This window comes from Ambystoma mexicanum, chromosome 8 (assembly GCF_040938575.1).
Source record: "Ambystoma mexicanum isolate Mex_15411 chromosome 8, UKY_AmexF1_1, whole genome shotgun sequence".
NCBI lineage: Eukaryota > Metazoa > Chordata > Amphibia > Caudata > Ambystomatidae > Ambystoma > Ambystoma mexicanum.
Genome location: NC_090929.1, coordinates 1,677,522,258 through 1,677,810,615, shown reverse-complemented (window position 1 = coordinate 1,677,810,615; position 288,358 = coordinate 1,677,522,258). Strand labels below are relative to the sequence as shown.

At 48.5% G+C, this 288,358-nt stretch overlaps 1 protein-coding gene across 7 annotated transcripts; it reads left to right on the top strand.

Moving 5' to 3' along the window:
• Positions 1-91,437: 91,437 nt before the first annotated feature.
• FGFR2 (fibroblast growth factor receptor 2) lies at positions 91,438-250,768 on the top strand. Of its 7 annotated transcripts, none has more exons than XM_069611956.1 (18): positions 91,438-91,980; positions 147,846-148,093; positions 163,690-163,956; positions 165,838-165,912; positions 170,713-170,882; positions 173,680-173,803; positions 185,238-185,428; positions 192,370-192,514; positions 197,385-197,578; positions 204,707-204,858; positions 206,904-207,025; positions 210,325-210,435; positions 210,875-211,065; positions 211,758-211,880; positions 220,249-220,319; positions 221,676-221,813; positions 243,667-243,772; positions 245,096-250,768. In XM_069611956.1, exons 2-18 carry the CDS (start codon positions 147,928-147,930, stop codon positions 245,258-245,260), a joined length of 2,511 nt encoding a protein of 836 aa, XP_069468057.1. In that variant the 5' UTR covers positions 91,438-91,980; positions 147,846-147,927; the 3' UTR covers positions 245,261-250,768. The 7 variants fall into 7 exon arrangements, with proteins under 7 accessions (XP_069468057.1, XP_069468056.1, XP_069468058.1 ...); XM_069611955.1 differs by having other exon boundaries at positions 197,385-197,585; positions 204,708-204,858; XM_069611957.1 differs by lacking the exon at positions 192,370-192,514 and adding an exon at positions 190,215-190,281 and having other exon boundaries at positions 197,385-197,585; positions 204,708-204,858.
• Positions 250,769-288,358: the final 37,590 nt, after the last annotated feature.

Below are 288,358 nucleotides of genomic sequence, written 5' to 3'. Positions count from 1 at the left end.
CCATGATGGCATCCATGACCTTAAGAATGAAAACCAGCTAGTATCCTTCTTCACTCCTTTACTTTCTTCCATCATTTTGGAGTGCATCTGGGCCAGTTGTGATACTGCTTCAGTGAGTGTTCCGTTTTCTGCATCGTTAGCAGGAATAAATGTGCAGCATGATTGTCCTATTTTTGCACAAACTCCTCCTTCCATAGCTGTGAGAAGATCCAGTACATATCTGTTCTACAGTGCTACCATTCTTACCGCTCGCAGCTCCTCTTTTATGGCGTTGAATCCGTTTACTGTTGAATTAATTGTCATCATTAGTTCCCATCGGGTGATCTGAAGCCATTTTGCATTTACATATGCTTGTAGTCCTGGGTGTATTATTGACGAGAAGAACATTGCAGCCCTGCTGAATAATCTATGTTCTGGTGGGATGGAGGTGAGTGCTGTTTCCGACCTTCCCCACAGCTAGTTTCCTGTCAGGTGTTCTCCTTGTCTTTTCATTCTCGTTAGGATGTTATTGTTGTTGTTGTTGTTCTTTCCCTCTTGTGATTGTACAGACCTTTTCTTCCTTTTGTTTCCTTCATCCATTTTGGGGAAATTGGCCATGTTCACATGTTTTTTTGGCACCACTAGTGATGGTACATTGATGTGCACCATGGTGCATGTGCCATTCCACGACAGAGGCAGGGTGTAGTATGCTTTATCTCCGCAGGCCCAATAATGATCCATTATTACTGCCGTTCCAGCACCCCCTCTGGTAGTTCTAACACGCTTCCGCAGTTTGTGTTGTATCCCACCTTCACATCTCCTTTGTGGTAGCATAGCCTGGGTGCGGTCAGTGGGAGTATGCTTATTGGGTCTTCATCCTTCTCCATCCATGTCAGCATCGGTACATATTTGCCCCATGTCGTCAGGCATCTGTCGTTGTGTTCTTGTATGGTGGTAACATTTTCTCTTGTTATCATGTTGCTTCCAACCACTCCTATTTCCCATTTATTGTTCATGTATATCTTCCATGTTATTGTTATCAGTGGTCTTTCCCAACATCACTGCACACCCGAACTTCAGTGGCGTACCAATCACATGGCAGGTATTCTAGCATCACTTTCTTCGTTTCTCCTTTATCAGGGCCACTCGTCATATATCTGAATGCCTCAGCGTGTAAACTGCTCTTATGGTAGCTCAAATATGACTTGAGGAAGTTGTTTTCGTAAGGGTATGTGTCCCTTGTCTCCCACTGCATCCTCACCACCGTTGCTTGAAATCGTCCTCTCGTTTGGAATAGTGCCAGATATATTATACATCGTGCTGTCTTTTCCTGTATTTCTGTGGCAACGAATGTCCTTGAAGCGCTCATGGCGTATGGGATCAATGAACACACATAACAGCTGTCTTCTGTTGTCTGCTTACCTATTTGGGTCATGTGCTGATACCACATGTTGTTTGAGACGTGTGCTGAATCTGTTATGTAATTATCGATACCTTTTTTGTCAGTATATGTGCTGCGTTTAACTCTACTTCCCTTACCCTTAGGGTTGCTAGTACCACGTGACGTCATACCTATTGCAGCCGTAGGAGGGGGCATGTTAGTTTTGGGTGCAGCCATAATATTGATAGCATAACTTTTCTGCCATACAGAGGCAGCCAACAGACCAGTGATGACCAACACTCCTATCATTTTTAGTACAAGAGCTAGTCTCACCGGCATTTTGCTCTTACCTTGCTGCAGTCCAGCAGCTTAGTCTTGCAACGTTAAAAGTGCCTGCCTGAAAATCCTCAATATGCTGGTTATTATTGTTAGTTGTTGTTATTAAGCTCTCCCTATCAAGTAATCGTTCAGTGCCCAGGCGAAGAGCTGTTCCCATGCTAATCTTAGAGATCTATCTCTTAGAGCCGGTAAGTGCTCGTGAAGATGGGGAAATGATTGTTCTATGGCCAAGACAAATACTGTGTAATATACGCGTACCCTTCTTCTTTTTAGGTACTTTGGCCTTCTTATATGATATACAAATTGGTGTGATAGGGCTTCAGGAGTGTTATCATCCGTGGGCAGCATCTACTCCTGGGCAGAGCACACTGCTAGTGTTTTATGTGTGTGTGACATCCAAGTTTGTTATACAATGTCCTTCAATCGGTGGTGGCCTTGGAGGGGGGGCTGGGGCTCGATTGGGCAGAAGTTTGTTTACTTTGTGATCTCATGACCATGCGGTGGGCTGTGGGCAAGCGTCCAATGTCTATGGCAGTGGTTGTGTCTGGGGAATTTGGGGGGTGGTCAAGTGTAGTGATACTATTGTCCTCAGCGGTGGTTGATGTGTCCTTTTCTGTAGCCGATGCTGTTGATGTCGTTGTTCTTCCAATGGCCCTGTCATTAACACTAGGGCGGGTCTGGAGTTTGTAATCTTTACGTCATGTAGGTGATTCCAGGCGCGCTTGTCCTGCAGTTTCACCGCTCTGGGAGCCACCTCCTCTACCAAGTGTGGTCCGGTAAAGCGTGGGCCATTCCACTTTCTATTGAAGTTGCGGAGAAGCACATGGTCACCTTCAGCAATAGTGCATAGTCCTTCCTTTTCCAGTTCCTTGCTGGTGTCTTCTTGTTGAGAACTCTTCGACCCGCCCCGCGTGCGCTCGAGCTGTTGAGATACAAAGGCGACAGTAGTAATTAAAGAAGACACATATTGATACATTTTGTCACCAAGAACAGTTGCAGTGTTTTCATAGTCTGTGAATGCTCTTGATGGTGACGTTAAAGGAAGGCGCATTTGACGTCCTGTCACCACCTCGTGGGGAGTGAGGAGGTGATCAGACCCTGGCCTATTCCTCAGCTCAAACAGAGCCAGCGGAAGGCAGTACAACCAGCTCTTCTTAGTTGTCTGCTGAATTTTTGCGATCTCTTCTTTCAATAGGCCATTCAGGCGTTCACATATACCGTTAACCTGTGGGTGGTATGCACATGCAAATTTATGTTTAATACCCAACAGGGATGTGATGTGTTGAAACATTTAATTAGCAAAGTGCAGGCCGTTGTCCGACCGCAGCACTTCGCAAACACCCCACCTGGGGAATACTTCTTTCACTAAAAATGTAGCTGCTCTGAACGCATCCACATGTGAGCAGGGTCCGGCCTCGACCCAACTGGAGAATGGACATACCACTACAATCATATACCTATTTCCTTGACATACATTGATCATATCAACGTAGTCAATGTGAAGGTGTAGGAAGGGTCCCTCGGGCCAGGGTATAGTACCTTTTATCACTTGCAGCATGTGACCGGCCGTAAACTGTTGGCATGTGAGGCAGTTGCTAATAAAATTGGTGACATGGGAAATTAACTCGGGGCAGAACCAATCTTCCCTAATTCGTGCTGCAATCACTTCCTTTCCTGTATGTGCTGGATGATGGAGCTGGGCCAGGGCTGTGTTCAACAGTGCCAACGGCATGACCACTTTTCCGGTATTATTTTGATGCCACAGTGCGTCTGTTGGGGACATAGTACATCCTCTTTTCACCCATAGTTCCTTTTCTGTCATTGGTGCGGCTGCCTGTAATTCCATTATCTGTGTTGCAGGGAGATGAGTGTATCCTTCCTTCATCATCATCTGTCTTGCCATTCCCCTCCCTCTCCCTCTCTCTGATTCTGGGGGGTTCCATAGTTCACCAAAGTATGCTGCATGCTTGGCATGCGCGTCTGCTGTTTCATTTCCTTTCGAGATATAGTCATCTCCATTAGTGTGTGCCGGGCATTAAACCAAAGCTATCTCTTGGGGGTCATGAATTACTTCAATTAATTCTGCAAGTAAGAGGGCATGTTGTACTGGGGTGCCATCAGCTCTTCTAAACCCTCTTCTCTGTCATTTTATCAGCCCTGAGTGGACGGTTGATGTGACATATGCGCTATCAGAATATATGGTAACTCTTTTGTCAACACTTTCCTTCAACGCCAAAATCAGCGCAACCAATTCCGCTGCTTGAGCCGAATAATGCTGTGGTAATTGCATGCATTTCACCGGGACATACATCAAATCTTCTGTCATTTTTACAACTGCTGCCCCAGTTCTCCTTATCCCATCACTTTGGTCTATTGTTGACGAACCATCAATGTACAAAATCTCCCCCCCTTAAGTGCATCCTCCTCAACTTTTCTTGTGCATGAGTACATTTCAATAGTCTGTGTGCAATCGTGAGCATAATCACCTCCCTCAACAACTTCCGCTATAAACCTGGCTGAGTTTACGGTACTGCATCTGACAATTGATAACTCGGGTCTAGATAAGATAATCTCGTAACCTGACGCTCTCTGTGTGGTTAGTGTGGACTTGGGCTTATTCAAAATTGCAAATAGCGCATGCTCCACAAATAGTGTGGTGGGGTACCCCATTTTAATCGATGATGATTTCTCCACCGCAAATGCAGCTGCGGCGAGACCCTGTTCGCAAGGGAAATGTCCTAGCATAACAGGGTCTAAGTGACCGCTGTAGAACGCTATTGGCTTGTGTCCCATGCTAGTTTTCTGAGTCAATACTGCTTTCATAACTGCTGAGTCGCAATGTGAAAAGATGAAGAATTGCCATTCGTAATCTGGGGTGGCTAGTACGGGAGCTGTGGATATGGCGTGTTTCAACTCATCAAACGCCTCCTTCATTTCTCTCGTCCATCCTAATGTCTTGTCCCCTTTGTGTGCTTCTCTCAATGCCTCGAGCAGGGGTCCTATGTATGAGCTGTAGTCAAAAACCCATGCTCTACAGTAGTTGCATAAGCCCAGGAACTGCTGCAGTTCCCTCACCGTTTGTGGTTGTGGTGTGTTGATATGGCTTGTGCTCTTTGTGGTGCAATCTTTCTTCCGTGCTGGGATATCAGTTGACCAATGTATAGTACCTGTTCCTGGCAGTACTGTAACTTTTCCTTGTCTACCTTGTACCCCTTTTCAGCCAATACTGTTAGCATTTTCACTGAGTCCTCCCTGCACCTCTCCTCAGTTGTGCTGCAAATTATTATATCATGAACATATTGTAGCACCGTACTTTCCAATTCAATGTTCTCTAAATCCATCTGTATTACTCTGTTGAAAATTGAGGGTGATTCGCAGTACCCTTGTGGTAACCTTGTGTGTTTCCATTTTGTGTTCCTGTATGTGAAGCTTGTCAAGTCTTGTGAATCTGGGTGCAGAGGTATTGAGAAAAAGGCATTTTTGAGGTCAATCACGGTGAACCGTGATGCCTCTGCCAGAATTCCACATAGTATTGTGGCTGGGTTTGCCTCTATGGGGTATTCTGCCTCTACAATGTGATTCAAGGGCCTGAGGTCCTGGATGAAGCGCCAACACCCTCCTTTAGCCTTGCGCACTGGGTACATGGCCGTGTTACATGGCGATTCCGATGGTACCAATATGCCATTATTTATCAGGGCCATTATGGTTTCGTATATGCCCTTGTCTGCCTCTTTTGATAGCGGGTATTGCTTCACTCTAGGTAGTATTGCACCCTTTTTCAGCTTTATTTTTACTCCTCCGTTACTCTTTATGCAGCCCACGTCATAAGGACTGGTGGTCCTCAATGATGCTGGAACCTTAGCCATATCTTCCTTGTAAAATGGTACTGGGGTAGATGCTGGTGCCTCAAGTGCCATGGCCATTTTCTGTGCCACTTGCTTATATGTCACTCTTAGCCAGATGTCTATTCTCATCATAAATACCATCTCTCCTTCTCCCCTGTCTTCTGAAAAGAGCTCTTCATCAGACACCTGCGTGAGCCTGCATCCCTCAGCCAGGGCTATCACTGCTCTCTATGTTCTCCCTTCCCTGTCTTGAGCAAGTACTGCAATGTAATCGGCAGTTGCTATGATACTCTCGATGCTCACTGAAATCACCTTCCCCTCTGGTTCACTAGCTGGTGTCTCAGGCCTGAACAAATATGCTGCTGGTCTCCTCCAAATCTTTCCTTCTATCCCTGGCATCCATGCAAATGCCATGTATGTTCCATACTGGAACAGCTCGCCATCCACAGGCTCAGCTCGAGCTACTGTCTGGCCACAGTACGCTTGTAGTATTTGTCTTGCAGTCAGCATGTTTATACCTGGTGTGGAGCAAATTATGCCATTCTCCACGAAGGAGATTGTCATATTTAACCTGCTCATTATGTCCCTTCCAAGTATGTTCACTGGCGACTCCCTTGAATACAGGAGTGGGACAGACATGTCATAATCTCCTATAGATAAGGAGATGTCATCAGTAAAGGGAACCAACCCTCTAGCCCCAGAAAATCCTTGGGTGTTCATGGCCTCACCTGACAGTTTAAATCTACCCTCCCTTATGCAAGACCTGGTTGCTCCAGTGTCAACGAGGAAGGAGAATTATTTGTCACCTATCGCTACCTCAATGCATGGTTCCTCCGCACTATTAGGTGTTATCGACAGGATGGGACACACCAAGGGCGTCTGTGGGCTGTCCTATTGTGGGTACAGTGACTGACTGCTTCCTTTGTAAGGATTGTGTCCCAAGATAGTCACCTTCCCCAGCTGTGTTTGTTGTAGCGGTGTATCGATGGGGGTTAACTTATGGTCCTGTATTTGAGTGAGCTGTTGCACTGGCTGTAATTGGTGTTGTTGTGTTATTGCCACCTGTTGCTGTGGTGGTGAGTATGTCTGCAACTCTTGTTGTGTTGCTAATTGCTGCTGTGTGTTGCTCTTTTGTGTTCCCTGAGGTTGTTGGTAACCTTGTTGCTCCCTCATAGGCCCTTGTTGTCCTTGCTCCCCCCATGCTGGTGGGGAGGGTCTTATTCTACACATACGCGACATGTGTCCTAACATTCCACAAACCCAACATACAGGTGGTTCCCTCGTCTGCCATGGGAAACTCCCTGCATTGTCTTGGTACCCTGGTTGGCCATTGGCGTAGTAACTCCGAAATTCTCCCCCTTGCTGTTGTGCAGGTTGGCCATATCCCTCCCTCTCATCATTCCCCCCCTTCCCCTGGTGTTGTTATAATATCCATTTCCCGGTAGCATATACCCTCCTCCTATGTGAGCCGTGTATGGTGGGGGTGGTGGCATCTGTTGTGTTACAAGTCGTGGTGGTTGTTGTGGTAGTGGTGCCATTTGTGGTGCCATTTGTAGTTGTGAGGGATCCTGTGCAGCCACTACTTGTGTGGGGTTTGGTGTCATTGTTGTTGGTGTAGTTATTAGTGCTCCTTCCATTGTATACTTGTATACTTATATACTATATAGTTTTTTCTGCACCAATTTTGCCTCTTCTGCTTTCCTATCTTCTTCCTTTTGTTTCATCTTTTCTTGCCACATCCTACAATGGTGCACTATTGTTAATTGTACTTCCATCCCCACTATCTTCTTCAGTTGTTTTTGTACTGCCTCCGGTAGCCCTTGTATTAGTATGTGGTAAACGATTGCCGGTGTCTTGTCCCATTGCTCTCTAGTTTCTATGCGCCACTTCTCCTGAATCTCCTGGATATAATCAACAGGATCTTCGTTCTCACTCATCTTGCGTGACGTAATTGCTCCTATATCTGATGTGTCTGGATACTGTACCCTCAGGGCTTGCCATAATGCATGCCTACAGTTTGCAAATGGCGCCCCGTCATGTGATGTGTTTGTTATTGTAACTCCGGGGAATCCTGCCCTCTTCCAGATGTCGTCTGCCGCGTCTCCTAATATTGATATTAATAGGCCCTTCTCCTACCGCTAGCTTCTGTCCTGTGGTGTGTTTTTCCATTTCGTATATCCATTTTCCCGCCCCTCCACTTAGTGATGGGAGCCTGCACTTTATATTTTCCTTATCGGCATGCTTCCAAGGGACGTATTGTGGTCTAACCCCTCCTCTCTACAATAGTGGCATTAGATTGTGTCCCATCTGTCCCCCCAGTTGTCGCGGGGTGGAGTCCGTATACTCTTCCTCTTCCTCTGTGTCAACTAGATCATCTGTCATGTCCATATTACCGCTGCTTGTTGTACCTTCTCCTTCATTTCTCCCCCTTCTCCTTTGGGTTTCTTTATTTACGGCAGGTGTGTGTGTCCGTTCTTCCTGCGTCCCGGGAGGTCTCAAAGCCTCCCGGCGTATGGGGTGTGTTCAGGAGCGGGTGTGGTTGGGCGGAATGATGCGGGTGTAACTGCATATGTTTGCCCTCCCGCCACTTCTCGTTCTTGCTGCTCACTTCCCTTCACTTCTTCCTTCTTTCTGCATGCCCATGGTGATTCCCTGTTTGTGCGTGTGATATACAATTTGTCTAAGCTTTCCCTACCGCCGCATCTTCCTTCTCCCCCCACTCCCTCTTCTTCTTCGCTGCAAAATTCATCCAGGAGCGACAACCCCCAGTCTGTCCTTTTCCCCCGATCGTCACTGTTTTTAAGTCTATTAAATCCATTCCTTCTTGTTCTCCTTTACCAATTGCTCCCCTTTGCGCTGATGTTGTAGCTACTTCTGCATCCTGATGTACATATGTTCTTACCCCACTCCCTCCTTTCCTTTCTCTTCTTTCCTCTTCCCTCTTCTCTACTATTTCATCACCTATTTCCTCTCTTTTCTTTTTCAATTCCTCCATCACCTCATTACTTACCTTCTCTAATATCCTTTCTTCCTCTCTCCTCCTTTCCCATCTCTCCCTTTCTCTCTCCAATATACCTTCTATTACTTTACCTTCTTCGTATTTCCTAGTGCTCTCAGGGAGTATTTTCTTCTTCCATAGTTCCATTTCCTTTTCTTTCTCTTCTTCCTCTCTTTTTCTGTCACGCTGTGCTGCTCGGGATACCCTTTCTGCTATTGCCTTCATTCTCTCCGCCTCCCTCTTCCTTTCTTCAGTTCGCTCCTTCATTCTTTCTAACTCATCCCTACTTTCCTTCCTTTCCCTCCTTCTTCCTCGTGCCTCTTTCTCTAGCTGTTTAATCAGTGCATTCCGCTCATCCCGTAATTCAGCCAATCGTTCCTCCAACATCTCCTCCTCTTCTTGTGACAGCTCTCCTTCTCTTGTGTTACCTTCCTCTCCTCTTATTCCAGTGCTACCCTCATCGTCCTTGTTTATTCTCTTTACCAGCTCTTTTTCTTCTCCCGTTAATGTGCCCCGCAGCTTTAAGAGCACCTGCACTGCTACCCACTCGTCGTGTCCTATATTTGGGATGGGTTCTTCGCTGTCCTTCCCTTCCCTTGCGCGCGCCTTCGTGCAAGTTCGGCCTACCGTGCTTGTCACCTCCTTCCCCCCCCGGGTAGCTACCCATAGCTGTATATGGTGGTGGGCTGTACGTGGGGTTCGAATATCCCTCAGCTGCTGTTAGTTGTTGCCTTGCTGCTTCTCGTAGCTCCGTCACAGGATATAACCCACCTTCCTCCTTCTTCACTACTTTCGCTAGGGGCATGTCGTCGGTCCCTTCCTTCTTTACTTCTACTTCATGTACAGTATCAGGCCTTTCGTCCCCCTTTCTGTCTCTTCCGCGCTCTGTGCGCTACTGGTCTCCTTTTCCCCATTTCCCTCTTCCTCCTTAATCTTCTTCTCCTCCTTTGTTTCCTCGTCCCCCTTTTCTTCTGCCGACCCTTCCATAGTGAACATCCCGGTTGGCCCTGGTCGGGACCCATGGAACATCCTCCATAAGTTAAATACCTCCACGTGATGTGCTAACTTCTTCCCTTTGTACGTGTTATGTATGTGTGTCAGTAGTGAGTGTTGGATGTATGGGTCGAAACTACCGTTAGGCGGCCACGGTGTTGACATTTTGTCCCTTGTGTCCATTCTATGCTATATTTGATGAGTTTTTCCATATGGGGTGATAGTGTTTTAGAAATATGCTGGAGGGGGGTAGTCAGGGTATTCCCCCACCCTCCCGATCCTAACGCGTATGACATGGTTACACTGTGTTTTTAGCTCCCTTCAGTACAGCTATCGTTACCTGGCCCCGTAGTTTGGGGACTTTGACCGTCCGCTAAAAGAAAAACAGTCAAATATAGCAATTGCAAATATACAGTCCTTTTGCTGTGTTTGTTTTCTTCCTTAATATCGTTACGGCCCCCTGCAGCCAAGGCGCACGAAGCCCCCTGCGGCTGCGTGCCCTGTATGACATGCTTATACAGCCGTCCCACTTTGTCTCCTCCCCTCCTCCTTCCACCTCACTCAGTGTGTCGGCGTTCTCCGTGCGCGGCCACTTCCCCCTTTCCACCTGTCCCGTATTTTGGGGTGGCCGGTGGTCTCCGCGCGCACCCCTCCCCCCGTCCACTTCCCTCACCTCCATTTCACTGCCCTTGTCCTCAGTTTACTTCCCCACCACCCTTCAACAACGCGATGTGGTCAATGTGTCCTATGAAGGCCCTACGGGTGACGTCACCATCCTCTTTCAACAACTACCGGTAAGATCTTTTTACACTTCAAGAGAGCGCGCAATAAGTTTTAACTGCTTATCCCCGTTATCCCCACAGCTGTCCTCTTGTTACGCCCGGAACAAGGTAACCAACAATACGCTCTTATAATCGCACTGCGCACGCTGCGTCGCTTCGCGTGTGACACGCCCCTCGCCGGGAGGGCTTAACCAGCCAATTATCTTCCGTACTCGGCAACAATCTAGCTACCTCCTACAGGAAAACGTCATCTATCTATCTATCTATCTATCTATCTATCTATCTATCTATCTATCTATCTATCTATCTATCTATCTATCGAGTTTCACTGCTCGATCAATAGGGATCCTCATCTACTCATTGATCGAAAACGCCAATTCGTAGGAAAGCCACACACACACACCCCCCTTTACAGGTGGCCACGCCCTAGGCCAATCAGTGTCTACGAGCAACTGCACGTGGTGCCTTCTGGCTCCAACCACCCTTCTTCCATGACGTGGTAGCAGACTGCTCTTGTGCCTGTCCCGTCACCACTCACTTCTCCATCTACACTAATTGATCAATTCTTCGCCATGCACCTTAATAACACCTCCCGCCGCCCTTATTACAACTCCTCCCCCCTCCCTTACAATCTCACATTGCTTGTTGGGTGTGACATACTCACCAAGTTCCCTTGATGCGGGCCGCCCGACTGCGTGCGCCCCTCCAAGCGGCTCGCCACCTCCCCTCGTCTGGACCACGTCTGGACACTCGCCAACAGCGGGCGGGATACTTCTCAACCGGCTCCCGAGGGCCAATATCCGGATTGCGCTGTCGGGTCTTCTCGCAGTTCCGCAATGGTCCTGTAGCCCTCAAAAGGGGGCAGCGGTAGAGGGGGCCGCGCCGCCGGGCCTCCTCGCAACAAGAGGCCTTGGAAAAATAAAAACTGAAAATGTGGACCTTAAACAGATCCCAGCAGTGCCTCCAACTTGTCGGGGAGATTATCCCAGGGTCGGCTGAGCCGTCCGCGGCCTCTGGGCTGGGAGGCCCCACCTCCTCCTGTGCTTCCCAAAAATGAGTATGAGACACACACAAGGAGCAAGGTGGTTCTGCTGTTTAATATAACAACGGCAGGGATGAGTATAGGATCGTACGCGTCCGTCCAGACTCTCAAAATTCGTGGAGCTCGCAGGCCCTTTTTACAGCAGTATGACGCGCTACTTGCGTCACCTGGGAAAGTTAGCAAAAAACCTATTGCCACTTCAGATTGGTTCCTCGAGTGGTAGGGTTAGTATAGGATACATATAGAGAAGAATATTAGTGGTTACGGATGAGTCAGGTGGTATACTTGGGCTGTCCCTACTATTAGATACTTGAGAATTGTTACACAAAGACCCCTGATGATTGGGTAATGTTAGTGGCGTCAGTGATGAGTCCCCCCATGTTCTGATTGGTCCTTTCGCGAACCCCCAAGCCTGGGACCATCGTCGTTCCCAGCTCGCGGTGTACCTGTTACTAGCAACAATGTGTAACTATGTGTTTATGCAGACAATGTATGGGTTTGCTCATCGGCTTGAGAGCAGGCCATTCCCATCGCCGTAGGTGTCCATCTTGCCATTTCGCTGTTGCAACCTGTGTCCCAGACGTGGGACCCAAGCGACTTCTCTCTCGTGGGTCTGGCACCTTGTCAGATCGGCTTGGTCACGTGTGGAGAGACCGTAGCTGGAGCGGAATTCTGCACACTTAAAGTTGTATTTCGCTTCTGTGTGATTGGCTTTGCTTACAGGTGTGACCTTGGTGCCGGCTGGTAGCATATGAGTTGAAACATCGCGCCCTTGGCTACGAGCTCTCGCTGGGCTCGTTCTGCATGATCAGCACTTGTACTCTTGCTCATACAGTGTTCATGGCGGCTCTTGCTTGCGGCCTACTTGGGCCTAGTTCATGGGTGGGATGCATAATCCATGGTACCTATGTCGCGGTTTGACATGGCGTCATAAGCAACATTATGTCTACATTATATTCTCATCACGATGCAGGAGGTGGGAGAAGCGTCAGCAAGCGTATACGCGGGTCCATCAGGCGTCTTGCGTTTCTGCATTACTATAAAGGGGCTATGTAAAAAATAACAAAGATGCGCGTCAGTGGGTGTGACTGTCACCTACGTCATAGCACTGAATATGTTCTTCGTGTGGGCTGGTGCGTGAGTGACCGGTGTGCATGGTGGCATGTGTGTTCTTGTCAGTTGGCTAGGTCGTTGTGGCATCTCTAACGATGTGGGTGCTTGTTGCTTACGTCTTAGTCGAGTTCATCCATACCGCAGGTGTCGGCTTGAGTGGGACAGGCTGGTGGGCATATCCTTATGTTCTTGAACCAGGGTATTTGGTCATCTGGTAGATAGGCGAACTCGTCTCGTGGTGGGTGCCTGGGCCGCGATCCTCTAGGCCATGGTCGCGATGGGATTGGGTGGAGCTTGTTTTCCCATTCTCCCACTTCAGTTGCTATGACTTCCCAGGGTCGAGAAGGAGGATCCGGTTGGAGGAGTAGTCCTGCTGGTTTTCTGCTATCTGTTTTGTTTTAGTTACGTAAAGTGCATGTCCGGATATATGCTCGAACGTCCTTGGGCCACCAGAGGTTTCTTTGAATAGAAAGAAGGGTACAACTGACTCCACGATGTCCGGAGTGGAAAGTATCATGACACAGATGTATTATCTGTTCAAGACCATCGCCTGATAAGCCTAAAACTGCACAGTCATTACACCCTTCTCTGCATCTCAGGGGCCCTCTTCAGGGAATTCACTTCTGCTATTCATGACTATCATGTATCTGTCGTGCCATACCCTTACCACCCTCTGCCCTTCCCTTCTTTTTGGAATTTGACATCTGGTTAACAAGAAAACAAATTTTGCAACACTGCCTAGTCGCACGCAATCACCCTTTTCTACTCTGGGGCTCTGCAGGATTCATCTTGCTACAACATGTGCATGGCCTTACTAATCACAACTTACAACAGATTTAATTTTGATTTTACCAATGTAAAACATTCACAATACAATACAGGGTCCATAGAAATTTATTTATTTATTTATTTATTTATTCATTTATTTATTTATTAGTAATATGTTCATAACCGTATCAGGTTTTACATATGTTACCCAATCATCTTTCAATTTCTGACATCATTTCTAGTATAAAAAATACAGTATCATACATAAATCCCATCAGATAACTCTTTTAAAATTGTTAAAATCAACTCATAAAATTTTATCATGTGATAAATCAAGTTCATATCATTCCCTTCCATCAATCTTTGCCATGTTTTTTTCTATCCTTTCCTCTAGGCAAGAGTTTTTGTATCTTAACAGATATTTTTCTCGTAGCTCGTTGAGGCTTTCACAGTAGCATATCAAGTGTTTAGCGGTCTCTATATCTAAGCGCCCACACAATCTGCATTGTCTCAAGTTTTTCTTAATACTTATTTTAGCTCCTAGTATCTCCATTGTCTCACTTCTATTACATTTAAACATGAGGTATAATCTGACTGTTGCCTGGTGGGGAAACGCATATTGATATCTAGCTTTCTTTGTCTCTAGAGTCCACTGTTCCAAGAACAGGCCGCTGTTTGACTTTGTAGCCAAATAAATCATATCTCTTTCTTTGGCAACTCCATAGATATCAAGTTGTAATAGCTTTTTAACTCTCGCATGTGGATACGTCATCCAGCTGTCTATATTGCCTTTGGCCCACTTAACATATGATTGATACAATACATTCAATGTTTTCAAATTGCTAAAATTCATTCCTTCCTTAAAACAATTCATCAGATCCTCTACTAATGTATTAATATTCAGGTTACTCAATTTCACATATAACATAGCAGTCTTATATTCTAAAATATCTTTCGCACATCTAAAATCACATTCTTATAAAATATATTTACTTGTGACTGCGGTGGGTAGTCTAAAAAGCCATTTTAAAACGTTTCCTTCTAGTTTACTCATTTCATTTACAAACTTGGCCCCCCCATATCTCTGCTGCATATAGTAAGCTCGATGTTATTTTGCTGGAATAGAGTAATAGTATGGTGTTCACCGAAACCCACCTTGTCTTCCAATAAAGAGACTCAGCGCTCCTGCTGTTTTCAAACATTTAAGTTTGAGCTCCTTCCAGTTAGTTTCTAGTGTACTAAGACTCCTAGGTATCTATAGCATTCAACTACTTCAGTCTCAGCATTCTTTATCCTCCGCTTGAACTTGTTAGCGCGTGATTGAATTGTAGTGCCTAGAAAACTCATCATCTTAGTTTTAGAAATGTTTATTACCAACCCATTGTTATCCACAAATTGGATCAGACAATTTAGCCTATTTTGTAGACCTACTTGTGTATAATCTAACAGGACTAAGTCATCAGCATATCCTAACCAGGATACCTGAAGATTACCAATTTTTACCATATCAGCAGCCTCTCCTAATCCATTCAAACAATCAGCTAAATACAAATTAAAAAGCGTGGCAGCTAAATTGCAGCCTTATTTCACTCCACGTTTGTGGGGAGCGCCTCAGATAGTCGGCCTTCACCATCTAGTCGAATTTTCACAGTTGTCTCGGAATATAGCAGCTGGATCATATAGAGTAGCCCTGATGGAATCCCCCATTTAATTAATTTTAACCATAGTTTCTCTCTCACCATAGTATCAAACGCTGCTGTGAAATCAATAAATATGGCGTACACTTGCAGTTTATGCACCTTCCATGAATATTCCACTGCAGACACTAAATTTAAGATATAGGGGGTCATTACGACCCTGGCGGTAAGGGGTTAACGGCACCGGTAAGGATGCCGGTGCCTATAACACCTTACCGCCGCATTCCGAGGTCCCTTAGCGGGTCCGACTAAGGCTGGCTGGTTAAACCAGCCGTCCTTAGCGGGAGCCGCTAAGGGACCAGGAGTTAATAACGGGCCCGTGATTTACGGGCCCGTTATTAGCTCCTTCCCCATTCCCATTGAGCCCTATGGGGGCTCGAATGGGGAATGGTTTTCAGAATGAGAACTTACCAAGGTTGGAATGACTCGGTAAGTCCAATTCTGAGAACCCGGACCTGGACACAAGTTTGGAGGCAGCCATGGCGCTAATAGCGCCATGGCTGCCTCCAATCTCATAATGGCCCCCATTGTGTATCGTGGAGGATTTGGCACGAAAGCCTGCTTGGTTGATCGGAAGGATCTTTTGAGAGGCATTCCATCTTTCACTATTACTGCAATACTTCCGCTTACACGTAGAGACTTCTTTAATTTTATTCACTACATTTTCAAATTTACCAATAGTGGCTTTTACAACTTCTTCTGATTTAGTCTCTAATTGGTCAGCAAATGCTTTCAGTTTCATTACTGCAATAGCATTAGATTTTTCTAGTTTAGTGGGGTTCCAAATTATCCGATTAGCGGCATTATTGACTTCAATATTGCCGCTTCGGTGATACATAGTCTCTATCTTGGGATATTCCAGTAACACATATAGTGGTAGATGATAACTTTCTTCTCAATAGCCAATCGTCATATCCACCACAATGTGTTGCCTTTTTCATCCACTAAAATGTAGTCTATAGTCGATAGGCTGCCTCCCCCCACCCGGGTCGCACTTCGTTTAGTATCCTCTTTGGTTTTTCCATTTAGCATGACTAGGTGATAATTTAATATCAAAATCCCCCATGATCTACCATATCTATTCGAGGGTCGATATTCAATAGGCCCAGAATCTCTATCTTGTGATTCATTCTCTTCAGGCAGAGTGATCCTGGCATTAAAGTCCCAGGCTATTATAACCGGTAACTCAGGGTCACATTCCTTTAATATTTTTTCTATTCTGCTCTGATTGACTTTATTATGTGTTCCATTCGGCGGGTTATATATGTTAATCATCAATATGTGCGGGTATTGTGGGAGGGTAGTGCTAACCTTTTCCACTAACACCATGTCAGTTGACCAACTGGATTCATCTCCAGATCATGGATGTTTTGTGGCTGTTAATAAGCCACCTTTGGGGCGTCCTCTCTTTCCTTTCATTGCTAAACTTTGTATACAACAGCAACCATCTATATCACACGGCTCGTGGAGCCATGTTTCCTGTAATGCTAAAATGAAAAAGCTATGCAGATTTTCCAGCAACCCATCATCACTTCCATAATGCGAATTGCCACGGGTATTCCAAGAGATCATCATATTCAATTCGTCAGGGACGCTGGTCAAAATGAGTTTTAAATTCCATCGGTAGCCGCTGCCAATAACCTTCAATCTTACTTTCACTTATTGGTTCAATTGTCTGATCAGACTTAGAATTTCTTACCGGTCTTAGGTTTTCACTGGCACATAGTCTTTCCATTATCCTCAGGTTTCCATTAGACTGTGCAAGTTGTTCATTTCTACTAGACTCACTCTCAGTTTTAGCTGTACTACTATTATTTTGACGTTTCACCTCAATGGGCAGCCTCTGAGTTTTCACCCTGCACATTGAAGTTTCAGTGCATGTGTACCCGAGCTTAATAAATAGCTCATAGTGACTTAATATAAACTCCAATATCGCATTATCTGTACACCACACATTAGTCGTCACTAGTATGGGAGTCACCAATTGATCTACAATCTTAAAATCACTCGATCTTATCATCCGTAAAGGCACCAGGTTGGCACATAATTCAACAATACGCTGTTGATTAAGAATCTCAATAGAGTTCGATTTCTTGAACTGTAGTGCCCTGACAAAGTTCCTCGGGTCTTTCTCATGGGTGGGTTTGTTTTCCCCCATCGCTTCAGTTTCTAGAAAATGCACTGATTTCTTTGCATGTATCTCATCTATAGTGCTAAGTACTGGCACTTCTATACCACTCATACTGGCCTGTTCCTCTGTATCTCCTGCAGATTCTTCATGAAATAAGCTTTTTATCGCTTTAAGCACTTTTGTGGTGATCCCTTCTGTTTTATTTTTTTTTTTTGGTTTCTTCTCCTTATTGTTTATCCTTGGCATTACCCAATCATCTAATGTGGGGTTCAAGAACTTACAGGTCAATTCTCTAGTCGAGGCCAGTTTGTGCACTTTCACCAATTTCTTACCTAGTCTTTTAGATTTTACAGACTCATCAGAAGCATGAATGGCGACTATATGAGTGCCTAGGAAGTTCGATTCCTTTGTGAGGTGGATGGGTTTGGGTCTGCTATATTTCAATTTAGCGTCAATGGTGGGGGGGAACTGGTACTGCCACAATATTAGAGTCAGAAGCTTCTCTTGCTATACACCCATTCTTTCTCTTTCCCTCATGTATGTAAGGGTAAATTACCGCTTGTGTCAGTTTCTTATTCCGGAGTCTCCTGTTCTTTTTCCCATTTCTCTGTCTCTCCCAGTACCCCTCTGGTCTAGCCTCACCAGCTATTGTATACCCCGCAGATGTACCACACTCTAAAGTCATCTCGGCGATGGGCTCTTTTAAGAACGCCTACGGATAAACTGCCTCTGTCTTGTTACCTATTTCTCTGCAGGTTGTTCATCCTTTATTGATGCTCTTGTGTAGCAGAACTGAATGTACATCCAACTTCCGTTCTATGGTTTCACATCTCTCAACCAGCTCTGTGAGTACTCTTTTTAAAGCTTCCCATAGTTCCTCGTTTTTTAGAGGGGCAAACCTCTCATTACTACCTGATTGTGTGCTTTTGACAGTGATGATACTTGTGTTCATCTGCGGATTATGTCTGTTCTATAACTGATCAGTAAATATTCTTGGGGCCTCAGTATATTCTATTAGACCCGATACTGGATCTGTAACCACCCTCTCTAGTTTGACATTTCTGACAATATCACTCACCGGCAGCTCAGAGGAGGCAGACTCTGACATGGCCCTCCTCTCAATATCTTGAGTCTCTGCTCCTCATGGGCTGAGTTAATTCATTCTCACTCCAACTCGGCATGTACATCTCATATACATCTCATTCTCCACCAATGTTCCTCTCATGGCATTCTTATTTCCTTTACAAGGTAGGCAATTTATTTCAGTGTTAAGGTAATCTTTTTGACCCCATTGTACAATCTCTCGACACTCATTGCTAGTACCTATAGTACTAGCTGTCTTCACTTGATTCTCTAGAATGTATTTTTGGGCTCTTGCAGCATTCACGTTAGTAACTTAGTCCCTCTGCAAGGCAATCTCATAGTTAAATCTTCTACCAGCTCAGCTCTACAATAATGTATTTCTGTGTCAGTGGGTGCGGTGCAAGCCACCTGAGATAGGGTTTCTATCTTATTAAAAAACGTAGTCACTTTTGCCAACTTACTCTCAGGTAACAAACCTTTTTTGCCTATTACCTTTCGTTTACATGTTCTATTGGGCCTCATCAATTTCTTATTCTGCGCAACCTCTGGTTTTGCTTTCATGTTAATGGAACGTAATTCCATTTCCATACCATACAAAAACTGTTATGGGCCCAGCTATTAATTACGGGTCCTACTCCACATTATATCCTGTGCATTAACTGGACCGAATTGTGTCACCCTCTCTTATCTTTACCTTATACGTCGCTCTGGTACAGGGTGTTTACTCTTACTTCTCTTTAGGGGTACTAATTTGCAGCCTCGCGCCTCGTGCTGCGCACAGTGAACAGTCAACAGTACTTCCCGTACTTCCACAGTGCACGCGCAAGGTACGCTGGCTGCTGGGTATATGTAGTGTCACAGCGAGTCCTAGTGGGCGGAGTCTATTCCTTCTGGTAGACTAGCTGTACAAGGAACAGAGAGATAAAAAAGGGACTTAGCCACGTTACATCAGAAGCCTATACTTGCATTTGACATCATTCAAAGAGCGTCCCACCCCAACCTGTATCCACAGATCAGATTGAGTCCCCGCCTCCCACTATGCCCATAAACTTAAGAGGCTATCTACTTTAAAGGGCCAGTGATAGAATGGTGTTACAGCAAATTCGCTCCTCCTGGAGCTGCGCAGATGCCGTTCTTTGTTCAGTTTTCAGTCAGTTTCCGATCCAAGTGGGTCATTAAGCAAGCGTAATGTCCTTACAGTCAACAGTACTTCCCGTACTTCCACAGTGCACGTGCAAGGTGCGCTGGCTGCTGGGTAAATGTAGTGTCACAGCGAGTCCTAGTGGGCGGGGTCTATTCCTTCTGGTAGACTAGTTTAAAGGGCCAATGATAGAATGGTGTTACAGCAAATTCGCTCATCCTGGAGCCGCACCGACACAATTCTTTGTTCAGTTTTCTGTCAGTTTCCAATCCAAGTGGGTCATTAAGCGAGCGTAGCGTCCTTACAGTCAACAGTACTTCCCGTACTTCCACAGTGCGCGCAAAATGACTTAATTTGAGACAATACTTTTCTCCCAGCAACCCCCAACCTCCAGATCTCGATTAAATGAACTGTTTTAGCTCCTACTCTGTAGGGTGGATGGGGATGGAGAAATTACTCAAACATCAATAATTCAACCAACTCAGGAAGTTGGCAAAAGACTTTTGTCTGTTTTAATATCAAGTGATTTAAAATAGGGAGTAGAACAGACATCATCCAACATCCGGCAGTAAGGTCTTGTTCGTATTTCATAAAAAACATGATTATATAGTAAATATTCATCATCAGTCATCATATGTGGCAAACTAAGAAACCTATGGAGGGTTGTGGTTGGGTAATGGGAAACATCTAGGTATATTTTCTAGGAGGGTTGGTGTTGTGATTGGATCTCTACTGTCAGGTAGACAACTGTGCCCACCCCTAGTGCAAGTTATTGTGAGTGTCATAAAATACACAACCTCTTATTGGGTCTCTAAACTATAGGGCTCTTTGGTACGTAGCCCTTTATAATTGGTATGCACGCTTGTACCATTCTGGAATATTCCACTGGTTAGCAGCATGTATGCTGGTACCCCAGGTGCCAGTGGGTCGAGCTTGACCATCCCTCCCCACCCAATTAGCCCATCATCTGTCATCACTCAAGCTGTCTGCCACAAGAATATTCTTTGTACTGAGCCTTGTAAAATAGCACTGCTCCTGGGAATAAAAGGGAGTGTGGGTATGACTTTAGCTTCCGGTCGCGGTGTAGCTTGTCCAAGAGTATATTTTCATCTGACCATGTGACTGGAGACCACGTTTGAGCTTCCTTGCCGTGTTTAATGGTATTAAACGAATAGACCTTGCCACCCAATGTCCTTCCGCCGCACCTTAACAGGAGCTCAGCTTCTCGCCTTCTCGTACATTGTATCATTCCATTATAATTGACTAGTTTCTTGGCTGCTTCACCCCTTGACACTTGGCCAAGCAGGCCTCTTGATGCTCCTTCTATTCTCAGCTGAATTTATCTTGCTGTGCCAAACTTTTCCAGCCCTTCTATTCTCGGGGTCCAGTTTGCTCAAATACAATGTAGAACTTCCAGATTCCTATGCATATATATTTACCTTGGTGCATCGCTGCAATCTATTCACTACATATATCAAGCTTTATGATTACTTAGTCTACTTGCGTTATTGCATCTGCAAAATTATAAAATGATTGTCATTTCCTTCCGTGCTTCTTTACACGTGTGATCTTTATTTACCATGTGAACCTTTACTCGGTTCTTACTTTGTCATCAGATTCTATATGGTCTATACATCTTTTCTCTTGTCATCTCTTCTGAGGTTTGTCACTTTCTTCATGTGACGTCACCAATCTCTTTCATCTGTCTTCACATGCTCTTCAGGAATATTTCCCAAAAGGCTGTCAGCTCTTCGTGGGTACTTAAAGAATGGTCTTCTCAATGGCAATGGATACTTTGCTTCAAAGGCTGCTCGTGTTATAGGCATCATTACAGATGTCTTGCTTGTCACTATTTTTGGTTCCCAACATACGGGCAATTTAGGGGCGGGACTTCCAGTAGAGGCTTTTGGCTCCTCCTCTACACCCCCTCCCCTGGTTGATTCATCAACCACTCTCTCACCAGTCTCCACATCTAGACATCCTCTCTTAAAGAAGTGATTATTAGGAGTCCATATCTTCATCACACCTTTCAAAGATCCTGCTGATTTTACATGGCCATCAATGCTCCAGGTCATAAGCCTGCATTGTCCACTTGGGCTGCAGTAGATCCAATATCCCACATACTTCTTGTGGTCTCTCGGATACAGGAACTTTGTTCCTTCACCGCATGGATGCTGGCCTTTATATAGTCTCTGATTTCTTCATAAGTTAGCTCTTTGGGTTCAAATCCAGATTCAACATCGATTAATATCTTCATTCCTACTGCGATCTTTATTGTCTTCTTGCATTGTAAGATTATTATTTTGATCACACAAAATCCAAACATTATCATCAGTAGTAATGCTCCTAAGAACTTAAATATTCACCATACACTGTGGTACCCATGAGAAGATTGCTGCAAACCAGCTTTCATCTGCTGTATCTTCTACTTCATTTTCCATCTTGGTATGTAAGTGTGTCAACAACGTTGTGGCCTCTGCCAAGGTCCCATTCTCATCCTCGCGAGAAGGTATAAATGTTCAACATAATTCTCCGATTTTGGCACAAACACCTCGATCCATAGCTGTAATCATGTCCAGGACATATCGGTTCTGGAGAGTGATCGGTCTTATGGCTCTCAGCTATTCTTTAATCACATTGAATCCCTTTATGGTGGTGTTGATCGTCTGCAGGAGCTCCCACCTGGCTATCTGTGACCATTTAGCATTCACCATCGTCCGGATCCCTGGTATAAAGATAGCTGTGAATACTGATGCAGTCTTGCTGAGCAACCTGTGCTCATACAGAATAGCATTGAAAGCTTCTATTGATTTGTCTGAGAAATAGTTCTCCCTCTTTGTTCAATTGAGAAATCCAAGTGACCTCTTCTTCCTCAGCTTTTGGAAATTCTCCAATGTTCAAGTCACTTCTTGGGATCACTAATGCTGGAACATGAATAATCACCATGGAACACAGTCCTCCCCAATCCCTAGGTAGCTTCATACCAGCTCTGGATCCTCAGGCCCAGTAGGCGTCCATTATTACTACTGTCCCATCCTTCATTACTGGTACATCAAAGATTCAAACACAATTTTGACTTTCTCCAACTTTTCTTGTGCCATTGTTTCTGAAGCATAGTTCTGCACTGGCTAGAGGCACTATCTGCACTGGGCCTCCTTTATCTTCAACCCAGGTCAGTAGTATGGCAAGCTTTGCTTCGCCCAAAGAGGGTTACATCCTGTCTCCATACATTTTATAACTGGTTTGCGATGTCCAGTTACTGCCACTGCTATGCATACCACTATGCCTTCTTCCCATCCACCTGGTGAAAGAAGTGTTTCCCAGATCTACATTTGGCCTCTATCCTTGCATCTTTGTACCTCTTCTTCAGTTTTCCCTTGGCAATTGAGCTTTTTATTTATCTCTCATCTGATTCCTGCTCCCTTCATTCCAGGCTGTTCATACCTTATCACATGATCCTTTGTGTGTGGTCTTGCTCTTGTTTTCAAATCTTGAACGATTCATCTTCTTCTGGTGCTGTCCATTCAGTCGCCCTATACCAAGGATGCTGTTCAACCCTGGAATTGACCTCTCATATGGCAAAGTGCAGGGTGTGTTAGGCAATGTGCAGTCTGAACATCTATTTCTACAGCTACAAATATTTTAGAATTCCCCAATGCATAGGATATTGATTGATTGATATTTTATTTCTATCGCGCTCGTACACAAGTGTTTCAGAGCGCGACAAGGCAAGGGAGGGGAACAAGGGAGAACAAAACAGTGATCTTACTAGGCCCAGTGACATTGAGAACGTGCAAGTGCATGGGAGAGGGGGAGGGGAAAAGTGCATGGAAGGGGGAGAAGTGGAAAGTGCGAAGCAGAGGAGAAACAGATAAATAACAATAAATAAATAATAAAGGCAACAAACAGTGGTAATGCAGCCAGCAATTTGCAAGTGCTAGGTTTAAGGCAGCAGACAGGGTAGGTCTGATAAGTGCAGGAATAAAAGGGGGGCTGTATGGGTACAGATACAGACCCCAGTGTAAGGGGTGCCCTGGAGGCAGTGCGGGAGGGTGGCAGGGTGAGCAGGTACCTGGGCCCAAAGGACAGAGGGTGGCCAGGTGCATAGTGCCAAGAGAGAACAGATCAGCAGGGGAGAGGGGGAGCGAAGGAAGAAGAAAAGAAGAAGGTCTTGAGGTGCTTCCAGAACCGGAGATGGTTCTCCTCAAGTTTTAGAGTGACAGGGAGGCTGTTGCAGAGGGAGGCCCCAGCCCAAGACAGAGATCTACCCCCAGCTCGTTTCTTTGAAAAATGACTGACCCTGAGGGAGTTGGAGGTAGAAGAGTGAAGAGCTCGAGGGTGGAGGTATTTGCAGAGGGATAGCTGAAAGTATTTTGGACCCAGGCCCCAGAAAGCCTTGTGGACAATGCAGAGGGTTTTGAATTTAATCCTTGCATCCACTGGGAGCCAGTGGAGAGATTTCAGAGCTGGAGAGATACGATCCCAGGGCTTGAGGCCAAGGACAAGTCTCGCAATCCTGTTCTGGATTAGTTGCAAAGGGCGGAGAGTAGAGGCAAGTAGATTTAGAAAGAGGCTGTTACAATAGTCCAAGCTAGAGAGAACCAGAGCTTGGGATACCATGAGCTTCTGGGGGAAGGAGAGGAAAGGCAGAGTACCTCTGAGGAGGTGCAGTCAGAAATTTGACTTTTTAGAGACCTCAGAGATGTGGGCGGAGAAGGAAAGGGTGGAGTCAAATATGACCCGAGGTTCTTAGCCTCGCAGGTGGGGGTAGGAGGAGGGCCAAGGGAGGCCGGCCAGAGAGTGAACTAGTACACGGCTATGTTAAAATTATGTATGCACGCACGTAGCCATAGAATGCTGGTTGCCATAGAATGCTTTCAACACATGTCATTGTAAAGTTGCTAATAAAAGCTCACTTGGCAGATGCCACTATGTATAAAACAGTGGATTTCTGTTCTGTTCAGTAGGTTCAGGGGTTGTGTTCAACAGAGGTTCAGGAGAGAGATAGAGCAAGAGAGCTGTCTAAGAGGCTCAGAGCTAGAGAGCTGGCTGAGAGTAAAGTTGAGCTGACTCAGTGCTGGGGGAGTCTTGAGTACTGAGAGTGCTCAGTGCTGTGGTGTTCAGTAGAGCATTGCTATAGAGAAGCTGGGGGAATGGGGTTTGCTAAAGTACTCATAGCTAGAGAGTGCAAATTGCTTGTTAGTGATTAGTGAATAGTGAATATTGTCATGCATAAATAAAGATGCATAAATAAAGATGCTTTCTGTTTAAAATATCCAAATTCTGTGTCTGCCGTGATCTTCTTTTTGTTTTCCTCGGTATAGTATATTTTTAGTCTTCCAATAAGGCTTTGGAGGGGGATGAGCAACATCTCCTCCTCCTTTCCCATAACTCCTTCTCATCTTGTGGAGCATGGCCTTGAATTTCCATCAACTGTGTTTTTAGTAAATTATTAAAACTTTCCTGCGTTAGTACAGCCATCATTCCTCCCTTTCTTATGTAAGGAGTGTCAAACTTGAACTGTTAGAAGAAGTTGCAACCCTCTTGGCTTCTTCGTCAGCAGTTTCATTTCTGTGTGAAATAAAATTAGCTCGTTTAGTGTGTGTTGCGCATTTGACTATTGCAATGGCTGCTGGGAGCTGTAGTGCCTTAATAAGCCTGTCCAATAATGCTGAATGCTGCACAGGAGTGCCATCCACTCAAACGTAGCCCCTCCTTTTCCAACTTGCTAGCCCTGCGTGTACAGTTGACATCACATAGGCGGAGTCACTGTATACCATCACTTCCTCTCCTTCAGATTTCTCAAGCACGATAATAAGCACCACCAATTCTGCTGCTTGTGCTGAAAAGTAAAATAGCAGCCTTATGCTTGCCACAATTTCAAATTCCCCATTCTCTCTATGCCTCACCACAGCCGACCCAGTCAATCGTTCTCCATTTATTTAATCGATTTTTGATGACGCATCAATAAAGAGAATCTCCCCTTCTTTTACATGCGGTATGTCTTCATATGACTCCTCATAACTGGCGCAGTCATGTACATGTTCACCACCTACCATGGGTTCAGCTACAAATGTGGCAGGGTTCACTATTCTATACCTGATTATCTTAATCGCAGGATTGAATATGACTACTTCATATGCAGAGGTTCTCTGAGATGTCAACGTACCCTTAGGTTTTTCTAAAATGTCAAACAAAGCATGCTCAACAAACAATGTCATGGAGCACCCCATCACTATGGCCATAGACCCCCATCACCTCCCCCCTTCAATTCAATGGCGAACGTGGCTGCAGCCAGCGATTGTTCACAAGGAAAGTGTCCTCTCATAACTGGATCTAGAATCCCACTATAATATGCCAGAGGTTTATACCTCAGTGCAGTCCTCTGTGTAAGCACTGTGGTCATAAATGTCACATTTGTGTGCAAAAACAGGTAGAACTCCTCAGAATAATTAGGAATTCCTAAAACTGGAGCTGCACAAATTGCTTTCTTTAATTCTTCAAACCCTTCCTCCATTTCCTCAGTCCATTTTATTTTCTCGTTATTCACTTGTGCCTTTTTTAATGCCTGAAAAAATTGTTTTGTGTATGAACTATAATCAAATACCCATGCTCTAACATAGTTGCATAGTCCCAAAAACTGCTGCAGTTGCTTTACCATGTGCGGTTTTGCTGTTTTCGAAATTACCTCAGCCCTTTCAGGAGTGACCTTTTTTCGCCCATGAGAAATTAGCTGGCCTATATACAACACCCCTTCTTGGCAATACTGTAACTCCCCATTGTCCACTTTATATCCCTTGTCTGCTAAGATAATCATTAACTGAACCGAGTCTTGCCTGCATTGGTATTCTGTTGTGCTATAAACCAAAATGTCATCTATGTACTGCAACACAATGCTTTTCCTTTTCAACTCAATGTTGCCTAGGTCCACCTGGAGGACCCTATTAAAGATCGATGGAGACTCACAGTACCCTTGAGGTAAGCAAGTGCTTTTCAGTTTTGTCTGACGGAAATGGAATGACGTCAGATCTTGAGTCTTTATGCAACGGGATTGAGAAAAACGCATTTTTCAGGTCAAGCATGTGAAATATTGTGCCTAAACAGGGATACTACATAGTATTGTCGCAGAATTTGGAACTAGAGGAAATTCTGCCTCATGTCCTGGATTAAACGCCATGATCCCCCCCTTTGATTTTTTCACAGGATACACTGCAGTATTGCACAATGACTCTAACATCACTAGAATACCCTGCTTCATTAGTGCGTAAATAGTTTTAAAAATACTCTCATATGCCTCTCGAGACATGGGATACTATCTTGTTTGAGGTAAAATTGCTCCTGGCTTCAGCTTAATCTTAACTTCTCTTACCCCCTCCAATAGGCCTATGTCATAAGGGCCTGTAGTCCATAACGAAGCTGGTAATTTTGCTAAGTCCTCGTCAAAATATTCTGGACGTTGTCGCACTATCATCATTCTCGGTGGGACCTCTCTTTTCTCTATTTTAATCCAACAGGTAATATGCATTTCAAATACTACTTCATCGTTTGCTGGATATTTTTTTTAAAATCCTCATCTGTGACATCAGTCAATCTGTACCCTTCCCCAACAGGAATCACTGTTCTCCATGGCCTGCCCCTGTCCCACCCTTCGAGCATGGCCAGTTCCCCTTGTTCTATAGCTACAACTAGTTCTAGAGAATCCATTCCCCCTCTTCGTCCATTAGTATCTGTGGCCTGAATAGAAACTCATCAGGTATTCTCATAGTCTTTTCCACTAAACCAGGCAACCATGTTATCAAAATGCGTATCCCATAAAGAAGACTTCAGGTTCTATTGGCACTGCCCACAGAGCCATGTGCTCTGTAAATGCCATAATAAATTTGCCCATGTTTAAATAGTGTATTCCTGGAGTAGAACACGCTATGCCATCATCAGTGAAAGAAATTGTCATGTTAAGCTTGGTCATTAAAGGGGTAATTCATAGAATTAAGCGCACAAGTGGCGCACGCGGCTGGCGCACAGTGTGCGCGTGCGAATTCCTGCGCCAGCCGCGTGCGCCAAAACCCATTTCCGCGCACAGCGTATTCATGGATTCCAGCCACCAAAACCAGCCGTGGCGCACAGTGGCGCAGTGACCTTGCAGCAGCGCCAGTTACGCCCCCAAGAACGCCTTCCGCGCAGGGAAAAGCCATCAAAATCCCCAATCCAGTGCAAAGGGCTGCGCTAACCCTGTACCAGCAAGGCAAGCGGGCTACGTGTATTTCAGGGGTTCACGTGAAGTTTCTCACGCGATCGGGCCTGGGGGAGCGGGCTACGTGTATTTCAGGGGTTCGCGTGAACTTACTCACGCGATCGGGCCTGGGGGAGCGGGCTACGTGTATTTCAGGGGTTCACGTGAACTTTCTCACGCGATCGGGCCTGGGGGAGCGGGCTACGTGTATTTCAGGGGTTCGCGTGAACTTTCTCACGCGATCGGGCCTGGGGGAGCGGGCTACGTGTATTTCAGGGGTTCGCGTGAACTTACTCACGCGATCGGGCCTGGGGGAGCGTGCTACGTGTATTTCAGGGGTTCGCGTGAACTTTCTCACGCGATCGGGCCTGGGGGAGCGTGCTACGTGTATTTCAGGGGTTCGCGTGAACTTTCTCACGCGATCGGGCCTGGGGGAGCGTGCTACGTGTATTTCAGGGGTGCGTGAGAAGTTCCACACGCGATTGGCCTGGGCGCGTGTATTTCAGGGGTGCGCGGGAAGTTCCACACGTGATTGTCCTGGGCGCGTGTATTTCAGGGGTGCGCGGGAAGTTCCACACGCGATTGGCCTGGCTGCGTGTATTTCAGGGTTGCGCGGGAAGTTCCACACGCGATTGTCCTGGGCGCGTGTATTTCAGGGGTGCGCGGGAAGTTCCACACGCGATTGGCCTGGGCGCGTGTATTTCAGGGGTGCGCGGGAAGTTCCACACGCGATTGGCCTGGGCGCGTGTATTTCAGGGGTGCGCGGGAAGTTCCACACGCGATTGGCCTGGGCGCGTGTATTTCAGGGGTGCGCACAAAGTTTTACACGCGATTCCAGCAGGGTACGTGTATTTCAGGGGTGCCGGGGAGTCCTACATGTGATTTGCCAGTGTGGGTCCTCCCAGGTGTTCCCTGTACACCCTCCACGGCCCCTGCAGGAGAGCCCACACCACAGGGGACTACCCTGCATCCTGGTCATGTCCCGCGGGCAGCCCACCCAACATGGGCATGCCCCCCAGCAAAGGCACATGTCTCCTTGCACCAATGATCACCAACTCATGTCCCCTTGCACCCCCACCCCCAGCATTGCGGGGCACCTGCCAGCAGGCCCCCACCCATGTCTCCCAGCACCCCCACACCCCCCAGTCACCAGGGGCAGCCTCCACCAGGCCCCCACCCATGTCTCCCAGCACCCCCACCCCCCCAGTCACCAGGGGCAGCCTCCACCAGGCCCCCACCCATGTCCAACTCATGTCCCCTACCACCCCCACCCCCCAGCACTGTGGGGCACCTGCCAGCAGGCACCCACCCATGTCCAACTCATGTCCCCCACCACCCCCACCCCCCAGCACTGTGGGGCACCTGCCAGCAGGCCCCCACCCATGTCCAACTCATGTCCCCCACCACCCCCACCCCCCAGCACTGTGGGGCACCTGCCAGCAGGCCCCCACCCATGTCCAACTCATGTACCCCACCACCCCCACCCCCCAGCACTGTGGGGCACCTGCCAGCAGGCCCCCACCCATGTCCAACTCATGTCCCCCACCACCCCCACCCCCCAGCACTGTGGGGCACCTGCCAGCAGGCCCCCACCCATGTCCAACTCATGTCCCCCACCACCCCCACCCACCAGCACTGTGGGGCACCTGCCAGCAGGCCCCCACCCATGTCCAACTCATGTCTCCCACCACCCCCACCCCCCAGCACTGTGGGGCACCTGCCAGCAGGCCCCCACCCATGTCCAACTTATGTCCCCCACCACCCCCACCCCCCAGCACTGTGGGGCACCTGCCAGCAGGCCCCCACCCATGTCCAACTCATGTCCCCCACCACCCCCACCCCCCAGCACTGTGGGGCACCTGCCAGCAGGCCCCCACCCATGTCCAACTCATGTCCCCCACCACCCCCACCCCCCAGCACTGTGGGGCACCTGCCAGCAGGCCCCCACCCATGTCCAACTCATGTCCCCCACCACCCCCACCCCCCAGCACTGTGGGGCACCTGCCAGCAGGCCCCCACCCATGTCCCATCCATGCCCCCCTGCACCTGGGTCCCAACAATCCCCAATCATGTCCGTAATGGCCATCCTCCCCTGCCAAAAGGCCCAACCAACTATCACATCCACCAACATATCAAAGGCAATTACATGTTACACACCCAATGTAAATAATGCAAATGAACACATGTCTGTCACACACAATGGCTGCAAGTGAATGTTAAAACACCCAACATGACATGCATGAAAGTAATGAGATGATACGACACATTGAAGGATGAAAATAAAAATCAACAAGAATGGAAATGAAATAAGAAAAACCACAAAGCAAAACAACAAAAAGAATTTGAATGTCCATGAAAAAAATCCAATAAATCCAAAAATCCATAGAAGAACTATATACAAGACAATCCCGGGTCCATGAGCCCAACCAAATGAAACCTAACTATGTCAACTACCTAAAAACTGAACTATATACAAAAAAGTGGCGCATTGTCCAATCGCAACCAAATAAAAAAAATAAACAATTCAAAGGAAACCTACCACTAACTATATAACTATATACAATGGCAGCGGGCAAGTCCTGCGGCTCACTCTGTGATGTTGCCGGCCAGGGCATCATCGAACTCCATGTCGATGTCCTGGAGGCGGGACTCTGTCCTGGCCCCGAGGTCTCGCAGGGATAACCCCATGTCCAGCTCAAACTCCCTGCGAGCTTCCTCGAGGCACTCAGCCCGCCTCAACGCCCGACGCATGGAGAACTCCGCCCTGACCATGGTGAGCCGCTCCTCTTCCGCCCGCTGCCGCTCCGCACCTATCCGCTGGACCAACTGCTCCCACACGGAAGACACTACCATCCCAGGGTTCTCCTGCCCTCCGGCCGATGCCTGCCCCTCTGTTCTTGATGGCCCCGAGCCATGATGCCTCCCACGTCGAGCCTGCTGCTGCCTCCGACGCCACTGCCTCTGCCAGCACGACGGCATCCAGGATGATGGAAACCACCGACGCCGTCGTGCACGTGCCCTGCCCGATGATGCCGTCACATCCTCCATCTTCTGGGGTCCAGTTGCTGTGTTGACCCCTGCTGGACCTCTGACTCCCGACTGTGGCAGGGATGGGATCCCCACCGAGCTGGCTGCATTGGTCAGGGCAGGTCCACAGGGGGCCCTGGTGGCATCTGGGCCGGAAGACGGCAAGGAGAACGACTGGCGTATAGTCTCCACAGAGGAGGAGAGGGCCGCCAGATTGGCCGAAACATGCAGGAAACCCCCGAACAGGGCCGATCCCAATTGGGCCACGTCGGCACGGTGCTCTTCGTGATGACGTGCGTGCTCCTCCTGGAAAGCACGCACGGCATCACGAATCACAGCCGTGCGCATCGCGACCCCAATCAGGACCTTCTCCACACGGCCAGGGGTCCCCTCGTCCGCAGGTGGAGGGGAGTCAGATGACATGGACATCCCCTCTACCTGCGGACGGGCCTGGGACGGGGCATCCCTGCTGGTGCAAGGTGGTGCACCCACAGGTTCAGGGACAGCGACATGCACAGGCCCCTCCACGGTGACCTGTGCTGTCTCCTGACCCTGCCCCTGGACTGCACCACTTGCACTGTGGAAATCGATATAGTATTGTGACCCCAATCGCATTGTTTGAATATATGTTGGCCTACGCCAAGCCGCCAAAAAGAATACTATGTACATAGGTTCCGCGGCAAGGTCTTGACCTTAATGTATCGTGAAAGCCGCCATCTTGGATTTAGCCGCCATTTTAGGTACTCTTGCAGTGTGGAAGTCACCTCGAATCACAAAATGGAGGCCGAATGACATTTCGAGTAAGACTTCGGCTATGGTGACCTCCGCACACGTGAAGGAATAATATGTCCGCAGGCTACCTGTTAGGGTCATGAACTAAGACCCTGTCCTCTGTTTAACCTAGGTGTAAATATGTAACTGTATCAGCGGAACTGATCTAATACATGGAAATTGCATGTTCGACCTGGCTACGAACCCTAGCCGTTGTTCCAAGAATGGTTAACTTGCAAGAGGGCTGGCCAATGCAGCACAAAATGTATAAAAGCCCGAGCATCCCGATGATCGGTCTCTCCCACTTTCAGTGCGAACCTAACGTTGAAGGTTCGTGTGTAAGTCAGAGGGCCGAATAGCTATTCGCATGTCAATTGACTTTGGTAACTTTGTAACTTTGAAATAAAGCGCTTTATGTGTCCTTTGTAACCTGTGTTGGTGTGTTTCCTTTTGGGCTTCCCGGCCTCATATCGATTTCTCTGTTTCCACAGTTGGCGCCCGAATAGGGACCCTCAAGATTGATGCCGGATCATTGAAGGTTGACGCAGACTATCGAATCGGGATCGGACGGTGTGATTCTGCGGGCCCGACCGATCGAGACGCGATACCTCGGCAGCGCTGCACGATCCGATCCTTGGGCGATAGTCGTGCGGTCTGACACGGCATCTTGACGAGGGTCCAATTCCGAGGCGGGCAGATTTGCCGAAACCACCGAACGCAGGTAAAATTCGTTAGTTGAAGTCCTTTGTAAACCGTACGGTCCTCCTTAGGTTTGGTCAGGTGCAGTCGTGACCCGGCTCTTAATTTAACCCTGACAATTTGAATTTGGCGTATAGTATCTGCAGACACAATTATTGGACCAGGTAACACCAATTCTTTGAGAAATGCCTGGGAAATTGTCTAGCTGTTTTAGGGCTCTGTTCCGCAGCGATCGACAATCTTTGGAATTTAGCCGTCCGGCACCACAGGAGGGGTCGCCGGCGTGTACTATGTACTGTAAGTATGGCATTGGTAGTATTGTATTTAATGACATTTGGCACAGACAGACCAGAAATGCCTCCGAATTTCAGTGGCCAATCAATGGTAGTTTTGAGATCCCCCGTATCGAATACTTAGAGTCGATCTTGCTTAAGAAAAAGGCTAGGCCAGCAGCCTTTGATGTGTTACAAAATTGGAAAAAGGAAGCATTACAGCAGCTTAAAAGTAGGGATAAACATGCACGACGTCATAAAACGAATGCCGAAAAGGCATTGTTATATGACAAGGAAAAACGATTAGATGAAACCCAGAAAATGGACAGAGCTTTCTCGCTCGGAGTCCAGAAAATTTACCCCTCTAAAGATTTCCATGTTTCCGAGGAGTTTATCGAGAAAATATTAAACGAACGGAGGCCTGATTCTTCAGCGCCACCTCCGTATGCTCCCGTTGTGGGCGCTTTGCCCATTCCTGTTATTGCTCCTATCGCTATTCCTACTCCTCCTGCGCAGCCTACTGCCCCTAGTTCTTTAGTTGTCGCTCCTCCGTCTATTTCGTCTGTTACATTACCTCTTTCCCCTGCACCCATGTTAGGTTCACCTACACTTTCGATTCCGGGAAGTCCTGTGTTCACTAAATCAGATCCCGGTGCAGGGTCGAGAATAGTGACTCGTAGTACTGTTCCTGCAGGCAGGAAACAGGAACTATTTGCTTGGGCTAAACATTGCATGGAAAAAGGTGATCAAACTGATGTATTTTCAACATTATCTAATTTGCACGATTTTCCCGAGAAAAACGTTTTTATTGAAGGACTGGGGATTCACTTATGTGTAATGTGGGGTAGATTGCAGACTTCGGATCTCCCACAAGGGGTGAGAGATCTGAATGCCTTGGCACTCTCGAGGGATACAGAGCAGAAAGTATATGGGCATGTCGATAGGTTGTTTGAGTTTAGAAGGGATTTTGAAAGGTTACAAAACGAGGATGATGAGGACGATAGGATATATGTGCAGAAACGGTTCCTTTCGTGCCGAAGATCAGCACCTGAGGAAGTACGGATTTGTACCAGAGATGCGATTCGGTGGATCTCGGATTCATTGATACCGCCAGATGAGGTATATGACACATATAGTCAATACACGGTAGAGATGCAAAGGAAGGTAATCCAAGTGATGGTACAGCATTTACAGGAGGAATGTATAAGGAAGAAGGTTGGTTGCCCCACAGAGTTATTAGGTATTTGTAAAAGAGCTTTTTCGCCCGACACTTCTACAGCTGCTTTAGCGCTCGATTTGGCCTTATTACTTAGTAAGCGGTCGGAGGTCCCTATATCTCAGTTGCCTATGAGAGAGGTCCCTCCGACCCTTGTCCCAAAAGTAGAAATCCCCGCCAACGCGGCGGCTGGTACTGCCGCGGTGGATATCCCTGCACATTACGTATCACAGTTTGTTCACGTCCCGTTCTCTCGACAGGAAGTGAACATGATTAGACAATCAGTCCCTGATATCAGGAAGAACCCGACAGGGTTTTACAAAGAAATAGAATCCGTTTTGCAGTCTTCTGTGTTCACCTTAAGTGACATGGATTTATTGTTTCCAGTGCTTTTACCTGTTGATGTATGGAAACAGGTACGAACAATAGATGATGTGCCGGGGTTAGGGGATACATGGGTAAATTTGACTAGAATAGATGGGGAACGACCAGCTGGTGAGAAACCACCCCAGGTAATACTCACTTTACCCGATAGAATAGTTGCCAAATTAAAAACTATAATCCCAGAAAAAAGGATTATTTGGGACAAGCTTACGGCCTGCGTCCAAGGGAAAATTGAAGGTACTACCGAATTCTTTAATAGATTCGAACAGGTGTTCTCCGACTTCAGTGGACAGGATTTAGGTACAGAGTCGGGGAAGAGGTTGTTTGTGGACAAATTTGTGTGTGGATTGTTGCCCGACATCCAGTCACAAATTATGTCCTCAGAGGGCGCTTGGCAGGCAAAATCTCAGTCAGAGGTTTTGCATATGGCTCAGTATTATGAGAATCGGGTTAATAATGAAAAAGAGAAAATCGAAAAAAGAAGGGGTGACCTAAAGACTAAGGTATTGTTGCAGCAAATTGTCAGAAACCCCAGAGGAGGTACGACACAAACTAGAGGTCAGTACATTCCAAGAGGAAATACTCCTCCAAATTCTATAAATATTAATCAGTGTGCTTATTGCCGCCAGGAAGGTCACTGGCGAGCACAGTGCCCTGCCCTCCGTCAGAGGTCAGGAGGCACATTCGGAGGTATGGGTAGGCGACCACGGGGCCGCCCTGGAGCAGGGGGCCCTGATAGGGGTCAGCTTCTACAAGATCCACAGCAATCTTTTTCACGGGAAAATCAGACTCCGAGTATGGACTCGAGAAATATATTTGATTATCCTTCCGCCGCCTATCTTTCTGAGGAACTTCCCTTTGATGAAGTTCTGCCTTATTAGGATTGCCCGAAGCAGCGTTTGGAACCTTTACCTATTCCCGTTATTCAGAAGGGCCCCTACGTTGAATTATTGGTGGGGAATAGGAAACATCAGTTCTTGATCGACACTGGAGCACAGAAGTGCTCCATCGACCATTCTCGGGTTCCAAACATCCCCCTGTCAGGGCAAACAAATGTTTCTATAGGGTTCTCTGGTATACCAACTGTTTGTCCGGTTTCTGCGCCGGTATCCGTTTCTTTGGGCCCTTTTACAGACCAGTGCCCTTTTCTTCTTACTTCAAACTGTGGAGAAAATTTGCTGGGGTTGAATTTGTTGAAGAAATTGAACGCAGTGATTCATTGTTTCCCCTGATGGAATAAGATTAACAGTTTCACCACAGCAACCCTTTAACTCCCAATACTTGACCCGACCTCTACCTCCCGAATTTGACATTGTCCCAGAATGTTTGTGGGCAATAGACGACAATGATGTCGGGATATTGCACATCGACCCTGTTAAGATAGTATTGAAACATGGGGTTAAGCTACCGCGCATTCCGCAATATAAAATTTCAGTTGAAGGTGAGCGCGCTCTGAAATGCATTGTCTCCGATTTTGTACATCGTGGAGTGATCGAAGAGATTACAGGTAGCTTATGTAATAGTCCGATCTTGCCGGTATATAAGAAAGGCGACAATGCAATTCCGTACCGGTTTATAATAGATCTTCGTGCTATTAACCGGGTAGTGGCCCCACAATTTCCAATCGTGCCTGATGTAACAACAATCTTAACAATGATCCCTGCTACGGCTACACACTTTAGTGTCGTAGATTTGAAAAACGCCTTCTTTAGTATTCCGATACATGAGGAGAGCAGGTATTTGTTCGCGTTCACCTTGGGGGGACGCTCATTTACATTCACAAGGGCACCTCAAGGGTATACTGAAAGTCCTAGTATCTATAGTAGAGCCTTAAAAGAGCAGCTCGACACCCTTGAATTGCCACCTACTTGCACGCTGCTTCAATATGTAGACGATTTGCTCCTAGCTGCAGACTCTGAGAAAACTTGTAAAGAAGGCACTATATTGTTGCTTGTTCATTTAGCCGAACATGGTCACAAAGCTTCACTTAAGAAATTTCAATATTGTTGCCAGGAGGTTGCCTATTTAGGCTACCTCCTGTCAAAGGAGGGGAGAAGATTGACACCTGAACGAATAAAACACATTTCTGGCATGTCTGTCCCAAAAACACAGAAGGAAGTCAGAGCCCTGATAGGGATGGCGTCCTACTGTAGACTGTGGATCCCGAACTTTGCCCTAGTGGTAAAACCGATGTTGGCTTTGACGAAGAAGGGCATTTCTCTGCCACTGCCATGGGAATCGGAACATCAACGATCATTTGAGCTTCTCAAAGCCGCGCTGTGTTCAGCACCGGTTCTGGGTACACCAAATTACGATAAGGCCTTTGTGTTGTTTGTGCATGAATGTAATGGATGTGCTTTGTCTGTGTTAACGCAGGAACATGGAGGGAAGAATAGGCTATTATTCCTCCGCCCTCGATCCTGTTGCATGCGCTTTGCCGCGATGTCTGCGCGCTGTTGCTGCTGCCGCTGCGTCTGTAAAACAGAGTGAGGGGATGGTCCTAGGCCACGATTTGATTCTGATGGTACCTCACTCTGTTGATATTCTATTGAATAAAACTCAAACACAACACCTTACTTCTGCCCGGTTGACCAGGTATGAATTAGTTCTATTTGCTCCTCATATCCAAATTAAAAGGTGTTGTGTTCTCAATCCGGCTGAACTTTTGCCTCTCCCGCAAACTACTGCTTGCGGCGATGATGGATCACATGACTGCCTGTATGCCACCGAACAAGAAACAAAGGGCAGAATAGACCTCTCAGATACTCCTTTGGAGAATGCGGAAGGGGAGCTGTTTTGTGATGGCTCCTGTTTTAAACTTCCGAATGGCACATCTACAGCTGCTTATGCAGTTACTACTTTGAACAAGATTGTAGAAACTAAAAGGATTCCGCATAACTCCGCGCAGGCCGCAGAGATTATAGCGTTGACCCGTGCTTGTGAGCTCTCCCAAGGGCATAGAGTTAACATTTATACGGATAGTCAGTACGCCTTTGGGGTGGCTCACAACTTCGGAAAACTGTGGTCGGAAAGAGGGTTTCTGACCTCACACGATACCAAGATTCAGCATGGCCCCTTAATAGTACAACTACTCTCAGCACTCTCACTCCCTGAACAACTAGCGATCATGAAATGTGCAGCACATCGGAAGGTCATAGACGATGTGGGCAAAGGAAATGCTTTTTGCAGATTCGATAGCTAGACAAACAGCCACAGACCTTAGCACAGACATGTATACCTCGAGGGAAGTGAGAGATGGTTGTATAATAGATGAAGGCATTGGGTCTGTGCGAGATATTCAGACTGATGCCTCTGTTGAAGAATCTAGGAAATGGGCTGAAGGCATGGGGAAATTGGATGACGAAGGGTGTTGGGTGGACACATCTGACGGGAAATGGTTGCTTCCTGATTCTTATGTATTAGCAATGGTCACAATGGCACACGGTCCAACACATGTGTGTGCCCAGCAAATTGCGAAGATATTACAGCAGGTTTGGGTGAATGACAAAATTTTGGAAACTGCAAAAAGATATGTTCAGAATTGTATGATTTGCCTGCAACATAATGTGGGTAAAGGGACAGTGACTCCAAGGGGAAGTTTCGGGCCCCCCTCTGTCCCCTTTGAAACCATTCACCTTGATTTCATTGAAATGGAACGATGTAATAACTTGAAATATGTTCTTGTTATCATTTGTGCTTTTAGCAAATGGGTCGAGGCTTTCCCTGTCAAAGATGCTACCGCCATGACTACCGCAAAGATCTTGGTGAAAGAATATTTTCCTCGATTTGGGCTCCCGAGGATAATCTGGTCGGACAATGGCCCACACTTCATCGCAGCTGTAATGTTGCAAATATGTGTTGCCTTGGGGATTGAGAAACGTTTTCATTCAGCTAGGCACCCTCAAAGTGCGGGGTTGGTAGAAAGACACAACGGTATTTTGAAAAACAAACTTGCAAAAACATGTGCCGATACTAAATTAAAATGGCCAGATGCTTTACCTATTGTGTTGTTAGCTATGCGCACCACACCCCAGACTAGAACTGGGCTTTCTCCATTCGAGGTAGTAATGGGAAGGCCTGCTAATATTTGGGGTCTCCCTAAACCTAAAGCCCTGAGGGATGTGGAGAATGTATTGCTCATAGACTATTGTAATCAATTGACTAAAAACCTGTATTTCATTTACCACCAGGTGAATGCCGCCTTACCTGTACGGTTTACGGGCCCAGGACACGATATATTGCCCGGCAGCTGGATCCTGGTAAAGGCCTATGAAAGGTCTTCCTATCTCGCGCCTCGCTGGCGGGGACCCTACCAGGTTTTATTGGTCACCAGGACGGCAGTGCGGGTGGCAGGAAAGAAGAACTGGGTACATGCAACACATGTGAAGAAGATCCCTCACCCGACGCCACACGTTACAGAAGAAACAGAACCCCTTGCTGATGCTACGATCTCTGATCTCGGAGTAGCAGGCAGCGCTGTGAGTGCGTCGGAGAAGTTCTCTGAGCCCGAGGAGCTCGGGGAGCCGTCCATCTTGTCTCCGCACTCTCTTGATCGATCACTTCCGGAAACTCTTGTTTCAAGTTCTGCGACTTCCGTCGCCACCGACGCGACGCTCCCCTCAGGGAGCGACGATACTTTGCTTTTGGATTCAGCAAACTTGGGTACCATCAGGTACAACCTTCGACCACAAAAATAGAATCGCCGCACGAGTATCGTGCATCTGGAAGAAAAAGGAGTGATTGAAATACTATTGTCTTTCCCTTTTTTTGGAACAAAGAAAAAGGAGGGTTCTGTTGGCTAGGGTTGGGAAGGACTAAGAAGTCGCGCGGCCGAAGTGCCGCCAGCAACGAACATTGGGGCCGACGATCGGGATAACCATGATGCCTGCCGCCTTCACCGCTGCTCCTCGTATTGAACTATTAGATAAGGAGGTGACCAAATCGAACAATGGACAATGTGCCTGGGCCCTGAAAACGTACTGTTGTGTTCTTGTTTTGATTATTGTTAGTTTTGCAACTGCTGCCGTGGGACTTTGGTACTTTGAAGAAATCTATCCTTTGAAGCCTCTGTTACCGACCAAAATTGTACCAACTGTTTTGACTCCCTCTGTACACCTTCACACTCTGTCCCCTAGGGACTCTCGGCATAGACAGAAATATCATAATAACACTTTGATGATAGTGATGAATGCTACGCATGCTATTTTTAATAGGAGTAATTGTTGGATTTGCACTCACTTACCACAACATGGGAACAAGGGACTGGGATGGTATATACATCCCCTACCTCTAACGACTTCCTGCTATGCCTCTCTCAGAGCACTCTTCTTTGGCCGATGGAATGATAGCATCTCAGGGAACTTCGATGGCACTAATTTGAATGAATTTGAAAAACGTGAATTGACTCCCCTGGGATGCTCGCTTTTCGCAAATAGGAGTAGACCTAATATCGCTTCTATTAGGCCGTCTGATAAAATTTCTTTTCCTTTTCAAAATCTAGTTTCTTTTAAGATGGCTCCGATAGGCAATAAGGATGCCATGTCTCCTTCTTATTCTGTAAATCACAGTCCTGATTCTGTCCCTTTCTGTGTACAAAGAAATGGCACTAGGCCAATGGGAGATTTCGAGCCTTGTGTAAATATTGTAAATTTGACTGGGGAAAATAGGCCTTTGTATGTAGGGGGACCCGTTTATTTTGTTTGTGGTGGTTTAGCCTTTCCTTGGTTGCCCAAGGATTGGCAGGGGACTTGTTATTTAGGGATATTGTTACCAGGTGTGTTTATAGCCAGTACCTTAGAGGTATCTAAGGCTCGCCCGCGATGGGATAATGATGGAGATACCCCTGGACAAGTATTCGGGGATATAGCCAAATCAGTAGTCCCCTTCTGGGGACAAATAGCAAATTCAGAAAACATTAGGGGATTAGCGAGGGTATTGGAGAAAACGATCAACCGGACCACGGACATACTTTACAATATGACCTTAGAGCAAAAGGCGATAAGATTGGTAGCACTTCAAAATCGAATGGCATTAGATGTCATTTTAGCTGAACGAGGTGGAGTATGTAAATTAGTGGGGTCCGCTTGCTGTGTTTTCGTACCAGATTCTTCACCAACAATATTTAAAGCAATTCAGAAATTACACACTCTTAGTTCTGAAGTCCATATCCCTGTAGGAGACTGGAGCCTTAGTACTTGGTTTTGGGATTCTCTACGATCTTGGGGGTGGAAGGTGGTTTCTGTTATTTTAGGTATTTTAGGGACTCTGTTATTTCTTTGCTGTTGTTTTCAATGCCTCCCGAGTATATGTGGAATGATGGGGGGATGTTGTGCCCAGGTAATGAGCGCAATAGGGCGTAAAATATACACCCCGAAGACAGCATCTAAAGAGTTCATGTTGCAAGAAGTTATTATGAATAACTTTATGGCTATTGACATTTCAGACAATGATGCGGAACCTATGGATGATAATGCCTTCAAGTATTTTCAAAAGTATTAGGAAATTATATTTTAGCACTTGGCATAGGCCAAAAGGAGGGTCTGTGGAAATCGATATAGTATTGTGACCCCAATCGCATTGTTTGAATATATGTTGGCCTACGCCAAGCCGCCAAAAAGAATACTATGTACATAGGTTCCGCGGCAAGGTCTTGACCTTAATGTATCGTGAAAGCCGCCATCTTGGATTTAGCCGCCATTTTAGGTACTCTTGCAGTGTGGAAGTCACCTCGAATCACAAAATGGAGGCCGAATGACATTTCGAGTAAGACTTCGGCTATGGTGACCTCTGCACACGTGAATGAATAATATGTCCGCAGGCTACCTGTTAGGGTCATGAACTAAGACCCTGTCCTCTGTTTAACCTAGGTGTAAATATGTAACTGTATCAGCGGAACTGATCTAATACATGGAAATTGCGTGTTCGACCTGGCTACGAACCCTAGCCGTTGTTCCAAGAATGGTTAACCTGCAAGAGGGCTGGCCAATGCAGCACAAAATGTATAAAAGCCCGAGCATCCCGATGATCGGTCTCTCCCACTTTCAGTGCGAACCTAACGTTGAAGGTTTGTGTGTAAGTCAGAGGGCCGAATAGCTATTCGCATGTCAATTGACTTTGGTAACTTTGTAACTTTGAAATAAAGCGCTTTATGTGTCCTTTGTAACCTGTGTTGGTGTGTTTCCTTTTGGGCTTCCCGGCCTCATATCGATTTCTCTGTTTCCACAGCACCAGCAGGGATGCCCCCACCAGGCCCCATGTGCGCCTCAGTGGCGGCCTCCTCCTCCTCTGTGGAAACCACCAACCTGGATGGCTCCTCGCCGTCTACCGCCATAGCAGGCCCCTGTGGGGGCTCACCCACCCCTTCCGCTGCAGCCGTGGGGGCATCCCCGCCGCCTTGCTCCACAGCGCCGTCTCCGCCCTCTCCTTCACTAGCCGCTGCGTAGAGGGAGACAAAGAACACAAGCATCAGGGTACTGTACAATGGTCCCCTAGACAGGAAGCAATAGCAGATGAGTGCCACTGTCAAAGTACACTTCCATCATGTCACACCACAACACATGTGTCAGTCCAGGCAAAACACACACAGTGACAGTCATGGTGCGTGCCATGGACATTTCAATGCATGTCCAATGGACTCTCGAATCATACAATGTAATGGGACTCACATGCATCATGGGTCATGCCTATCACATGCACACACTTCACCTCAGTCACATCCATCTGGCCCCGTACACCCCAATCACAGTGCATACAAGGATGACTAGGCTGCATCAGTGAATCTGTACATTGTCACAGACATGTGTCATGCATCCATGGCACTCACAAGTCACAGACACGCAGGTCAGGCACACAGACATGGATACCACATATGTATCTGGCATCAGCACCCATCCCTCGCCCCCACCCATGTCCAGGAACAGAGACTGCCATGCTCTCATGTGTGCAATCTGCACAGGGCTCCCCATGTCGCATTCAAACACATGCAACAACCGTGCGGTTCACACATTACAGGTCGCACATGCATTCCCATGATGTCCCTGCACACATACATGCGTACATGGCCTATGTCACACATGCAGGCAAGTATCAGACAACCAGCACACTGCAACATGCCCTGTCTCACACAGCAATGCTTGGCCACTTACCGCTCAACTCCAGACGGGTCTCCCTCTCAAGGACCTGGGCGTGGAGCTGGGTGTGCGCGTTCCAGGACCCTCAACTGGATGGAACTCATGCGGCCCCGGCCCCCCTCCACGAGGCGCCGGGCCTTCATGAGGGTCCTGGACCTCAAGTCCTCCCAGCGCTTCTTGACCTTCTGGATGGTGCGGGTTGCCACCCCCTCCGCGTTGATGGCAACCACACAGTCGGCCCAGATCCTATCCAGTCCTTCCCTGTTGGCGCGGGACGATCCGAAGAGGGCATCATACTGCCCCAGGACTTGCTCCACCAGGACACCAACTTCGGTGGCAGTGAAGCTGGTGCCCCTCTGCTCCTCTGGCCGGGGGTTGCCACTGGGGTCAGATGTGGATGTGCCCGACATGGCAACCCCAGGGGCAGGAGTGGGTGGGCAACTGGGTCCTGGGGCTGGGCTGTGGAGCGATGTTATTCGAGTCGGGAGTCTTCTGTACCAGCAGGGGTGGACACAGCAACTGGACCCCTGCAGGTGGCTGATGTGCAGGCACCAAATGGCAGGGCACGGTGGCAGCAGGCAGGCAGGCAGGCAGCAGCAGATGGCACGTGGGAGGCTGCTCGGGGCACTGGGGGGCAGTGATTCGGCCTTCTGGGCAGGAGCGTGGTCTTCCGTGTGTTTTCGCGTGGCCAGCTTGATACGGAGTGATTTGGCACGTGAAAAATCTGCACGTCAGCGTGTAATTCGAGGAAAGGCCCTTAGCGCGTAAGCGCGTCAGCATGCGTACGCGATTTCATTGGACCAAAGGCCCTTACAGCCTAAGCGCGTCTGTGACGTTTCGCGCACGGGCGTTGCCCTGGCAGGGCTTGGAGATCCCGCGTGCCTTTATGTTCTGTACGTGCTTTTCGTGCGGTGCGTGTGTTTTCCATCCGTTGGGGTTCACACGCTATTACTTCACAGCGGGTGTTGGCTACGCGTTCTACTACACGCAAGGCAGACGGTGAGTGGTACCCAGCTCCCCCAGGCCCGATCGCGTGAGAAACTTCCTGCGCACCCCTGAAATACACGCGCCCAGGCTATTCGCGTGTAAAACTTCACGCGTACCCCTGAAATACACGCGCCCAGGCTATTCGCGTGTAAAACTTCCCACGCACCCCTGAAATACACGCGCCCAGGCTATTCGCGTGTAAAACTTCCCGCGCACCCCTGAAATACACGCGCCCAGGCTATTCGCGTGTAAAACTTCCCGCGTACCCCTGAAATACACGCGCCCAGGCTATTCGCGTGTAAAACTTCCCGCGCACCCCTGAAATACACGCGCCCAGGCTATTCGCGTGTAAAACTTCACGCGAACCCCTGAAATACATGCGCCCAGGCTATTCGCGTGTGAAACTTCCCGCGCACCCCTGAAATACACGCGCCCAGGCTATTCGCGTGTAAAACTTCACGCGTACCCCTGAAATACACGCGCCCAGGCTATTCGCGTGCAAAACTTCACGCGAACCCCTGAAATACACGTAGCCCGCTCCCCCAGGCCCGATCGCATGAGAAACTTCACGCGAACCCCTGAAATACACGTAGCCCGCTCCCCCAGGCCCGATCGCGTGAGAAACTTCACGCGAACCCCTGAAATACACGTAGCCCGCTGCCCCAGGCCCGATCGCGTGAGAAACTTCACGCGAACCCCTGAAAAACACGTAGCCCGCTCCCCCTGGCCCGATCACGTGAGAACGCGAACCCCTGAAATACACGTACCCCGCTCAATCGCGTGTGTAACTTCCCGCGCAACCCCGAAATACACGTGCCCCGCTCGCACAGGCACTATTGCTGTATGTTGCCACTTTTGTAATGCGCAGGGACGCTACCGCCTGCCTTCGTGTGGTGGACGTGTATCGGCTTGTGCGTGTCTTTCGCTGTGCGTGGCTTTGCCCTATTCGGTTCCATGAATACGTGTGGTTTGGGTGCGTGTGGGCGTTCCCTCTGCTTCCCTGCAGTATATCCCCAGTTACGCCCTTGTTTTCGCAAGTTGTTCCCCATTCCGCGCGTTACGCCCCGTGTTCCGCCCACTTTCTAGTGTATGCGCAGAGGTTGTGCGCTTTCACTGTGCCCGTCGCGCACGTCTTTCGGGATGTTGCAGTGACGTGTGCGCCATGCACGGGTTTGGCGCACATCCCGAGGAAGACACGCGCAGGGACTTCCATGAATCGCACGCGTGCGCGTGCGCCTCTTTTTTTCCGCTTGCGCCTGCTTGCGCCTGCTTGCGCGTAGATTTTCGGCGCACGTTTGTTCCATGAATCGGCCCCTAAATCTCATCCTAGAATATTAACTGGCGTCTGCCATGAATATAATAATGGAAAGACATATCACATCTTCCTATTGAGACTGATACTTCAACAGTAAAAGTAACTCTGCTAGTAGCTCCACAGAAGCCTTGAGCATTCATGGCATTTCCCGATGACGGAAATGTTCCCTCCCGTATACATGAGCGAGTCGCACCTGTATCTACTAAAAAAGACAAAGATTTGCTGAGTACAAATAATATTCACATGGCAGACAGCTTGAGTGATGATGGATGATGATGGGCTAATTGGGTGGGGAGATATGGTCAAGCCCGACCCACTGGCACCTGTGGTACCAGCATCCATGCTGCTAATGATTGGAATATTCTAGAATGCATGTCAACCCATTATAAAGGGCCATGTACTGAAGAGCAATATAGTTTAGAGACCCAATAAGACGTCATGTATTTTATGACGCTCACAGTGACTTGCACTAGGGGTGGGCAGAGTTGTCCACCTGACAGTAGAGATGCAATCACAATGTCAGTCCTCATAGAAAATAGACCTAGATGTTTCCCGGTACCTAACCCCAACCCTTCCTAAGTTTCTTAGTTTGCCACGTAGGATGACTTCACTGATGATGAATATTTACTATATAATCATGTTTTTTATTAAATACAAATGAGAACTTACTGCCGGACGTTAGATGATGTCCGTTGTACTCCGGGTTTTAGATAATTGATATTACAACAGACAAACATCTTTTGCCAACTTCCTGAGTCGGTTGAATTATTGATGTTTGAGTAATTTCTCCATCCCCATCCACCCTTTAGAGTGTTACCTCCTCTTAAAGGACCTAAAATGGTTCACTTGGTAGCAGAAAGGGGATGGTCAAATAAGACCCATTGATAGGTAAGTCTCTGGGGTAGTCCGAACATCAGACACCCTCTGCACAAATGTAATATAACTATATTGTAACCTGTATATATACTGCTAATAACTATGTAACTATATTTCCACCTGTATATATATTGCTAATGACCATGTAACTAAGTAACTAAGCTTTGTACTGTAACAAGTGCCACTGTTACACATCGCCGCAAGTGGTCCCTATGGGCTCGGACCCGCTTGTGCGGTGCCTTGACTACACATCCCGCTGTGCGGGAAGTTTCCTGCTCTCCTCATCCGGCTAGTAGCTGTCTAGTTGTTGCACGCTCCCTTGCCGTGCGAACAGGCGATCACGTGCTGCATGGAGATCATGTGACCCTTTATACGGAAACCAAGCGACCGGCACTTTGTGTCGCTTCTGCCTTTGGCGCTCCGTGAGTTCGCTTCTGGATTTCTCTCTCTCTCCTAAAACTCATTTTTCTCTCAAACTAACAGTTCTGACTTACCTGTATTTACGATCCTCTGCAGAGCCGTCTCTCCGGTTTCGCTATTTCCGCTAATCCCGCTCGCAGCCGGTTCCACGGATCTCTCTCCATTGATTCCCGTCTCTGCCTTCCCTCCAGCTGAGTAAGTTTCCCAATCTTTAGGGGTTCTCGTGCCTCTACCCTAGTTTCTTATTCCCGTCTATCCCTATCTAGATTCTCCCGAAGCTCTTCTACTCCACGAAGCTCCGGATAATCACTCCCGATCCATCTTCGGATGGTGAGAAGCTTACCATTACCTCCTAATTTCTCTTCTTACCTGGCTCTCTCCTCTAAACCTTCTCCCCTGTTTTTTCCCCTTGTTCAACTCTGCAGACCAGATTCCCGGGGTTATTCTTGAGGGTTCCTGCCGGAGCCATCCAATCCACTGCCTTCTACCGGACCATCTCGAGTGGAAGTCGTCCAGGGTTTTCTTCCCATTTGAGGGTTTCCCTGGGAGTCCTGTCTCCTCACCCGGGTTACTTTACCTCGGGCGGAGGTGTCAGGATTTGTTCCGGGAAATCTTCCTATCTGCTTTGGGCCTTCCAATTGGAGTCTTCGATCGCCAAGGTGAGCGGGTATGGTTTAGTACCTATGTGTGCCCAATCTACAACTTACACTCATTGTGAATTGACCGCCACGATGGCCTTGGGCTGTTGTGCGCTATATAAATACGAATAAAACAAATAAAACAAACACATGTACATGGAACGGAGGGTTGGTGGATTTAAGATGAGGAGCGCCAAGGGGAAAAGGTGTGTGGGGTGAGCAGTGTTCCATAAGAAAAGCCCAGAGTCCTGAATTCCAGGAATTCTAGAAGGATTTGTCTTAAAACCCAATGGGGTAAAACTAGGGTACACACAGATGGATCTGTGAGAGATGACAATTCAAACTCCTATCAGAGTATTTTAGGGGCTAAGAGAAAAGGAGTATATACCATGGTGTGCATGTAAGGAGTCGACTAGTTTGTTTGCTTGTCTTTATATTTTTTGTATTTAAAGAGTGTCTAAGAGTGACATAGATAGGCTGTGCTATGTAGAGAAAAAGGTCATTAACTATCTTAGGTCATTGTTGGTGCCGAAAATAGAGATTGGGATAATTGAGAAGTAGAGGCTTTGAGCGGAGACTGTTGGTGCACGCTCATATTTATTATTTTTCTGAAACGTATTTTGTGTAAAATCACTCGTATGTATAGACAGTCAACTGAGACTTGTCATAATGGGAGAGGTTACACCACTGATGCACATGTGGAAGACACTACCGAAACATATGCCCAAGATCAAACAGTGCAGTGCAGAATGAGTAAAGAGAACAGCAGACAAATTGTTCATGCTGTGGCCACAAGGGGTATCACTGGTAAAGGCAGTATTGCAACACATGAGCACATAATTGCATGCAGCATACACGGGAAAGAAATTAGAAAAGAGGTTAGCTATTTTAATGCTTTGGAAGATGTACCAGGAGGAGCGATAGGATCCGCCCCATGAGGAATGGATGCTTAACTAGAGCAAGGAGGAAGGTGTTGAGCCTTCTGCTCCCCTTACTCCGCTGGAAGTAAATGGTGATTGTACAGAAGATGCAGGACTGTATCCGTTAAAGGAGCTAAAAGCGGCAACAAGGTATACTAACCTGATATATGAACCACCTGCATATGGTAGTGATGACAGTCAAGAAGAGACTAGAAGAAAGGAAGCGATCTTTAAGGTATTGCAGGGCAAGGAAGAGAAAAACGGTCGACCGAACGTATCTTTAGATATAGAACGAGAGATTAAAAGATGCAAAGGAAAATAGTATAAAGCTGATGAGATTACGCTCATACAGAACTTATGGATGGGTGGACAGATACTGTTAAAGCTTGATGGGAAAAGCCTTGAGGAGGTTAGGCAAAGGAAAGACCAAGACAAGCAAGATAAAAAAGACCGGGAATGAGAAAGAAGATTGAAGGAAGATGAGAACAAGAGAAAGAATAGATAAAGACGAGAGCAGATGTATCAAGAGAAACAGCTAAGAAAGAAAGAAAGGGCGGAGGGACAAAGAAAGCATGACAACAGGCAGAGAGCACTTAAAGAACAAGACAGGTTAGAAAACAAGATAGAAGAGGAAGAAGAAAAGAAATTACGAGATAAAAGAATTCAAAGACGAAGGCATGAGGAAGTGCACAGAGCAAACGAAAGAAGGGAAGACAAAAGAAAAGAGGAGGAAAGGGTTAGATGGGAAGCGAAGAAAATAAGAAAATTAGATGAAGAAATGGACCGAAAAAGGAGACAGAGAGCATGCGACATTGATCGCATTCAGAAAGAGCTAATGGAACCACGTCCAGTAATATCATGGAGTCATATAGAGAAGTTCCTCCCGTCACAGGGAGCAACGACAGAACCACTTGGAATAAATCTAGAGGAGTTACTCCCACCACAAGAGGCAATGCCAGGACCATCTAGGGTAAACCTAGATGAGAATTTTGAGATAGGAAGTATCGAAGATGAGATCGATAAAGCCTAACAAGAGATGAGGGCAAAAGGTGAATCTGGAGATAGAGGAAAAGATGATCGATCTATATTGCCCGATCGCTCGACAAAGAAGGAACCAAGTTTAGTCTCAAGCATAGAGCCTTCTCATTAGACAGGCCGATGTTAAATAAAGATGATAGGGATGAGAGCCACACTAGTTGGGGACTGGATATGTCAGACAAAGACAGGGAAACCTTCCATGGAGAGGAGGGAGAGAACGCATGTAGCCCTGAAGGATGCATGCTGTCAGACAGGGAAGTAAGATGGTCAGATCTGGAACAACCTAAGGATAGGACACCAGATCCCATAGCATATAGCGAGCACCCTAAAGGACGATCACATAGAGAAAAAGGAGAATCGCCACTATATGGGAGCAGGTTAAGGTCATAACCAGTGAACTGAATAACCTCAGCCCTTTAAAATGAGTAGCAATTACCCTGGAGATGGATGGAGATGCAGAAGTTACTCAACATCAATAATCAAATTGACTCAGTTAATTGGTAATACAGATAACTGTTTTATTTTCAATTGTCTGAAACAGGGGGCATAACAAACATCAATGAATTCACTCGATCCTATTACTCAACGAAATTCATAAAAAACTGTACTTTATTTTCAAAACTTGTCATCATTCATGTTGACCTTCATCACTACCAATGTCACCTACGTGGCAAACTACAGAACCTATTACTAACTATGATAGGCTCTGAGTGAACATCTACATATACGCTCTATACTAGTATGGGATGGTAAGTGAAAGTGATAGGTTTCTTAACATCAGGTAGGACAACTAAGCCCTTCCCTCAAAAATGGCCACTATGACCGTCACTAAATATATGACGTCCCATTGGCTACACAAACCATAGGACCCTTAATTACGCAATTGGTTGCCACTCTAACCTTCGTCAGTACTTTTACACCTACGTCTAGTAGCACACAGATTGGACTTCCAGGTGCTGGGGAGCTCATTTTACCCCAGCTTCCCACCAATTAGCATATCAATCTATCATCACCTCAGTGGTCAGTGTAGTCAATTAGGCTTTGAAGCTCGGCCTTGAGTTTGTTCTGTACTGTGGAGAATAAGGGGAGTGATGGAAAGCTCTGCCCTCATGCGTAGGTGTGAACATCTTGCTCGTCCAACTTCATCCTTCCACGTGACTGCAGACCATGATTATTTTATTATCTTTAAAATACAATTTTTTAATAGACCTCGTCTTTCTGAGATTAATTTTTAATTCATGTGTTTTCTTACTGTGTCACACTGAGATTAGGCCCTTCTTTTTTAGTCCAATTCTGCTATAACATGTAGTGGAAACATCCATTGTTTATCCTTAATGCATATATCTATATAATGATGGCACATGCCGCAATCTATTCACTATAAAACCAGCCTCAAGAATGCTTTGTCTGCTTGCGTTTCCTTGCATCAGTACACGTGTAAACTAACTGGATTTCTTCATCTGTTTTATGGCATAAGCGTCTTCACCTTGATCCCAAGATGTCACTTTTCCTTGATACTTTCTTGATGCCTTATAGAATATCTGCATTCTCTAGTCTCTGCATCTGTTCTAGCTACGTCAACTCTACTCTGTGTGACGTTACCATTCATCCATGCCATTCATTTGCTCTGCTTCTTCCGGGATTTCATTCAAACGGCCATCATATTTTCTTGTATGCAGGTACGGTTTTTTCAATGAGAACCTTGCTTCCAGCATTCTCTTAGATATCTGCATTTTCACTGGTACCGCACGTGTCTCACATCCTGACTCCCAACATATAGGCAATACAGGTGAGGTGGTTGAGGTGGGGGTACTTGGCTCCTCCTCTACACCAGGTAGAAGGCGATGTGGAACCATTGTCTCTACTATGGATAGGCTGACAATGGGAGCCGAGGGTGGAATTGGGTTTTTGCAGTTCCCCCTATTGGAGAAAGGAGGGGCCAGACCGCGGTATATCCCTTGGCCCCAAATGGGACAAGGATAATTTTAGATGTTAACTCCCCAGCTTAACGGCGGGTGTGGGAAAATGGATTTATGAACTAGATAAAATGACAGGGGGAAATACTGTAGCCATAGGGGACATTAAGGGTCTCCTAGCAGCCATTCTTGCGGAGAGGGCTGATGACATTTGGACACAAGCAGGTTATTCAAGTGTCACAGCGCAGAATACAACTCATGATGGGGTTACGCTCACCTGGTCTCTGTGGGGGCATTGGGTTAAGGTAAGAGGCAATGAAAATGCTGCAGCTGAATTGCGATCCTCCTCGAACCCCTTGTTCCAGAGTGAGATGAGCATGCGTTTTCCCATATGATCTCACCTGTTGTTTTATAAGGATGAGCTCTCCATCTTGCTTTCTCTCAGCAGGGGCGCCGTTGCTGGACCAAGTTGCATCACTGGTCCGCGTGCGTGGTGGCCCAGTCCGGCTGTGACCAATCCACCTTGAAGGTAAGTTTTTTGTAGCAGTGATTATTGTTTGTGTCCTTTTGTATTGACTTTTCCCCAATGATTATTGTTTGTAATGTTGCAATGTCTTTTCTCTTCCCCTATAGATGTGAAAATGGCCACGCGCAGTCGCAGTGAGGGTAGCGAGTTCAAACAGTGCCAGAGGGGATTTTGGAAGACCCCACTTGAAGGTAAGTTGAGTTTCCGGATGGTGCGCAAGGTTTGCGTATTGCGCGGCCAAGCCTTAAAAGTTTATGCAGTTGCTAACCTTGTGCATTCTGTCTCCCTTGCAGGTTCAGCCTGACGGCGCTTGATGGTGAGCGGTTATCCGAGGACCTGTTGGCTGCCAGATGGATGGATCTGTGAGGATGCTGAGCTGGCAGGTGTTTCCCGAGCTGTTGGGCATTCGGGACAGGTAAAGATGCGAGGTGCGGCAGGCATTGGATTTGCAGGGACAGGTAAGATGCATGTGGAAGCTGCAGAGTAGGAATCAGGTAAGCAGCGCTTCGAGCGATGCGTGGGTGAACTCAGGTAAGATGCGTGCTGTAGCTGCAGAGTGGAGATCAGGTTAGCTGCGCTTCGAGCGATGACATGGCTAGACCCAGGTAAGATGTGTGCTGTAGCTGCAGAGTAGAGATCAGGTTAGCTGCGCATTCGAGCAATGGCGTGGCTGGACTCCGGTAAGATGTGCCCTGTAGCTGCAGAGTAGAGATCAGGTTAGCTGTGCTTCAAGCGATGGAGTAGGTGAGTCAGGTAAGTGCGCGCTGAAGATGGAGTTCCAGAGACTGAAGAGAAGCGTGCAGAGCTGAAAGCAGGTAAGAAGCTGTAGACGGCGGTAAGCGTTACGCTGCACTCAGCGGACAAACGCGAATCGCCAACATGCGGGTGGGGCTGGCTTATATAGCCTGGCCCCAGCCACTCCTCTTAAGCCCTGCCTTGTGACCCCACCTTGCCACTCCCTCAGACTTCTGCACATGCTTCCAATGCTTTTGTATGGCCACGCCTGGCCTGAAAGCACGTGTCTTGGGCACACTGTGTGCAGAGCATACTTTCAAATGAGCCTGGTGCCACTTGGACCCTGTAAGGCATAAAGGTAATGGCCCTTTACCAGTGGCCATGACAGCACTCCCCCTCAAGGCCTCTCTCACGGGTGTTCTTCCTCCTGGTCCTGGTTTGGTGGGATTATCTCTGTGAAATTGTTTGATTAGTCACGGAGCATGGACAAATTCAACAGGTTCTCAAGTGCGGTCTTGGGGCCCGTAGCCCTCCCAATCGATCAAGTGGTATAGTTTTGATTGCACTTTCTTGGAGTCCAGAATACTCCTGACCTCATATTCTGGTTCAACTGGGATGATCTCTGGTTCAGGTGGTGTTAATATCAGAGTGTTAGGTTTCATCGGTTTTAGAAGTCAAACGTGAAAAACCGGATGGATTTGCATGTTGGCTGGTAAATCTAATTTCATGGCAGCAGAGTTAATAATGGCTTTGATGGGATAAGGTCCGAGGTATCTTGGACAGAAGGCCCGGGGTCCTTTTAATGCAATGTTTTTGGAGGCCAACCATACTTTATCCCTGATGTGATACTGTGTGGCCTCTCTCCTATGTTTGTCTGCAAATTTCTTTTGTTGTTCCTTGGCTTGGTTCAAGTTTTCAGTAGCTTCTTTGAGGGACTGCGTAATAGTTTTATCTAATGAAGTGATTGCTGGCATTTCCAATTTGTCAAGCGGATCAAAAGAGGATGTCCTAGGGTGTCGACCATTCATTGTGTAGAATGGGGTCTGTCCGGTGCTATTATGGATAAAGTTTTTGTAGGCAAATTCAGTTCACCAGAGAATGCGTTTCCAGGACCCTTCCGTCTGGTGTAACATACACCTCAGGTATTGTTCCAGACTCTTATTGGTCCTTTCCATTTGACCATCGGTTTGGGGATGGTGACTCGTAGATAGACGAAGTTCGATTTAGGCTAGCTTACAACACCTCCTCCAGAAAGCTGAGACAAATTGAGTCCCACGGCCAGAAACCAACACAGATGGGAAACCGTGTAACTTAACAATATGTTCCAGTAATACTGTAGCCAGAGTAGCAGCAGTGGGAAGCCCCTTTAGTGGAATGAAATGTGCCATTTTGGAGAATAGGTCTACCATGACCAGGATTGTATTAAACCCATTGCAGGGTGGCAGGTCCGTAATGAAGTCCATAGACAGTTTATGCCATGGTCTGGTGGTACTTTCAATGGACGCAACAACCCTGCAGGACTTAACTTCTGGGATTTGTTTTGCGCGCAGACTCCGCAAGTTGTAATGAACTGGACAACATCTCTTCTCCAGGTAGGCCACTAATAAGTTTTATGAATCTTGGCTCGAGTCTTCGCAATTCCAGGGTGTCCTTCCACCAATGACTCATGATAGTTTGCTACTATTCTGGTCTGTACTTCTTTGTCTTGGATATATAGTCTTCCTTGAAAGTAGGGTAGATTATCCTTGAAGGAGTACTGGTCACCTTTACTCAACCATTCTTTATGGGCTGTCTGATCCATCTGAGATTGGGGATCAGTCTTCAAGTCTTCCCAGCAGGCGGTTGCAGCAATCTGATTTTTCATCCATTCTTCAGGAATAATGGCTACTGGCTTAGATTGAGTAAAGGCGTCTTTGTCTTCTCCCATGTGTGATGCAGTGTTTGCTTTTCCGTTACGCACGCCTGGTCTGTAAGTTATAACAAAATCGTATTCGGCAAAGAAAAGAGCCCAGCGAAGTTGACATGAGGATTGAGCCTTAGCAGTTTTCAAATATTGTAGATTACGGTGGTCTGTGATAACAGTGACTGTGTGTCTTGCCCCTAAAAGGTAGTGTCTCCAGGCTTTGAAGGCTCCCTTGATTGCTAGGAGCTCCTTGTTGGTGATTGCATAATTCGTTTCTGGTGCAGAAAACGTATTGGGATCAAAATGCTATGGGATGTAGCTGCCCTGTCTCTGGGTCCTTCTGCGAGAGTACTGCCCCCATGGCAACACTGTTGGTGTCTGTTTCGACCACGTAAGGCAGGTCAGGTCGGGGATGTCGAAGTATGGGTGCTGAGGTGAAAGCCTATTTTAATTCCTGAAAGGCGTTCTCTGCTTCGGAAGACCAAAATAAAGTTTTATTCTTTCTTAGAAGAGATGTGATTGGGTGAACAATATGTGAAAATCTTGGAATGAACCGTCTGTAAAAATGAGCAAACCCAAGCACACTCTGCACCCCTTTTGTAGTTTTCATGGATGGCCACTGAAGGATAGCCTCCACTTTGCGTATGTCCATATGAACTCCTTTTGGCGTAAGCATGAAGCCCAAAAACTCGACCAGCGTGACATGAAAGGAGCATTTTTCTAGTTAAACAAATAGCCAATGCTGGCAAAGCTTTTCCAGAACTGCTCTTACATGGCCAACATGATCTTCCTTGGACTGTGAATAAATCAGAATATCGTTGATGTTAACGAGGTCGCAGACATCCAACAATTCGTGGAGTACATTGTTCATGAAGAACTGGAATGCCGCTGGCGCATTTCATAACCCAAAGGGCATTACCGATACTCGAAAAGTCTGTATTTGGTTCGGAATGCTGTTTTCCACTCGTCGCCCCTTTTAACTATCACAAGGTAATAGGCTCCTCGTAGGTCTAATTATGTGAAGATTCAAACATTCTTCACCTGATTGAGTAGTTTGGGGATGAGTGGCAGAGGATATCTATTCTTAACAGTGATTTGATTCAATGCCCTATAATTTATGTACATTCTGTGGTCGCCCTCCTTCTTGGGTACGAATAAGGGAGCTGAGGAAGCAGGAGACTGAGATGGGCGGATTAATCCGTTAGCTTGGTACTGATCTAGGTAGGTTCTTAGATGTTGATTTTCTTGCTCCGTTAAAGCGTATATTCGATTGCATGGGATTTGTGCTCCAGGGACCAGGTCAATCTGGCAGTTGTAAGGTCTATGTGGGGGCAAGGTGTTTGCTTGTTCTTTTCGGAACACGTCTTGGTAGTCCAGATACTCCGGGGGTAAGGCACCAAAGAGCCCCAGGATCGTTTTTGCCTTGATTTTTGGGTTCTTCAGGTCCTTGTGGTAACAACTTTTGGCACATTCTTGAGGAAAGGTAAGCACTCGTGTTCGCCAGTCTATCCTGGGATTATGAGTTTCTAGCCACGGCATTCTTAAAATCATCTGGAACTGGGGGGCCCCAATAAGATCAAAAGAAATGTCTTCCTGATGACCGTCCTGGCATATCAGCACAACTTTGTCGGTATTCTGCGTCACTGATCCGAATGTCAACTGAGAGCCATCCACTGCGGTGACGTTTTTTGATTGTAGCTTCTGCTGGAGAGGAAGGCCAATCCGTGCGGCTAGATTCTGATCAATATAATTCCCCACTGCCCCACTGTCAATATACGCTTACAAGGTGTGGACCTTTGACGGTTGCCTGTGATGGACCAGAAGTACGGGATGACCAGGTGCGAGTTCTGTGCTACTTTCTTCATTTCGCTCGACAAGTGGACCCCTACGCTTGTCGGGCATAGGAGTTTTCCAGGGTTTGTTCTTTTTCTTCATTACAATTGTCTGTTGCCCCTACGATTTTCTTGGGAGGCTTTATTGGGCAATCTCGAATGAAATGTCCTGCCTTGCCACAGTATAAACAGAGTTGTTGTTGCCTCCTTTTCTCTCTCTCTGCCTTGGAGATAGGGGCTCGTAACCCTCCAATCTTCATGGGTTTTGTGGATTCATGAGTCCTGACTTAAGTGTCCCGGGGTCGTATATAAACTGACCTCCCTTCAGCTCTTGTGCGGTCCATCTTTCGGTCTTGTATTCTATGGTCCAGTTGTACTGTCAGATTAATGTACTCTGCACAACGCTCAGGACGATTGACCACTTGGGCTAGTACATCCTTTAGTTCCCCACGCAATCCACGATAGAACAGTGTGGTCCTCTTCTCTTCGGGCCAGTTGATTTGTGCTATAAGACAATTAAAGGTGGCATTATACGTCAGCAGATCATGGTTTCCCTGTCTGAGGGTCAATAGTTTGTTATCTAGGGCTTGTCCTTGGGTGTGCCTAGCAAATAACTTTTCCAATTCCCGTTGGAAGTTTCCAAAGTTGCGAAGTAGTGGATCATCCTGATTTACTAATGGTATGGACCAATCCGCTGCGCTGCCTCCTAAGTATGAAAGCACAAAGGCAACCCTTGCACTATCATTAGGGAAGACCCCAGGTCGACACAAAAAGTGAAGACGACACTGGTTCATGAATATGGCGTGTTTGTTGGGATCACCAGTGAAATGTTCGGGTGGGGCCAAAGGCACATCCCCCGGGAGTACCACTTGAACCGGTGGTGATGTCTGTGGCAAATGGGTTGGTGTGATTCCGGGCAATGGAACTTGCCCTGCTTGAATTTGAAGCATCTGTCTCGCCAGTTCATCAGTTCGTTCTCAAGTGTCAATCAGATCTTTTCTTAAGGCATTAGTCTCTTGTCTGGAGGCATGCACTTTGGCCTGTAGTTCCCCTAGCAATTGGGTCAACTGGTCAGTTTCTGAGGTGTCCATAATGCCTAGACAGAGGTTTAGAGAGGCTTTGTGCTCTGTTACGCTCACCTTGTCTCTGCGGGGCTTTGGGGCACGGTTGGAGCCCTCCCTGGACTGGACTCCTCTGGTTCAGGCTTCATCCCCCAGATGCGATAGTGTGGACTGCTCTGGTTTCTGGCAATACCCTTGGTAGAAGGTAAGAGGCAATGAAAAGCTGCGGTTGAATTGCGATCCCCCTCGAGCCCCTAGTTCCAGAGTGAGATGAGCATGCGTTTTCCCATATGATCTCACCTGTTGTTTTGTAAGGATGAGCTCTCCGTCCTGCTTTCTCTCACCAGGGGCGCCGTTGCTGGACCAAGTTGCTTCACTGGTCCGCGTGCGTGGTGGCCCAGTTTGGCTGTAACCAATCCACCTTGAAGGTAAGTTTTTTGTAGCAGTGATTATTGTTTGTGTCCTTTTGTATTGCCTTTTCCCCAATGATTATTGATCGTGATGTTGCAATGTCTTTTCTCTCCCCTATATATGTGAAAATGGGGACCCAGAGTCGCGGTGATGGTAGCGAGTTCAAACAGTGCCAGAGGGGATTTTGGAAGACCACACTTGAAGGTAAGTTGAGTTTCCAAATGGTGCGCAAGGTTTGCATATTGCGCGGCACAGTTTTAAAAGTTTATGCAGTTGCTAACCTTGTGCATTCTGTCTCCCTTGCAGGTTCGGCCTGATGGCTCTTGATGGCGAGCGGTTATCCGAGGACCTGTCGGCTGCCAGGTGGATGGATCCGTGAGGATGCTGAGCCGGAAGGTTTTTCCCGAGCTGTTGGGCGTTCGGGACAGGTAAGAATGCGAGGCGCTGCAGGCGTTGGATTTGCAGAGACAGGTAATATGCGCGTGGAAGCTGCAGAGTAGGAAACAGGTAAGCGGCGCTTTGAGTGATGGCATGGCTGACTGAGGTAAGATGCGCGCTGTAGCTGCAGAGTAGACATCAGGTTATCTGCGCTTTGAGCGATGACGTGGCTAGACCCAGGTAAAATGTGCACTGTAGCTGCAGAGTAGAGATCAGGTTAGCTGTGCTTTAACTCCCTCAGACTTCTGCACGTGCTTCCAATGCTTTTGTATGCCCACACCGGGCCTGGAAGCACGTGCCTTAGGCACACTGTGTGCAGAGCACACTTTCAAAGGAGCCTGGCGCCAAAGGTGCCAGGACTGGATCCATTTGGACCCTATGGGCATAAAAGTAATGGCCCTTGACCAGTGGCCATGACAGCTGGACCGCCATTCAATAATTGTAGGGCAGACGTGTAGGGGAACTCTTAGGGTACAGTATCCTGACACGTCAGATATGGGTACAATTACGGTACGTAAGATGCAAGAAGGCGAAGGTCTGCTTGCTTACATTCAAAATATTCAGGAATTTTGGACTTTGGAAACTCGCAAGCCTTAAGGGAAATAAGTGGCAGTATTTTACCACATTTTATGTCAGTGACTACCAGAGCAAATACAGAGACAACTCAATAAATTAGTGGAAATGGAGGCAAGGACTTGGACGGAGATACAGTTGACCATAGTGCACCACTGTCGACTATTGCAAGAGAAAAACAAGAAGAATAAAGAGGCTAGGAAACTCGAGGAAGCTGTTAGTTCATAAGAAACTGTCAAAATACACCATAGTAGGTGCAGTATTGACAAGCGGAAAAGGGCTGGGAATGCAACAACAAATGGCAGGTGCATCACAGGCAAATGATCAAGGCCAGATGGACCAAGGAGGAAGTGGGTTCAGGCCGAGAGGCCAAGGTATGGGCTTCAGAGGGAGAGGTAACTTCCAAAATAATCATAGTGGCTTTCAGAATATGCAGAATGATAACCAGATTATGCTAGGAGGGCAAGTTAGAAGACCACCTCCTGTATGTTGGATGTGTGGCATGGCAGGGTACGTAGCACGCATGTGTGGAAACCAAGGGTCTGTACAAAATGGCCAATTCTCAAGAGTGGGGACAGCTTATCCTCCTGCCTGCAGCCCACAGGCGAGGAATAGGTTTGCCCAAGATCAGATGGTGAATCAAGCACAAATGCTGCACATGCAACAAGCGCCACAGATACACCAAGCACAACAGCCACAACAAGCATCATTGAATCCACCACAAGGACAGTCACAGCACACACCCATGCAGATACAACACAATGCAAACACCGGACAGTTATTAACTCCTAGAATAGGGGGTGTTTCTGATGTTGGAGGTTGTTCTTTCATGGGTACAGGGATGAGCATATATCCACAATAGGACAGCTCACAGGGCGACTTGATGTGTTCAGTACTATCAAAAACACCAGACTCTCAAGAGGAACCAAGGGATAACGTACATAAAAGTATAGAAACTCTCTGCAAGCAACCTTTGGTGTGAGAAATCAAGCATCTACTTTGATAGTTGTTTTCCATCCAGCTTTCTATCATTGATAATAAAGAAGTATTTTACCATCTTCCTTTGGTCTGTCCGATTATTTGGTCTGTGATCATTATTGGTAATCCCATCTAGCACAAAGACGATGCTTCATGGTGCTAGAGAACAACTCCATCGTCTGGGGATTGCTAGAAGCCGAAATTCACCCTTCTTCATCTCTGCCGACAGCCACTCCATCGCTCGAGTGGGCATTGCTAGAAGCCGGAATCCACCCTTCTTCATCTATGCCGACAGCCACTTCATCGCTCGACTGGGGATTGCTAGAGCTCGGAACCCACCCTTCTTCATCTCTGCCGTCAGCCACTCCATCGCTCGACTGGGGATTGCGAGAGCCCAGAACCCACTCTTCATCTCTGCTGACAGCCACTCCATTCCTCGACTGGGGATCGCTAGAGTCTGGAACCCACCCTTCTTCATCACTGTCGACAGCCACTCCATTCCTCGACTGGGGTTTTCTAGAGTCTGGAACCCACCCTTCTTCATCTCTGCCGATAGCCACTGCATTACTCAGCTGGGGATTTCTAGAGCCCGGAACCCACCTTTCTTCATCTTTGCCAATGGCCATTCCATCATTCTGCTGGGGATTGCTAGAGCCCAGAACCCACCATTTTCATCTCTGGCAATGACCACTCCATCACTCAGCAGGGAATTGCTAGAGTCCGGAACCCACCCTTTCTCATCTCTGCCAATGGCCACTCATCACTCAGCTGGCAATTGTTAGAGCCCGGAACCCACCTTTCTTCATCTCTGCCAATAGCCACTCCATTGCTCAGCTGGGGATTGCTAGAGCCCAGAACCCACCCTTGTTCATCTCTGCCGACAGCCATGCCATTGCTCGACTGGGGATTGCTAGAGTCCGGAACCCACCCTTCTTCATCCCTGCCGATGGCCACCCAATCTCTCGAATGGGGATTACTAAAGCCTGGTGTCAAACGGGAAATTATATTGTACCTCCTATTGCAAGGAATATATGTATATTGGTCTACGCCAAGCTGCTTGTAAGCCACTTGCGAAGAAATCTGTGTTGCAAGGTCCTGACCTTAGAATCAATGTAAGCCGCCATATTAGGTCAATCCACCATTTTAGGTTCTCTCTGTAAAGTCACCCTGTGAGTTAAAATGGTGGACGATGTCATTCCGAAATACAACATGGCCGTCTTGACCTCTGTGTGTAATTAATATGTAACTTGCCTGCAGGCCACTTGTTTGGGTTGTGAACTGAGACCTTGTCCTTCGCTGACCTGTGTGTAAAGGATTACTCGTGCAATGAAACTAATCCGCAAGCATATGTTAAGAACAATGTATCCACATACTGAACTAAGAACACTTGTTTAACTACATTGTATTAATGTTTGAGAAGACCTTTATGAGAAATCCTAAAATACACTGTTACCGTGTAGGCTTGTTGGCCAATGTATTAAAGGCAAACCCTATGCATATAGTGGTGCAAACTCGGCATGAACCCTAGATCAGTAATGTATTAGAGGAATATTAACCTGAAGTAGGGTTGGACATCATGTTCGCAGATGGTATAAAAGAGCAACGAATTCTAATGTACAGCGTCTCTCACTAAGCACACTGAACCACGCTGGAGTTCGTTGTGTTGTACTGAGGGCCGATAGCTATCTATTACTTTTCTTATAAAACTGTTCAGTGTAAAATAAAGATCTTTGTATGTTCCTTTGTAACCCGTGTTCGGTGTATTTCCTTTTGGGGTACTCAGCCTCGATATTTTGATTTTGTTTTCACAGTTGGTGCCCGAATAGAGACCCCCAAGATTTGTCTCGTCACGACATTAAGAAACATTGCCACAGTGAGCCTGTTATTATGTGAGATGATTGGTGTAGTAGAACCATAAGATGTGTAATTACGGATTATTGTGAAAGGGCACCCGCTCCACACCAATCAAGAACATTAATCTGACGTTCATATAATATATCACCATTTACTTTAGAGTTCCTCCTCCAATATGGAACCCATTACAGTAATCCATAACATTTAGTCCGCTGTTATTATCCATGACCCCTTGAGCCACTTACTTTTCCAATCCAACATGGCCGCCATCACCTTGGGATAGACTGAGCAGAATCACTGTGGCAACTGCCACGCTAGCTACAGTTCAAGCTGCATCAGGCACAGCGTGCGCCGCTTTGAGACAGGTAGATGTCCCACTTACATGTAATTTTTAGAAACTTTCGTTTCGTGATCGGCACAGCATCTGAAATCCCTCGTTCTCTCGTTTCCCTGTTCTTCCTTATAGAAAGCTGCAAAGGATTACGGCAAGAAAGTGATTTAGCTGCACGCGAGAATGCGATCTACATTTTAACTACTTTAAGACGCCTTCTGTAATCGTACATGCAGCAACCAGCACGTTCTGTGCCACTACCATCGCTGAGTCTGAATTAACTTATATCAGGTACCGTTATGAACATATAGGCATTATTCTCTCCATATTTCCATTTGCCTGATTGTGAGGCTAAGACATATATTTGTTCTGCCTTTCTATTAGAATACGACGACTGGTGCGGATTTATATGAACATATAGGAACCCTGGTTCACGTCGCCCAAAACCATTCTCAGCTACGTACTCTTTCCACAATCGAGTATCCGTGGGGTGATGTACACAAGTGAGTTTCATTTCTTAATTTTAGTTGAACCGGCATCTCGTATAAAAAATATTTTGTACACTCATCAGTTACTGGATAAAATAAGTTTCCCTTTACCTATATTTCCACAGATGTAGCTAGGTTTTCCTAACACAGTTGAATATACTGAAACTACAATCCTTCGGTTCTGAAGGATTTTTTTACTTGACAACCAGAGAAGGACACTGTTGTTGTACTCCAGTGACTTGTGAATGATGGAACCTATATTTTATGAATTATCACCGGCCTGTCATCACCATTAACTAGATATCCAGACCCTCTTATTCACCATGGCTTCTAGCTTTTTTGATTGATCGATCACTTAAGATAATGCATTAATCTAGTTATATCTTTATTAACCCTTTGATTAATGTTCTTTCTAATTGGTGCTCCCCGGGTCCCGTTATAACATTACAACTTCCAGCAATAGCATGAAGCTGGGCATCACTATGAATCTTGTATTGAATACACAGTATGTTGAATAACAAGTACTCAAACACTATGCATTGTTACTATTTAACAACCACTGGTGGTTAACACTTACTGAGCATACGTTTTATAATGTTTGCCATACCTGACTATGCAAAATGTAAATTTCATCAGTTATTCCCTCTCTCTCCCCCCCCTTTTTTTCTTTTCTCCCTTGTCTCTTACTCTTTCTCAACTATTTTGTGTCCTAGTACTATTAGGCTCTAGAAGAAGAAGAGGAAAGTACCTCGAAACGCGTCAGCCAAGCATATGTTAACCTATGGATATTATTCTTTTGTTGTTGCTTTCTTTTGTGTATGTTCATTAATAACTGTCCTATAATTTAGTGCAACTATTGTAATAGTTGCCCTGCCTCTTTGAATTAAATAAATTCTACTTTGTCTTAATCAAACCTATTATGAACTTCAATTGAATGTGCTCGACATGTGATATCACATGCAAATCTATTGAATGTCTTCATTGACAACATTATATAGTGTGCAGGGGACGAGAGGGCTCCTAACTTTGGATCCTCTCACTTCTTCTACTTTTTGCTATATTGGTCTTGTGCCAAGACCACTTTTCTCCCCCGCACCTTACATTCACATAACTCATTTTATAAATTATCAATTTATAAACGACCTCAAACTACTAGTGTGCACCGACAACCACAAATATTCTCACCCTCAAGATTGATGCCGGATTGTCGATGGTTGACACACGCTATCAGACCGGGATCGGACGGTGTGACAAAATAAGGGGCCCCTTCTGAACGAGACGTGACACCTCAGCAGCGCTGCACGACTTGATCCCTGGACGATTAGCTTGTGGTCCGAGATGGCATCTTGACAAGGGTCCACTTATCGAGGCAGGCAGATTTGCCGAAATCCCCAAACACGAGGTAAGATTAGTTAGGTAAGATTCTTTGTAATCCGATCGGACCTCCTTAGGACTGATCAGGTGAGTCGTGACCCGATTCTTAAATATCCTGATAATTTGATTTTGGTGTATTGTATCTGCAGACACAATTATTGACCAGGTAACACCAATAATTTGATATGCCTGGGTAATTGTCTACCTGCTTCAGGGCGTTGTTCCGCAGTGATAGACAATCTTCGGAATTTAGCCGTCCAGCACCACAGGAGGGGTCGCCGGCGTGTACTATGTACTGTAAGCATGGCATTGGAAGTATAGTGTTTAATGATATTTGGCGCAGACAAACCAGACATGCCTCCGAACTTCAGTGGCCAACCAATGGAAGTTTTGAAATCCCTCGTATTGAGTATTTAGAGTCAATTCTATTAAAGAAAAAGGCTAGACCTGCAGCATTCGATGTTTTGCAGAATTGGAAAAAAGAAGCGTTGCAGCAACTTAAGATTAGAGAAAAACATGCGCGCCGTCATAAAACGAACGCCGAAAAATCATTATTGTATGACCAAGATAAACATTCGGAGTCGACTAGGACTATGGATATGGATTTCTCACTTGGAATTCAGAAAATGTATCCTTATAAAGACCTTCATGTTTCTGACAAATTCATCGACAAATTGTTAAATGAACGAAGGCCTGGTGCCTCTGCGCCACCTCCGTATGTTCCTCTTCCCGCTGCTTTGCCTCTTCCTGTTGTTCCTGCTCCTCCTAATGTTCCTCTTCCTCCAGTTACTGTTCCCCCACTTATTCCTCCACCCCTTCCTAGTGCACCAGTAACAATACCTCCATTGAATTTGCCTGTTCCCCCTTTTCCAAGTGGTCTTGTGCTGCTTGTAGCCGATCAGGGTGCGGGGTCAAGGGTTGTCACCCGCAATACTGTACCGCCAGAGAAGAAACAGGATTTGATTGTATGGGCTAAGCATTGTATGGAGAGAGATGATCAAGCTAATGTTTTTGCCACACTTTTTAATATGGATAATTTTCCTGAGAATTTTTTTTTATTGAAGGTTTAGGGATTCATTTATGTGTAATGTAGGGCAAATTAAATAATACAGATCTCCCGCAAGGGTTAAGGGATCTAAACACTTTAGCGTTTTCAAGAGACACTGTGGAGAAAGTTAATGAGCATGTCGAGAGGTTATTTGAGTATAGAAAGGAGTTGGAAAGGTTACAGAATGAGGATGACGAGGGAGAAAGTATGTATGTGCAGAAACGGTTCCTTCCTTGTCGAAAATCGATATCTGAGGAAGCACGAATTTGTACGAAAGACGCGCTTAGATGGATTTCAGTTATGTCGATAACTTCAGTTGAGGTATATGACACATACAGTCAGTATACGCCAGAAATGCAGAGGAAAGTGATACAGGTAATGATAGAATACCGAAAGGATGATTGTGTAAAGAGAAGAATTGGTTGTCCCAAAGAGTTATTGAGTATTTATAAGAGAGCTTTTTCACTTGACACTTCTTCGACTGCTTTAGCGCTCGACTTAGCTCTGTTGCTTAGTAAGCGTTCGGAGTTGCCTACTTCTCAGTTGCCTATGAGAGAGGTTCCTCCGACATTTGTCCCGAAGGTTGAGATTGCGGCCGATGCTGCGGCGGGTATAGTCGCTGTGGACATTCCTGCCCATTATGTATCACAGTTTGTTCATGTCCCGTTCTCAAGACAGGAAGTGAATACTATTAGACAATCTATTCCTGATATTAGGAAAAATCCGACAGGGTTCTATAAAGAAATAGAGTCCATCTTGCATTCCTCGGTATTCACCCTAGGTGATATTGATTTGTTATTTCCTGTACTCCTGCCCGTAGATTTATGGAAACAAGTTAGGACTATAGACGACGTACCAGGGTTGGGAGATACATGGGCGAACATGACTAGATTCGATGGAGAAAGGCCAGCTGGTGAAAGACTGCCCCAGGTGATACTAACTTTGTCCGATAGAATTATTGCAAAATTGAAAACCATAATTCCTGAGAAAAGAATTATTTGGGACAAAATTACGGCCTGTGTCCAAGGGAAGTCTGAGGGTGCTAACGAGTTCTTTAATCGGTTTGAACAGGTATTCTCAGATTTCAGCGGACAAGACTTAGGCACAGAGTCTGAGAAAAGATTATTTGTGGACAAATTTGTGCGTGGATTGATGCCCGACATCCAGTCGCAAATTATGTCTTCTGAGAGCGCTTGGCAGGCAAAGTCCCAATCAGAAGTACTGCACATGGCTCAGTAGTACGAGAATCGTGTCAACAATGAAAAAGATAGAGTTGAAAAACGAAAAGGTGATTTAAAGACTAAAGTATTATTACAGCAAATTGTTAGAGGCCCCAGAGGGGGCAGTTCGCAGATTAGAGGTCAGTATGTTCCGCAAGGGAATGTGCCCTTGGGTCCTGTGAACATTAACCAGTGTGACTATTGTCGACAAGAGGGTCATTGGCGTGCACAATGCCCTGTCCTTCGACAGAGGTCAAATAACACATTTGGGAATATGGGTAGACGATCCAGAGGTCGCCCGGGTGTAGGGGGCCCTGGTAGAGGTCAGTTTGCACAGGATCCTCAGCAACCTTTTTCACAGGATAATCAGACTCCGAGTGTGGATACTAGGAACATATTTGATCATCCTTCTGCTGCATATCTATCTGAAGAGCTTCCCTTTGATGATACTCTGTTTTGTTAGGGTTGCCCGAAGCAGGGTTTGGATCTTACACCTATTCCCGTCAATCAGAAAGGTCGCTATGTTGAAATGGTAGTGGGAAATAGGAAACATCTGTTTTTAATAGATACTGGAGCACAGAAGTGTTCCATTGATCATTCTCGGGTTCCAAACATTCCACTGTCAGGGCAAACCAATGTTTCTGTAGGGTTTTCTGGCACACCAGTTGTTTGTACAGTTTCTTCGCCGGTACCTTTTTCTTTAGGTCCCTTTACGGACCACAGTCCATTTCTGTTGACTTCGAATTGTGGAGAGAATTTGCTGGGGTAGAATCTATTGAAAGAATTGAATGCGGTAATTCATTGTTCTTCTGACAGAGTGCATTTAACGATTTCACCACAGCAACTTTCTGTCTCGCAATTTTTGACTAGACCTTTGCCGCCAGAATTCATTGATGTACCAGAGAGTTTATGGGCAATTGACGATAATGATGTCGGGGTTTTACAGATTGAGCCTGTTAAAATAGTCTTGAAACATGGAATTGAGCTACCACGCATTCCACAGTATAAGATTTCAGTTGAGGGCGAGCGAGCTTTGAAATGCATTGATTCCGATTTTGTGCATCGCGGGGTGATTGAGGAAATTTCAGGAAGTTTGTGCAATAGTCCGATTTTACCTGTGTACGAGAAAGGGGATAATGCAATTCCATTCCGTTTCATAATTGATTTACGTGCCATTAATAAAGTCGTCGCTCCGCAATTTCCAATTGTGCCTGATGTGACCACAATATTGACCATGATTCCAGCTACAGCTACTTACTTTAGAGTTGTGGACCTGAAGAATGCTTTCTTTAGTATTCCTATACACAAGGATAGTAGATACTTGTTTGCATTCACCTTAGGGGGACGCTCGTTCACATTTATTCGTGCACCTCAAGGTTACACAGAGATTCCTAGCATCTACAGTAGGGCTTTGAAAGAACAGCTTGATACTCTTGAATTGCCCTCTACTTGTACATTGCTTCAGTATGTTGATGACTTGCTTTTAGCTGCAGACTCTGAAAGTGCCTGCAAGGAGGGCACTGTGTTGTTGCTTGTTCATCTGGCTAAACATGGTCACAAAGCTTCACATAAAAGGTTTCAATATTGTTGCCAGGAGGTCGATTATTTAGGCTATCTCCTGTCAAAGGAGGGAAGAAGATTGACACGTGAAAGAATAAAACACATTTCTGGCATGTCTGCCCCAAATACACAGAAGGAAGTTAGGGCCTTGATAGGTATGGCTTCTTACTGTAGGTTGTGGATCCCGAATTTCTCACTAGTGATCAAACCGATGTTGGCTTTGACAAAGAAAGGCATTTCTTTGCCATTGCCATGGAACGCAGAACACCAGCAATCGATTGACTTGCTCAAGACTGCATTATGCTCAGCACCAGTTTTGGGCACACTAAACTATGAAAAGGCCTTTGTGTTGTTTGTGCATGAATGTGATGGATGTGCGTTGGCTGTATTAATGCAGGAACATGGAGGGAAGAATAGGCCGTGCGGTTACTTTTCTTCCGCCCTTGATCCTGTAGCATGCGCTTTGCCAAGATGTTTGCGAGCTGTTGCTCCTGCTGCTGCTGCTGCGTCTGTAAAACAGAGTGAGGGAATGGTCCTAGGCCATGATCTAACCCTGATGGTGCCTCACTCTGTAGATGTTCTACTGAACCGAACCCAAACGCAACACCTCACTTCCGCACGGTTGATGAGATATGAATTGATCTTGTTTGCTCCTCACATCCAAATTAAGAGGTGTTGTGTTCTTAATCCGGCTGAACTCCTACCTCTCCCGCAAGGTATTGCTTGTGGCAATGAAGAGTCACATGACTGTCTGTATACTACCAAAGGGTAGAATTGATTTGAAAGACACTCCTTTGAATAATCTGCAAGGAGAGCTGTTTTGTGATGGCTCCTGCTTCAAACTTCCGGATGGTACGTCCACAGCTGCATATGCAATCACCACATTAAGCACGGTCGTGGAAACCAAGAGAATCACGCATAACCCTGCTCAGGCGGCTGAGATTATAGCATTGACCCGAGCTTGTGAACTTTCCGAAGGGCTTACAGTAAACATATATACTGATAGTCAGTATGCCTTTGGGGTGGTTCACAACTTTGGGAGACTTTGGTCAGAGAGAGGGTTCTTAACTTCACATGGCACAAAAATCCAGCATGGCTCCCTAATACTGCAACTACTCTCTGCACTTGCTCTCCCTATTCAGTTAGCTGTCATAAAATGTGCAGCACATCAAAAGATTACAGATGACATAGGAAAAGGGAATGCTTTCGCTGATCAGATAGGTGGACAAACTGCTACCGATCTTTTTACGGAGATGTATGTTTCAAGGGAGACTGTAACTGCCTATGCAATGGACGAGGGTGTTGGGTGGACATAGTTGAAGGGAAATGGCTACTCCTTGACGCTTATGTGATGATGATGGTCATCATGGCCCATGGTGCTACGCATATATGTGCCCAGAAAGTCACAAAAATGTTAGAGAAAGTTTGGGCAAATGACAAAATTTCAAAAATTGTCCAGCGCTATGTTCGGGACTGCATGATTTGCCTACAACATAATGTGGGAAAGGGGACAGCAACTCCAAGGGGATGTTTTGGGCCACCCTCTGTCCCCTTCGAAGTCATCCCTTTCGACTTTATTGAAATGGAACGGTGCAACAATATGAAATATGTATTAGTGGTCATCTGTGCTTTTAGTAAATGGGTTGAGGCTTTCCCTGATGCTACAGCCATGACTACTGTGAAAACCATGTTTCCCATGGTTCGGGCTACCAAGAGTCATCTGGTCGGACAATGGTCCACATTTTGTCACTGCTGTAATTCTGCAGATATGTGCGGGATTACAGATCGACAAACGGTTCCACTCGGCAAGACATGCTCAGAGCGCCGGACTAGTAGAAAGACACAATGGTATCATCAAGAACAAGTTCTCTAAGACGTGTGCAGGGCACTAAATTAAAATGGCCGGACACCTTACCGATCGTGTTATTAGCCATGCGTACAACCCCTCAAACTAAGACTGGGCTCTTTCCATTTGAGGTGGTAATGGGGAGACCTGCCAATATCTGGAACCTTCCTAATGTAGATCTTTGAGAAATGTTGAAAATGTATTACTTTTAGATTATTGCAGCCAGTTGACTAAAAACCTGTACTTGATTTATCACCAGGTGCGAGAGGCTATACCTGTGCAATACGAGGGCCTGGCCCACAGCATATGGCCTGGGAACTGGGTGCTCATCAAGGCATTTGAGCACTCTTCCTGCCTTGCACCTCGCTGGCCGGGCCCATTCCAGGTCCTGTTGGTCATACAGACGGCGGTGCGGGTTTCTGGCAGAAAGAACTGGATCCACGCGTTGCACGTCAAGAAACTTCCTCATCCAGTGCCACACAATACAGAAGAAACAGAACCCCTCGCTAATGCCGCAACCAACGATCCCAAAGCAGTAAATAGCGCTGAGAGTGTATCAGAGAATCTTTCTGAGCCCGCGAGGCTTGGGAAACCTGCCATTTTGTCTCTACACTCTCCAAAAGTTTTGCTGTCATTTCAAATTCGGCATCTTCACTTGCTCTTGATACATTGCTTCCAACGGGAAGTGACGACACATTGTTTCCGGATCAATCAGTACCGGAAAAAGCAAGATACAATCTGCATCCAAGAAAATAGACTTACGTCACGGTTTTGCTGTGCATCTGATAGACTTACGGCACAGTTCGGCTGTGCATTCAGAGAAGAAAGGATCATCGAGGGCTTGTTTTTGCCCAAATTTGAGAAAGGGGATTCTGTTGGCTAGGGTTGTGGAAGGACTAAGAAGTCGCGCGGCCGGGAGCTTGCCAGCAACGAACATTGGGGGTTTCCGTTTGAAGATTACAATGCCTGCCACCGCTACCGCTCGTATGGGACTTGTAAATGATTGTGTGACCAACCGGGATAATGAACAAAGTACTTGGGCCCTGAAAATGTATTGCTGTGTTTTTATAATAATATTTGGTTTTATAATAGTCACTGTCTTAGGCTTATGGTACCTTGAGGAAACTCATCCGTTAGAGTCCTTGTTACCGACTGAAAATGTACCTACAGTTCCTACTCCTTTTGTACATTTGCATACTCTGTCCCCTAGGGACTCCCAGCATAGACAAAGGTACCACAATAATACTCTGCTACTTATCATGAATGCCACAAATGCCATTTTTAATAAGTCCAACTGTTGGGTCTGCTCACATTTACCGCAACACAGGGATAAGGGGCTAGGTTGGTATATTCATCCTTTACCTTTGACAACTGCTTGTTATGCTTCTCTTAGAGCACTGTTCTTTGGCCGTTGGAACGATAGCATCTCGGGGGAACTTTGATGGCACTAATTTGAATAGCTTTGAGAAACGTGTTCTGACTCCCCTGGGATGCTCGCTTTACGCAAATAGGAGTAAGCTTAACGTTGCTTCTATTAGGCCTTCTGATAGACTGTCTCGTTCAATCTTTGATTTCCTTCAATATGGCTCCGATAGGCAATAAGGATGCCATGCCTCCTTCTCACACTGTTAACCATAGCCCCGATTCAGTTTCTTTCTGCATACAGAGGAATGGTACTCAGTCAATGGGAGATTTTAGAGGTTGTGCCAATGTTGCAAATTTGACTGGGGAAGACAGACCTTTGTATGTAGGCAAACCTGTCTACTTTGTTTGCGGTAATGTAGCACTTCCATGGTTGCCCAGGGATTGGCAGTGAACCTGTTATTTAGGGATCCTGTTACCTGGGGTATTTATAGCTAGTACAGTAGAGGTTTCATAGGCTCATCCACGGCGGGACGAGAAGGGTGACACTCCAGCACAGGTCTTGGGAGATGTAGTAAAATCATTTGTGCCATTTTGGGGATAGATAGCGAATGGCATTAGATGTCATTCTGGCTGAACGTGGTGGTGAATGTGAATTAGTGGGGTCCGCTTGCTGTGTTTTCGTGCCAGATTCCTCTCCAACTATCTTCAAGGCAATACAGAATCTGCACGTCCTCAGTTCAGAAGTGCATGTCCCTGAGGGAAACTGGGATCTTAACGCTTGGTTCTGGGACTTCTTGCAATCTTGGGGTTGGAAGGTACTTTCGGTCTTACTTATCATTTTGGGAATTCTGTTGTTCCTTTGTTGTTGTATCCAGTGTCTACCTAGTATATGTTCGATGCTAGGGGGATGTTGCGCACACGATAGGTACGTTAGGACATAAAGTGTATGCCCCGGATAAAACTTCCAAGGAATACGTGTTAAAGGAAATTTTAGCGAATGATCTGATGGCAATAGATATTTCTGACAGCGATTCAGGGTGCATGGACAATGATGCATGGAGTTATTTGCAAGGCGATCCGAAGTAGTTTAGCACTTGGCATAGGCCAAAAGGAGGGTTTGTCAAATGGGAAATTATATCGTACCTCCTATTGCAACAAATATATATATATTGGCCTACGCCAAGCTGCTTGTAAGCCACTTACGAAGAAATCCGTGTTGCAAGGTCTTGACCTTAGAATCAATGTAAGCCGCCATTTTAGGTCAATCCGCCATTTTAGGTTCTCTCTGTAAAGTCACCCTGTGAGATAAAATGGTGGACGATGTCATTCCGAAATACAACATGGCCGTCTTGACCTCTGTGTGTAATTAATATGTAACTTGCCTGCAGGCCACTTGTTGGGGTTGTGAACTGAGACCTTGTCCTTCGCTGACCTGTGTGTAAAGGATTACTCGTGGAATGAAACTAATCCACGAGCATATGTTAAGAACAATGTATCCAAATACTGAACTAAGAACACTTGTTTAACTACATTGTATTAATGTTTGAGAAGACCTTTATGAGAAATCCTAAAATACACTGTTACTGTGTAGGCTTGTTGGCGAATTTATTAAAGGTAATCCCTATGCATATAGTGGTGCGAACTCAGCATGAACCCTAGATCAGTTATGTATTAGAGGAATATTAACCCGAAGTAGGGTTGGACATCATGTTCGCAGATGGTATAAAAGAGCAACAAATTCTAATGTACAGCGTCTCTCACTAAGCACACTGAACCACGCTGGAGTTTGTTGTGTTGTACTGAGGGCCGATAGCTATCTATTACTTTTCTTGGAAAACTGTTCAGTATAAAATAAAGATCTTTGTATGTTCCTTTGTAACCCGTGTTCGGTGTATTTCCTTTTGGGGTACTCAGCCTTGATATTTTGATTTTGTTTTCACACTGGAACTGACCCTTCTTGATCTCTGCTGACGGCCACTCCATCGCTTCCCTTGGGATTGCTAGACCCCAGAACCCACCATTCTCCATCTCTGCTGACGGCCACTCCACCGCTCAACTGGGGATTGCTAGAGAACAGAACAGACACTTCTTCATCACTGCCGACAGCCAATCCATCTCTCGGATTGGGATTGCTAGAGCCCAAATCCACCCTTCTTCATCTCTGCCGACGGCCACTCCAACGCTTGGCTGGGGATTTCTAGAGCCCAGAATACACCCTTTTTCATCTATGCCGACGGCCACTCCATCGCTCGACTGGGGATTGCTAATGCCAGGAACCCAGCCTTCTTCATCTCTGCCAGCAGCCACACCATCGCTCATCTGGAGATTGATAGAGCCCGGAACCCACCATTCTTCATCTCTGCCGACGGCCAATCCATCGCTTGGCTGGGGATTGCTAGAGCCCGGAAACCACCCTTCTTCATCTGTGCTGATGGTCACTCCATCGCTTGGCTGGGGTTTGCAGGAGCCTGGAACCCACCCTTCTTCATTTCTGCCGACGCCCTTTCCATCACTCGGCTGGGGATTGCTAGAGCCCAGAACCCACCTATCTTCATCTGTGCCGATGGCCATTCCATTGCTCGGCTGGGGATTGCTAGAGCCCGAACCCACAGTTCTTCATCTCTGCCAACGACCACTCTTTCGCTCAGCTGGGAATTGCTAGAGCCCGGAATCCACCCTTCTTCATCTCTGCCGATGGCCACTCAATTGCTCGGCTGGGGATTGCTAGAGCCCGGAACCCACCCTTCTCCATCCCTGCCGATGGCCAACCAATCTCTCGAAACGGGATTGCTAAAGCCTGGAACTGACCCTTCTTGATCTCTGCTGACTGCCACTCCATCGCTTCACTTGGGATTGCTAGACTCCAGAACCCACCATTCTCCATCTCTGCTGACGGCCACTCCATTGCTCAACTGGGGATTTCTAGAGCCCAGAACCCACTGTTCTTCATCTCTGCTATTGGCCACTCCATTGCTCGTCTGGGGATTGCTAGAGTCCAGAACCCACCCTTCTTCATCCCTGCTCATGGCCACCCAATCTCTCAAATGGGGATTTCTAAAGCCTGGAACCGAACCTTCTTGATTTCTGCTGATGGCCACTCCATCGCTTCACTGGGCATTGCTAGACCCCGGAACCCAACATTCTCCATCTCTGCTGATGGCCATTCCATTGCTCAACAGGGGATTGCTAGACCCTGGAACCCACACTTCTTCATCTCTGCCGATGGCCACTCCATCGCTCGGCTGAGGATTGCTAGAGCCCGGAACCCAAACTTCTTCTTCTCTGCTGATGGCCACTCCATCGCTCGACTGGGGATTACTAGAGCCGGAACCCACCCTTCTTCATCCCTGCCGACGGCCACTTCATCGCTCAACTGGGGATTGCTATAGTATGGAACCCACCTTCTTCATCCCTGCAGATGGCCACTCAATCGCTTGACTGGGGATTGCTAGACCCCGGAACCCATCATTCTCCAGCTCTACTGGTGGCCACTCCATCCCTCAGCTGTGGATTGCTAGAGTCTGGACCCACCCTTTTCATCCCTACCAGTGGCCACCCAATCTTTTGAATGGGGATTGCTAAAGCCTGGAACCGAACCTTCTTGATCTCTGCTAATGGCCACTCCATCGCTTCACTTGGGATTGCTAGAGCCCAGATCCCACCCTTCTTCATGTCTGCCGACAGCCACTCCATCCCTCGGTTGGGGATTGCTAGAGCCCGGAACCCACCTTTCTTCATCTCTGCCGACGGCCACTCCATTGCTCGGCTGGGGATTGCTAGAGTCAGGAACCCACCCTTCTCCAACTCTGCTGACAGTCACTCCATTGCTCCACTGGGGATTGCTATAGTGCAGAACCCACCTTCTTCATCCCTGCCGATGGCCTCTCCATAACTTGGCTGGGGATTGCTAGAATCCAGAACTCACCCTTCACCATCTCTACCGACGGCCACTCCATCACTCAACTGGGGATTACTATAGTCTGGAATCCACCCTTCTTCATCACTGCTAATGGCCACGCAATCTCTCGAATGGGGATTTCTAAAGCCTGGAACCGAACCCTCTTGATTTCTGCTGACGGCCACTCCATCTCTTCACTGGGGGATTGCTAGACCCCAGAACCCACCATTCTCCATCTCTGCTGATGGCCATTCCATCATCCAGCTGGGAATTGCTAGAGCCCGGAACCCACCCTTGGTCATCCCTGCTTATGGCCACCCAATCTCTCGAATGGGGATTGCTAAAGCCTGGAACTGACCCTTCATGATCTCTGCTGACGGCCACTCCATCGCCTCACTTGGGATTGCTAGACCCCAGAACCCACCATTCTCCATCTCTGCTGACGGCCACTCCATCACTCAACTGGGGATTGCTAGAGCCCAGAACACACACTTCTTCATCACTGCCGATGGCCACACCATCGCTTGGATTGGGATTGCTAGAGCCTGGAACCCAACCTTCTTCATCTCTGCGGACGGCCACTCCAACGCTTGGCTGGGGATTGCTATAGCCCAGAACCCACCCTTTTTCATATATGCCGACGGCCACTCCATCGCTCGACTGGGGATTGCTAATGCCTGGAACCCACCCTTCTTCATATCTGCCGGTGGACACCATCACTCATCTGGGGATTGATAGAGCCCGGAACATAAAACGGCCACTCCATCGCATGCTGGGGATTGCCAGAGCCCAGAACCCACCATCCTTCATCTCTACCGACGGCCACTCCATCGTTTGGCTGGGGATTGCTAGAGCTCGGAAACCACCCTTCTTCATCTGTGCTGATGGCCACTCCATCGCTCGGCTGAGGATTGCTAGAGCCTGGAACCCACCCTTCTGCATCTGTGCCGACAGCCACTCCATTGCTCGACTGGGAATTGCTAGAGTCCAGAACCCACCGTTCTTCATCCCTGCTAATGGCCACCCAATCTCTCAAATGGGGATTTCTAAAGCCTGGAATCAAACCTTCTTGATTTCTGCTGACGGCCACTCCATCGCTTCACTGGGGGATTGCTAGACCCAGGAACCCACCATTCTCCATCTCTGCTGACGGCCATTCCATCGCTCATCAGGGGATTGCTAGACCGTGGAACCCACACTTCTTCATCTCTGCCGACGGCCACTCCATCGCTCGGCTGAGGATTGCTAGAGCCCGGAACCCAACCTTCTTCTTCTCTGCCGATGGCCGCTCCATCGCTCGACTGGGGATTGCTAGAGCCCAGAACCCACCCTTCTTCATCCCTGCCGACGGCCACTTCATCGCTCAACTGGGGATTGCTATAGTATGGAACCCACCCTTTTTCATCCCTGCCAATGGCCACCCAATCTTTTGAATGGGGTTTGCTAAAGCCTGGAACCGAACCTTCTTGATCTCTGCTAATGGCCACTCCATCGCTTCAATTGGGATTGCTAGATCCCAGATCCCACCCTTCTTCATCTCTGCTGACGGCCACTCCATCCCTCGGTTGGGGATTGCTAGAGCCCGGAACCCACCTTTCTTCATCTCTGCCGACGGCCACTCCATTGCTCAGCTGGGAATTGCTAGAATCCAGAACCCACCCTTCTCCATCTCTACCGACGGCCACTCCATTGCTCAACTGGGGATTGCTAGAGTCCAGAACCCACCCTTCTTCATCCCTGCTAATGGCCACCCAATCTCTCAAATGGGGATTTCTAAAGCCTGGAATCAAACCTTCTTGATTTCTGCTGACGGCCACTCCATCGCTTCACTAGGGGATTGCTAGACCCAGGAACCCACCATTCTTCATCTCTGCTGACGGCCATTCCATCGCTCATCAGGGGATTGCTAGACCCTGGATCCCACCCTTTTTCGTCACTGCAGATGGACACTCCATCGCTTGACTGGGGATTGCTAGACCCCAGAACCCATCATTCTCCAGCTCTGCTGGCGGCCACTCCATCGCTCAGCTGTGGATTGCTAGAGTCTGAACCCACCCTTTTTCATCCCTGCCAATGGCCACCCAATCTTTTGAATGGGGTTTGCTAAAGCCTGGAACCGAACCTTCTTGATCTCTGCTAATGGCCACTCCATCGCTTCAATTGGGATTGCTAGATCCCAGATCCCACCCTTCTTCATCTCTGCTGACGGCCACTCCATCCCTCGGTTGGGGATTGCTAGAGCCCGGAACCCACCTTTCTTCATCTCTGCCGACGGCCACTCCATTGCTCGGCTGGGGATTTCTAGAGCCCGGAACCCACCTTTCTTCATCTCTGCCGATGACTACTCCATTGCTCGGCTGGGGATTGGCAGAGTCAGGATCCCACCCTTCTCCAACTCTGCTGACAGTCACTCATTTGCTCCACTGGGGATTGCTAGAGTCCGGAACCCACCCTTCTTCATCCCTGCCGACTGCCACTCCATCGCTCGACTGGGGATTGCTATAGTGCAGAACCCACCTTCTTCATCCCTGCCGATGGCCTCTCCATCGCTTGGCTGGGGATGGTTAGAGCCCGGAACCCACACTTCTTCGTCTCTGCCGACGGCCACTCCATCGCTCAACTGGGGATTGCTAGAGTCTGGAATCCACCCAACTTCATCCCTGCTAATGGCCACCCAATCTCTCGAATGGGGATTTCTAAAGCCTGGAACCGAACCTTCTTGATTTCTTCTGACAGCCATTCCATCGCTTCACTGGGGATTGCTAGACCCCGGAACCCACCCTTCTCCAACTTTGCTGACAGTCACTCCATTGCTCCACTGGGGTATGCTAGAGTCTGGAACCCACCCTTCTTCATCTCTGCCGACTGCCACTCCATCGCTCGACTGGGGATTGCTATAGTACGGAACCCACCTTCTTCATCCCTGCAGATGGCCACTTCATCGCTCGGCTGGGCTTTGCTAGAGCCTGGATCCCACCCTTTTTCGTCTCTGCCGATGGCCACTCCATTGCTCGGCTGGGGATTGCTAGAGTCAGGAACCCACCCTTCTCCAACTTTGCTGACAGTCACTCCATTGCTCCACTGGGGATTGCTAGAGTCCGGAACCCACCCTTCTTCATCCCTGCCGACTGACACTCCATCGCTCGACTGGGGATTGCTATAGTGCAGAACCCACCTTCTTCAACCCTGCCGATGGCCTCTCCATCGCTTGGCTGGGGATTGCTAGAGCCAGGGAACCCACCCTTCTCCATCTCTACCGACGGCCACTCCATGGCTCAACTGGGGATTGCTAGAGTCCGGAATCCACCCTTCTTCATCCCTGCTAATGGCCACCCACTCTCTCGAATGGGGATTTCTAAAGCCTGGAACCGAACCTTCTTGATTTCTGCTGACGGCCACTCCATCGCTTCACTGGGGATTGCTAGACCCCGGAACCCACCCTTCTCCAACTTTGCTGACAGTCACTCCATTGCTCCACTGGGGTATGCTAGAGTCCGGAACCCACCCTTCTTCATCTCTGCCGACTGCCACTCCATCGCTCGACTTGGGATTGATATAGTGCAGAACCCACCTTCTTCAACCCTGCCGATGGCCTCTCCATCGCTAAGCTGGGGATTGCTAGAGCCCGGGAACCCACCCTTCTTCGTCTCTGCCGACGGCCACTCCATCACTCGACTGGGGATTGCAAGAGTCCAGAACCCACCCTTCTCCATCTCTACCGACGGCCACTCCATGGCTCAACTGGGGATTGCTAGAGTCCGGAATCCACCCTCCTTCATCCCTGCTAATGGCCACCCACTCTCTCGAATGGGGATTTCTAAAGCCTGGAACCGAACCTTCTTGATTTCTGCTGACGGCCACTCCATCGCTTCACTGGGGATTGCTAGACCCCGGAACCCCCCATTCTCCATCTCTGCTGATGGCCACTCCATCGCTCAACAGGGGATAGCTAGATCCTGGAAGCCACACTTCTTCAACTCTGCCGACGGCCACTCCATCGCTTGACTGGGGATTGCTATAGTACGGAACCCACCTTCTTCATCCCTGCAGATGGCCACTTCATCGCTTGGCTGGGGTTTGCTAGAGCCTGGAACCCACCGTTATTCGTCTCTGCCGATGGCCAATCCATTGCTTGGCTGGGGATTGCTAGAGTCCGGAACCCACCCTTTTCCATCTCTGCTGACAGCCACTCCATTGCTCCACTGGGGATTGCTAGAGTCCGGAACCCACCCATCTTCATCTCTGCCGACGGGCACTCCATCGCTCGACCTAGGGATTGCTAGATATCGGAACCCACACTTCTTCATCTCTGCTGCGAGCCACTCCATCGCTCGGCTGGGGATTACTAGACCCCGGAACCCACCATTCTTCATCTGTGTGGATGGCCTCTCCATCACTTGGCTGGGGATTGCTAGAGCCCGGAACCCACCCTTCTTCGTCCCTGCCGACTGCCCCTCCATTGCTCGACTGGGGATTGCTGGAGTCTGGAACCCACCCTTCTTCATCCATGCAGATGGCCACTCCATCGCTTGATTGGGGATTACTAGACCCCGGAACCCACCATTGTCCATCTCTGCTGGCGGCCACTCCATCGCTCGGCTCTGGATTGCTAGAGTCTGGAACCTACGTTTCTTCATCTCTGCTGATGGCCACTCCATTGCTCGGCTGGGGATTGCTAGAGCCTGGAACCCACCCTTCTTCATCTGTGCCGACAGCCACTCCATTGCTCGACTGGGAATTGCTAGAGTCCAGAACCCACCCTTCTCCATCTCTACCGACGGCCACTCCATTGCTCAACTGGGGATTGCTAGAGTCCAGAACCCACCCTTCTTCATCCCTGCTAATGGCCACCCAATCTCTCAAATGGGGATTTCTAAAGCCTGGAATCAAACCTTCTTGATTTCTGCTGACGCCCACTCCATCGCTTCACTGGGGGATTGCTAGACCCAGGAACCCACCATTCTCCATCTCTGCTGACGGCCATTCCATCGCTCATCAGGGGATTGCTAGACCCTGGAACCCACACTTCTTAATCTCTGCCGACTGCCACTCCATCGCTCGGCTGAGGATTGCTAGAGCCCGGAACCCAACCTTCTTCTTCTCTGCCGATGGCCACTCCATCGCTCGACTGGGGATTGCTAGAGCCCAGAACCCACCCTTCTTCATCCCTGCCGACGGCCACTTCATCGCTCAACTGGGGATTGCTATAGTATGGAACCCACCTTCTTCATCCCTGCAGATGGACACTCCATCGCTTGACTGGGGATTGCTAGACCCCAGAACCCATCATTCTCCAGCTCTGCTGGCGGCCACTCCATCGCTCAGCTGTGGATTGCTAGAGTCTGAACCCACCCTTTTTCATCCCTGCCAATGGCCACCCAATCTTTTGAATGGGGTTTGCTAAAGCCTGGAACCGAACCTTCTTGATCTCTGCTAATGGCCACTCCATCGCTTCAATTGGGATTGCTAGATCCCAGATCCCACCCTTCTTCATCTCTGCTGACGGCCACTCCATCCCTCGGATGGGGATTGCTAGAGCCCGGAACCCACCTTTCTTCATCTCTGCCAACGGCCACTCCATTGCTCGGCTGGGGATTGCTAGAGCCGGGAACCCACCTTTCTTCATCTCTGCCGATGGCTACTCCACTGCTCGGCTGGGGATTGGCAGAGTCAGGATCCCACCCTTCTCCAACTCTGCTGACAGTCACTCATTTGCTCCACTGGGGATTGCTAGAGTCCGGAACCCACCCTTCTTCATCCCTGCCGACTGCCACTCCATCGCTCGACTGGGGATTGCTATAGTGCAGAACCCACCTTCTTCATCCCTGCCGATGGCCTCTCCATCGCTTGGCTGGATGGCTGGGGATGGCTAGAGCCCGGAACCCACCCTTCTTCGTCTCTGCCGACGGCCACTCCATTGCTCCACTGGGGATTGCTAGAGTCCGGAACCCACCCTTCTTCATCCCTGCCGAATGCCACTCCATCGCTCGACTGGGGATTGCTATAGTGCAGAACCCACCTTCTTCAACCCTGCCGATGGCCTCTCCATCGCTTGGCTGGGGATTGCTAGAGCCCGGGAACCCACCCTTCTTCGTCTCTGCCGACGGCCACTCCATCACTCGACTGGGGATTGCAAGAGTCCAGAACCCACCCTTCTCCATCTCTACCGACGGCCACTCCATGGCTCAACTGGGGATTGCTAGAGTCCGGAATCCACCCTTCTTCATCCCTGCTAATGGCCACCCACTCTCTCGAATGGGGATTTCTAAAGCCTGGAACAGAACCTTCTTGATTTCTGCTGACGGCCACTCCATCGCTTCACTGGGGATTGCTAGACCCCGGAACCCCCCATTCTCCATCTCTGCTGATGGCCACTCCATCGCTCAACAGGGGATAGCTAGATCCTGGAAGCCACACTTCTTCAACTCTGCCGACGGCCACTCCATCGCTCGGCTGGGGTTTGCTATAGTACGGAACCCACCCTTTTCCATCTCTGCTGACTGCCACTCCATCGCTTGACTGGGGATTGCTATAGTACGGAACCCACCTTCTTCATCCCTGCAGATGGCCACTTCATCGCTCGGCTGGGGTTTGCTAGAGCCTGGTACCCACCGTTATTCGTCTCTGCCGATGGCCAATCCATTGCTTGGCTGGGGATTGCTAGAGTCCGGAACCCACCCTTTTCCATCTCTGCTGACAGCCACTCCATTGCTCCACTGGGGATTGCTAGAGTCCGGAACCCACCCATCTTCATCTCTGCCGACGGGCACTCCATCGCTCGACCTAGGGATTGCTAGATATCGGAACCCACACTTCTTCATCTCTGCTGAGAGCCACTCCATCGCTCGGCTGGGGATTACTAGACCCCTGAACCCACCATTCTTCATCTGTGTGGATGGCATCTCCATCACTTGGCTGGGGATTGCTAGAGCCCGGAACCCACCCTTCTTCGTCCCTGCCGACGGCCACTCCATTGCTCGACTGGGGATTGCTAGAGTCTGGAACCCACCCTTCTTCATCCCTGCTGACGGCCACTCCATCTCTCGACTGGGGATTGCTAGAGCCCGGAACCCACCCTTATTCATCCCTGCCGACGGCCACTCCATCGCTCAACTGGGGATTGCTATAGTACGGAACCCACCTTCTTCATCCCTGCAGATGGCCACTTCATCGCTTGATTGGGGATTACTAGACCCCAGAACCCACCATTGTCCATCTCTGCTGGCGGCCACTCCATCGCTCGGCTGTGGATTGCTAGAGTCTGGAACCTACGTTTCTTCATCCCCACCAATGGCCACCCAATCTCTGGATGGGGATTGCTAAAGCCTGGAACCAAACCTTCTTGATCTGCCAATGGCCACTCCATCGCTTCACTTGGGATTGCTAGACCTGCGACCCCACCATTCTCCATCTCTCCTGACGGCCACTCCATCGCTCGACCTAGGGATTTCTAGATCCCGGAACCCACCCTTCTTCATCTCTGCCGACGCCCACTCCATCGCTCGGCTGCGGATTGCTAGAGCCCGGAACCCACCATTCTTCATCTCTGCCGACGGCCACACCATCGCTTGGCTGAGGATGGCTAGAGCCTGGAACCCACCCTTCTTCGTCTCTGCCGATGGCCACTCCATTGCTCGGCTGGGGATTGCTAGTGTCTGGAAAACACCCTTTTCCATCTCTGCTGACAGCCACTCCATTGCTCCACTGGGGATTGCTAGAGTCCAGAACCCAGCCTTCTTTATCCCTGCCGACTGCCACTCCATCACTCGACTGGGGATTGCTATAGTACGGAATCCACCTTCTTCATCCCTGCAGATGGCCACTTCATCGCTCGGCTGGGGTTTGCTAGAGCCTGGAACCCACCCTTCTTCGTCTCTGCCGATGGCCACTCCATTGCTCGTCTGGGGATTGCTAGTGTCCGGAAAACACCCTTTTCCATCTCTGCTGACAGCCACTGCATTGCTCCACTGGGGATTGCTAGAGTCCGGAACCCACCCATCTTCATCTCTGCCGACGGGCACTCCATCGCTCGACATAGGGATTGCTAGATCCCGGAACTCACACTTCTTTATCTCTGCTGAGGGCCACTTCATCGCTCGGCTGGGGATTACTAGACCCCGGAACCCACCATTCTTCATCTCTGCCGACGGCCACCCCATCACTTGCCTGAGGATTCCTATAGCCTGGAACCCACCCTTCTTCGTCTCTGCCAATGGCCACTCCATTGCTCAGCTGGGGATTGCTAGAGTCCGGAACTCACCTTTCTCCATCTCTGCTGACAGCCACTCCATTGCTCCACTGGGGATTGCTAGAGTCCGGAACCCACCCTTCTTCATCCCTGCCGACTGCCACTCAATTGCTCGACTGGGGATTGCTATAGTACGGAATCCACCTTCTTCATCCCTGCAGATGGCCACTTCATCGCTCGGCTGGGGTTTGCTACAGCCTGGAACCCACCCTTCTTCGTCTCTGCCGATGGCCACTCCATTGCTCGGCTGCGGATTGCTAGTGTCTGGAAAACACCCTTTTCCATCTCTGCTGACAGCCACTCCATTGCTCCACTGGGGATTGCTAGAGTCCGGAACCCACCCATCTTCATCTCTGCCGACGGGCACTCCATCGCTCGACCTAGGGATTGCTAGAGCCTGGTACCCACCATTCTTCATCTGTGCCGATGGCCTCTGCACCGCTTGGCTGGGGATTGCTAGAGCCCGGAACCCACCCTTCTCCATCTCTGCTGACAGCCACTCCATCGCTCGACTGGGGATTGCTAGAGTCCGGAACCCACCCTTCTCCATCTCTGCTGACAGCCACTCCATTGCTCCACTGGGGATTGTTAGAGTCCGGAACCCACCCATCTTCATCTCTGCCGACGGGCACTCCATCGCTCGACCTAGGGATTGCTAGAGCCTGGTACCCACCATTCTTCATCTGTGCCGATGGCCTCTCCACCGCTTGGCTGGGGATTGCTAGAGCCCGGAACCCACCCTTCTCCATCTCTGCTGACAGCCACTCCATCGCTCGATTGGGGATTGCTAGAGTCCGGAACCCACCCTTCTTCATCCCTGCCGACTGCCACTCCATCGCTCGACTGGGGATTGCTATAGTACGGAACCCACCTTCTTCATCCCTGCAGATGGCCAATTCATCACTCGGCTGGGGATTGCTAGAGCCTGGAAACCACCCTTCTTCGTCTCTGCCGATGGCCACGCCATTGCTCGGCCTGGGATTGCTAGAGCCCAGAACCCACCCTTTTCCATCTCTGCTGACAGCCACTCCATCGCTCTGCCTGGGATTGCTAGAGCCCAGAACCCATCCTTCTCGTCTCTTCTCCCACACGCTGGAAACAGCACCGCAGACACCATGGGACAGACTCCCAGGAAATCCAGGTGTTTCTGCAAATTGCTCTGGTGTCTGGGCAGAACTTCAACACGAAAACTGTGTTCACAAGCAAATCAGGGTCGTGAGCCTGTCTATGTTAAACTGGAGTTGCAGAAAATGTCCCCCTTACCCAGATCCTGGGTGGTCTTCCATGCACTGTCTGTCTTGCTCCAGGCGAACTTTCTCCACGTCAGACAGGGAATGAGAAAAAGACCACAAACTCTCTCTGTCTACAACACCCCCCTTCTTCCTCCACACACCCTATGCATTTTCGTACTTTTGATCATTCACAGGTAACATTAAACACACAAACATGGAACGTTCATGGGCTGCTATATGTCTTCCCAGGTGACACTCTGGTGGCCGTGTACCTCTTGTCTACGCAGGCACCCCTCCCAGACACAGCCGCAACTCTCTCACAAGCCACTGGGAGTGCCACTTGCGCGGGTCTTGAAGTCAATTACGCAAGTGTAGATTACGCAATTCTGCATCGCGTGCGCTAAATCGGAGCACAATTGAAAAGGCGCATCTCGTTTTGTGAATGTGCAGTAACTTATTACTGACATTATATAGCGCTTTCGCCAAAGCGCTGCACATAGTAAAAGCGGTAATATTCATCCGCTATTTTGTTTCAATGAAAATATTAATGATATTTTTTTAAAAGTGGAAGCAGGACAGAAAAGATGCTGCTTGGGTGAGGCGCGAACGATAGTCAAAGGAGGGGGTGGAGGGAGCGTGAGTGTCTTCTTTTTTTTCAGCCTAAGTCACACGCCTGGAACATACTTTGCGAACTAGCCAGGGGTGTAAGGAAACCTGCATTTCGGAGGGGGCTAACCCTTGAAAAGGTGGGAGGGGCACTAACTCAAGAGACGGTGGGGGAGGGGCAAATTTATTTGTGTGGGGCCTCTAACGTGTTTGCGCATTCGAATGACACTATTCTTCAATGTTACAGGCAGTTAACTCATTTAAGCATGAAAAGACCCAACAGAAGGACTGCTGTGAGAATGAGCGGGCATCTCTCCCCTCTCTACCCTTCCAATCCCTCCCCTGCATGGAAGTACTAACTAACCCCACACCACGATTTCTGTTGCCTAAAAATCTATGAATGCAGGTGCTAATAGCGAAATGCTTTACGTTAGTAATTGCAGGGTCTTTGTTAACAGGGAAGCCCAGGCACGTTTAACATCTGTGCCCTGTTCTGTCCGGCCACGGCTCTGTGGGACAGTCAGGTCCAGTCAACATAGCCCAACATTTCAGGGGAGGTCTGAAGCCCGCTCAATGGTGTTGCGCCACTGGAACGAGGCCAAGACTCTTTGCGTCTTCCTTTTTACCCAGCAAGGCCACCGCTTCCGTCCGCCGCAGGTGTAACCCCTGGACCCGGGAGCCTTCATCGTGTGGGACATAGTTCGGTTTAGCCAGTGGGAGAAAGTTGTGGTCTCTTTGGTTTGAGCTGTTTCCTGCGGACCCAGTAAATGGACCGTGCTTTTGATCCCAGCTTCCCCCGCTCGAGCCATACGTGTGATCCTGGTTCTCTTCCTGTGCTTCTGTCCCCACCTCTCCCGAAATATGTAGCGCTTTAAAGCAGGGGCGCCGAGTACGGGGGCTCCGGGGCCCGAGACCCCCCCCTCTCCGCCAGGGAGAAGTGATGCAGCATCGATGGCCCTTTCCATCTCCTGCCGGGTATAATCGCGAAAATGTGCGATTAAGCCCCCCCCCCCCCGCTAGGACTCATTGGTGTGTAGTCCTGGAGGGGAGGGCTTAGGCGCAGCGGTATTCAAACTGTGGGGCGCGCCCCTGTGGTGGGCAGCAGCCTCATGCCCACGGGGGCGCTCATCCACAGTTAGAAAAAAAAAAAAAAAGAGGCTAAATGACCAAAGGGTCGGGCTGTTGCTTCGTTAACAAATAGCAGCCCCTATCCACGGCCCCTGCCACACATGCTTAGTGGGACAGGGGCCGGGCCTTTGTGAGGCTTCAGGCTCCATTACGAGCCTATTTATGAAGACAAAAAAAAGCCCACACCTTTTGCCTTGATGATGATCATCACGGCAAAAGAAGGTGTGTGCTTTTTGTTGTCTTCATGAATAGGCTCCTAATGGAGCCTGAGGCCCCACAAAGGCCCGGCCTCTGTCGCACTATGGGTGGTGGCAGCAGGGTCGGATTGGCCCTGAGCCGGCCGAAATCGTCCCTGGGGAGTAAGGGCCGGTTTCAGGCCATGCTTGCGCAAACAAAAAAAATTTGGAAAAATACTTTTTTTTGCTTTTTTTTCTCCATTTTTTATTATTCAAAAACCTTTCATCCTTCTTGGGTGGATAGGAGTACCAACACAGGTTGGGTGATATTGTATGGCTTAAGGGTAAGGGCTATATAATACCATATCATCATGTGGCCTTGGACGTCTGCTTGGAGTCACAGTATTTTGACAATATGGATCTATACACACAGATATTAATGATACGTATGGTGATCCATTCTTGTATGAAATGCATATCACATTAGTGAAATCAAAACCATATTTTTCTTAGTGTACTTAGGAACAATGCTATGTGATGCCACTTCCTATTTTGTCAAGGGGTGAAAGGTTGTGTTTCATCGCTTCCCGGGATGTCACTTTGGTGTGTTTTACAAATTAAGCACTTGGTATACACATGCAGTTGCAATTAAATGTTCATTAAAAAAGTATGTCCTCAAGAGTATGCTATCACAGAGAAACGGGGACCCCAAAGCCAGTTCAACTACCCACTCCCAGGTGTGCTACTGAACAGGTAGATGTAAGTCGAGAGCCAACCATCCTCTTTCTCCTATCTGTGCTACTGTACCATACAAATTAGGGGGAATCGCTCTCCTGCAGCCTCTCTCCCAGTCATCGATTCTTGATGATTTACTGGTGCAGTCACAAAAAAAAGATTTTTTGGGGGTTCATTTTGTTTACAAAAGTAGTGCATTGCTAAAACCCCCTGGTTGCCAGTTCATTGTCCTTGTAGCGTCCCAGGCTCCCTACCCCCTGAGAGCCAACAACCTTGGGTGCTGTTTTATAACAAATGAAAGACGCAGACAGAACAATAACTGTGTGAGTCAACTGAGAGATGAATGCACTCATGCTCCATTAAGAGAGAGGCTTTGAAAATGTAGCACTGACAAATCAGAGAATCAGGGGGGCAAAAAAGCACTGCACATCTCCGCTCCCTCTTCATGGGTTTACGGTTGCCACCTGAAAGGTTGCCAGCAGCTAACCTGCCATCCTGTCCCAGCTCCATGACTCGTGTGCTATTCCCTGGTCAACCAAACCCTGTGAACTCATAGGCCGCATAAGACCCACAGAAGTCTTTTTAATGCCCGTCCTGAACGTCTGTTTCTTGCACTAGTGCTATTAACGCGTGCAGCTCCAAGGTATAATATTAACAACCAGTGTTTGTGGGTAAAGGGCCGGCATAAAGTCTCTATTTCAGAGCCAGAGTCAAATGATAAGGTGCTTGTGGCAGTATGGAGTTCCAGGCCTCTGCTTGGATGCTGGGTTCTGCAACCTTTAGCTCTGCAGATGTGTTGGACTACAATGCTCATCAGCCCCAGCCAGCATAGTCAATGGTGATGGATCATAGGAGTTGTAGTCCAAAACATCTGGAGAGCCACATGTTTAAGACCCCTGGCTTTAAGGAACAGGAAGTAAAATAATCCATGAAAGTAACAGGAGTATGACGTTCCTGGATCTACATGGGTAGAATAAAAGTAGACTAGAAGAACAGCCTGGGGGCATCAAGTTTATGTAGGATGGAATGGTGGGGGTCTGAGTCACCTGAGGAGACAGGGGTATCTTACAGGTCTGAAACCTGGTAATGCACTTTACAATAAAAGACAACATGGAGAGAGGTGATGTCTCTGTGTGGCCTGTAAATCTGCAGAGATACCACCAAACTGTACTACCATTACTGCCACTTGGTCTGGCGGTATTACTGCTGGATTACAAGTGGTGGTAGGCAGTGTTAGTCCCCATTAATTGGAGTCCATAGGACTCCATGGTGTATTTCAGCGGTATTACCCCCATAATCCCAAAATTCTCTGTAATTTTATGCAAAGCTGCATTTTATTTTTATAATGTTATTTTACTCACTGAATGCTGATCAAGTGTTTTAAGTCTGGACTTTATTAACTGGGTGCTTCTAATTGCAGCACAAGCACTCTTTACAATCTAAACTAGAGGTGTGTTTACAATGTTGATTGTTCTAAAATACATCTCCTAGTGTGCTGGTCAGGTGGCCCCCTTTAAGCTGTACACAATGATACATTGTCTGGTTGACATACTATGTGATTTGTGTATTTTATAAAGGAAACTAAGACCAGAAGAACTCACCACCCCAGAAACTTCCAATCCCACCTTTGGGGGCATTCCTGTGGACATGGGAACACAGAGGAAAGAATGAATACAAAAGTATTTGCTTTCAAGAGGAAGCTAGACCTTTGCAAAAGAACAGTTGGAGCTGGGCAAGCCACCTAGCAACATTAAGGTCCAGCTTTGATGAATACTTCCCTGAAGTAAATGCTGGCATTAATGACTGGGTGATGCAGACTTTTCTGGCAGAGGAGGTGGTGCATCATCCATTTGATGCCCAGGAAGAGCTGATTGAGGTCCAGTCGGACATTACTCTGCAATCTGAATTTAGGAACATTGCAGTGGGTGAATTTTGACTGAAGGTAATCCTGGAGTATCCTACATTGACATGGTCTGCTATACAGTCGCTCTTACCCTTTGGGTCTTACTACTTGTGCAAAATAGGCTTTTCAGCATTGGCTTTTTTACTGACTCCTTCATTTTTTGAATAAGGGGTGTTTCAAATGAATGCTGAAAACCCGCAAAGTGGGAATTTTTAAAACATGGAGACAACCATGGCTACAACATTTAGACGCGAGTGCTTCCATCAGTCCCAAACATCACCTGGGTGCAGGGTGAGCCTGGGTAACTGCTTTTTAACATTGTACACTACTTTACCAGATTTTCTGGTAAACTACAATGTTAAAAGCAGTTAACACTCTTCCCCCCCAAGTCTGAAACCACACTTGATTGCATTATACTTCAGCCAGGATTGCATTATACTTCAGCCAGGATTGCATTATACATACTTCAGCAGCACATCTGATGTGTGCACTGAAAGGTTTACGATTAAGCTACATCCCTAACGCTATCTGGTTACCCAGAGGTAACATCTTAGCAAATGTCACTTGTGGCTGGCCAATCCACAGCAGCACTATTGTAAGTTTGAATTGTTGATGTTTTACTGAGCTATTGCATCACACACGTCTTGCTTGGTAGTTTTTAAATCAGGAAACGTTTTTACTTCTCGTTTCCCTTGAATTGGGAACTTTTTTTTTTTTTTTGGTGGTGGTGGTGGTACTCCACCTTGCAGCTATACCTTCTGTTTAGCAAGCATTTAATTCTCCCATCCTAGTTGTGTTGCTGGACGATTATAGAGCGGTGGAGTAGGGGCAGTGATGTCTCGAAGGCTTAAATCTCCTTCTTTCTTGACTTTAGTATATGCAGTGCATGCTAGCCCATGTTTCCACTGTTCTGCGCTGCGCGCGCCAACACCCGCCCCCCCCGCGCGCCGTTGCACCAAGTTGGCAACTACATGCAAATTTGCGGTCATATAACTGCCAGTGATGTCACTTCCTGTATTTGGGCCCCCCCGGAAAATTCATAAATCGGCTCCCCTGCTTCAAAGCCGGAGTACTAGGTGCCGTAGAAAAAGTGCACCATAAGTGAGGCACTTGTACCGGGACAGCAAGCGCTCTTTGCGCCCGCGTTTCCCTTTGCTGATGAACTGCCAATGAAAGGCCATGATTGGTTGTGAGCGCCCATGTGAGGATAATGTATATGTTCTGTGCAGATGTTCCCTAATGGCCATATTCATGGCATTGTTTGCACGGTGCAAAGCGACCGTGCACTGTTGAAAAGTGACTTTGCACTGCCGACACAAACCCTGATTCATGGAACTGTGCAAAGTGTATTTTTGCAGTGCAAAGTCAGTGCATAGTCATTTTTACAGTACAATATGACTTTGCAGGGTAAAAATACACTTTGCACGGTTCCATGAATCAGGATTTTTGTCGCAGTGCGAAGTCACTTTTCAGCCGTGCAAAGTCACTGAATCGGCCCCTAATTTGAGCCACTCTGTGACTACAAAGGTACGTTGACTTGGCAGGGCACACAGATCCCCTCGCAAATTGTGCAACCTTCACTTGCAAGCAAGGGAGCAGTGCAGCCAGGACAGGTTATAGGGTTTGGCACTCTCTGGGCTGTGAGGGCCACTCCTAAGCACTCTCCGGGCTATGAGGGCCACTCCTTGGCACTCTCCGGGCTATGAGGGCCACTCCTTGGCACTCTCCGGCTGTGAGGGCCACTCCTCGGCCCTCTCTGGACTGTGAGGTTCATGACCGAGGAAAAAGCATGCACGTTTTCCAACATACTGAGCATTTTCACACTTTTGCCTGGTAGAGCAGGGGTACACAGAGGAATGAATGTTGCTGACACCCCCATCCTCTCTGCAATAATAATAAAAATAAATAAATAAATAAATAATAACACTAATAACAGTGACCTTTTGATACTGACGACCAATGCTTGATATTCCTGTGCAACCTACGAGGGTCAGACGCTTCTCCAAGCAGAGATTTGGGGGCAAATCTATCACCTCGGCTGGGGCCTCGCTCTGGAACAGCCTCCCTGCCTCTCTCAAACATGAGCAGAACCGCCTCCGGTTCCAGAAGCAACTGAAGACCTCCCTTTTTGCTTCTGCTTTCTCTCTTCCTCCCCCCTGCTGATGTACCCGACTGCTCCAGGCACTGGTCACCTGGTCACCCTCTGGTCCAGGCTCCTGCATGCCCAGTTGCCCTCGCACCCGGGCTCCCCGGCACTTAAGGGTCTGTATCTGCCACCCTACCGTCCCTTCTCTCTGCACGTATGTGCCACCCGCGGCTGCACTTGTGAGTTAAGGGCACTTCCCCCTTCCCTCCTCCCCGCACTTGCGCGATCTGAATGACACAAGGCCTAGTAAGATCGTTATTTTGTCCTCCCTTTGTCTCCCCCTCGGCTTGTGGCGCCTAGAAACACTTGGGTACAGGCGCGTTATAAATGCCACACCATATCATAGCCTGCCTGCTTCTTGCACCTGTGAAAAGCAGGCAGATTCCACAGGCATGCAATGACCCCGGAAGATAAATACCAAGTGCTAAAGGGGACAGTAAAGGTGTTACACCCGTCTTCACACTTTGATTTCTGCTCTGGGCATTGTGTAGGTTTTTGAAGGCACAGAGCGGGAGTTACTTTTCCACCTCACCCATCCTCCAGGAACGACTTGGTTTGCCCCAACATTACATTTCTTTTGGGTGGTGTAAAGCCAGAACCGTTTCATACACCAGCAAACAGCAGGTGGGTCCCACAGGGATCCATTCTACACGCTGCCTGGCATGCAGACAATGCCAGTCGGTGTTTACATGTGCAATGTGGCACACGGAAGGGGGAGAGGGGGCAGACAGGCAATGGCGCCTGCAATTACACCTGTTTTGAACACAGTGCAAAGTCGCTTTGAACCGTGCAAATGGTTCCATAAATCGGGCCCATAGCGCGCAGTTGCATGAGGTCCCCTTCCTGCAATTTGCGCACATTTTATAAACTGTGGTTAAGGGCATTTGAGGTGAAAACATTGTTTCATTAGAGTGACCTTTTAGTTCTGGTGTCCCTTTGACAGATCCGTGTGCATTTGGTGTTGACTGTTGTCATACACTATGAGCCTAATGATTGGTGTAATTTGATATGCGATTTTATTTCACTTGCAAAGTGGTGTGTAAGGTTTTTTAGGAAACCATTCACACAATTAAAAAATATACGCATTTAGTTGAAATGATTCTTTTTGTTGAAGGACCCCACTTGCCCTGAAATGCGGCATTCCATTGGAAACGCGATTTTCTTTGTACAGGAAGTATTCAGTCATGTTTTGGGGCGACTTTTAGAATGTGTAGTGTGCATCGCCTCGGTATTCTCGGCGCCTCTGATATCCTTTGGGAAACATGGTGGTGAGGCGCAGAGACTGGTGGGTACTGCAGTAGGGGAGAAACTTCAAGCCAGCATGGTTCGTATAAGAAGTTTTCCCGCATTGACTGTTCCCGTGGGGTTCTTTGCGCCGTTTCCGCCTTGTACGGGGCGCAAGTTCGCTCATTGGAAACGAGAGCCTGCATCCATATCGCGCTCAAGGCTCCAAGAGAAACAAAGTTCGCGGACGGTTCGGGTGATTTGTTGCTCTCACTGCCGGTGCATTTCCTCCCAACGGCCTCTGGGGGGCGCCCCATGAGAGAGAGAAGCGCCTGGTCCCAGCCAGAGTGCGAGGAGGGCGCAGCGCCAGGCCCCGGGATGAGAGCCGGGTAGGCCGGGCTGTGATTGGGCGGCGGGGGAGGGGGGCCGGCCCGCTTCGGGTTTCAGGCTGGGGGACAGGGAGTGGAGGAGCTGCCTGCAGATCTGGCCCAAGCCTCGGAGAGAGCCGGTCCCTCAGTCCCCTGGAGCGCCTGCTTCATCTCTGGAAACTTTTGCCCAGCTCTGGAAACTTTGGCCGAACTCTGGAGAACTTTTTCCTCGAAGGCCCCCCAGTCGGAGCCTTTCTTTTTTTTTTGGAACCAGCCCTGGGATTTTGGCGCCCCCATGTTGGATGTGTGTTGGTAAAAGTGGCCGTGGACAGCTGTTGGCGGACCAACCTCTGGACGTGGGAGCCGGACACCTACCTCAGGAGTGGCCTGCCTTGGACCCCAGCACCCCTCAAATCTCTGTGCCCCAGACCAGGGGCATGGCTACCTGAGAACCGCCTCGGAGTCCACGGAGCAACCTCTGGAATTCTCCACTTTTTGTCGTCCTCATTTTGTGTGAGGGGGGGCTGCAGGACGCGCCCCAAGACCCTCTTTGGATAAAGGAGTTTTCTCCAGCTTGGCCACCCCCGAGGTGGGGTTCCGCGCCGGCCTGTGAGACTGCTGCCCCTGCCCCCCTCCCCGCCAGGTAAGCCTGACATGTCATGCGTGTAAGTACCCAGAGTTGGATCGCAGTGTGCTCGGCTCCGGGTGAAAACCGGTTCTGTGGCTGGGAGGAGGGGGCCCGGCAGGGACTGCCCGTGCGCCCTGCGCGCCCAGGCGTCCCTGGCTCTCGTACGCCTGGTGCTTGGGGCGCTAGGGCTCCTGGAGGGGGGGGATACGGGCCCCCCTGGGAGAGGAACTCACCATATAAGTGTCAAAGTGTGACCTAAATACACATCTGCAGTAATGACGAGGTATTTAAGTTCCACTTGGGCAATGCGCACAGAAGCTATGTATACAGTTTGTGGCGGTAAATCGTGTGGATGCGACCTACACAGATGCGATTAATTACAGTTTGAAATTCTTTATACGTGAGATTAATTTAAATTCGGGGTTGTGAGTTGCACGTCTGCATTTCATGCCCTTTCTACTTGTGAATTGTTGACAGTTGTGGTTTCTCTTATGACGATTCCGTCGTGGAAATAATCACTAGTTTTGTGAATTCGAATTATGAAGGTTACGCTTTCGATTTATGTAAATCTGGAGTGCTTGCTGTGCGTGTGTGCGCGCACTGTGCGTGTATTTGACCTGTGCGTGTATGGGCGCTGTGAGTGTATTTCAACTGGTCTTTTTAGCACCCAAATTGGAAGTAATTTAGGATAAAACCCACAAGATGAAATGCATTTGTGCACTGTTCCTAATGTATAGCGCCTTATATGTTGTGTGTAATTCTAGCTGCTTTGGAAGGGGCGGGAGTGGCACAGTATGCAAGAGTTGCGTCCTGAATGGGGCAGCGGGGTGGCTGCTGATGTGGGTGCTCGGAGACTGAGGGTGCGTTGGGGGGGGGGGGGTGATGGCGGGGTGGCCCTGGCGCTACTCGTGCCGCTATGAACACTCCCGCAGAATGCGCGAGCAGACATCCCTGGCACGGGCAGGTGGCAGCCCTGCCATGCGCATTTATCCGAAATTCCCATTTTATGTCACCAGGGATGCTGGCCTGGTTCTCAACATTTGCACACGTTTCAGACCTGTGGGGGTGAATTCCATGAATTCTGCTGCATGGGGGGCGAGGGGTGAGTGCAGCTGCTGGAGAGATCGCCAAGTCACGGGTTCGATTCCCGGCTCCAACTGTCATCCTTACGAGATGGGTGCAAGGCGTGCCAGTCTGCTGGGCATTGAGGCCGTGTACTGAAGCCTTGCTGTGTGCTATGTTGTCATTGTTCTTACTTCGGGAGACCCCCTCAAGTTCAGGGAGACTTTTAGGGCTATTCTCTCCCCAGCTGCTGGCTGCTTCATTCTAAAGGATCGCGCTCTTTTGGGGTGGGAGACCCTCAAGGGCGCGGTTCTGCCCCAGGCCCGGGGGTGCGGCTGAAAGGGTGACTTTTGCACTGCTTCTCACATCCACACGTGACTACGTGGACCTCGTGATTTCGGGCATCTCGTGCCCATGTTTGCTTTGGCGCCGCCGAAAGGTCCCGAAGTCTCTCTCGCGCGCAAGGAGAACTTGGCACTTCATGTCTCATTGTTGCTGAAAAGAGACTCTTGTATTCTGAGCATCTCTTCGGTTTGGCTTTAAGAAACATCCCCCTCCCTGGCCCCCTCTCGTTGCCGTCAGCCACAGGCACACGCGAGACGAGGCGCGGGGTGTCCCTGGCATTGGAGGCTGCACATGTCGGGCACAGGTGCTGCCCGTGACCACGACTGCACGTGGCACGGAATTTCCATAGTGTCTCTGGCGGAGGTCCCCATATGCTGGGGGTGACCCTCACAACGGGGGGATATTGAAGGGGGCGCCCATCGCGCCAGTGAAGCCCTTCAAAGTGGTTGCACGTGGCATAGAGTGTCATTGGCACAGGGTATTGCAGGGGCCTGGCAAATGGTTCCGTGCTCCACAGGTGGCCATTGGCAGAGGCCTGGATGTGGCAAGGGGAGCGGTATAGGCTCTTCTTTTTACAGGGCTGCATAGGGCAGGTAGCGTCCCCGGGGAAGTGTTGTCCCCGGCAGAGGGCAACACATGCCAGGGGGTGCTTCTAACCCGCCGTGACCTGTGCCAGGGGAAGCCGCAGACTCCTGCCCGCACGCGGCAGCTCTGCCTGGCACAGGACCCAGGGCTTTTCCCTAGCTCCAGGTTGCACGTGAAGGGGGTTTTCCCCCTGCCAAAGGCAGCCCTGGGCATGTGCTGGCGGTGCCATGGTGGCACAGGCTGCACCTGCCCATAGCTGTCTGTGGCAGAGAATGTGCTTGGCACGGGTTGGCATGTGGCCGGGTGCTCCACAGCACGGGGATGCCGCGAGGAGCGCTTCTGAAAGACGTGCGTGTGGCAGAGGGTGCCCTGGCATTGGGCGATGGTGTCCATGTGGACTTATGACCCTTAACCCTCGCACAGGTGTGTGTCTGTGTGTGTGGAAGCAGGGTCCCCGCCCTGGCACAGTGCTGCGCGTGGTGGCCTTGCCTCCCTGGCACATCGTTGAGTGTGGAGGTGCTGCTATTCTGGGGCGGGTGGCAGGGGGGTCCTGCACTGGGCAAACGGTTTTATTGACGCGGGGGTCCATGTGGCCAAGGGTATCCCTGGCACCGGTCTTTCACGTAGCAGATGGCGGGCCGCGGGCACTGGTGGCCGACGTTGTTCCTGGGATCAGGCTACACATGGCAGACACTTGCCAGCACCTGGGTGCACGGGGCAAGTGGGTGCCCCTGGCATAGTGCTGCACGTGGCAGCGCGGTGTCCCTGCCTCAGGGATTCCTATAGCACAGGCCTGGCATGCAATGCCGTGTCCGTTTTCCTCCATTTTCCGGTGCATTTTGCTTTTTCAGGTGCCCGGCTTGGGCCTGTGGCGACCCAGGCTTGTTATCACCGTGTCCCAGGCTCCTGGCACAACTCTGGGTGGGGGCTGTGCCCTCGGCGGTGTTTGCCCTGTATAAACACCCCTCCCAGACTGGCGTGATTTGGGCACATCTGCAGCTGATGTTTGCCCAATCGCCCATTGTTTCATGTCGCGAGCTGCCTGGCTCCGAGTGGCGCGGTGAGCTGGGGCTGGCTGGCCAGTCCATACGGAAATCTGCATCTCAAGGCCTGTGGGGCTGGGGTAGAGCCAGGCGCATGTCAACCGTGTGTCATCCTCTGGTTGCTACTAGATCCCTTGATGCCAATTGCCCACCCTCGCCCCTCCCGTGTCTCTGCTTCCCTCACCATGTTCTTCCCCCAATTATTACAAAGCGCTGTGTTGCTCCCCGAAGCCAGGTCCACACTCAAGAAGCACCCCACAATGCTAATACACATAACAGCCCAGCAGGTGGGATGGGGTGGGGGCAGTCACTGCGCCTAACATGTGCCCGTCAGCTCTCTGCCCGCGTTGTGCTCGCGTGGGACTCACAATACCCCAGCCCTAGCGGGTCTCGTCTGTGCCAGCCTTCCAGGAAGCCAGTGTTTCCAATGTGCCCGTGGGCATGCGGCCAGGGATGTGCCCCCCCCCCCCCCCAAGTGCCAGGCACACGGAATCGAGCCAGAAAACGCACCACAGCGCATGGGAAATGGAGCTGCTTCTGGGTGCCAGGTGGGCACGGTAGACATGACATAATAAAAAGAAGTGTCCTACTTCCAGGGACCACCCACCCTTTTTTGTGGGGGATTTGGAAACATGTTGTCTGTACCAAAGCAGAGATCTCGTGTGAGGCCTGAACCTCGAACCAAGACCTGCTTTAACTCCTTGCAATTTCGGGCTTGTGGTCTCGGTTTAAAAGTAGGGTTTGTCCACAACTTCAAGTCCCAGAATGCAAAGGGAAAACAGGCCTGGGGAAACGTGAGAGCTCGGGTTTAAATTGTCCTTCACCCCCAATTTCCACCCACAGACCCGCCCCCCCCCCCCCCCATCTCGACTTGGACCCATGTGTTCCCTCAAGCTCTGTGCTGCTAAATTCTCTTCAGGGTTGTGGGGGGCGGGGGGAGGGGGGCGCACTAGATGGGGCATGGCTGCCAGCATGAACCATTCCAGTCTGTAGGTGCTTGTCCAGTCCTGTTTTTTCCCCTTTGCATTCTGCAACTTAAAGTCTGGGTTTTATAATGTGAAAAGCAGAACTACAAGTCCCAGAATGCAAAGGCAAAACAGGACTGGATAAGCACCTACGGACGGGAATGGATCATGTTGCATACACTGGATGGAGGGGAGGGGAGATAGGGTAGCCCGGCCTTCATACACACACCCCAGTTTAACATGCACGGTACAGTGTTGTGAATAAGCTGTTTATCCAATACGTTTATAGAAACATTTCAAAAACGTTCTCAATGTTATTTTGGGTCGTGATGTTTATATCGATATGAACGTTTGGCGCTGTATTAATAAGGGGCGGGGGGTGAGAGGAGTGTATAAGTTTTAATTAGAACCACAAGACACCCTTTAATATAGTGCTATGGATGCTGGCGAGGCTTCTGGCTGCCTCAGTTGTGCTGTCATGATCCCTCTCTGTGGTTCGCCCTCCTGGGCTCTGGTGTTTGAAAAATAGATGCGCGTTAAAGCGGGCACGCCCCAGTCTGGGCCGAGCATCAGCTGAGCCCTACCACTCCCGCAGCTAGCGTCTGGACGCCTATGGGTTGTGCGCGCTGCTACAAATGTACAATAAATAAATAAATAAAGCTGTGCGTCGCCCTGAAGGCCGTACGATCTGTGGGCAGGAGCTGCCTCCTCTGCCTGGTCTCCGGCTTTGCGCGAGCCACGCAATGATATGCGCTCGGCTTGCGTGCGGAAGGCAAGCGTTGCTCCTGCGATGCGCGCTAGGCGGTAAAGCTGAAGACCAGGTACCGGGCGTGAACTGCATGGAGCAGGGGCACCCAGCGTTGTCTTTTTGTACATGCAGCCTGAAGTGCGCCTCGAGCAAAGACACTTCAGCTGAGGAGCGCTAGGGAGCACGTGATGGCTGATAAAAGAGCCAGCGCAGTGTTGCAGAAACTTTGCACCAGCGCAAGAGCGGTTAATGCGAGGTCAGACATTTCCCGGCTACAAAAGAAATCTGTTTCCAATGCATGTCTTCACCAGAGCGATGCTTGATCCAGCATTAGAGTGCAATGTGCCTCGGTGCAAACATGCATTGATCCAATGTTTTTTGCACAAGGATAATTTTTGCCCCAGTGCAAATTGCACTTGCGCTGCTGCAAAATGTCTGTACTATGGCCCCAGGGGATTTATCCCTGAAATGTCACAACTGCAAATGCACGTTTGCACGGTTTAGCACCAGGTGCAAAATGCATTAAAGAGGAGTACATGTTTTGCTCCCCGGCCAGTATCGCCCTAGTGCTGAAATCGTGCAAAAGTCGTGTAATGTGAGCGCCTGGAGACTGCCCCTGGGTGGTAGCGGTGCGCGGTATAAGTCAACATAACATAACATGTGTCCAGTGGCGATGAAGGGAGTGGGAGCCGGACATAGAAGTGCAACAGAGAGGAGTAAGGGTCCGTGTGGACGTAGAGGGCAGCCAAAAAAGGGTAGGTGACGGTCAGGCAAATCTAGCTGGGGCGTGTGTGTGCCTGTTGCCAGAATCTTGCCTGGTTCGAACAAAGTTTCTGGCCCACACGAAGCCTCGGCCTCACAACTCTGGGCGATACCTTAAACGCCCCCCTCTGAAAGTACCCTCTATCAAGGCCTGGTTCACAGCAAACTGGCACTCTGGAGACCCTTAAACACGTAACAAGACAGCAGGAACACAAGACGCACCAAAGACCTGAACACTCACAACATGCGCTCCCCTACACACGGGGCAGGGTCCCTTCCGGCCTCTCTCGCACAGCTAACCAAGTAGAAAGATTTCCATTCCTCCCACAAGACCTCAAAGCGCCAAGAGGCCATGCACATTTCGGAATATGCGCTATGATAAGGTGGTTCATGGCATTTTTTGCACGGCTCAAGGTGACTTTGCACTGCCGAAAAGTGACTTTGCGCTACCGACACAATCCCTGATTCGTGGAGCTCGGCAAAGTGTATTTTTTTGCAAAAACGACATTTCTCCGCAAAAATACACTTTGCACAGTTCCACGAATCAGTGTTTATATCGGCCGTGCAAAGTCACCTTGAACCGTGCAAAGACTTCCAGGAGTCAGGCCCGTGGTCATGTAAGTGTGGCCGCACCGATGGGCTGGGGCCAGCAAATCTTTCCATGTGCCCCAGTTTCCACCGGCAGGTGGCGCTGGAAGGAAGCCCCAGCCTCCCCGCAGCAGAGCCCACTGACTCCCCAGTGTAACTGTTTGCCGAGGGTCCCAGGAGCCTCCGCCTCCCACCAGTTCCGGGTTTTTGGAAGGTGAAGGTGTCTGTTGGCGGCCCTTGGGGCTGGACCAACACTTTCCAGTAGCACTTTGCCGCTCGTCTCCCAAAACACCCAGGTGTGAGGTCCTAGAAAGCGGGTTGAGCCGTATTCCTCCCACTTCTAAGCACTTTAATAATAGGTGTCATGGTTACTCAATGGGCTGCTGCTCTGGAGCATGACGACAGCGGTGCCAGGATTCAAACTCTCACAGTTCAGGCTGTCCTGTGTCCATGTCTCACCCTTAACCTGTTCATCGCTGGAACCCAGGAAGGACGTGTTCACTGCTGCTGCTGCACACAAAGCAATGCACCGTGGCCTTCTACCAGGAAGTGTAAAAGTGGCACACGGAATGCACAAGGAAATGCACCGCGAGATTAAATGAACGCAGCCGTCTTGGCAACCATGGCCTCTCTATTCCTTCATGTTCACCATTGCAACGAGTGCAGGGTGCAGTTTTCTACAAACTCTTCCCATCACATTTACCATGTTGTCTTTTTGTAAACGAGACAAAGTAATTTAATTCAGAACCGTGGGCTGGGGCGCTCCATCCCTAAGAAATGAAGTTCCCAAACGTTTCTCTTGTTTAATGCGGTTCATTGCGCCAGAAGCTTGCGCAATGGCGGCAATAAACCCATTACCTTCAAGGTGCCTGTTTTTGCAGACAGAAGTGAGTGTTTTAAATGGCCTGAATGTGATAAGAATCTAGAGAACGCAAAGAATGCGCTGCTGGAATAGGCCCTGGCATGCGTGTGTCCTTCCGCAGGTGCCAGAAAAAAGTGCCGCACATATTTCATGCGCCAATGAGAGCGCAGCACCGACTCTGCTCCAAAACTAAAGAATGTTCTGAAAGGATCGCTCTCTGCCTCTGTCTGGGGCCGAAACAACACCGACGTATGGCGTGCTGGTTGTCTGGGAGGGTAGCATGTGGTTAAAGTGCCTGCACTTTATGTGTTCGAATACCTTCAACCTTCCGAGGTTGATACACTCCTTGGCATTCATTTCCGTGATGAGACCATTTATTCAAGCTCTTAGACGCAGGATGAAGCGCTATATAAAGGCGATGTCATCACTCTAGCGCTATAACATGCCTGCTTACAAAGCGGTGATACTTCTGTTTCTGTGATGGAAAGGGTAGGGGCAGTTCAGGGACACAGGGGAAGGCCTCCTTGGAGAGGAAGAGCTGTTTTATTCAGCTAACACTCTACACACACACACACACTACTGTTAACATGTTAACATTCGGTGAAAATCAATGCATCACACTGCGCTATCTCGGTGTGATACACGCGTCGCTACACACAGGCGCGACTCCCTGGGTGTTCAAACCTCCCCTCAATAGTTAGGTTTCAGGCGGGCCATTTAAATATTACACCTTTTGTTTTGCCTCAGTTGTTTATTGTGCCCCAGACGTGTCTCCCCTCTCTCTCTCTCTCTCTCTCTCTCTCTCTCTCTCTTCTCTCTTCTCTCTCTCTCTCTCTCTTCTCTCTTCTCTCTCTCTCTCTCTCTCCCTGCTTTTTTTGGCTTGTCATCCCCTTTAAGCAAGTTCGCAAGGAGAAGGCATTTCACTCTGGTATCATCTTGAGCGAGCCCCTGTTATTCTCTCCCCCCACCCCCCCCCTTAAACTGGGGCCTGTCACTCCCCGAAGATCAGTTTCTGTAAAAACAGAGCTTCCAGCTTGGTGCCATGCAGGGGGTGCAGGGGGAGGGGTTGTTTTTCCTTGCTAGTCCTCTAAATGAAGGGTGGGGGGGCGGGGGGGGGTGGTAGTCAGGCTGCTGCCGAAGGCGCCTGGGAAGGGAAGCCAAGGGGCCCACTCTGTGAAGGCCGAGCTGCACAAAGAGGGACCCCCTTTCTCTGTGGTGTGCGGAATTAACCCCCACTATTGTCTGCAGTGTACCGAGCCCCCGCCCCCCAAATCTCCCCGGCCTCGGTGCCCTGGCCTCTGAAAGCAGGGGAGCCAGGCAGCCCCTGCGCTGCTCACTGGAATGCCAATTTAGATGCAGATTTCGCCCCCCACCCTGGCCCCAGCTCTGTGCCTGCAGGCTTAGGATGGCAAGGGGGGAAGGGGGGGCTAAGCCCTGGAGGGCCATTCACAGAAATGCCACATTGTGGCAGCGAACAAAAGAGGCTGCGAACTGCCCCCAGAGCGGCCGGAGAATTAACAGCGGGGGGGGGGGGGGCAGGTTAATTGCACAGTCACGGGGCCTGCGCGCGTACCCGTAGAAGTGGCCGCGCAGTCCTGCGCCAAGAGGCCACCGCGGCGGCACGCAGCGCTTCATAACGCTGGCCTGAACTCGAGCTATGCTCGTGGCAAAGGGTGCGTGTTTCAGCAACTTTGTTTCCACGGATGCGCGTGCCCTCCGGCCGCTGGTGCCATGCGCCCTGTAGACTGGCAGCAGTGGCAGTCCAGGGCAGATTACCAAAATGTGCCCTTGTGCCACCAAAAAATAGTAGCAAATTCACTTATCACAAATGTTGCACTTCTGGGGCCAGATTACAGAAACTTTGCACCGGTGCAAGTGCAAAATTGCACGGTATTAGCACTAGGGCAAAGTTTGCCCTATTTTTTAAAACACTTGGACATATTAGAAAACTATTGCACCATGGCAAGTGCAGTTTGGCATGGTGTAGGCATCAGGACAAAAATTGCTCTTGGGCAAAAAAGATAGATTTTCACTGGCATTATTGCACCAGGGCAAAGTTTGCACTAGTGAAAAAACGAATCCAAAATGTATCTTTTTTGCACTAGGGCAATTTTTTCCCAGGTGCTTATACAATGCCAAGGTGCAGTTGTCATGGTGCAATAGTTTTCTAATATGTCCTAGTGTTTTAAAAAATAGGGCAAACTTTGCCTTAGTGCTAATACCGTGCAATTTTGCCCTTGCACCAGTGCAAAGTTTCTGTAATCTGGCCCCTGGTTTTGTCCCACTCCTTTTATCTAAAAAAAATCGCCCGGGTAAACATGACACACAGTTTTGCATTTGACATAAGAAGGGACGTCACGAGCTACTTTCCTTTTTTGCTAGTAGTAGAAACTAGGTTCGAGGTTCCCCTGGTACACACGTGTTTACTCAATCACGTGTTATCTGAGCATATGCTTCCTTGTTAACACTTGCGCAAAGTCTGGATAATCCGACCTCATGTGCCGCATTATGGAAGCTTTGCCCTCCCCACATTCCTTTAGCACCAGCGTTGCTGCAACGCGCAGTGGAGCAAACGCATTTAGCCCCAATCCGAATTTCCTAAAAATGTTTTGACGAGCAAAAATGAAGCATTGTTTTTTATTTACCATGTTTGCAGCATAACATGAAAGTGTAGAAAGTGCATTTCTTTTGATTGCGTGCCTCGTGCATCGTATCGTTTGCTTCTGGTTTGCTTCCTCGGTGCAAACAACTTCACTTAATATGGTTTGCGACAAAACCTGTTTGCTCTGGTTTGCATTATCTGAGAATTTGCTTGTTTTTTCCAACGGTGCAAATGTTAGATAATCTGGGCACTGATTGTGGTCCTTCACAGTCAGGATTTGCGCTATGCTGCAGACTGTTGCACGGGGTATGGATTGGCGCTATGCTGCAGACTGTTGCACAGGGTGAGGATTGGCGCTTGCAGACTGTTGCACAGGTTGAGGATTGGCGCTATGCTGCAGACTGTTGCGCAGGATGAGGATTGGCGCTAGCAGACTGTTGCACAGGGTGAGGATTGGCGCTATGCTGCAGACTGTTGCACAGGGTGAGGATTGGCGCTACCAGACTGTTGCACAGGGTGAGGATTGGCGCTAGCAGACTGTTGCACAGCATGAGGATTGGTGCTATGCTGAAGACTGTTGCGCAGGATGAGGATTAGCGCTAGCAGACTGTGAGGATTGGCGCTATGCTGCAGACTGTTGCACAGGGTGAGGATTGGCGCTACCAGACTGTTGCACAGCCTGAGGATTGGTGCTATGCTGCACTGTTGCACAGGATGGGGATTGGTGCTATGCTGCATGCTGTTGCACAGGGTGAGGATTGGCGCTAGCAGACTGTTGCACAGCGTGAGGATTGGTGCTATGCTGCAGACTGTTGCACAGGATGGGGATTGGTGCTATGCTACATGCTGTTGCACAGGGTGAGGACTGGCGCTAGCAGACTGTTGCACAGCAGTGTTTGGTGCTATGCTGCAGAATGTTGCACAGGGTGAGGATTGGCACTATGCTGCAGACTGTTGCACAGGGTGAGGATTGGCACTATGCTGCAGACTGTTGCACAGGGTGAGGATTGGTGTTGCAGAATGTTGCACAGGGTGAGGATTGGCACTATGCTGCAGACTGTTGCACAGGGTGAGGATTGGCGCTAGCAGACTGTTGCACAGCATGCGGATTGGTGCTATGCTGCAGAATGTTGCACAGGGTGAGGATTGGCGCTAGCAGACTGTTGCACAACGTGAGGATTGGTGCTATGCTGCAGACTGTTGCACAGGGTGAGGTTTGGCGCTATGCTGCAGTCTGTTGCACAGGTTGAGGATTGGTGCTAGCAGACTGTTGCGCAACGTGGGGATTGGTGCTATGCTGCAGACTGTTGCACAGGGTGACTATTGGCGCTAGCAGACTGTTGCATAGGTTAAGGATTGGCGCTATGCTGCAGACTGTTGCACAGGGTGAGGATTGGCGCTAGCAGAATTTCACAGGGTGAGGATTGGCGCTAGCAGACTGTTGCACAGCGTGAGGATTGGTGCTATGCTGCAGACTGTTGCACAGGGTGAGGATTGGTGCTACACTGCAGACTATTGCACAGGGTGAGGATTGGCACTAGCAGACTGTTGCACAGCGTGAGGATTAGCGCTATGCTTCAGAATGTTGCACAGGGTGAGGATTGGCGCTATGCTGCAGACTGTTGCACAGGGTAAGGATTGGCACTAGCAGACTGTTGCACAGGGTAAGGATTGGCGTTATGCTGCCGCAGACTGTTGCACAGGGTGAGGATCGCCGCTATGCTGCAGACTGTTGCAATTGGCGCTATGCTGCAGAGTTTGTTCGTTTTTTGCACCAGTGCTAATGTTAGATAATCTTTGCCCAGATTGTGGTCCTTCACAGTGAGGATTGGCGCTATGCTGCAGACTGTTGCACGGGGTATGGATTGGTGCTATGTTGCTGCAGACTGTTGCACAGGGCGAGGATTGGTGCTAGCAGACTGTTGCACAGGGTGAGGATTGGTCCTATGCTGCAGACTGTTGCACAGGGTGAGGATTGATGCTATCAGACTGTTGCACAGGGTGAGGATTGGTGCTGTGCTGTAGACTGTTGCACAGTGTGAGGTTTGGCACTAAGCTGCAGATGGTTGCACGGTGTGGGGATTGGCGCTATGCTGCAAACTGTTGCACAGGGTGAGGATTGGCACTAGCAGACTGTTGCACAGTGTATGGATTGGCGCTATGCTGCTGCAGACTGTTGCACAGGGTGAGGATTGGTGCTAGCAGACTGTTGCACAGGGTGAGGATTGATGCTAGCAGACTGTTGCACAGGGTGAGGATTGGTGCTGTGCTGTAGACTGTTGTACAGGGTGAGGATTGGCACTAAGCTGCAGATGGTTGCATGGGGTGAGGATTGGGGCTATGCTGCAAACTGTTGCACAGGGTGAGGATTGGCGCTAGCAGACTGTTGCACAGGGTGAGGATTGGTGCTATGCTAGAGACTGTTGCACAGGGTGAGGATTTGCGCTAGCAGACTGTTGCACAGGGTGAGGATTGGTGCTATGCTGCAAACTGTTGCACAGGGTGAGGATTGGCGTTATGCCACAGACTGTTGCACGGGGTGAGGATTGGCGCTATGCTGCATACTGTTGCACAGGGTGAGGATTGGCGCTATGCTGCTGCAGATTGTTGCACAGCAGTGTTGCTAGGTCTGGAAAAGATCCCGGCACACGCTAATGTCGGGACTCAGGGCTAGCTGGCCTTTTGGCTGTAGCCCCTGAGCTTCTATACGGGGCTAGAACCAAAACACCCGGGGTTATAGCCCCCTTAGCACCCCCCTAGCAACACCTCTGCTGCTGTTCAACAGCATACTGCACATTTGCATCATGGTGCAGGTTGAAGCACGGCAGCGACTGGTGTTCGCGGTACTGCAACTTGGTATTCTAATGCCAACACCTGCGGCTTAGTCAGCAACGTCATTTAGGGGTCGCCAGGGGTCATCCCTGCGGCCCCTGAGGCTTCCCTTGATACCCCTAAAGGTTAGCGCCATGTGGCTCTTTGCTTCTGGAGTGGCTGGTTTTCTTGTTCAGGCCTCTTAAAAAATGTACAAAAAGAACAGTGGTTCCACAAGTCTAACACTTTCAGCAGTGACTCTAAATAAGGAAGAATAGGAATACCAAATAATGCGTCTTTCTGGAATTCTATCCAATAATTGCTAGACTCATTATAGGTTTATTTCAGGCGCACTTCAGGGGGTGAGTCACTGATTTAGTCTGTTCTTAAACACCTCAACTCACCCTTTCATCCTTCTGGGGTCGATACATGAGTACCAACACAGGTTGGGTGATATTGTATGTATATTTGTTCTATATAAAGCGCTTATGCGTAAGTGCTTTATAATAACACATCATTATCATGTGGCTTTGGACGTCTGCTTGCATTCACAGTAAGTTGGTAATATGGGCCTATACACACTGATAGTACGTACATATGGTGATCCATTCTTGCATGAAATGTATATCACATTATAGTGATATTGTAACCATATTTTTCGTAGTGTGCTAAGCAACAATGCTATGTGATGCCACTTCCTGTTTTGTCAAGGGGTGAAAGGTCGTGTTCCATCGCTTCCCCTGATATCACTTCGAGGTGGGGTCAAATGACAGAGGTCAAGGGTCGTATGATGTCACTTCCACTATTCATGGCATTTTGGTGAAATTACATCCCTGGGCTAGTGAGGACTGACATCTGGTTTTGTGAGAATGGACTGGTGCAAATTGTCTAGCATTGTGCAGACGTGCCTCATAGCGGACAGTGGCATCTTTCTCAGCGCACTGTGGCCTCCGAGTGCACCTGGCCATCAGGTGCAGTGCAGGTTGGTGTTGTGGTAGTGCACAATGTGGTGAAGGATGGCGAGGATTTGCATTGAGGTATTGCAGATTGGCCCTGCAGTATTTAGAATCTGCAGCACAGTAATTACAAACAGTGTTGCAGTAATGCAGCTAGGTGCTGCAGTAGTGCATATTGGAGTTGTGTGCACAGTATCGGAGCGGAGGAGAACGGATCCAGAATGTGGATCTTCATCAAATCCCAACCAATATAACACACAACCCCACCCAACGTGCCTCCCACCCACACACAACATGCCACACACCACCCAACATGCCACACATCTGATCCAACATGCCACACGCCACCCAACACGCCGCCCGCCCACACACAACATGCCACACACCACCCAACATGCCACACACCCGATTCAACATGCCACACGCCACCCAACATGCCACATGCCACCCACGCGCAACATGCCACACACCACCGAACATGCCACACACCGATCCAACATGCCACACGCCAACCCACATGCCACCCACCCACACACAACAGGCCACATGCCACCCTCGCACATGCAACATGCCACCGAAGATGCCACACACAGGATCCAACATGCCACACGTCCGCTGCACTGTCCTTCATTTCTCCAACGTTTCCAAACTTGAAAATTGCTAATGGAGATTTTGTGTTTTCGTGAGGTTTTGGGGGATGAGGTTTTGGGGGATGCTTAATCTTTTGCTGAGATTCGTTGGCAGGTTGGCACTTTGATTGTGGCAACGCTTTAGGAACTCTTACTACATGAATGCCCGGGTCCCTTTAAATCGAAGAGTTTCCCAGAGCTAAATCCTTGTGGATTGAGTTGATCCAGTGAGAGCCTCGGGGGGTTGGGCTCATAGGTTTCTGGGGGGGGGGTGTGCTGGTGGCAAGGAAAGGGACAATGGTGGGGTTACCCCACGTGAAGCACCCGCTGCCTGCTCACATTGGGGCCAGCACACCCTCACATGGCGAGAGTTTGGCCCCAGTAGATAAGGAAACACTGAGTGTGTGAGAAGGTAACACGTATCCTCTGTAGGATGACAGCATGAGCACACAAACACAATAGAGTGTGCAGAACTAGACAAAAAGTGTGACATGCCTCCCCCACGCCCCCAAAGGACATGAAGGGACACTTAAAACGGTAACCTCCTGGTCCACTTTCCATTCAATCCTTCTCCTGTCACTATTGAGGTCACAGCCCAAGAACATGGGCTGTGTTCACCACCTAATCCATGGAAACACATGTTGCATGTTGTAACATGTTACCTTGCTTTGATGATTGATTTGCATGCATGATGTGTGCATCATACATTCTGATGCATGCCTCATTCGCATGCTGCTGCAGCATGCATCATTCACATGCTGCTGCAGCATGCGGCCAACTTTGCACCAGACCTGCAGATGAACTTAACTGGTCTGCTGTTAAATCTCAGTTACCAGTTTCATGGTATCCACTACAGAGTAATTGCTCATTTTACTATAGCCGATAAGATAGCTCAGTGGGTTGAGTGCGCGCTGCTGCGATGTGTGAGATGTCTGCAGGTTGCAGGCTCGAATCCCAACAAGGCCATCTCAGCCTTTCATCCTTCTGAGGTTGATAAATGAGTACCAACACAGGTTTGGGTGATATTGTATGCATATTTGTTCTATAATAAAGAGCTTAAGCGTAAGTGCTATAGAATAACATATTATCATTTGGTCTTGGACGTCTGCCTGCCTTCACAGTCATTGGATAATGTGGATCTATACACACAGATGTTAATGCTACATAGGGTGATCCACTCTTGTACGAAATGACCCATCTTTTTCGTAGTGTACTGAGGAGCAATGCTATTTGATGCCACTTCATGTTTTGTCATGGGGTGAAAGGTCGTGTTTCATCGCTTCCCGGGATGTCACTTTGGGGTGGGGTCAAATGACATCACTCCCGGTGATGTCATGAGAGGTCAAGTGTCGTGAGGCGAAGGGTGGGCCACTTTTTCTTGGGTGTCGACACTGCTGGTCACCCACGTACCAGCTGCTAAAAACACGCGTTGCTCTACAGTCCGAGGTTTGGGAAAGAGCGAGCGTGCACTGCGCTGTGCAAGTAGTATCGGTTCCCAGTAATTACTCGGCGCTGTGCACGGAGAGGCCGAAACTCCAGAAACGCGATCTGAGATTAACAAGGCGGTGCTTAGAAGAGGCGAGGCGTTGCTCGTCCCATTGGAGGCGAGTGGTGATCTGAAGGAACACTTCAAGGTACAGCCACACTCGCACCTTGCAGAGGCGACCGCCCCATTGTACGGTCCTGAAAGAGGCCTTCTTTGGCACAGTGGGGGCCCTGTACAGAGCACCTGCCATTAACCCAATGGGAACCAAACCCAGCAGCACAGTGACCTCTAATTAAACAGGGGCGGGGGTGGGGTCACTTGAAGTAGGATTAAAGTGCCTGTTTGCGGCAATCTTCAAAAAAGTGGATTACTGCAATAGGGAGAGAAACGCCTAAAGGACTTAATGTTGCAGGCGACTTGACTATTTGCAGGCGGGGGTGGTGGGAGGCGGGGGAATGGAATGTAGAAAGGCTTATGGAGAGAGACAGGCTGGGCCAGTGGTCTTGTTGGGAATTAGTCTATGGAGGGGGCAAAATGGGGCTATAAAATTATTTTATGAAAATAACCAAGACCACGTAGGGGGGGCACATATGATGGTAGTCAATAAAATCAATCAAGTGGGGGCACAGTGGAGGAGGTGCCCCTATGACAGGATGTACATCCAGAGGGGCTGTGGAGAGCTGCTGCTATGAAGGGATATACAGCCACAGAGAGGGCACCCTGGGGCTGTGGAAAGCTGCTCCTATGAAGGGATATACAGCCACAGAGGGGGCACCCTGGGGCTGTGGAGAGCTGCTCCTATTACGAGATATAAAGCACAGAGGGGGCACCATGGAGCTGTGGAGAGCTGCTCCTATGATGGGATATACAGCCACAGAGGAGGCACCCTGGGGCTGTGCAGAGCTGCTCCTATGACGGGATATACAGCCACAGAGGGGCACCATGGGGCTGTGGAGAGCTGCTCCTATAACGGGATATACAGCCACAGAGGAGGCACCCTGGGGCTGTGGAGAGCTGCTCCTATGACGGGATATACAGCCACAGAGGGGCACCTTGGGGCTGTGGAGAGCTGCTCCTATGACGGGATATACAGCCACAGAGGAGGCACCCTGGGGCTGTGGAGAGCTGCTCCTATGACGGGATATACAGCCACAGAGGGGCACCATGGGGCTGTGGAGAGCTGCTCCTATGACGGGATATACAGCCACAGAGGAGGCACCCTGGGGCTGTGGAGAGCTGCTCCTATGACGGGATATACAGCCACAGAGGGGCACCCTGGGGCTGTGGAGAGCTGCTCCTATGATGGGATATACAGCCACAGAGGGGGCACCCTGGGGCTCTGGAGAGCTGCTCCTATGACGGGATATACAGCCACAGAGGAGGCACCCTGGGGCTGTGGAGAGCTGCTCCTGTGACGGGATATACAGCCACAGAGGGGCACCATGGGGCTGTGGAGAGCTGCTCCTGTGACGGGATATACAGCCACAGAGGGGCACCATGGGGCTGTGGAGAGCTGCTCCTATGACGGGATATACAGCCACAGAGGAGGCACCCTGGGGCTGTGGAGAGCTTCTCCTATGATGGGATATACAGCTACAGAGGGGGCACCATGAGGCTGTGGAGAGCTGCTCCTATGATGGGATATACAGCCACAGAGGAGGCACCCTGGGGCTGTGGAGAGCTGCTCCTATGACGGGATATACAGCCACAGAGGGGCACCATGGGGCTGTGGAGAGCTGCTCCTATGATGGGATATACAGCCAGAGAGGAGGCACCCTGGGGCTGTGGAGAGCTGCTCCTATGACGGGATATACAGCCACAGAGGGGCACCATGGGGCTGTGGAGAGCTGCTCCTGTGACGGGATATACAGCCACAGAGGGGCACCATGGGGCTGTGGAGAGCTGCTCCTATGATGGGATATACAGCCACAGAGGAGACACCCTGGGGCTGTGGAGAGCTTCTCCTATGATGGGATATACAGCTACAGAGGGGGCACCATGAGGCTGTGGAGAGCTGCTCCTATGACGGGATATACAGCACAGAGGGTGCATCCTGGGGCTGTGGAGAGCTGCTCCTATGATGGGATATACAGCTACAGAGAGGGCACCATGGGGCTGTGGAGAGCTGCCCCTATGACGGGATATGCAGCCACAGAGGGGCACCATGGGGCTGTGGAGAGCTGCTCCTGTGACGGGATATAAAGCCACGGAGGGGGCACCCTGGGGCTGTGGAGAGCTGCTCCTATGATGGGATATACAGCCACAGAGGAGGCACGCTGGGGCTGTGGAGAGCTGCTCCTGTGACGGGATATATAGCACAGAGGGGGCACCCTGGGGCTGTGGAGAGCTGCTCCTGTGATGGGATATAAAGCCACGGAGGGGGCACCCTGGGGCTGTGGAGAGCTGCTCCTATGACGGGATATACAGCCACAGAGGAGGCACCCTGGGGCTGTGGAGAGCTTCTCCTATGATGGGATATACAGCTACAGAGGGGGCACCATGAGGCTGTGGAGAGCTGCTCCTATGACAGGATATAGAGGCACAGAGGGGGCACTCTTGTGCTGTAAATAGTTGCTCCTATAACGGGATATACAACTACAGAGGGGGCACCATGGGGCTGGGGAGAGCTGATCCTATTACGGGATATACAGCCACAGAGGGGGCACCATGGGGCTGTGGAGAGCTGCTCCTATGACGGGATATACAGCCACAGAGGGGGCACCATGGGACTGTGGAGAGCTGCTCCTGTTACGGGATATAAAGCACAGAGGGGGGCCCCTGGGGCTGTGGAGTGCTACTCCTATAATGGGATATACAGCCACAGAGGAGGCACCCTGGGGCTGTGAAGAGCTGCTCCTATGATGGGATATACAGCTACAGAGGGGGCACCATGGGGCTGGGGAGAGCTGCTCCTATTACAGGATATAAAGCACAGGTGGGGCACCCTGGGGCTTTGGAGAGCTACTCCTATGATGGGATATACAGCCACAGAGGGGGCATCCCGGGGCTGTGGAGAGCTGCTCCTATGACGGGATATACAGCCACGGAGGGGGCACCCTTGGGCTGTGGAGAGCCGCTCCTATGACGGGATATAAAGCCACAGAGGGGGCACCCTGTGGCTTTGGAGAGCTGCTCCTATGACGAGATATACAGCCATGGAGGGGGCACCCTTGGGCTGTGGAGAGGTGTTCCTATGGTGGGAAATACAGCCACAGAGGGGGACCCTTGGGCTGTGGAGAGCTGCTCCTATGACGGGATATACAGCCACAGAGGGGGCAGGAGAGCTGCTCCTATAATGGGATATACAGCCACAGAGGGGGCACCATGGGGCTGGGGAGAGCTGCTCCTGTGACGGGATATACAGCCGCGGAGAGGGCACCATGGGGCTGTGGAGAGCTGCTCCTGTGACGGGATATACAGCACAGAGGGGGCACCCTGGGGCTGTGGAGAGCTGCTCCTGTGACGGGATATAAAGCACAGAGGGGGCATCCTGGGGCTGTGTAGAGCTGCTCCTATGACAGGATATACAGCACAGAGGGGGCACCCTGGGGCTGTGGAGAGCTGCTCCTATGACGTATATACAGCCACGCAGGGAGCTCCCTGGGGCTGTGGAGAGCTGCTCCTATGACGGGATAGACAACACAGAGGGGGCACCATGGGCTGTGGAGAGCTGCTCCTACGATGGGATATACAGCCACAGAGGGGCACTCTTGGGCTGTGGAGAGCTGCTCCTATGACGCGATATACAGCACAGAGGGGGCACCATGGGGCTGTGGAGAGCTGCTCCTATGACGGGATATACAGCAGAGGGGGCACCCTGGTGCTGTGGAGAGCTGCTCCTGTGACGGAATATACAGCCATGGAGGGGGCACCCTGGGGCTGTGGAGAGCTGCTGCTGTGACGGGATATACAGCACAAAGGGGGCACCCTGGGGCTGTTGAGAGCTGCTCCTATGATGGGATATAAAGGCACGGAGGGGGCACCCTGGGGCTGTGGAGAGCTGCTCCTATGATGGGATATACAGCCACAGAGGGGCACCATGGGGCTGTGGAGAGCTGCTCCTATGACGGGATATACAGCACAGAGGGTGCATCCTGGGGCTGTGGAGAGCTGCTCCTGTGACGGGATATACAGCACAGAGGGTGCATCCAGGGGCTGTGGAGAGCTGCTCCTATGACAGGATATACAGCACAGAGGGGGCACCCTGGGGCTGTGGAGAGCTGCTCCTATGACGTATATACAGCCACGGAGGGAGCTCCCTGGGGCTGTGGAGAGCTGCTCCTATGACGGGATATAAAGGCACGGAGGGGGCACCCTGGGGCTGTGGAGAGCTGCTCCTATGATGGGATATACAGCCACAGAGGGGCACCATGGGGCTGTGGAGAGCTGCTCCTATGATGGGATATACAGCACAGAGGGGGCACCATGGGGCTGTGGAGAGCTGCTCCTATGACGGGATATACAGCAGAGGGGGCACCCTGGTGCTGTGGAGAGCTGCTCCTGTGACGGAATATACAGCCATGGAGGGGGCACCCTGGGGCTGTGGAGAGCTGCTGCTGTGACGGGATATACAGCACAAAGGGGGCACCCTGGGGCTGTTGAGAGCTGCTCCTATGATGGGATATAAAGGCACGGAGGGGGCACCCTGGGGCTGTGGAGAGCTGCTCCTATGATGGGATATACAGCCACAGAGGGGCACCATGGGGCAGTGGAGAGCTGCTCCTATGACGGGATATACAGCACAGAGGGTGCATCCTGGGGCTGTGGAGAGCTGCTCCTGTGACGGGATATACAGCACAGAGGGTGCATCCAGGGGCTGTGGAGAGCTGCTCCTATGACAGGATATACAGCACAGAGGGGGCACCCTGGGGCTGTGGAGAGCTGCTCCTATGACGTATATACAGCCACGGAGGGAGCTCCCTGGGGCTGTGGAGAGCTGCTCCTATGACGGGATATAAAGCCACAGAGGGGGCACCCTGTGGCTTTGGAGAGCTGCTCCTATGACGAGATATACAGCCATGGAGGGGGCACCCTTGGGCTGTGGAGAGGTGTTCCTATGGTGGGAAATACAGCCACAGAGGGGGACCCTTGGGCTGTGGAGAGCTGCTCCTATGACGGGATATACAGCCACAGAGGGGGCAGGAGAGCTGCTCCTATAATGGGATATACAGCCACAGAGGGGGCACCATGGGGCTGGGGAGAGCTGCTCCTGTGACGGGATATACAGCCGCGGAGAGGGCACCATGGGGCTGTGGAGAGCTGCTCCTGTGACGGGATATACAGCACAGAGGGGGCACCCTGGGGCTGTGGAGAGCTGCTCCTGTGACGGGATATAAAGCACAGAGGGGGCATCCTGGGGCTGTGTAGAGCTGCTCCTATGACAGGATATACAGCACAGAGGGGGCACCCTGGGGCTGTAGAGAGCTGCTCCTATGACGTATATACAGCCACGCAGGGAGCTCCCTGGGGCTGTGGAGAGCTGCTCCTATGACGGGATAGACAACACAGAGGGGGCACCATGGGCTGTGGAGAGCTGCTCCTACGATGGGATATACAGCCACAGAGGGGCACTCTTGGGCTGTGGAGAGCTGCTCCTATGACGCGATATACAGCACAGAGGGGGCACCATGGGGCTGTGGAGAGCTGCTCCTATGACGGGATATACAGCAGAGGGGGCACCCTGGTGCTGTGGAGAGCTGCTCCTGTGACGGAATATACAGCCATGGAGGGGGCACCCTGGGGCTGTGGAGAGCTGCTGCTGTGACGGGATATACAGCACAAAGGGGGCACCCTGGGGCTGTTGAGAGCTGCTCCTATGATGGGATATAAAGGCACGGAGGGGGCACCCTGGGGCTGTGGAGAGCTGCTCCTATGATGGGATATACAGCCACAGAGGGGCACCATGGGGCTGTGGAGAGCTGCTCCTATGACAGGATATACAGCACAGAGGGTGCATCCTGGGGCTGTGGAGAGCTGCTCCTGTGACGGGATATACAGCACAGAGGGTGCATCCAGGGGCTGTGGAGAGCTGCTCCTATGACAGGATATACAGCACAGAGGGGGCACCCTGGGGCTGTGGAGAGCTGCTCCTATGACGTATATACAGCCACGGAGGGAGCTCCCTGGGGCTGTGGAGAGCTGCTCCTATGACGGGATATAAAGGCACGGAGGGGACACCCTGGGGCTGTGGAGAGCTGCTCCTATGATGGGATATACAGCCACAGAGGGGCACCATGGGGCTGTGGAGAGCTGCTCCTATGATGGGATATAAAGGCACGGAGGGGGCACCATGGGGCTGTGGAGAGCTGCTCCTATGATGGGATATACAGCCACAGAGGGGCACCATGGGGCTGTGGAGAGCTCCTCCTATGACGGGATATACAGCACAGAGGGTGCATCCTGGGGCCGTGGAGAGCTGCTCCTGTGACGGGATATACAGCACAGAGGGCGCATCCTGGGGCTGTGGAGAGCTGCTCCTATGACAGGATATACAGCACAGAGGGGGCACCCTGGGGCTGTGGAGAGCTGCTCCTATGACGTATATACAGCCACGGAGGGAGCTCCCTGGGGCTGTGGAGAGCTGCTCCTATGACGGGATATAAAGGCACGGAGGGGGCACCCTGGGGCTGTGGAGAGCTGCTCCTATGATGGGATATACAGCCACAGAGGGGCACCATGGGGCTGTGGAGAGCTGCTCCTATGATGGGATATAAAGGCACGGAGGGGGCACCATGGGGCTGTGGAGAGCTGCTCCTATGATGGGATATACAGCCACAGAGGGGCACCATGGGGCTGTGGAGAGCTGCTCCTATGACGGGATATACAGCACAGAGGGTGCATCCTGGGGCCGTGGAGAGCTGCTCCTGTGACGGGATATACAGCACAGAGGGCGCATCCTGGGGCTGTGGAGAGCTGCTCCTATGACAGGATATACAGCACAGAGGGGGCACCCTGGGGCTGTGGAGAGCTGCTCCTATGACGTATATACAGCCACGGAGGGAGCTCCCTGGGGCTGTGGAGAGCTGCTCCTATGACGGGATAGACAACACAGAGGGGGCACCATGGGGCTGTGGAGAGCTGCTCCTATGATGGGATATACAGCCACAGAGGGGCACCCTTGGGCTGTGGAGAGATGCTCCTATAACGGGATATACAGCACAGAGGGGGCACCATGGGGCTGTGGAGAGCTGCTCCTATGACGGGATACACAGCCACAGAGGTCAAAGTGTATTTTTGCCATGCAAAGTCCGTGCAAAGTCATTTTGTACTGCAAAAATGACGTTGTACTGACTTTGCACTTCAAAAATACACTGCACCACCGACACAAACCCTGATTCATGGAATTGTGCACAAAGTCACTTTTTAGCCGTGCAGTGTCACTTTGAACCGTGCAAAACATTCCATGAATCGGACCCACTGTGTGTTCACGGAATCTGATATGCACACCACAATGCCCCCCCCCCCCCCAGACCAAATGAGCGGGTCATGAAGCCCCACCCCATCATGAACACCCCCTCTCCCTTGGCCATGAGACTTAAATAAAGCTTTTTTTCTCAATTAAACTGTAAACACCTTGGAGAATCTATGAAGGCCCAATCCATAACCATGGTTTGCCTGGTGGCAGCACAGAGACATGAACATGGTCTCCGGGTTTCCCCCCAGACGTTCTAAGTACTTTCAATTCTGTTACTACATTCTTTGGTAGGATAGCTGAGTAGGTTGTGCTGCAGCTGCAGTGCCGTCTGTTTTAGTTGGCAGATGACAGGTTGGAATCCCGCGGGGCCAATTCAGCTCCAACACGTGCCATTTGGGTTGGGTAAAAAAGCACCTATAACCTACACGCCAGGGTACACATGAAGTTCTGGGGGCCCTTTAGAGCATCAGATCTCCCCGCATTCCTACACCCCTTTTTTTGAAGAGTTCATTGGAAACAGTGGCTCTTGATTGGTTTCAAAAGCAAGGCCGTGTTGCACGCCAGGTGACGTGGCGCATTCCCGCTCGCGGCCCTCACAAGGCGCTTGGGAAGCTAACCTTTTCTGCGCAGCAATGTTATTATTTGGAGGTTTGTCCGTGTTGGGTCCCTTCCCCGTGAGAAAGCGCATGCGCACCGCTTCAGGCCCGGCGGCACAAAACACATTTGGCAAACGTGTTAGTGCAGCGTTGGACTTGCAGCGGCACTATACAACCTTTGGCTCTCCAGGCGTTTTGGACTACAACTCCCAGCAATTCTAGTCAGCAAAGTCAAAGTTGAGGGCATCATGGGAGTCGTAGTCCAGAACAGATCCCCGGCTTTAAAGAGAGACATTACACAACTGTGGCAATTGTGTGGGGTTAGAAGGGGGGGCGTTTCAGCACTAGTAGATTCGGGGCACCTGTCGATTTCCTGCTTAAAGCAGTATCCTGCCCTCTGTTTAACCGATACGGGAGATTCCCTGAAGTTCAGGGAAACCTCAGTTGCCTACATCGTGTTGGGAGGTTTGTGAACTGTGGGGGCAGGCAGCGCGCTTCACTAAACACGCTAAAGGAATGCGCTTCCCTCTTTTTTCCAGTTCTCAAAACTTTAGTCCCTGGAGTTTTTACAGACACTATTGTTTTGCTTTGTTTTGCAGTCCTGTCGCTGGCCATGCAGAAATCAGCATTACCTATATATGAACCCATGGCCACGAGAGATGGCACAGTCTCCTCTCACATTGTCAAGGATGATTTCCCCCCGGCTTTTGTATGAAACAATGTTTTGTACTTTTTGTGCATATTGGTGGCATAGCGCAGGCTCTTGCGTGTCACCTGCCCCGCCCCCATTACACACATGTCAAGCAAGACACGTGTCAGTCGATGTGAATTTATAGGACATTGACAACTGTAAACAAAAGTGTTTGCTCTCTTACAGGGAGGTCAACACTATGTCCAATACATTGGTTAACTCAGGTCCGCCCGTGACGTTTGGGTGGAACCAGTTTGATCATGCTTGTGATGAAATATACAAATAATTGGGGGGAGTGGGTGCTGGGTGTTGGGACCGGTGATAAAAAGTGCAAGGAACGCAATGCATTTTCTCTCAGATATGTTACCATCGTGCTGCTTTGTGCTGCCACATCTCACAGTCTCACAGAAGGGGGCTTACTATGGGTGTGGGCACAGCCACCCCTCCAGAAGGTGTATGTCTGGAGCAATTTCTGCTTAAGTAAGTGTCTTTGGGGGTACGGGTCTGCTGCCCACTAACATTTTGTGCCCGATTCATGGACATTTTTAGCGTGGTGCAAAGTGACTTTCCACTGCCAGCAAACACCCTGATTCACAGAGTGGTGCAAAGTGAATCTTTGCAGTGCAAAGTGACTTTGCATTTCTTTCGTACCACTGCAAAGTAACTTTCAACCGTTTGGGCCCGATTCATGGAATTATTTGCGTATAAAACGGGGATTTGCGTGCAATTTGCCCGCAAATCCCCATTCGTCAAACAGGGATTTGCGTCGGGATGGCTCACGCAATAATTCTTTGAAAAAGTGTGGTTATAGCGCTTCGCAAGTGGGCTGGATAGCTCCACAAAGCAGCGCACATGTCTGCGAGGAGGCGCTGCCCTGGGACAAGGGTGTGACGCTCCTCCAGACCGACTCGCGCCTTCATCCTTCCCAGCTCGCAAATCTACTAGCACAGATGTGGGTAATAATGACCCGTTACCAAGCGCTTTGAAACTGGCATCTCTGGTATGCGGCGCTATATATAGCACCAAATATTGTTGACGTTAATATTATTAATCTTGCGCTCCCTCAGAAACCGGGGGTGCGGGGGGTGCATATGGTGATTCATAAAGGCTTCAGGCGAACAGTGAGAAAGTCGCGCTTGCTGCGAATTCTCTGTGAATCTTGATTTCAGTGCTGGGGAGCAACCCGCTGGCAGGGAAGTTGCACGTGCATTCAGGGGGAGTGTGGCACTAAGGTGGGCGGGGCTATACATCTGATGTGCGCCACAGGACAGATTATCCAACATCGGCAGCGGCGCAAAAAATTGCGCAAATGCTTAGCTATTCTGAAAAGGAGCCAACAGGTCTTCTTCGGGTCCGTATGAAAGAAAAAAAGATTTGCACCAGGGTAAAAACATAGCCAGTTTGTTTATACTGGGCCCGATTCATGGAATATTTGCCCGGTTCAAAGTGACTTTGTACTGCTGAAAAGGGACTTTGCACCGCCGACACAAACCCTGATTCATGGAACCGTGTAAAGTCCTGCAAAGTCATTTTGTGATGGAACAATAATGACTTTACAATGAGTTGGCGCTGCAAAAATACACTTTGCACAGTTCCATGAATCAGTGTGTCGGCAGTGCAATGTCACTTTGAACCGAATATTCCATCAGCAAAGCAGCTGCTACATGAATGTGCCTTTTTTTTGTTTTTACCTAATGGCAAAGCTTTTGGTAACCTGGACTGTGGTGTGAACCCGGGCTTATTGCGCCAGATGTGAAAAGGCCGGCGATTTGCACCTTTTTCCCTGAATCACTTCCTGTCTCTCATTTGCATCTCCTGTGCGCAGCGATTGCTCCAGCAAATTCCCATGTTTATATAATAACTGGCGGTAAATGCGGCGTCCTCAGTTTCCCAGCCATTTAGTTCCACGCGTGCATTTGCGGCTATTGCACACAACGGGGCTGGTGTTCCTGGAGGAGTAGCGGAAACTGAATGCGTAGCATTCACGCAGAGCCATGTTCTGTGTTGCTTTGAAGTTACTCCTCATCTGCATGCTTTTTTTGGCGGATAGGAGGCGAAGGTCACAATTTACAGTCCTGCCGCACCCTTCCTGCCACCATATAAATTCCAACAACATTTACTTTAGTAAGATCGTGTCATGCTGGCATCCTTCCAATGGATTCCTATGGAATCCGGTTGCTTTTCACACCAGCCAAAATAAGGAGGATTCCATAAGGAATCCATTGCAAAGGCTGCCTGCAGTGCATAAATGGCACGCAGCATTCACTCCATTTGCACAGTGACCTGCAAATGAGGAAAGTGACGGGCACAGCTGACAGGTCCCCTCTGGTAATAATGGCGTTTTCGAACATGAGCCCCACAATTTACAGGAGGGGCCCCTATCGCTGCTCGACACTCTGGAGCATGATATCTACCTCTCTGTGCGCAAACACCACCCTGCTGAGCTTGGGCCCATTGTGTGTGTGTGTGTGTCTGTGCGTGCATTTCTGTGTTACTTTGTTGGGACATCTCTGTGGTGTGGAAGGAGGGCTCTGTGCTCCTGGAACTTTTCCAAACCTTTTTTTCTCGTTCTTAGGGTCGGTTCAATAAAGGGGTTATTGCCCCCCTGGGGAGCAGTGAACGAGGTGTTGATTTCAGCCGAGCCCTGTGGCCATGCTGCTGTGCAGGACGTGCACAGGGCGCCCCTCCCAATCAGCAGAATGAGAAGGGCCGGGGCATGGGGAGTAAATACAGGAGAAAGTATTCCCATGAGGGAGGACCTTCTGGGGCTGTGGAGTTTTTTCACATCTGTGATTATTTTTATAGAGCGGGGATGGGAGGGGGGGAGGAGGCTTGTAACTGTAATTACTTCCATGGTGAGTGGAAAGCCGGGCCACCAGGGCAGTGGAGAGGCGCTACTATCAGAGAAAACGTCACAGAGGAGCTGGAAGGAGCCTCCAAGAGCTGAGGTTTCAAAGGTTTAGACCGGAAGCTGCTATTTCACCAGCTAATCAGACTTCCCGTTCTGAGAGGCCTTTAAAGTGAATGGTCTCATTTCATCTGGAAAGAGGGAGATACCTGCTGAGTGAGACCCCTGCGAGGTACGGGACTCACCTACTGAGTGAGACCGCTGCGAGGTACGGGACTCACCTACAGAGTGAGACCGCTGCGAGGTACGGGACTCACCTACTGAGTGAGACCGCTGCGAGGTACGGGACTCACCTACAGAGTGAGACCGCTGCGAGGTACGGGATTCACCTACAGAGTGAGACCGCTGCGAGATATGGAGCACACCTACTGAGTGAGACGGCTGCGAGGTACGGGACTCACCTACAGAGTGAGATCGCTGTGAGGTATGGGACACATACACTGAGTGAGACAGCTGTGAGGTACGGGACTCACCTACAGAGTGAGATCGCTGCGAGGTACGGGACTCACCTACTGAGTGAGACAGCAGCAAGGTACGGGACTCACCTACTGAGTGAGATGGCTGCGAGGTACGGGACACATACACTGAGTGAGACAGCTGCGAGGTACGGGACTCACCTACAGAGTGAGATCACTGCGAGGTACGGGATTCACCTACTGAGTGAGACAGCAGCGAGGTACGGGACTCACCTACTGAGTGAGACGGCTGCGAGGTATGAGACTCACGTACTGAGAGAGTCGTCTGCGAGGTACGGGACTCACCTACAGAGTGAGACCGCTGCGAGGTACGGGACACACCTACTGAGTGAGACGGCTGCGAGGTACGGGACTCACCTACTGAGTGAGACCGCTGCGAGGTACGGGACACACCTACTGAGTGAGACGGCTGCGAGGTACGGGACTCACCTACTGAGCGAGATGGCTGCGAGGTACGGGACTCACCTACTGAGTGAGATGGCTGTGAGGTACAGGACTCACCTACAGAGTGAGACCGCTGCGAGGTACGGGACTCACCTACTGAGTGAGACCGCTGCGAGGTACGGGACTCACCTACTGAATGAGATGGCTATGAGGTACGGGACTCACCTACTGAGTGAGACAGCTGCGAGGTACGGGACTCACCTACTGAGTGAGACTGCTGCAAGGTACAGGACTCACCTACTGAGTGAGACCGCTGCGAGGTACGGGACTCACCTACTGAGTGAGACAGCTGCGAGGTACGGGACTCACCTACCGAGTGAGATCGCTGCGAGGTACGGGACACATACACTGAGTGAGACGGCTGTGAGGTACGGGACTCACCTACAGAGTGAGATCGCTGCGAGGTACGGGACTCACCTACTGAGTGAGACAGCAGCGAGGTACAGGACTCACCTACTGAGTGAGATGGCTGCGAGGTACGGGACACATACACTGAGTGAGACAGCTGCGAGGTACGGGACTCACCTACAGAGTGAGATCACTGCGAGGTACGGGACTCACCTACTGAGTGAGACAGCAGCGATGTACGGGACTCACCTACTGAGTGAGGCTGCTGCGAGGTACGGGACACACCTACTGAGTGAGACGGCTGCGAGGTACGGGACTCACGTACTGAGAGAGTCGTCTGCGAGGTACGAGGTACGGGACTCACCTACAGAGTGAGACTGCTGCGAGGTATGGGACACACCTACTGAGTGAGACGGCTGCGAGGTATAGGACTCACCTACTGAGTGAGACAGCTGCGAGGTACGGGACTCACCTACTGAGCGAGATGGCTGAGAGGTACGGGACTCACCTACAGAGTGAGACCACTGCGAGGTACAGGACTCACCTACTGAGTGAGACGGCTGTGAAGTACGGGACTCACCTACTGAGTGAGACTGTGGTGGAGCAATGTAACAGACCCAAGGCTTTAAGTGGGGTTAGAAATCGAGGGGGGGCTCATTTGCAGGCGTGGCTTGCGGGATGGGCGTGTCCTAAAAGTACACAAACCATAGTAAGATACACATGTAAGTATTTATCTATTTTTATGCGTACCTTACTATGGTTTGTGTAGTATGCACGCCATCTTTTATAAACATAGAAAATATGTTACATATTTCTATGTTTATAAAAGATGGCTTATATAACATATATATATTTGTATGCATACCTTATGGTTTGTGTACTTTTCAAGCCATCTTTTTAAAACATTTCTTTGTTTATAAACCATGTCTTGAAAAGTACACAATTCAATCCATCTTTTATAAAGCTTTGCCAAGGGACAAAGAGGTCTCGGACTCGAGGAAGCTACAGTGATTGACAGAAGTGTCAGTGAGCTGCAGCTTTGGCTGACTGGGACTTCTGTCAGCTTTCCTGACTCGAAAATGGTGGGTGCATCTCCTGTCAGGGCTGCGGCCGCGGCAGGATAAGGTGTCCCACCAATGATATGCAGACTGTGGGGGCCCGGTCCCAGCTGGCCCCGGCCCACTTAAAGCACTGGACACACCTACTGAGACTGTTCTACGAGATATGAGACACATTGAATGAGTGGGACTCTGCTCTGAGGTATGAAACACACCATATGAGTGAGACAGTGCTGAAAGTTATGAGACCCTCACCTAAGGGGTGAAACCGACATACGGTGTGAAACTCGCTCCTCCTGAGTGAGACTTTGCTGCAAGGAGTTCATCGGTACAGGTACTTTGGTATAATTGTTGTTTGAAGTTGGGTGTTTTGGGCCTTCTTGCGCATTGTGACCTGGGCAAGGGAAATGCAAAACATAAAGTCTGTCCAAAAGTGAACCCTCTGCCTTTTGCCTTCAGCTCCATGCAGCAGGCAGCAGGAGTTTACTCGTAGCAGCGTCTAGAAAGATAAAGCACTCCCAGCGCCTGTACAGGTTTACATGCTTTCCTCTGCATTTTACGGGCCTGGGTCCCAACCCATGGAAAAGTGCGCAGAAATCCTGCAAAGCCCACGCCCCGAGAATGCCTCTACACCAGCCTGTGTGCAGAAGTTATTCTGCACGCTTTGCGCGTTCACGGAATTGTTTGCTCAACTGACCCTACACGCAAGTCATGGCTGGAACGCCCCGACACACCCACATGCAAAGCAAAAAGAGCCAGATACAGCTAGCTTTGCGTGCTCCTCGGGTGTGAACACATGCACCATTGAAACAGTGCGCGGGGTGCCCCGTAACCAGGCCTGCATCTCATGGACACTGCGCAGTGTCCCCGTAACTATTACTGGCACCATGAAAAATCTGTGTGCCAACCCCCTCAAACCGCTCCCTTACCCCACTACACTGCTTACGCACGGCCATGACATCTATCGGAACCCCCGACGGCGTGCACACACCCGTAAATCCACCATGCGATCAATCCTCTGCAATGTGATTCCTATGCGCAAGCGCAGGTGTCTGTATGCCTGCCTTCGGGTGGCGGTTACATGGAGAGCTTTGCTTGGTCATTTCCCCGACGTGAGGTAGCATGGTCAGATCCATAAATATGATTTTGCCTGCGCAGTTGTGGGTGTGTGATCGCCTCATGCGGGCCGTCCCTCGTAACGCCCACATTTTCCCTTGTTCTTTCCCATTTTGCGAGTTCCGTCACTTACTTCGGTCTATACGCAGGCCACCCTCTGCGAGGTGTCTCACGCAAGGCACTCGGCCACTCGCTGAGACGTGCCGAGCCTGTGCAATGTCCCTGCAGAGTACAAAAAAATGCCTGCACAGTCGATTCCATGAATCGATGAATGGGGTGTCGCACGCGATTTGGAACGCAAGGTCCCTATTTACAGCGCAATGTATTCCATGAATCAGGGCCCCTAGGATTTTGTAAAAGTACATTTTCCCCACCTTACTCAAGCGACAAATGTCTCTTGAGGATGCATCATGTAAATGGGGCGATAGTAACAGCATGTGGTACTTTAAGTGTTGCGATGAGCGCTCACTCCTGGAGATCCAGGCAGCCAGTAAACACTGAAGACAGTCTCCTCAATAGGCAGGGTCAAGCATCTAGTAAACACTGAAGACAGACTCCTCAATGGTCAAGGTTATGCAGCCAGTAAACACTGAAGTCAGACTCCTCAATGGCCAGGGTCATGCAGCCAGTAAACACTGAAGACAGACTCCTCAATGGAGTAGTCCAATCCTTAGTTCTGTAGTACATGGGTGCCTGATACAATCACGTGCACCACAGTCCTCTGAGCTTCCTCCTACCCTGCACTTAACTTTTACATGTTTACACCCCATGTTTACTTTCACACCCTATATCTGAGACTGCATGACTATAGTATTTCCAAAGAGCTATCCCCCCCCCCCCGCACATATATAATTCTCATGCTGTGGTGAGTGCTATTGGTAGTGATGACTTTAGTGTAATTTCTGCCATTTTCCATGCTTCTGGCCACTTGGGAGCCTGCAAAAAATAGGTTGGGAAGTTTGTAGAAGTAGATGGCAAAAGCAAGGGTGAAGATTGGAAGAGCCCAGGCTCTTTGTGTTGATAAGAGTCTGGGTGGTCTTGGAGAGGCAGATTCTGGTCAGACCGGGCCTGGGTGCGTAGCAAATGCTTGGTATCAAGGGCCTGATTCACACCCCATTCTCCTATGGGATGGCACTATTATAAAGCGCTTCTCTGAATCAGGCCCTAAGTTTGAGCTTTATGTGGTAAAGGGTGTTTGAGATGCAGTGTTTCAATGTTTTGGTGGTTTGAAGGGTTGAGGCTGAGAGGTTAGTTGGTAGCTTGTTTTGAGGGTTCGGGGTACTCTGTGGCCAGCTCACTTGATAATTATAAATGTTATTTTATAACACGCTTAATACCGGGGACCAGTTTCTAAGCGCGAGCCCGGGATTTGAACCTGTGTTGCGCCGCGTTATCTTGCTCCAAGACAACGCATTGACCCTGAGCTATCCTCCTGGCCTAACATATGCATTCCACTGGTTTACCTGGGCCTTCCTGCACCCCTTCCTCATGCACCTCTTGCCCACTCCCAAGGGCGAGGCAGCATCTAGGCGCTACCATTTGGCCATGATTAGAGGCCTACATCCGAGGTCTACTTTCACCGGTCATTTCACCGTCTGCCACCCTTGCACCAAGTGTGGCACTTGTGTATTGTTGGGCAGCGTGTGGGTGGGTGGAGCAGCACAGGTTGCGGGATTAAGTGCAGCTGTGTCTGCTAAACTCAGGCATCCTGTCCAAGGAGAGGTAAGCCCCCCACCCTCCGTCGGTGTCCCAAGGTGGGCCAACCATCTATACCAGGTCCAGCATTTAGGCTGCCTCTGCAGAGGCGCACCGTACCAGGGTATTCCTCTCAGTCCCACTGCTGCCCAGCTACATGGTCTCCAGTTTTACCCCTGCCTTCTTAGCACCAGTGTCTCGAAATAGTAGCTCCTTGGGCAAGGCCAGCCCTCCCAAGCATAGAGAATGTGTTGACTTCCATGAAAACCATAATGTAGGAATGTTCGCGGACTGGCCAAGTGATGGTGCGTGTTCCCAGGCTCAGCAGTAGCTTGGCACTGACCAGCATTTGGGCAGGTTCGGGAGGTGCGGTGAAGTGGTGTGTGGCAATATGGGGTGGGGTCCTTCCTTGTACACTTAGCTGGCTCTGGCAGTTGGCAGCGGCCCCACACGTCAGACAACTAATCTCGCCTGCGCGCTGGTGGGTGGTTTCGCTGCCTGCAGCTCTGCCAGCCAGGAGTAGCTGAGAGCAGGCCCAGCCCAGATCCTGGCATCCACCCAGGGAACGAGGAGGTCGAACAATGTAGCAAACGAGTGCAGTGCACTGTGCCCTGCCGTGGTGAGTATGTGGTGCTCTAAGCTCCCCAGTGGACAGTGGGTGATGCTCTGTTCTCCTCAGTGGACAGTGTGCGGTACTCTGGGCTCCCCAGTGGGTAGTGCTCTGTGCTCTCCAGTGGACAGTGGGTGGTACTCTGTTCTCCTCAGTGGACAGTGTACAGTGCTCTGTGCTCCCCGTGGACAGTGGGTAGTGCTCTGTGCTCCCCAGTGGACAGTGGGAGGTACTTTGTTCTCCTCAGTGGACAGTGTGCAGTTCTCTGTACTCCCCAGTGGACATTGTGTGGTGCTCTGTGCTTCCCAGTGGACACTGGGTGGTGCTCTGTGCTCCCCAGTGGACAGTGTGTGGTGCTCTGTGCTCCCCGGTGGACAGAGTGTGGAGCTCTGGGTTCCCCAGTGGACAGTGTGTGGTGCTCTGTGCTCCCCGGTGGACAGAGTGTGGAGCTCTGGGTTCCCCAGTGGACAGTGTGTGATGCTCTATACTCCACAGTAGGCAGTGTGCTGTGCTCTGTGCCAAGCAGAGGGCTGTGTTGTAGTGTCCTGTACCATTTGCTGGCAGGTGTATGGCCCAGTTTGCTTCACACTGGGAAGCATGCTCTGTGGTCGGTTCCCTAGGCTGGTCAGAGTGTCGTGCATGATGTGTTGCACTGGACAGTGGGCAGAGGTTGGTGCCCTGCAATGGACGGCGTTCCGTGCTGGGGATCTGTGCACAATTTCCTTCGACATGCTCGTTTTTGTGCACTCCCAAAAATGTCTCTGTGCACATTGGTTGCCGTAAATGGTCCGAGGAACCTAGGTGCTCGGTACTCTTTGAGAAAGGGGTGCTTTACTATATCCCTGAGTACTCTGTGCAGGCTAGGCACTTTGGGACAAAATCACTATTTATTAATTATGGAGGTTGTACAAACTGTGTGATCATAGGTCTCTACATGCAGCATGGACTGTGTGTGGTCATGCATCCCTGATGTACTGTAAAGATTCTGTTAACCTTCTGCACTGTGTTAGTTACTGTACCCCTGGTTACAGCGAGTTCGTGTTGGGCCCCTGTGAACTTGCTTTACAGTTTCTGCACTGTGTCAGTTACTGTATCCCAGGTTACAGCGAGTTCGTGTTGGGCCCCTATGAACTCGCTATACAGTTTCTGCACTGTGTTAGTTACTGTATATCTGGTTACAACAAGTTCGTGTTGGGCCCCTATGAACTCGCTATACAGTTTCTGCACTGTGTTAGTTACTGTATCCCTGGTTACAGCAAGTTCGTGTTGGGCCCCTATGAACTCGCTATACAGTTTCTGCACTGTGTTAGTTACTGTATCTCTGGTTACAACAAGTTCGTGTTGGGCCCCTATGAACTCGCTATACAGTTTCTGCACTGTGTTAGTTACTGTATCCCTGGTTACAGCAAGTTCGTGTTGGGCCCCTATGAACTTGCTACACAGTTTCTGCGCTGTGTTAGTTACTGTATTCCTGGTTAAAGCGAGTTTGTGTTGGGCCCCTATTAACTCACTACCCTATACAGGTTTTGCACTGTGTTCGTTACTGTATCCCTGGTTACAGCGAGTTTGTGTTGGGCCCCTATGAACTCGCTATACAGTTTCTGCACTCTGTTAGTTACTGTTTTCCTGGTTACTTTGAGTTCGTGTTGGGCCCCTATGAACTCACTATACAGTTTCTGCACTGTGTTAGTTACTGTATCCCTGGCTACAAGTTCGTGTTGGGCCCCTTTGAACTCGCTATATAGTTTCTGCACTGTGTTAGTTACTGTATCCCTGGTTAAAGTGAGTTCGTGTTGGGCCCCTATGAACTCGTTATACAGTTTCTGCACTGTGTTAGTTACTGTATCCCTGGTTACAGCAAGTTCGTGTTGGGCACCTATGAACTCGCTATACAGTTTCTGTACTGTGTTAATTACTGTATCCCTGGTTACAGCGAGTTCGTGTTGGGCCCCTATGAGCTCGCTATACAGTTTCTGCACTGTGTTAGTTACTGTATCTCTGGTTATGGCGAGTTCGTGTTGGGCCCTACGTTGTACTCTGCAGGGTGGCTACTCTAAGGACTCCATGCATCACGGGTACCTTGTGGGACACGCGTATTCGATTAAATGGATATTTTTTGCGACTTTATGTTAGCATCGTGGTAGCAGGCTGCTTGCCTCCAAGCACCTACATTCTAAAGTTTGACGATAGCATGCGGCTTTGTGTTACCCGTCACCTGTGATGCTACACTGTTCACGGGTGTTCAAACTGCTTGCTCGCCCAGACATGTCTTATATGGCATGCACAATCCTTCATGTTCACCATCCAGGGTCCTGGGTGCTGCATTCTTCCTACATCAGAAGAAGCCACAACGAACAGCACAGCAGTTACACTCACGACTTCCCCTTTTCAGTTTGTTCTCCACTCTGTATTTTGCCTCTAGTGCTCTGTCTGTTTTCTTCCACTATTATTGTGTTTGGAAGACAGGGTTAATGCTGAAGGGGCGGGGGGGCGGGGTCAGGGATCCTACACAACACTTGCTGAGCTATCCTCCAATACCCCGCTGTAGCCATTACACATAGGTTGGTGGATGGGCAGCTAGGGCGAGGGGTTCTGGGTAATATCTGATAGACGTGCACTGAGCTCTGGAGCGTTTTTTGGTTCTGCTGGGCCTGCACACAGTGCTCTGGTGCGCCGCCGCGCGCGCGCAGTGCAGCCTGGGTCTGACACTCCCATGGTGCTATTTGAATTCTGTGCCACGCCTCGGAATTGTGCCCTCCCTCTACCTGCGCGTCGCTGCCAGCAGTTTACTCCTGTCGTCCCGGTACAGGACCTCCTGCAGGATGCGCACGTGCGCCGGGCCTCCTGCAGGATGCGCACGTGCGCAGGGCTTCCCCCTGGAGTGCATCATGAGCAGCAGGCTTCCCGGGGGTGTGCGTTCTCGGGGGAGGCGTCGAATGGGTGCGGAAGGTGCCGGGCTTTTCACTACCCACTAAAGAGTTTGGGTATGAGGGAGGTTTACAGCCGACCTATCTCGCGCTGCGTGTACATGCAGACAGCACCCTGACTACCTGGAGCCTGTGAGCGAGGCAGGTGGGGGTGGGGACTGATTTTTGGTTGGCACGGAAGTACTTCCGTATTAGCACCCGCCGGCTGCGATGTGTCCCCAGCTGTGTTTGCAGTGCTCCACGTGGATGGGATGAACCTGTACTGCATGCGTGCTGAGGCTGGCTCAGCACGCAGCACCACTGCACGGCATCACTGTACAGGGGCATTGTTCACCAGTGAGGTGTGCTACATGCGTGTTCCCCAGTAAAGTGTACTGCGTGCGTGCTGAGGCTGGCTGCACCATCCACCACCATTGCACGGCCTCACTGTACATGGGCTTTGTTCTCCAGTGAGGTGTACTGCATGCGTGCTGTGGCTGGCCCTGATAGACATCACCATTGCACTGCCTCACTGTACAGGGACCCTGTTCACCAGTGAGGTGTACTGCATGCGTGCTGTGGCTGGCCCAGACAGTCATCACCATTGCACTGCCTCACTGTATAGGGTCTTTGTTCACCAGTGAGGTGTGCTGAGGCCTGCCCAGGTAGTCATCACCATTGCACTGCCTCATTGTACAGGGGTTTCGTTCACCAGTGAGGTGTGTGCACGTGTGCTGAGGCTGCCTACACCATCCATCACCATTGCACGGCCTCACTGTACAGGGGCCTTGTTCACCAGTGAAGTGTACTACATGCGTGCTGTGGCTAGCCCTGATAGCCATCACCATTGCGCGACCCCATTGCAGAGGGACAGGGTTCACCAGTGAAGTGTGCTGCAGGTGTGCTGAGGCTGGCTACACCATCCACACCATTGCACAGCCTCACTGTACAGGGGCTTTGTTCACCAGTGAGGTGTACTGCATGCGTGCTGTGGCTGGCCCTGATAGCCATCACCATTGCGCGCCCCCATTGCAGAGGGACAGGGTTCACCAGTGAGGTGTGCTGCAGGTGTGCTGAGGCTGGCTACACCATCCAACACCATTGCACGGCCTCACTGTACAGGGGCATTGTTCTCCAGTGAGGTGTAATGCATGCGTGCTGTGGCTGGCCATCACCATTCCACAGGCTCACTGTACAGGGGCCTTGTGACCAGTGAGGTGTACTGCATACGTGCTGTTGCTGGCCCTGACAGCCATCACTATTGCACGGCCTCACTGTACAGGGGCCTTGTTCACCAGTGAGGTGTACTACATGCGTGCTGTGGCTGGCCCTGATAGCCATCACCATTGCACGACCCCATTGCAGAGGGACAGGGTTCACCAGTGAGGTGTGCTGCAGGTGTGCTGAGGCTGGCTACACCATCCAACGCCATTGCACGGCCTCACTGTACACGGGCTTTGTTCACCAGTGAGGTGTACTACATGCGTGCTGTGGCTGGCCCTGATAGCCACCACCATCCAACACCATTGCACGGCCTCACTGTACAGGGGCATTGTTCTCCAGTGAGGTGTACTGCATGCGTGCTGTGGCTGGCCATCACCATTCCCCAGGCTCACTGTACAGGGGCCTTGTTGACCAGTGAGGTGTACTGCATGCGTGCTGTTGCTGGCCCTGACAGCCATCACCATTGCACGGCCTCACTGTACAGGGGCCTTGTTCACCAGCGAGGTGTACTACATGCGTGCTGTGGCTGGCCCTGATAGCCATCACCATTGCGCGACCCCATTGCAGAGGGACAGGGTTCACCAGTGAGGTGTGCTGCAGGTGTGCTGAGGCTGGCTACACCATCCAACGCCATTGCACGGCCTCACTGTACACGGGCTTTGTTCACCAGTGAGGTGTGCTGCACGTGTGCTGAGGCTGGCTACACCATCCACACCATTGCACGGCCTCACTGTAGACGTGTCCGGGGTTGCTGTTGGTTCTCTTGTTCAGAGAATTGCCTAGTATTTCGGTGCTGGACTGCCCTTGGGCAGAACAAAGACTGATATGCAGGGATATTTCTTCTCTGTGAAAGGGACAGTGAGCTAAAGACTTGCTTGAGACTCTCCCGGGGGCCATCCACCCAAGAACAGGTCAATGAACTGTGTTTTTGCCGGTAGAGGGACTCCCGAAGCCACATTGTTTTGCTCACTGTACAAGGGCCTTGTTCACCAGTGAGGTGTACTGCATGTGTGCTGAGGCTGGCCCTGACAGCCATCACCATTGTACATCCACACTGTCTATAGATGGATAGTGTTCCCCAGTGAGGAGTGGTGCATGTGTTCTGGGGCCGCTCGGACAGCCATAGTACGTCCACACTGCAGATGGAAAGTGTTCACTAGTGAGGTGTGCTGCATGTGTGCTGGGGCGGCTCTGGCAGCCATAGTACGTCCACACTGCAGATGGAAAGTGTTCACGAGTGAGGTGTGCTGCATGTGTGCTGGGGCGGCTCAGACGGAGCCCTAGCACGTCCACACTGCAGATGGAAAGTGTTCACTAGTGAGGTGTGCTGCATGTGTGCTGGGGCAGTTCAGACAGAGCCATAGTACGTCCACACTGCAGATGGAAAGTGTTCACTAGTGAGGTGTGCTGCATGTGTGCTGGGGCGGCTCGGGCAGCCATAGTACGTCCACACTGCAGATGGAAAGTGTTCACTAGTGAGGTGTGCTGCATGTGTGCTGGGGTGGCTCAGACAGAGCCATAACACGTCCACACTGCAGATGGAAAGTGTCCACTAGTGAGGTGTGCTGCATGTGTGCTGGGGCGGCTCAGACAGAGCCCTGGCACGTCCACACTGCAGATGGAAAGTGTTCACTAGTGAGGTGTGCTGCATGTGTGCTGGGGCGGCTCGGGCAGCCATAGTACGTCCCTACTACAGATGCGTGTCGGACAGCCATTGCTGCCTAAGGCCTTGGTGCGCTCTACAAATGCATAAATAAATAAATAAATACATAAATAGAACATCCAGGCTACAGAAGGACAATGGTCACCAGTTAGGTGTGCTGGGGCAGCTCGGACAGACATAGAACGTCCACACAACAGAGGGACATTGGTCACTAGTGAGGTGTGCTGCATGTGTGCTGGGGCAGTTCAGACAGAGCCATAGTACGTCCACACTGCAGATGGAAAGTGTTCACTAGTGAGGTGTGCTGCATGTGTGCTGGGGCGGCTCGGGCAGCCATAGTACGTCCACACTGCAGATGGAAAGTGTTCACTAGTGAGGTGTGCTGCATGTGTGCTGGGGTGGCTCAGACAGAGCCATAACACGTCCACACTGCAGATGGAAAGTGTTCACTAGTGAGGTGTGCTGCATGTGTGCTTGGGCGGCTCGGGCAGCCATAGTACGTCCCTACTACAGATGCGTGTCGGACAGCCATTGCTGCCTAAGGCCTTGGTGCGCTCTACAAATGCATAAATAAATAAATAAATAGAACATCCAGGCTACAGAAGGACAACGGTCACCAGTTAGGTGTGCTGGGGCAGCTCGGACAGACAGAGAACGTCCACACAACAGATGGACATTGGTCACTAGTGAGGTGTGCTGCATGTGTGCTGGGGCCTGTCGGATAGCCAAAGATGCCTTATGCCTTGGTGCGCTCTACAAATGCATAAATAAATAAATAAATAGAACGTCCAGGCTACAGAGGGGCGGACATCGGTCAGCAGGGAGGGAGAGTGTGCTATACCTGTGCGGACCAGCTGGGGAGTAACAGAGGACTGTGCATACGGCTGGCACCCTGGGGGTTAAAGGTAAGGGGCGGGAGTAGCAGAGGCTGGAATGGGTAGGTCGAGGTGGGGAGGTGGGGGTGGGGGCGAGTGGGGAGAGGGAGCGCCTGTTACTTGCCTGCCCTGGGGAAGATATTGCTAAACTGGCGTCACATTAAACCGAACGAGATAGCAGAGGCGGCTGAAAGTAGTGGGGCGCCGCCCCTCCGCCCCTAATGGCTCAGCCACAGCTGATAAGACCCACAGCCAGGAAGCCTGTCAGCACAGGGACTGGCCTACTTGATAAAGAAAGCCAATGGACGGGGTGGGGTCCCTTAGAAACGGACCCGCACTCTGATTTTAAACGCCTGCGTGTAAATCTATCTGCATGTTTTGTAACCTCAGGGCATCTGTCTTATTTCATGTATAGACATATTCTGGGCGCATTCCACCCACGGGGGAAAGGGGTGCGATTTGCAACAGCCGCCATCTTGCTTTCTGGAGGAGGGTTCGCCAAAAAAGTCCCAGGTTGTCAGAGGATGATCTTTTGACGTCACTTCACTTACTGACCCTCCTCCCCCACAATTCATCGATAGAATAGGCCCCCTTGAGCCTCGTGGAGGGCAGGTCTAGAGTCCCAGACCTTTAGGGTGACCAGATTTTCAAAACAAAAAACTGGGACGGCCAACAACATAAAAGAGGGACTACCCCATCCCAGCCGACCACTTACCGCCCCCTGTCCCCAACACGCCCCCACAACCACCCCCCACAACCACCCCCAACCATATTTCCAGCACTTCTCCTTTCTATAAACTGTATGTAATCTCATTTGTGCAGTTTTGTCTGTGAATCGTGGCATGTTAATTCAAAACGAGCGTGAGCTCTAATTGATATGACATGGCTTGTTGTACAATACTTTTCACGCCAGTCTCTGTGGCACAGTCAGTAAGTGTTCTGACTTGTACCTGAGAGGTTGGGGGTCCGAGCCAAACCTCCAACTCCAAAATTGTGAAAGTGTTGTGAAAATAATTATGGTTTTAATTACCGTAGTCCCGGGACCCTGGGACGGAGGGTGATTTACCAGACGTCTGGTCACCCTACAGTCATTGCTGCTTCAAGCCTGTGCACCTGGGCAGACGTGGCAGGTACCATGTTGGAAACCGGAGGGGCGCCATTAGCGGCCCCATCCCTGGCAAGCAACAGGAGGAGGATGGGGAACGCACGAGTAGGAGCCCTTTAAAGGCTCGGAGGAGACATCTTCTTCTTGTATCCTGACCTGCAACATTATGTGTTACTACTGACTTCTGCAATTGTATTCGCTCTCCACTCTTGCTTTTCCACTCTTTTTGACTGCTTACTCTCTGTTCTCGCCTCATTTCCCGTCTCCCTTTTCCTATCTCCTCCCCTTACTTTCTTCTATGCACTTACTCTATCAGAATTGTCCCTGGACCTAATATGATAGCAACCTCGTCTGTTTCCTCCACCCTCCCATTACTGTTTTTTTCCTCCCCACCATCCCTCCAGCACTATCTGAAATGTCGTCAGGCCTAGTATGATAGTTGCTTGTTTTGTTCCTCCCCTCCCTTTCTGCACCCCTCTCCCTCACCTTTTGTTTTTCTCCGGCTCTACCAGAAATGTCGTCAGGCCTAGTACGGTAGTCGCCTGTCTGTTTCCATTTCCTTCACACTCTCCCCCTCCCTTCCTTATCTATGTCTTAGCTCTTGCACTATCTGAAATGTCGTCAGGCCGAGTACGATAGTTAATTTCACATCCTTACTGTTCATGGCCCTTGCTCCCTCCCTTGCCTTGAAGCGCTTTGAAACACATTGTGTATAGGCGCTATATAAATAAACAATCATATCATATCATATCAATGGTGTGTGGGGGAGTCTAGCAAATAAATGCACTCAGGATATTAGTGCCCGGTGCATTCTGGGTAATACCGTTTATGATCCATGTTGCAAGGGGCGGCAGATCAACACAGAGGTTTGCAAACTTTCAGGGGAGTTGCGAGGTCTGGAAAAGACCCGGGGCTAAGCTGATGTCGGAACTGTCTGGACTGGGGGCTAGCTAGTCTTTTGGCTGTAGCTCCTGAGATTCTATCCGGGGCTACAACCAAAAGATCAGGGGCTAAAGCCCCCTTAGCCCCACCCCCCCCCTCCAGCAACGCCCCTGCAAGCATTCAATTGCTTGCAGCTTTGGGGCAACAAGACATCTGGGCGCCCCTTTCCTCTTTTCCCACCTCTTTCGCCTATTCCACCTCCCCCAGCCCGCGCTTGCCCCCCCCCCTTTCTTCTTAACTCCCTCTGGTTCAGCCTCTGAATCTCACTTCGTACCCTTTCCCTTTCCCCTCCCATCTGTAACTTCTTCCCCCTGCCTCTCACCCTCTCCTTTCACTCACTTCTCTCCCCCTCCCTCCCCCTCTCTTCCCTCCTTAGTTGCGTCCTCTTTCGACCTCTCCTCTGCTTACTCCCTCTTCAGTTACATTATTTTAGGGTACACTGCGGACATAGTCAAGGCCACGCAACTTTGATGGACACCGTACGACACATTTGATGAAAAGGCCGCCATTTTACGCTGCACTTTAATTTGGGAGGCGCCGTCCTTGGTGAGGAAGAGTGAGCTTGTGCCACGGGAAAGCCTTTGCCACTCACGAGGCGTCTGTGTAAAGAGGGTAGCGACTAGTAGCAAGGCTGGTAGCCGATGGCAAAGCGCTAGAATGAGGGGCTTCACTTGAAGTTAACCATGACTACAATGCCCAGAATGCATTAGTTCACGGCATTAAAGTCCAGGGTGGGTTATTCGGGTGACATGAAAGCATCTGGCTATCAATCGAGGTGGGTGAGGACAGGCGAGATGATGCCCTGCGCACCCCAGTAGGGCATGGCAGTCTAAAGGTTCGCAGGTGCCAGAGGGTAGACAGGGCAGGGCCCCGGGTGGGCACAGCGCCGCTGATTGGGCATGTAAAGATGTCAATGACACCGGGGTGGCAGCTTCCGGCCCCCCATGTCCACAGATGCTGCTCGTGAGTGCAAAGATTGGCCACTGGGCTGGCGACTTCGCATTTGTGGTGCCCCCCTGGTATCCCCCTTTGCACCATTATCCGGCGCCTGAAGCAGAGGGTGGGGGGAGGGCGGTAGCTCAGGAGAAGAGCACTGTCTGAGCCCACTTGCAGTGTGGTTTGCGTCTCCATTGGCCACGGCCTGAAGCCTAGACTTGAACAGGAGCAGGGCTCGGCTGCGTCCTGCGGGGCCCCGGCCCAGTTTGAGGGCTAGAGTTTGACATGGTCGCCATGGCCTTGGTTTATGCCAGTCGATTCAGAATGATCATGTCTTCTGGAGAGTGGGGGTACGAATCCCGACTTAGTGGGGTCTCTTGGGGATTGCAATGTTAGAACAGAGCATATCGTAGATTGTAAGGTCGTCCGTGAAATGGAGCATGAGAGATCCCGAAGCCCTGCCCCGGGGGACTCGGCCCCCACTGTATCCAAGGATGGGCTCTTATTAGTTCCCCTTCTCCTCCACTTACACTCCTTCTCAATCTTCCTTTCTCCTCACCTAGCCCCTCTCCCCACCGGTCCTGGCCTTAGATTCTGAATCTGAATCATGTTCTACTTTTATACCCCACCACCCCCTTCCTCCTCTGCCCCGTCTTCCCCCACGACCTCTTTTCCTTTCATCTCTTTCATGTCCCCATTCCTTCCCCTGTCCTTTCTCCCCCTTTTCCATCTTCCTTTCCCTCTCATCTCCTCCTTTCCCTTCCTTGTCCTCATTCCCTCCCCGCTTTTATTTCCCCTCTCCTCGTTCTTCCTCCTCCTCCCTTTTCTTTCTCCTACTCTCTCTTCTCCCTTCTCCTCCTTCCCCTGTCTCTTTCTGCTCCTTCTCCATTCTCCTCCTTCCCCTGTCTCTTTCTGCTCCTTCTCCCTTCTCCTCCTCCCCCTGTCTCTTTCTGATCCTTCTCCCTTCTCCTCCTTCCCCTGTCTCTTTCTGATCCTTCTCCCTTCTCCTCCTTCCCCTGTCTCTTTCTGATCATTCTCCCTTCTCCTCCTTCCCCTGTCTCTTTCTGCTCCTTCTCCCTTCTCCTCCTTCCCCTGTCTCTTTCTGATCCTTCTCCCTTCTCCTCCTTCCCCTGTCTCTTTCTGCTCCTTCTCCCTTCTCCTCCTTCCCCTGTCTCTTTCTGCTCCTTCTCCCTCCTCCTCCTTCCCCTGTCTCTTTCTGCTCCTTCTCCCTTCTCCTCCTTCCCCTGTCTCTTTCTGCTCCTTCTCCCTTCTCCTCCTTCCCCTGTCTCTTTCTGCTCCTTCTCCCTTCTCCTCCTTCCCCTGTCTCTTTCTGATCCTTCTCCCTTCTCCTCCTTCCCCTGTCTTTTTCTGCTCCTTCTCCCTTCTCCTCCTTCCCCTGTCTCTTTCTGATCCTTCTCCCTCCTCCTCCTTCCCCTGTCTCTTTCTGCTCCTTCTCCCTTCTCCTCCTCCCTCCTTCGCGCTGTTCCCTCCGCTCACACCTCCACTTCCGCTGTAAATGGCGGCGTTGGGTCCTTTCCTCTGCCCATTTTCGCTTCCATGACACGTGCATTATCCAGGGTTGCGGATTTTCCAGGCGGAGGTGCGAGGCGGGAATGAACAGGACCAGCTGCACAAACACGAGGCAGTGGAAGCTTTTCTGTTTTGCCCCTAAACAGCCCCCCACTCCTCCCAGGCTGGGACTTCCATGGGGTGCAGCGTGGTGGCAGCCATCGACTCGGTGATAGTGGGCACCAGCTGCGTGTCCTGGGTGGCACTAGATGGTAAATAGGTGCTTGGGGCAGGAATGGGCGCAGTGCCACATCCCAAGGTGAGAGCGGGGGTTCAGCATTGTACACCAGGCAGCGGGGGGAGCGGGGGGGGGGTGTAGGGACAGCATCATGCAGAAGCCAGACAGGAGGGGGCACTGGAATCTCAACCTGCCCTATGAAGGCCCCAGGCATTGTGCCCGTGGGTGAGAGTGGGCGCCAGCATCCTTCCTCCTGGGAAGCGGCCAGACCACCAATATGCCCTGGGCTTGGGGAAGGAGCGCCCATCTTACCCTGTGGGGTGAGGGCTCACGAACAAAGGAAGACCTCACCCTCAAGAGTTCTGTTTTGACTGGGTCCGGTAAGATGCACAATCCAATAATGGCCCCTAGGTATCTGTTAGCACTTGCGGAGGTGCAAGAAGCCCCCCCCCGTCCTCAGGGGCTTTTCCGAACAGTATACGCTTGCGTTCCCAGCTGGCTGTCGCTACTCACACTCTCTCCTCCTCACCTGACGACCTGTGCCCTCTCCCCTATTTTCATTGCCTTTTGCCAGCCGCCTCCTCTCCTCTGTTGCCCCTGTCCGCTTCCAGCAGCCGCTTCTTCAGGGCTGTCATTGAAATGGCAAAGGGGCTCCACCCCGACTGCCCTGTTGATGGTGGGTTTTCCCTAAAATACATGTCCCTTTGCCTCAGCTCATAGGATGTTACCCCCGAGTACTTACAGTGATAAAGCCCTCAGTCCGTAACCGCCGGCTAAAGGCACTCCCCACTCTGTAATGGCCCCTGCTTTGTCCGAGCTGGCAGCCATTACTGAATGGTAGGGCTTGCAAAGCCACGGGCCAATAAGTCTACACAAGAGCGATACTTGGCTCAAAGCTGCGAGACTAGCATACACTGAGTGTGAGCGAGATCACAAAAAAGACTGCCCGAAGGAGTGAGTTCCCCCCCAGTGAGTGAGACTTGAGGTGTCTATAAGAAGGCTGGCCCTGGTGCTGTGCTTTGAAATGGAGGCTGACTGGCAGAGGTTGGGCAGCTGGCGGTGACCCCCCTGTTCTTGATGTTAAAATGGTGAAAACCTTATTGTACTTTGGCCAGCAGGGGTGCCTTTCGATATCCGGTAAATTATGCTAAAGGGGTCTTATGTAGCCCTCTTCTGCCAATAATGTTGGCCTCACTAATGAGGGATTATGTCTGGTTTACAGGGAGTGTCTTACCTTGTGGCACGGCAGATTCCGAGATGGGGCATGGAGACTGCACTCAAAGATATTCTAAGCCACCCTAAGTAGACCAGTGATGGTGTCCAGCATAACTCTAGCTCAAGAGAACTTGAGGGCTTCCTCGGTTCCCATGGTGCACCATAATAGGTTGGTTTTTGGAGGGTCAGGCTTCGTATCAATGGACACATTGTTATTCTATCTATTTTCCCTCATAAACAGTGGGGCAGATTGATGCAATGGCATGTTGAGGACCAGAATAATATCAGTCCTTGTGCAACCTCTTGCAGCTGCCCCATCCTCATTGGACCTTTCTAATGCAGTTCGAGGGCCAAATCTATTTAGACCTGCCAGTAGTACGGCCATGTTATGGAATGCTGTCTACCCCTCAGTCCAGAAAACTAATCAGAGGTTGAGAAGGGGCGGATGGGTAGCGTCAGCCTTCCCTGCAGACAAATCCAGGAAATGTAACTCCGGCACTATGCTGTCCTATTGTGGTGAGGGCCACAATAGTACGTCATTTTCTTAGTGGATTACCTATGATTTGTAAGAACGTCCGTGAGGATTTCTGCCCCCTTTTTTCGTCTCCTTATTGAACACAATGTGATCTTTTATGAAACACCCACTGTAAACTGTTCTCTTGAACACAATATGAGAAATAAATCGACAACGTTTCGGCCAGTTGCCATTATAGTGATAAACCTTCTCCAGGGCAGTCTCTCATTACCAACAGCAGTGTGTTCACTAGAACATCCTGCAAGTATATCAGAGTTGAACAGTGGCATTTCTCTGAGGAAACCCAGTTTTAGATTTATGTTTGGCACAAGACCCATAGATGAATGGATTATAGTTAGTTATCAAAGAAAGCAAGCAGTTTCGGACACAAAGTCCTGTGGATGACACTGCCTGGTAATAAATGCTGTTTTTTTCTCTCGGCTGGATAAAAAAACATCTAACAGTGTGACAGTGAAGAAGCTTGCCAGAGACTCCATGTCACTTGGAGCACCATGCCCTGCCCTGGCTTTCTTTTGCGCAGCAATTGCATTCTGGAGGTTGTAGTCATGGGCCAATCAATATCTCTAAAATGTTGAAAACTACAAGTGAAATAAAAGCTAGAGTGGGATTGGTTGCCCCTGGTGACCTGGAGGCATCAGGTTACTGGTACAATTAAGTAATACGTCAATGCGAATTCATGCGCAATTATTGAAGCCTTGTAATGAAGCCTTATAGATGGAATGCACAGGGCTAGAAGTCGGGGAAAGGTCATTAACCGAAGCGATAACGACCGAACCCGAGATCTATAAGGTTATTAGAACAGCAAGTTGTGCCACCAAAAAGCAAAGTATTTTTATTGTGGAAACAAAAAACGAGCACACACCAGTAGCTCGTAAAGTTAATCTGTTGGACATGGAACTAATAACAATTAACGTTACACATTTTTATCAGAGATTATGGACTGCTTTGGAGCATCCTGATTGGTTGCGAGGAGGTGTGCAATGTAATCTGTATTGTGCTCGGCGGTAGAAAACTCCATTACACACCATGATTAGGAATGAGAACATGGAATGTCATGGCTCTCTTGTTTGCCCGAGAATGCATGGGTGAGCCACTGTGGACTCTCCTCACTTCGGGAAAAAGAATCCCGGTCATTCGAAAAGGGTACAGCACCCAGAACACATGTGCCTATGCACCCTATCCATTGAGGGCACCCTGCCTTTAGGGTAGAGTTTGTTAACTGATTTATCATGTGATCTTAAGCAGGTGATGCCTATATCCTGACACAGGAATGTTGGATGCTCCATGGAAAATAATGGAATAGCAGAGGGCTCTAACCTCTGGTTTAGGCCCCCTGCCCCAACAATTCCAACGTCCCCCTGCCTTTTTTAATTGATCTTAATGAGTGGAGTATCCTGGTGACTGAGTAGCCCTTCTGGCGAGGTCTATAAAGGCCATTTCATGCCCTCCCCTTTGATGTACACTTTCCCATAAACCTTGCAGTGGGCGTATAATGGACCATATTGCCCTGGCCGGCAGGCTGTAATATGATTATTTTGTGTTACTAACTTCCAAGAGCACACTCTGAGCGACCTTTCCTGGGTAGTAAACACGGTTCCTTGGAAAGGTAAACACGGTATATTTTGCTTTTAGGTAGTAACAGGCAGGTTGTGACATAGTGAGTCTTTTCTTTTCTGCATGGTTGTCTTCTTGCCCCGGCCCTCTTCATTTATATTACGGTTTCCATATAAGGGGGGTGGGGGGGGGGTCTGGGAAACTTTTGGATATTAGTTGATCCGTTTAGTTAATGTCTATCTCGGCTTGTGTTGTGCTGACACGGCTTCCTCTTTCACTGCCATTTTCCGGGAAGGAACTGCAAGTCAGAAAGGTTGGTACCACGGACAGGCTGTGCTCTGCCCCTCCTGCAAGTATTCAAGTGCAAACACTTGGCGCCTCTGTGTTCCCTGCAGTTCGGGAACTAGTTTGGATGGTCAATGCGGTTTATGTTCTAGTTTACAGTCCAAGGGGTTTCTGTACCGTTTCGGGCGGTCCACGTAGTGTGTGCTCTAGTTCGGGCAGTCCACGTGGTGTGTCTTCTAGTTCGGGCGGTCTACGTGGTCTGTGTTCTAGTTCGGGCGGTCCACGTGGGGTGTGTTCTAGTTCGGGTGGTCTACGTGGTGTGTGTTATAGTTCGGGTGGTCTACGTGGTGTGTGTTCTAGTTCGGGCGGTCTACGTGGTGTGTGTTCTAGTTCGGGCAGTCTACGTGGTGTGTGTTCTAGTTCGGGCAGTCCACGTGGGGTGTGTTTTAGGTCGGGCAGTCCACGTGGTTTGTGTTCTAGTTCGGGCAGTCCACGTGGTGTGTGTTCTAGTTTGGGCAGTCCACGTGGTTTGTGTTCTAGTTCGGGCAGTCCACGTGGTTTGTGTTCTAGTTCGGGCAGTCCACGTGGTGTGTGTTCGAGTTCGGGCAGTCCACGTGGTTTGTGTTCTAGTTCGGGCAGTCCACGTGGTGTGTGTTCTAGTTCGGGCAGTCCACGTGGTTTGTGTTCTAGTTCAGCAGTCCACGTGGTGTGTGTTCTAGTTTGGGCAGTCCACGTGGTTTGTGTTCTAGTTCGGGCAGTCCACGTTGTGTGTGTTCTAGTTTGTGCGGTCCACATGGTTGGTGTTCTAGTTTGTGCGGTCCACATGGTTTGTGTTCTAGTTTGTGCAGTCACATGGTTTGTGTTCTAGTTTGTACACTCCATGCAGTTTCAGTTCCAGTTTGGGTTGTCCATCGCTATGCGCTCTAGTTTGGCCAATCCATGGGGTTCCTGTTCTAATTAGGGAAGTCCACATGATTTGTCTTCTACTTTCAAATGGACTTGTGGTGGGTGCGGGTTCTAGTTTGGGTAGTCCATGTGGTATGCATTCTAGTTTGGGCAATTTGTGCAGTTTCACTTCTAATTTGGGCTGCACATGCGGTATCTGTTCTACTTTGGGCTGCACATGCGGTATGTGTTCTACTTTGGGCAGTCCATGCGGTATGTGTTCTACTTTGGGCAGTCCATGCGGTATGTGTTCTACTTTGCGCGACTCATGTGATTCGTGTTCTAGTTTGGGCCGGCTGTGCTCTTTACTTTTCAGTTGGGATGGGTGATGTTCTCTCTTGGATAGATGCTATAGTGTGTATGGTGCTCTGTCTGATCCATGTTCTGGTGTGGATCGTCTGTACGCTTCTTTTTCTATTTTGGATGGTTTGCACGATTTGTGTTTCCGTTTGGATGATTATGGTTCATGCTCTCTTTTCAATGGTCTGTATAGATGGCGAACTACTATGGATGGTCCTGAGAGTTTTGGTTCTAGTTTGGATGGTACTGAGAGTTTTGGTTCTACTATGGAAGGTCCTCAGAGTTTTGGTTCTACTATGGATGGTCCTGAGTGTTTCAGTTCTACGTTGGATGGTCCTAAGGGTTTTGGTTTTACTATGGATGATCCAGAGAGTTTTGGTTCTAATAGGGATGGTCCCAAGAGTTTTGGTTCTAGTGTGGATGGTCCTGAAATTTTGGTTCTAGTTTGAATGGTCCTGAGAGTTTTGGGACTAGTATGGATGGTCCTGAGAGTTTTGGTTCTACTATGGATGGTCCTGAGAGTTTTGGTTCTGCTATGGATGGTCCTGAGAGTTTTGGTTCTAGTTTGGATGGTACTGAGAGTTTTGGTTCTACTATGGAAGGTCCTCAGAGTTTTGGTTCTACTATGGATGGTCCAGAGAGTTTTGGTTCTTGTATGGATGGTTCTGAGAGTTTTGGTTGTACTATGGATGGTCATGAGAGTTTTAGTTTTATTCTGGATGGTCCCCAGAGTTTTGGTTCTAGTATGGATGGTCCTGAAAGTGTTGGTTCTATTATGGATGGTCCCCAGAGTTTTGGTTCTAGTATGGGTGGTCCTGAACGTTTTGGTTCTAGTTTGGATGGTCCTGAGAGTTTTGGTTCTAGTTTGGATGGTACTGAGAGTTTTGGTTCTACTATGGATGGTCCTGAGAGTTTTGGTTCTAGTTTGGATGGTCCTGAGAGTTTGGCCCCTAGTTTGGATGGTCCTGAGAGTTGTTTTTGTTTGGATGGTTGTACTGCTCATGTCCTAGTTTAGGTGGTTTGTAACTTAGATCTCCAGTGTTATGGAATTTATTTTTGTGTCATTTCCATCTGTATCTATCCATATTTAATCACATGTATTATTTGTTATCTAAAAATTGAGTTTGCAACCAGTATGTGTCTCTGCATGCATTGGGATGACAATATGCATTTATTAAAACACACATGCAGCCATAGGGGACACAAATGGGACAGAGTTATTCCACATTAACGCATAGTCCTTTATCACCATAAAAACACATCGCTGCTTCCGTGATTGCTGCTGAGCTAAGATTTATATTGTTAGCAATGTGAAGAACTTTAATATTATTTTTCATACAACTTTCATACCTGTACTCTGCTGCCAGTATGTAATGCAATTGGCCTGCAGTGCATGATGGACAGCATAGAGAACCAATCAAAAAGACCTGATTTTCCTTTTTTCCATTTCTATAAATAATTACAGACAGAAAACTGCTTCTGGCGCTGACCCCATTCCAACCCCCCTCATCCCTAAAATATACCCCCTCCTTATACACTATCACAACTCCTTCTCCAACATCTGCCTCTTAACTGCCACTTTTCCTACTCCCTTTAAGCACGCGACTATCATCCCTATTCTCAAAAAACCTTCTGCTAATCCCCATCTTGATTCCAATTATCGCCCCATCTCTCTCTTACCCTTCCTCTTCAAACTTCTCGAACGCATTGTCTATTCTCAACTCTCTTCCCTCATCTCTAATCACTCCCTCTTTCCCCGTACCCAATCCGCCTTCCACCCTCTACACTCCACTGAAACTGCTCTCATCTCTGTTCCTAACTCTCTCCTTTCTGCTCGCTACTCTAAGCACTCCTCCATCCTTATTCTCCTTGATCACTCCGCTGCTTTTGATACTGTTGACCATCCTCTTCTCCTCAACTCCCTCTCCTCATTTGGCCTCAAAGACAATGTCCTCAATTAGCTCTCCTCTTATCTCTCTAACCGCACCTTCTCTGTTTCCTGGGGGGGCTCCACCTCTCCCACATATCCTCTCAACCATGGAGTCCCCCAAGGTCTGTCCTTGGCCCTTTCTTTTCTCACTCTATACTTCCTTCTTAGCTCCTATCTTCTCCCCTTGGGAATCTCGCATCATTTCTACACTAATGATACCCTGCTTTTCCTCTCCTTCTCCTTCACTCCCGACATTCACGATAAACTCTCTTCTCGCCTTTCTGCTATTAAATCCTCTCACTTCTTTACTCTTAATGCTGATAAAACGGAACTCCTTTTCTTCCCTGCTAACACTCCTCGTCCTCCCTTTCCTCCCCCTTTCATTCTCTTTCCCCCCTCCCTGCTCTCCTTCTCTCCCCATGCCTGTAACATTGGTCTTCATATTGACCCTCACCTCTCTCTATCCCACCACATTTCTCTCACTGCCAAGTTTAGTCTCTTTCACCTTTATAACATTCGTAAAATTTGACCCCTCCTAACCTTTGACGCTACTAAACTCTTAATTACCTCCCTCATCTTCTCCAGACTTTTCTACTGTTCTTCCCTTCTCATTGGACTCCCCTCCTCTCATCTCTCCCCACCCAAATCTGTCTACCACTCTGCCATCCACTCCCTCTTCCTTCTCTCACCTTTTGACTCCATCTCCTCTTCTCTCACCTCTCTAGGTTGGCTCTCTTTTCACTCCCAGCTCAAATTCAAGTTCCTCTGTCTTGTTTTCAAATCCCTCTATGGTCTTGCCCCTCCTATGACTCCCCCCTTCTTACTTTCTATACCCCTTCTCGTTCTCTCCGCTCTGCTAATCTTTTCCTACTCTCTCCTCCTCCGCCACCCTGCGCCCCTCCTGCTTCTGCTCTTTCCAACTCCTCGCTCCCTTCCACTGGAACCGCCTCCCCCTCCACATCCGTTCTTCTCCCTCCTACCCTTCCTTTCGCTCTTCTCTAAAATCTTATTTCTTCCATTCCCCTCCCTAACACCTCTCGCTTCCTCTCCTACTTCTAACACCGCCTCATGCCTCACCTCTTACTCCTGTACTTCCTTACCCTCTCCATCCTCTCGTCTCCCTTCTACCCCACCTCTGGCTCTTATCTAGGCTTATTCTTTCCTCTCTTCTTCCTCACACCTTCTCACCTTCCCTCTTACTTCCGCTTCTACCTCCACTAATCCCTCCCATTCCCTCTCACACCTCTGTCCCTCTCCACTCCCTCATCGCCTCAGCAATATTGTAAATTGTTCTTTATACTGTTTTTGAGTTGTGTTTCAATTGCCATCTTAGGCTTGTTGTATTTTTTCTTGTTCTCATGTAAAGCACTTTGGATTAAAGGGCTATATAAATTCAATAAAATACAAAATACAAATAAAACAGATTTACATCTCTTTATGAAAAAAGAAATCAGTAAAAATGAAAAAGCAGGTTGCCTTATTTGTAAGGTATGCTTTCTTTTGTGGATGGTACGTAATTTCCGTGTTAGGCTTGATTTTGATTTTATTTTAAAATGTTATTATTAATCTGATACAGTAGGCAACTTTACACATATAAAATACATCCACTAAAAATAATTTAATCTAAAATATACTGGTACACTAATTTCATTATTTAGTTCAAATGCTTCATTGCCTCAAGCTGTATCCTATACAAAGACATGTGGGGTGAGGTTCTTCTAGCATTCAGACATCGATACCAAAAATGTAAAATGCTTCATTGCCAAAAGCCGTATCCTATACAAAGACATGTGGGGTGAGGTTCTTCTAGCATTCAGAAATCAATACCAAAAATGTAAAATGCTTCATTGCCTCAAGCCGTATCCTATACAAAGACATGTGGGGTGAGGTTCTTCTAGCATTCAGACATCGATACCAAAAATGTAAAATGCTTCATTGCCTCAAGCCGTATCCTACACAAAGACATGTGGGGTGAGGTTCTTCTAGCATTCAGACATCAATACCAAAAATGTAAAATGCTTCATTGCCTCAAGCCGTATCCTACACAAAGACATGTGGAGTGAGGTTCTTCTAGCATTCAGACATCGATACCAAAAATGTAAAATGCTTCATTGCCTCAAGCCGTATCCTATACAGAGACATGTGGGGTGAGGTTCTTCTAGCATTCAGACATCGATACCAAACATTTTAAATGCTTCATTGCCTCAAGCCGTATCCTATACAAAGACATGTGGAGTGAGGTTCTTCTAGCATTCAGACATCGATACCAAAAATGTAAAATGCTTCATTGCCTCAAGCCGTATCCTATACAAAGACATGTGGAGTGAGGTTCTTCTAGCATTCAGACATCGATACCAAAAATGTAAAATGCTTCATTGCCTCAAGCCGTATCCTATACAAAGACATGTGGAGTGAGGTTCTTCTAGCATTCAGACATCGATACCAAAAATGTAAAATGCTTCATTGCCTCAAGCCGTATCCTATACAAAGACATGTGGAGTGAGGTTCTTCTAGCATTCAGACATCGATACCAAAAATGTAAAATGCTTCATTGCCTCAAGCCGTATCCTATACAAAGACATGTGGAGTGAGGTTCTTCTAGCATTCTGACATCGCTACCAAAAATGTAAAATGCTTCATTGCCTCAAGCCGTATCCTACACAAAGACATGTGGAGTGAGGTTCTTCTAGCATTCAGACATCGATACCAAAAATGTAAAATGCTTCATTGCCTCAAGCCGTATCCTATACAGAGACATGTGGGGTGAGGTTCTTCTAGCATTCAGACATTGATACCAAACATTTTAAATGCTTCATTGCCTCAAGCCGTATCCTATACAAAGACATGTGGGGTGAGGTTCTTCTAGCAGTCAGAAAACGATACCAAAAATATAAAATGCTTCATTGCCTCAAGCCGTATCCTATACAAAGACATGTGGGGTGAGGTTCTTCTAGCATTCAGACATCGATACCAAAAATGTAAAATGCTTCGTTGCCTCAAGCCGTATCCTATACAAAGACATGTGGAGTGAGGTTCTTCTAGCATTCAGACATCGATACCAAAAATGTAAAATGCTTCACTGCCTCAAGCCGTATCCTATACAAAGACATGTGGAGTGAGGTTCTTCTAGCATTCAGACATCGATACCAAAAATGTAAAATGCTTCATTGCCTCAAGCCGTATCCTATACAAAGACATGTGGAGTGAGGTTCTTCTAGCATTCAGACATCGATACCAAAAATGTAAAATGCTTCGTTGCCGCAAGCCGTATCCTATACAAAGACATGTGGAGTGAGGTTCAGACATCGATACCAAAAATGTAAACTCTTAATTGTGGCTAGGTCATGTACTTGGTTACTTAGATACATCTGGCAATGTGGTGCACTCTGTGAGAACTTGTTTAGCTGTCTCTGATATAACTACAAATACGACAGCCCCGCTCAGTTGGCAGTCGTTTCAAGGCGGGACCTAGGGCGCTAATAACATCAACCGGTTCAGCTGGAGTAATGTAATAAATCTGCGTAGATTGATGGACGGGCAGAGTGACAAATACGGTTGTGTTTTCAATAATATAAGACATGTTATGAACAAAGTCATACATTTTCAATGATGACAATGCACATCATTCGCTGACCAATCCCCTAGCTAGATTTCTTTTGTAAGTACTTGTTTATTTTCATGATGCGATACTTGCCAATCTGGCAACCAATCAATCTCAGCAAAGAGTTTTCTTGCTTTCTTTTCAAACATCCTGACTTTCCCTGTGCAATGTTACTGCCCATACCTTGCAAGAACTGACTGTCAGGATCCGCCACCATTTTGGTATGGTACGGATTGTTTATTTATATAGCGCCTATACACAGGCAAATGTTTCAAAGTTTCAAATGGTCTTTGTTCAATATACATTTGGGCCTGACTCCTACGACTACTGATGTCAGTGACATTAGACCCAGTTCCAAATGGATGAGGGCCATTGGAAACATGCAGACAGTCCTAGAAAGTGACCTTCAATGGCCGGTAGCCAAGTCAAATTAGAAATGGTAAGGCTCTCTAGGTCGTATGTAACTGCAGGGGAGAAGCATGGCAAGTACAGACGCCTGGTAACTTTCAAAGGGAAACCACACATGTGTTTTGTAAAATGCCATATCAGTCCTGTCGTTTGGGCTGCTTTTATGATACGGTGCTGTGTACAGTCAGAATACCCTCTCACCCTTTCACATTCTGCTCCGGGGCACTTATATGTATCCTCATAGTCTATGCTGACTCCCTCAATGACCAGTCTTGCCCTGCTTATTTGTTTTTGCTGCTTATTTGATTTTGGTGTTGCGCTCAAGGTTCTGATGGTCCATATAATTTACATTCTGGTTCGGATATGCCTTATGATTCGTTGCCAGAATCTGATGGCATATATTTGATGTTCTGCCTATTTTTGTTGTTGTTGAGCCTTACAGTTCATGCTTGATTTTTGATAGACCCGGCAGCTCCCATTCTGGATCCAATGTTCTGTGTCGACGGTCCATATGGCTTGCGTTTTTGTTCTGATGACCTGTAGGCTGCGATATTAATGACCGGTACAGTTTGTTCTGAAGGGCTGTCTGCTTCTTGTTCTGGTGCTGATGATCCATATGGTTCAAATCCGGATTTTTATGCTGGTCTGCACTGTTAGTTCTTTCGGTCTGTACAGTTCATCGCTGGTCTGCAGGGCTCATGTTCTAGTTCTGACCGTCTGCATGTGAATGGCCCTGTTTCGATGGTCCGCAAAGCTAACATACTGGTTCTGATGGCCTGTATGTTTACTATTGGGGTCAGATGTCTTGTTTGGTTCATGTTGGGGTCCTCATGCTTCACACTGAAGATATGTGTATTTTATGGCTGGTTTTGCTTTGTTTTAACCCCTGACCTTTCCCTCCTCTTGCAGAGGCGGCACCCGCCCCGGTTGATCTTTGGCAAGTGGAGGCGGGGACCCTGATGTTGGCTCATGCTGGTGCAGAGGCCTTCAGATGGGAGTAACGTCCACATGGCGATGCAAGGAGGGACCGGGCCGGGGCGCTGAAAGGATGTGCAGCTGGACCTACCTTTTGAGCCTGGTCATGGTTGCCACGGCAACACTATCTCTAGCAAGACCAACCTACAACATTGTAGAGGACACCACACTGGAGCCAGAAGGTGAGTGAACTATGTTCTGCTATATAGTCTTTACATAGTGCTTACTGCCATGTGTTATGGCTTTGAAGTGCTACAGGTTTAATGGTCTTTGGGCAGATTGTGCTCTGAACAGACATGAACAGAGGAGCATCACATCGCATACAGGTAGTCAATATAATTTATATAATGTACGCAATAGTTCAATTACTAGCAGAGATGACTAGTGCAGCAGCATAGAAGAAACTGAGGTGGAGTGTCTTTAGACAAGGTACAAATTAAGATGTCAGTAGCTATGCGACAGCTGGATCAATTTGTTTGTGTTACTCAGCCGTGTTCTATGGGGCACAGTGCTAAGGTGGAAAGGGAGCAAGTATAAATCGCTGGAACCGCCCCTGAAGCAACTGTCTACAGTTGTGGGCTCTGCTATACCTTTCATGAAGAAAACATGCGCAATGAACGGAAATGTGATGGCGTGCAAATAATAATTTTCCATAATCATGCACAATTGTCTAGTAGGTTAAAGACACAGTAGAGCATTTCATTCGTCAGGTAATAATATGGAGTGTCCTTAGCTACACGTTTTTAAAGGCCAAATAGCTGGTGTTCACTGTGCGTGTGTGTGGAATAATCAATGTTATTTGGGGTGTTTGTTGTTCCTTAGCCATTGTGACCCTGGTCTCTGTGTGCTTCAGATGTGTTGTCATGAGAGACCATAATTCACATACGTTTGACAAATCGATCAGTTAGATGCAGGAGAATTGTGATTAATCGTATAGACTCCTCACTAATTCCCTGCCTAAAGCCTCCTCCCAGGTGGCCAGGGAAAGGCAGACGCTTCCTGATCCTGACCTTGGGGGTGGTGTACTGCAGGAGGCCCGGGAAAGGCAGACGCTTCCTGATCCTGACCTTGGGGGTGGTGTACTGCAGGAGGCCAGGGAAAGGCAGAAGCTTCCTGATCCTGACCTTGGGGGTGGTGTACTGCAGGAGGCCCGGGAAAGGCAGACGCTTCCTGATCCTGACCTTGGGGGTGGTGTTCTGCGGGAGGCCCGGGAAAGGCAGACGCTTCCTGATCCTGACCTTGGGGGTGGTGTACTGCGGGAGGCCCGGGAAAGGCAGACGCTTCCTGATCCTGACCTTGGGGGAGGTGTACTGCGGGAGGCCCGGGAAAGGCAGACGCTTCCTGATCCTGACCTTGAGGGTGGTGTACTGCGGGAGGCCCGGGAAAGGCAGACGCTTCGTGATCCTGAACTTGGGGGTGGTGTACTGCGGGTGGCCAGGGAAAGGCAGACGCTTCCTGATCCTGACCTTGGGGGTGGTGTACTGCGGGTGGCAAGGGAAAGGCAGACGCTTCCTGATCCTGACCTTGGGGGTGGTGTACTGCGGGTGGCCAGGGAAAGGCAGACGCTTCCTGATCCTGACCTTGGGGGTGGTGTACTGCGGGTGGCCAGGGAAAGGCAGACGCTTCCTGATCCTGACCTTGGGGGTGGTGTACTGCGGGTGGCCAGGGAAAGGCAGACGCTTCCTGATCCTGACCTTGGGGGTGGTGTTCTGCGGGAGGCCAGGGAAAGGCAGACGCTTCCTGATCCTGACCTTGGGGGTGGTGTACTGCAGGTGGCCAGGGAAAGGCAGACGCTTCCTGATCCTGACCTTGGGGGTGGTGTACTGCAGGAGGCCCGGGAAAGGCAGAAGCTTCCTGATCCTGACCTTGGGGGTGGTGTACTGCAGGAGGCCCGGGAAAGGCAGACGCTTCCTGATCCTGACCTTGGGGGTGGTGTTCTGCAGGAGGCCCGGGAAAGGCAGACACTTCCTGATCCTGCCCTTGGGGGTGGTGTACTGCAGGAGGCCCGGGAAAGGCAGACGCTTCCTGATCCTGACCTTGGGGGTGGTGTACTGCAGGATGCCCGGGAAAGGCAGACGCTTCCTGATCCTGACCTTGGGGGTGGTGTACTGCAGGATGCCCGGGAAAGGCAGACGCTTCCTGATCCTGACCTTGGGGGTGGTGTACTGCAGGAGGCCAGGGAAAGGCAGACGCTTCCTGATCCTGACCTTGGGGGTGGTGTTCTGCAGGAGGCCCGGGAAAGGCAGACGCTTCCTGATCCTGACCTTGGGGGTGGTGTACTGCAGGAGGCCAGGGAAAGGCAGACGCTTCCTGATCCTGACCTTGGGGGTGGTGTACTGCAGGTGGCCAGGGAAAGGCAGACGCTTCCTGATTCTGACCTTGGGGGTGGTGTACTGCAGGTGGCCCGGGAAAGGCAGACGCTTCCTGATCCTGACCTTGGGGGTGGTGTACTGCAGGAGGCCCGGGAAAGGCAGACGCTTGCTGATCCTGACCTTGGGGGTGGTGTACAGCGGGTGGCCAGGGAAAGGCAGGCGCTTCCTGATCCTGACCTTGGGGGTGGTGTTCTGCGGGAGGCCAGGGAAAGGCAGGCGCTTCCTGATCCTGACCTTGGGGGTGGTGTACTGCAGGTGGCCAGGGAAAGGCAGACGCTTCCTGATCCTGACCTTGGGGGTGGTGTACTGCAGGAGGCCCGGGAAAGGCAGACGCTTCCTGATCCTGACCTTGGGGGTGGTGTACTGCAGGAGGTCAGGGAAAGGCAGACGCTTCCTGATCCTGACCTTGGGGGTGGTGTACTGCAGGAGGCCCGGGAAAGGCAGACGCTTCCTGATCCTGACCTTGGGGGTGGTGTACTGCAGGTGGCCAGGGAAAGGCAGACGCTTCCTGATCCTGACCTTGGGGGTGGTGTACTGCAGGTGGGCAGGGAAAGGCAGCCGCTTCCTGATCCTGACCTTGGGGGTGGTGTACTGCAGGTGGCCAGGGAAAGGCAGACGCTTCCTGATCCTGACCTTGGGGGTGGTGTACTGCAGGAGGCCCGGGAAAGGCAGACGCTTCCTGATCCTGACCTTGGGGGTGGTGTACTGCAGGAGGCCCGGGAAAGGCAGACGCTTCCTGATCCTGACCTTGGGGGTGGTGTACTGCAGGAGGCCCGGGAAAGGCAGACGCTTCCTGATCCTGACCTTGGGGGTGGTGTACTGCAGGAGGCCCGGGAAAGGCAGACGCTTCCTGATCCTGACCTTGGGGGTGGTGTACTGCAGGTGGCCAGGGAAAGGCAGACGCTTCCTGATCCTGACCTTGGGGGTGGTGTACTGCAGGAGGCCCGGGAAAGGCAGACGCTTCCTGATCCTGACCTTGGGGGTGGTGTACTGCAGGTGGGCAGGGAAAGGCAGACGCTTCCTGATCCTGACCTTTGGGGTGGTGTACTGCAGGAGGCCAGGGAAAGGCAGACGCTTCCTGATCCTGACCTTGGCGGTGGTGTACTGCAGGTGGCCAGGGAAAGGCAGACGCTTCCTGATCCTGACCTTGGGGGTGGTGTTCTGCAGGAGGCCCGGGAAAGGCAGACGCTTCCTGATCCTGACCTTGGGGGTGGTGTACTGCAGGAGGCCCGGGAAAGGCAGACGCTTCCTGATCCTGACCTTGGGGGTGGTGTACTGCAGGAGGCCAGGGAAAGGCAGACGCTTCCTGATCCTGACCTTGGGGGTGGTGTACTGCAGGAGGCCCGGGAAAGGCAGACGCTTCCTGATCCTGACCTTGGGGGTGGTGTACTGCAGGAGGCCAGGGAAAGGCAGACGCTTCCTGATCCTGACCTTGGGGGTGGTGTACTGCAGGAGGCCAGGGAAAGGCAGACGCTTCCTGATCCTGACCTTGGGGGTGGTGTACTGCAGGAGGCCCGGGAAAGGCAGACGCTTCCTGATCCTGACCTTGGGGGTGGTGTACTGCAGGAGGCCAGGGAAAGGCAGACGCTTCCTGATCCTGACCTTGGGGGTGGTGTACTGCAGGAGGCCAGGGAAAGGCAGAAGCTTCCTGATCCTGACCTTGGGGGTGGTGTTCTGCGGGAGGATCACCTGAGAGGAGAAAAGGCCCCGGGGAATGAGAGGACTGCATGGGATGAGATGCAGTATTTGTTTTCCTCTAGGGAGGATGAATACGTAATGCCAAAGTATGTGATGGCTTGTTGTAAAAACCATCTTGCTGTGTCACAACCTATACATGCAAGTATCGGGAGGATAGCTCAGTGGCAATGGTCTCGTGTTAGAAGCAAGACGACACGGAGCAACACAGGTTCGATCCCCGGGTCCGCACTTAGAAATTAAGCACGTTAAAAATAACCTATCATATCATATCATAAAACAGGGGTACAACACTCCCTAGGCCTTATAAGAAATAAAAGCCCTTTCAAAGTCCCAGTGGCTTGTAAAAGTAAAGACCTCTGTTACACCCAAAGGTACAGTGAAAGGAAATCTATGGATAATAACAATCTAAAAGAAAGGTTTAGTGACTGATATTCTTTTACAGGATGTTATAAAGAACAAATGTGGGTCTAAGTGAAATTCAAACAAAAAAAATCTAACTTTGTTCAAAGGGACTTCATGTCCCATAATCCACTAGGGACTGGGATGAGGAAGATGGCTGAAGAGGTGCAGTGTTGCAGGACTGGTCGGATCACTAATGCAAATGACCCACACATGAGAGAGATTGAGAAGCTTAAAAGGCCACCTCAGGTGCAGGCCATAGGAGCGAAGGGTGGTAAGAAGAAGAAGCAGAAGAAGGGTGGGTCATGCAGGCAGCCCAGACAGAAGCACGAGGAGAGAGAACATGCTGGGATCATTGTGTGGCAGAGAGAGGGTGCCATTCCTGAGAGGTGCTGTGCCTCTCAAATCCTGAAGGGCAGAGGTCGCGCAGAAGGAAGCATTCAAGAAGGAAGCTTGACCTCTGGCGGCCTAATCTGCAAAGGGTGCGCAGCAGGAAGCAAAGTCAAAGGAAGCTTTCCCTTCCAGGAGGCGTCTCAGGTGGCTGGCGTGCACCCGAGGGCCGAGGCCCTCAAGGTTGTCTGTGGTGGCTGGCATTCATTGGAGGACCTCAGGAGCAACGTGAGCTCCATTTGCAGGTGGCATATGTGATGGCGGACTAAAAGAAGAGGTTTGCCGGGTCGGGAGGAGCCACAGGGAGAGAAGTCCTGCAAGCGGTGAAGGGAATGGAGGCGCATGACTTACTTGGTGAGTTCACAGCGTGTTAGTTACCTCAGAGCGCTCCTTCCCCGCTCACGTATGCAAGGCAGGCGTCCGGCGGGTGAGGAACACTTGCGTATGAATGAAAGTGGTGCGGAAAGCAGTTTTGAAGCTCGCACTACTGAAAAGCAGGAGAAGCAACACTCGAAAATGAGGGAAAGTGATGCCCAAGGTAAACTTGAATACCGAAGTAATGAAAGGCAGCAAAACCCCATTGTAAGGAAGCCAAAACACTATAACCTTATTAATGTGAGTCTACGGAAACGCCAAAAATCTAAAGGAGCAACATTGTTAAAAGTGAACACCTACAAGCATTGCCCAAGCCAAGAGAGAATAAAGCCAAAGCAGTTACAGTCCATTAAACATTGCCAACAACAAAAAGGGGCTGCTGGGAAGTTCATAAGCAGTGAAACGTGTTGGCAATATCTGGTACAACATATGGTAAAAGCTGGTATAAACATTGTTCAAGCTAAGGGAGGATGAGTAAAAGACCCTATCCCTGTCAGTCTTTGGTTACTTGTATAGTGGGGAAACAAGAGTGGCAAAAAGGCTGCCCGTCTAAGAAAAAAGGCCCAGAAGGAGAGGATCATTAGTTGTAGAAGAGTATCAAAGAGCACCAATGCAAATCTTGTTTTCTCTGAAAATCTGTTGGGAGTTTTGAAGCTGAAAATTATTGAATCTTATGAAGTGGTTGCAAAGTGTTTGTCAAGTGACATTAACCCCAAAAGCACTTGTGGTTGTAAAACGCTGTTCAGGAAGGGGAGTATACCTGGATGACAAACTGTTGGAGGAGTAGGCCTGGCTTCAGAATAAACCAGGTGGAAGTTGAAAAAGTGCTTAAAAGGGGCACCAGTGAAGACAATTTATGGTGTTTGTGGTGCTAAAGGTATTTGTGATAAATCATTCTGACCAGGACAATTATTGTTGCTTTTGATGAACTGAAAACCTGTTCAAAGAAGGGAAAGAGCCTTCTATTTTCTGAATTGGAACTTTCTGTTCACAAGTTGAAGTTATACCAAACTGAGTTGGAACTTTTTGTTGACAAGTTGAAGCTACACCAAACTGAGTTGGAACTTTCTGATGACAAGTTGAGACTACACCAAACTAAATTGGAACTTTCTATTGACACGTTGAAGTGGAATCGTATTGTGGTTGGACATTGTTGCCAGTTAGGATTTCCTTGTTTTCTTTTTTTGAACTGTGGAAAAGAATCATGTGTAAACCTGGGGAAGGGGAATTCACTCAGTTTACAAAAGAGACTGTAGTGACATTACAAATTCAATCATGTTTTTTTAGAATTGCCATGTATTTCCTTGTTTATTTGTGTATGCATAAGTGTGAGGGGCAGATGTGCTTTGTTAGAGTGTTTCCTATAGTTTATTTAAGGCAGGGAAATCCTTGTCAGAGTAGGGAGAGTGAGGTGTTCAGCCAACCTTATATTATAATAAAATGGCATTTGTTGGGAAACCTTCACAAAGTTTCCCACCCCACATTTCTGACCCCTCGCAGAGTATAGAATAACCGGTGTCAGATTTGTCCAGCGGGCGGGAGCTTCATTATGTTAATAGAATCCCAATTCTCACTCCTTCCCGATCACTGGTCTAGAACACTTCTATGGAGGCTCACACAATCCTGATGACTGGTCTAGAACACTCCCATGGATGCTCACTCCTTCCATATCACTGGTATAGAACGCTTCTATGGAGTCTCATTCTTTCTCGATCACTGGTCTAGAACACTTCCATGGAGTTTTATTATTTCCTGGTCACTGGTTTAGAACACTTTTATGGAGTCTCATTGTTTCCCGATCCCTGGTCTAGAACACTTCCCTCGAGTCTCACTCCTTCCCGATCCCTGGTCTAGAATACTTCCAAGGAGTCTCAACTCCTTACTGATCAGTGGTCTAGAACACTTCCATGAAGTCTCACTCTTTCCTGATCACTGGTCTAGAACACTTCCATGGAGTCTCATTCCTTCCTGATCTCTAGTCTAGAACCCTTAAATAGTGCTGCACTCCTTCCTGGTCACTGGTCTATAACACTACCATGGAGTCTCCCCCCTTCCTGGTCACTGGTCTAGAACACTCCCATGGAGCCTCCCTCCTTCCAGGTCACTGGTCTAGAGCACTCCCTGGTCACTGGTCTAGAACACTCCCATGGAGTCTCTCTGGTTCCTGGTCGCTGGTCTAGAACACTCCCATGGAGTCTCATTGTTTCCCGATCCCTGGTCTAGAATACCTCCATGGAGTCTCCTTCCTGGTCGCTGGTCTAGAACACTCCCAGGGAGTCTCCCCCTTCCTGGTCACTGGTCTAGAACACTCCCATGGAGTCTCCCCCCTTCCTGCTGACTGGTCTAGAACACTCCCATGGAGTCTCCCCACCTTCCTGGTCACTGGTCTAGAACACTCCCATGGAGTCTCCCCCGTTCCTGGTCACTGGTCTAGAACACTCCCATGGAGTCTCATTGTTTCCCGATTCCTGGTCTAGAATACCTCCATGGAGTCTCCTTCCTGGTCGCTGGTCTAGAACACTCCCATGGAGTCTCACTCCTCATCATCGGCCTGCCAAGTGGCCCTTTCCTATCTGTGACCCCATGGCCAGTGCTGGCAGTTTAGCAGCAACACTTCCAATGCATTAAAGGGGGGGTTATAGCTATAATGGCGCTGAAGACGCCCCAGTTGGAGGCTGCGATGGCTGTCTAAGTTCCACTGAACAAAGCTGTGCAAACAAGGTCTCTTACTGGGCCTGCTTGCAACTGGGCCCCTTCCAGCCAGGACTGCCTTCCCCTACAGCAACATCTGCGACATTCTGCTCTCCAGCAGCTGTGGACTACAACTGCCACTAGCACTTGCCAGCATAGTCAATGATGGGGGATGGTGGGAGTCGTAGTCCAAAACATAGCTACAGCTTATTAACCCATGCCCTACCCACCAGGATATTCACCGAGGCCCAGGCAGCCAGCCACCTTCGGGATCAGGAAGGGCCTTGTGTAGGCCGGGGGGGGGTCCCCTTAGAAGCGGTGGGTGTGCATGTGTGCTGGGGCGAGCCTCAAGACTCCAGGCACTCTGAGTGTGCTGAGGCCCCCTCCTTGCCGCCTTGCAGCCCATGTTCCCTCGAAGCTCCTTCGAGTCCAGCTTGTGTTATTACAACTCGCTGTCCTTCCCCAGACACGGGCAAAATTCCGGCCTTTTTGGGCCAGGTATTGTAAAAATGTGCCTTTTCCTGTTTTCTTTCGGCTGGAATCGGTTTTACCAGCTCTGTCAGTCCTGCTCACTCAGCACCTCGGGGAGGCTGGGGGCCCCTCTCTGAACTCGGGCCTGTTGGGTCCGAAACAGCTTCATGTAAAGCTGGCAGGACAATCTCTATTTCAAAAGGCATTTCACCCCCAGCGAAGCAATTGGGGGGAAATAGCCAGGCTTTGTTATTTCCATGACACTCGCTCGGGCACTTGAATGCAGTCTCACTCCTTCCCCGTCACTGGTACTGGTATCCCAGGCTCGCAAATTCCCACCTTGTGATCGACCCCCACCCCACCTCCTCTAGCCCTACCTAGCCTCCGACACTTAAACGGGGTCTCACTCGGCCCTCTTGCCATGGGGGGGCTTCTTTCTGTGGTGCCAGGGTCGGTGTTTTTATGTAACACACAAACCACGAAGGCGAGTGTAGATTTCTTCGCCAAGCGCAACACGCTCTTGTGCACAATGTGCGCAAACCCTGGGCCGTGCTGTTTGCACAGTAATGCCAGGCTGCCCTTGCCTTTGCTGCTCTTTGGGATCTGAGACATTGCTCGCGTTTGGGCATGTGCCCATCCCGCCCCAGTGCGGTGTTAGCAATGCCACCCTCAGTCAGTGCAGCCACCTCCCTAGACACCTCTGGTTGGTTGGGGGTGGAGAGGGGTCTTTCTGGCTCCTTACTCTTTTGGCTGAAGGATATTTTGGGGGGGGGGTGGTGTCATGTATGGGGTGGGCTCAACAAGGTACGGCGGCACGTTAAGTAGATCCCACGAAAATAAGCGCCTGGAAGACATGCCCGGGCATGCCACCTGCTGCCTCCATTTGATTGGTGTAAAGGCGCCGCCCCTGCCACTTATACTCCCAGTGCCATGCGGGGGGCAGTCCCAGCCCTGCTGGCGTCCTAAGAGGATTCCAGGCAGAGAGAGCCGTGGAGAAGGCATCCAGCGAAGATGCAGTGGCGGGCGCCCGGGCTGTAAAGGACATTAAGGGACTGTGCTGGACGAGTGGGCAACCGAAGCTTTGCCAAGATGCCACCCGGAGCAGGTGCAGTGGAGGGCGCCCCGGCGGTAAAGGACACCGGGCATGGGTGCTATCAAGGGGGCTGTGCTGGAGGACTGGGCACCTAAAGCTGTGCCAAGATGCCACCTGCAGGTGGTGCAGTGGAGGGCGCCCCGGCTGTAAAGGACACCAGGCATGGGTGCCATTAAGGGGGCCAGGATTACCCGCGGGCCAGGTGCAGTGGAGGGCGCCCAGCACAAGACACGGGGCACGCAGGGGCGCTACCAAGGGGGCTGTGCTGGCGCCTCCTGCCACTGTTATGGCCTCGAAGCACTATAGGTTGGCAGCGTGGGTGAGTCATTTCTGCAAAATGATTATGCCGCTTTTGGAAAGATCACATGATCCTGCCGTGTCCCCATTCGCACTGGACACACCCAGCATGAAACGTGGAGTTAATCGGCATGAAAGTGAAAGTCCCGCAAGGAGCCCCCATGACAGACCCTCGGGCTTCCGTGCAGGGCTTGCATTTGAAGAACATGTTGGTGTCTCTGAGAACAATTAATCGGAGACCCTAAGATTGGACCTAAGTCCTCCAACTCAAGGCGGAGCACCGGGAATGGTCAGGAATGCCCCTGGGGCAGTGAGGGAGGGAGGGTGGGGGGGGGTCACATGGGCCTTGCAAGTCATGGAGGTGGCGCATTGGCACTTCCAGCGAGTCGGTGCACCTTTGCTTGCGTGGCCAGAGACTGATCGGCCTCCCCCCTTACACCTCCCTACTGGATTTGCTTGAAGCCAGGCTAGCCTAGAGGACATTCCAATGGACCAGTTACAAATGGTTTCTACTGGATCCGGTTTGGGAGGGATCAAATGCAAGACCTGATGAGGAGGGAAAGTGGTTTGCGGGTACCAGGCATCACCCAGCTGGAAGGAGCCACCTCTGGAGAATGAGGAGTGCGTGCCATCATAACCAACAGATTGAATGTCAAACTATAACTGTTTGGTCCATTTGTATAGGACCCATTGTGTGTTATAAGTCTTCTAGATGTGTCCTAATGTTTCTTTAGGCACATCCACAAACACACAGAGATCATGTATGTTTGTACGGCAGCAGTTTGGCCTTGGACAGTGAGAAATAGCGTCTGGTAGGAGTCATGCTAACCAGAGCAATGCAGGCACTAAATAGCCATTTCCCTTCCTGAGTAAGCATGCGGGTTCTTTGACCTCTGCTGACGCCCTGGAGAGTAAATGCTAGTTGCCTCTCGCAAGTGATGTTTGGTGTCTAACAGGAGTGTATTGTTGATTTAGTTTAACCAGAAGACGTACCTTGGTTTTTCCCCCCTGGACCTCTATAGTAGATTTTCTCTGGATCCAGTGAAGCAGATTACGAACTGGCCAACTACATGTAGCTTCCATTCCCGCTTGGACAGGTCTCCTTGGATCGGAATGCGCCTAGAAGCCCGCTGCGGAGTACACGCCTGCGTGGGCAGGCTTCACTCATTAATCCCGCGCTGAAGGGCCCACAATGGCATCGCTGCCGTGCACGGCGGTGTGTTGACACAGGGAAGGGCCGGTTCCAGTCCTGCGCGCCCTTCTCCAAGGACGTCCGACTCAGCAAGTCCCAGCACACCGAAGGCAGCACCACAGGAACACTCGAGGGCCCCCTCAGCGGGCTGGAGGGGGACAGAGGGCAGCAAAGGAGGCCCCCCACCTGCCACAGAGCTGGCCGAGCCCAAGGCCCCTGTTAGCAGCAGCGTGAACAGTTCAATTCAAATGCCTTCCAAACATACCCTTTCTGGACCACAGCATTTAAACAAAACAAAAAAAAGTTGGGAAAAAAAATATGTTTACCTTACTCGATTAAGCCGGGTGTGTCGAAAAGAGCGTGTGCGGGGGTTAAACAGCTGCAATTTATAAAAGCAAAAATCATTCCTTGTATTAATCCCCATGACAAATGCCAGGGTTTTTAAAATGAGTGCACTTTGGGGGAATGACTCGGGGATTTCTGCACTACAGAGTAGCACCTGTCTATGGGGAGAGTGGAAGTAATGTTGAGGTGCCTGGGAAGAGCTTCCCCCCCAGGAAAGCCACTGTACCCTTCACTGGTCAGGCCTCACCTGCTAGCATTTTGTCCAGTCCTGGACACCGTCGCTGGAGTATTGTGTCCGGTTCAGGGGAGAGACAGGTTTATTCTGCCGCAGCGAACTCAGCATGGTTTCAAGCCACCATGTGAACCTCCTGCTCTCTCAGTCTCCCATTGACAAGAGACACATCTTTACACATTGTCAACCCATATAGTATAACAGCAGGCCATGGACTCCGAGCTAAAAGTGAACAGGGCTTCTTCACCTTACTTCACACAGCTGTTCCTAGGCTAGTATAACACACTGGGCCTGCTTCGGGAGCACCTATGTACTGATGAATTCTGAAAAAGACATTCTATGTTGTTCCAAGCTAAGGGCTTCTTTAGAACGAACATGTTCGGAGCTATCTGTTTAGAGATTCTATGTTAAACAACTTCCAAAGCCTATAGTTTTAATACATATTTCTAACACTGATAGTCCTGAAAAAGCAACAGGTGTGCGAAACACTTGTCGGCAGTTCAATTTCACCAAATAATGCATCGAATAAAGGACAACTTGGACTCAAACCTTTCCGGTATTGGGAAAGCTGACCTCTAAAACTGTCCTATTTCTCAGAATAGCATTTGGAATCGAGCACCAAGCCCCGGGGACACTAATTTTTATACAGTGGTTTGACTTGGCAGAGTGTCTGCAACGATCTTAAGGGGGCATTGGCTCTCCAGGTGTTTCAAAATGGTGGAAGTTCAGCTTTGCGTTATTTCAGTCCTGGACCTGGTGAGATTTCTAGACTGCATCCTGGCCCTAGTGCCCACCCACCTTTTACTGAAGAGGGGGTGCCTGGAATTCTTGAGACATTAGCTTGTGGTACTGAGAAGTCTTAGATGCCAAGTCAGCCTGTCCATAATGGCCGTTGAGCGGTGCCGCCTTCCCTAGCTTTGATGGACCCAAACAGTCGCCCTCTTGTCAATGGAGAATACATTGCTACTCTTTTGGGTGTGTCAAAGGGGTGGAGCTCTGGAGTCTTGCAGCAACACCCTGGTTTCCTGGGGGCATTTTCACTGAACAAATCCACATTTTATATTGGGGATAGAATAAAATTGTATGTTGCATGGACCCCAGTGTCTGTTCCAATACAAGTTGCCAGCATGATCCATTCCATTCTGTAGTTGCTTATCCAGTCCTGTTTTTTTCTTTTCTTTCTGCCATTTGTAGTTCCACTTTTCCCATTATAAAACAAAGACTACAAGTCCCAGAATTCAAAGAAAAAAAACAGAACTGAATAAGCACCTACAGATTGGAATGGATCATGTTGGCAACTATTGAACGATTACCAATATTCCACTGCTGGCATCCGTCTGTAGCCAGTTGAATGGCTGTGCCAGGTAGGGGCAGTGGAGCTGGTAGGCATTCCCCCGCCCCTGTGCTGTGAAGACACCGCATTGCACACGTTTTCAGGTTTCAAAATGGTTTCAATAGGTCTGTGATGTTACCTTAAGGCGGGGCAGCACTGGCCACAATCTGCACGTGTAAACAAGGCCACATCGCCCGAGGCCGGCGATGTGGTGACATTTTAGCAGTCCTGTGCCCTGGAGACAGTTGCAGCACAGGAGAAAGCAGCAACGTGTCCATTAACCAATTAAGTGCTGGAATGGGCGGAGCCTAAAATGATTTTTTATTGGAGTTCAGGACAAACATTTAAAGGGTGGCCTTCCTTCGGGTGGGGACAGCCTCTCCCGCCCCCATTGTTGTATCTTGCAACTGGCCGAATTCCCAGGGGCTAGGATTTGATTGGTTATTTATAACGTGCTTAATACCCAGAGGTTCCTAACAGGGGTGGACTGGCCCATAGGGAACTCTGGAGATTCCCCGGTGGGCCTCTGCACCCTGGGCCTCTTTTGTGTGGTATTTCCAAATTTTCTCATAGGAAAAGCATTGGGCTTGCTGAAAATGTGTCATATGGGGCCACTTTGAACATTATTTCCAGGGCCTCTTTTGGTCACCAGTCATTATTTCCAGGGCCTCTTTTAGTTCCCAGTTCACCCCTGGTTCCTAAGCGTGGACCCGTGGATCTGACCTGTGTTGCTCCATGTCCTTTTGCTTCCAAGGAGAGCACCTTGCCCCTGAGCTATCCCCCCGAGGATGGTTGGCATGGCACCGAAAGCAGGAGTCATGGCCTGAAAAACCCCAAGGGTGTCATCCCATGTCCAAAATGGGGTGCACTCAGTCAGAAAATAACGTGCAGTATTAGTGCTGGTGAATTGTATAAACAGTAGTGATTCAAAGGGCGAATGGTTGACACCATAATTTCTCTGAAAAAAGCGTGTGACCTTAAATGTAAACACATTACCTATACACCTGAGCACCCGAGAGAATGGAAGTGGGGGGCCGGGGGAGGACCTGCCAGAACTAGGGGTCCTGTTAGGGTCCTGGGGTGAGTTTGGGACTCTGATAGAACAGATCTTATAATCCCTCAAGCTCTGAGAAGGTGTAGTCAGTTATATGCACCTCCTGTGATTGCCCTGAGCACTACTCAGCAATGCCTTGGATAGTTTGGGGGGCGGGGTGGTTGAAGACCGGCTGTGGTAGTCACTGCAATGACCAGCAGGGGGGGGAGGGGCATATACATGCAAAATGGCGTGGGACAGACAGTCCCTTCTTATGTTCGTGGGAAGGCTTTGCGTGAGCTTTGGTGAGCCAGACCCATGCCCCAGGAGCGTGTTCCTCCTCACACAAAGTAGCAAGCTTCCTTTCTCCCTATGTTATATGCTATTTGTATAGCGCCTAATACCATTGGTATGGCCTCAAAGTGCTGTGGGATGAAATGTGTAGCCCACGGGGCACTCTTAGTGTGCATGGGGTCTTTCTGTCATTTCTTTTGGCAAGTCCATGCTTGGTATGTACTCCGTAATCAGCCGAGTGTTTAGTTTTGCCACCCTGGTCAGTGGTGCTCAGAACCCAAAAGGTTGTAGCAGGGAGGAAGGCAGGATAGCGCCTTGACCTGATGCCCAAGAGTTGCTGTAGAATCCTTGTACAGATTCCCTAGTGCCTAGAAGTTGGTTCCTCTTAGTGATTCGCTGGGGAGCCTAGCTCGAAGGTGGACGCAGGGTGGGTTGAGTCCTTTTGCCCCTGTATGCCCCACCCGTAGGGACTGCCCGCCCACTATCTCCGCTCCTCTGGGCGCTTTCTTCATGGTGGTGTCCCTCAATGACTGCATGCTCTCAGGCAAGGCGTGGGGATGTGTCGCTCGGTGTGCTGAACTTTCTGTGGTGTAAGGGCAGCTTCATTGACTCTCTCTCCTCTCTCTTTCTCCACTCTCTCTCCCTCTATCTCTCTCTCCCTCCACTCTCTCTCTCCCTCTATCTCTCTCTCCCTCCACTCTCTCTCTTTCTCTGTCTCCCTCTCTCTCTGTCTCTCTCTCCCTCTATCCCTCCCTTCCTCTCTCTAAGTCTCTCTTCTCCCCCTCTCTCAATCTCTCCCTTACTCTCTCTCCTATTCCATCCTCTCGTTCCACTTCCCCACGCTTCCCTCTACCTCTCATTTCGCATATCCTCGCTCTCGCCCTCTTTGTTCCTCTCGCTCCTCTCTTCATCTCTCCTCACCTTGCACTCTGTACTCCTGCCCATATTCCCCCATACTTCGCTCCACATACCTCGTCCTCCTCATCACCTCATCCTTCTCTTTCTCCATGCATGCACTCATCCCTTAACGCGTATCTCCCCCTTAACTCACATTTCTGTACAACTCTTTTACTACACACTCTCTCTCGCTCCTTCCCCTCTCATTATCTCTCTCTCTCTCTCTCTCTCTCTCTCTCTCTCTCTCTCATCATATCCATTTTCTTTCCTCTCAATCCTCCCACTTTTCTCTGTACCTCTGTCATCTCTTCTTTTATACCACTCTTGCGTCATCACAAATATTTCTTTCCTCATATCTTTCTCTGAGTCCCGCTCTTCTTCCCTTTCTCTGCCCCCCTTTCCCTCTTTCCACCCTTTTCCCGCTCTATCAACTTCCCCCCTGTAACATTTCGGTATACACTTTCATCATCACTTCTTTTTGTACACACCCCCATTTCCTCATATGTCATTTTTTCTGAACCTTCCTCTCCACTCTTTTCGCTCTGTACCTTCCTTTTCGGCCCCCAAATCTCTATGCCCCCGTCTTCCTACGTACTTTCTGCCCCTTAATCTTGCTTCTTTTACCCCTTCTGGGCTCTTCCCTTCCCTCTGCTTCTCATCCCGCAGAACCTCCGACCAAATACCAGATATCCCAGCCCGACGTTCATTCCGCCCTACCCGGGGAGTCTGTTGAGCTGCGCTGCCTGCTGGGCGACGCCATCATGGTCAGTTGGACAAAGGATGGCGGCCAACTGGTGCCCAACAACCGTACAGTGCTGATTGGGCCCTACCTGCAGATTAGGGAGGCCGCGTCGCGCGACTCCGGCCTCTATGCATGCAGCGCAGCGAGGCCGCTCCAAAGCGAATCCCGGTACTTCATTGTGAACATCACAGGTGAGTGAGAGGCGTTGCGGGAACAGTGACCACACTGGCCAATCAGAATTCAGAGATCAGGGCTTGGAAAGACACAGGGCACGGAATCCTATATTGATACAGAAGTGGACTCCGAGAGGAGTCCAAGATGTTGCAGCAGGCAAAGAAATTGGAAGGCCAGAGGTGTCTCGGGGTCCCTACCTCCTATTATGTATGCATCTAGGAGGGACATCCTGTGTAGAAAAGTTGATCCTGTTTGTGGGCTAGTGGTGATCAGGGCCTTGCACTTAGCCTAAAGATTCAGTGGTGGCTTTTGTACAAGTGAAGGCACTCCTGGAGCGCACAGTGCAAGCCAGGGCCAGCTTGTCAGGTACTTCAGGCAGTGCCTATCCTTGATGACATTTAGAGATCTAGAAAATGCCTCCAGCACTGAAATATGTATTGTCTCCTTGTGGGCATGTCAGACATTTGTCTCTTTAGAGGGAATTGAGGGTTTGGTGATCTGCCCTATTTGATGGAGTCAGAGAAGGCAGTGCTGTTGGGAAAGTGAAAGCTGGTAGGGTTGAGAAATCACCTGTTGTTCTTTAGGCTGGCTGCTTCTAGAAGACCCATAGAGCTAGGGCAGAGACCATATATGCTAAGCCCTGTTTTATTAGGAACTGATGTCTTAGAAATGTCTCAATTTCCCAGTATGCCCACCTACATCTAGATAGGACAGTGCATGAGAAAAGGGACGTAAGACACTTAAGATGTGTGAGGGGTTAAATTGGGAGTGAGAGGCAAGGACATGTGCACCCCCCTCACCGCTACTTTTCCTACTAATCCTCCATTGAAAAGGGGCCCATCTGTACATCTCGTCTTCACTGACCCGATGTCAAGATTGGTATATGTTTAATTTCTTGTGGGTTGAGGGAAGAGGTGGTGATTTTTCAGGCATGATCTAACCAGTTAGTTGATAATCAGCATGGATGCAGAAAATATTGTCGAAGACAATTATATTGTCTTCCTTCTTTAGATCAAGAATGGAGTCATTAGGCTGATGCAAGGAAGGGTTAAAGAGAGGTGGATATTGGAATGATTGATGAGTTTGCTCCCCTGTGCTTCTTTTAAGGAGGAGGTCAGCCTAGGCCGTTAATAGTAGGTGATTATTTACAAAATGGTGTTAGGAGTGGGATCCTTGGGATTGTAGGGACACTAGTCACATAAGAGAACAGCATGGTAGTGGCACATGGTTCCGTGGGGTAACAAACAGCAACTGGGGAGATGCCAATATACCCAAAGATATCTCAGCCTTTCCTAAAGAGATACGTCTCTTGTGGCTTTCGCATAGAGTTCTGGACTAGTGCAGTAATAGTTTGTCTTTATGTAGCAGCCCTCCCCTTCACCACAAGCACAGTATGAGCCACAGCCACATTGCTGACTCACGAAAGATGCTTCTGGTGGGGAAAAAGCTGCACTGGCAGAGCTGTTTTTGACAACCGGAGATGTAAAACAAATAGTCACACAGCAGTAAAATATTGAGGTGTACTGGCAGAGCTTTATGGATCCAAGTACTGCATTATCAGGTTGCTTAGCCGGTCAAGAGTGAGGTACCTATTTCTGGGGTTCACTATGGTGGTAGCAAGGGCGGCTTCATGACCAGCTTGAGGTCTATTGGCGGAGCCATGTGTAGGTCCCAGTACTGAAGTGGAAACGGTGCTGCAGATAAGGATTGAGGTGCATTGGTCGGGCCACGCGGGAGTCCCAGTATTGAAGTAGATGGGCAGAGCTATGGTTGTATTGTCAGGGAGTTTGTTATCTGGGAGCAACCATTGGCCAGACGTAAGAGGGAAAGATCGTCAAGCTGTTTGTGTTTGCTGTCGTCTCATCTTTAAGGGTAACATACAATGTTTTCTGGCACAGATGCAATCTCCTCTGGGGACGATGAGGATGACAACGACGGATCCGAAGATTTCCCAAATGACAACAACCACATGAGTAAGTGTACATGAGAGGCGTCCACAAACATTTATTTTATAAAACAGCTAACCTATGTGAGCTTGTTCAAAGTGATAGGCAGAGTAAGGAGATCAAATAGTGTTCTGGTCAAGGTCACACGATTCTGGCCTTGTGTCGGAGGCTGGGAAGAGCTTTGTGGATGGATCTTGTCCTCACTTCCATGGTGTTGATAGTAGTTAGGGGACTGAGCGGGAAAATATAGTTATTTGTGGGGCAAGGAGTTGAGTATCTGTGTTTCAGCAGAAGTCGTTTTTTCACTTGACTCCACGCACTTTTTGACTCTGCTGTGGTACTGACCCATTTCATGTTGCAGTGACACCATCACGTTTTCCTTTATGTAACCAAAATGGCCTGCCTATGCGTAAAGCCCCCTGGCTGCCCCCCGCCTCCCCTGCCACAGCTAGACTGCTCTGTGAAATGTACATGTACTTAATATGTAAAATTTCCAGGACTGTCTCTCCATACTTTGCCATTACTACAGCGTAAAGTGGCAAACTTCTATACTTTAAAACCTCTGCGACTTTAAAAAGTCCTTAATCGCTGAATTGTACTTCTAAAGGTGCAGTGAGGATATTGAATTGCACGTAAAAACTCAAACTGTGCTGTGACCTTCCCGAAAGCCTCCTGGCAGCGACACCCATTCACTAATTATTGGTTGCCCATAAGTACCTTGGTGGCAGCCAGGACTGCTGGCCCCAAACATTGAAGGCCCAGTAGAATGCATTATAAAACCTCCAACTACTGTCCTGTGGGTTCGGAATCTAATTGTGGGAGCAAGTTAGAAGTAAAGGCAAAAGTGTTCGCTTTTTTGTAGCCCCCGATGTAATATGTGGAGTTGGGGTATATTTAAATGGTGGAACACAGTTGCTCCGCAGCTTGCTCCCGCAATCCATTGCGATGTCTCGGTTTTGGGACCTTTCGTGTGGCAGGCTCAGGCGGCCGGGGCAAAAAACCATGGCTGCGTTATCTGCAGGATTTTACGTAGTGTGTTGAGAGGGACTCGGGTGATGATAGGCACTGGACGAACTATCCCATCCACCCCTATGTTACGATGTCTATGTATAAGCACGATGTCAAAAATCTAGCGCATAAATGCAGACACAGGTCATAAGGGTACTCAAAGAGTCAAAGATAGGTGCCACCGCTTTGTTTGGTGGTTCCGACAAACAGTTTCACCCCATAGGCCACTTTAAAAGCAGTGCCCCTCACTGCTGCCTGACGTCCCCCCTCCCTTCCAGCCCGTGTAACAATTGAGCTGTGTTGTCTTGAAGGTCCGTGAGTTTCAACTGTTTCAAGTACAACTGTGAGATTTTTATCTCAGTTGGAAAAATGTGATTATCTTTTTTTTTTTATTCTTTTAAAGCAGAAGATATTTTATCCTCATTTTTCCCATTTTCATTACTGAGTTGTTTGGATTGCACTGTGATTATCTGATTAATGTGCCTCTGGCAGATTAAGCCTTGAGCTCAGCCACTGCTACTTTAAGGTGTGCTAATGCAACTTTTACTGGCCTCTGTTTGTGAATAGCGGGTAGGGGGTTGTGTGCTTAGCCTCTAGCCCCTCATAGCCTTCCAGTTAATTTCTCACAATAGGTGCTTTGCTGGCTATGTGTTTTTGGCGAATATTTTTGATGTTTTTAATTTTTGCGCAGGAGGGAATAAGGGTTGGGGATTTTATGGACGGGTTATTTTTGAGGGAGGAATGTCTGGGGTATGTTTTTTGGGAATATGCATTTTTTGGGGAGGAGATTTCTTGCAAGGCGGAACCGTTTTTCGGGCAGTTTATTCTTTTGGGGGATGTTTGTTTTGGTATATAGTGTATAGGCACTTTGGGGGGTTTATGCTTTTGGTGAGAGGCGCGTTTTTTGGGGTGGGTAGCCAGGTATGTTGTGGCAAGCAGAAAATCAAGACTTGGGGCGCTTTCCAGGCAGTTCACACAGCTGTGCTTATTTTCTTAAAGAGGGGCCCATGAGGTGGGTGGCGGGGACAGATTCTTGCGAGACTCCAAGCCCTGCTGTTACTATATAAATATTGCAAAGGAAGGAAGGTGGGGGGCGGGGTGGGCGGCGTTATTTATAGAGAATTCAGTTACTGGAGGAAATGAGGTTTAAGGAGGGAATTATTTTTACCTCCCCCTTGGCCTCCCCCGCCCCAGCTTTTTTACAAATTCCACGTTAATTTGATTTATTTCAGGAAACCAGCCATTGTTGATAAAGCAGCTCGGCTGGCTTTGTGACCCCCCCCCTCCTTCTCAAAGGAGCCCGTTCTTGGCTTTCAATGTCGGGGAGTTTGTGGGGAAACGGTGGGGATGTGGGACTATGGCGACTGGGCTGTTGGAGGTGGGGTGTGCTGCCCTGCTCCTGTGGCCAGAGAATGAACCCTGGTCATGTTGACACAGGGGTGGTGGGTGAACTTCCTGCCCCCTGAGGATGAGCGCCACCGGCAGGTCGGGGCGGGTACTGCAAAGGATGTGGTTTAGAGGGCTGGTTTGAGGTGAGCTGGCAGACCTGCGTGTGGGGCGCAGTGCAGTAGGTGGCACCAAGAGCGCCGGGTTTGGTTTTGGATGAGTTGGCAGAGCTGTGTGTGGCAGATTGGATTCTTGGTCCATTGGCAGAGCAGTGTTTGGCTCTTGGTATTGAGTTGGCAGGGTGCATGGCAGGCCGGTTTCTTGGTGCACTGGCAGAGCAGTCTTTGGCTCCCGGTACTGGGATAGCACAGATGTGTGACAGTTGGGTTCCTGGTGCATTGGCAGAGCAGCGTTTGGCTCTTGGTATTGAGTTGGCAGGGTGCATGGCAGGCCGGTTTCTTGGTGCACTGGCAGAGCAGTCTTTGGCTCCCAGTACTGGGATAGCAGGATGCGTGGCAGTTGGGTTCTTGGTGCATTGGCAGAGCAGTGTTTGGCTCTTGGTATTGGATTGGCAGGGTGCATGGCAGGCCGCTTTCTTGGTGCATTGGCAGAGCAGTGTTTGGCTCCCGGTACTGGGATAGCACAGATGTGTGACAGTTGGGTTCCTGGTGCATTGGCAGAGCAGTGTTTGGCTCTTGGTATTGGATTGGCAGGGTGCATAGCAGGCCGCTTTCTCGGTGCATTGGTGGTGCAGCGTTTGGCTCTTGTTATTGGATTGACAGAGTGCATGGCAGGCTGCTTTCTTGGTGCATTGGCAGAGCAGAGTTTGGATCTTGGTATTGGATTGGCAGGGTGCCTGACAGGACGCTTTCTCGGTGCATTGGCAGAGAAGCGTTTGGCTCTTGGTATTGGCTTGGCAGGGTGCATGGCAGGCCGCTTTCTTGGTGCATTGGCAGAGCAGTGTTTGGCTCCCAGTACTGGGATAGCAGGATGTGTGGCAGTTGGGTTCTTGGTGCATTGGCAGAGCACCGTTTGGCTCTTGGTATTGGATTGGCAGGGTGCATAGCAGGCCGCTTTCTTGGTGCATTGGCAGAACAGCGTTTGGCTCTTGGTATTGGATTGGCAGGGTGCATGGCAGGCTGGTTTCCTGGTGCATTGGCAGAGCAGCGTTTGGCTCTTGGTATTGGATTGGCAGGGTGCATGGCAGGCCGCTTTCTTGGTGCATTGGCAGAGCAGTGTTTGGCTCCCAGTACTGGGATAGCAGGATGTGTGGCAGTTGGGTTCTTGGTGCATTGGCAGAGCACCGTTTGGCTCTTGGTATTGGATTGGCAGGGTGCATAGCAGGCCGCTTTCTTGGTGCATTGGCAGAACAGCGTTTGGCTCTTGGTATTGGATTGGCAGGGTGCATGGCAGGCTGCTTTCTTGGTGCATTGGCAGAGCCGCGTTTGGCTCCCGGAACTACAATAGGAGGGTGTGTGCTTCTTGGTGCATGGCTGTGTTGTCTTTGGCTCCCCGTACTGGAATAACACGCTTGGGTTTGAGGGGCACTGGCACAGTTTACCTTGGTCTCAGTACTGGGACCCTAGAGGATGGTGGCAGTCCGTGTGAACTGCCTCAGATCAGCAGTGAGGGGCACTGACAGTACTGGGACCCTAGAGGATGGTGGCAGTCCGTGTGAACTGCCTCAGATCAGCAGTGAGGGGCACTGGCAGTACTGGGACCCTAGAGGATGGTGGCAGTCCGTGTGAACTGCCTCAGATCAGCAGTGAGGGGCACTGACAGTACTGGGACCCTAGAGGATGGTGGCAGTCCGTGTGAACTGCCTCAGATCAGCAGTGAGGGGCACTGGCAGAGCTGTCTGTGCGTGTCAGTGCTGGAATAGTGGGTGGCGCTTCAGCTGCGCCATGTGTGGGTCTAAGTACTGGAATATCAAGAAGGGTGTGTTTAGAACAGTGGTATTCAAACCTTTTTATACCGAACCCCCTTTGAGTAAAATCTTTATTGCGAACCACCCCCTCCCACCCCCAAGCCACTCCCCTCTTGAGTAGAAATATTGCTGCTGGGGCCCCCTAGAAGTCATTAATGCTTATATTTTCTTTTAAAATCAGTCACCGTATTCCCTTTTGGCAGAGCCTCGCGCCCCCCCCGGACGCCTTTTGGACCCGCCTGGGGGGGTCAGCCCCACAGTTTGAAGACCACAGGCTTAGAATGATTGACCGCTGCAAGGCAAGGATCTGGGTCCCACCACTAGGCCAGCAGGGGGCGCTGTGGTGCAGGCCTGGGGAGCAGTAGGAAAGATGGGTGCTGCCACTATACTTACCAGCTTGGTGCAAGCCATGTGACCTATTGCTGAATTATCAATAACTAGCCCTGGGCTCTTACGCTAACCATTGACCTGTCTGCTAACCGGCCATTTCTTCCTTGGGTGAACAGGGGCCCCGTACTGGACCAGTACCGATAAAATGGAGAAGAGGTTGCACGCCGTGCCTGCCGCCAATACCGTCAAGTTCCGCTGCCCCGCCGGCGGTAACCCCACACCCTCCATGAGGTGGCTGAAGAACGGCAAGGAGTTCAAGCAGGAGCACCGGATCGGGGGCTTCAAGGTGAGCGGGTTGCCTGGTGAGGGGGGCCTTTCATAGGGGCTTCAAGGGGAGGGGTTACCTGGTGAGGGGGATAGAAGGAAATGGGGTTGGCTGGTGAGGGAGGCTCTCGTGGGGGCTGCAAGGAGAGGGGGTTGACTGGTGGGGGTCTCTCGTGGGGGCTACAGCAAGGGGTTGAAGCTTGCATTTGGAGCTAGAAGATGAGGATACCATACATTAAGTGCCACGAGGGGGTGTGCCTCACATTGGGGGCTACAAGCTGATGGGGTCTTGCATCAGGGGCTGCATGGCTCTATCCTCTCGCTCTGGTTCTTCAACCTCTACTTGACCCCTTTGGCCCACCTGATCTCTACCTTCTCCTCTAACTAGCAGTGCTCTGCGGATGACACTCAGCTCTCCTTCAGGCTCCCCTCAGCCTCCTCTCCTTCCTCGCTCATTCCTGGCTGTCTATCCACGATTCAGGATTGGTGCGCCTCCAACGATCTCTGCCTTAATGCCAGTAAGACGGAGATCCTTCTCATTGGGATCCCTGCTCCCGCTTTCTGGCCGCCCTCTGTGGGCACTCTTCCTTTAAAAAACCTTTTGCAAAAAATGTCAGTGTCATCTTCGACTCCACTCTCTCCATCTCTCCTCACATCTCGAACAGCGCCAAGAAGTCCCCCTACTAACTTCACCTCCTCAAAGGCACTCTTCCCTTTCTCACTTTCCCCCTGAAGCTCACTGTCTCCAGAGCCCTGGTTCTCTCTAGGCTGGACTGCTGCAAAAGCCTCTTTCTCAATTTGCCTTCCTCTACTCTCCGCCCTCTGAAACTAATCCAGAACTGGACTGCGAGACTCATCCTTAGCCTCAAGCCCAGGGACAGTATCTCTCCAGCCTTGAAATCTCTCCACTGGATCCTGGTAGCTGCAAGGATTAAGTTCAAGACCCTTTGCATTGTCCACAAGGTGTACTGGGGCCGGGGCCCAAACTACATCCAACGCTCTCTCTTCTTAAATACTTTCCTTCTCCAGCTCTTCGCTCAGCTACCTCCAACTCTCTATGGGTATGACGCTTCTCCAGACAGAGAGTGGGTGGTACATCTCTCTCCTCTGCAGGTGCCTCCCTCTGGAATGGCCTCCCTGCCCCTCTCAATCTTGATCCGGATCACCGTAAATTCCAGAAGCAGCTCAAAACCTTCCTCTTCTCCTCTGCTTTCTCTCTCTCTCCCCTGCTGACCTACTTGTCTGCTGTACCAACTGGTTGCTTGGCTACTCTCAGAGTCTCGCTGGGTACCAGGCTCTCTCATGATCAGTCTCCCCTCATCAGCCTTCTGCGCACTTGGGGGCTGTAACCTTAACCCTACAGTCCGTTGCCTCCTTGCACTTACCCAGAGCGGCACTGTCCTGGCTGCACTTACTCAGAGCATTACTGCCCTGTTTTCCCTTCCCCTTTCCCTTGCACTTCCCCCCGCCCTTTCCCCTTGCACTTCTCGATCTGAATGTCACAAGGCCTAGTAAGATCATTTGTCTTGTCCTCCATCTGTTTTCCCTCCCTTGTCTTATCGCACCCAGAAACACTTGTGTGCAGGCACGTTATAAATGACATATCATATCATACAGTGGTCTTCAAGTTGGAGGGTCCTCGAATCAGGTGCTAAAAGCTAAGGGTATCCTTGCTTCAAGGGCCTCGAGTTGAGGGGAACAAATAGAGAAATAGCTACAAGGTGAGATGGGCCTTGCATTGTGGCTTCAAGGCTAGAACACCACACATTGGGGCTACAATAAAAGGGGCTTGCATTGAGGTTACAGGGCCTGCAGAGGGTTCCATCGGGGCTTGCATTGGGGGCTACAATAAAAGGGGGGCTTGTATTAGGGTTACATGGTCAAGGGTGCTTGAATCGGGGCTAAAAGACACGGGGCATCACATTAGGGGCTACAATGGGAAGCGTCTTCCATCAGGGTTTCCAGGGTGAGCGGTCCCCACATTGGGCACTCCAAGAGTAAGGGGGCTTACATTAAGGGCTATAACAGGAAGTGGTTTTGAGGGACTCTGTCTACAGATCCAGGGTGTTGCCTTCTGAGAAGATGTCTGTGAACTCACTCAGGGGCCACCGCCTCTGTCGTCCTATAGACATTCAGGTCCTGTAGACTGAGGGTCTTTGTGCACACATGCGGGTCCTGTAGACTGTGTGATTCTGTGCACCCATTCAGGTCCTGTAGACTGAGGGTCTTTGCGCACACATGCGGGTCCTGTAGACTGGGTGATTCTGTGCACCCATTCAGGGCTTGTAGACTGAGGGGCTTTGCGCACACATGCATGTCCTGTAGACTACGTGATTCTGTGCACCCATTCAGGGCTTGTAAACTGAGGGGCTTTGCGCACACATGCAGGTCCTGTAGATTGAGTGATTCTGTGCACCCATTCAGGGCCTGTAGACTGAGGGGCTTTGTGCACACATGCAGGTCCTGTAGACTGCGTGATTCTGTGCACCCATTCAGGGCCTGTAGACTGAGGGCCTTTGTGCACACATGCAGGACTGAGGTTCTCACTGAGCACATCCAGGCTTTGCAAAGTAAGGGATTTGCTGGGCACACATAGAGGAACTTTGTGAACTCATCCGGCGTCCCATGCAAACGGAGGGAGTTGTTGTGCACACGCCCAGGGCAAGCAGATGGAGGGACTCGGGTGCACGCACCCTGGGCTTGCATTCCAAGGAGCCCCTCTGTGAACTCACCCAGGGCCTGTAACCCCTGTTGCCTGCATCTCTTGTGCCCATCCGCGTCTCATGCCAGGGTTCTCATGCCGCCTTCTTGCCCTCCAGGTCCGCAGCCAGCACTGGAGCCTCATCATGGAGAGTGTGGTGCCCTCCGACAAGGGCAACTACACCTGTGTCCTGGAGAACGAGTACGGCACCATCAACCACACCTACCACCTGGACGTCGTCGGTGAGTGACCCTCCCTGCTTCGCTCGCGAAATGTAATCACTTGTTATGTAGCGCTTGGTGTAGATCACCTGTTATTCTTACGGTGTTTATTGAGCTCGGCCCTAGCTTCGAGAAGCATCGAAACACTTTTCAGAGGTAACAACAGAACAGATATACAGCGGGGTGGCATATAGAGGGGCATAGAGTAGGGGTACAGCTGTACAGGATGGTGGTGAGGCAAGAGGTGGGCAGGGTCCAGTGAGTCAGGTGGCACGAGGGGCAACATGATGGCCTAGGTGTCGATGAGGGGAGACTCCTTGAAGAGGTGGATCTTGAGTTCTTTTCTGAATTGTGGGAGCGTGGGGGCGAGTGTGATGCTGATGGGGAAGGGGTTCCATAGTCTTGGGGTGTAGGCAGAGAAGGCTTGTTTTCTGGTCCTTTGGTTGCTTCTAAACACTGCTATGATAGAGGATGGCGTCTCACCACAGCAGTACTCCTGCTCCCCCACCCCCACCAGTTACCTTATGGGGCTACATGCATTTGACGTTTGGGCATGCAGGAGTAGCCCCTTGGCCAATTAGGACCTGCCTAGAATGGGTTTACATTCGCCCACATCAGCACCTTCAGGAAACTCTCTCTCTCTCTCTCTCTCTCTCTCTCTCTCTCTCTCTCTCTCTCTCTCTCTCTCTCTCTCTCTCTCTCTCTCTCTCACACTCTCTCTCTCACTCTATCTATCTCTCCTGTTTATTCACTGTGGGTACCTGTGCTGTATTCCCTGTTGTGCAGGGGGTTGTTCCATGAGAAGAGCGGGAGGGGGGCATTTAAATTGTTGATGCATTAGAGCAATGGACAACAGATTCCCCTAACCCCCAACATGGTCTTGAATGAGGCAAGCCAGAAACGGCTGGCAAGAGAACCGTAGGAAGTGAAAAGAGGGGGAACCCGGAGCAGAATGAGCGTGCATTTCAGGGGGGCTGCTTTCTGGGGTAGGCTGCCCAGCCTTTGTAGTGCAAGGACAAAGCCTGCGCTGTTGTTAAAGCCTGTGCTGTCACCATGGCGAACCCTTATCCGCTGTGCAACCAAATTGCCCCGGTCGGAGTGTAGCTCTGGGCCCTTTGAGCGGGGAGGCCTGGGGAAAGGTAATGGCCAGAGCAGTGAGGCAGGAGGATGGAACACCTGACTGATTTTGCGCTGGGTGCGGATCCGCTGTGATTTATGTCAGGCAACCAATTCTGGATTTGGGCATTCTTGTTGGGTTTGCTAGGCCAAGAACTTTGGTCTTTGTGAGGCCAAGCTTCGGGTAGGCACTTCATCTCCAGACTTGGATGAGGGACAGAAATTGCTTGAGTGGATGGATGTCGTCGATGGAATTGACCTTTAGGCGAAGCTGTTCATCATTCGCCTGTCGGTGTATCTTGATGTTGCTGTTGGCCCTGAGATTCCCCAGAAGTCCTATTTAGAGGTTGAGGGGAACAGAGCACAAGATGGGGCCTTGTGGAACTCTGCAGGTTACTGTGTGAGGCTGAGAGCTGTTTGGGCCCACCTGGACAAGATGGTCTCTGTCGAAGTGACAGGACTTTACCGTCGAAAGCCAAGCATGTGGCGAGGATGTTGGGTTTCATGGTCAATGATATCAAATGCAGCAGAGAAGTCAAGGAGAATGTGTAAAGAGGGGGTCCCCTTTTTCCAGGAACGTCATTGAACACTCGGGTGGTGGTGGTGGTCTCTGTGCTGCCTCATGGTCAGAAACGGGATTCGTCGTCCTGTAGGAGATTGGTCCTTTCATAGAACTGGGTGGCGATGGTTTGCTCAGTCTCTTTGCCGAGGATGGACAGGCGAGTCACAGGGCCATATCATTGACCAGGCCAGTTTCCTCAGCATGGGGAGACGCCCTCCCACTTTCAGTGCAACTGGGAAGGTGCCCTTGTGTGAGAGGTGCGTTGATGGTGTTGAGAAGTGGTGTGTGTGCTTCACCTTTGACCTTCACAAAGGAGGAGGGGAGCATATCATCTTTGCAGTTGGTGGGATTCATGGCTGCAAGAGCGTTGGCCGGGTCTTCTGGAGTACCTGTCCTGAATTAGGTCCATTTTGATGTGCTGTGGGCCTGTATGGGTGGGATGTCTGTGATGTGTTTGGAGCTGTCACTGTGTTGCCTTATATTGTCTGTCTTATCTGTGAAGAAGCTGTTGAAGGTGTTATATTTGAAAATGGATTGTGGTACTGCCGGTTTGGCAGTGGGTTCATGCCGTGCTTCACAACTTGCAAGAACACTCTGCTCTTGGTGGATTCTTAAATTACAGCGGTTGTGTAGTAGTTCACTTTGGCTGTGGTGATGAGTGCCCTGTCTTCTTCTCGCAGAGTTCAGAGGGTGATCAGGTCTTTCTCCAGAGCTGTTATTTTCTGCAGTTGGAGCGCTTGCTGTCGATGAGTCCCTGTGTGCTTATCGCAGAGTTCTGAGGTGATGAGGTCTTTATGTTGGTGGGATTCTCTCCAGAGCTGTTCTTTTCTGCCGTTGGAGCTCTTGCTGTCGACGAGTCCCTGTGCGTGCCAAATCATGGAAGGCTTGTTTTTTTGTTGTTGAAGTTGCAGTGGTGTGTGTGTGTGTCGAGGATCTAAGGGTGTGGTTGAGTTCTCCTAAGGTGCTGGACGTGGAGGCCAAGGTGAGGAGATCTCCTTCCAGCGCATCAATTGGAACATTTTTTGAAAGAGCGTTGGGGTGTCTTGGTCGGTTTGGGTTGGCCATGACTATTATATCTGTGGAAATAATTGTATACAGATTAAATCACCTGATAATAGGCAGAGGGAATTTAACAATTTAACAGTGTATACACTGAATATTGTTTATGGTGACCAAATGGGTCATGGATATATGTATGAATTAATTTGATGTTAGAGTGAGTGAATGAATGGTAGGAATGAGTGTGCGTGAGTTCAATTTGAGTAATTTTGAATAAATTGATTTTTATAAGACAAATTTGGATTGAGACATTTATTGGTATATATAAAAAGATAAATGCATATGATCTGTCATCCTCCATCCTATGGGTCCACTATTGTTGTTTGAAGTATTTGGCCTGAAGGGCCATTGATTATGAACAGGCACCCCTTCATTTTTTGGATCCCCTAGGCTCGAATGCTGACTCCCCTATGCCTGGATGCCCACTCCCCTATGCCCGAATGCCCACTCCCCTATGCCCGAATGCTGACTCCCCTATGCCTGGATGCCCATTCCCCTATGCCTGGATGCTGACTCCCCTATGCCTGGATGCCAACTCCCCTATGCCTGGATGCCCACTCCCCTATGCCCGAATGCCCACTCCCCTATGCCCGAATGCTGACTCCCCTATGCCTGGATGCCAACTCCCCTATGCCTGGATGCCGACTCCCCTATGCCTGGATGCCCATTCCCCTATGCCTGGATGCTGACTCCCCTATGCCTGGATGCTGACTCCCCTATGCCTGGATGCCCACTCCCATATGCCCGAATGCTGACTCCCCTATGCCAAGATGCCCATTCCCCTATGCCTGGATGCTGACTCCCCTATGCCTGGATGCCCATTCCCCTATGCCTGGATGCTGACTCCCCTATGCCTGGATGCCCATTCCCCTATGCCTGGATGCCGACTCACCTATGCCTGAATGTCCACTCCACTGTGCCTCATTGCTGACACCCCTGTTTATTATTTGTTTATTATTTGTAATGCGCCGGAATACCCTAGGGCAACAGGGCGCAGCAGATACAGAAATTTGCGAAACTTAGTTGCAGACAATAAAATCTATACAAGGCATAAACAGAATAATAATGAAGGTAAGCAGGAGTATATAGATATATACAGTTAACAGTTGTGTGTCCAGTATGTCCAAGTGACAAGAGGGAGAGGCGGAACCTGGCTCAGTATGTTTAGACAACGGCTGTCTTCAGCCAGGACATCATCTTGGAGCGGAAGTTTTGGTAGGGTAAGTCCATTCTAAGAGTGGGTGGTAGGGAGTTCCACAGTTTAGCCGCTTTCACTGGGAAGCTATTACCTCCTATGCTAGATCGTTTGTAGTTAGGGACGGAGAGGCAGTCTCTGTATGCTGTCCTTGTCGGTCTCAAGGATGTCAGTCTGTGAAATCTGTTGATCAGGTAGATGGGGGCCGCGTTATTGAGGGACTTGTGGGTGAGTGAGGCCGTTTTTAGGGAGATTTTGTCTATGATAGGGGTCCAGTTGTTCTGCTGGCTGTGTGCTGTGATGTGGTCTCTTCTTGAGATTCCCAGGGCCGCTCTGAGTGCATTGTTCTTGAGGGTTTGTAACTTGCTAGTAGTGGCTTTGGAGGACCCAAGATAAAGGGCGTTACAGTAGTCTAAGCGGGATAGTATGAGGGCTCTGGCCAGGGTCAGGCAGCTGGTGTCGGATAGAAAGGGTTTGGCTGTACGGATCAATTTACACGTGTAAGCCGTGGAGGAGGCTAGTGAGTTCACCTGTTTGTTAAAGGAGAAGTTGGAGTCCAGGTAGAAGTCCAGTGTTTTGACTTTGTGTCCCACTCTGATGGTGTTGCCATCAATCATGAAGGATGAGTAAGCTGGGCTTAATTTCTTTAGGCTGGCAGTGGTACCCAAGGTGATGAGTTCAGTTTTATCATCATTCAGGCATAGACCGTGAGTGGCCATCCATTCCTGGATGATGATGTAAACCCTATTCACCAAGGCCAAATCCTTTCCATAATCTCCAGAAAGCGGAAGGAGGATCTGGGTATCGTCTGCATAGTTAGTGTAGGTGATACCGAGATGATCCAGATCATAGAAAAGGGGCTTGGTGAATATGTTATACAGTGTAGGGGAGACACAGGAGCCCTGAGGTATGCCAGAGGTGATGGGTATGGGGTCTGCAGCATCTGTAGGAGAAAAAACCCTCATGGTTCTGCCATCGAGGAAAGATCTAATCCATGTATTGGCCTCGGGGGAGAAGTGGGCGGCCGTGTGTAGGTGAGTGCAAAGGACCGAGTGGTCGACCAGGTCAAATGCTGCAGAGAGGTCGAGGAGGAGGAGTAATGCTGCTTGGCCATTGTCTTAAAGCAGATCGATCTGTGTTTTAAAGTCGATCAGAGCTGTCTCAGTCCCATGTTGGGGTCGGAAGCATGATTGTCTGGCTCCTAACAGGTGGTGTTCTTCCAGGTGCTTCTGTATTTGAACATAGGCGACCTTGTCCAGGATTTTCAGGAGGAATGGTACTGTTGTTATGGGTCTGTAATTAGTAGGGTTAGCTGGGTCAAGAGTAGGTTTTTCTAGTAGAGGTAGTACCCAGGATTGTTTTAGGTTGGTTGGGATGGACCCAGTGGAGAAGGAGGCATTGATTAGCTTTGTGATAAATGGGGAGAGGTCGCGGGCAGCGTCTTTTATGAGCTGTGCTGGACATAGGTCTCCCTGGCAGTTAGAGGGCTTCAATGACAAGATGATTTTTTCAACTTCGAGTATGGTCACTTTGGTAAAATTGAATCGTGTATATTCACTTGTAGTCTGCTTCTCGGGTAGCTTGGACAAGGCAGGGTTATTTAAGGATGCTTTTTTACAAGATATTTTATTTTGTAACGTAGCGATTTTGTTGGCTAAGGCATTTTGGATGTCGGTGCACCAATTCTTATCTTTAATGCAGGTGTCTGGTGGTGCTATGGGGGTTTCTACTTCTTTTAGAATCGAGAATAATTCCTTCATGTTTGAACTGGCTTGGGAGATATGGGAGTCAAAGGAGGTACGTTTTGCTAGGAGGATTTCTTTTTATACAGGGCCGCTAGTTTGGTGAATTTGATTTTATTGCCTACTGATGGGTCTCTTTTCCAGATGGTTTCACAATTTCTTTTTTGCTGTCTTAAGTTTTTGAGGAATGGTGTATACCAATTGTTCAGGTGTGTTTTGGGCTTGCTTGGCCTTAGTTTGAGGGGGGCTATTAAGTCCAGGGAAGTGGCCATATTTTATTATATTCCTCAACCAAGGTCTCAGGATCCAAGTTGTCAGGGAGTGAGTTGAGTGTGGGGAGTAGGTTGGGGATGAGTCTCTCCACCGTGATGCTCTTTTTGTTTCTCGTGAGTGTGGGTGGGGCCCTACCGGGCTGCATAGGAGGAGGTCTAGTGGTGGACAGTCCAGGCAAGTGGTGAGATGTCAGTAATGTTAGCTAGGCAGTTGTAATCAGCCACCCAGTCAAGTATTCTGCCCTTGTCATTGGTGGGTTTAAGGCTTCTTTGAGTGAATCCTAGCTCGGTAAGGGTGTTAAGCGTGGTGATGGCAGCTTGGTCTTCGGGGTCGTTGAAACCCATGTTGAAGTCTCCAAGGGTGAGTACATGCGTGGCGTTTTTTAGGTTAGTGGATAGGATAGTGTTAAGATCCTCATTGAATGTGCCTAATGGGCCTGGAGGGCAATAGATCACATGGATGTTAAGGGTTTGGGTATTGGTAATGGGAACTTTGGCTGAGAGTAGTTCGCAAGAAGGGACACTGATGGTGGTAGCTGCTCTTATAGGAAGGTACATTTATGAATGATGGCAACACCGCCTCCTCTAGAGTTGGGTCGGTCTTGTCTCAAGATGGTGTAATTATCAGGGACTGCTAACATAAGCATGGGGCCTGCTGCTGGATGGAGCCAGGTCTCTGTGATAGCAAGGAGGTCCAGGTATTCATTGATAATTAGGTCTACAATTTCAGTTGCGTGAGCTACTAGTGATCTAGCGTTGATTAGAGCTCCCTTGATTTGGGGGCTCACTATGGGTGTAGTGGTAGTAGAGGCCGACAATTTCTGTGTGGGTTTAGTACTTTTCTGGTTAGTGGGATGAGGTGGATATTTAGTATGGTGGTTTAGAGATAATTTAGGTTTGTAGTTGTTAGGGCTGGTGGGAGTGGAGCTGGGTCTCTTAGTGGTGGGCATGGAATGGGCAAGTGGTTCGTGGATTTTGGCTAATTTGGCTCTGAGTCTTGTATTCCTATCTATAGTGGGGCAAGGGATGCTAGTCGGTAGCACTAGAGGTGCCTCAATTATCATTAGCGGTGAGCTGTTGGATGAATTGGAGTTAGGTAAGGTCGCGCACATGGTCGTTGGATGTTTAGGCGGCATGTTGGACAGTATTATGGTGATTAAGAACAGCAGGGAGCAGGCAAGGCAATTACTGAGCAGGGGAGGCATGCTAGTTAGTTGCAAAAATGCAAAATGCATATGCAGACGGGGTGTACCTAGATACAGAATTCGCACTAGGGCTGAAAATGCATGTGCTATGTCTGGGTGCCCACTCCCCTGTGCCCGGATGCCCACTCCCCTGTGCCCGGATGCCCACACCCCTATGCCCGATACTACCTTTACTGTGCCAGGATGCTGACTCCCCTGTGCCCAGATGCCCACTCCCCTGTGCCCGGATGCCCACACCCCTATGCCCGATACTACCTTCACTGTGCCAGGATGCTGACTCCCCTGTGCCCAGATGCCCACTCCCCTGTGCCCGGATGCCCACTCCCTTGTGCCCGGATGCCCACACCCCTATGCCCGATACTACCTTTATTGTGCCAGGATGCCGACTCCCCTGTGCCCAGATGCCCACTCCCCTGTGCCCGGATGCCCACACCCCTATGCCCGATACTACCTTTACTGTGCCAGGATGCTGACTCCCCTGTGCCCGGATGCCCACTCCCCTGTGCCCGGATGCCCACTCACCTATGCCCGATACTACCTTCACTGTGGCTAGATGCCGACTCGCCTGCGCCCAAAGCCGCCATTACTTTGTCTTAATATCTCCACTCTTGTTGCCAAATTTTCCCGCCAATTCCAACTCGTGTTGGTGCACGTCCCGGTTACAGAGCCACGCCTTGTGTTTTCCTTTGCTGTGTGCATTAAGGTGTGGCAGCTTGAATTGCGACGCCACGCACTGTGAGGGCGCCTCAGGTTGCGCCGGGATTCCTTCCATGGAACTGCTCTGTGCCCCGCCCCCAGCCCCTTGACTTCACCAGATCCACCGCCGGGCTTTGGAGGCAGCCGCGGTGCCCCCGCACCCCCACAGACAGCACATCAGGGGGCAGGAATGAGTGCCCGGTCACTGGGAGGCGACTGGCCCGACACAGGCCCTTCGGTCTTTCATAAGGATCGGGCTGTCCGGGCATGCCCCCCCTCACCCCCACACGGACCCCTCCAGCGTGCGTGGAGCTGCGCCGCCGCGCCCGGACATGCCACACTTGGCGGTGCCTCCAGCCACTCCTGACGTTAATAAATCGGTGCTTGATTTATTAATGTCTGGGACAAGACGAGGCACGGGCGGCCCGAGAGCCGCGGGTGGGTGGGCGGCTGCTGCTGGGGGAGGAGGCTCGCCAGGTGTTGGGGGAGAGGCCTGTCACTGTTTCCCCTCTCTATTTCACATGCCCACCCTTCCTGTATCTGCCCTACGCATTGGCGCGTGTGCAGGGGGGCTGCGCCACGACCCTCACCCCCTTCTCTTTACACGTAGAAGCTCACATTGGCAAGCGGGTGGGGGGCGAGAGGGTATCTTGTGAGCCTGCGAGGAGGTTCTCCTGGAAGCCCCGTGTGTAAGCAGAAGGGGCCTGTGGAGGGTGCCATGGCGGGGAGACTTGGGGGCCCGTGGAGGCAGGACTGAGGTCCCAGGATTAGGCCTGTGTAGAGAGAGCACGGCTCTAGCTTCGAGGCCTGTAGACGCATACAGGATCCTGCACGCAGACCCGAGCCTATACAAGCAGGATGGAGCCTGTCGAGGATAACTCAGGCAGTGGGAGGGCCAGCCTGTAAAAGCCGATTGGAGGGGCTTGTGGAAGGACCAGGGTGTCCATAACTGCACCCACCATCTCACGAGAGTGTCTAGATTTGAGCCGAAGAGCCCACACAGTGCCACAGCCCCATTCTGCTCCTGTCCCATTCGGACAACGACTCGCTGTGTGATCGTGGGCGAGTCACGGCGACCTTCTGTGCCACCGTTTCTGAACTGGGATCTTAAAGCGCTTGTAAGCAGCCTGAAGAATAACGGTCCGTCCCAGGGCACGCACGCACCCCCTTCAAAGTGTTGGTTATAAAGTGCAAAAAGCCCCCCCCCCCTCCCGGTGGAAGTACCAGCCCATCTGAGGCACCTTTGTGGGGGTAGGTAACTGCATGGCGGGAAAGCAAGACACTTCAAAGGCAGACTCCGGCGTTCTGGGGGTGGACGTTTAAATGGCCGTTTAGAGATGGCAGAAGGTTTTGAAATCACTTCGGCGAGGCTGTTTACGTTCCCTGTGAAAATGTTTTTTTTTGTTTAATAAAAAGTTTAGAAAGCGAATGTCTAATGATGTCAGCCTTTGAAAAAACACACACACGGCAGTGGAATAATTTAATGACGGCTGCGAGGAGGATTTTTTTTTTGTGCCACCACAAGTTAAACAGGCTGTCTGTTTGGAGAGCTTGTGCCAGCTTATGTCAGGGCCTGGATTCCCTGCCGAGGGCCCCGCTGCCAAGTGCCCTCAAAGGGGCCATTGTTCGGCGGGTCGGCATGGCTCTCTGCGCCACGTCGGGGGTACCACGCCCGCGGAGCGACAGCGTCCCGTGGCAGCGGGTTCAGCTCGGAGGCACAGCCTCGTGGCACCCAGGGCACCGTGCAGTGGCGTCGTGTGTGTGGAGTGAGAGGTGTTACTGACGGTGGGGACTACCTAGCGCCTAGACATAGCGTGCGGTGGCGAGGTGTGTGTGGAATGAGAGGTGTTACTAACGGTGGGGCCTACCTAGCGCCTAGATATAGCGTGCAGTGGCGACGTGTGTGTGGAGTGAGAGGTGTTACTGACGGTGGGGCCTACCTAGCGCCTAGATATAGCGTGCAGTGACGACGTCTGTGTGGAGTGAGAGGTGTTACTGACATGGCGCCTTTTCAATTTCCAAAGTGGCCAAATACTGTCACATTTAAATGAAGGAGCTCTTTGATAACATTTCCTAATATTTTAGGTAGAGTTCTGGTAGCAGAAGCAGGCAAGCTTTATGCATGGAAGCACAACAGCGGCTTTGCAGGTAAAAGCTGGTATGGAGTTCAGGTTCTGGAGAATACTTGGGCAGGGAGATTTTTTGGTAAATAAAAGTACCATTCAGTTGCATAATACGAACACCCGGAAAAAGTGTTGAATGGAAAAATATAGCCTAGAAAATCGAGCCTCTTTCCTAAGCAGGACCCGTCTGATCGCCTAAGAGAGAGCAATTATTTAATTCACTGAATGTCGAAATGTTTGATGGCAGGAAAGCATGTTATTCAGAAATGCTGGAAAAGCGCCTAGACGCCCAACGTGGAAGAGGATAGCTCAGGGGCAACGTCCTCGCCTTGGGAAGCACCACAGGTTCGATCCCTGAGTCCGCACTTAGAAACCTCTGGGTATTAAGCGTGTTATAAATGGTTGTATAGTAATTGACCTTTTCACAATTGACCTCTGGAGAATTGACCTAATTTAGAATTTGTACCTATCATATCATGTCAATGACCGATAAATGAATCTAGGCAAGGTCACAGACAGCCTTAGTGTGCACCTGGAAAAGTACAGAAGCATTGGGGCTTCGCACCCAGACTGGTAGGAGGGACCCCTCTTGCACTGACTCGACGCTGACCTTAATCTGAAATTGCTTATTTTTCCCCATCGGCAACTCTTATTATCTACCATGTCCTTAAAACACATGTCTTTATAGACACACTGGCCAGTTTCTTTGCCTCGCCCTTGACTTAGAGCTGGAGAGGGCCCACTTGCTCCTGCCTTAAGTCGGGTTTAAGTCCCAGTTTTGAACCCGCTGCCTCCCCAAGAGCCGGCTATTTTATGTTGTCAGTGCTGTTGTAATGCTCTCTACCTTTGGCAACAGAAAACAACTTACCTGTACTTCTGCATTTTCTCAAAATAATAAAAAAAAATGTAAACAAAAATAAAGCATAAAAATAACATCAAATTAATAATATAGATGAAGGAAAATTAGAATCTGAAAAAGATGGGGTTGAATAGGAGGACAGGCTTTTGGCAAATAGCTCTGTTCATGATTTAAGAGGCTACAGGAGGAGATTCCTTTAGTCGGGGAGGGCAACATTAAGGCTATTTGCAGTGCCTCGCTGTGTGGGCGGAAGGGAGTCACTATTCGTCATTTTGCTGTTTCTGCCTTTTCTTAAATTTCAAATTTTCCCCTTCGATTTTGTTCTGTTTCTATTAATCGTTCTTTCTCTGTATGTAAATATGGATGTCTGTGTGATACATATGTGTCTATATATATATATATATAAAATGTAAACAGATACAAGCATCAGAAATACAATTATGGTAAATCATGTATGCCTAATATGCAATTATACAACTATTTTGCAATCAACAGCTTACTGTAGAGATTTTGTTTACTAATTTGCATAATTTATTCAACGCATGCATTCTTTTAAAGCGCCAAGTGATGATTCAGTTCTTTGGGCGCCTACGTGTTAACCCTTTTCATTCCGGTTCCCTCCTTAGAGCGGTCACCCCACCGACCGATCCTGCAGGCTGGGCTTCCCGCGAACACGTCCACGAAGGTTGGTGGTGACGCAGAGTTCGTTTGTAAAGTCTACAGCGATGCGCAGCCACACATCCAGTGGATAAAGCACATTGAGATCAACGGCAGTAAATATGGGGCGGACGGGCTTCCGTACCTGAAAGTGCTGAAGGTAAGCGCATGGGCCGCCGCCAAGCGAAGCAAGTATAGACTTTCATAATGGGGCTCTGCCATTATAAAACGCTTCTGTGAATTAGGCCCCTACTGTATACCTTCACCCCCTGACCTTTCACTAGAGTGCGGCATTTCAGAAAACCTGGTCTGGAATCTGAAAAAGTGGACATCCACATCAACCTGCAGCCCATGAAGGAGGTGCAATATTTAAGCATTTCAATTTTGCTTGTGAAATAGGGTAGACTTGATTATTTTTTCCCTCTGTCAAATTGAAGTTTTTATTTAATTTTCAACAGAGCAAAATAAATGAAAAACCTGAATTAAAAGAAGCCCACGCTTTTTTGGTTATAAAAAAGTACATCAAACTTTTTTCTGACTTCAAAATAAGTGAAACATCTGCAAACATTTATAAAAGTTGTTAATGTTTAAACTGTTTTTAGAACTTTTTGTAATTCTACCAATGCAGGTCAGGCTATTTTATTAGTCACAAATCCTGTCAACATTTTTTAGGGTTTTCTGCTATTTCATATGACTGTAAAGAACCAAAGTCACTTTTTCCTAGAGCTGGGAGGGGGGAGAGAGGCGAGGTGACCAAACAGGCCCAGTTAAACTTAACACAATAGTTGCCACCTCTGAGTTACATCATGGGCAAAGTTCATAAACTTACTTTGAAAAAAAGCATTCACAAACAATTCTGGAATTTCTCCTCCATTTAGCGAGCTCTCACCTGGCAACCCCTAAAATGCCCAAGAGGCTGGTTAATAAGGAAGTTACTGATAGTTCTGACACACTCCTGAATTATTCCCGGAGAGAGACTAACTGATCCACAGTGAAGTGTCCAGGAGTAACTTGACTTAATCATTTATTCTAGAAGAGCGACTAACTGATCCACAGTGAAGTGTCCAGGAGTAACTTGACTTAATCATTTACTCTAGAAGAGCGACTAACTGATCCACAGTGAAGTCTCCAGGAGTAACTTGACTTAATCATTTACTCTAGAAGAGTGACTAACTGATCCACAGTGAAGTCTCCAGGAGTAACTTGACTTAATCATTTACTCTAGGAGAGCGACTAACTGATCCACAGTGAAGTCTACAGGAGTAACTTGACTTAATCATTTACTCTAGGAGAGAGACTAACTGATCCATAGTGAAGTCTCCAGGAGTAACTTGACTTAATCATTTACTCTAGGAGAGAGACTAACTGATCCACAGTGAAGTCTCCAGGAGTAATTAACCTTAATCCTCTTACTCCAGGAGAGAGACTAACTGATCCACAGTGAAGTCTCCATGAGTAATTTGACTTAATCATTTACTCTACGAGAGAGAATAACTGATCCACATTGAAGTCTCCAAGTGTAACTTGACTTAATCATTTTCTTTAGGAGAGCGATTAACTGATCCACAGTGAAGTCTCCAGGAGTAACTTGACTTAATCATTTACTCTAGAACAGAGACTAACTGATCCACAGTGAAGTCTCCAGGAGTAACTTGACTTAATCATTTACTCTAGAAGAGAGACTAACTGATCCACAGTGAAGTCTCCAGGAGTAACTTGACTTAATCATTTACTCTAGAACAGAGACTAACTGATCCACAGTGAAGTCTCCAGGAGTAACTTGACTTAATCATTTACTCTAGAACAGAGACTAACTGATCCACAAAGAAGTCTCCAGGAGTAATTTGCCTTAATCCTCTCACTACAGGAGAGAGACTAACTGATCCACAGTGAAGCCTCCAGGAGTAACTTGACTTAATCATTTACTTTAGAAGAGAGACTAACTGATCCACAGTGAAGTCTCCAGGAGTAACTTGACTTAAGCATTTACTCTAGGAGAGAGACTAACTGATCCATAGTGAAGTCTCCAGGAGTAACTTGACTTAATCATTTACTCTAGGAGAGAGACTAACTGATCCACAGTGAAGTCTCCAGGAGTAACTTGACTTAATCATTTACTTTAGGAGAGAGATTAACCGATCCACAGTGAAGTCTCCAGGAGTAATTTGCCTTAATCCTCTCACTACAGGAGAGAGACTAACTGATCCACAGTGAAGTCTCCAGGAGTAACTTGACTTAATCATTTACTTTAGAAGAGAGACTAACTGATCTACAGTGAAGTCTCCAGGAGTAACTTGACTTAAGCATTTACTCTAGGAGAGAGACTAACTGATCCACAGTGAAGTCTCCAGGAGTAACTTGACTTAATCATTTACTCTAGGAGAGAGACTAACTGATCCACAGTGAAGTCTCCAGGAGTAACTTGACTTAATCATTTACTCTAGGAGAGAGACTAACTGATCCACAGTGAAGTCTCCAGGAGTAACTTGACTTAATCATTTGCTCTAGGAGAGATACTAACTGATCCACAGTGAAGTCTCCAGGAGTAACTTGACTTAATCATTTGCTCTAGGAGAGAGACTAACTGATCCACAGTGAAGTCTCCAGGAGTAACTTGACTTAATCATTTACTCTAGGAGAGAGACTAACTGATCCACAGTGAAGTCTCCAGGAGTAATTTGCCGTAATCCTCTCACTACAGGAGAGAGACTAACTGATCCACAGTGAAGTCTCCAGGAGTAACTTGACTTAATCATTTACTTTAGAAGAGAGACTAACTGATCCACAGTGAAGTCTCCAGGAGCAACTTGACTTAATCATTTACTCTAGGAGAGAGACTAACTGATCCACAGTGAAGTCTCCAGGAGTAACTTGACTTAATCATTTACTCTAGGAGAGAGACTAACTGATCCACAGTGAAGTCTCCGGGAGTAATTTGCCGTAATCCTCTCACTACAGGAGAGAGACTAACTGATCCACAGTGAAGTCTCCAGGAGTAACTTGACTTAATCATTTACTCTAGGAGAGAGACTAACTGATCCACAGTGAAGTCTCCAGGAGTAATTAACCTTAATCCTCTTACTCCAGGAGAGAGACTAACTGATCCATAGTGAAGTCTCCAGGAGCTACTCTTCAGCAGTGCAAATTCAATTTGAACCGGGCAAATATTCCATGAATCGGCACCTAAGTGTGTTTTTGGGTTGTGTCTAACGTCTTGGAGGTGGCCCTTTGTGAGCACTGCGTCCAGTAGTAAGTTACGAACACACCTTGGAGTAGCGTATATCCCGGCACACATGAAAACACAATGCTATTTCTAGGAGTCTTGCCCATGGTCCTGAATTTAGAAACCGATGGATATTAATGCTTAAAAGTCACCTGTAGTATATTTGCTGTCAATACCACATGCAGCCTAAATAATAAAACATTTCTAGATTAAAATACAAAATAAATCTATATGTATAGTTTTATTATTGTGATCTTTTACACACAATCATGAAACATACACATCAAAAGAACACCACTTAATGCATCCTACAAAAGAGCATTAAAACAGAATGAACTATTCAATCACCATTTAGACATTTCTCATCATAAAATGCTTCAACCATTCAGGGAGCAGGCTTCCCCACCTCTGCCCAAAGTGCTTGAGCCATCTAAGGTGACAAGTGCTGCCCTAAGCCTTCAGTGCTTCTAAGCGTCACAAGAGCGATGATTATAATCTGTTCATTTACAATAAATATAATCAAATAAATGTGTAAACAAGCCATGAAAAAAATGATTGTATTACAGAGCATTTTCAAACTAAATAGTGGCATACATTTAATATTCTGCAATTTAATGGAATACAATAAAGCCTATTGTACAGTTATCACTGTCAGCAGACACATCTCTGTACTTTTACTAGCCTTGTTTATGGACTTTGGCAAAAAATGGGATTTAAATCAATTTCAAACTTTTTTACCTACAAATTGTAAATATTTCCCGCACTCAAGTAACGTGTAAACAAACGTGATTTGTAGATGAAACCCGTAAGAGACCGTCTCTGCGGAGGGCCTGATTCCCAGAAGTGTTTTGTAATGGCGCAATCCCATTGGAAAACGCTCTGTCAATCAGGCCTTTCATCTTTCAAATACATTATTAAACTTTTTGAAACGTATACAAAGTTGAGATAATTAATTTCCCCCTAAAACAATAATAAAGCGATACTATCCAAGCCACTTATCATGTTGGACTTATTTTGATGATCAAGAAAAATGTTGCAGATTAATATCAAATTCTAAAACAATTATATTTTATATAACGTATAGAAAAAAGCATAGGTTGTTTATTTTCCCTAAGAAAAGCAAGGTTAAAATCCATAGCTGAGTTTTCCGCATACCTAAACTACCACACTGCCATGAAGATTTGCATTGCCTGAAAAAAAAATTGCACAAATATTTAGAATCTTTTTAATCATTTTTGCACATTTGTTTTTTTTTTTTAGCAAATTTCATTGAAGTGTGGGCATTTCGCGTTGCTGATTTTCTTTTCTTACCCTAGAAAGCCCCCTTTAAAAAAAAAATTAAAAAAATACATAATTGATCAAATTCATTAGCATGGTACCATTTTGAATACAATTTCACAACATTTCCTTGATAGAAACTGCTCCATTTCGCACAGGACTAGTAAGAGTGTCAGCTTCACCATCCTAAAGTGCAGTGTCGTAACACTGGGTCCAATGAGCATCCAATCAGGGACATCTACAATAACCTGAGGACCAACTTTTCAAAAAAGAAAAGCTGACTTCCTCAGTAGAGTTAGTCCCTCCTCCCTTTCCTGTTCTCCCCTGTAGAGCATTGACTGGCAGCACTTGTCCTGCGCACGCGCTGGTGTTCTGGTGACGGGGCCGCTGAATCACAAACTCCCGCGAGGCAGCAGTGACGTGTCCTCTGTTGCTCTGTTTCCAGCGCTCTGGGATCAATAGTTCCAATGCCGAAGTGTTGACCCTCTACAACGTGACCGTGGCGGACGAGGGCAAGTACATATGCAAGGTCTCCAATTATATAGGGGAGGCCAATCAGTCTGCCTGGCTCACCGTGCTGCCCGATGTGTTGAAAGGTAACGCCATCTGCCGTTGGGTGTGGTGGTCGGCGGGGGTATCTGCCGCTGGTTGCGGTGGTCCTCAGACGCGTCTTGGTGGCGGGGCTCTGTCTTTTGTGCCTCATCTGGTGTCAGTTGGGTAATCCCATTTCTCAATGTTGCCGCCGGTCTGGACCGCCATGGAAAAACCTCACGCTGGGCTGTCCTTCTCTCGAACCCTGTCCCTTTCTGTTTCCCTTTAATCCTCTCTCAACACTCTTTCATTGTTGGCTGGTTACAAGGATATTTCAGAAGTACATTGATAGTTCTCGACTGATTTATAATTGGAGTTTAAGAACTGGTAATTCTCACCTATAATTTAATTACACATCCTTCAATTGAAGGTAGACATCATAAAATAATGACCTGCATGATGTCTAAAGGTATAAACGTTCTTAATCCTGTGTCAGCCTTCTGCCTCAGAAAAACGCAGGTGAAACTAATTTCCCCACTGTAAATTGCAACGGGTCAAAAAAAGTGATTAAAAAAAAATAGTTAAAAAATGAAGTGTCTTAATGATCGCCTGCCAGGGCTCTGAAATAAGAAAGGACCACCATTTTCCTTGTGGAAAGAGGCTGAAGGGATCCTCATGTCCAGTTCTGTGGATCTATTGACCCAGATCCAACTTGCAAACAAGAGAAATCCAACCTGAAAGTCATCAGGTGCAGTGACCACTGCAGTGTCAGAAGAAATTGCACAAATGCACCCAGGACAGTGCTAATGCCAATCCAGTCTGTCAAATGCCCTTTGACCCCGCCCTGCAGAGCCCTGTGCACTTAAGAAGCGTTTTGCCCCCATCTGTGCTCTGGCCCCATTGCTGACCTTTGGCAGTGCCAGTTGTGCACCTGAAAACCTCATAACCCTACTCTTGTCCTCGGACACTTTGCCCCGACCTTCTAAACGGATCTCAGATGCTTTGTCACCTTTGTTGCCTCTTGGGGCTTCCTTGTGATCCACCGCTCACTTTAGTGCACTCTCCTCCTGGCACAATTATTCCAACCACGTCGCTCTCTGCTATCCCCTGCCGGCTCTTTCAAGCCCCCTCCTCCCCGCCCCACTTTCTGGTTCTGTCTTCTGACTCTGGTGCAGAACATTGACGTCTTCCTTCCATTGCCACCCGTGACCTCACCTCACCGCAATCAGGTGTCCCCTCCCTTTGCAATGCCCTCTGAGCCATTATTGTTTCCCCACAGGCCAAGTTTGTTGCCCTATGACCCCTGTCATGTCCCTTTGATCCCCCAATCTGATTATTCTCTCTGATGCCCCCAGTTTCTGCCCTCTGACCCAGCTGCTGGACTCGGACGCCACCCTCACCCTAACACCCCTTTCTCCTACCTTCTAACACCCCATTGCCCTCCATCTGACACCTCGGTGGTGGTTTCCCATTCATCCCTGCTGGCTGTCCTCAGACTCTCCTGCCTCCCTCTAACCTCGTTCCCTTCTCTCTCCTTTTGCTCTCGCTCCTTGTTCGAGAGGACCTCCTGGATGCCTGTTTTTCCATGCCGCCCTTGTGATTGCATGCGTGTTCCCATGGTGGTGGTGGTGGTGGGACTTAGATTCGCCTACCCTTGTCCTCAAGATGCAAGGGGGGAAACTGCTGGGTGAAATCTGTCTTTTGGTGGTGGAAGGATTTGTGGATTGGGAGAGAACCCGGGTACTAGCCCCCACGATGGCAGACTGGCTTACAGCGGACTATCTCCATTTGCCCAGGCAGGAAAGATCCTTTGAAAGGCCAATGGGTTGCTTGTGTTTCGCTCCACTGGCCTATCAGAGAAACCGTCCCTTGCTGGGGAATTCGGAGATGTTCCCCCACACCAGCTCACACCATTGATTTGGAAATTCACCAACTTGAACTCTTGTAAAATACATGTCAAAGATGCCCTGCCATAAGCCTAGACCTTCTGGTGGAGCCTGGCTCTTCTGTCCACAAGTCCTGCCCCTCTGGTGCCTACTTTCTGTTTTCTTGCTCCTGTTCCCTTGCAGGCGGCCGGTGTTAACACCACGGATAAAGAGATCGAGGTCCTGTATGTGCGCAATGTGTCTTTTGAGGATGCGGGGGAGTATACGTGCTTGGCGGGTAACTCTATCGGGATCTCCTATCACTCTGCATGGTTGACCGTTCTGCCAGGTATATACGCTGCACCTCTGTCTGCCATGTTCCCCTCCACCTGCCTTACCCTTCCTTGTACCCTACCCTCCCTTCATCGCATTACAAGTTATGCTGCTTCTGCGTGCCTCAGTGGGTGCCCATCGCCCTCCTTCGGTGTGGTGCCAATGACTGTACACTGACTAGCCAATCTGTGCCAGAGGAGTGTCCAGGGAGTGGCACGTGCTACCCCTGGAATCTGATTGGCCACCCCATTATCCTAAACTATGATCATTATGTGTGTGTGCTCGCTTGTATTTCATGCCACCCCTGCATAAGTGTGCCCCACTTGGGCCACACCAGTCAAATGAGTCTGGACACGCCACTGTTCTGTGCCCCTTGACTAGCCAATCTGTGCCCCCGACCACTCAATATGTGCCCCCGACCAGTCAGTGAGTTCCCTGACTAGTCAATCGGTGCCCCTGGACTAGTCAATCTATGCCCCTCTGACCAGTTATTCTGTGTTCCCTGGCCAGGCAATGTGTGTCCCTTGACTAATGAATCTGTACCCTACTGATTAATCAAATGGTGCCCCCAAACAGTCAATCAACCCGTGCCCCTCTGATCAGTCAATATGTGCCCCTCTGACCAATCAATGTGTGCCCCCCTGACTAGTCAATCTTTGCCACCCGATCCGTCAATCTGTGCACCCCAACAAGTAAAGATGTGTCCCCCTCACTAGTCAATCTGTGCCCACCTGCTAGTCAATATCTGTGCCCCCGACCAGTGAAACCTTACACCCCCGGCCAGTCAATCTGTGCCCCCATACCAATCTGTGCCCCCTGACCAATAAATCTGCCACCATAACCTTTTCCTCTTTGGCCCTAGACGGTGACATGTGTTCCCGCTCTACTGCTGGCCACACATTCTGTGCTGTCATTACCAGCCAGAGTGTGTCCCCTGACCGGCCAGCCTGGGCCTGTGCCTCGCTATGCCCCTGGGGAATTTCCTTGTAACGGTATCTAAGGGGTGCAGAAGCAGCAAACCCAAGACTCAAGAACCAGCACACTCCAGCACTTGCAACCACCAAAACCACCTGGAAATGTAATGGGTACATAAAAAAACTGCACAAACCCACACCGAAGGGCAATACGTGTAAGGGGAGCCACGGGGAAGGACACTGTACTGCACACAACTGTCGCAGCAGGGAACACATGTGTGAAGGTAGACCACTGCTCAGAAGAATTTCAGGAGGCAAGCAATGCCTGCATTTCCATTCCAGCACCAGAGCCTACAGCTGAGATGGAGATCCAGGGCATAATGCAGTGTGCCTGTACAGCTGAGATGGAGATCCAGGGCATAATGCACTGGGCCTGTACAGCTGAGATGGAGATCCAGGGCATGATGCAGTGTGCCTGTACAGCTGGGATGGAGATCCAGGGCATGATGCAGTGGACCTGCACAGCTGAGATGGAGATCCAGGGCATGATGCAGTGTGCCTGTACAGCTGAGATGGAGATCCAGGGCATGATGCAGTGGGCCTGTACAGCTGGGATGGAGATCCAGGGTATGATGCAGTGGGCCTGTACAGCTGAGATGGAGATCCAGGGCATAATGCAGTGGGCCTGTACAGCTGAGATGGAGATCCATGGCATAATTCAGTGGGCCTGTACAGCTGGGATGGAGATCCAGGGCATGATGCAGTGGGCCTGTACAGCTGGGATGGAGATCGAGGGCATGATGCAGTGTGCCTGCACACCTCAGTGGCGGCACCCGTCAAGAGGTTTCCCTCTCTAACACCCCCTTTGCCGCACCAGAGCCTCATGCAATGTGATTGCACACCTCAGAGTCACAAAGATTCCATTGCTAACAAGCCACCACCCAGCACCTGGGCCTAATGCAGTGTGTCTGCACACCTTGAAGGCAGCACAAGGGCCTATTGCTGTGTGTTTACACGCCTCAAGGCCTGCAACAGAGCCTAACACAGTATGTCCACACACCTCAAAGGCAGTACCAGGGCCTACTGCGCTGTGTCTGCATGCCTCAGAAGCATCAACGTTCACTAATGCAGCGTGTCTGCAAACCTCAGACAGCAGCATGATAAGATGCTGTGTGTCTGCAAACCTTAGAGACAGCAGCATGATATAATGCAGTGTGTCTGCAAACCTTAGAGACAGTAGCATGATCTAATGTAGTGTGTCTTTACACCTCAGAGGCAGCAAGATTGACTAATGCAGCATATCTGCACACCTCAGTGGCAGCAACATGAAATAATGCAGTGTTTCTGTAAACCTTAGAGACAGCAGCATGATCTAATGCAGTGTGTCTGCAAACCTTGGAGACAGCAGCATGATCTAATGCAGTGTGTCTGCAAGCCTTAGAGACAGCATCATGCTCTAATACAATGTCTCTGCAAACCTTAGAGACAGCAGCATGATCTAATGCAGTGTGTCTGCAAACCTTATAGACAGCATCATGCTCTAATGCAGCGTGTCTGCAAACCTTAGAGACAGCATCATGCTCTAATGCAGCGTGTCTGCAAACCTTAGAGACAGCAGCATGATCTAATGCAGCGTGTCTGCAAGCCTTAGAGACAGCAGCATGCTCTAATACAGTGTCTCTGAACACCTTAGAGACAGCAGCATGATCTAATGCAGTGTGTCTGCAAACCTTAGAGACAGCAGCATGATATAATGCAGTGTCTCTGCACACCTCAGAGACAGCAGCATGATCTAATGCAGCGTGTCTGCAAGCCTTAGAGACAGCAGCATGCTCTAATGCAGTGTCTCTGCAAACCTTAGAGACAGCAGCATGCTCTAATGCAGCGTGTCTGCAAACCTTAGAGACAGCATCATGCTCTAATGCAGCGTGTCTGCAAACCTTAGAGACAGCAGCATGATCTAATGCAGCGTGTCTGCAAGCCTTAGAGACAGCAGCATGCTCTAATGCAGTGTCTCTGCAAACCTTAGAGACAGCAGCATGATCTAATGCAGCGTGTCTGCACACCTCAGAGACAGCAGCATGATATAATGCAGTGTGTCTGCAAGCCTCAGAGACAGCAGCATGATATAATGCAGTGTGTCTGCAAGCCTTAGAGACAGCAGCATGATATAACGCAGCGTGTCTGCAAGCCTCAGAGACAGCAGCATGATCTAATGCAGCGTGTCTGCAAGCCTTAGAGACAGCAGCATGATATAATGCAGTGTGTCTGCACACCTCAGAGGCAGGGGGCTCCTGCTTTACAGGAGAACATTACAGAAGTCCCACAGCCGCGCTGCTCCCTAAGCATGTCCTAGGTTCTCCGGGGCCTCATTCTGGTGTTTCAGACCCTGTGTCTCTCACACATCACAGACACTTCTCTTGTACTTTAGGGGTGGTGGTCATATCTGGGCACAGGTGGAAGTCCATGCCTAGGTGGGCGCCCTTGGCTCTGGGGGGTCCTCCCTGGTGCCTGGTTGGCAAAGCATCTGGAGTGTGGCGGTTCTGCTGGTTCTTCCATGGGGTCTTGGGTGTTTTTCCATCTCCCATCCATGTGTGCCAGCCATTGGCAGCTGAGCCATGAGATGTGACGTGCTGGGGCTTGGCTTCAGAAGTGTTCATTGCTTTTTGTATTGTTTGTCATGTGGACTGTGTTGGGTGTGGAGTCTGCCAGAGTCAATTATCGATGTGCGCCTCTGTGCGTTTTCTCTCTCTCTCTCTGTCTCTCTTTCTCGTTCTCACTCGCTCTCTCTTTCTTTCTCGCTCTCTCTTTCTCTCTCTCTCTCTCTCTCTCTCTCTCTTTCTGTCTGTCTCTCTTTCGCTTTCTCTCCCTCTCTTTCTTTCTCGCTCTCTCTCGCTCTCTCTCTCTTTCTCTCTCTCTTTCTGTCTGTCTCTCTCGCTTTCTCTCTCTCTCTTTCTTTCTCGCTCTCTCTCTATTTCTTTCTCGCTCTCTTTCTTTCTCTCTCGCTCTCTCTCGCTCTCTCTCTTTCTCGCTCTCTCTCTATTTCTTTCTCGCTCTCTTTCTTTCTCTGTCTCTTTCTCTCTCGCTCTCTCTCTCTTTCTTTCTCTGTCTTTCTTTCTCTCTCTCGCTTTCTCTCTCTCTCTTTCTTTCTCTCATTCTTTCTATCTCGCTCTCTTTCACTCTCTCTCTTTCTTTCTCGTTCTCTCTCACACTCTTTCTTTCTCTCTCTCTCTGTCTCTTTCTTTCTCTCTGTATCTCTGTCTCTTCCGCTCTCTGTCTCTTTCTTTCTCTCTTTCTTTCTCTCGCTTTCTCTCCCTCTCTTTCTTTCTCGCTCTCTCTCGCTCTCTCTCTTTCTCTCTCTCTCTTTGTGTCTGTCTCTCTCTCGCTTTCTCTCCCTCTCTTTCTTTCTCGCTCTCTCTCTTTCTCTCTCTGACTCTTTCTGTCTGTCTCTCTCGCTTTCTCTCTCTCTCTGTCTCTTTCTTTCTCTCTGTCTCTAGCTCTCTCTCTCTCTCTCTTTCTCTCTTTCTTTCTCTCTCGCTTTCTCTCTCGCTCCCTCTCGCTCTCTCTCTCTTTCTTTCTCTCGCTCTCTCTCTCTCTTTCTTTCTCTTTCTTTCTCTCTCTCTCTCTCTCTCTCTCTCTCTCTCTCTCTCTCTCTCTTTCTTTCGCTCTATGTCTCGCTCTCTCTCTCTCTCTCTCTCTCTCTTCCTGTCTGTCTCTCTCGCTCTCTCTCTCTCTTTCTCGCTCTCTCTCGCTCTCTCTCTCTCTCTGTCTGTATCTCTCTCTTTCTAAGTGTGTAAAGTGAGCAGTGACTGATGGTGCAGAGCGTTGCTGTGGATGGTGCCTGCAGGGATAACTGTGTGTGCTTGCTGTGTGATACCACGTGATGGGTGCCAGCATCTCTGGCATTGTGTGGCATCACCTCCGTGACCACGTCCTCACTCTCCCCGTTCTCTCCCTGGATCCGCTCTACAGACGAAGAGCGCCGAGTGGAATCTTCGTCCTCCGACTACATGGAGATCGCCATCTACTGCTTCGGGGTCTTCTTGATCGTCTGCATGATCTTCATCGGGATCGCGTGCCGCATGAAGAGCCGAAACAAGAAGACGGACTTCAGTAGCCCGCCGGCGGTGCACAAGCTGAGCAAGAGCCTCCCACTGCGCAGACAGGTAACAGAAAGTAGATAGAGGGTTCAAAAACCCTTACTTACTAACAGCCGGCCATTCCTCCCCCTAGAAGAAAGCTCAAATACTGCCTCAGACTGCTGGGTGTGAAGATGTGCAATGGGGTAGGATTAGGAGGAGTGTGGTGGCAATCATTTATTTTTAACTGGGTTGTCCAACTCCAGGCCCCGAGGGCCAGATCCATGTCAGGTTTTCAGGATACCCCTCATTAATATTCAGGAGATAAATTTGCATACCATGATTCTAAATATCTGCACATTTTTGCTCATGAATGTTAATGAGGGATATCCTGAAAACCCGCCAGGATCCCGGCTGTCGAGGCCTGCAGTTGGACAACCATTCTACCCCAATACAGATTGCCAGGTGCAACCCTGTGATGGGGTGCAGGTTCCGTCGCTGTTCTTCTGTGTCAGGACCCCGCGGATCATAATGTCTAAACCCTCTGCTGCGGAGAATGAACCATGACTATACTAAGGTCCAACTATCCCTTGAGCAATAAATATTGCACTGATAATGTATTGAGGTTCTGGGGAACACTGTTCCCAGCCCCCCTGCTGTGGCTCAGGAACAGTGACTGTATTAAGAGTCCATAGGTCACCCTGCTTAATTCACCACTCTGGTTCAGGAACCATCCAACCAGCCATGCACTTGTGCTCTCTGAGTTGCCATGTCAACTCCCCCAATGGGGTACCAATGTCATCACGATGGACCGTGCTTGATACTCATGAAAGCACCTACGCAACCTCTGTAAAACCGCATGGGCTTCTAGCGATCAGAGAAGATCGCTGCACTTGGAGGCCTGGTACGTGTCTTTGTTTCCCAACAACCCAGCAGATCTCTCGAGCCGGTGGGCTGGAAACTCTGCTGTTTGCCAGCCACTGCTGAGTGTCTGGTACAGTCACGCTAACAACGACAAGTTGCATGGATGGTCCACGAGTTAATATGTGACACTGTACAATAACATGCACTTTTCTGGGTTAATTTAATTTAGACAAAAAAATGTCTTGCCAGAGTCAATGCAAATACTTTAAGGTCAAGAAAAGAGAAGTGGTTTGCAAACGTAAGGTCCTCAATGTGACCATTGAAGATGATATGCCTTCTGAGAGGGTGCTCCCCTTTTACCAGTGTGTTATTGCAAGGGCAGCTGTGGGTGCGCTTCTCAATGATGCTTGCTGGTTCTCCGAGCTGTGCTCTTAGCACATGTCATAGCTCGAGGATGCAGTGGCTGCAAAGCTGTATCCACATTGATGATGGACAGCAACACTGTGCTGCTGTGGCTCTGGAGGAACCTGAATGATGGTGGGCAGCAACACTGTGCTGCTCTGGAGGAACCTGAATGATGGTGGGCGGCAACACTGTGCTCCTCTGGTGGGAGGAACCTGAATGATGGTGGGCAGCAACACTTTGCTGCTCTGGAGGAACCTGAATGATGGTGGGCAGCAACACTGTGCTGCTGTGGCTCTGGAGGAACCTGAGTGATGGTGGGCAGCAACACTGTGCTGCTCTGGTGGGGGAGGAACCTGAATGATGGTGGGCAGCAACACTGTGCTGCTGTGGCTCTGTAGGAACCTGAATGATGGTGGGCAGCAACACCGTGCTGCTGTGGCTCTGCAGGAACCTGAGTGATGGTGGGCAGCAACTCCATGCTGCTCTGGTGGGAGGAACCTGAATGATGGTGAGCAGCAACACTGTGCTGCTGTGGCTCTGGAGGAACCTGAGTGATGGTGGTCAGCAACACCGTGCTGCTCTGGTGGGAGGAACCTGAATGATGGTGGGCAGCAACACCGTGCTGCTGCGGCTCTGTAGGAACCTGAATGATAGTGGGCAGCAACATTGTACTGCTGTGGCTCTGGAGGAATTTGAGTGATGGTGGGCAGCAACACTGTGCTGGTCTGGTGGGAGGAACCTGAATGATGGTGGACAGCAACACTGTGCTGCTGTGGCTCTGAAGGAACCTGAATGATGGTGGACAGCAACAGCGTGCTCCTGGGGCTCAAGAGGAACCTGAATGGTGGTGGGCAGCAACACTGTGCTGCTGTGGCTCTGTAGGAACCTGAATGATGGTGGACAGCAACTCCGTGCTGCTCTGGTGGGAGGAACCTGAATGACGGTGGGCATCAACACTGTGCTGCTGTGGCTCTGTAGGAACCAGAATGATGGTGGGCAGCAACACTGTGCTGCTGTGGCTCTTGAGGAACCTGGGTGATGGTGGGCAGCAACACTGTGCTGCTCTGGTGGGAGGAACCTGAATGATGGTGGGCAGCAGCACCGTGCTGCTGTGGCTCTGTAGGAACCTGAATGATGGTGTGCAGCAACACTGTGCTGCTGTGGCTCTGGAGGAACCTGAATGATGGTGGGCAGCAACACTGTGCTGCTCTGGTGGGAGGAACCCGATTGATGGTGAGCAGCAACACTGAGCTGCTCTGGTGGGAGGAACCTGAAAGATGGTGGGCAGAAACACTGTACTTCTGTGGCTCTGTAGGAACCTGAATGATGGTGGGCAGCAACACTGTGCTTCTGTGGCTCTGGAGGAACCTGAATGATGGTGGGCAGCAACACTGTGCTGCTGTGGCTCTGGACGAACCTGAATGATGGTGGGCACCAACACTGTGCTGCTCTGGAAGAACCTGAATGATGGTGTGCAGCAACACTGTGCTGGAGGAACCTGAATGATGGTGGGAAGCAACACTGTGCTGCTGTGGCTCTGGACGAACCTGAATGATGGTGGGCACCAACACTGTGCTGCTCTGGAGGAACCTGAATGGTGGTGGGCAGCAACACTGTGCTGCTGTGGCTCTGTAGGAACCTGAATGATGGTGGACAGCAACTCCGTGCTGCTCTGGTGGGAGGAACCTGAATGACGGTGGGCATCAACACCGTGCTGCTGTGGCTCTGTAGGAACCAGAATGATGGTGGGCAGCAACACTGTGCTGCTGTGGCTCTGGAGGAACCTGAGTGATGGTGGGCAGCAACACTGTGCTGCTCTGGTGGGAGGAACCTGAATGATGGTGGGCAGCAGCACCGTGCTGCTGTGGCTCTGTAGGAACCTGATTGATGGTGTGCAGCAACACTGTGCTGCTGTGGCTCTGGAGGAACCTGAATGATGGTGGGCAGCAACACTGTGCTGCTCTGGTGGGAGGAACCCGAATGATGGTGAGCAGCAACACTGAGCTGCTCTGGTGGGAGGAACCTGAAAGATGGTGGGCAGAAATACTGTGCTTCTGTGGCTCTGTAGGAACCTGAATGATGGTGGGCAGCAACACTGTGCTTCTGTGGCTCTGGAGGAACCTGAATGATGGTGGGCAGCAACACTGTGCTGCTGTGGCTCTGGGGCTCTGGACGAACCTGAATGATGGTGGGCACCAACACTATGCTGCTCTGGAGGAACCTGAATGATGGTGTGCAGCAACACTGTGCTGGAGGAACCTGAATGATAGTGGGCAGCAATACTGTGCTGCTCTGGAGCAACATGAATGATGGTGGGCAGCAACACTGTGCCGCTCTGGAAGAACCTGAATGATGGTGTGCAGCAACACTGTGCTGCTCTGGAGGAATCTGAAATAGTAGCTCAGGATTAGGGTTTATAGCCAAAGAGGTTGTAAACTAGAACTTCTGGTCCTAAACCAATCACATGAAGCGGGTTTGTTCGACCTCAGAACTGTCCCTACATACTGGCAACCGTGAAAAGGTGGGAGTTCCTCCGCAGATTTCTTTGGCCATCTTTAGAAAGATGGCTGTTTCTGGGGTCATTATCTTATGAACTTTCTAACACGCCCAAAAATGCAGGAGCATGTGGTGTCCTCAGTGTTCAAGAGTGTGTGAATTGATTTCCTCTAAAACAAAAGCGTATGTACTACGTTTAAACTAAAAATGATAATTTAATACCACAGCAGCTCATAGTTCAGGTACGTGTCTGCTTTGCAAGTATAGATGAAGTATTAATACCCCAATGCACTTTTTTCGACCTGTTCATGAGCGCAGACAACTTACTTCTTTAGGACAACACTGAGAGTACCTCGGTTGTAATTACTACGGCACATACTGAAAGTTAACATCTTACGTCTTTTTGGACCGTGACAGCCATGTTGTAAATCACGATTAGATATGATGGAAAATGAAGTAATTTACAGTAATAGTTATCCTACCAGGCTACATTTCAGTATAAAACCCTGATCCAAACATTTTTAGCCATACGTTGCTCCTACTTGATTAAAAAAGAATCTGTGGGCAGTGTGATTCCGTTCTTTTTTTAAAAAAAAACATATAATTGGTCCTAAAAAGCTACCTGTATCCCTTCTCCGATGATATATCTCACTTTTACACCCACGCAGGATTTCCAAAACAGTCAACTGGACGAAACAAATGTCCTGAAGAAGGCCTATGGATCAATCATACTCCGGATCGAAAGAGTTGTCGAAACCATTTGACTACTATTTACTTTATGTGATACTGTCTAGAACTTAGAAACACCCACACATGTTGACAATCCATACACATATCTATCCAATTGATAAAGCACAATACAATTTTGATACTTTATAGTCACAGTACATACCCCTATTTTTCAACAACCAAACACTTTACAGACTTGGCGTTGGTGAATAGGATCTACCTCATCATTCAGGTATGGATGGCCACTCACGGCCTATGCCTGAATGATGACAAGACAGAATTGATAATTCTTGGCACCCCTTCTAACATCTCCAAACTAGGTCCCGAATACGCTTCATCATTGATGGCAACCATATCACAGTCTCTAAGGAGGTAAAAACCCTAGGTTTCTACCTGGACGCTACCATGTCCTTTAATAAGCAACTGAAATCCTTGGCCTCCACTACAGACTACATGTGCAAGCTTATCAGAGCTGCCAAGCCCTTCCTCTCCAACGGTAAATGCATTATACTGGCCAGAGCATTCATTCTCTCCAGATTAGACTACTGCAATGCTCTCTACAGTAGCGCTAACAAAGCCATTTTCCAAAAACTACAAATACTACAAAACAACGCTCTTGGTGCCGCACTAGGCACTAACGAAAGAGTGCACATGACTGCCATTAGACGCCAATATAATTGGCTATCTACCCAAAACAAAATACATCTAAAAATCGCCTCCCTAACGCACAAAGCATTACACAATGCTGCCCCCAGCTACCTAATCAACAAATTGACTAGAAAACCCCCCAGCAGGCCCACCAGAACTGTCAATACAAACTGCCTGGTGGTACCAAGATTCAAGTCCTCCAAAATTGGCAGCAACAGTTTCCCTGTGAAGGCCACTAAACTTTGGAACTCACTGCCATACGGGCTAAGACCTGATCAACCCTACCCAAATTTCAGAAAGAACCTCATCACCCACCTCAATCGGACCGAAGACTAGTCCCAACTCAAACTACTGCACAACAGTACACTTTACCTACCATGATTGTAAACTACTGTATATTATGATGTAAATAACTTTCTTTCCTTGCAATCTACTATACATGCAAACTATTGCATACTTCTGTACACTACAATGTAAATAACTTCTTTTTTCTTGAAACTTATTACCTGCACATTCTGAGCCCTACCCTTTCTGCATTTCACGTGTCACGTGTCAATTTATACTGTTTGCCATTATGTAGCTTTGTAAGCCTTGCATATCCTATGCTGCGCCCCGTTAGTCCCTGGTCTGGTGCGCATTAGAAATTCAATAAATAAACAAACAAACAAACTTTCTACGCTAAGGTGTTGTTTCACAGAGACATGATTATGAGTAGTTCCAAATTATCTCATACAAACCTCTTAGAGAATCAGACCCTAAGTATTGAGTGGCTCTGTCCTGTGCTTTGATGTTTAGATCATTAAATCATCATTGTTCAGCTTTTCAATTAAAATAACCTTTCATTGTTGGTACCACAAAGTTAAAACCATACTGTTGATATCAGTACAAGTGTGAAAGTATTGGAGCAATTGTGTTTTTCGCCCAGAACTTCATCTGGACAACTCTAGTCTGACATTGCCTATAATCGAACGATTCTGGATTAAAAAGTGCCAGATGAAAGAGCAAAATGTGCCAGATAACAAACCACTCTGGGTGATAATATGCTGGTAGACAGAGGGGAAGTCCAGCTTGCTTTGTAATCTGACATTTTCTCTCTATTACCTGCAATTTAACCATTCGGACAGCCTTGTTTAAGGACACCTTCGGTTACCCGGCACATCTTGATATCCGGTACACCTGGTTCCTAAGTGCGCGCCAGATAAGAGAGATTTTTCTGTACTTTTGCTCTGAGTCATTTTTCAGGATCAGGCTGAAGTACTCGCCTTTTATTTTGGGTTTTCTGGACACAATTGTAGTCCAAGTAGCATCTATTCTATTATTGCAATTTTTGTAGTGCGTTTAAGACGTTACGTCACATCTTCTGATGTCCTAAAGAAAGTCGAAATTCACTCCCAATTCCTAAAAAAGGGATACCAAAACCATATAATTGCTTAAAAGCTAAACAAGTTGGCAAATTAGAAAGACAAAACAAGCAGAAGAAAGGGAGCTTTGCAGTACTCCACCATGCCTGTGACTTCTGGCCACAAATGGTAGTGTGAGGGAGCACAGGGTTGGAGGGAATACGTTGCCAGGTGGGTTGTTTGAGGACAGGAGGGGGGTATTCGTGATGGTGAAAAGGTAATGCCAGGGGAGGGTGGCAGAGTAAGAAGCAGGAAGTGAGTATTGCAAAGGGGTTCCCGGGCGTCCCTTGTCTACTGGCTTTGCCCAAGAAGGAGGGGCTGGGGATGGATGTCAGAGTGTGGGGTTTCTGTGGGGTTTCTGTGCTATTTTCCCCACCAAAGCAGTCACCCAGACCTGTTTGTTTTGGTCTTCTTTGTGGTACTTGGGCAGAGGTGGGCATTTGGGACCGTCTTGGCTGGTAGGGTCAGCTTGGGAAACCCTTTCTGCGATGGTGAGAGGTGGTGGGATTTGGGAGGGGGCTAGAGGGAGGCCCCCACTGGTGGGAATCCTGCATGCTCCCCCTTCTCAGTCTCTCATGTGCCCCGGCTGGCTTCATGGGTCCCCCGCCAATGTGCTGTGAACCTCGGACCACCATCACATCTGTGTCCTCTGCTCTTTCCTCCCCGTGAACAGGTGTCATCGGACTCCAGCTCCTCCATGAACTCCAACACCCCACTGGTGAGGATCACCACCCGCCTCTCCTCCAACACCGACACCCCCATGCTGTCCGGAGTCTCTGAGTACGAGCTGCCGGAGGACCCCAAGTGGGAATATTCACGAGACAAGTGAGTAGCGGGACCTCTCTGGGGGAGAGGGGAAACATCCTGCACGCGGGGACAAATGCACTGCACAGTCTTAGTTTCACGCTGTTGGAGTACGTCTGTGTGTGTGTGTGTGCTCACGCACATGTGTGTGTACGCCTGCACCGCTGCTGCCAATGCTGCATCTGCTCTTTGTGCATGAAAGGTTTGCTGCGCTGCTGTGCTGCTTCAGTTCGGCGGTTGTATCTGTGAGAAAGACTGCACTGCTGTTTCCTATGCTGCACCTGCTCAGTTTGCATACAATGTTTGCTGCGCAGCTTTGCTGTTTAGGCAGTAGTATCTGTGAGAAAGACTGCACTGCTGTTTCCTATGCCGCACCTGCTCAGTTTGCATGCAAGGCTTGCTGCACTGCTTCGCTGCTTCAGCGGTTCTGTTTGTGAGAAAGACTACGCTGCTGTTTCCTATGCCGCACCTGCTCAGTTTGCATGCAAGGCTTGCTGCGCTGCTTTGCTGCTTCGGCGGTTCTGTTTGTGAGAAAGACTACGCTGCTGTTTCCTATGCCGCACCTGCTCAGTTTGCATGCAAGGCTTGCTGCGCTGCTTTGGTGCTTCGGCGGTTCTGTTTGTGAGAAAGACTGCGCTGCTGTTTCCTATGCCGCACCTGCTCAGTTTGCATGCAAGGCTTGCTGCGCTGCTTTGCTGCTTCGGCGGTTCTGTTTGTGAGAAAGACTGCGCTGCTGTTTCCTATGCCGCACCTGCTCAGTTTGCATGCAAGGCTTGCTGCGCTGCTTTGATGCTTCGGCGGTTCTGTTTGTGAGAAAGACTGCACTGCTGTTTCCTATGCTGCACCTGCTCAGTTTGCATGCAAGGCTTGCTGCGCTGCTTTGCTGCTTCGGCGGTTCTGTTTGTGAGAAAGACTGCGCTGCTGTTTCCTATGCTGCACCTGCTCAGTTTGCATGCAATGTTTGCTGCACTGGTTTGGCGGTTCTATTTGTGAGAAAGTCTGCAGTGCTGCTGCGTTTACTACATGTGTGCTGTGCGTATATGAGATGTAGAGGGCGCTTGTGGGGGTTCATCTGGTGATATGGGTGATGCAGGGGTGAGAGCCGGTGCAGTAGCCCAGGCATGTTGCCGCTGCCCAGAGGGGCTGTTTGTTTGGACTCTGCTGTGAAGGATCGTTTCCAGGATTAGGAGTGAGTGTGGAAAGTGTGAGCCTGGTAAACATTGACAGCAGGGGTGGGCGGTGGGCTCAGCCCATGAATGGAGTCTATTGAAGGCAGTGTATGCTTGGAGGGAAGTGGGGCGGGGGGGCACAATATGGTGCATTGTTGGCTCAGACATGGTTGCTCCTGGCACATACATAGGGTCTTTTTCCAAGGTAAATGTCTGCCCGTCAGAGCTGCGGGGAGGGCAGGCAGACCTCAGGCCGCTGTCTGTGGAGGACCGGGGCAGCACAGGGACCAGATCCTGCTTAGAACCCGCATATAGGGCTAGTGTGGGTGTCCAGGGTATCTCAGAGGTGCACTGTAGACGAATAGGCAACGCGGTGGAACCGCACCGGAGGCCGGCGTTCATACGACTGGCCTGCAGGCGGGACACACCACAACTGTGCCCTGGGATGCAGGGGGCACACACGGCACCTATGGCAGGATGGGCACTGGCACCCAGTCTGGAGCTGGGGTGGATGGGCCCGCTGCAGGATGGGGAACCACGGGAAAATGTGAAACCCTTGGGTCTGCCTGAGAAGCGCACTCCTTGTATCTGCTCCCAGGCAGAATACACACAGATTAGGCTGCCACACAGTGAATTTGAATATACTTAGGGCTTGCTACAACCCTGCAAGGGGGTTGGCACGAGATTCAAACTTCCAACCATGCCTAGATTCTAGCTATGGCGACAATGCATGTAATTGGTTCTCTGGAGATATGGGCAATAGAAGGAGTACCACAGGCGGTGATTGAGCCCTCTCTTCTCCTCTCCCTGCATGTGCTTTGCAATGTGCCCTCCATCTGTGCCCACTGTGGCCGGTGCCCTCCTCTCGCAGTGACCACATTCCCTTTCTCTCCACAGGCTTACGCTGGGGAAGCCTTTGGGTGAGGGCTGCTTTGGGCAGGTGGTGATGGCAGAGGCGGTGGGCATTGACAAGGACTGTCCGAAGGAGGCCGTGACTGTGGCGGTGAAGATGCTGAAGGGTAAGGGCTTAACTCTGCCATGGCCGGGAGGGTCAGAGTTACCAACGGTGTGTGCCGGGCTCTTGTGTTCGGGGGATGCTCCTGGGCAACATTGTCTTATTCTTGCCCCCTCTGTCTGTGGCACCTCTGAGCTGCCCACTGTGTCTAAGACTTAAGTTATAACCTTTGTGTACATTTCCCTCTCTGACTTTCTTCATTCTCTCCTGCCACATTACTTTTGTGTGTTTGTTTTTGCCCATCTAGTCTCTTATCTCTTTCACCTACATCTGGAGGAAAGCTATTGGCTGCTGGTTCCCCCAAGTCCCCCAAGATTGGTGTTCTCTCCAGAGGGTTGCTTTAACCCTGGCAGGTTAATATATGTCAGTGCTATTTCCTTTATTTGCAAAAGATGTCCTTTTGCAACGGCTCTGGATACCTTCATGGCTGCGGAACCACAGGCGACCAGTTCTATAGGCTTAATTTTGGGCACACAAAGGGGGATTAGGCTTGACTGAGCCCCTGGCGATGGGGTTAGGGAGTCAGTGCAAGTAGCATGTGGGGTCTTCCCCAGAGTCTTCACTAGTCTTTGGACTGTGGTGCCCGATACCTCCCTCCCTTAGTTGAGACATCTGCCCCTTCAGTGGTTCAAACAGTCACTCAGGTTCTCTAGGGCAGGGCCGGCGCTAGGATTTGTGGGGCCAAGTGTGGCAAATTAAGTGCGGGTCCCTTAATTTGCATTTGATGACATCACAGGAAGTGACATCACAATATAATAACCCCTATGTATGTAGGTAGGAGCGAAAACATGGTAAAAAAACAAATATATTTAAATAACCCAAGAGGAACATTTCCAATAGCTACACTAGCAAAGTATAAAAGGTGCCCACCTTTTAAGCCCAAAAATGTATAAATAAATATTCCAAAGAAAACAAAATCCAAGCATGAGACTGCAAACATGAGCACCTGGTGTGAGCAAGCAAACTTGTTTTTAATGTTGGCCACAAAAACCCATAACAGGGGTTGCGTCCAGCCGTTGAAAAAAGTGGACGGACGTTGCCCACCCACATGTATCGACTTGTGCCCTCAAAATCAGTACAGGGCCAGAACCAGAGAAAATATCCCCTCCAGTCTCCAGGATGACAAACTCTCCAGTCACATCCTTGGTAAATATTCATGGCTCCCTTGCAGGCTTCATATGCAATGAGAGGAAAATGTTACATTCTACTTAACGCTTTTTGGCTTGGGAAATATAAACGTGTGGAAATAAGGCAAATGGCTAAAACGGTTTTGTGCGCTATGCTTAATTGTGCTGGAGGAAGGCACTGATTTTAGGCAAATAACTGCTGCTTTGCAAGTGCTTTCAAAATAAAAATGCCCCTTTGCTGTTCTTAACACATTAAGAACGCCTTGTCCACAACAATGGTCACTTAAATAGGCCATCACTAGTAAATTGCACCCACTTTTTAAGTGATCAGCGGTGCTTACGAGGGTCCCAGCGCCTATTGGGCCGCTGGGAGGGGGACATTAGTCTCGCCAGCGTCACGGCAGGAGGTTGACCCAGTAACAAAAGGTAAGCTCCCCTCTAATTCTATATCCAAGGGTCTGTCTTTCTGTCCCTCTAACTCTGTCTCAGTCCCTCTAGCTGTCCGTTTCACTCTCGCTCTTTCTCCTTCCCTCACTCTACGCCTGTCTCTCTCTGTCCCTCTAACTCTGTCTCTGTCCCTCTAGCTGTCCGTTTCACTCTCGCTCTTTCTCCTTCCCTCACTCTATGCCTGTCTCTCTCTGTCCCTCTAACTCTGTCTCCGTCCCTCTAGCTGTCCGTTTCACTCTCGCTCTTTCTCCTTCCCTCACTCTATGCCTGTCTCTCTCTGTCCCTCTAACTCTGTCTCTGTCCCTCTAGCTGTCCGTTTCACTCTCGCTCTTTCTCCTTCCCTCACTCTATGCCTGTCTCTCTCTGTCCCTCTAACTCTGTCTCTGTCCCTCTAGCTGTCCGTTTCACTCTCGCTCTTTCTCCTTCCCTCACTCTATGCCTGTCTCTCTCTGTCCCTCTAACTCTGTCTCTGTCCCTCTAGCTGTCCGTTTCACTCTCGCTCTTTCTCCTTCCCTCACTCTGTCTGTCTCTCTCTGTTCGTATTTATTTTTCTTTCTGTCTTTTGTTTCTCCTTCTCTCTCTCTCTCTCTCTCTTTCTCTCTCTCTGTAACTTTGTTTGCTCCCTCAAGTTGCATCCCTGTACAGTCTTCAAAGTCCTTGTTTGTGAAATGGCTCCTATTCTCTCCCTTTGTGCAATGCTTCCTCCTGCGTCTCTGTGTGGAAATTGGGTAAGTTCTCTTTGGGCTCCCTGCATGCAGGCCTCTGTCGCCTGATCGCTCCACTCACCGGCCTCTCGCTGCCTCTTTACACCGCCTGTGCTATGCCTCTTCTCTCATCCCTTTTCTTCCTTCTCTGCGCTCATGTTCTGCTCCCCTCTCCATGATGTCTTTCACCCCCTAGCTCTGCCCTTCTTTCTCTATCAAATACCCCGTGATTTATTTATAGGGTGTGTCATCGGGGTTGCCGGGGGCTGCCATTACGGCAGAGGGAGGTGATTGGGGCTCAGGGTCGGAGGGTGGTCATCGGGGCTGGGTGGTGGCTCACATCGGAGGTAGAGGTCAATTGGCCCTGGGGTGGCATGTCACTGGGGTCGTGGACTTTCAATGGCACTGAATCCTTGATTGGAGCACGTCTGGTTTATGTAGCCTGGCCTATCTTTGGGGCTTTGCCTTGGAGTTGGGGGGTCAGTCATAACAGTTGGTTCTGGGAGTGGCAGCGTGGGAGCTCCCATAGGGGCCGGCTGGAGGTTGCAGATGAGGCTTGTCACAGGCATTGCGCCTGGGCAGGAGGGGTCTTCTTGTAGAATGAACCTAGCAGTGGGACACTACTGTCACATTCAGGTGCCGTTGACCCTTGAGGAGAGATTTTATAAAGGCTGGCATTGAGGTGGATACTCGAGGAGTGGGCTATGGCTGAGGCTGTACCTCGAGGCAGGGCATCTGCCATCGGAGAGGGCTGGGGCATGAGAACAACATTGGCACAGGCTGTGGGGGTGGCACAGTCTTGGGGGCCTGTCGCTGGGAGTCTGTTGCCGGGGTTCTGTTGCTGGGGTACTTTCGCTGGCACTTTGAGGGTTCTGGGGAATTGTACCTGGATCCAGCCATAGGTCTTTGCTGCATGGTGACTGTATCTGGGTCTTGGCACGCCTCCTCCACCCCTTGCGCGACTCATGTGGAGGCTTTCCCGGTCCTGTATGCCGGTGCTGACCTACCTGTGTTCTTCTTTGCAGATGATGCTACTGAGAAGGACCTTTCGGACCTGGTGTCTGAGATGGAAATGATGAAAATGATTGGAAAGCATAAGAACATCATCAATCTTTTGGGAGCGTGCACTCAGGATGGTGAGTGTGGTGCGCGCCGTGGCCTGAGATGCGGTATAGGGGGCGAGCGTCGCATCAAGTTCCTGTCAATGGAGCAATAGTGCAGCACAGGTGCCTGCCCGTCGTGGCTGCTGATGAGCTGCATTTGGACCCTGTTATGCCAATAGTAGTTTCAGAATGCCTAGACTTGTTTGTGGTGCGGCGTGCCTTGCCCCCGCCAGTGGTGTCCAGACCTCCGCCTACTGGAAGGCCTGTGTCAATGGTGCCTGTCAGGGGCCACTGACATAGCTCTTCCCTGGTCTGTCCTCTCCAATCATATGATGCGAGCATACAACAATCTATGCCACCATTGTGCATGTAGTGACATGTATGTGCCCGACTGTGTATACACCGATGGCTGACAGTACAGTGGTACTTGTCTAAACATACCCTAACTTGAGGTTCGCCCATTACTTCACAGGTCCCCTCTATGTGATAGTCGAATATGCTTCCAAGGGGAACCTGCGTGAGTACCTACGCACCCGCCGCCCGCCTGGCATGGAGTACTCCTTCAACATCAACCGAATCCCAGAAGAGCAGATGACTTTCAAGGATCTGGTGTCCTGCACGTACCAGCTGGCGAGGGGCATGGAGTACTTGGCATCGCAGAAGGTCAGTCCATAGAAGCCAACGTGGTAGCCCTGCTTGGTTAGAAATGATAAATGCTGAGCCCTGGTTGGGCAACAGATGAATGTATCCTGGGTATATCCTGTGAGATGAGGGCCACACATCCTCCACTCCCCACCTACCTTGAGACTCTATGATCAGCCCCCCCTCTTCCCCTGTTTCCTCTGCAGGATACTTGTAGATCCCTTGCTATCAAATTGCCCGCCTTCCCCCATACCGGTTGGTAGCTCCCCACCCTCTTGCATCTCTGCTTCCCTCGCCGTGTCCTCCCCCTATGACTTGTAAAGCACTCCGTTGCCTCCCAGAGCTAGGTCCATTCTCACTAATTAATAATACAAGTGGGTTCCTGGAGCCGTGGGTGCTCCCTGCTTCTGGAAGAGTGAGCAGAATGCAGTAGGCCGAATACATGGGACCGTGCTCTCCGGGGCATTCATAGCCTTGTCTTCACGCTTTATACAGAGGCTCCTACCGCAGTCGGCACCTATATGGGGAAGGCAGACTCTCTTACGTGCCAGCCTGGATCTTCCCGAACGCAGTACCTTCAGGTGTCCCCCTGGCCCATAGTGCACGTTTCCCGCCTCTTTTAGCAGGTTGCTGCGCTCCACTGCATCTTGCAGCTCATGCCCCCGCTGCACCTCTGTTTCACTGTCAGTCTAAACCACATGTCCTTTCCTCAGTGCATACATCGAGACCTGGCGGCGAGGAATGTCTTGGTGACGGAAACCAACGTCATGAAAATTGCAGACTTTGGTTTGGCGCGAGACATCAACAACATCGACTATTACAAGAAGACCACCAATGTGAGTAACCAATGACTTCAAGTTGAAGCGCTAGATCCCAATGCCTTCAAGTTGCAGCGCTAGATCCCAATGACGTCAAGTTGCAGTGCTAGATCCCAGTCCCTTCAAGTTGCAGCGATAGATCCTGATGTCTACAAGTCACAGCACTCGATTTCAATGCCTTCATGTTGCAGCGCTATATCCCAATGACATCACGTTGCAGCAATAGATTCCAATGCCATCAAGTTGCAGTGCTAGATCCCAATGCCTTCAAGTTGAAGCACTAGATCCCAATGCCTTCAAGTTGCAGCACTAGATTGCAATGCCTTCAAGTTGCACCACTAGATCCCAATGATGTCTAGTTGTAACACTAGATCCCAGTGCCTTCAAGTTGCAGCGCTAGATCCCAATGACATCAAGTTGAAGCACTAGATCCCAATGCCTTCAAGTTGCAGTGCTAGATCCCAATGACGTCAAGTTGCAGTGCTAGATCCCAGTCCCTTCAAGTTGCAGCGCTAGATCCCAATGCCTTCAAGTTGCAGAGATAGATCCTGATGCCTTCAAGTTGCAGCACTAGATCCCAGTGTCTTCAAGTTGCAGCGCTAGATCCCAATGCCTTCAAGTTGGAGCGCTAGATCCCAATGCCTTCAAGTTGGAGCGCTATATCCCAATGATGTCAAGTTGCAGTGCTAGATCCCAATGCCTTGAAGTTGCAGCGCTAGATCCCAATGACTTCAAGTTGCAGTGCTAGATCCCAATGCTTTCAATTTGCAGCTCTCAATCACAGTGCCTACAAGTCACAGCACTCGAACGCAATGACATCACGTTGCAGCGATAGATCCCAATGCCATCATCAAGTTGCAGTGCTAGATACCAATGCCTTCAAGTTGCAGCACTAGATCCTAATGCCTTCAAGTTGCAGCACTAAATTGCAATGCCTTCAAGTTGCACCGCTAGATCCCAATGATGTCTAGTTGCAACACCATCCCAGTGCCTTCAAGTTGCAGTGCTAGATCCCAATGACTTCAAGTTGCAGTGCTAAATGCCAATGCTTTTAAGTTGCAGCGCTTGATCCCAATGCCTTCAAGTTGCAGTGCTTAATGCCAATGCTTTTAAGTTGCAGCGCTTGATCCCAATGCCTCCAAGTTGCAGCACTAGATCCCAATGACTTCAAGTTGCAGCAGTAGATCCCAATGCCTTCAAGTTGCAGTGGTAGGTCCCATTGCCTTCACATTGCAGCACTAGATCTCTTTGCTTTCAAGTTGCAGCACTAGATCCCAGTGCTTTAAAGTTGCAATGGTAGATCCCATTGCCTTCAATTTGCAGCACTAGATCTCTTTGCTTTCAAGTTGCAGCACTAGATCCCAGTGCTTTAAAGTTGCAATGGTAGATCCCATTGCCTTCAATTTGCAGCACTAGATCTCTTTGCTTTCAAGTTGCAGCACTAGATCCCAGTGCTTTAAAGTTGCAATGGTAGATCGCAATGCCTTCAAGTTGCACTGCTAGATTTCTACTGCAGCTTTGCAGGACTAGATCCCAATGCGTTCAAGTTGCAGCACTACATCCCAATGCCTTCAAGTTGCAGCACTAGATCCCAATGCCTTTAAGTTGCAGCAATAGATACCAATGCCTTTAAGCTGCAGCACTAGGTCTCAATGACTTCAAGTTGCAGCTGTAGCTCCCGTTGCCTTCATGTTGCAACAATGATCCCATTGCCTTCAAGTTGCACTGCTAGATTTGTACTGCAGATTTGCAGGTCTAGATCCCATTGCCTTCAAGTTGCAGTGGTAGATCCCATTGCCTTCAAGTTGCAGCATAGATCCCAATGCCTTTACGTTGCAGCGATAGAACCCAATGCCTTCATGTTGCAGCACTAGTTCCTAATGCCTTCAAGTTGCAGCACTAGATTGCAATGCCTTCAAGTTGCACTGCTAGATCCCAATGATGTCTAGTTGCAATGCTAGATCCCAGTGCCTTCAAGTTGCAGTGCAATATCCCAATGACTTCAAGTTGCAGCAGTACATCCCAATGCCTTCAAGTTGCAGCGCTAGATCCCAATGTCTACAAGTTGCAGCACTAGATCCCAATGACTTCAAGTTGCAGCAGTAAATCCCAGTGACTTCAAGTTGCAGCGGTAGATCCCAGTGCCTTCAAGTTGCAATGGCAGATCCCATTGCCTTCAAGTTGCAGTGCTAGATCGCAATGCCTTCAAGTTGCACTGTTAGATTTCTACTGCAGTTTTACAGGACTAGATCCCAATGTGTTCAAGTTGCAGCACTAGATCCTAATGACTTCAAGTTGCAGCGGTATATCCCATTGCCTTCAAGTTGCAGTGGTAGATCCCATTGTCTTCAAGTTGCAGCGTAGATCCCAATGCCTTTAAATTGCAGCGATAGATCCCAATGCCTTCAAGTTGCAGTGCTAGATCCCAATGCCTTAAAGTTGCAGCACTTTATTGCAATGTCTTCAAGTTGCAGTGCTAGATCCCAATGACATCAAGTTGCAGTGCTTGATAACGGTGCCTTCAACTTGCAGCGCTAGATCCCAATGCCTTCAAGTTGCAGCAATAGATCCTGATGCCTTCAAGTTGCAGCGCTAGATCCCAGTGTCTTCAAGTTGCAGCGCTAGATCCCAATGCCTTCAAGTTGCAGCAGTATATCCCATTGCCTTCAAGTTGCAGTGGTAGATCCCATTGCCTTCAAGTTGCAGCATAGATCCCAGCGCCTTTAAATTGCAGCGATAGATCCCAATGCCTTCAAGTTGCAGTGCTAGATCCTAATGCCTTAAAGTTGCAGCACTTTATTGCAATGTCTTCAAGCTGCAGTGCTAGATCCCAATGACATCAAGTTGCAGTGCTAGATCCTGGTGCCTTCAAGTTGCAGCGCTAGATCCTAATGACTTCAAGTTGCAGTGCTAGATTCCAATGCCTTCAAGTTGCAGCGCTAGATCCCAATGCCTTTAAGTTGCAGAGATAGATCACAATGCCTTCAAGTTGCAGCGCTAGATCCCAATGTCTTCAAGTTGCACTGCTAGATCCCAGTGCCTTCAAGTTGCAGCACTAGATCCCAATGCCTTTAAGTTGCGGAGATAGATCCCAATGCCTTCAAGTTGCACTGCTAGATTTCTACTGCAGCTTTGCAGGACTAGATCCCAATGCCTTCAAGATGCAGTGGTATATCCCATTGCCCTCAAGTTGCAGCGGTAGATCCCATTGTCTTCAAGTTGCAGTGCTAGATCCTAATGCCTTCAGTTGCAACAGTAGATCTCATTGCCTTCAAGTTGCAATGCTAGATCCCATTGCCTTCAAGTTGCAGTGCTAGATCCCAATGCCTTCAAGTTGCAATGGTAGATCCCATTGCCTTCAAGTTGCAGCGCTAGATCCCATTGCCTTCAAGTTGCAGTGCTAGATCGCAATGCCTTCAAGTTGCAATGCTAGATCCCACTGCCTTCAAGTTGCAGCGCTAGATCGCAATGCCTTCAAGTTGCAATGCTAGATCCCACTGCCTTCAAGTTGCAGTGCTAGATCCCATTGCCTTCAAGTTGCAGCGCTAGATCCCATTGCCTTCAGTTTCAATGCTAGATCCCATTGCCTTCAAGTTGCAGCGCTAGATCGCAATGCCTTCAAGTTGCAATGCTAGATCCCATTGCCTTCAAGTTGCAGCGCTAGATCCCATTGCCTTCAAGTTGCAGCGCTAGATCCCATTGCCTTCAAGTTGCAGCGCTAGATCGCAATGCCTTCAAGTTGCAATGCTAGATCCCATTGCCTTCAAGTTGCAGCGCTAGATCGCAATGCCTTCAAGTTGCAGCGCTAGATCGCAATGCCTTCAAGTTGCAGCGCTAGATCGTAATGCCTTCAAGTTGCAGCGCTAGATCCCATTGCCTTCAGTTTCAATGCTAGATCCCATTGCCTTCAAGTTGCAGCGCTAGATCGCAATGCCTTCAAGTTGCAATGCTAGATCCCATTGCCTTCAAGTTGCAGCGCTAGATCCCATTGCCTTCAAGTTGCAGCGCTAGATCCCATTGCCTTCAAGTTGCAGCGCTAGATCGCAATGCCTTCAAGTTGCAATGCTAGATCCCATTGCCTTCAAGTTGCAGCGCTAGATCGCAATGCTTCAAGTTGCAGCGCTAGATCGCAATGCCTTCAAGTTGCAGCGCTAGATCGCAATGCCTTCAAGTTGCAATGCTAGATCCCATTGCCTTCAAGTTGCAGCGCTAGATCGCAATGCCTTCAAGTTGCAGCGCTATATCGCAATGCCTTCAAGTTGCAATGCTAGATCCCATTGCCTTCAAGTTGCAGCGCTAGATCGCAATGCCTTCAAGTTGCAGCGCTAGATCGCAATGCCTTCAAGTTGCAATGCTAGATCCCATTGCCTTCAAGTTGCAGCGCTAGATCGCAATGCCTTCAAGTTGCAGCGCTAGATCGCAATGCCTTCAAGTTGCAGCGCTAGATCGCAATGCCTTCAAGTTGCAATGCTAGATCCCATTGCCTTCAAGTTGCAGCGCTAGATCCCAATGCCTTCAAGTTGCAGCGCTAGATCGCAATGCCTTCAAGTTGCAGCGCTAGATCGCAATGCCTTCAAGTTGCAGCGCTAGATTTCTACTGCAGCTTTGCAGGACTCTGCCGCTATTGTGATGCTATGGTGTTGCCTGCACCTTTACAGAGGTCCTCAAACTTATCAGGTGTCTGATTTAAGGACGCACTACGTCTTTTGAGGCCCCTGATGTCATGACATATTTTTAATCTTGCTGCCATGGCATTCCTGCAACTTTCTAGGAGTCTGCCAACATGACACACCCCGCGACTGTGCAGGAGTCCAGCTTTGTTTGCATGGTGTTACTCGTTACCTGTTTACCCTGCAAATGATGTGGCCTGGAATCATTGCAGTGCCTTCTTGTGGCATCTGTGGCATGATCCAGTGCCTTGACTGCTCTTGTAAGTCTGCAGGCCTGTGCCATTTTGGGATCGATAATAAACCACTGTGTTAGATATTTGACCTGGTGCCGGCGGGGAGCAGTCCTGTTCTGTTGTGGTGGCGATTTAGCAGCCCATTGCATGGATGCTGTGAGATATTTGACCTGGTGCCGGCGGGGAGCAGTCCTGTTCTGTTGCGGTGGCGATTTAGCAGCCCATTGCATGGATGCTGTGAGATATTTGACCTGGTGCCGGCGGGGAGCAGTCCTGTTCTGTTGTGGTGGCGATTTAGCAGCCCATTGCATGGATGCTGTGAGATATTTGGCCTGGTGCAGGCGGAGAACAATCCTGTTCTGTTGTGGTGGCGATTCTGCAGCCCATTGCATGGATGCTGTGAGATATTTGGCCTGGTGCCGGCGGGGAACAATCCTGTTCTGTTGTGGTGGCGATTCTGCAGCCCATTGCATGGATGCTGTGAGATATTTGGCCTGGTGCCGGCGGGGAACAATCCTGTTCTGTTGTGGTGGCGATTCTGCAGCCCATTGCATGGATGCTGTGAGATATTTGACCTGGTGCTGGTGGGGAGCAGTCCTGTTCTGTTGTGGTGGCTTTTTAGCAGCCCATTGCATGGATGCTGTGAGATATTTGGCCTGGTGCAGGCGGGGAACAATCCTGTTCTGTTGTGGTGGCGATTCTGCAGCCCATTGCATGGATGCTGTGAGATATTTGGCCTGGTGCCGGCGGGGAACAATCCTGTTCTGTTGTGGTGGCGATTCTGCAGCCCATTGCATGGATGCTGTGAGATATTTGGCCTGGTGCAGGCGGGGAACAATCCTGTTCTGTTGTGGTGGCGATTCTGCAGCCCATTGCATGGATGCTGTGAGATATTTGGCCTGGTGCAGGCGGGGAACAATCCTGTTCTGTTGTGGTGGCGATTCTGCAGCCCATTGCATGGATGCTGTGAGATATTTGACCTGGTGCCGGCGGGGAACAATCCTGTTCTGTTGTGGTGGCGATTCTGCAGCCCATTGCATGGATGCTGTGAGATATTTGACCTGGTGCCGGCGGGGAACAATCCTGTTCTGTTGTGGTGGCGATTCTGCAGCCCATTGCATGGATGCTGTGAGATATTTGACCTGGTGCCGGCGGGGAACCGTCCTGTTCTTTTGTGGTGGCCATTGCGCAGCCCATTGCATGGATGCTGTGAGATATTTGACCTGGTGCCGGCGGGGAACCGTCCTGTTCTTTTGTGGTGGCGATTCTGCAGCCCATTGCATGGATGCTGTGAGATATTTGGCCTGGTGCAGGCGGGGAACAATCCTGTTCTGTTGTGGTGGCGATTCTGCAGCCCATTGCATGGATGCTGTGAGATATTTGACCTGGTGCCGGCGGGGAACAATCCTGTTCTGTTGTGGTGGCGATTCTGCAGCCCATTGCATGGATGCTGTGAGATATTTGACCTGGTGCCGGCGGGGAACAATCCTGTTCTGTTGTGGTGGCGATTCTGCAGCCCATTGCATGGATGCTGTGAGATATTTGACCTGGTGCCGGCGGGGAACCGTCCTGTTCTTTTGTGGTGGCCATTGCGCAGCCCATTGCATGGATGCTGTGAGATATTTGACCTGGTGCCGGCGGGGAACCGTCCTGTTCTTTTGTGGTGGCGATTCTGCAGCCCATTGCATGGATGCTGTGAGATATTTGGCCTGGTGCAGGCGGGGAACAATCCTGTTCTGTTGTGGTGGCGATTCTGCAGCCCATTGCATGGATGCTGTGAGATATTTGGCCTGGTGCAGGCGGGGAACAATCCTGTTCTGTTGTGGTGGCGATTCTGCAGCCCATTGCATGGATGCTGTGAGATATTTGACCTGGTGCCGGCGGGGAACAATCCTGTTCTGTTGTGGTGGCGATTCTGCAGCCCATTGCATGGATGCTGTGAGATATTTGACCTGGTGCCGGCGGGGAACCGTCCTGTTCTTTTGTGGTGGCCATTGCGCAGCCCATTGCATGGATGCTGTGAGATATTTGGCCTGGTGCTGGCGGGGAGCCGTCCTGTTCTTTTGTGGTGGCCATTGCGCAGCCCACTGCATTACTGCTCTGATATCTGTGGCTCAGTTCTGGTGGTAACATGTTCTTTTTTGTTTGTGACTGTCATTGTGCAACCCCCTGATTGGCTGCTCTGTGAGTGGTTACCTGGTACCAGTAGTGACAGGCTTCTTTTGTTGTGGTGGTTACTTTGCAGGCCCTGCATGAATACTGCGTGCAGTGTTACCGGGTACCGTTATTGGCAGTCATGTTTTGGTGTGGTGGTCATTGTATGGCCCCTTGCATGGCTGCTGTGTGAACTGTGGCTTGGTGCAGATGATGACCAATCATGTTTAGCTGTGGTGGTCCTTGTGCAGGCCCTGCATGGCTGCTGTGCAAGCTGCAGCGTGGCGTCCTTGTTGGAGATATAGGAGTTATTTTTTGTTGTGGTGGCCATTGTGCCACCTCCTGCATGGGTGATGTGTGTGCTGTGGCCTGGTGCAGGTGCTGCAGATATGGTAACCAGTCCTGTTTTGTTGTGGTGTACATCGTATGGGCTGCGCCTGATGCCTTTGGGGGTCATGGTGGTGAACAGCCATGTTTTACTGTTGTGCTCCTGGGGCCTTTCAACCCCCATTTCTCTATTACTGCTGCAGGCACATTGGTGTGTTCTCTGCAAACTGTGACACTAGCCCGCTTTCCGGTTAACATTGTTTTGTGAGTAGTCTGCGGCATGGCCCTGCATTGTCTTTTGACTGGGTGGCGTGGCTGTGTTAAGGCTGCAACCCTGGAAGTGTAGTACACAGCACATTTTCATGTGTTGTGAGGTCTGTTGCCTACTGTGGCTCACATGATCTCTGAAGTCTGTTGCCTGGTGCCTTTGCTGCAGATTTGGTGAACAGTAGTGTTCTGGTGTGAGGTCTCTTGTATGCCTCTCGGCCTTGCTAAACCTGTGGAAGCTGCAGGTCTGGATTTATCATTGTGTATTGGTGGTTTATGTGGTGTGGTCCTTCTTAAGAGTGGCCTTATTCCTTTAGTTCCATTTCTGGAAGCACGATTGCATTATTGTGTCATTGAAGCTGCACTGCACCTCTCCTGCTCGTTGCTGTTTGCATCCCAGTGGCCTTGCTGGATTCACAATGCATTCTGGTTTTTTTGTGTGTGTGCGGTGTGGTGCTGTGGCTCGCCTGTTCTGAGAAGGCTGCAGCCTGGTGGCCTTGGCGGGGCTATGGTAAACAGCGTTACTCTATTGTTATGCCATTGGAGCTTTCCTGCTCCTCAGTGGCCCTGCCAAGGCTGTGGCCCTTTGCCCTTGCTCGAATTATAGTAAGCAGCTGTGCTTTCTCATCTTGTCCGTGGCGATGTCCCTTGCTTTTGCTTTCCTTTGAAGGCTGAGACCTGGAGCCTTTGCTCAAGTTTGCATAAACAACACTGTTTTGTTCCCTTCCTTTACAGGGCCGGCTACCCGTGAAGTGGATGGCTCCTGAGGCGCTGTTTGACAGAGTCTACACTCATCAGAGTGACGTGTACGTAACTCCTAACTCTCTCTAATCGCCATCCAAAAGACCAAAAGAGCTGGGCCGCAATGACCGACTGCCCGCATAGTCAGTGCACACGCACTGGGGGTGCTGCGTTTGGACGGGCATGATTTTCTGCTAGGCTGATGCCTAATGCCCCATCACTAATCTGCCTGACTTCAAAGCACATCATTGGAGCCCTGACGCTAAACCCCTTGTGTCCGAGCGGAAGTGCCCATGGCCATCGCTTCCCTCCCAGGGACCAGAGAGGGGTGCCCAGTCCACAGTTCTCAAAGCTCTCCTGTAGACAGATTGTGCTGGTCTTGCTGGATCTGCAATCTTAATCCATGGGCGCCCACCGGATTTGTTTCTAAGTAGTGGGGCAATGTTGTCTGTGGGTATGCATGCGCGCGGCTTGACTTCTTTGGTGAGATCAAAACCGTGCCTGTCACGAAACCATGAGGCGCAGTGTTTGCTTCATTACTCTGGGAAGTTCAGCAGAGCATCAGTGACTGCATCTTTGCGGGAGGCCTCGAAGGCAGGGGCAGAATTAGGGACAATAGATGGGAATCCTGCTTTGGTTAGTCTTTGTTGAGCATCTATTTGGTGGGGGATGGGTAGGCAGTGGAGGCCCAAAAGCTAGAATCCCATTCCATCCAATCTGTGGAGGGCATGGATGCTGGTGGGAACTCATGAAATCATCTCTGGGGTCCATATGGGTCAAAGGAGAGGGAGGAAACGATGCACTCACAGTTTCAGTTATTGAGAAGCCATTTCTAGACTCCCTCAGAGGTCTCCAGGCTGGCGGCCGGAAGGGTTTAGAGCCCTCCACTCTGTCTTTGGGAAGCCTGAGAGAATCTGTGAAGAAGTCATCCCAGCCCACATTTTGACTCTGTAGAGGAGTGCTGGAGGACTGGAGAAGTGTGCGGGCTGAGTGCAGTGTGTGCACAGCGATGGGTGAAAGCTTCACCCCCAGTAATGTAAAGCCTCCAAGAGTCAAACATCATGGCTATGAAAGCACCTGTGCTTCAATCTTGGAGGAGGGTTGGGTTTAGAAGAAACCTAAGCAAACCCTCTTGATGAGGTTAGAATGGGACACAGAATGGGACTGTCTGTAGGGGTCTGGGACCAGTGTATTTAGTAGCAGAGGTTGAAAGCTGGTGATGGGATGGGCTAGAGATGGGCCTATTACATGCAAAGTAAGATGGCGGTCCTGTGCATCTCAGTCCTTGTAGATGATCAGCTGCTGGACAGTATGGACCTTCTCATTGGTGTTTAGTTGGTTTCCCTGTGCATGACTGGTCTAGTTGTGTCTTTCAGAGCTCAACACACATTAATGCCTGTGCCTTTCCTCTATTCCTGCAGCTGGTCCTTTGGCGTACTCATGTGGGAGATCTTCACACTGGGTGGGTCCCCGTACCCTGGCATTCCTGTTGAAGAACTTTTCAAGCTCCTGAAGGAAGGCCATCGAATGGACAAACCTGGCAACTGCACCAACGAGCTGTAAGTGTCTGTGCTCGCTGATCATATGCACACTAATTGGAGGTGGAGAGAGTCGGAGGAGATGAGTAATGAGTGACTCGAGGGGTGGGGGATAGGTGGGAGGACTAAGTGCCACTTAGGGAAGGACAGACCAGCTTCCATTGACACAGAGAGTGAGTACTAACCAGTGGGTGCAATGGTGTGTGGCAGTGATTGGAGAAAGGCCACAAAGGACTAGTGGCACAGTACAGATGCCAGTGATTTTGTAGGTGCACATGGGCACAGTAGAGGGCACTCCATACATCCTCCAAAGGAGATGACGTTTAAGGAGAGGGTTGCATAATTGCAGTGCACAGTGTCCCAGAGAAGGGTGAAGGCCGAGTGATCTAGCGACGATGGAGGTCACCAGGTTCCAGAGACCCAGAAAGGAAGGTGCGCCCTCTGAAGGCGAAGGCCAGAATGCATCCATAAGAGGAGGTAAGCCTGCAGTGTAACAGGAACCCAGAAGAGTGTGCAGCCGGCCAGTGATCACATGACAGCAATCCAGCAAGCAGCAAGACCAACTGGAACCCGTGACCTAAAGGGGAGACCGGACGCCAGTAAACCAGAATAATGAGAAGGCAAGCGGAGGTCAGTAACTTTAGCCCACCACTGGGGGCAAGTGGGTGGCACTGACCCCGAGGGCAGCTGCTGAGAGTGGAGGCAACTAGGTGGCTTCGACTCTGTGGGTTGGAGGTCGCTAAATGGCCACAAACTCTTTTACTTAAGAACCGTCCAGCATGGGTTAAATACGTAGGTGTTTGTTGAAAAATAGACAATGTCATTTCTTGTCCCTCCTTACCACACCGTCAATAGACACCGACCAAGATAGGGTAAGCGCTATGTAGGTGCACGCATTCATTCATCTATTCTTAAGGCTATCAAAATAGTGCGACCAATACTACATCTTTAGAGGGGCTTGTCGGGGGGGGGGGCATTCCATTTCCTCCATTCTCTCTACAGAGCTGGATTGAGGAATCTCAGCAGTGGGACCTGGATCGCTCTCTGTTTGGGGCGCGGCACCGCGTACTTGGGGTGACCGCTCGTTACATCTTCTATGCTGCGTGCAGCGCTATGAGTATTCGCGCTTCATAAATGTGCAATGACCCCTTCCTTCTTGCCCCAAAATGTAACTGATTACAGATGGCGCAGCAAAACGGAACGCTCCCTGCATGGCGGCCATTGCAGTGTGCGTGTCCAGACTACGCATGCGCGTGAGCGGATGCTGCTTGCTGTCCTGCCCAGACTCCACGCTGGTCAGTGCCATCACACCACCGTCCTGACAAACCACCTGCACCACTGCGTCACACGCTTGCTTGCTATCAATCAATGCACGAATTGCAATAGTCTCGGAATCGATCCCACGGAGACTGAGTCCGCGTCCAATGAGGGTGCACTTCTGGCCCGAGATCTGGAAGAATCTCCAGAACCAGTGCCTAGCGGCCAAGTGCCTTGGAGTGCCATTCGAAGCGCTATGGCCCCGCAGAGCGTGGAGGTGGTTAAGCAGGCATCTGTACCACGCATTTACATGCACGGTTCAGGCGGTGGTAGCGTTGGCATGGTCGCATCTGGACTCTGCCAGCAGCATTTTCCTGGGCCCTCCTCTGCTCCCAAGGCAATGCTTGCAAAGTGCGTAGAAGGCGGCTGCTTTTAGCAGGTGTCGCTGAGATCTTAGCACTGGCTGCCAGCTAGCAGGTGCAATAAGTTAAAGTGAATCTGCATGGTCCCTCATGCGCGTTGTAGAAAGGGGGCCACCATTCCTGGCTGTTACATGTGCAGCCCCTGTGTGTGCTTCATTCCTGGTTCTCCCTTTTCATGTCACTGCCATAGTCTAGAGGCTGCCCATTAGAAGGCTGTTCTTCCATTAAACCTGCAGGAACAGTATTGAACTCGCTGATGTGCAGGTTGAGGGCCATTCAAGATGGTGAGCCACTCAGGAGACATGTATGTGCCTTGATGCCTGCAGGACTATGGCGCATAAGAAATAAACAAATAAATAAATAAAGACGCATCTCTTCCCTCATTTGGAGCTATGGAAATATTAGTAGGTCATCACAGTTACTTTTTGAAGATATTGAAAAACACAGGGTTTTCAAAACCAGGCGACATAGACGGCTCCGGGGGTTGCCAACACGAGAGAACAAAGGTGTGTGTAATGTTACAAGTTACTGGATAACGACAACCAAGGTTTATGTTTGTTTGCATATAACTGTATTCGGCGTGAAGCCATGAAAGTATACACATCACCAAATATAAGACCACGGTGTATGCAACACCATGTTTCTTTGGAACATTGTAATCACATGTGATTGTTTGCATGAGTCTACCCCTCAGACTCATGTTATAACGAAAGATGTCCTAACACTTGCATTTCAAGCAGGCATTCCTTGTGCATTCTATAACATTAGCTACTGTGAGGTGCTGAATACCTCTCTTACCTTCAGAAGCATCTTACTCCAACATTAATGATATTTGAAAGAACATTTCTTACATTTTATGAATTTCTCTCATGCTGGGGCGTTTCTCACTGCCCTATTGTATTGCTTTTATTGCGTAATGACATATAGAGATGCCAGACAAGTGATTTCTTATTGTTCCGTGATTCATTTATAAGACAAACATATACGTGATAGATACACAACATGTAGTTCAATTTGTATTCAGAGAACTAGGATGGCAATTTCCCAATGCACCGTGCTATTTGTGGTGCTGTAGTTACGCTTACAAACAAACATACATAGCCACACAATGTGTTGAACTTGCTATCCTCTGATAGTATATACCATCTTCTACTGTGAGCATCACAGGTGCCTTATAGCATCGGCTTGAACTTGCTATCCTCTGATAGTATATACCATCTTCTACTGTGAGCATCACTGGTGCCTTATAGCATCGGCTTGAACATGCTATCCTCTGATAGTATATACCGTCTTCTACTGTGAGCATCACAGGTGCCTTATAGCATCGGCTTGAACATGCTATCCTCTGATAGTATATACCATCTTCTACTGTGAGCATCTCAAGTGCCTTATAGCATCGGCTTGAACTTGCTATCCTCTGATAGTATATACCATCTTCTACTGTGAGCATCACAGGTGCCTTATAGCATAGGCTTGAACTTGCTATCCTCTGATAGTATATACCATCTTCTACTGTGAGCATCACAGGTGCCTTATAGCATAGGCTTGAACTTGCTATCCTCTGATAGTATGTACCATCTTCTACTGTGAGCATCTCAAGTGCCTTATAGCATCGGCTTGAACTTGCTATCCTCTGATAGTATATACCATCTTCTACTGTGAGCATCACAGGTGCCTTATAGCATGGGCTTGAACTTGCTATCCTCTGATAGTATGTACCATCTTCTACTGTGAGCATCTCAGGTGCCTTATAGCATCGGCTTGAACTTGCTATCCTCTGATAGTATGTACCATCTTCTACTGTGAGCATCACAGGTTCCTTATAGCATAGGCTTGAACTTGCTATCCTCTGATAGTATATACCATCTTCTACTGTGAGCATCACAGGTGCCTTATAGCATAGGCTTGAACTTGCTATCCTCTGATAGTATGTACCATCTTCTACTGTGAGCATCACAGGTGCCTTATAGCATCGGCTTGAACATGCTATCCTCTGATAGTATATACCATCTTCTACTGTGAGCATCTCAAGTGCCTTATAGCATCGGCTTGAACTTGCTATCCTCTGATAGTATATACCATCTTCTACTGTCAGCATCACAGGTGCCTTATAGCATCGTCTTGAACTTGCTATCCTCTGATAGTATATACCATCTTCTACTGTGAGCATCTCAAGTGCCTTATAGCATCGGCTTGAACTTGCTATCCTCTGATAGTATATACCATCTTCTACTGTGAGCATCACAGGTGCCTTATAGCATCGGCTTGAACTTGCTATCCTCTGATAGTATATACCATCTTCTACTGTGAGCATCACAGGTGCCTTATAGCATCGGCTTGAACTTGCTATCCTCTGATAGTATATACCATCTTCTACTGTGAGCATCTCAAGTTCCTTATAGCATCGGCTTGAACTTGCTATCCTCTGATAGTATATACCATCTTCTACTGTGAGCATCTCAAGTGCCTTATAGCATCGGCTTGAACTTGCTATCCTCTGATAGTATATACCATATTCTACTGTGAGCATCACAGGTGCCTTATAGCATCGGCTTGAACTTGCTATCCTCTGATAGTATGTACCATCTTCTACTGTGAGCATCTCAGGTGCCTTATAGCATCGGCTTGAACTTGCTATCCTCTGATAGTATGTACCATCTTCTACTGTGAGCATCTCAGGTTCCTTATAGCATAGGCTTGAACTTGCTATCCTCTGATAGTATATACCATCTTCTACTGTGAGCATCACAGGTGCCTTATAGCATCGGCTTGAACTTGCTATCCTCTGATAGTATATACCATCTTCTACTGTGAGCATCACAGGTGCCTTATAGCATCGGCTTGAACTTGCTATCCTCTGATAGTATATACCATCTTCTACTGTGAGCATCTCAAGTGCCTTATAGCATAGGCTTGAACTTGCTATCCTCTGATAGTATATACCATCTTCTACTGTGAGCATCACAGGTGCCTTATAGCATCGGCTTGAACTTGCTATCCTCTGATAGTATATACCATCTTCTACTGTGAGCATCACAGGTGCCTTATAGCATGGGCTTGAACTTGCTATCCTCTGATAATATATACCATCTTCTACTGTGAGCATCTCAAGTGCCTTATAGCATCGGCTTGAACTTGCTTTCCTCTGATAGTATATACCATCTTCTACTGTGAGCATCACAGGTGCCTTATAGCATGGGCTTGAACTTGCTATCCTCTGATAGTATATACCATCTTCTACTGTGAGCATCTCAAGTGCCTTATAGCATAGGCTTGAACTTGCTATCCTCTGATAGTATATACCATCTTCTACTGTGAGCATCACAAGTGCCTTATAGCATCGGCTTGAACTTGCTATCCTCTGATAGTATATACCATCTTCTACTGTGAGCATCTCAAGTGCCTTATAGCATCGGCTTGAACTTGCTATCCTCTGATAGTATATACCATCTTCTACTGTCAGCATCACAGGTGCCTTATACCATCGTCTTGAACTTGCTATCCTCTGATAGTATATACCATCTTCTACTGTGAGCATCACAGGTGCCTTATAGCATCGGCTTGAACTTGCTATCCTCTGATAGTATATACCATCTTCTACTGTGAGCATCTCAAGTTCCTTATAGCATCGGCTTGAACTTGCTATCCTCTGATAGTATATACCATCTTCTACTGTGAGCATCTCAAGTGCCTTATAGCATCGGCTTGAACTTGCTATCCTCTGATAGTATATACCATATTCTACTGTGAGCATCACAGGTGCCTTATAGCATCGGCTTGAACTTGCTATCCTCTGATAGTATGTACCATCTTCTACTGTGAGCATCTCAGATGCCTTATAGCATCGGCTTGAACTTGCTATCCTCTGATAGTATGTACCATCTTCTACTGTGAGCATCTCAGGTTCCTTATAGCATAGGCTTGAACTTGCTATCCTCTGATAGTATATACCATCTTCTACTGTGAGCATCACAGGTGCCTTATAGCATCGGCTTGAACTTGCTATCCTCTGATAGTATATACCATCTTCTACTGTGAGCATCACAGGTGCCTTATAGCATCGGCTTGAACTTGCTATCCTCTGATAGTATATACCATCTTCTACTGTGAGCATCTCAAGTGCCTTATAGCATAGGCTTGAACTTGCTATCCTCTGATAGTATATACCATCTTCTACTGTGAGCATCACAGGTGCCTTATAGCATCGGCTTGAACTTGCTATCCTCTGATAGTATATACCATCTTCTACTGTGAGCATCACAGGTGCCTTATAGCATGGGCTTGAACTTGCTATCCTCTGATAATATATACCATCTTCTACTGTGAGCATCTCAAGTGCCTTATAGCATCGGCTTGAACTTGCTATCCTCTGATAGTATATACCATCTTCTACTGTGAGCATCACAGGTGCCTTATAGCATGGGCTTGAACTTGCTATCCTCTGATAGTATATACCATCTTCTACTGTGAGCATCTCAAGTGCCTTATAGCATAGGCTTGAACTTGCTATCCTCTGATAGTATATACCATCTTCTACTGTGAGCATCACAAGTGCCTTATAGCATCGGCTTGAACTTGCTATCCTCTGATAGTATATACCATCTTCTACTGTGAGCATCTCAAGTGCCTTATAGCATAGGCTTGAACTTGCTATCCTCTGATAGTATATACCATCTTCTACTGTGAGCATCTCAGGTGCCTTATAGCATAGGCTTGAACTTGCTATCCTCTGATAGTATATACCATCTTCTACTGTGAGCATCACAGGTGCCTTATAGCATCGGCTTGAACTTGCTATCCTCTGATAGTATATACCATCTTCTACTGTGAGCATCACAGGTGCCTTATAGCATCGGCTTGAACTTGCTATCCTCTGATAGTATATACCATCTTCTACTGTGAGCATCACAGGTGGCTTATAGCATCGGCTTGAACTTGCTATCCTCTGATAGTATATACCATCTTCTACTGTGAGCATCACAGGTGCCTTATAGCATCGGCTTGAACTTGCTATCCTCTGATAGTATATACCATCTTCTACTGTGAGCATCACAGGTGCCTTATAGCATCGGCTTGAACTTGCTATCCTCTGATAGTATATACCATCTTCTACTGTGAGCATCACAGGTGCCTTATAGCATCGGCTTGAACTTGCTATCCTCTGATAGTATATACCATCTTCTACTGTGAGCATCTCAAGTGCCTTATAGCATCGGCTTGAACTTGCTATCCTCTGATAGTATGTACCATCTTCTACTGTGAGCATCACAGGTTCCTTATAGCATAGGCTTGAACTTGCTATCCTCTGATAGTATATACCATCTTCTACTGTGAGCATCACAGGTGCCTTATAGCATCGGCTTGAACATGCTATCCTCTGATAGTATATACCATCTTCTACTGTGAGCATCTCAAGTGCCTTATAGCATAGGCTTGAACTTGCTATCCTCTGATAGTATATACCATCTTCTACTGTGAGCATCACTGGTGCCTTATAGCATCGGCTTGAACTTGCTATCCTCTGATAGTATATACCATCTTCTACTGTGAGTATCACCGGTGCCTTATAGCATAGGCTTGAACTTGCTATCCTCTGATAGTATATACCATCTTCTACTGTGAGCATCACCGGTACCTTATAGCATAGGCTTGAACTTGCTATCCTCTGATAGTATATACCATCTTCTACTGTGAGCATCACCGGTGCCTTATAGCATAGGCTTGAACTTGCTATCCTCTGATAGTATATACCATCTTCTACTGTGAGCATCACAGGTTCCTTATAGCATAGGCTTGAACTTGCTATCCTCTGATAGTATGTACCATCTTCTACTGTGAGCATCACAGGTTCCTTATAGCATAGGCTTGAACTTGCTATCCTCTGATAGTATATACCATCTTCTACTGTGAGCATCACAGGTTCCTTATAGCATAGGCTTGAACTTGCTATCCTCTGATAGTATATACCATCTTCTACTGTGAGCATCACAGGTGCCTTATAGCATCGGCTTGAACATGCTATCCTCTGATAGTATATACCGTCTTCTACTGTGAGCATCACAGGTGCCTTATAGCATCGGCTTGAACATGCTATCCTCTGATAGTATATACCATCTTCTACTGTGAGCATCTCAAGTGCCTTATAGCATCGGCTTGAACTTGCTATCCTCTGATAGTATATACCATCTTCTACTGTCAGCATCACAGGTGCCTTATACCATCGTCTTGAACTTGCTATCCTCTGATAGTATATACCATCTTCTACTGTGAGCATCACAGGTGCCTTATAGCATCGGCTTGAACTTGCTATCCTCTGATAGTATATACCATCTTCTACTGTGAGCATCACAGGTGCCTTATAGCATAGGCTTGAACTTGCTATCCTCTGATAGTATATACCATCTTCTACTGTGAGCATCACCGGTGCCTTATAGCATCGGCTTGAACTTGCTATCCTCTGATAGTATATACCATTTTCTACTGTGAGCATCTCAAGTGCCTTATAGCATCGGCTTGAACTTGCTATCCTCTGATAGTATATACCATCTTCTACTGTGAGCATCACAGGTGCCTTATAGCATCGGCTTGAACTTGCTATCCTCTGATAGTATATACCATCTTCTACTGTGAGCATCACAGGTGCCTTATAGCATCGGCTTGAACTTGCTATCCTCTGATAGTATATACCATCTTCTACTGTGAGCATCTCAAGTGCCTTATAGCATAGGCTTGAACTTGCTATCCTCTGATAGTATATACCATCTTCTACTGTGAGCATCACAGGTGCCTTATAGCATCGGCTTGAACTTGCTATCCTCTGATAGTATATACCATCTTCTACTGTGAGCATCACAGGTGCCTTATAGCATGGGCTTGAACTTGCTATCCTCTGATAGTATGTACCATCTTCTACTGTGAGCATCTCAAGTGCCTTATAGCATCGGCTTGAACTTGCTATCCTCTGATAGTATATACCATCTTCTACTGTGAGCATCACCGGTGCCTTATAGCATCGGCTTGAACTTGCTATCCTCTGATAGTATATACCATCTTCTACTGTGAGCATCTCAAGTGCCTTATAGCATAGGCTTGAACTTGCTATCCTCTGATAGTATATACCATCTTCTACTGTGAGCATCTCAAGTGCCTTATAGCATAGGCTTGAACTTGCTATCCTCTGATAGTATATACCATCTTCTACTGTGAGCATCTCAAGTGCCTTATAGCATAGGCTTGAACTTGCTATCCTCTGATAGTATATACCATCTTCTACTGTGAGCATCTCAGGTGCCTTATAGCATAGGCTTGAACTTGCTATCCTCTGATAGTATATACCATCTTCTACTGTGAGCATCACAGGTGCCTTATAGCATCGGCTTGAACTTGCTATCCTCTGATAGTATATACCATCTTCTACTGTGAGCATCACAGGTGCCTTATAGCATCGGCTTGAACTTGCTATCCTCTGATAGTATATACCATCTTCTACTGTGAGCATCACAGGTGGCTTATAGCATCGGCTTGAACTTGCTATCCTCTGATAGTATATACCATCTTCTACTGTGAGCATCACAGGTGCCTTATAGCATCGGCTTGAACTTGCTATCCTCTGATAGTATATACCATCTTCTACTGTGAGCATCACAGGTGCCTTATAGCATCGGCTTGAACTTGCTATCCTCTGATAGTATATACCATCTTCTACTGTGAGCATCACAGGTGCCTTATAGCATCGGCTTGAACTTGCTATCCTCTGATAGTATATACCATCTTCTACTGTGAGCATCTCAAGTGCCTTATAGCATCGGCTTGAACTTGCTATCCTCTGATAGTATGTACCATCTTCTACTGTGAGCATCACAGGTTCCTTATAGCATAGGCTTGAACTTGCTATCCTCTGATAGTATATACCATCTTCTACTGTGAGCATCACAGGTGCCTTATAGCATAGGCTTGAACTTGCTATCCTCTGATAGTATATACCATCTTCTACTGTGAGCATCTCAAGTGCCTTATAGCATAGGCTTGAACTTGCTATCCTCTGATAGTATATACCATCTTCTACTGTGAGCATCACAGGTGCCTTATAGCATCGGCTTGAACATGCTATCCTCTGATAGTATATACCATCTTCTACTGTGAGCATCTCAAGTGCCTTATAGCATAGGCTTGAACTTGCTATCCTCTGATAGTATATACCATCTTCTACTGTGAGCATCACTGGTGCCTTATAGCATCGGCTTGAACTTGCTATCCTCTGATAGTATATACCATCTTCTACTGTGAGTATCACCGGTGCCTTATAGCATAGGCTTGAACTTGCTATCCTCTGATAGTATATACCATCTTCTACTGTGAGCATCACCGGTGCCTTATAGCATAGGCTTGAACTTGCTATCCTCTGATAGTATATACCATCTTCTACTGTGAGCATCACTGGTGCCTTATAGCATCGGCTTGAACATGCTATCCTCTGATAGTATATACCATCTTCTACTGTGAGCATCACAGGTTCCTTATAGCATAGGCTTGAACTTGCTATCCTCTGATAGTATATACCATCTTCTACTGTGAGCATCACAGGTTCCTTATAGCATAGGCTTGAACTTGCTATCCTCTGATAGTATGTACCATCTTCTACTGTGAGCATCACAGGTGCCTTATAGCATCGGCTTGAACTTGCTATCCTCTGATAGTATATACCATCTTCTACTGTGAGCATCTCAAGTGCCTTATAGCATCGGCTTGAACTTGCTATCCTCTGATAGTATATACCATCTTCTACTGTGAGCATCTCAAGTGCCTTATAGCATCGGCTTGAACTTGCTATCCTCTGATAGTATATACCATCTTCTACTGTCAGCATCACAGGTGCCTTATACCATCGGCTTGAACTTGCTATCCTCTGATAGCAAATACCATCTTCTACTGTGAGCATCACAGGTGCCTTATAGCATCGGCTTGAACTTGCTATCCTCTGATAGTATATACCATCTTCTACTGTGAGCATCACAGGTTCCTTATAGCATAGGCTTGAACTTGCTATCCTCTGATAGTATGTACCATCTTCTACTGTGAGCATCACAGGTTCCTTATAGCATAGGCTTGAACTTGCTATCCTCTGATAGTATATACCATCTTCTACTGTGAGCATCACAGGTTCCTTATAGCATAGGCTTGAACTTGCTATCCTCTGATAGTATATACCATCTTCTACTGTGAGCATCACAGGTGCCTTATAGCATCGGCTTGAACTTGCTATCCTCTGATAGTATATACCATCTTCTACTGTGAGCATCTCAAGTGCCTTATAGCATCGGCTTGAACTTGCTATCCTCTGATAGTATGTACCATCTTCTACTGTGAGCATCACAGGTGCCTTATAGCATCGGCTTGAACTTGCTATCCTCTGATAGTATATACCATCTTCTACTGTGAGCATCACAGGTGCCTTATAGCATCGGCTTGAACTTGCTATCCTCTGATAGTATATACCATCTTCTACTGTGAGCATCACAGGTGCCTTATAGCATCGGCTTGAACTTGCTATCCTCTGATAGTATATACCATCTTCTACTGTGAGCATCACCGGTGCCTTATAGCATCGGCTTGAACTTGCTATCCTCTGATAGTATATACCATTTTCTACTGTGAGCATCTCAAGTGCCTTATAGCATCGGCTTGTCACAAACAAATATAACATCCTACAGACATTTTCAAAGTTCAAGCATTGCGTTCTTGCAGTTTCACTTTTGATAGTAGACACTTAATCTCTTTTAGCCAACTTCAGCTGTGTCTGTTGTTTGTGTGATATATTTTATGCTTCTGTGCTCACGAGGTATCTAGTTCATTATTTTATCTATTTTCTTTAATGGTCATTTGCCAATCCTCAGACTCACCCTGTACTCACAATGAAGCATTTGGCAATGTGAGCTCTGCTTCAGTGGACCATGCTGACTTCGGTTTCCACCAAGGCCAGGCACGCCGGTGGCGGGGGGCTCCACAAACCAACCGCAAAGTGTCTCAAACTGCAAATATTTCATGGGAACCGGCAATTTCCAGTGATGCCTAAGTTGAGGTAGGGGTGCGAGGGGTCCATAATTTCTCTTCATGCCCCCATTGAAGGTAGTCCCACGGCACTAAGCTAACTCTCAACGACCCGCATCCTCATCATTATCGTCCACTCTGCACGCGTTCAGAAGCATTCCGTCGGCACCACTGAAAGACTGACCTTGGAAAAATCAATGACTTGGGGAAATATAACTGCCACCTAGCTGGTCAACCCTCAGGTACTGTGGGCATGTGCTGCTTCTGCCAGTCCTAAATCGCTTGGCATCAGCAAAAGCTGCAGGTGCTGAAACACTCTGCTCTCTAACCATTAGTTCCACACACCCTACACTCCCCACGGTTCCATGTCTTAAAATCGCGGCAAAAATGGCCATGGACACAAAATATCGCGGCAGAAATGCTGTGGTTTTGCGGCCACAACCATGTAAAGCATGCGGGGGACACTCCTGTAACCCCCAGACACATTATACCATTTAAGGTGAGCGGGGTACACCCCCGCAACCCCCGCTCCCCTTAAATGGTATAATGGGGTACACCTTTACCAGGTCAAATACCACGATTATTTTTACCGGCGACATTTTTGCCGCAATTTTATTACCTGATACCCTCCCCACCCTAACCGAGACTCAGTGATCTGCTCCCCACTGTATCCCCCTCTGGTTGCTTGTAAATCACTTGCTGCCAATTGCCCACCCTCCCCCTCCCCTGTAAGTCCCCGCTCCCATTTTCTCTGCTTCCCCCACTATGTTCTTCCCCCTATTTGTGTTTGTGTTTATATGTTATTTATATAGCGCCTGACTCCAAGGACCCGTACAAAAGCCAATTTACAGTACAATAGTGAGGTATTAATAATATAGAATGAATACAATAACAACAGATACACAACTTCAGTCACAAACTATAAAATGGACAATTACAGTTGAAGTAGAAAGGTTTTCAGGGCAACACGCAAAGAAGAGTAAGAATCAATGGACTGCAGGGAAAGAGGGAAAGTATTCCAATGGAACGGAGCAACCGAAGAAGAGGAGCTAAAATGTGAAGATGCACAAGTGGGACGAGGTAAAGTTAGTGACGAATTAGACTGAGAATGGTGAAAACGGGAGGGGACATAGAAGGAAACAAGGGATGCAAGATAGATAGGAGCAAGACCACGAAGGGCCTTGAATACAATACAGAGAACATTGAAATTCAGTTGCGAGTGATAAGGTAGCCAGCCAAGAGAAGCTAAAGAGGTAGAGTTAGAATCACAAATGGGTACAGAATACAAGAGACAAATGGAAGAATTGAAAACAGATTTTAAAGGAGCTAAGCGAGAAACAGGGAGACCAAAGAGAAGTGCAGAACAGGAGCACAGTTGTGAGAAGATTAGAGAAGATATTACAAGTTTATTGGCGGTAAAGATCAGGAAAGCCTTGACTTTCCAAATATTAAAGAGATTAAATCGAAAAGAACGCAATGTAATAGAAATGTGATAAGCAAAAGAAAGGTCAGTGTCAATATGAAGACCAAGATTATGAGCAGTAAGAGAAATAGGAAGGCGAGAGGGAGGAACGAGAACAAAAGAAGGAGGAACAGGAGAAGGGATTGTAGCAGCTGCAAAGAAAAGAACTTCGGTATTTGAGGCATTAAGGACAAGGAAGTGATCAGACATTGCAGAGAAGACAGGCTGAAAGATTCATGTGAATAGTAGATCCTACGCTTGTAAAGCGCTCCGTTGCGTCCCGAAGCTGGGTCCGCACTCAATAAATACCCTAATTCTGATATTAATAATTGCACTGATATAGAAAATCCACTGAGACTGAAAATTAAAAGCAAAATGTCCAGAATGATCTGACTGCCCCCTCACGAAAAAGGATTTGTATGTGAAAATCAAATAAAAAAGGACTTCTGTTGAAACAGGCTGCTTCAATCATTCAGTGTCATGGAGGTACTGTTTCTGGCACAAGCCTCCATGTCGCAAGAGGTGCCTTTCATTTAAAGATGAAGTGTGTTTCATAAGGTGTTGGAGGCCACTGTGGCTGGTATTGTATCCCAAGCTTAAACTCCTCTCTTTATAATGGAGGAGAAACTGCAGAAAGGGACCGCAGGGTAAACCCAGATGGGAATTATGTACAGGTCATAACTGATGCATTGACCCAGAGAGTATGAGGGATGAGTACAAGGTGCACTCTCCATATGATGAACAGGCAGTGCTGACTTCCCTGCTTATGACACATTGGTCCGAAGAGCTGCCGACCCATATGCATTTCATTGGCCACAATCGCACCACATGCGCGGCTTCTTATAGACGCGTAACTTAACCATGTCAATAAAAAGCATAAATGATACTTTAGACCAGACATTTGAGTTACTTTTAAAGATAATATCCGCCAGTCCATCTGGCCCAGCCACCCTGGAGCATGATGCCTTAGGTATCAGCATTTTAATGTCCTCACTATATCAGGCAAGGGATTATTGATCTTGGAGGGGGCATAAACAAGAGCAAAATGGCCCCTCCACTGTGTTTCCGAGATGGTGCATGTTTGCACTTGAACCTGTGTCGAATTTCTATTGCTTATCAAGGCCCAGAAAGATCTAGCAGTGGGATCCATTAGAGCAGCCAGCATTACCTCCCCATCCACTTGATACCATGTTTGCTCTGTGTGCCTTGACTTTATTCTTCCATTTATTTTTAATGATCTTTTTTCCCAGCACCTCTTTCTCAATTAAGGATAAAGGTTGTTCATATAAATATCTCAACTCTCTGAATATATTGTTTTTTAATGTTCTAAAAACTACGTCATAAGTGTGTACATTTTCATTTTTTTTGTTAAATTTTTTTTATTTTGTTTGGCTGAAAATTCAACCTTTCTAAATTTATAATTACATACAAATATAACAATTATTAATATTATATACATTCCATAATTATATATGTCACAGTATATAAATAAAATCATGAATAGGCATATATACAGTTTGTATTAAATCAAAATATACATTGAATAACATAGAGGTCACAACGTGTACAGAATATATATAGCTTTCATAGCATTAAATTATTTAGACATAGAAGTCATCCATAAATCATTTAAAAGAATGATAATCTCACAATAAAATAATCATGCCATATTCATAGTAGAAAAATGAATTATTATCAAAACGCTAGGACTCATTTCATGGTCACTAATAATTCTCTTGGTAAAATAGTTTTTATAAATTGAGTTAGAGCAATATGTATCACCATTCGAGAGCTAGTGATTAATGCATTCCATATTTCATCTGTGGTTCGCACCCGAGTGAAAAGCATAAAATTGCTAAAATATAATGTTCGAAGAGAGACAAGAGCTGAGCACTCTACTACCAAATGTTGTAGAGTTTCTACCTGATTTACCTGTTTACAAAACCAACAAAATTTTTGATTTTTGTGTATCACACCTCTTCGGACTAGGATCTGTCTAGTCGGATGTAAATTCAATCGAAGTCCATACATTTGAGATCTCACAAACCCTGAGGGACATTTAATGAGATAACTTTCCATTGATCTTAGGTTCTTATGTGGAAACAGTTGAAGATTGAAGTCTACATAGCAAGCGCAAAGATTCTGAGTAACAATCCAATCATTGCGATAGAACTGAAGTTTAGCCTTCACTGGCTTAGTTAACAATAAGTCAATCATTATATCTGCTTCAACAAGCACATTCAAAACAGCTTTAACCCATTTTTTTGGAAAAATAGCTTCTGAAGTTTGAATGTAGATTGCTACCAGGCCTAACATGTTGCCTGCATTAATTCCCAATAGACATTTTCCACAACACCTGGCTATGCAAAGAAACAAAGCCAAACTCATAGCGTAGTAGATGTGTCTAGGAACACAAGGGTGGAGGCAGAACAGACTTCCAATATTTGCTCTCATATTGATCCCAACATTGTCTTGGTCTTGGTAATATTGTGTCGGCTCCATATGAGAGAATAGGAACTACTTTTTGAAGAAAGAAAGTTAGAATATGTATTGTAGTGAATTTTCCATATTTATACAGAAGGATTTTTGCTTGTGAAATTAATTATCTAGATTTGGCATCAAGTGCGGCTACATAAATCTGATCCTCATAGAGTCCACAAATGGTGAACCCAGGTATTTGTCATTTTGGAGTTCTTTTTCTTTTCACAGATCAGTATTTGCCTTTTTTCAAGATTGATCATGAGATTATTAAGGCTGACGTACTCGTCTAGTTTGGTCAGCAGATTCTGGAGCCCATAAGGGGTTTGGGATAAAAGGACGAGGTCGTCAGCATACAGGAGCCAGACAATTTTATGAAGACCCAATCTTGGAGAATCAGTGATAGCATCATTAAAGGTCAACTCCAGATCCAGCAAAAAAAGATTGAATAAAGTTGATGCAAGAATGCACCCTTGCTTTAAACCCCTATGGGATTTAATTTTAGCTGATAAGGGGCCATCTAATGAAAGTCTAACCTGTACGGTCGTATTTGTGTGCAATTTTTGGATTACAGTTAGGAGAGACAATGGGCAACCATATCGTTTAAGTTTGTCAAAGAGAAGCTCTCGGTTGACTGAATCGAAAGCAATATGGAAATCTACAAAAGCCATGTAAATAGATTGTTTTTGATCGAGATATTTAGATTTTAGCATATTTAATGTAATCATATTAAGTGATGTACCTAGACCAGAAACAAAACCAGATTGAAAGGGATCTCTCTTACATTCTCTTAGGGTCCAGGCATTTAATTCTTGTAGTAAAATACGGCTGTACATTTTTCCGGGGGCATCTAGTAGAGCGATGGGTCTATAACTCTGAGGTAGACATCGATCACCCTTCTTATGAATAGGGACAATTATCGAGTGGGTCCAAGAGGGAGGTATCATTTGAGTTACATTTATTTGTTCAAATATTTGTTGCAAAATTGAAGTCCAAATTTTCGGGTGCTGTTTAAAGGTTTCATCCGAAAGGCCATCCGGGCCTGGCGCTCTTGATTGACTTATTGAACCGATGAAATAGGATATATCAGACTTTATTATGTCAATAAAGAACGGCACGTCCGGTGTGGTCTCAATTACACTAGTTGTAGTGTGAGGACTTGCATAGATCTTTGAAAAGTGAGAGATCCATACCGACTCAGGAACGCTATGTATTTGAGACATTGGTTGTGGGATCGCCAAAGCAGAGTTCAACGCTTTCCACATAAGAGCAGAGTTTTTATCGGGAATGACTTTTAACATGGCTTCTCCATCACTTTGAATTAATTTGATTCGATGCCACCAAGACCAATTTCTAAAAGAGGTTTTGGCCTTAGTCAAAGCTTTAAATCTCAGGGATATTGGCAATTTCAACGCTTCACGCTTTTGACAACGATAAAAGGTCTTCCTAATTTTAACCTCCTTGTCAAAAGTATGATTCTGAGATATTTGTATGGATTGATTGCCATTTCTCACAGCAAAGCGTTGCATAAGGTCGTAATACAAGGTGTCACAAGATAGATGAGAAACTCGCAAGTGAGTAAATACTTCATGTAAAGCTGTCTCAAACTGAGTTAACGTTGTTTCTGACCATTTAAATCGATTCAATTGACCATTTATGGACACTGTTCCTTTCATACAGGAGGTAGCTTCTACTGATGGTAGTGATGCAACAGTCCACTTCAGGGTCAATATCTGATGATCACTAGGCAACCCCACTATAGTACTAAAGGAAGCAATTTTGAAAAATAGTTTATCGTCTACATAAATATAATCAATTGTCGCCTTGTTAGAACCTTGTATCCATGTATGTTTCAAATTGCCAACATCGAAACTGCTTTGATTAAGCATACAAAATCCTCGAGAGGTCATGAGTTGGTTCCATTATATGAGTCTAGAAGACTCTTTGATATTATTTTGTTTGAAGTAATGTAAATTTAGATCTCCTGCCACAATGGTATGTGATATCTCAGGCAACAAGACTAAGTGATCTAATAACATAATCACATCCGACAAGAACTTCTGTTCCTCAATGCCCTTGGGGTTCCAGTACAAGTTCACCAGAGCATATAAATCATTGTCAATTGATACGATAGTTGTGAGTATGAATTTGGAGCAAGGGAGAAAATCATTTTGATTTTTTAACTGGATTTAACCCCAGTTAGGAGACCAGACATGGGATGACCCCTGTCACCCTTCAGGGCTGCAGAGAAATGGAGCTCATGGTCATCCCAAATTGGAGCATCCATAAGCCAAGTCTCTTGTAATAGAATCAAATCATACTTGTTTAAATTCGAGTTCTTATTATTTATGAGATGGTGGTAACCTTGAGTATTCCATGAGGCTAAAGTTATGATACGAACAGAATTCAATGTATGCTCTAGTTAACTTCTGGTAACAAAGCACAAAAATCAAGCCAGCGGATATGCAAACAAGTACACTGAACGGAGAACAATACCACTAGTGGTGTCGGGAATGGCCGGGAAGGCATTGAGTTCCTAGCAGTCTTTTTTGGGAAATAAGTATTTGCTTCACATTATGCACTTTATTCGTGTTATATAATTGTATGTCATATATCTACTCATATTTATGTATGAGCTGTAACTTATTTAATAATAATTTTCATGTTTCCAATTTAATAAAGAAACTTATTTAAAAATACTTTTGTGATTTATGTGCAGTGATCTGAGGGGTTGATTGAGGGACCGTTCCCGACACCACTGGTGGGATTGTGCTCCGTTCAGTGGACTTTTTTACATATCCACTGGCTTGATTTTTGTGCTTTGTTGCTAGTTGCTTCCACTCTTGCCAGCGACGTAGGGGGTACCCATCTATTGTATTGTTCTAGTTAACTTCTGGGGCCACAATTACAATTGCATTTCGGACCAGATTTTCCTACATTTCTTACTGAGGTAGTTTGTGAGATTTACTGAGCAGACGCCTCTATCCATGAGCCTGTTTTTGGCTGTTCACTATTAGAGGCAGACGGGCCAACCAAAATTATAAAACCAAGTGCAAATAGTTGATCTTTTGCTTCCCAAATGAGATTTCGATCAACTCGGGAGGACAACCACAAACACGCAGTGCTCAAGATGGAGTCATTGAAGAATTCGACCTGTTCTAAATCTGCAGTGTTTATATCCTCTAACAGAGGAATGTCGGAGAATAGTTCCAGAACACTACGTCTGTTGAGGGTATACTGCGGATAGGGTAGTGGTCGACAGCCTAGAATTAGGGCTGATGAGTTCTTAGACCGTTCTTTCAAATTAGAAGTTAATTTTGGACTGTTTTTAGGAGTCCCAGAAGTTGATATGGCAGCGATTTTATTTTGATTAGCTGACAAAATAGATTGTAACAAAAATGCCACTTCTGCATTGTGTTTGGATTGTGGGGATCGTGTAACTGGATCAGCCTCCCCAAGGCTGAATTGAACCTTTGACGTGGGTTTGCTGGTTAAAGTGGACCGTGTATTAGAGACCACTTCCTTATTTGGCGTGTCAGCCACCACCAACCGAGGACAAGAAGCAGGGACAGGGACTGAAAAGCTTGATAGTGATGCAGAAGAAAATCTAGTCATATAAGCATCAACTTCTGTTCTAATTTCTTGTCGTCTTAAATCTATTGCTGTATGCTCATTTGTATCAAGAGTAGCAGTTTTGAGATTTTTAGATTTTAAAATAGATCGCAGATTTTTGTGTGTGGGTCTGGACTGCCTCCGCTAAATGGTCCAAAGGGGCGAAGTCCGTCACAGACATGGAAGCTGTTATACTTTTGGGGTCTAAAGTTATTTGCCGATTTTCATGATCTTGAAAAGCCGCAACTAAATGATCCAAAGGAGCATAAGGCACTACTGTCGAAGTGGCAGAGTTAACATTAAAAAGTTTCAATTTGCGAGCTTGGTTTAAGTGTTGATATTTCTTCGTAACAGCCAAAGAGGCCAATTGAGTTTTCTTTGCAGGGACGGTCAGTGTTTTAATGAACTGCTTTGTGGCGGCTGAGGCTGTAGGTTTGGTCATTTTAATATTTTTGGATTTTTTTTCAGTAGAAGCAATGGTTTTATTAATTAATAAGGTTTATTTATAGAAAATAGTATAGGGTTCTTGAACTGGTAATTTACCATGTGTGGCATGTGTCATTATATCAGATTTATCTTTGTCGGCAGTATGTTCGGCAATTATCGAACCAATGTAAGGAAGAGCAGATATGAAAATCACTTTGTCAGTAGTATTTTTGTCGTCTTTTAACGCTGTGCCGGGGCTCTTAGCTTTCGTAAGAGAGGAAACCGCTTCAAACACTGGAAACAGAGTATTGGCACCCTCACCCACTTCTAAAGAGGATACAGGTGATGTGCTGTTATCTACCAAAACAGAAGAGACCTTCATACATTCGGTTTGAATACCTACGTCAAGACCTTTGCGATCTAACATTAGATCCTGTTTCGTTTGCCACGCCAAAACAGCACTCAGCTCTGTGCTTTGAGCATTCAGTTTACTATTTAGGGTGTCAAACAACTGGGAGATGGTCTTCATAGTAAGATTCATCGCATCCAAAGTCCGTTCCACAACCTTTGGAATGCCATGAATATTTTGTCGATGTTCTGAGGTATTTGGTTTCCGAGGGGTCAGTGCCAAAAAAGATGAGGTTATATTTGATTTAGCAAAATCAACATTAGAAAAGATCTCAGGGGAAAAAGAGACAGCAGTAAAGAGCACAGTAAAGTCAGAGCCCGGCGACTCTAAGTCATTGATGGAATCCTGACTTATTGAGGCTGGGGGGGGCTCTAGAATCTCCTCTCAAGACTATACTGTCAGTCGGAGAGAGAAACATTATGAGAAGAGACCTCAGCTGCTCTTCCTTCTTCAGTTGCCTTGATATGGGAATCCCCAGCCACGATGTTACTTTGATTTGTCGAGAATGGCCTGTCATCTTTAAAGGGATACCGTTTTAAAACAGGGTCCGGATAAAAAATCGGATATCATGAACTGCGGGATCTTTAGATTTTATAGATAGACGCAACCTCACCTTTCTTGCTTTTGGACATACGTTTGGTATAGAGCACATTTCAGAATGCAAGGGTACATTTCTCATGGTTGTTATTGACTCGTTAGGGGCGTGGGCTTTCTGAACGTCACACTGAGGAGGGGGCATACCTGTGTGAAGCCTGTACAGGCTCCGCTTCTTTTGCTGGCAATTAGATGATTTCAAAATCACAACACACAATAGGCACCAACAACAAAGGAGCACATAAATGCAGCTCAAATAACAACACAGAGAACCATAAGAGTAACGCGATAGTACCGTAGAGGAGGGCCGCTCATTCCGTGACGCCGCGGCAAAGCGGCAAAGTGGTACTTCCTCGGTACTTCGCGCTGGTGCGCGCGCGTGTTGGATTAAATAGGCCTAAATCTAAAATGTTCGTGGATTAATAACAGGATTTTCTCACACTAAAAGCAAAAGAAATATGTGATAAATATATAGTAGTGCTATTCCTACTACAGTCCACCAACAAGCCACTCAATGAGAGTTATTCTTCAAGCCGTAGAAAAACGAAGTACCGTGTTGTTTGCAGAACGGGTTTCAGGAGCAGCATAAAGAGTGGCAAAGCGGTACTTCCTCGGTACTTCGCTTTGGTGCAAATGCTTTGTCTTCCTCTGTTTCTTGCTAGGGAACAAGACTAAAAATAAATAAATAAATAAAATGAATGAGATATATTCTTAATGGTAGTTTGCACATAATGATCAAACGTATCACTATTGTATAGCATTCATTTATTTTCTAAATTTGAATTAAGAAAATCCCACTGAAAAACGGCATTAGCTCTTACCACGTTTCTATGAGGCCATATAATACGTGTCTTAGATGAATTGACCAGCGGATGCACATTTCCCATTGTTTTCCTTTCCCTCCCCTCTCTCAAATTGTACCTCCAAAATCTTATGGTCACTACAAGTAGTTTTCCTCAGACACAACGAGCTAGCCAGGGCAAAAAGAGGAGTAGACAAATAGATGTAATCAATTCTAGTAGAGGTCTTACCATTAAACCTATTATGTAATGGTATTACATTGTCAGTAAACAAATACAAATGTATTGAACTTAGAAAACACAAGAGAAACATGTATGCCCCGCAAAGATCAGGGATGATGCTCTGCTCTCGCACCACTTCCTCCAGGTACATGATGATGATGGATTGTTGGCGTGCGGTGCCGTCACAAAGACCCACCTTCAAGCAGCTCGTCGAGGACCTGGACCGAATCCTCACACTAACGACCAATGAGGTGAGATCGTATTCCTTGGGACACGCATTACACAAACACACATTCCATGGTACCGGAGTGGCCAATGTCCTCCACAGTACACAAGTGCCATAGGATACACATAATACAAATGCACAATCCGTGGTACCGGAGTGACCAATGTTCTCCACAGTGCATATAACACAAACGCACAATCGCTGGTACCGGAGTCACCAATGTTCTCCACAGTGCATACAACACGAATGCTCTGTCCATGGTACCTGAGTGACCGATGTTCTCTACAGTGCATATAAAACAAACACACAATCCATGGAACCTGAGTGACCGATGTTCTCCACAGTGCATATAACACAAACACACAATCCATGGTACCTGTGTGACCAATGTTCTCCACAGTGCATATAACACAAACACACAATCCATGGAACCTGAGTGACCGATGTTCTCCACAGTGCATATAACACAAACACAAAGTCCATGGTACTTGAGTGACCGATCTTCTCCACAGTGAATATAACACAAACACACAGTCCATGGTACCGGAGTGGCCAATGTCCTCCACAGTACACAAGTGCTGAAGGATACACCTAACACAAACACACAATTTGTGGTACCGGAGTGACCAATGTTCTCCACGGTACATATAACACAAACGCTTAATCCATGGTACCGGAGTGGCCAATGTCCTCCACAGTACACAAGTGCCATAGAATACACCTAACACAAATGCCCAATCCATGGTACCTGAGTGACCAATGTTCTCCACAGTGCATATAACACAAACGCTTAATCCATGGTACCGGAGTGGCCAATGTCCTACACAGTACACAAGTGCCATAGGATACACCTAACACAAATGCCCAATCCATGGTACCTGAGTGACCAATGTTCTCCACAGTGCATATAACACAAATGCTTAATCCATGGTACCGGAGTGGCTAATGTCCTCCATGGTACACAAGTCACACAGTCAAGGGGATGTGTCTGACGCACACTGTCACTTGTCCACCAGGGACACATATAAGCTTTTCTGACTTTCTCAAGATCACACTTTCTCAATCGGCCTTTGGTTGGCAGAATTCTGGTCTTGCAGGCTCACCTCTGGAACTTCTGTTTTTTCATTGTTCTCGTGATTTTCCATTTCTCCTCATGTTTTACTGTTTTTATATCTTAGAACTCAAAGATACCAAGTAATACAATGGGTGTTGTTTCCCCTCACCTAGCAGGACTCCAGCATTTTCTTTTAGTTTGGAATTCTTGAGTCCCTGCCCTTTGGCCTCATGAGGTGTTTCTTAACTATGAATTATTTCAATCTTTTTTCAATTCTTTCATTCTCGTCAACAGGAATACTTGGACCTCAACAACCCCATGGAGCAGTACTCACCCAGCTTCCCCGACACCAGAAGTTCCTGCTCGTCCGGAGACGACTCGGTCTTCTCCCCGGATCCAATGCCTTATGACCCATGCATTCCCAAGACCCAACACACAAACGGCATTGTTAAAACATGAGGCCACGCCTCCAGCATTGACTTCCTACCCTCTCAAGAACTGTGTATATATATTTTTTGCAAAAAAAGGAATAAAACCCCAGAAAACTAACGTCAAACTTCTTGCATTCCGGCGTTTCCTACAATCACCCGGATGCAGATCTTTCTCCGACCGGCGACGCCCCTGAATTGTTGGATTGTAAATATGAGGGTTAAGGACGGAGAAAGCCGGCGGGTGACACCCTGCTGTTTCAAGCTCTTAAACGCTACCAAAAGATGGCGGACGATGCCTCGTCAATGGTGGATGGACTGCTCCAGCCTGTGCCGCGCAGACCGCCGCGGTCCGGCGTGCGGCTGGCCGGCGATGGCCATGCTGCAATGGAAGCGCATAGGGACTGGGCCTTTCTTGTGTATTATGTAAGATTTGGGAGAAATTTTATAGCAGCACTCACAGAGCACGGGCGCAGGACGGTGCTGGCAGTATGTAAATATATTCAAGATATGTATAAATATATATTATATATTTACAATGAATTATTTTTTGTATTGATTTTAAAGAAAGCGATATTTCAAAATGCATCTGGGAGAATTTGAGATTTTTTTTTTTTTTTACAGTCATTTGAGAAGAACAGCCAGTTTGTAAATTGTGTATGTGGGGCGGGCAGGGAAGGACAGACATATTTCGCCCATAACTCACTCGAACCCGCTGGACGCCTTCCCAACCTTGGCCTGCCAGAGAAAGAAAAAAGTGGACTGAGCTTTTGCTTTCAGGGAAAACAGTAGCAAATTAATTTATTAAGGAGCAGATAAAACTGACTTTTGTTTCGTTTTACTAAAGACATTTGTGGCGAGAGTGCCCTCATCCTCTTGGGGGGAGGGCGTAAGGGTTTTTAACAGTCTCCTTGCACAGGATGCTGCTGAGTGCCTCAGTGGGACAGCTACATGAGTGCAGAGGCCTACCAGGAAATCTCCAGAGTTCCCCATAGGCCAGTCCCCCCCTGGCCGCACCCCGAGTCCACTTTGCTAAAGACTTTAAACCTTCTAATGCTTGGATGTTGCCTTTAACAATGCGGGCCTGCCTTCTGTAGCCTGACCGCTGGTGCGCCGGCTGCTCCGGGATCGGGTAAGGAGGACCTCCTTGATGCCAACTTATGGTGAATGTTAGCAACAGGCGTGGGCAGCGATGTCTCTGAGGCATAAAGGAGATCATGTTGTGTTGGTGGCATCTGATTGGGCGAGGAGGTGTCATACAATGTTGGGACTTTGCTCCCTAGTGCACAGCTGTTCTCCCTTGCCAGTCCCAGGTCTGCAGCCTACAGTTCTCCAGAAGTTCTGGACTACGACTTCCATGATACCTCACCGGTCACTCTGCCGACTAGGGCTGATGGGAGTTGTAGCGCAAAACATATGGAGAGACACATGTTGTAGACTCCTGTCCTAGGTTGGTAGGTGTTGGGACTGATGGCCATTGGTGTTGGTGTCTTCTTAAGCTGGCCCTATGACTCCGATTGGGCCCCTTCCATTGGGCCCTTACGGCGGGATGCCACGTGCAGCGTAACCCTGGCGAACAGGCATCTCTATGCAATCAGACATAACTCATTGAATCTGTTCACTTATGACCCATGTGAGAGGGTATCTTTTAGACCCCAAACTAACAAACTCGGAGTGATGCCCCCTAAAGTGCCTGGATGTAATTGCATGCCGGTAATAAGGAATTGGGAGCTACACATGGCGGAGGGGCCTAGATTTCCCGCTCAAAAGCGAATGGGTAGTTTGAACCATTCCGCCCCCTGTAGAAAAACCTGAGGTTTGTCACGGAAAATCCGTTTCCCGCCAGAGGGGTGGTTGTTTGGTTCATTAGGGTAGACAGACGACTAACCTATAACTTTCTGACCACCCTAATATCTAGAAGTTTTACAAATATTGGAAACGTTAACTGAAAAAGCCCTGTGCACATTTCTTCAAAGTGGGCATGTTTCTGAAAGTTTGTTCATAACTGTTGTAACCTTTTTAAAACGTTGATATTGTTTGTTAGAAATGTTTTTTTTTAAAATGATACCTAACAAAAAAGTGGGCTTTGTGTAAAAATATAAGGAAATTGGTACTGGAGTTTTAAAAATATTGCCATTGCGTCTTAAAAAGGCACACAGCTTGGTTATAAACAGACCACGTGACACGATGACACAAACCCTGTCAAGTTTTTAAAAACAGCTCGTTGTTTTTTTTAGAAAGTATGTGTGCACAGGAAGTGGAAACCTGGTTTGATTTACCGAGTCTAGTGTGCCGCTGTAATGGTGGGATTTCAGCCCCCCCAAACGCCAACCCGGGCCCGACAGTCCTAACCCCCCATTCTCAACACTTCTACTTTATGGGAGAGATTTTGTGTGTCGAGCACTGCCAGAACAGTCAGTATCAGCAAAAGGTTGATAATTGCCCCAATGTAAAACTGACCTGCAGTTTATCGTCACAGGCTTTGCTCTTGTGCAGGCTAGCACGCCCCACACTCTGCACGCGCCGCCCCAGCCCGTGCTCGACCACCCTCCAACTTCTCACTGCAACCCTTTGCCTCCTTCCGAAGGCTGACCAACCAATGGGCAATTTCCACGCAGAGAGTAGAGTTCAGATGCGGTAGCCACATGCCATGCTTGCTGCCCCAGACAGGGCATTAACGACAGGGTACATTAGCTACATGTCTAGCTTGCTGCCCCGGAAAGGTCAGTAATGTCAGGGCAAATTAGCTACATAACTGGTTTGCTGCGTCAATAAAACCAGTAAGGCAATGGGTGTAGAGTTAAGATGCAGGCCAGACTTGGTTACCCCGAAAAGCCCGTAATATCAGTGTGTGCGTAGTAAGCCAAGAGACCCGTGTCCTGCCACTGAAAGAGGCAAGAGTTGGCCACATGTGGCCGCCAGGTACACCAGCTGCCTCTAATGGACCAGCCGCCACACCAGTCAGACTGACCCTTTCTTAGCCTTAAGAATCTTCCATGGCCACTGACCTGTTGGGACACGCCCCAAGCCTGATTCTTCTAAAGACCCTCTTTGGAGCCCAGACACGTCTTCTGCTTCCATTTTGTGACATACGCCGCCATTTTCCCTTTTAGGTCAGCAGACTGTGATTTTCGCTCACAGAGGTTGGCACCAGCAGCTGGTGTTGCTCTTTGAGCTCTCCCAAATAGCTCGTCTGCTCAGCCTTTTGCATTTGTAAGCAGCAGTGCCACACAACCCATCCCAGTGTCGGTCCTGGACTCAGTCTAACTTGCTGGCGGGCACGTTTGCCAGAATTCGCAATTTTTCTGGCACCCTCAAAGGCAAAAAGGGTCTTTCAGAAAATCTGAAAACCCCTGCCAGTTAGACATGTCCATAAACACAGCTCTGTTGTCTAGAACTTGGACGCAAAATGGACCGGAAGGTACCATGGCAATGCCGCCCCTCAACTGCGGGGCAGGGGCCTCGAGTGATGCAGCACCGGCTTGAATAGGGCATGGGATGGGGCAGCGGGGCCTGGCGCGGAGGTCAAGTTAATATGCTATGCCCATGAGGTACTTTCAGTATTTTGAGTGCAGGGGTATAAACCGTTCCGGTACGAGGGTCTGAATCGATAGCATTTGACTTTAAATGAGACCTCGATGTCACTCTGCTAGTCTAGTCCTCTCTCTGGAGGGTGCCATCGAGGGTCTGAACCCTCAGAGTGGTTATTATGAGGCTGAAGGGTTCAGCATGTCTTAGATGAGTTGTATGGCTGAGTTGGGTGTTTGAGATCTCTTTGCTGGTTTTTGACTAGCAGCTGTCGACCTCACATTGAGAGCCTAACTCATTCCACCTCACTGGCCTCTTAAAAACGATGAGGTTTTCCTCACTGGCCATCACTGGCCTCGTACGCATCCATATAGTCCCTCAGTCAAACAATGTCTGCCTCTGTGCACTCAAGCGCATTCTAGCGATCACTCAGGAACACATTCCTGGAATTCCACGCTTCCCCGGAGACTATGACCCCCAAATGGCCATTAGTCACAATGTCTTTGCACATCTGCCTGTAAATGAGCTCATTCCGATTTCACGCGGCCACGCCCACTCTTTCCACCGTTCAACACATCCACTTCCAGGGAGTCTCGCTCACTCCCACTGGCATGTGACTGATTCCGACTGCCCGTGACTGGTCTGTGTAACTCCCATGGAGTCTCTCTACCTACTCCCTTTCACCTCTGCCTTCACCATTCTCCCGCCCTTTTCTTGGCGCTATTCTCTTCCATGCGGTCTCACTCATTTCTAATTGCTGGACTCGTGCACTTTCTCTGGAGTTATACACATTCCCTACTCTCGGTTCCTCTGCACTTTAGTCATTGCCGGTCTCAAGCACTCCTGGAGTTTCATCCTTTTGCTTATCTCTGTTCCCATGCACTTCCATGTAGTCTCGTCTTTCTCATTACTTTTCTCATGGGCGGTCTCATGCATTCTCATGGAGTTTCATGAATTTCCTTCTCTCTGTTCCTCTGCACTCCCATGGACTGCCAGTATGTCTCATTGTTGGTCTCTTGAACTACTGTAGTTTGATTTTTCCATATCCCTGTTCCAATGCACTTCCATGGACTGTTGTCCTTTGTAATTGCCAGTCTCATGCACTCTTGTGGAGTTTCACTCATTCCCTTCTCTCTATTCTCATGCACTTCCGTGAACTGCTGTCGTTTGTCATTGCTGGTCTCATCCACTCTTGTGGAGTTTCACTAATTTCTTCTCTCTGTTCCAATGCACTTCCATGGACTGCTGTCGTTTGTCATTGCCGGTCTCATCCACTCTTGTGGAGTTTCACTAATTTCTTCTCTCTGTTCCAATGCACTTCCATTAACTGCTGTCGTTTGTCATTGCTGGTCTTATCCACTCTTGTGGAGTTTCACTAATTTCTTCTCTCTGTTCCAATGCACTTCCATGGACTTTTGTCGTTTGTCACAGCCGGTCTCATGCACTCTTGTGGAGTTTCACTCATTCCTTCTCTCTGTTCCAATGCACGTCCATGGACTGCTGTCGTTTGTCATTGCTGGTCTCATGCACTCTTGTGGAGTTTCACTCATTCCCTTCTCTCTGTTCCAATGCACTTCCATGGACTTTTGTCGTTTGTCATAGCCGGTCTCATGCACTCTTGTGGAGTTTCACTCATTCCTTTCTCTGTGTTCTCATGCATTTCCATGGACTGTTGTGATTTCTAATTGCTGGTCTCATGAACTCCTGGAGTTGTATTCCTGTCCTTTATCTTTGTTCACATGTACTACCTTGGAGTCTCACTCCTTTGTAATTACTTTTCCTATTGCTGGCCTCTTACCTTCCTGAAGCTTTGATCCTTTCCCTACTTTGCATTCATGTGCTTCCATGGAGCCCTTAACCATGTTCCCCTTTTTCCTGCTCCATCTCTTTCCCACTGCCCCTTGGATCCTTCTCTATCCCTCCTCAGGGCAGCTTTCTGAAAATGAAAACAATAAAGTATTAAAATCTGTTAACTTTTGTACTGCAATAAAATTGTTTCTATGTAAAAATTCTCTGGTCTCAGACTCACATTGTTTGTCAGTTGGGTTCAAACCCTTGCCGTCTGTGGATTCTACGCTGATGGAACGTGTGGTCAACGGCAGGAGGCTATGAGAGTGGAGTGTTGCACAGTAAGTGTCTGTTGTTTGGTAGAAGAGTACATTACACACTATCTGACATAGTGTTGCTTACTGTCTAACTACGATCTACAATGCTGTTGACGACACAGGAGGTTGGACAGACAAGCCCAGTTGACGATCACTCAAGACTCTTGCCTAAAACTAAAAAGAGAAAAACTCAAAAATATAAGGATCCCCTACAATGAAACATCAGGGCGGAGGGGACTTTTTGGACCAGAAACACATGACACCCCAACTTCAGAAGGAAAATGGAGAAACACAGTACTGTTCCATTTGGGCTCTCTCAGCGTGCCCATCTGCAAAGCAGGCCAACCGCTGTACCGTGCACACCAAGATTAATGGGGTCACGGAATGGAGGTCTAGAAGAAGCAGGTGTTTGCAGAAACTGAAAAGCAAACTGCTTGCATGTGTGCAGCACCATACATTATTGAAGAAAGAACACAGTCACCCACAGCACAGGGAATCATAGCAGGAGCCCGCCAGCCTTTCATATAGAATTGGGCGTTTATTCAAGATGGTGGACTGTGTTTTTGAACCTTCAACATGTTAAAGAGGTCTCAAAATCCCAAATAAACCCAGAGGAATCGGAGTCAATCCAGACCAGATTCAATGATAGTGAGCGTAGGGCCCTTTGGGTAGCGTGCATGCAATGGATTGGTTGCAGAATATTTCCGAAACCAAATTTCCGAAACCAAATAAACCAACTCAGGAAGATGGCAAAGTTTACTGTTTTATTAACAATGATCTAAAACAGTGTGTTACAATGGACATCAACGGACGTTCGCTCGAGTCTCTCCAATGCACTGAACGTATTTCATAAAAAACATAGACTTTATACTAAAAAATTCATCATAGGTGACGTCATACTACATGGCAAGTGAGAAAAACCTACAAGGGGTTGTAATTCGCTCAAGGGGAACATCTAAGTATACTTTCTGTAAGGGGCTGGGTTGTGATTGGATATCTACTGTCAGGTGAAAAACTTATGCCCACCTCTAAAGCAAGTCATCTTCAACACTATCGATATATCATTGGCTCTCAAACTATATGGCCCTTCATTATATAACCCTCTACAATTCGTTGGCACGCTTGTGCCCTTCCGGAACATTCGGCTCACTTAGCAGCACGTAAGCTCAACACAAGGCAGGTGGACTTGACTTTACCTACCTACCCAATTAGTTCATCATCTCTCATCACCCATACCTTCTGCCATGCAGATTGTCTTTGAACTTGGCCTTGCAGAGTATCCTTGTGTCTGGGAATATAAGGCAGTGTGAGCACCCACTATCGTTATTCTTGAACTCAAAGCTCAACTCTATTTCCATCCTTGGGTCACGTGACAGGATACCATGATTTGCTCCATTTTGCCGCATTTAAATGTCTTAAATGAATAAAACTTGGCACTCATGGTGTTCTTTCTTTGCACCTTAACAAGGGATGATTCAGCATCTCTCTTTCACCGCCTTCGAGAATAGATAACTGGCCTTGGCTGCTTTAGCTTTGACACCAGACCAGACAGCCCTTCCAGACTCTTCCACAATCTCAGCTAATTCATGCTGCAACAGATCTTTCGGACATTCTCTCCATGGGTCTGAGCTTACTAAATTCATGACACTGATGTCCACCAGCTTCTATATAATAGCGGCTTCGCCTGCAGTATATTCACTACTTATAGCCAGCTCCTAAGATTACTTAATCTACTTGCATTACAGCATCTGTACATTTATTGAACAGCTTGCATTATCTGCGGTCCTCTTCACATGTGCAATCTTTTCTTCGCATAGGAAAGTTTACTCGATTCTCAACTTCGTCTATGGTTTCCATAAGGTCCATACATTTTCTTCAGACATTCTTCTCAAGGGCATCACGTTCGCCTATTTTGTGATTTCACCAGCTCCTCTTCCTCTCATTTTCATATTCCTTCCGGAGGTTCCTCTCTCAGATGGTGATCTCTTCGGGGATACCTTTGATAGGGTTTCCTTAAAGGGTACCTTCTTTCGAATATATGCTGTGGAATTGGCAGAACAGTAGATTTTAAAGCACAATACAATCTTAGGATTGTATTTTATAGCTGTTCAGGGGCGGGTTTTCCTGCAGAGGCAAGTAACTGCTCCTCTACAATTGAGTAGACAAAGTGCACAGCAAAACCCAACTTTATTCACATCGAAACAAAGCCGGGACAGCATTGAAGCATTGCAAGCTTGTCGCTCTCAACATGTTAATCAGAAACAATAGCTAAAGTACTACAAACTTGTCATGAATGATGTCATAACATAATCTCAGTGTACAAAACCTATGTGGAATGGAGAAAATCAGTCGGTTAGGCTACATATAGATTCCATTGGGGTTAAACATTTTTCATTGGGTTACAAGTATCTGATTGCTCCACCTGAAAACACTCCTATATTGATAAAGGCTAACATGCATCCTTTTCATGACAAACGACTGGTTGGCGTACTACTTGATGGGTGGCATGACAACAAGGATGCTGATAAATTGGCTCTTTACTTACCAACCTTCGATACTTGACAGGTCATCAAGATATGAGCCAGATGCAGAGTAGGGGGCAAGATGCCCCTGGACTGCTCTTCTTCCAATTCAAAGTTACAATCCCTCATTCTCAGGCCTTGAGCACAGGCAATCCCTTTGAACTTGATTTTACTTACAGCTCTTCTATATTCAGTGGTGTATGCAGACATCCTTCCACCACATCAGTTGGTACATTTGATAGGGTTGTTTAAGTCCATAATGGGGTGTCATACATAATGCTCTCTTACTGTTCTTCCAGTATGATGGAGGTGAGGGAGCTGGGCCTAGAGGTGATGTGTGCATCTGCCTCTATACATTCCCCCCTCTGGTCTATTTCTCAACCACCTCCTCCTCAATCTTCTTCATAATTTCTTCATGCTTTGGTTTCTTTGGAATCCATATCTTTGTTACACCCTTCAAGTCACCTCCATTCATTATGTGTTCATCCACACGCCAAATCATATGGCGATGCTCCCCAGTTGGTTGACAGAATAACCAATGTCCTACATAGTTCTTATGATCCTTGGGGTAAAGAACTTCCTTCCTGGGATGCCCGGGGACTTCCTTTCAGGTGCTCATGGTTGGTGCTTTTAGTATGGATGTGCTTGCCTGTCTCAGCATTCACATTGATCATTATCTTCATCCCAATGGCTTTCTTTGCTGTCTTCTTGCGTTGTCCTCTAATTATACTTACAAGACAAAATCCCAGCAATACTAGCACTGGTATTGCTCCAAGAACCTTGGAGGCATTTGCCAACTAGTTTGGAACCCACGGAAACAGGGACGAGAACCAGTGATCTTCTTCAGTACAGTCTACCTCATCTTCTATCTGTGTATGTAGGGTTGACAGTATAGTTATTGCCTCTGTCAGGGTTCCATTTTCATCATCATGGCCAGGTGTTATGTGCAACAGGAAGGCCCGATCTTGGCACGCAGGCCTCCTTCCAGTGCTGTGATCAAGTCCAACACATACCTGTTCTCTAGGGTCATGGGTCTGATAACCCTCAATTCTTCTCGAATTACATTAAATTCTTTTATTGTCGTGTTTATTGTTTGTAACAGCTTCCATCTGTTTACTTATAACCACTTAGAGTTCACTGCAGTCTGATTCCTGCCATGAATATTGCTATAGAAATCATTACCTTTTTACTGAATAATTTGTGCTCCGCTGGAATGTCATCATAAGCTGCTGTTGATTTTGCTGAGAAATAGGTCCGTCTTTTTAGTCGAAGGAGGTTAAGTGGCGGTTAAGCGACCTCTTCTTTCTCTGGTGTGCATCCATCTTTGGAAAGATTTCAATATGGAGATCACTATGGGGAATCCCCAATGCAGGAGCATGTATGACTACTATAGAGCATATTCCTGCCCAATTCTTAGGCAGCTGCATGTAAGCTCTGGATCCACAGGCCCAATAATGGTCCAAAACACAGCAGTTCCTCCATTCATTCCTGGTACATCAATTATCTGCTTACATTCCTTGTTTTCTCCAACTTTAGTCAAACCCCTTTTCCTGAAGCACACTGGCATTCTTCATTGGCAGTACGGACACAGGTCCTGCTTCATTGTTGACCCACGTTAATAATTTCACATACTTGACCCATGATTTCAGGCACTCATCATTCACTATTTGCACTATCTGTACTGGTGCTGCCATCAATAAGTGTGCACTGCACGCTAACATCCCATCTTCGCATCCTGTGCTAGTTGCTAACCATCCATATACTAATAGCTGAGGTATTTCCCAGCATCCTGGTAACCCTGGCGATTCCCATGTGTCTTCTGTTTGACAATCCTTATCTGGTCTCCAGTCATGCCACTGGGGGAATACATGACCATTCTACTTATCCTGGCCGGGTCTTTTTCCATTTGCTGCATTTCTATGTATTCATCTTCATATGGAGATTTACTTCCTCGATCTCCATCTTAGGGTTGCCTGTTGTCCTTCAAATATTCCTCTTGTTGTGCATGCTGCTAAATGACTGAGACACTTTGCATCATGTATAGGTATTTCTCTTGCAATAAATGTTCTGGCTGTGCTCATGGCATAAGGGATGCAAGAACACATGTAGCAGCTTTCATCTGACATCCTCCTCCCCACCTCTTTCATGTGCTGATACCACATGTCATTCTTTTAGTGGGCTGAATTATCAAGATATGTATTTATAGCCTCATGATTTTCGTCAACATCTCTCTTAAGTTGGGTAATTTGTGTAGACATTTCAGGGAAAATATTACTTGTGCTTTTGTTAGGGGTAAAAGGGGATGTCTCATTGCTCACTACTTCATCTGCATTGTTAATCATTATGTGGCAAAATGCCATAATAATAAGGAAGTAAAGACAAATCATCGTACAAAATGAAGTTACAAGAAGTATTGCAAAGAAATGTATCGATCTTCTTGCTGGCAGTAAATTCTCTTGTAACTTGGAAAACTCCAATTTTTTAATTCAACGTGGAATTTTTTTCACCTTTAGGAATCACACTTTTTTATATCAGAAATTGCAAAACAATGCAATGATGATCCTGAAAAAAATAGGACTGTTCTTAGGATTTCCAAAGAATGTTATAACATCAACATGTCATCTTATTAAGGCTGGGTAAGACTGAAATATGTAAGTGAATACAGCATCCAAGAATGTGTGCAATGTTATTGTTATAGGTAACATGACATTTCTCATGCTCTTCTTCTTTGTATTTGATCACCAACTCATTGTACCTATCTCAAATATGCATGTGGGTAAGTAAACCTTGTTAGCAGTTGGGCTGGAAATTGGTAACGACCATGGTTGATGTTGCTAGTAGAAGGATGTCAAGGATACCATGTTTGTGTTCAACCTAAGTCTTTGTCAAGTCAGGGAGAGAGTGGTTGGTGATCCCTCTTTAAGGTCAAAGACTTAGGTCAAAACACACGTTGGTTTTCTCACATGAACCTAGCACACTGTGCCAGGACAATGGTTACTTTCAACCACAAATAAAATTCAAGGTGTTAAACACAAACATGGTATCCTTGACGCCCTTCTACTAGCAACAGCAACCATGGTTGTTCCCAATTTCCAGCTCCACTACTAACAAGGTTTGCTTACCCATCAGCTTATAATTTCCACCAGAAACTTTGGAGTCTTGTTTCCCAAGCAAACCATGTGTCAGGCCACAGGAAGCAACTAAACACTCATTAACACAGCAACAGCGCAGAGGTCCACCCTTTCCTCCAGACTCCAGACATCTCTACCACCTATCTAAAATTGTTCTGGAACTGTTGCAAAAGTTCTTTGCAATTTTTCCTTAAACTTGGGAGGTTTTCAAACGTTCAAAGTGTCTCTTCCAGGAAGTCTTGGTTTTGCTTCATTGTAGCCTATCTCGTCATCATCCGTAGGGCTTCTTCTCTTGCTTCACAGTCAAAGGGTGCCAGAGGGGGACAGGGTCTCTCCTGTATAGGTCTTTCTGCCATTCACACATTTCACAGCAGTGGGAGTGACCCCCTCTACTAGGTACGGTCTTTAAAAGTGGGGAATGTTCCAGGTGTACACATAGCTTCTAATGAGCACCTGGTCCTCTGTATACAAACTAGGCTGTTTCAGCAAGTCACTAAAATCAACTGTTTGGCTGTCTTCATCAGTCTTCTTCCACCCTTCTCTCTGATGTTTGATCTGTTGAGAAATAAAAGAAACACTATCGGTCATATTTGTTAAATAATCACCTAATGTTTTTGCTACACTGTGAACATCAGTTTCTAATCGAGTGGGAGGAGCAAGAGGTACTCTCATTCAGTGTCCAGTCACCAACACATGAAGAGCTAAGTGGTGATCTGAGCCAGCCTGATTTCGGAGTGCAAATAATGCAAGGGGCAGTCAATGAAGCCACCCCTTCTTCAAAGTCATCTTTATTTTGGCTATTCTTTCTTTAAGAAGCCCATTTAATCTCTCACATACACCATTTGACTGTGGGTGATAGGCAGATGAAAACGTATGCGTTATACCTGAATGAAGATTGATATGTTCAAATAGCTCATTTACAAAATGTGGCCCATTATCACACACCCCATCTAGGAAACACCTCATGTATGAGAAATTTGGTAGCACATGTGGCATTGGGGTGCGTACATGGACCTGCCTCAATCCATCTTGAGAAGGGACATTCTACCACTAACATATACCTATATCTGTTACATGTTTGCAACGTATACACACAATCTATATACAGATGTATTTATTTATTTGCATTTTTAAAGCACTCACACAGCCTGGGGGCATTGAGGCGCTGTTACAGGAATATGTCTCTTAGTTGCGTATTTATAACGCGCTTACCACCCGGAGGTTTCTAAGCGTGGACCTGGGGATCGAACCTATGTTACTTCGTGTCATCCTGTTTCCAAGGCGAACATGTTGCCACTGAGCTATCCTCCCGGGACAGATGATGATAAGGACCGTTAGGTCTGGGAATTGCTCCTCGCACTGCTCTCAAAGTGTGTCCTGCTGAAAACGTCTTGCACACAATGCAGTTTGGTATTAAGTGAAAATGTTGTTTAAACAAAAAGACATTAGCTTTGTGTCTGTACAGAGCGGTCTTTCTAAACTAACTGTCATGCCCCTGTCGCACATGAGTGCACACAGGGGCTGACAGGTGTAACCGAGATGAGCACAAGAAGATGGAAGATGGATGTGAGGTAAGTGTGTGTTTGTGTGTCTGTGTATATGTTGCAGGGAGATCTTTGGTGTGTGAAGGGGGCTGGGGAGAAGGGGTGTGTCTATATGTGTTTGTGGGGGGTCTTAGGGATGTTATGGGGAGAGAGTGCAGGATTGATGTGGGGGTTTGGAGGCAAAACCCCCAATTTCCGAGGTTAGGGGAGGTTAAAAAATGACATTTGGTGAATATTAAAGGCTGCACCTAATTAGCCAAAATAAATCAGTCTGTTTTGTGTGCAGCTTTTAATATATAACAATATCACAAAGAGCCTGCTGTTAACAATAAACTGTGGCACATGTTCGAATAATTTTGGCGAGAACCAATCTTCTGCAATTGTGGCAGCAAGATTCCTTCTAGTTGTGTGCGCGGGTTAGTGAAGCTGCTCCAGCACCACCTTCAATAATGCTAGAGGCATAATTGGCTTTCCAGTGCTGCCCTGTCTCTATAAAGCCTCAGTGGGGGATAATAAACACCCCTGTCTCTCCCATAAGTCCTGCTCTTCTTGTGGTGCTCAATCTTATAACTCAATTAACTGTATAATCGACATCATATTACAACCTTCCTGTGCCATCATACATCATTCTGACATTTGCTTGACACTTTCTACTTCAAAATCAGAGTTTTATGGAAAATGTGCTGCCCTTTTGGCTTCAACATCTGCAGCTTCATTTCCGTGAGACATTGGGACTGCCCTTTTAGTATGGACTGCACACTTAACTGCAGCGATAGCCAATGGGAGTTTTAGTACCTTAATGAGTTTACCCAATAGAGACACATGCTGCACTGGTGTGCTGTTGGTGCAGAGGAAGCCCCAAGCCCCTCCTTTTCAAGCGTGAGAATCCTGCATGTACGGTTGACATCACATAGTCAGAGTACACTGTCACTTTCTCATCCTCATATCTCTGGAGTGCGACAATAAGCGCCACTAATTCTGATGCCTGTGCTGAACAATGTGAAGGCAGTCTCACACTTGTCACCACTCCACATTCACCACTTCTGTTTACTTTCACTACTGCCGTTCCTGTATGCTTTTCTCCCGTTGTTTGGTCAATTTTCAAAGAGCCATCAACAAATATGGTTTCCCACTTCTGGAGCATTTTCTCTAACATGGGGACTATCATCATAGAATTCAGTATATGTTGTACATTCATGTACATAGTCCTCCTTTCCTACTGGTTCTGCTATGAATGTTGCTGGATTCACTACTCTACATCTAACAATTTTGATTACTGTGTTCAAAATGATTACCTCATATGCTGATGCTCTTTGTGTAGTCAATGTACTTTTGGGTTTTTATAAAATAGCAAATAAGGTATGCTCAGTAAATAACGTCATAGAGCACCCCATGGTAATCCTTGCAGCTTTTTTCAACCGCGAAAGCCGTGGCAGCTAACACTTGTTCACAAGGATAATGTCCTTTCATCACTGAGTCTAAAATCCCACTATGATAAGCCAATGATTTATGTCCATATCCTAATGTTGTTTTATGCATGAGAACTGCTGTTATTACTGCTGTAGAGGAGGTCCCAGATATAGCCTGCACTCCAGCCACCCATTTTGAGATACCAGGAACATACTCGCCAAGATATGTGACGTATGATGAGCAAATAAACCAGCAGAGAGCCACGCTAGGGCTCTGCCCAGTGCCCATCAGAAGAGCAATACCTGTTGAAGTGCTTATAACCCGACAACCATGGGAAGCACGGTACCCATTGAGACAACCGTACCAGCAGCTGACACAAAATGAAGAGTACCTACAAACTGTCCCTGTAGAGACCGAAAGGGCCTTAATGGAAGGGGAATGGTGACTTTATGAGGGCCCGGACAGACATACAGATGAACGAACAACAACCAAAAGATAACACTCTAAGACGAAAACACTATGGATAAAGATATCACAGACGTAGAAGAAGAGACGATGCGAAAATATAAAGAAACATAACCATAGAGCAAGATGAAAATATGCAACCAGTTAGCGCCTGTACATAGGCTTGTAACGCAAGAAGCTAAGAAAGCAGTACGGCTTGCTATGCTTAGTAGAAGAATAGAGCGGCAAGCGCCAAGTATATACATATATATATCTACCTCAATGAAGCATATTATATAAGTGCAGTCCACCTTACATGAAAGCAGAACTAAGCCCAGGTTGGTAAGGCCAGACAGGCCAGGATTCATATACCAGCACAAAGCCGGACAAAAGAGCGGAATCAAAACATAGCAAGAAGCAGCTCATGCCTAGAAATTCGAGGTCAACTCCAGGAAGGGAGGAGAGCAGCAACTTCGAAGAATCAAAACTTAAGAGCATAGCAGCCTGCCCCATGAAGGTCGAGATGAGGAGGCCCAGGCAGGTGGCAAGGCAGAAGGGGAATCAAATACACAAAAATAAGGAAAATGAAGCAGATTCACAGTGAACTAACATGTGATCAACCAAGCGCGAAGAGGTACCAATGTCTGATGTCACCCAGAACCCGAGGATGCCATAACCTTTCCTGATAAGAAGCTACAGCTTCGAGGCCATCCTCAGCCAACTAATTGACACATAGCCTTAAGGTACTGAGTGATGGAAGGAAGGCAGGGTGAATCTTGGGGCACACCGCATCTGGGTGTCCATTCTGCATGCTGCTAATTAAAGTGGAGATTTATGTCTAGGGGTGTAATCTGCCCAATGACAATGAACCAAATAATCTAGGGTCCTATAGCTAGTAGAACCAATGAGACGTCGTACTTGCAGTGACGTCTATCACGAGTGATGTAGAGGGATGGGTGTAGACGCCCACCCGATAAGAGTTATCCAATCCTCACACTCTGTTACCATATACAGATATAGCACCTATACTTAAGTTACCTTTTCCAACCAATAGAATTGCATGACAAACTTATGAGTGTAACACGTCAATGATGACGAAAAACAGCTATAACTATTGCTGTCGGAATAAGTTGGGAGTTGAAGTGAGACGGGCAATCGCATCATTGTTGATTTCCATTTGTTTCCTCGTTTTTTTTACTTATCATTAAACAGACTTCCCTTTGCCAAACCATTTGAGTTGTCCTTATTGATTGGTGTTGGAGTAAGAGAATCCTGCACCCCATCCTCCTCAAGGTGCAGCTATCTCTTCTTAAAGTACTTGAGGGCGAGCTCTGATCCTATGGGCCCATTAGAGGTTGCTCTGCCCTCCTGTACACTTGGTAGTGGTGAGGATGGTTTTGACCATCAACTATTGAATATTGATTATTGATAAGACACCTATTGACCATCGACATGAAGTAACTCTAGGTCTTCTGCAATATCACATGTCCTTTGCCATTTTGGCCGAGTAGACTGTGAAGCTTCCCGTGGACAATGATAGTATAAATCTATTTAAAATCTGCAGTGGGGTTTGAAGGTACCCGTTTTACAAACATAAATCCTTCCATTCCTACGGGCAGCGGAAAAGACGAAAGACCAAAGGAGGCATTAACAGAGGCGGTGATCCCGAGGATCCAGAGAGGAATGATGCGAGCGGTGAGTGAAGCAAAAAATAGGTGCTTTGGCAAATGTTATAGGCAATAGAACAACTAAGGGAAAAGGTAACGGAGGGAGGTGGAATAAACAAAATAGAACTAGAGAAGACTGTATGTATATATAAGGGGATAATGACTCGAGAATAATTGAGATAGTAAAGAATACCATGGTGGACACCTGAGATATAAGAGCATACCAGGGTAGACACCCAAGAAGAGAGAGGATTCCAGGGCGGACACCTGAGGAGAGAGAGGATTCGCCTTGTTCTTGCGCTTTAATTTAGCGGTCAGAGGAAACGTGAACTCATTGTCCCACATAATAGGGAAAGACTAGGCTACTATGACGATTAAAGACGTTGTAAAAGGAGTTAGTTTCAACTCCATGTCAGGGTATTAATTAGAAGGTAGAGATATTCGTGTCCAGCTCGTGTCTGTCTAGTCCGTCAAATGTCTGTTGTACCTGTTTTGTTGTATGTTACATGTAAGAAATGTTGTCTTGTATTGGTTGAAATCAAATAGGGTTTTTACGCGATTCTATAGTTGAGAGGGATTCGCACTCGGATTGATGTTCTTGAGTAAATTAGTGATAAAAAAGTTTTGCGGGAAAAAATTGGATTGGAGCTTGCGGTATTGGTGCTCGCTCATATTATAAGGAGTGGTGAAGTTATATGGAAGTATTGTTAGAAACAGGTTTAAGCATGGAAGATATTACTCCACTAGCACACTTATGTAAACAACTGCCTAAACATGCACCCAAGCTTAAGGAATACAGTACCGAGTGGGTTAAGGGTACCGCCCACAAGATGTTTATGCCATGGTCATAGAACGGGTCCTTATCTAAAGCCGTCTTACAACACATGACGACTTACTTGCATGCCACTTATACAGGCAAGAAGCTAGAGAAACGCCTCGCTGTTCTAGAACTTTAGAAAATGTTTGAACAGGCGAAGGAGGAAGACCCACCTGCAGACTGTATATTAAACGTATGCACGGAGGGGGGTAAGACGCCTACTGCGCCACCTGCCCCGCCTGAAACAGAAACCGAGGGAAGTTAGCCTGAGGGACTCTACCCATTAAGGGAGCTTAAAGCAGCCACAGGGTACAGCAACCCCGCCTGTGAGTCACCTATGTACAGTAGTGACGAAAACCGAGGGAAGGATCAGGACAAGATTCTTACCTCCACAGTCCCGAGGGACAAGGAGAGACGCGATGATGAGAGGAAGGATCAGGCACAGATTAGTGCATCTCTCGATAAGGAGAGATAGGGAAAGAAATGGAAAGAAGGTGAAAGCAGAACTGATGAGATAGCTTTCGCAAAAGACGAATGGATGGGAGGACAGATATTGTTGAAACTTGATGGAAAAGGAAGTCATGATGTGAGACCTATAGAGAGGTTAGATTAGGTGCAGAGAAAGGAGAAAGACAAGGAGTCAAGGGATGAAAGGATAAGACGGAAGGATAGACTGAGGCGTGAACAGCTATATCATGAAGAGCAAGAGAAACTGCTTGATCGCAAACTGAGAGCAGTCTATGCCTTGGACAGACAGAAACAGCAAGGTTTAGCAGAAGAGCAAAGAGTACGTGACAAGATTAGGAGACAAAGGGATGACGAAGTTCAAAGGGAAAATGAACGTAGAAATGAAAGGAGAAGGGAAGAAGACAAGGTCAGAGAAGAGGCGAGGAAGTGCAAAGAATGTGATGATGTCATAGAACGTAAGCGTGCACAGAGGGCACGCGATCTCGAATATCTGGAGAGGGAAGTTAAAAAACCCAATCCTGTTGTACAATGGGAAGACGATGAAGAATTTTTCCCTGCGTACGATTCAGTACCAGGTACTAGTGGAGCGAATATTGAGGATGACTTCGACACCAGAAGCATCGGGGAAATGATCGATAAAATATATGATGAAATGGGGTTAGAACGAGTATCCCAAGTGAAAAGGGAAGACGAGTGCCTGGAGAGCACTCAGATGTATGACACTGAAGACGTCACCCGAAGTACTGGGAGCAAGAGACTGTCCCTGGACAGACTGGAAATTGGTAAAAATGATGATGACACAAGGAGTTGCGTGAATTGGGAACAATCAATGTCTGACTCCGGAGAGGAAACGCAGCGGGAGACAAATGAAGAAGGGAGACAACGCGAAAAGGGCTCCCAAGGGACAAAGGGGTGCGATGGTCGGATGTTAGTGAGTCCGCACCGAGGACATCAGAGTCCGCCACACAGTAAGACCGGCATGATGGAACACCCCATGGTCAGAGGGGGGTGTCAGCACCCGCCTATGTACACAGGTTGAGGACATTGCCAGGCAGACAGCGATGTGGGAATTTTAACCCAGCGATAGACAGAAGAGCTATGGGGAAAGAGAAAGAAGGCTGCGCATTCCAATTTCTGCTGCTAGAAAAGGGGGGACCAAGACCGCAATATATTCCATGGCCACACATGGATCGCGAAAACCTGAAAAATAAGCTTCTAATGCTGACATCGGGAGCCGGGAAGTGGATACACGAGCTAGAAAAAATGACAGGGGGTGTCACGTTCGCAATAGGGGACATTAAAGGTCTCCTGATCGTCATACTTGGTGAGAGAGCAGACGATGTGTGGACACGGGCAGGGTACCCTGGTGTAACCACAATTAACAGTGCTCACAAGGGAGCACCATTTAATAATTGCAGAGCAGCAGTACGGAAAGCGCTACGAGTGCTGTACCCAGACACTTCTGATATGGGAGCTATAATGACTCGAAAAATGAAGGAGTCAGAAGATCTGTTGATTTATATCCAGAATTTCATGGGTGCTTGAAACGCATGAATCTTGGACGAGATCTATACCAGTGTTTTACCACATATCATGCCAAGGGTTGCCAAACCAGTGCAGTAACAGCTCAAGAGATTGGTAGGAGTTGAGGCTAAACCTTGGGCCGAAATACAGTTGACTATTGCACATTACTGTAGATTGTTGCAAGAAAGGAATCGGAAAAAGGAGGCAAGTCAAAAAGTTGAGGAAGCAAAGCCAGTGCAAAAGAAATGATCAAAGTATGCCCTTGAAGGAGCCATGCTAACTAACCCAGCTGAACAGAGCTTGCAACAGGTGGCTAACCCACAGCAGAACAACCAGGGTAACGTAGGACAGTACCCAAGGGGAAGAGGATTTAGAGGAAGTGGATGGCAAAGTAATCAAGGAGGTTTTCAGAGTAATCAAGGAGGTTTTCAAAACGTGCAAATGGGAAATCCAGATATGTCAAATGGACAAATAGTCCGACCACTGTCAGTATGTTGGCTATGTGGAATGACAGGGCATTTGGCGCACACATGCAGAAGTCAAGACGTGTGGCAGAATAGCCAAGGAATGGGAGCAGGCACGGTGAATTCACCTGCAAACTCCCAACAGGGCGGTGCACAGAATCACACAGTGCCGCAGCAAGCACTAGGCGTGCAGCAAGGTGCGCAACAAGAGGTCCAACCCCCTAACATGAGGAACCCGCAAGGGCAATTCCAACAGGCACCACCGCAAACTTCACAGGGCACAAACTCCGGAAGAGGAGGCAACCCTGGGAATGGAGATAATCTGCAAGTGTATAATGGGCTGAACTTATATATGAACTAGGACAGCTCACTGGGAACCCTGATGTGCTCTATCCTATCAGTGACACCAGACCCTAATAGGGAATCTAGGGTGGATGACATTATAGGGGGTAAAAATGATTCCTTCTTAGTTGACACGGGTGCAACACGCTAGTGCATACGTGAAGGCAAGTTTTCCTTGTCCGGCAAGGCCATAGATACTCAGAGTTTTACAGGAGCTCACAGTCGAGTTCCCTTTACAGATGCACTCCCAGTCTCCGTAGGAGAGTGCGAGATGAATGTACCTTTGTTGTATTCACGCCAGACCCCAGTAAACATTTTGGGTCGAGACTTAATGACAAAATTGAACATGACGATCTCGTTCACGGAAGAGGGCATAGTATGCTCCACTCCAGGAATACATTATTGAAACGTGTGCGAAATAATCAGGGCATAATCAGGATGCATAGCCATAAGGGCCATGCCTCTAGAGCCAGAGGTCTTCGCATATGGCATGCGAGTGCTTATGGCAGGATTGCCAGGCTTCGCAGACAGAACTATGAGAACCCCTGATGACTTTCTATTCAGACCAAGAATACCTACGCATTAAGAAGAGGGGCAAGTATTTTCCTTGATGATACATACTGCAACAGTGCGAGAGAAAGCAGCATTGGTCGAAGGATATGACGATGAAGGCAGACAATGGTGCACGATTATCACCATCGAAGAAGGGTATCGAGTGACTGACGTCACCGATGACGATCTGTTTGAAGAACAACCAGACTCAGAAGAGACAAGAGTAGAAGTGAGTCTCATATTTTGGGTAAAAATGATCAAAAGAGGAGTGCCTCAGAGAATGATGTTGGCACTGATACGTCCAGACTACTTTGATGACGACATGGCCCAGGTGCCTGTCTCAGTATGGACTACAGGACCATATGACATAGGCCTCCTGAAGTGAAAATTAAACTGAAACCAGGAGCAATTTTACCAAGAGCACGACAATATCCCATGTCCAGAGAGGCAGATGAAGGGATCGCAAAGACAATTTCTGCCAAGATGGATCAGGGCATCCTAGTGAAGTCAGAGTCACCCTGTAACACGGTGATCTATCCTGTCATGAAATCGAAGGGAGGATCTTGGCGTTTAATCCAAGATATAAGAGCATTAAACAATATTGTTGAAGCCGAGTTCCCTCTAGTCACTAATCCATCTACAATCCTATGTAACATACCCATTGAGGCAAAATATTTCACAGTGATTGACTTAAAAAATGCCTTTTTCTCAATCCTGTTGCATCGTGACTCTCAAGATCTGATGTCATTTACATTCAGACAAATGCGTCTGAAAAGCACGAGGTTGCCAGAGGGGTACTGTGAGTCCCCGTCCATATTTAACAGAGTCCTACAGATGGATATAAGCAATATTGCATTAGATAGTGTCATCTTGCAGTATGTAGATGACATCCTAATCTGCAGCACCACTGAAGAGCAATGCAGACGCGATTCTGTTAAATTACTGACCATACTGGCTGAGAAAGTATATAAGGTTGACAAGGAAAAGCTACAGTATTGTCAACAGGAAGTGCTGTACATAGGCCAACTCATCTCGCATGAGGGAAAAAAGGTGACCCCAGAAAGGGCAGAAGCTATCATGAACACGGCAAAGCCACTCACAATAAAGCAAATGCAGAGCTTTTTAGGCCTGTGCAATTATGTTAGAGCATAGGTCTTCGATTACAGCTCGTATACCAAGGCCTTGCTCCAGGCTTTAAAGAAGGCTCAGGTGACAAAGGAAAAGATTGAATGGACCGAGGCAAAGGAAAAGGGGTTTGTAGAACTCAAGAGAGCAATTTGTACAGCTCCAGTTCTCGAAATTCCTAATTATGCAGAGGAATTCTACCTGTTTTCACACACAAATGTCAATGTTATGACGGCAGTGCTCGCTCAAAAAACTTTGTTGGGGTACAAGCCCCTGGCATATTACAGTGGGATCCTAGACCCAGTAATGAGAGGCCACTTCCCATGCGAACAAAGTTTAGCTGCTGCAGCGTTCGCCATAGAAAAGGCAACCACTATTATGATGGGATGTTCCATGATGTTATACGTCGAACATTCACTGTTCGCTATTTTAGAGAAACCTAAAGGCATGTTGACGTCTCAGAGAGCCTCTGTATATGAAGTGATCATATCAAACCCATCGATCAAAATAGTTTTATGTAAAACAGTAAACCCAGCTACGTTCATAGCTGAGCAGTTACTGAAGGAGAGCCGATATATGACTGTGCAAACTATGAAGAGTTCTATGATGAAATCGCCAGGGTGAAAGAAAATGCCCTGGCGGGAGGAGAGATCATTTTCATTGACGGCTCTTCGAAAATCGACCAAGTAGACGGACAAAGATATATAGGCGTTGCCGTAATGAAACACATAGTAAACGGGGAATTCCGGGTACTCGTCAGTGCACGAATACCATCTCGTTATTCAGCACAGGCTGCAGAATTATTGGTGTTGATACTCGCCATTGAAAATCACGCAGACCAGGAAGTCACGGTGTACAGCAGGGGTGCACAACTGATTTTGACAGAGGGCCGAAAGTACCTTACATGAGGGCTATAGTGGGCCGGAAAGTAAACGTGGGCGGGGCGGTAGGTGGGACATGTCAGGAGGCTTTTTGAACCCCCAATTTGTATTAAACACATGGAAAAAGAATATGTTTTTGAGGGGTAACCATTTTTATTGCATTTCAAACTTACATTTTGTACTACACATTTTCCATGGTTATCATTTATTTCGATTTAGTTATTGTATATCATCTGTTTAATTAAATTATATATATTTTATTGACCCTTTATTGGACATTCCGTTATTTTGGACTGCTATAGTTTGCTGTTTGGGTTGCCCAAGAGGAGTATGGCCTTCGTTGAGTCAGGTTTCCTCAAAAAACCAAAGGATGTACATCTCCTAACTGTGCCTGTTTTAGCTTTATTATTGAGTTCACTCTTGGAGTGCAACACTATGCCCCATGGCTCCCACACCCAACCAAACACTATGCCCCATGGCCCCCTCACCCCCAACCAAACTTTATGCCCCATGGCCCCCTAACCCCCAACCAAACACTATGCCCCATGGCTCCCACCCCCATCCAAACACTATGCCCCCTGTCCCTCACCCCCCAAGCAAACACTATGCCCCCTGTCCCTCACCCCCAACCAAACACTATGCCCCATGGCTCCCACCCCCAACCAAACACTATGCCCCATGGCCCCCACGCCTCAAGCAAACACTATGCCCCCTGTCCCTCACCCCCAACCAAACACTATGCCCCATGGCTCCCACCCCAACCAAACACTATGCCCCATGGCCCTCTCACCCCCAACCAAACACTATGCCCCATGGCTTCCACCCCCAACCAAACACTATGCCCCCTGTCCCTCACCCCCAAAGCAAACACTATGCCCCCTGTCCCTCACCCCCAACCAAACACTATCCCCATGGCCCCCTCACCCCCAACCAAACACTATGCCCCATGGCTCCCACCCCCAACCAAACACTATGCCCCATGGCCCCCACGCCTCAAGCAAACACAATGCCCCCTGTGCCTCACCCCCAACCAAACACTATGCCCCATGGCCCCATGGCCCCTCACCCCCAACCAAACACTATGCCCCATGGCCCCCTCACCCCCAACCAAACACTATGCCCCATGGCTCCCACCCCCAACCAAACACTATGCCCCCTGTCCCTCACCCCCAAGCAAACACTATGCCCGCTGTCTCTCACCCCCAACCAAACACTATGCCCCATGGCCCACTCACCCCCAACCAAACACTATGCCCCATGGCTCCCACCCCCAACCAAACACTATGCCCCCTGTCCCTCACCCCCAACCAAACACTATGCCCCATGGCCCCCCACCCCCAACCAAACATTATGCCCCATGGCCCCCTAACCCCCAACCAAACACTATGCCCCAAACACACTCAAGCATGCACCCATACAGACCCGAACCCCCCAAATCAGCACACTCTCAAACATGCACCCATACAGACCCGAACCCCCCACCCCCCAACTCAGCACACACACTCTCAAACATGCACCCATACAGACCCAAACCCCCCAACTCAGCACACAAACTCTGAAGCATGCACCCATACATGCATCTCAACATACACAACACAAACATACAAAAACAAACATTCATGCACACCCGAACCCCCCACTCCCCCAACTCAGCGCACACACTCTCAAGCATACACCATGCACCCATACAGACCCGGATCCCCCAACCCCCAACTCAGCACACACACTCTCAAACATGCACCCATACAGACCCAAACCCCCCACCCCCAACTCAGCACACACTCTCAAGCATACACCATGCACCCATACAGACCCGAACCCCGCATGCCCCAACTCAGCACACACACTCCAAAACATGCACCCATACAGACCCGAGCCTCCACCCCCAAATCAGCACACACTCTCAAGCATACACCATGCACCCATACAGACCAGAACCCCCCAACCCCCCAACTCACCACACACACTCTCAAACATGCACCCATACAGACCCAAACTCCCCACCCCCCAAATCAGCACACTCTCAAACATGCACCCATACAGACCCGAACCCCCCACCCCCCAACTCAGCACACACACTCTCAAACATGTACCCATACAGACCCGAACCCCCCACCCCCCCAACTCAGCACACACTCTCAAGCATACACCATGAACCCATACAGACCGGAACCCCCCACCCCCCAACTCAGCACACACACTCTCAAGCATGCACCCATACAGACCCAAACCCCCCAACTCAGCACACAAACTCTGAAGCATGCACCCATACATGCATCTTAACATACACAACACGAACATTCAAAAACAAACATTCATGCACATCCGACACCCCCCCACCCCCATCCCAACATACACAACACAAACACTCAAAAACAAACATTCATACACATCTGACATGCCCTCCCACCCCCCATCTCAACATACACAACACAAACATACAAAAACAAACATTCATACACATCCGTCACCCCCCCAGCCCCCCATCTCAACATACACAACACAAATACTCAAAAACAAACATTCATACACATCCGACACACCCCCCACCCCCCATCTCAACACAAACACTCAAAAACAAACATTCATACACATCCGACACACCCCCCAGCCCCCATCTCAACATACACAACACAAACATACAGCAGAACAGACCAGACACACAAGCACAGACCACTTACCGGAGACGTGCTGGAAGGCAGGTAAGCTGGAACGCTGGCGAGGTAAGTGGAATCGTACTACGGCTGGCGTGGCAAGCAAGGCTAAAATGCCTTCTGGCATCAAGCCTTATTGGCCACGCCAGCCGTAGGGCTGGCACTCCATTGGTGCAGCACACACGCACTACGTGGCTCGTAGGAGTGACGTGGTGCATGTGTGCTGAGCCAATGACGGCCAGTGTTTTGTCTGGCCCGTAAGATGGCCTCGCGGGCCGGAATAAACAGCATGGTGGGCCGTAACTGGCCCGCGGGCCTTATGTTGTGCACCCATGGTGTACAGTGACTCTGCCTATGTTACGTCCACAGTGCATGCAGGACTAGCATGCCGGAAAAGGAGGGGCTAGCTCCGAGCGGACGGCATGCCAGTGCAGCCTGCAGCCTTATTGGATAGGCTGATTAAGGTACTACAGCTCCCAGTGGGCATAGCGGTTGTGAAATGCGCCGCCCACACCAATGGGACAGAGTTCGTGTCACGCGGAAAACATGCAGCAGACATGGAAGCCAAGCGTATGGCATCCAAGAGTGAGACGGTCATGGAAGGAGAAGTGGCATGCACCCATGAAGGAACGATGGTGGCATGAACCACACCCAAAGCCTATAGTAATATGGGGCAGATGCAACTAATGGAGCTTCTAGGGGAGGCACCACAGGACGAGAAGAACCTATGGAAATGTCAAGGTTGTTCTTTAAACCCCTCTGATGGTTTGTGGCGGCACGACAGCAGGGGTAAACCAGTAATGCCTGTAGCCCTACTAAATATAGCATTGGAGCAATTACATTACCCCATACATATGTCAAAGGAAAACTTAGTAGCAACGCTCGCAGAAGACTGGGGTATACCTAATTTAGCTGAGCATGTTGCATTCTTTATGGTGAACTGCCTAATCTGCCAGCAATTCACGGCTGGGCACACATTAAAAGTAGTGAGAGGAGTCATCCCCCGGCCAAATGGGCCTTTTCAGCACTTACATATCGACTATGTCGACATGATTCAAGTGTGTAACAGGTACAGGAACTTAATTGTAGTGGTGTGTCCATTCTCTAGATGGATAGAAGCAGGTCCATGTACACACCCAGACTCTACCTGTGCGGCCAAATTCCTGGGGAGGGAAGTGTTCCCTAGATGGGGGGTGTGTGAGGTGATGAGATCAGAAAAGGGGATCATTTTGTTAATGCAGTCTTTGAGCAGATCAGCTTCTTGCTTGGTATAAAGCACAAGTTCTCATCGGCATCCCATCCGGAAGGTAATGGTATTTGTGAGAGGCTCAACGGCTTGCTAAAGGAAAGGATAGCCAAGTTGAAGCTTACTCTAAAGAGGGGATGGTTGCACTACCTTCCACTGGCATTGGATGCTCTTCGGAACCAACCAGGCTCACACCATCATCTTACGCCGCATGAGATAGTCACAGGAAGGAGAATGAATACCCCTCTAATCCCATGAGACAGAGCTAGATGTGATGCCCAGTCAACCCGAGAGGTCCTGAGAACCGAGTTACAAGAGCACCTGAACTGCATGACATCCAGCCTTACTGTAATTTCAAACCAACTGCAGCGACGACGAAAAGGGTGCAGCACAGCACAAAACACAACATGAGACGCTGAAAGAGATGCTGTTCAAAGTCTACGTGTTCCACTCATCTTTCCTGGAGATGTGGTGGTAGTAAAAAACCACACAAGGAAGAGGTGGGACGAGCCATGATTCAATGGCCCTTTCATCGTAGAGGATTGCAACCCTTCAGCTGTCAAACTGCAAGGCAGAAGAGCATGGATCTTTCTTAATGACATTAAGCCCTATATCGGAGAAAGCCCCCAAGCTGCACCCCACCGCAAAGAAATTACAGACAATGGGTAAGAACCTCAGCACGTACAGACAAGATCCATGACGAGGAAGAAGGACGCTTAAGCAGCAAGGCAAGACAAAAGAACCCTTTTGCAAGTTGTGGCTTAAACTGGACATTTCCTCTAAGCAAAAAAGGGGATAAGGACATAACAGACACTCTGTGCATCCTAATTGCAGGGTGAAGAAGAAAGAAGAAAATTGCACATCTAATCCACAACACGTATGTTGACACGAACTTGTAGATCAAATCACACTAAAGCGTTGTTCAGAAAAGAAAGACTCTAATAGACTGAGATCGAAGACTTTTACCTTGAGAGCTAAACACAGTATCCTGAATCATCAAATATCAAGACTTTGTTGTGCAGCATTTATGGTGTCTCCCAGCAGAAATATCACAAGGGATGTGCTAACCTACCTTCAGTTAGTATTGTAATCCTATCCATCACTAGTAGGGAGGGTCACCAGTGTCACAGACTTTATCCAAGATCCTGCCAACAAGAAAGTAATCCGGCAACTGCTTACTGTCATTGCGGAAGCCTTCATTGTGTTACCGGAATACAGTGATAAGGAAACAAATGCTTCCACCACAGGCGATAGTAGATGAACTCACCAATACGCTTTTCTTTCGTATCATAGAGGAGTGCCCAGCAATCATTGGGAGAACCACTGACACTCTTACTTTTATTAGAAATCCAGCAAACTCTGAACTCTTGAGCCAACTGTGGACCAAGCTAAATTATCTGGTCGCAATTCACGCAGCAGGAAAGTGCAAGGACTGTTCACGTCAAGGGAAGAGCCTTTAATCCTGAACCCAACAAGACAGGACAAATGTCCCTGTCACCTGAGGACAGCCGACTGGCTCACAACGTCCTCTTCCACCTAGTAACTGACTTTCCGGAAATGGTAGGGAGACCTGTTGAGGTTGACGTCCTCACTTTCATCAGAGATCCAGCTAACGTCGCACATGTGGGAACGCTCCTCCACGGCATCATGCTGCACGTGGAGCTGTCCAACTTTCAGAGAGATTACATGAGGAGATTCCAGTGAAACCTTCCGCCGAGGGACAGATCGAGGAAGCCGAGGCAAGCACTTCATCTTTCCGCCGAGGGACAGATTGAGGGAGCAGAGACAAGAACTTCACCCTTTATCATTTTTTGATTTTTGATTTTTCCATGTTTTCTGTTTTTTCACATTGAACAGGTTCCAGCATGTCCTCAGGACTGAAGCAGATTCGGGGGGTGGACTGGGAACTCACCTATTTGAATATATACAGTAAAAGTGACTTATCTAAGTGTTTGTCTAATCTATTTTCCATAGTCTAGCAAGGATACTGAATCATCAAGAGATGAATTATCAAGAGACAATCGTCACCCGCAAGAGAGGAGAAACCTGTGAAGCACCAGACACTTTATGATACAAACTGTTCGAGAACAAGTGAATTGGGGGAAAAAGAATAAACATTGACATTTTGTTATGAGCGAAATGGGGGCCCAGAACAGAAATCTGGTCCTCCCACAAGCAGAGGGGCGCCCCCGCTTCCCTGGAAGGAAATGGTGCCAACTTTCGTACCGCACGATTATGTGCATATGCATAGTGATTATCATTGTCTTTCTGTCATTAACAATCCGGACTGCATTCTTTATTGGTGCATGAAGCGTTCCAATTTCAGTGCACCCACCGGATAATGTACACATAGGTCCCACAAAAGCACCCAGACCATATATAGTTATTCCAGTCCCGAGAAAATCCGATGATAAAGTAAATTAACTGAAATTGAATGTAATTAACAGTGACACACACACACTTGAGGTAACGAATGAAAAGAAGAGCTGGAGACAGGGTCAGCATGGAATGAATGAAAACATAGCACTGACAACTACACGCACCCACACCTGAATGCACAGGATCCAGGGCATGTGTCAATGGCCAGAGGACCTCAAGCGAAGGCAATCGAGAGCATGAGACTGCCTACTGAACAATCAGCCCCAGAAAACAATGAGAGAAACCGAGAAGAATCAAGAGAAATGCCAATGAAAGAAGACGTCACAAGAGCCCTTAAAAAAACAGAAGCAGCTGTAGGAGAATTCACTGCAAGGACACAAAGGTTGATAGATCATGTATTCCCGTTCATAGCTAGAGCGAAGAAGCTACATGAGGAACTGGAAAATAAACCCGCAGAGACTATACTGACAATCACACAAGTTCCAACACAAGGAACAAGTACCAGGCCCATGATGCAGCCATACACTGGGCCGGTGACAGGCTGGTGGCTAATAAAAACACTTATAGAGGGCAGGAAAAGAATGCAAGTAGAGAAAGAGAGAATTGCAAAACCTCCACCTACCACATCGATGCAGATAAGGAAACCTGCTCCATCGACCAGAATGCCCGAGAGCCCCCCAGCAAGGAAAAGCCACACAGACACATTTAGAGATGTAGTTATAGCGAACTGCAGGAAAACACTAACGATCAAGAGGAGCCTGCATGAAGATAACATTGAACTGTACAACGCCCTAGACAGCACAGCACATCTAGGAAACAACATTTGGTACCAGCACATGAAAGAAGTTGGAAGAAGAAATCAGAAGGAGAATGCTTTGTTTGTGTACTCCTACCATACAGCACGGGGAAATCCAAGATCTTCATGGCTGTAGAAAGTGATGTCCCGACAGCACACTGTCTTTCACACGTAGCAATGTGCAACACCAGAGGACAGTTCATGGGAAGGGATGTCTCATTGGTATGGGCAACTGAGACAAATTACCTCGATGCAGATGATTATATACAGGACATTAAGATGAGAAATAGAGCCCATACAGGGTATCATGTGATCAGGTACGAGAAGTCCTGAGTTAAAGGAACAGCAATCAGATGGGAAGTGAACCCAAAGCTAAATGTCCAAGGATAAACATCAGAAGAGGCAAACAATTGGAAGAACAGAGGCCAAATGCAGATTTGGGGAACAGTGCTTTCACTAAACAGATGGGAAGAAGGAGTGGTGATCTGCTGAGCATGGATGGTCTATAGAGACTATAAGGAAGCAATAGAGAACTCACAGAGGTTGTGCAAACCTTTATGGGAGAAACTCACACGATTACTGACATGGGTTGAAGACAGAGGAGGACCCCTGAAGATAGTGCCACTGGAAAGCCCAAAATTGTGCTTCAGGAACAATGGCACGAGGAAGATGGGAGAGAATCAAAACTGCGGACAAAGCTTTGAAGCTCCAGGAATGACTCAAGAAACTGCAGTAATTATGGATCATTACTGGGCATGTGGATCCAAAGCATACATAAGACTGCCGAAAAACTGGGGAGGCATATGCACAATAGTGAACATCCACATTCCTGCACTAGTGATCCTAAAGAGTGACCTGAATATTGACAGTTTACCGAAAGCAGATGCTCACCTGAGGAAAAGGAGATCTGTGGAACTGGTATCCCGAAGGAAGAGAGAAAACTACTTTTCTGCCAAATCAGAAGAAGCATTCCATGCAATCCCGTATGAGCACAGGCTCTTCAGCCTCACCTCATCTGTGTTCGCAACGAACATCATGCCAAGATTTCAGGTTGGAGCAAATACTAAGTGGTTGCAAATCACCAGATGGGAATTGATGCAAAACATCAACTCAACAATAAAAGGATTCAACGCAATCAAGGAAGAGTTAAGAGCAATCCAACTGATGACTCTCCAGAACAGATATGTACTTGACATGATCACAGTGATGGATGAAGGAGTTTGTGCAAAAATCGGCGAATCATGTTGCACATTTATACCTTCCCATGATGAAGAAAATGGAACCTTGACAGAAGCCATAGAGATGCTAACAAAGCTACAGAACCAGATGATCGATGAAACTGACGAAGTTGATGACGACAGCTGGTTTGGAACACTTTTCTCATGGGTCCCACAATGGGTGGCAGACATATTCAAGTTTCCCGGAGCCCTGCTATTGATGATACTACTAGGAGTTTGTGTTATAAAGATAATCATCACACAGTGCCAGAAAACTGCAAAGAAAGCCATTGGGATGAAGATCATGATTGATGTCAAGCCAGGATGGAAGCCCAGAGACCTGACTGATGAAGAAATAAGAAACTTTGTGAAGGCCAGTGAATTTGCGGCAGAAGGAACTTTGTGTATCCCAGGAAACGAACAAAGTATGAAGGAAATATGATTTATTGTAGCCCGAATGGACAATGCCAAGTAATGACCTGGAACAAAGACGAACATGTAAAAACAGCAGGAAGTTTGAAAGAAGTGATAAAAATATGGACTCCAAAGAGGCACTCCTTCGCATCATCATGTACAAACCCAGAAGATGAACAAGATACAGAAGAACCAAGCAAGGTGAATACAAAAGAGGAAGTAGAAGTGGTCGAAGAACCGACCAGAGGGTGGAGTGTAGAGGAGGACCCAGATATGGCCTGCACTCCAGCCACACATTTTGAGATACCAGGAACATACTCGCCAAGATATGTGATGTACGATGAGCAAATAAACCAGCAGAGAGCTACGCTAGGGCTCTGCCCAGTGCCCATCAGAAGAGCAATACCTGTTGAAGTGCCTATAACCAGACAACCATGGGCAGCACGGTACCCATTGAGACAACCGTACCAACAGCTGACACGAAATGAAGAGTACCTACAAACTGTCCCTGAAGAGACCCAAAGGGCCTTAATGGCAGGCGAATGGTGACATCACGAGGGCCCGGACAGACGTACAGATGAACGAACAACAACCAAAAGATAACACTCTAAGACGAAAACACTATGGAGAAAGATATCACAGACATAGAAGAAGAGACGATGTGAAAATATAAAGAAACATAACCATAGAGCAAGATGAAAATATGCAACCAGTTAGCGCCTGTACATAGGCTTGTAATGCAAGAAGCTAAGAAAGCAGTATGGCTTGCTATGCTTAGTAGAAGAATAGAGCGGCAAGCACCAACTATATACATATATATATATATCTACCTCAATGAAGCACATTATATAAGTGCAGTCCACCTTACATGAAAGCAGAATTAAGCTCAGGTTGGTAGGGGCCAAACAGGCTAGGATTCATATACCAGCACAAAGCCAGACGAAATAGCGGAATTGAAACTTAGCAAGAAGCAGCTCATACCTAGGAATTCGAGGTCAACTCCAGGAAGGGAGGAGAGCGGCAACTTCAAAGAATCAAAACTTAAGAGCGTAGCAGCCTGCTCCATGAAGGTCGAGATAAGGAAGCCCAGGAAGGTGGCAAGGCAGAAGGGGAATCAAATACACAAAAATAAGGAAAATGAAGCAGATTCACGGTGAACTAACATGTGACCAGCCAATCGCGAAGAGGTACCGACGTCTGATGTCACCCAGAACCCGAGGATGCCATAACGCTTCCTGATAAGAAGCTACAGCTTCGAGGCCATCCTCAGCCAACTAATTGACACATAGCCTTAAGGTACTGAGTGATGGAAGGAAGGCAGGGTGAATCTTGGGGCATACCGCATCTGGATGTCCATTCTGCATGCTGCTAATTAAAGTGGAGATATATGTCTAGGGGTGTAATCTGCCCAATGACAATGAACCAAATAATCTAGGGTCCTATAGCTAGTAGAACCAATGAGACATCGTACTTGTAGTGACGTCTATCACGAGTGATGTAGAGGGATGGGTGTAGACACCCACTCCATAAGAGTTATCCATTCCTCACACTCTGTGACCATATACAGATATTGCACCTATACTTAAGTTAGCTTTTCCAACCAATAGAATTGCATGACAAACTTATGAGTGTAACACATCAATGATGATGAAAATCAGATATAACTATTGCTGTCTGAAGGAAGAAGTCAGGAGTTGAAGCGAGACGGGCAATCGCATCATTGTTGATTTCCATTTGTTTCCCAGTTTTTTGCACTTATCATTAAACGGACTTCCCTTTGCCAAACCATTTGAGTTGTCCTTATTGATTGGTGTTGGAATAAGAGAATCCTGCACCCCATCCTCTGCAAGGTGCAGCTATCTCATCTTTAAGTACTTGAGGCCGCGCTCTGATCCCATGGGCCCGGCAGAGGTCGCTCGGCCCTCCTGTACACTTCTCCATTTGAGTGTGAGAATATAAAACACTCTTCATTATAGTTTGGTATTCCTAACATTGGAGCTGTACAAATTGCCCTTTTTAATTCTTCAAATCCTTCAGTCGTTTCATCTGTCCATGTTATCTTACTTTTTCCTACCTGTTCTTCCTTAAGTCCTTTTAAAAATGGTTGAATGTATGTACTGTAATCAAAAGCCCAGGCCCTGCAATAATTACATAGACCTAGAAATTGTTGTATTTCCCTCATTGTTTCTGGTGTTGGAGTTTTCATGATCGCTTCTGCTCTCTGTTCACTGTTCTCCTTTCCTGAGAGATTAGCTGTCCTATGTATAGCACTTCTTCCAGACAATATTGCAATTTCTCTTTGTCTAATTTATATCCTTTCTCTGCTAATATGGTCATTGGTTGAACTGAGTATTTTCTGCACTTTTCTTCTATCTCGCTGCACACTAATATTTCATCCACATACTGAATTATTGTGCTCTCGAGTTGTACGTTACCCAGGTCCATCTGGAGGACCCTATTAAATAGCTAGGGGGACTTACAGTACCCTTGAGGCAGTCTTGTATGTGTCCAGTGCTGTTTCCTATACACAAACGAGGTCAAATCCTGTGAGTTCTCATGAAGGGGAATTGAGAAAAAGGCGTTCTTTAAATCTATTCCTGTAAAATACTTGACTGTGGCTGGACTATTGCATAGTATCGTAGCTGGATTCGGAACCAGAGGAAACTTTGCTTTGACTATTGCTAAGGGGATGGAAATCCTGAATAAATCTCCATGAAACCCCCTGTTGATTTCTTCACTGGGTACACAGCCATGTTGCCTGGGGATTCCAATGGTACCAATATTCCCTGCTGTACTAAAGTGGAAATGGTTTCAAATATACCTTCGTCTGTTTCCCTGGACATGGGGTACTGTTTTGCTCATGGCAAAGTTTCTCCTGGGTAAAGCTTAATTTTAACTGCTCCTGCTCTACTTAATAGACCCATGTCATATGAAATGCTGGTCCATAAGATGCCTGGCTCCTTTTCTAAGTCTTCCTGGAAAAGTTATGGTTCCTTTTTTTACCAATGCCATACTCTGCGGTACTTCTCTACTCTCTACTTTAATCCATTAAATGAGACATATGAAACATATTAATTCATCATCTGGTTAATCATCTCTAAACAACTTTTAATCTGTTAAATCTGTTAATCGGAATCCTTCACCAGGAGCTATTACTGCTCTCCATCCTCTTCCCTCAACATCCGTCCCATGGAGAACCACCCTTTCCTTTCTTAAAAGGTATTTCTGGCCTAAACAAAAATGATTCAGGTATTCTCAACACTTTACCTACTAGTCTAGGAAGCCATGTCAACAAAATGTTCACTCCATAGAAAAACACTTCTGGGTCTAAAGGGACACCTCGTAATGCCTTTTGGCCTGCAAATGCTAATATAAACCCTCTTACATTTACAAAATGTATCCCTGGAGTGCAACACACTATTCCTTTGTCAGTTAAAGATAACATTATGTTTAGTTTTGTCATTAAGTCACATCCTATTATGTTAACTGGTGTCTGCCTAGAATATAAAAGTGGCATATGCACGTTATGTTCTCTTATAGAAATTAGTAGTTCATTAGTAAAAGGAACTTAGCTCATAGCCCCAGAGAATCCCTGCGCATTCCTGGCAATTCCAGACATTTGGTATTTCCCCTCTCGAGCACAGGAACGAGTCGCTCTAATGCCTACAAGAAACGAAAATGTCTTGCCTCTTTTCGTTACACTGACCCTTGGCTCCTCTTCGAGGTCTGGTGTCACTGATAGTAGGGCCTGTATTCTAAATGCATATTTATAAAGAAACAGGATTTGGGTTAAAGAAAAAGAGATACCTCGATTCCTGGTTCCAAGGGGGCAGAAGGACACGCATTAACTCAAAGTGAGGTGTTTTTAGGAATTTCTGAGGCAGGGCTGAGATGAAGAATGCGTGTCAAACTCTAAAATGGGGTAAACATGAGATCAGATGCATTTACTAGAGACAGTAGAGTAAGGCGATCGCAGGGAGAAAGTGCACACTTGTTTGGGGTTACAAATATATCAGCATTAAACTTTTATTGTGTTTAAACTAGGAGGCATACATTGACAGTAATAATTTAGCTGGAAGAAAAGGACTGGGGGCAGGAAGCAGATGAGATGGAAAACGGAGAGACGGAACCACCTGTGCTCTTGGGCGAGTCCTGGAAATAATGGCCAGTGAATGTCTCAGAGTCTTCTGAATGCTGAATCAAAGTTTACTTTGTACAGGGGTTAGGTTTTGACAGAACCCAGGGTATGGGTATACACTTTCACAAATCGGTGGGGATTTCTTTAGGGCTGTGGTACCCAGGGCATTCAGCTTTCTCCTAGTTCAGCTCTGGCAGCAAACAGTCACCCCAATATCTGCGATTTCTGGGGTCCCACACTGCTCTATTGCTGCGCCTTTCCCAGTTGTCGGGGACCTTGTCAGGGTCATGGCGTTATCCAACTAGCCTCTCCTACCTGGTATATTCACATGGTTCCCCAAGGACTTCTGACTAGGGTTGGGCATCAGGCGAATGCACAGATGCGGCCACTCCGGAGCTATTCGCACCTTTAGTCCCCCTCAAAGTGGCAATCGGCATCCTCAGCAGCATGTCTCCAAGTACATTGCTATTGTCCTCCTCTTCAAGGAACGGCTTCTCCCTAACGCCTAGGTCAACACACCCTCCGCTCCCCACTCTACACCCTCCGCTCCCCACTCTACCTCAGACTGGCTGATCTGATCCCCACTGCTTCCTCCCCTGGTTACTAGGTCCATACACCGTCCACTCCCCACCGTACCTGAGACTGGGTGATCTGATCCCCACGGTTTCCTCCCCTGGTTACTAGGTCCATACACCGTCCACTCCCCACCCTACCTGAGACAGGGTGATCTGATCCCCACTGCTTCCTCCCCTGGTTACTAGGTCCATACACCATCCACTCCCCACCGTACCTGAGACTGGGTGATCTGATCCCCACTGCTTCCTCCCCTGGTTACTAGGTCCATACCCGTCCGCTCCCCACCGTACCGGAGACTGGGTGATCTGATCTCCACTGCTTCCTCCCCTGGTTACTAGGTCCATACACCGTCCACTCCCCACCATACCTGAGACTGGGTGATCTGATCCCCACGGTTTCCTCCCCTGGTTACTAGGTCTATACACCGTCCACTCCCCACCCTACCTGAGACTGGGTGATCTGATCCCCACTGCTTCCTCCCCTGGTTACTAGGTCCATACACCATCCACTCCCCACCATACCTGAGACTGGGTGATCTGATCCCCACTGCTTCCTCCTCTGGTTGCTAGGTCCATACCCGTCCGCTCCCCACCGTACCGGAGACTGGGTGATCTGATCCCCACTGCTTCCTCCCCTGGTTACTAGGTCCATGCACTGTCCGCTCCCCACCGTACCGGAGACTGGGTGATCTGATCCCCACTGCTTCCTCCCCTGGTTACTAGGTCCATACACCGTCCACTCCCCACCGTACCGGAGACTGGATGATCTGATCCCCACTGTTTCCTCCCCTGGTTACTAGGTCCATACACCGTCCACTCCCCACCCTACCTGAGACTGGGTGATCTGATCCCCACTGCTTCCTCCCCTGGTTACTAGGTCCATGCACCGTCCGCTCCCCACCGTACCGGAGACTGGGTGATCTGATCCCCACTGCTTCCTCCCCTGGTTACTAGGTCCATACACCGTCCACTCCCCACCGTACCGGAGACTGGATGATCTGATCCCCACTGCTTCCTCCCCTGGTTACTAGGTCCATACCCGTCCGCTCCCCACCGTACCGGAGACTGGGTGATCTGATCCCCACTGTTTCCTCCCCTGGTTACTAGGTCCATACACCGTCCGCTCCCCACCCTACCTGAGACTGGGTGATCTGATCCCCACTGCTTCCTCCACTGGTTACTAGGTCCATACACCGTCCGCTCCCCACCGTACCTGAGACTGGGTAATCTGATCCCCACTGTTTCCTTCCCTGGTTACTAGGTCCATACACCGTCCGCTCCCTACCGTACCTGAGACTGGGTGATCTGATCCCCACTGTTTCCTCCCCTGGTTACTAGGTCCATACACCGTCCACTCCCCACCCTACCTGAGACTGGGTGATCTGATCCCCACTGCTTCCTCCCCTGGTTGCTTGTAGATCCATTGCTGACTATTGCCCCCTCTGCCCGTGTTGTTAACTCCCTGCTCCCTTGTTTCTGTGCTCCCCTCACCATGTTCTTCCACCTAGGGTTGTAAAACGCTCTGGTGCTTCCTGAAGCGAGGTCCACACACAATAAATACCCTGATTATAATAATGACAGCCGTAGACCCCTTCACCACTGTATGGTCTTTCTTAAAACCAAGGCTGTAGGAACTGACTCTTAAGCCCTTTGTTTTCCTCCTTCAACCTCCCTACGGCCTCTTACCTCTTCCTCTCTGTTCTCTCCCCTACTTATTTGCTCTTCTTCCTAGTTTCTATTCTTTCACTCTCTCTTCCTTGCAAATACCTCCCTTCCTCTGTTGTTTCATTACTCCGCTATTCTGTTCTCTCTTCCCCGTTCGCACCCTCTCCTCCATTCACTGTCCCCCACCTCTCCTCCTTTCCCTCCCTTACTCCTAGCCTCTCCACAGTGCTGTTTTCTCCTCTCATTCTCCTTCCCCTCTTCCTCCTTCCTCTTGACTTTATCATCTCTCTGCCATTCCCTACTCCGCTCTTTCAGCCACACCCATTGTTCTGCGTCCATATCCTCACACCCAACTCGCTCCACTCCTCTCTCCTGCTTGAGGAGCTCTGTGGGGCTGAGTGAGCCATGCAATGTCTGATCAAGCTCAGGTGTGAGCGGTGCATGCATGCTATCTGGCCGCCTGCCTGTGGATTGTGTATGGCCTGTGCAAGCTACCGATTCACCTTGTAGCTGGGTTTGTGTAGCAAACAGCCCGGCAGCCCTGCTTCCTAAAGTTGCAAAGTACATGTCGGCCATTTTGGGATAGTCTGACAGGGGCTCTTGCTCTGGCAACTCTTCCAAGGCTACCAGCTGCCCCTTTGGAAACGTTGCATGGAATGACTCCTGGTACCCTCCTGATATTCGTGCAATCCTGCAGATGAGTATCAACATGATGTGCAAGTTGTGCACTGAACTCCCCCCACGTTGATACCAAGTGCATGCTAGGGCCATTACATGGCACACGGCAGCATGCACAATTGTGGCCCCGAATTGCGTGCTTCTGCTTTTTGACATCTGTATTTATTTTGTTAGTATTATTATGGTATTTATTGAGTGCAGACCTAGCTCCCAGAAGCATCGGAGCGCTTTACAGAGGTATACAACAAAATACATAACAGATCGCTTTACAGAGGTATACAACAGTACAGATGCATAACGGAGCGCTTTACAGAGCTATACAACCGTACAGATGCATAATGGAGCGCTTTACAGAGCTATACAACAGTACAGGCGCATAACGGAGCACTTTACAGAGGTATACAACAAAATAGATACATAACGGAGTGGTTTACCGAGGTATACAACAGTACAGATGCATAACAGAGTGCTTTACAGAGGTAACAACAGTACAGATGCATAACAGAGTGCTTTACAGAGGTATACAACAGTAAGACGCATAATGAGTGCTTTACAGAATTACACTATAGTACAGATGCATAACGGAGCACTTTACAGAGCTATACAACAGTACAGATGCATAATGGAGCACTTTACAGAGCTATACGACAGTACAAATGCATAACGAAGCGCTTTACGCATATATACAATAGTACAGACGCATAACGGAGCGCTTTACATAGGTATACAACACAATAGATACATAACGGAGTGCTTTACAGAGGTATACAACAGTACAGATGCACAACGGAGCACTTTACAGAGGTACACAACAGTACAGATGCATAACAGAGCGCTTTACAGAGGTATAAAATAGTACAGATGCATAACGGAGTGCTTTACAGAGGTATACAACAGTACAGATGCATAATGGAGCGCTTACAGAGGTACACAACAGTACAGATGCATAACGGAGCGCTTTACAGAGGTACACAACAGTACAGATGCATAATGGAGCACTTTACAGAGGTACACAACAGTACAGTTAGATAACAGAGCACTCTTTAGGGGTAACAACAGAACATATATACAGCGAGGGGTACAAAGGTGCACAGAGGAGGGCTACAGCTGTACAGGGTGGCAGGAAGGAGAGGGGCGGGCGGCATATATTTTTTATTTTATAGTTTATTTAGGGCGCTTAATACCAGCAAGTGGTTTCTAAGCGTAGGATCGGGATTCGAACATGTGCTGCATTGTGTTGACTTGATTCCAAGACAAACACGTTGCCCTCGATCTATCTTTTCTCCCCTGGCAAGTCAGGAGGGGCGAGGGCCGATGGCCTGGCCTAGGTGTTGAGGCGAAGAGATTCCTGGAAGAGGTGGGTCTTTTCAGAGGGACATCCTGTGCACACGAGGCTAGGGATATGATATGATAGGTTATTTATAACGCGCTTAATACCCAAAGGTTTCTAAGTGCGGACCCAGGGTGTGGTGCTCCGCGTCGTCTTGCTTTCAAGGCGCGCACGTTGCCCCTGAGGTATCCTCCCGAGACTGATGGGTTGGGGGCCCTTTTGAAATGACCCCTATCTTTCGGGGCCTGCATCATGGTGTGGGTGGTGGTCCCTGGACACAGGCTCTCCACACACCCACCCTCTAGCTTCATGCAAGTGATGTGGACACTGGCAGGAGAGAGAACTAGAAGCCCTTGAGGTATTTCTGGAGACAATTCTAATGGTGTGGCGAGAGAAAACATGATCCATGAAGCAGCAAAGTCTTCGGGCACAGTCCCACTATATGCTGAGTGGTCGCCACCGAAGGAAATCTGGCAACTTGATCCAAAGAAACGTTGGACTTAAAGAAGTGAGACTGAAAGGAAACTCTGCGGAGGAGGAGGTGCTGGTGGCGGTCTTCAATGTAGGGTAAGAGAACTTGGAGCTCAGTTAATGGGGTTGATGACTGGAGAGGTGGAGAAGAAACTGATGCATAACACATAAATATGGACCAGTCCACTCCCCTCGTGGCTCACGGCCTTGGAGGACACCAGGTAACGGACCAAGTCTACCATAAATAGAAGGGGACATTTTTAGGTGGTGCCATGTAGATGCGCAGGGCCCGCAAGAGGACATACGGGATCTTAAGGTAACACAGCTTTTAGTGAACTCCCCTGCAGGGAACAAACTCGACCATAAAGTGTCTAAGACATCCCTGCCTTTATTGTTCCGCCAGCTTGAGCACAATGTTCTAAAGGTCCCAGGATCTCTGGGCGCCGCCCGTCGCTAGCAGTCTATGGGTTTCGTTCTCCCGTGGATGGTGAGGTATCTATGACTTCCTCTGCTTTATTTCCGCAGATTCTATAGACGTTGCGAGCCCTCTGCCAAGAACCATAGATGCAGCTGCAGTTTCTCTTGCACTTGCCGATGGGGCCACATGGTGTTGGCTGTTGCAGGTTCCACAGAGGTGTTTGAGGGCCTATCACCTCCCTTTAGTAGGGTCCTGACTTCTACTCCCGGTTCCTTATTGCTACTCTTGCTCTGGTCCTGCTCCTTCTTTGATGCCACACCACATGCTTGTTTCTCCTTCCACGATGGGTTCAACCTCTTTTGATCTGGGTCTACCCCAACCCCCTGCCTTGGGATAAGTGTGCCCTCTAGTTCTTTCCTGCTGTAACTAGCTCCCGCCTTGCTGGCCCTAGCTGCCTTCTCCTGATTCCCAACCCCCTCCCACTGTCTTCCTTCCCCCCTCCCAGCTTCTCTTATCTCACTCTTGCCACCTCTCGATATATCTTCTCCGCCTCTTGTCTCCACCCTCCTCCACGTTTCCCTGTTTCTCTCCCTGCTCCTTCCAAAGCCTCCTTCCTGAATCGTCAGCTTGTGCCAAAGTCCCGCTACAACTTCTCCAAATGCCCACATCACCCTTTGCTGCAACACCCCTTTTTAAGCAATATTACACGGGCATGGCGGGGGCATTGCTCGGGCCTTAACGAAGCCCATCGGCATTACCATATTCAGTAATGCCCCCACTGCCCATGTAATAGCGCTATTAGTACCCTGGCACGATGTACGGTGTACTAATAGTCTGTTTTGTGGAATTTAAACAAAAACAAAAAAAAAGATGACTGCCATGGATCGGGTGAGAAGGGACTACGTATTCCCTTCTCCATTTCCATGGTAGCGTTTCGCACAATGGGACGCGCTGGGAACACTACTGTTCCCGGTGCAGGACATGAAAAGAGAAGGTAAGTGGGCTAGGAATGGGAGAGTGTGAAATCTGTGGGAACAGGGGATGGGGACACAGAGGAGCATTTACCTCGTTAACGGGCAGGGAAGATGGCAGCCTTGAGCACTGAGGAGTCTCAGGGCAGCGGGATTATCGTATGGTAATGCCCCGCTCTGAGCCACTTCATTGGCTGGGATGACTAAGCCACGCACCTGCCGGCTACTGATAAACATTAGCGGCTCCCCAATTGGGCTGGTCTGAAGCTTAAGGTCTGCATGTGTGTCTCCGATCCATTGCCGCTGTGTGATTGCTTATTGTGGAATAGCTTTACCCCATCAGGTGTGTGTGCCTGTGTGTGATCCCTGTGGAGGCTGGACAGTGGCTTCGTTAAAAAGCTGGGACGCCATCTTGATGTTCTTGTCTGTACACATCTGCCCATCTTAATGTTAATGTTAAAGGTATATTTACCGTGCACCGTCACCAACGGAATTGGTACCCATGCACTCTGGCGGATCTGCCAACAAGAAGCAGGGGTGGGGTTAGTAGGGTGAAGAAGGAGTAAGAAAGTGAGAAAGATGATGACCTGCTGGCAGCTTCAGTTCGGTTTTCACTCTGCGCTGAGCTTTGGTGCGAATATCGGATCGATGCGAGTCCTCCTGTGCTCTTGGTGCGAGTTATGTGTTGTTTGTTTGTTGTTGCCATGTGAGGCAGTGCTGCAGACTGGAGCGGAACCGTGTCTGCAGCGAGACCCACAAGGTGTCCGTGTTTTGGAAGTGACTGCACGCTTTTGAGCCTGGATTGGGGAGCTGATGCGCTGCCCCGCACAAGGTGGCTGGTCGCCTAACAGCCATTAAAGGGCCACTGGCACTTTGGCTCGGCATGTGACTTCCTTGTGCCCAGTACCAGAGGTTGGTGGTTGTTCACGAGGAGAGGAATTCGCTGACGGGCCTATTGGTCAGCACTCACCCTCTAGAACTTGTAAGACAAGATAGCTGCACCATGTGAGGACAGGGGGTGCAGGATTCACTTACTCCAACACGACTCAATAATGAGGACGGAGTAGGTTGGCGAAGGGAAGTCCGTTTAATGAGACATACATCAGACAGGGAAACAAATGGGAATCAGCTGTAGTGTGATCACAGGTCTCGCTCCGACTTCCATGAACTTTGGTAGAACAGCAATTCTTATAGGCTAAAATCATCATCACTGACGTCTAATTTCTATAAAAAATCATCATGCAATATAATTGCTTAGGAAAGGTAACTTAAATATAGGTGCTATATCTGTATATGGAAATAACACAAGTGGATTGGATAACTCTTATCGGGTGGGCGTCTACGCCCATCCCTCTACAACACACGTGATTGATGTCACTACAAGTACGACGTCTCATTGGTTACAGTGTCTATAGGACCCTAGAATACATGGTCCATTGTGATTGGGCAAGTTACACCCCTAAACATAAATCTCCACTTTAATTAGCAGCATGCAGAATAGACACCCAGGTGCCTAGTGCCCTAAGATTCACCCTTCCTCCTTTCCATCAATCAGTGTTTTAGGGCTATGTGTCAATTAGTTAGCTGGGTATGGCCTCGGAACTGTAGCCTCTTATAGGGAAAAGTTATGGCATCCTCAGGTTCTGTATGACA

Excerpts from the sequence above, each read along its gene's own strand:
- FGFR2 (XM_069611953.1), top strand. The coding sequence starts at position 147,928 with ATGGGAGTAACGTCCACATGGCGATGCAAGGAGGGACCGGGCCGGGGC. Across the intron at positions 170,883-173,679 it reads ACCGGATCGGGGGCTTCAAG|GTCCGCAGCCAGCACTGGAG; the intron begins GTGAGCGGGTTG and ends CTTGCCCTCCAG. Across the intron at positions 220,320-221,675 it reads TACACTCATCAGAGTGACGT|CTGGTCCTTTGGCGTACTCA; the intron begins GTACGTAACTCC and ends CTATTCCTGCAG.